This window comes from Pimephales promelas, chromosome 17, assembly GCF_988280905.1.
Source record: "Pimephales promelas chromosome 17, fPimPro1.hap1.1, whole genome shotgun sequence".
Classification (NCBI taxonomy): Eukaryota; Metazoa; Chordata; class Actinopteri; order Cypriniformes; family Leuciscidae; genus Pimephales; species Pimephales promelas.
The window spans coordinates 19401982-19690339 of record NC_142785.1 but is presented as its reverse complement, the minus strand read 5'-3'; the positions used below and the strand labels follow the sequence as shown (position 1 = coordinate 19690339).

At 37.2% G+C, this 288358-nt stretch overlaps 15 protein-coding genes and 1 long non-coding RNA gene across 34 annotated transcripts in view; 7 read left to right on the top strand and 9 right to left on the bottom strand.

Moving 5' to 3' along the window:
- ablim2 (actin binding LIM protein family, member 2) overlaps positions 1 to 48067 on the bottom strand; it is a 65144-nt gene extending 17077 nt beyond the window's left edge. For 2 of the 9 annotated variants that reach the window (XM_089122090.1, XM_089122092.1), the window contains exons 1-12: positions 39479 to 39749; positions 28185 to 28340; positions 18543 to 18726; positions 14269 to 14381; positions 13994 to 14120; positions 13659 to 13752; positions 9272 to 9359; positions 6975 to 7033; positions 4284 to 4361; positions 3813 to 3956; positions 2320 to 2352; positions 1169 to 1286 (exon numbers count right to left, since the gene is read on the bottom strand). In XM_089122090.1, coding sequence (XP_088978216.1) covers positions 1169 to 1286; positions 2320 to 2352; positions 3813 to 3956; positions 4284 to 4361; positions 6975 to 7033; positions 9272 to 9359; positions 13659 to 13752; positions 13994 to 14120; positions 14269 to 14381; positions 18543 to 18726; positions 28185 to 28340; positions 39479 to 39494 — 1210 coding nt within the window. In that variant the 5' untranslated portion in view covers positions 39495 to 39749. Of the gene's footprint in view, positions 1 to 1168; positions 1287 to 2319; positions 2353 to 3812; positions 3957 to 4283; positions 4362 to 6974; positions 7034 to 9271; positions 9360 to 13658; positions 13753 to 13993; positions 14121 to 14268; positions 14382 to 18542; positions 18727 to 28184; positions 28341 to 39478; positions 39757 to 47780 lie in introns of those variants that run through there. The other 7 variants (XM_089122086.1, XM_089122088.1, XM_089122085.1 and 4 more) reach the window with 7 other exon arrangements.
- Positions 48068 to 48743: 676 nt separating this feature from the next.
- On the bottom strand, positions 48744 to 52072 carry cdca9 (cell division cycle associated 9). Its single transcript, XM_039661338.2, has 12 exons — positions 51949 to 52072; positions 50977 to 51105; positions 50783 to 50901; positions 50569 to 50700; positions 50419 to 50459; positions 50291 to 50342; positions 50146 to 50216; positions 50022 to 50071; positions 49293 to 49370; positions 49139 to 49205; positions 48977 to 49063; positions 48744 to 48884 (listed from the first exon to the last, which is right to left on the bottom strand). Exons 3-12 carry the CDS (start codon positions 50898 to 50900, stop codon positions 48834 to 48836), a joined length of 747 nt encoding a protein of 248 aa, XP_039517272.2. The 5' UTR covers position 50901; positions 50977 to 51105; positions 51949 to 52072; the 3' UTR covers positions 48744 to 48833.
- zcchc4 (zinc finger, CCHC domain containing 4) lies at positions 52050 to 63126 on the top strand. Its single transcript, XM_039661336.2, has 13 exons — positions 52050 to 52246; positions 52319 to 52437; positions 52606 to 52688; positions 52861 to 53139; positions 53463 to 53543; positions 59543 to 59615; positions 59693 to 59840; positions 60353 to 60453; positions 60545 to 60666; positions 61316 to 61391; positions 61465 to 61516; positions 61621 to 61753; positions 62432 to 63126. The coding sequence occupies exons 1-13, from the start codon at positions 52153 to 52155 to the stop codon at positions 62526 to 62528; spliced, it is 1458 nt and encodes a 485-aa protein (XP_039517270.2). The 5' UTR covers positions 52050 to 52152; the 3' UTR covers positions 62529 to 63126.
- On the bottom strand, positions 53483 to 59341 carry LOC120471514 (putative E3 ubiquitin-protein ligase TRIML1). 2 transcript variants are annotated; one of them, XM_039661337.2, is made up of 7 exons: positions 59211 to 59341; positions 58651 to 58816; positions 57703 to 57792; positions 57250 to 57480; positions 57126 to 57145; positions 56787 to 56929; positions 53483 to 54842 (listed from the first exon to the last, which is right to left on the bottom strand). In XM_039661337.2, exons 2-7 carry the CDS (start codon positions 58801 to 58803, stop codon positions 54244 to 54246), a joined length of 1236 nt encoding a protein of 411 aa, XP_039517271.2. In that variant the 5' UTR covers positions 58804 to 58816; positions 59211 to 59341; the 3' UTR covers positions 53483 to 54243. The 2 variants fall into 2 exon arrangements, with proteins under 2 accessions (XP_039517271.2, XP_088978210.1); XM_089122084.1 differs by lacking the exon at positions 59211 to 59341 and having other exon boundaries at positions 58651 to 58824.
- On the bottom strand, positions 63001 to 81287 carry mfsd8 (major facilitator superfamily domain containing 8). 4 transcript variants are annotated; one of them, XM_039661333.2, is made up of 14 exons: positions 81192 to 81287; positions 81056 to 81103; positions 74313 to 74347; positions 72807 to 72880; positions 70484 to 70527; positions 69274 to 69514; positions 67751 to 67864; positions 66746 to 66890; positions 66289 to 66347; positions 66037 to 66145; positions 65824 to 65958; positions 65270 to 65373; positions 63941 to 64167; positions 63001 to 63834 (listed from the first exon to the last, which is right to left on the bottom strand). In XM_039661333.2, exons 4-14 carry the CDS (start codon positions 72835 to 72837, stop codon positions 63622 to 63624), a joined length of 1422 nt encoding a protein of 473 aa, XP_039517267.2. In that variant the 5' UTR covers positions 72838 to 72880; positions 74313 to 74347; positions 81056 to 81103; positions 81192 to 81287; the 3' UTR covers positions 63001 to 63621. The 4 variants fall into 4 exon arrangements, with proteins under 4 accessions (XP_039517267.2, XP_039517268.2, XP_039517266.2 ...); XM_039661334.2 differs by having other exon boundaries at positions 74313 to 74425; positions 81192 to 81284; XM_039661332.2 differs by lacking the exons at positions 74313 to 74347; positions 81056 to 81103; positions 81192 to 81287 and adding an exon at positions 73249 to 74280.
- Positions 81288 to 81866: 579 nt separating this feature from the next.
- Positions 81867 to 84519, top strand: LOC120471506 (uncharacterized). 2 transcript variants are annotated; one of them, XR_016147061.1, is made up of 3 exons: positions 81867 to 82462; positions 82554 to 83934; positions 84184 to 84519. It is a non-coding gene; the product is annotated as an uncharacterized LOC120471506 (long non-coding RNA). The 2 variants fall into 2 exon arrangements; XR_005620820.2 differs by having other exon boundaries at positions 81886 to 82462; positions 83864 to 83934.
- A 4063-nt stretch (positions 84520 to 88582) lies between these two features.
- On the bottom strand, positions 88583 to 94018 carry LOC120471496 (E3 ubiquitin-protein ligase TRIM15). The gene is made up of 11 exons (XM_039661320.2): positions 93931 to 94018; positions 93360 to 93419; positions 92815 to 92945; positions 92606 to 92704; positions 91638 to 91769; positions 91369 to 91506; positions 91051 to 91179; positions 90067 to 90118; positions 89928 to 89954; positions 89576 to 89602; positions 88583 to 89473 (listed from the first exon to the last, which is right to left on the bottom strand). Exons 2-11 carry the CDS (start codon positions 93412 to 93414, stop codon positions 88941 to 88943), a joined length of 1323 nt encoding a protein of 440 aa, XP_039517254.2. The 5' UTR covers positions 93415 to 93419; positions 93931 to 94018; the 3' UTR covers positions 88583 to 88940.
- Positions 94019 to 96478: 2460 nt separating this feature from the next.
- capgb (capping actin protein, gelsolin like b) lies at positions 96479 to 109846 on the bottom strand. Its single transcript, XM_039661422.2, has 9 exons — positions 109705 to 109846; positions 106441 to 106634; positions 101966 to 102120; positions 101644 to 101805; positions 100599 to 100748; positions 99346 to 99432; positions 98609 to 98741; positions 98065 to 98156; positions 96479 to 96846 (listed from the first exon to the last, which is right to left on the bottom strand). The coding sequence occupies exons 2-9, from the start codon at positions 106631 to 106633 to the stop codon at positions 96781 to 96783; spliced, it is 1038 nt and encodes a 345-aa protein (XP_039517356.1). The 5' UTR covers position 106634; positions 109705 to 109846; the 3' UTR covers positions 96479 to 96780.
- Positions 109847 to 110672: 826 nt separating this feature from the next.
- On the bottom strand, positions 110673 to 125580 carry polr2a (RNA polymerase II subunit A). Its single transcript, XM_039661325.2, has 28 exons — positions 125237 to 125580; positions 124229 to 124361; positions 123974 to 124110; positions 123708 to 123881; positions 123330 to 123611; positions 123075 to 123236; positions 122498 to 122718; positions 122246 to 122378; positions 122016 to 122140; positions 120964 to 121174; positions 120662 to 120871; positions 120412 to 120580; positions 119456 to 119550; positions 119155 to 119358; positions 118754 to 118976; positions 118387 to 118570; positions 118048 to 118219; positions 117862 to 117967; positions 117238 to 117443; positions 116634 to 117105; positions 116437 to 116537; positions 116249 to 116353; positions 115864 to 116046; positions 115352 to 115555; positions 115075 to 115261; positions 114200 to 114313; positions 113925 to 114074; positions 110673 to 113821 (listed from the first exon to the last, which is right to left on the bottom strand). The coding sequence occupies exons 1-28, from the start codon at positions 125321 to 125323 to the stop codon at positions 112674 to 112676; spliced, it is 5898 nt and encodes a 1965-aa protein (XP_039517259.2). The 5' UTR covers positions 125324 to 125580; the 3' UTR covers positions 110673 to 112673.
- A 10138-nt stretch (positions 125581 to 135718) lies between these two features.
- zbtb4 (zinc finger and BTB domain containing 4) lies at positions 135719 to 147863 on the top strand. Its single transcript, XM_039661322.2, has 2 exons — positions 135719 to 136005; positions 139210 to 147863. Exon 2 carries the CDS (start codon positions 139585 to 139587, stop codon positions 144286 to 144288), a length of 4704 nt encoding a protein of 1567 aa, XP_039517256.2. The 5' UTR covers positions 135719 to 136005; positions 139210 to 139584; the 3' UTR covers positions 144289 to 147863.
- A 2437-nt stretch (positions 147864 to 150300) lies between these two features.
- On the top strand, positions 150301 to 158536 carry shbg (sex hormone-binding globulin). The gene is made up of 8 exons (XM_039661423.2): positions 150301 to 150557; positions 152026 to 152117; positions 152271 to 152460; positions 156065 to 156226; positions 156346 to 156505; positions 156588 to 156724; positions 157442 to 157628; positions 157832 to 158536. The coding sequence occupies exons 1-8, from the start codon at positions 150477 to 150479 to the stop codon at positions 157987 to 157989; spliced, it is 1167 nt and encodes a 388-aa protein (XP_039517357.1). The 5' UTR covers positions 150301 to 150476; the 3' UTR covers positions 157990 to 158536.
- A 1689-nt stretch (positions 158537 to 160225) lies between these two features.
- Positions 160226 to 184607, top strand: neurl4 (neuralized E3 ubiquitin protein ligase 4). Of its 2 annotated transcripts, XM_039661371.2 has the most exons (30): positions 160226 to 160441; positions 166507 to 167023; positions 167763 to 167828; positions 167934 to 168364; positions 169304 to 169415; positions 169565 to 169653; positions 169732 to 169804; positions 169892 to 170165; positions 170276 to 170457; positions 170582 to 170667; positions 171390 to 171552; positions 171650 to 171860; positions 171976 to 172052; positions 172474 to 172524; positions 174961 to 175039; positions 175157 to 175326; positions 176137 to 176265; positions 176761 to 176906; positions 177457 to 177675; positions 177919 to 178017; positions 178106 to 178258; positions 178342 to 178506; positions 178734 to 178892; positions 179055 to 179234; positions 180013 to 180106; positions 180194 to 180301; positions 180439 to 180583; positions 180688 to 180800; positions 180922 to 181081; positions 182624 to 184607. In XM_039661371.2, the coding sequence occupies exons 1-30, from the start codon at positions 160277 to 160279 to the stop codon at positions 182826 to 182828; spliced, it is 4821 nt and encodes a 1606-aa protein (XP_039517305.2). In that variant the 5' UTR covers positions 160226 to 160276; the 3' UTR covers positions 182829 to 184607. The 2 variants fall into 2 exon arrangements, with proteins under 2 accessions (XP_039517305.2, XP_039517306.2); XM_039661372.2 differs by lacking the exon at positions 172474 to 172524 and having other exon boundaries at positions 160227 to 160441.
- Positions 184608 to 185874: 1267 nt separating this feature from the next.
- Positions 185875 to 204145, bottom strand: hdlbpb (high density lipoprotein binding protein b). The gene is made up of 28 exons (XM_039661378.2): positions 204057 to 204145; positions 202960 to 203039; positions 201274 to 201372; positions 200166 to 200314; positions 199864 to 200079; positions 197991 to 198197; positions 197697 to 197912; positions 196995 to 197201; positions 196779 to 196886; positions 195980 to 196084; positions 195685 to 195763; positions 195162 to 195301; positions 194953 to 195057; positions 194742 to 194855; positions 194419 to 194505; positions 193455 to 193586; positions 193149 to 193367; positions 192792 to 193013; positions 192495 to 192713; positions 192041 to 192179; positions 191835 to 191944; positions 191628 to 191732; positions 190504 to 190638; positions 190251 to 190394; positions 189875 to 190054; positions 188924 to 189040; positions 188670 to 188819; positions 185875 to 187927 (listed from the first exon to the last, which is right to left on the bottom strand). Exons 3-28 carry the CDS (start codon positions 201347 to 201349, stop codon positions 187835 to 187837), a joined length of 3774 nt encoding a protein of 1257 aa, XP_039517312.2. The 5' UTR covers positions 201350 to 201372; positions 202960 to 203039; positions 204057 to 204145; the 3' UTR covers positions 185875 to 187834.
- A 2335-nt stretch (positions 204146 to 206480) lies between these two features.
- arhgef15b (Rho guanine nucleotide exchange factor 15b) lies at positions 206481 to 225838 on the top strand. Of its 3 annotated transcripts, XM_089122081.1 has the most exons (13): positions 217314 to 217361; positions 217498 to 217565; positions 217745 to 217996; positions 218538 to 218698; positions 219037 to 219189; positions 219297 to 219426; positions 220666 to 220740; positions 221245 to 221337; positions 221697 to 221851; positions 222058 to 222222; positions 224564 to 224649; positions 224804 to 224908; positions 225465 to 225838. In XM_089122081.1, the coding sequence occupies exons 1-13, from the start codon at positions 217316 to 217318 to the stop codon at positions 225626 to 225628; spliced, it is 1653 nt and encodes a 550-aa protein (XP_088978207.1). In that variant the 5' UTR covers positions 217314 to 217315; the 3' UTR covers positions 225629 to 225838. The 3 variants fall into 3 exon arrangements, 2 of the variants coding, with proteins under 2 accessions (XP_088978207.1, XP_088978206.1); XM_089122080.1 differs by lacking the exons at positions 217314 to 217361; positions 217498 to 217565 and having other exon boundaries at positions 217766 to 217996; XR_016147058.1 differs by lacking the exons at positions 220666 to 220740; positions 221245 to 221337; positions 221697 to 221851; ... (2 more) ...; positions 224804 to 224908; positions 225465 to 225838 and adding exons at positions 206481 to 206815; positions 208881 to 209367; positions 215945 to 216679 and having other exon boundaries at positions 217310 to 217361.
- Positions 225839 to 227280: 1442 nt separating this feature from the next.
- On the top strand, positions 227281 to 252868 carry nsfb (N-ethylmaleimide-sensitive factor b). Of its 2 annotated transcripts, none has more exons than XM_039661349.2 (22): positions 227281 to 227417; positions 230188 to 230273; positions 230376 to 230475; positions 231047 to 231086; positions 231789 to 231955; positions 232072 to 232179; positions 232276 to 232351; positions 232765 to 232920; positions 236423 to 236622; positions 238534 to 238699; positions 238821 to 238895; positions 238974 to 239161; positions 241454 to 241549; positions 241909 to 242065; positions 243274 to 243407; positions 243545 to 243611; positions 243732 to 243811; positions 246178 to 246312; positions 247340 to 247453; positions 250699 to 250754; positions 250850 to 250915; positions 251803 to 252868. In XM_039661349.2, the coding sequence occupies exons 1-21, from the start codon at positions 227406 to 227408 to the stop codon at positions 250878 to 250880; spliced, it is 2244 nt and encodes a 747-aa protein (XP_039517283.2). In that variant the 5' UTR covers positions 227281 to 227405; the 3' UTR covers positions 250881 to 250915; positions 251803 to 252868. The 2 variants fall into 2 exon arrangements, with proteins under 2 accessions (XP_039517283.2, XP_039517282.2); XM_039661348.2 differs by having other exon boundaries at positions 251800 to 252868.
- Positions 252869 to 254006: 1138 nt separating this feature from the next.
- On the bottom strand, positions 254007 to 284710 carry wnt3 (wingless-type MMTV integration site family, member 3). 2 transcript variants are annotated; one of them, XM_039661382.2, is made up of 4 exons: positions 284158 to 284710; positions 266742 to 266983; positions 260267 to 260532; positions 254007 to 256229 (listed from the first exon to the last, which is right to left on the bottom strand). In XM_039661382.2, exons 1-4 carry the CDS (start codon positions 284235 to 284237, stop codon positions 255750 to 255752), a joined length of 1068 nt encoding a protein of 355 aa, XP_039517316.1. In that variant the 5' UTR covers positions 284238 to 284710; the 3' UTR covers positions 254007 to 255749. The 2 variants fall into 2 exon arrangements, with proteins under 2 accessions (XP_039517316.1, XP_039517317.1); XM_039661383.2 differs by lacking the exon at positions 284158 to 284710 and adding an exon at positions 275821 to 278458.
- Positions 284711 to 288358: the final 3648 nt, after the last annotated feature.

Here is a 288358-nt window from a genome sequence, read left to right as displayed (position 1 = left end):
AAATAAAATAAAAAAAGTAAAAAGCAAAAAAAAAGTAAAATTTATGAGGCTGCATTTATTTGATCAAATATATAAATAAAAAACAGTAATATTATTAACTATTATTACAATTTAAATTTTTCGTTTTCTATTTTAATATATTTTGTGTATTTAATGTAATTCATTCCTGTGATGAGGTCTGATCCTGACATTTTCAGCAGCATTACTCCAGTCTTCAGTGGCACATGATAATGATTTGATTTGGTGCTTATTGTCAATGTTGAAAACAGTTGTGCTGCCAAATATTTTTGCCTTTTTTGAAGAAATGAAAGCAAAAAAAAAAAAAAAGTGTTTCCTGTCACTTTTGATCAATTTAATGTATCGTCATTGAATAAAAGTATTAATTTATTTTATTACTCTTTCTGACCCCAAACTTTAGACCTGCATTGTAAAAATATAAATACACATTTGGGTTTTTCACACTTGAAATAGTTAACACTGGATCATTATACACCCCAGGTAAACAGAATTTCACACTACTTAAAATTTAGCCAGGGTAAATCCTGGGTATTCATAAGCGGTCCTTTCATAATGTAAATTCCTGAATCCTGGGTTAACATCCTTATTTGTCGTGTCAGTGATATCCACTGTTTACCTAAAGCCTTATATTACACATTGCCGACTTTTATCAAGATTTTTCTGACAATAAACATAAACTTCACTCCAATTGATACGTTTTTTGCCACCATTTGACATTTTTAATATAAAACTCACTGTTTTTCTGTGATGCTCTAAAGAACGTGAATATAAGGCACACGATTGGTTATCGGTTCCTAATCATGTAATTCTAACAATGCATCGTTTCACACTGCACACTTCTGGCACCGCAATACAGGGTGAAAAGTGCTATAGTGCATAATAGATAAGCATACATTGGAGAAAAAAAATAGGTGTTTTAATTAATAGTTAAATAATTGTGCTTTTGATTGTGGTTCAAGTAAGTATTCACCAAAGCCTACGATGCCTTAAAATGCTGCCTATGGAGACAACTCACTAGGTTTTGAAACAGCGTGTGATGGTGACTTAAAGTATATCCAAATCACTGAAAAGACTCAGATAGTTACAGTATAACTGTGCAGGTAAGAATGACTCTGTGTTCATGTAAGTATCAACATATGTGGAGGGTTACCTGGTCTGCTGTAGGTCTGAGGTGAGCGGGAAGGTGTATAGCGTCCATAACCCCCTAAAGAGCTGTTGGAGCTGGGGCTGGAGGGCCTCCTCTGGCGGGGAGACTTTTCCCCATCTCCCTAGAAACAAAGAGAGAGTATTATTTATGTAGTCTGAAAGTATCAGACAACCCAGCAAGCAATAGCCATCATTTCACCGTCTAGGTTAACTATAGACTCGAATTAGTCCGGCTATGAGTAACCCATTTCAAAGCCAAAATAACCTTGAATTTGGTTACATGCCGTTTTTGCCAAAATAACATGTGAGATTTATTATATTCCATCATTTAAGCACAGTCAACAGTGATTACAAGGTGTTTGATTTCATTTATTTTCTTTCTATTCTTGGACTATGGTTAGACGTCTATTACATTTTCACTGATAGCCCCAATTTTGCCTTGTTTTAGCCTAGACGTCAGGGCTGTGTTTGGATGGCTATTAGATGTCTTTTAAATGCAAAATTGCTTGCTGGGAATTAGCAAAGTTAAACAGTGACCACTATGGCACAGGGACACACAAGAGGAAACTTTAAAGCTGAAAATGAAACCAATCTACAATAATCAGTCCTTATAGTAACAGGCTGATCATCGAGTCATTACACCACATGAAAACGAACACACAATACTATTCATGTCACCAAACCACAACTACAACAACTATTCATAAAATATGAGGAAACACTAGGTCTCATTTACTAATCATGCACATATATGCATAAAATATTTGTGCAAACATTTTCAATTAGAATTGAATGAATTAATGATTCATCAAGTAAAGTTCAGTACACGTTTTCTATTGTCTATGTATGCCAAATTGATATTTCTTATTACAATTATAACTACGTGACCCTACAAAAACTTATTTTAGAGCAAGACTAATTATTAAACTGCCACAGATTCTGAATAAAAAATAAAAATGTAATTTAATCAAATTTAAAAAAAAATGACAAAAATCAAAAACATTTAAAAAAAGGGTAAAAAAAAATATTTGGCAGAGCTTTTGTGTGAGATCCTTTTCTGTACATACAATTACACAATTTATATGCCATGATTAGCAAATAAGACCTACTAAAAACTACAACAGGGCCTGTTTCTTCATATCAACTCTACTGTACCTCTGTTGGAGTAGGGGTGAGTTGCTGTGGTGACTGTGAACAAAGAAAGCAAATGAGTAAGATGGACTGGAATGCAATGACAGCTATGTTAATGAAAAAAATAGCTTTTCTTCTTAACTGAGTCACTTTACATGACTGAAACTATTCTAATACTTCAATGAAGTAGCAAAACTACACTTTTTGGCCAAGAAATGCTGGAGTGATGCTGGATGATGAGTGAAGATGATTAGATTTAAAAACGGCACTGTTAGAACAATGGAGTACACATGCTGCAGCTGTTGTATGATGTAATTATGCAAGACTTTTACTCAAGTGACCTGTGAAAAACAAAAACCGTCACATCAGGGCTTCATTTGAGCCGGATCCTGTTCAGGAAAACGTAATATTTTGGATCTTTGTGTCCGGTATTTCTTTTTAAACGATCCGGCATTAACAAGCGCAGCATTACATAGTGACAGTGCTGTGTGCATGTTAGACAGAGTGAGACACACGGGTTATGCAGATGTATTATGCAGACGGAGGTTATGTTTTATATTTTTGACCAATCAGCTGTCAATAATCATATCCTTTAAAATTCATATTTGATCACCAAAATTACATTACTAAAACTTGTTTTACTTGGAAAAAAAATCTTCATGCATTATAATAGCTTGAATGTAACTCTACACCCTGGCCTCATTTAGTATACACGGTTTATGAATATGCAAATTAGTCACGCCTCCCCTCACTAACATCAGCTCAGAGATCCACTCATTGACGATCACACTTTGACGTGATTGGTTACAAGGTAGTTTGTGACGTCAGAAACACAAGCGATTTCAAACTGTGATTTTGAGACGGTCTTTGGTTCACTGCAGTTTTAAGGAGAGAACACTGAGCAATGGTGCTGAGTTATGCTTCAAGACAAAACATGTGCAAAAGCTTGATATCCAACACAGAGGGACTTTAAGTCCAAAATCATTCTCATTGGTTGGTGCTTACTGCTCATTGTTTTGCGTGTAGTTTGGAGAGAGTGTTTATAAAAATAAGTTAAAATCACTAAGTTATCAAAAAAAGACAGTCAAGCTTCATTTTTCATATCCTTCAGTGAAGCTCATGGTGTTTCTGATCAAAAAAAGATAGAGAGAAGATGAAGCTGCACCCCTGTGCAGTTCTGCTTAATCTAATCAGGATAGCAGGAGACACGAGCAACGATATCATTCAGAAATCGATTTAATGAAGTGGCAACAGCGTCATTGGTTGAAAAAAAGATGAATGATATTTGTTCTCAATGTAGCTACTGTATATGTGACAGGTTAACAAACCAGGCTATAGTTAGGGCCTGAAACTTGTGAATGATGCTCTTATTTAGTCGTGCTACTTCCATGTAGTGATGGCATTGTATCTTCCGGGAATGTTGTATGGTCAGTGTCGGTCACAACGCTTTTTAATTGTTGTTTTGGATCCGGCAATTATTCATTAGCAAATTTTGGCAGAGTTAGGTGTGTTTGTACCTCTCCAAAGGTCCTGTCCTCCACAGGGTAGCTCACATAGGGCGAGTAAGAAAGCATGTCAGGTCTGTCAATGTTGTAGATCGCTTTGATTTTAGGAAGAGCAGCCAAGTCCTTGTAGTCCAGAAGCTCATCACCCAATTTTGCCTTGAGAAAGAGAAACATTATAGCATTGTAACTCTTTCATTCCACCTTTTTCCTATGGCCCTTGATGCTTTGCGGAAATTATGGGAGTAAATTCCAACTTTAAACAATCAGTGAAAGGCCGTTCTATGAATGCAATAATAAGCTTCTTTAAAACAAATAAATAAAACTTGCTATAAAGTGATTACAACTCACTCTTCATAATTCAAAATGAAGTCAGGATAACTCTCACATGTTTATTTGTATGCTTGTGTGTTGCTGCCCACTAGTGGCAAACTTGAAAAAATGAAAAGTAATAAAGCATGGAATCGTTTTCAGATGTACACTTACATAGATAACTCTGCTAGGGGAGCCGGAAGCACTGGAGGCAGGAGCAGAGGTGATGCTCTCAGAGGAGGTTCTCGTCACCTGGAAACAAAAATAAGGTGAGAATAAGAAATATAAACACAATGGCACTAAACCAGAAGAGGACAACAAACAAACAAACAAAAAAACAAGAAGTTCTAGTTTACTCTATTTAAGAAGTTAAAAAACATGGTTAAGTTCTAGCATATTTTATTGACTCAATTGAAATCATACAAAGTAACAGTCCTGTTTAGTCTTAAGGTCGTAAATGATTATAGAGCAATTTTCATGTTGCTGTTACTGTTGTGTGGATCTAACAATTTATCAGTCTTCAGACAGTTTATGAAGGATTCAACAGAAATGTACTGTAGATAAGGTTTTGCCTTTAAGAACAATGATTTTTCTTCGCTTTGTCAAACACGGATACACAGTAAACTGCAATAAATCGTTTTTAATATGTATTTTTGATTTATTTACTTTAAGTAAAAGTATATAATGCTGATGTAAAATAAAGTTGGAGAAGAAAACCTTATTTTTCTAATTCAAATGCAGTATATATTTATAATGTTGCAGTATAAATGGCACATTGGACAAATGGTAGAGTTACATAGTTAAGGGAAAATGTCACTTCAATATCAACAAACATCAGGCAGTCTAAACTCTAGAGATTCTTCTAACAATAATATTAAAGATTTGCCATTTTATTAGTAATGCATTCAGGGTCAATTCACAGTATCTTCTCTATAGCCTACCTACACACCGGTGCGTCTCAATCAGTTCCCTTCAAGTTCTTCCAAGCTCGTGAATCGGTATATCGTATACATGAATTTGAGCACTAGAAAGGACAGTAAGGACCCTGGCTCACTACACATTATTCAACATCACTGCTGGTATAAACACTGATATCTTTATGACATTGTTTTTTTTTTTTTTTTTTTTTACATAATTTAAAAATAAAGTACATTATGATAAATACTTTGATTGTTACAAATATGTCCAACATTTTAGCTGTTACCTATTACCTGTTTGGCTATGTAAATTTATGCTGACATATTAATTAAATAATGGTTTGTGATTTAAAAAAACATCTATTGCGTGTCAGATGTGTAGTGAGTTGGCTCACAAGATTGATGTTTCGAGCTTCAGAACTTCTGTTAAGGGAACATAGTGAGCATTCATGCTTCATATGGTGCATTGTGGGATTTTTTTAGGGATCAAATGTTTTAGTGCACTGGTATGCTCTGACTACTGAACTTGGGAGCTGATTGAGACACCCTCATTTAGAGTATGTGTCCAGATGTCGAGACCTGTTCTTTGGTTCCTGATTTCTACTGGGTGGGTGTGGCAGTAGTGGCGTGGCATTAGCCTACAGTGGCCTGGCAGGCCCATTTTGGACCTCATTGAGCATTCTATTAAAGCTGAAAGCAGGTCAGGAGATAAGCCCATGCAGGGGGAAATGGGCCGCATGTCACAAACCTGCACAGGTACATTGGAATGGAGATCACTGAGCTGAACCCGCACCTGTTTCTGCAGGGAAAGGGTTGTTACAGTGAAGCGCTTCCACATTTTAGCAATGGAAGCTTCCTCAGTATACACAGTAGCTATGTTTCCATCCACACATTTTTATCCGAAATAAGTGATATTGAGTGAAAAATGGAAACAGTAAAATTCAATTGAATTTCATGACTATCAACTCAAATGGAATACATTCAGTCTCATCGGAATTTATCTTGATCGATATACGGCTAATGTGATAAACGCTGATGGAAACTTCATTATGCCGCGATTCATTTTGCCTAGGAAATCTTTGTCCGCTTGAATGTTGTGCAATTTGGTGAAAAAATAAATGGAAACACCTTAACATGTCTCAAATCAATTCGATATACCAATTTGATCGCAAAACAGCATGTGACGTCATTACGCACAGGTTGTTATTCGCTTTAAAGCCGTTGGATGGAAACCCACTTTCACCAACTTTATTCGCATGAGGTTTTTACCGAACTTCAGATGATTCGATTGAACATGTCGAACATGAAAACATGTCGACAACACAAACCAAACTCTTCCATGGCCTCAGAGATAACTACAGTGTTTGAGGGGAGCTCAAAGTAGATGTTGCTGGCGGGCACCAAAACAAACCTATTTAGTTCATGCAGGAAGTAAAACTGTAATTAATGACAACTCATTTCAGACAGCTCGGATTTAGTTCTTTCTTTTGGGAGACAAACTCTATTTATCATGCACTTTGATCTTTGCAGATTTTTTTTTACATTCATATTCAACTGTTTAATACACTACATGAAATATAATATAAAAAAAAAACATAAAAGCGGCAATTTAAGGAATTTAGCAAATTCATTAACAGCATAACCATGCAAAATTAATACTGAGCACAATTTGCAACTTTCGTCTGAGAGCGGTGTGAAGGATGAAATCCTTCAAACTTTACTATAGAGTATCACTCGACCAGCATGAATCGGCTCTTTAAAAAGCCAAAAGTGTGTTTGACAATAACATGCATCTGGATGTTTGCAGATTACAACACTTTTCTCCATTTGTTGATGAATAACAACTACCATGATATATTTTTTACATTTTTCTTAATAAACCTAATTTACATTGAGAGAATGACTGTTTCAGAGCATCTAACTCCTAGTCAAATTGAATTGTAGTTACCTTACTCTTCTCCTCCATACGTGCAGCCTGTCTGCAAGGAGGATGCCAGATGGAAGAACCTGTGGAAGAGAAAGCAAAAAATAACTAAAAAGTCCATGTAAAAATGCAGTGGCCCTACAGAATTTGACACTTAAGTCACTTCCCTGACCCATTTTTGCAAATACTTTTAACAAACTGGTGTCTTTATTAGTGGATTGACTTTTTGTTATATAGCACAAATAGTTCAAAAGTTAGTATGAAATGAATAATTTTATTCAGGATGCATTATATCAATCAAAAGTGACAGAAAGTGACGTTACTATTTCCAATAAATGCTGTTCTTCTGAACTTTCTATTCATCAAATAATTTTAAAAAAAACATCACCGCTTCCATAAAAAATATTAAGTATTGTTTTAACTGTTTTTAACATTGATAGGTTTCTTATGAATCAAATATTAGAATGATATAACAATAATATGATATTAGAATTATTTTTGAAGGATCGTGAGACACTGAAGACTGGCGTAATGATGCTGAATTTTCAGCTTTGCCCTCACATGAAAAAAGTACATTTTAAAATATATAAAAATCTAAAAGTTATTTTAAATTGTTTTACTGTATTTTAGTCAAATAAATGCCGCCTTGTTGAGCATAAGAGACTTCTTTCAAAGTTATTAAAAAAAAATTACGGACTCCAAAACCTTTGAAAATTAGTGTCCTGTAGAATTTGAAATGTGGTTTAAATATTTTTGGGCCCACAGTTCTTAAAGCTGCCGTCGGCAACTTTTTTTTTATCATATTCAGTGAATTCGACACTATATTTCGACAAAACAACATAAATAAAGTGGTTTTAGATAAAAACCCGAGCTTCTAACTCCACCTGGAGCAAAAAACTATCGCTCCTGGTTCATTGTGTCCAATCAGTGCAGGGGGGGTGTGAGATATGACTGTCAATCACAAGCACACGCCTGAAGTCCGTGCAGTAGCAAAGAGTGACGGCGGAAAAGTTTCCAATTCCTCGGTTAACCTCAAGAGCGCGGAGGTCAAAAACCACACAGGAAAAAAAGAGAACTCCTCGTGAAAAAAATTAACTACAGAAAGAAATCAACTGTGCCCGTAATAAAACCAGGATAAACATCGGATCGGTATTTAAACGATGGAGAGATTTACGTGATTTATTTTGGGTTCAAGCTGTATGCAGAGCTTGCAACATTTCTCGACAGGTAATTGTGCTTTATCAACCAGTTCCTTTATTTCTTAGTATTATGTTAGCAACCCTTAGTAATAGTAATACTTCGTAATCTAAGTATGTTTGCCCAAATGTGTTGGTATGGATAGCTAACGTTATCACTTTGTGGGCAGGTTCGTTAGCTTTGTTTGCACTGAAATCCGTGTGAATGTATAACGTTAGGTTGATAAACAGGCTTTTTGAAAGAATCAATGCTACTCTATCTTTCATACTAGAGTAAGAACAGTAGTAAAGCTACTGTTATTGTACAGTATGTGCTATCTGACTACCTCTATCTGACTACAATCAGCCAGAGTTGCTGACGGCAGCTTTGATTCAATTTATTATCTCACATAACTTACTACCTGAGGTGTTAGCATGCTCATTTAAACCCCTACATAAACTGGCATTCATGAAGTAGCACAATCATTCACCCCTAGAATGAGTCAGCAGTCTTTCGTTTTATTTCAGCCAGATTGAAAAATACTTCAAACTGATTCTGCTATGAAAGCAGAGTCTTGTCCACATCTGACTATAAATCTCCTTTGACAACAAACTACATTGCAGTGAGTTTCTTTGCGTAATCACTGTGCAGAGTGAGACTGAATTTTTGCAACGTTTGAGGTGAGACACAAGAGAAAAAATAAAACCACATATATCTTATGATGTCAAATGTTTATTTTCTTCTTTATAATTTAAATTAGATGTGACTGGTGAGAGTTTTTTTTAGCTTTATATGACTGTCTAATGCTTTATTATTCAAATACAAAACAAACTCTATCCATCTTTTTGTCAGTACAGATACTGTTTTTCTTAAGCTTGAAACTCCAAGTACACTAATACATATATCAAAATGATTCAAAAATCCTCATCAGACCTATCTATCTATCTATCTATCTATATATATATATATATATATATATATATATTGACAACTTTGATCATTTGTTTCATTCAAGCACTTCACAATTCATGTTTTGATTACTACATCTAAAAAGAGTTTTATTGTATTGTAGGATTTGTGTGAATAAAATTTCTGTATCACAATCAAACCTTTTCATCATGTAGATTTGATGAGATTTAAGTTACCTTGCAGGTACATCTCCTCGCCCTCCCCAAACATCTGCTCACAGCGTGCACATCTGGCACATGTGGGATGGTAGTGCTTTTCTCCAGCCTGCAAAAGATAAACAGAGTACACATCAGTCATTCAACTCCAGAGCAGGAAATTATTAATTAACCCTTAAAAGCATTCATCGGGTCTTCAGTGACTATTACAATTTAAAGGGATACTCCAATTTGACAATTTAAAGGGATACTCCACTGTTTTTTTGTTTTGTTTTTTTTTTCATATTAAACTAGGTTATTCCCTTAACTAAGACGAGTTGATGCATACCTCTCTCGAAATTGCTCTGTCTTACGGCAAAACTTTGATCGCACTTAGCTTAGCCCAGTTCATTCATTAGGATCCAAGCAGAGAAGCGACCAAACACCTCCACATTTTCCCTAATTAAATACAGTTACACGAGTAGTTACTCGGCGCAGTAATATCATCACTCATTTACACAGTAATATGTACGTATATTTTTTCTGCACAACAATAATTTAATCTTTGATGACTGAATAAGTGCAATTCATCTTTATTCCACAAGGTGGAAATGTCTGATGCACAATGATGAAGTGATGTTACCATCACAGGCAGAAAAAGAAAAGAATAGGAAGAATCATTAGTAAAACTCGAAATGGCGCAGTGATTTACTGCAGCGCAAGAACTGAATGCAATAAAAAGTTAGTGTCACTGTCACTTGATGAAGGATCTAGTGAAGAATATGTCAGCGATCAAAATATTGATTTTGAGGATGTTGAAAATAGTTTTGAGAATATGTTTAAGATTGCAAATATGAACCAGATGTTGAATGTATTGGGAAATGAGCTCTGACAAGTGATGGTGATGGTATAAAACCTCTGCTCAAACTGAACCCTTCCAAGCTCCAAAAGGTAACAAAATATGCTTTATTTTATTCTTCTGTAATTGTTTATTTAATATTAGGAGAGATTTATATTATTGCACCAGGTAGATAGATCCGGGTCACTAAAGACCTGAATATGTAATAATGATTTTTAGCAAAATATTTGTGCATTCAAGGGTTAGTTTATCCATAACCCTCAAAGTAATATGTATTTATTATTTATGTATTTAATCACATGGAGAGAACATTAATACTAAATTTGACAGAATCATTCTGACAATGTAGTTACTGTAATTGATTTATTCCACAAGTTATCTAATAAAGTTCAAATGCTAATAGCTGAGAAAAAGACCTGTTTGCACTATGTGTTTGAACAGTGGAGGGAACACAGAAAGAGGAGCTGGCGGTGCAAAGCTGCCACACTTCATTTTTTTATGGACACGTTAATTTAATTTTAAAACGTTGACAAGACCACTATACACAAAAAGGCTTTTCCCATATAGCTCAAGTGGCTCTGCCTTTAACAGGCTTACTGTTCTATACAAAAAAAGCTCATTCTTATTTCTGTAACACCAAAAACATGTATTGCATGACATTTCAAAGTATATTTGTTTAGTGCAAATATACATACCTAGTATTTTAATTTGTACTGGTTTTATCATTGCTTTTTTTTCATAAAAAATGGCAAATTGAAAAGAAAAGAATCTTTAGAAAAACATTCATTTTCTAAATGTAAAATATAATATTTTATTTCCTTATTTCCCTAAGGTGAAATATGACCCAGACTGAAAGACAAACAGAAAGATAATATGCCATAAATCAACTGTATGGTCTCATATTTCAATATCAACAACCACACAAATAACAAGATAAAGTCGTGTCCTTATATTTTCTCTAGATTTCTATGAATTAATATGATAATTAGTCATTATGGTGTTTCAAAGAGCTCTGTCAGGCTGTAGTTTTGTCATTTTCCTTTAAATATTTGGTTTAAATCTTTTCCAGGTTAGTTTTAGTTATGAGGTAAATAGTACTTGACTGTTTAAAGTACAGTTTTGTAAAATTGATCTCATCTGTAATATTTCCTATCTACTGTATTCTCATCTATCAGAAATGTTCAGCGTGCTGCTTTTAGTGTTCAACACAGATGTTGATTTCATTTTACGTGCATCATAACCTGCACTGGATAATCTACTCAGCCCCCTCCATCTCAAAGGCCATCCTCTTTAAACACAGCTTCAGTCCTGCCACTGGAAATGTCATGACATTTCAAGTTCAGATACGATTCTCAATCTGTGCTAAAGACTAAATTGGGCCTCTTTCTGTTTCCATCAGAGCAGTTATACAAATGGAACAAACTGTTTAAAAATCCCCTCAAATAGACAATACAAACCTTTACCTTTGACTACCTTAATACCTTGATGGTGTATAAGCTTGTAAACTGGCAATACTCCTGAAAGGTGGGCTAATTAATCTTGCTAACATAAGGATACCTGTATCAGCTAGTCTTCAGTTCATGTAAGAAAATTTGCCGAAGGCAAACGAGTGTGCCAAGATACCATTTTGCATGACTTCATTTATTTCGCATCACCTTAAAGCACTTGGCACATCAGTTGTGTAGTTAAAAATACCATCCTAAACTATGATGTCACACTATCTAATTCTGGGTTACAGTGGAAGTGCCAATGGGACAGAGTCACTATAGACCATTTCACAAGATGTAAACAACACTGGTCCAGAAGCACTTCCTGTTTCAGTTTTCTTTAATTCACATGTAAAGAAAACATCTTAAAGATGTTTGTTTAACTTTTTGATTCAGTTTTGAATGTTCTGTTGGTTGTATTTTATCCCAGCTTTTATGTAGTGTTAAAAAACTGAAACAGGAAGTGCTTCTGGACCAGTGTTGTTTACATTTTGTTAAATGGTCTATAGCAACAGTGTGCAACTTCTGACAAATATCTAACAAACACATAAACACAGATTTAGAGCTTTGAGGAACACAAACCTGCAGAACTTTAGTTAAGTGACAAATATGATAATGCACACATAATTTGTTGATTTAAAAGCAATATTTAGCCATTCCCAATGGGAAACTAAACAGATGAAAAGAACAACTACATCAATATGGGGCTTGTTAGGGTGTAACAAAATAGCTGTTTAAAGAAAAACGAGGAAGAGTTTGCATGTAAGAACAAAAGAGAGTGAACAAAACAGAAAAAGTGAAAGGGAGATGCAATATGAGGAGATAGATTGTTCAATACTATAATTAGGCTTTAGAGTGGTTGTGAAATGACTGTCTGAGATTCTCTTAGTAAGCACCCACTCAGCTTCTGCCCTTTCCAACATGACCACTGGTATTATAGAGTACTAGCTCTCAGATGAGAATAAAAGCCTTTCACACACTCAAAGAGAAGATATGATAGAAGCAAACAAATCTCAAGGCAACAATGCTAAAATCAACATGAAACAGCATTTGGAATCCATTTTACTTGGTAATGTGACATATTTCTGAGAAACAGAATCCTTCATTAGAAAATTGTATCACAGGACTTGATCCTATTTACTGGGAATTGATTGGAACATGAAAAGTGGCCAAAATCACACACTACATACTTTTGAGGCTTGAAAGGGATACTCCACTATTTTTTCATATCAAACTATGTTAAACGGTGGAGTATCCCTTTAAGTCCATATCGATTAGGTTTGATATCATCTCTATTACATATGATAGTGAACTCCTAAAAGTTGACAAAATCCATTTAAGAAATTCAGCATTCTGAAATTTCCAGAAGAGCCTTTTCTGGGAAAATAGACCAAAAATATTGATGACGTATCCTGTGCTAGGCAGATTTTAGTCCAATCAAATGTTCTCTAGAATTATAGAGCGCCTTCCCTTATGATATAACTAAAGCCTATTGGCTAATTAAAAAAAATGGGATGAACCCTTCAATATATCCCACCCAAAACAGAGTTGTTATTGTTAACAAAACTATTAAAAATGATTTTCATTCATTTAAATAAAATTATATATATATATATATATATATATATTAGATGAAAACCGTAATCTTAAAAAGGTATAATTAACTGAAATAAATCTGAACTATAGTACTAAAATATAGAACTAATAAAGTACTGAAAAACTGAAAAACTATGCTAAAAAGAAATATTTTGAAACTAATAAAAATGCTCGTAACATTACTAAAACTTACAATTAAACTGAAAACATCCAAAAAAAATTACAATTATTTAAAAAAAATAATTCAAATGAATAATTCAAATGAATAAATACTACAATATTACATGACAATTTCCATTTAAATAAGATCGTTTCAATCTTCCACAATTTTCTGGTCTTTAAAGATGAAAATGAGTTCCATTTTGATTTCATGTTGAGTTTAAACAATGTTAACACTATAATTATCCCATCAATTCATCTACTTCCATCCATTAAGGAATCCATTCATTAAACAATCACTGCCAAATAGAAAAGATATTCTTCAAACCTCAAGTACTTTTCCAGTGATGTATTTCTTGCAGGTTTCACACTGGATGCCGAACATGGCGTGGTAGTCTACCTCACAATATGGGATCCCGTCCCTAAAAAACACACATTACAGTAGATGTAATTCACTTGAACTTGAAGATGGTGACAAGTCTCTGTTTGCTCTCTGGCCTTGAGAAATCCCACACTGTTCTTTCATTTTAGAGTACGTCAATAACGTTGAGTCATTCCAGTGGGTTCAGCGGGCCTAAATATCACATTACTACGATTGATGAAACACACACAAGCACCCATCTACACATTCGCACACACATGGACAGGAATAGTGGGACTAACTTGCTGATATATTCGGCATTAAGCACTTTATTGCACACTTTGCACTTGAAGCAGCCGAGGTGCCAGTGCTTGTCCAACGCCACCAGAGACTGCTCATTTTTAAACTCCTTTCCACAGCCGCAACAATCTGCAGAGAGAGCGAGACAAGTGTAGTGTAGTGATAATGAAACACCAGAGAGGGCTGTCATTGCAGACATTTTGGAAATGAATGGGTAAGAGGGTGCATGTTACATATAATGGAAATAATTAGCAATGCAAAAACACAGAGAACTTACTGTACACAGCCTGTGGGGGTGCCGTGCTGTTGACTGGCACAGGCTGAGTGCATTTCTCACAAATGCACTCCTTCCCATTAAACGTCACGCGGTCCCCAGCTGGAAACGGCTGCCTGCCAGAAATACACACACAGAGAGTCACCTCATCATTTACCAAGGTTATAAAGCCACTTATATGAGGATGAATTTGAAACTAGTTTTTCTTAAACCATTTTAAGTTTGGTTCAGATGTAGGGGCACTACAATATAAATGTGAAAAACGCACAACAGGGTGAAAAAACAAAACATTTCAGGATATTAGAAGCAAAAAATTGTGAGAAATTGTCATTCATTTAATGACCAAAAAAAATAAAAAAGACCATATCTATTTACTCAAGAAGTTTTGTTTTGTTTTCCATTCAACAAAAAGCAATAGGGACAGACGTTGTCAAGCTCTACAAGTTACAAAAAGAAAACGCATAAAAGAAAGTAAAAAGACACGTGTACATTTCAAGTCCGCTAAACCTGAACCAGTCACTGTTTTAATAAAAAAAACTTCCACTTCTCAGTAGAAATAACAGGCCTACTGTAACTTATTTGTACATTTTCATATTCAAACTTCCACATCACAGCCAGTTATTACACGCATGACAAACATTATGGTGTCAGGCCTGTATCAACAAGTCTCTGCATGAAATAAAAGATTTAATTTTTGGAGATTGACAGCACAATCAGTTTGATTGTACACTTTTAAACAACTATAATTGAATAATTTAAAATAAACATAACTATAATATTGAATAAATACAGTATAAACTATTCAAATACATTGTGTAGCTAAAACTTTACTGAAGTAAGAAAGAATATTAAAACCAGACAGGTCAATTGAACAGATTATTTTTAATGAATTGCTACTGTAGCATTAGCATATGTTTGTAAGAAAACTAGCAAAGATTCCCCACAAGCTTAATAGTAATAGTCTAAGCATTATTATTAACAGTGTATAAAAATAAACATCTTAAAATATTCAACCCAGAATCGTATTTGAGTTTCACAAGCTTTATGTTTGTGCTACAATGAACTGGGCAGGAATAAGACCTCTTGGTTGAGTGAAGCGGGCCTTCATAAGAGAGGCTTGATGGCACAGGTTCAATCATATCTGGGTGATAGTTCAGTTTGAAAGCTGATGATATCACGGTATGTTGATCATCATCTCTCTAACTCTCATCACCCAATGGAATAGTGAATGTTTGAATCCTATTAACACACCATTGCCTGAATTTAAACCTGATGTGCTCGCCAATGTTATGCCAAACTCTTAGTGATGAATGTTGATTGGCTGTTTTTCTTGGTAAAACAATGAATACTCTGTTCCTGTGGTTGTTGGCTCAATTTACTTTGTAAAAAAAAAAGAAAGCTACTTTGCAGACCTCTGTTCACACCTACTAGCTTGCCATTAACGTTATAATAATAGCATTAACAATCATTTCTAACTGGCAAACATAGAAACACTATGTGCTGGAATAGGCAGTGTATAAAGTCATCCAGCGTAACTACAAATAAGATATTTACAAGGTGATTTAAGAGCTGGTCGCACCCAAGGTATCAATTGGGAACGAAGTGTCCACAGAAACATGGGCATCGCTATGGAAATGTAGGAGGGACCCTTGCTGAGCAACATGTCACATGCACATACACAACATCCATTCAGAGACTGAGGGACACCCTACACCACTCTGGAAATAAGTGGCCTGGGAGCGGAGCATACACTTCATACACTTACTGAATGCTGATGGGTACCCTTTCCTTCCCATCCCTCAGAAACAAGACTGCCCACTTATAAACTTAACTCATACACACGATCAGTGGCAGAACATTTAGAAATGATATAGTTATAATATAGTTAAGCAATATCGAGTGCTGTTTTGTTCCCGATTAGCACAAGTGCAAATGTGATCCTGATTTTATACAACAGTTAAATAAGCTAATATTGTGTTATATTTTAGACACATATATTGACTCTTTTTGCTCAATTTTGCCAAAGAAATAGGCGAACCAATGGTTCAATGGCCCTTTCATAAAGAGAGACATTAACTTCATTCTAGAATGATTCAGCTGTTTGCAATAAATTAAATGAATGAATGAATGAATGGATAAATGGATGAATGAATGAATGAATGAATGAATGAAACACTCACTGGCTGCAAGATTATATATACACACATACATACAGGGTTGGACAATGAAACTGAAACACTGGCCAATGTTGGAGGTTTCACATCTATATGCCTGGCGGCCAATCTTCAGAGTGAAGCACGGGTGGATCAGTGATGGTTTGAGCTCCAATATCATGACAATCCTGATTGTATTTGATGGACATGACACTGCCGAGGACTACCAAACCCTTCTGGAGGATCATGAGCACCTGATGCTCAAACCGCTCAAACCGCATGATCATGCACCAACACACACAGCAAGACTTGTGACAGAAGGGTTTGATGAAGATGAAAGTGACGTTGAACATCTCCCATGGTCTGACAGTCACCAGATCTGAATATTATTGAGGTGTTTTGGAGGAGCGAGTCCACCAGCATCATATAGTGACCTGGACACTGTTCTGGAAGAGGAATGGCTCATAATCCCTCTGGTCACAGTGAAGGACTTCTATCTGTCAATTGGTGCTGTATTTGGATGCAAAATGAGGCCCTTACCATTCTAACAAATTATTGTGTTGTAAGACCAGGTGTTTCAGTTTCATTGTCCAACCCCTGTACATACATTTGATATTGAATAAGCTTCGTGAAAAACATTTTTAAGTCTGGTTACTGATGCCTTGCCCAAATTGTTAAAGCTACACTATGTGATTTTTACCCCCATCTAGCGGTGAAAAGGTATATGACCATCTAGTGAATATTAGTTTCTGTTCCTCTCAATTCCAATTTCGTTTTAACTCCTACGGTGGCCAATGTAGTCCAAGATTAACATGGCTTCCAGTTCGACCTCGTCCATGAGTGTTAACTCAAACGTAAACACGAAAGGCGAAGCTTGAATTAATAGACCTTTTTCACAAAAACCGGAAATACGTAATCGTTGTGGAAACGGAGTTCCCGTCAACTGTTAACACATCAGAAAAACCTACTCTGGGAGGAGAAAATTGATCAGAGAGTCTTCAAAACTTCGAAAAATGTAAACTTGTCATGGTCCAGTTGTTGATGACTTTGTAAAATGCTGTGGTGATGCTTGTCTGCAGCTGATTTATCTAAGACCAAAGATATGATATTGATTTTAGAACTGAAGCTCATTCTTCCCAATATACGTTAATTAAAGGTAAGAAGGTGGAGTGTGTGGAAAGTTATTCATATGAGTATTATTTACAATAAACTACATTTTGATGTGAATACCAGAAAGAAGTCTGTCAGTTTTATTCAACAGTTATCCCGAATTTTTTGCACTGCTGTTGCTAGAACGATCAAAGATGAAGAAAAATTATACAAATATTAATTTATTCCTTGTACACTCAGATTGTTAAATACTCAGAATGGTATATATTAATATTTTAAATTTATATGTAGCCCACTGTTGTGTGTTCTTATTTATCTTGTTTTATATTGTGGTGTATATTTTATGTGCTTATTCCGCTGGATACAAATATCTTAATACAGTTGAACATGAACTAACGTTACTTCAAAAATACGCAAATCATAAAACATAAAAAATAAACAAACAATGACGGCTTATTAGTGAATGGTGACATGAGAAGTACAGAAGATCACAGGATCAATAACATCCCGCCAGATTGCCTGAATCCATTTCCGTCGAACTTCATCGACAGGGAACTGACGAGGGAAGGAATGAAAACGATAGGTATGGCTGCTTTTGGGAATAACAAAAAAGATCGGTACGCAACAACTCTCACTAGTTGCCTTCGGCGCTATCTGTTATGAATGGAGCGGAAGAAGTTTACCACGACAATTGCGTATTTCCGGTCACAAATACGGAAGTTGTGAGAAAGGTCTATCGGTATGTCCCTCTTTGTCTAATATACTTTCAAGATGGAGGGACAACATGGCGACCGACATTAGAACCCCTTACCCGTATGTATTTTCAATGGCATATTATACACTAACGAGAATACTTTATTACTTGAATGATATACATTAATGTGCACATATATTTTTGAAAGAACTAAGTGTTTTTTAGCTAAGAATAAACTAAAAGAGTAACACAGTGTAGCTTTAAATGTACCAATAGTGAATGTATGCTAGTGTTTGCTAGTGAACGCATGCGAGTCTTACTTGCAGACGGCACAGACAAAACAGCGTGGATGGTATGTCTTGCCCAGGGCGGACACAACTTCCCCTTCAATGAACTCTTCACAACTGAAGCAGCGGGTGCCATAGAGTCGCTGATAATCCAGAGTGCAGATATACTCGCCTTGTCGCACAAAAAACCCTCCTTGAGCCAAGTCACATCCACAAACTGCAGAAAGAGAGAGAGACAATACAGTTACAGTTGTTACAGTTAAGATACAGAGGGCCAAATGTCAAAACAAATGAATATGTGAAAAACCTGAACCCTGTTGGTGTACATGGAAAAAATTTAACCATTAAATACGGTAATTATCTAAAAAAAATATTTAGGATTATTGAACAGACTGAATTTCATCTGGTCAGTTATTTTTTATATTTATCTTTTTAAATAGATAATAGTATTTAATAACATGTGGTAATGAAAATAGGATTAAGAATCATTATATTTCACTGATGTTATATCAACTACTGAAATTGTAGCATTATGCCAACACTAGTTGTCAGTAAAAATCCATAATGACAACCCAAATCACACATTTGTGTGTGTCTATTTGTTTATGTGAGTGAAGTAAGTGTTGTGTGTCTAATCAGTATCAGCACATGATGACATCATCAAGTCGCATGGAGATGGGAGACAGGGCAGGTGCATTAGTGCACAGGACAAAACAAAATGAAACACAACCTCCCCCTAATGTGAACCTCTCCCTCATTGACTCTCTCCATCTCTCCCGCATCCTCTTTCCTTTTCTCACAGCCCTTTTCCACTAAAACAGGAACCACATCAGGAACACAATACACACAGACACGCTCCGATGACATCATTCTCAGGGCCGATCCATTTTCCACCTCCTCTGAGGTGAATGATAACTGTGGAATTTCCTTCTCTTCCATGGCTTTACTTTCTGTTTGTCCAGAGCGGAGATGTTTCATTGTGAATAATTAAAAGAAATGTACCACTTTCTTCAGTCTTTATATTTGACTGCTATCGTAATTTTAATGGTAAAAGACTGTAAAAATGCTAATTGGTTAATTGCAGCGGAAAGCTGAAAAAGTAATACATTTACGGGAACATGTAACTTTTTAAATTTTTTTATTTATTTAAATTATTTTGTTTCCTATTTTTCTATCAGTCACGTACATTAGGGTGTTACGTCTTACAGTATATTAAATTAACATCTACATTGTATCATTATAATAGAGTACAAATTCAAAATCAAATCTGGACTATGTATATTTCCATATTCTTAATGTTTGTCAGCAATTGCCTCATATTTGTCTGTGTATTTTTAAGGAATAACAGGGCAAACAATGAGACCATACTGAAACATAAAAAAGTTAAATATGAAAAGAGCAATTTCTGCTGCTACATTTCCAGTAATATATAATATGCATCCTATTCTCTCTGAGCATCTAACAGTTATCGGCTTGCATCTGTAAGATCCCATTTTATATGACCTCACTTGGTGATTATATAAGAGCTTAACAGTATCCCATTCCTCTTGCTCTCTTTTACACACACACAAATGTGTACACATATGTACTAATTTGTGTGTTAGCACAACACAATGCATGCTAATGTTCCGCTCGTAGTAAAATCCAAACAATAACATAGGAATGTTGGTCAGGAAATAGCAGGCATGTTTTCCGCATCTGCTCAGGAGTGATTGGTTGGTATCCGTGATATGGAAGGTTAGCTAGGTTATAAGCATATCGGGTGTGACAATGTGTGAATTCTGTTCCAAACATTTAAAACTTCCTCCTAAAAGCACAAACGGTCTCAAAGATAACCTGTAAGGCAATATGGCAGCACACACCCAGGGCAAGACTGAAAACAACATTGAACTTCTTATTGAAGCCATGGCTGCTTTATTTAAATGATTTTGTTGTATAATAGACACGCAAAAAAACGATTATTGATTCAAATATCCTAGTAAGTTTCATAAGATACTTCAAACATCAAACCAGATTTTTGCAGGAAAATTTGAAATTTTTGTTGCCAGAGGTGAATATTTTCTTTGTATTGAGTTTGAGAAATTAACATGTATAATTAAAAAACGGTTTGACTACTAGTTGTGATTGATCCCATTTTCAGACAGCAGAATTAAAAGGTAATAAAATCCAATTTAATGAAATGTGTTTAATTATTGCATTAAACATTTAATTAACATCTTAATACTACAACTTTGACAGCTTTAAAATACATTTAGTATATAATCTTTGTTTTGTTTTTTCTTTCTGTGAACTCCCAAGCAATTCCAGGGGGTCCATTCATTGACCCCAGTTCAAAAACCTCTGCTCTAAGCACACTTAAGCCAATAAACTACTTAAGCATGTAACCCAAACGGTGCAGTGATAAGAAGTTCTCAACATTAGGCAGGGTATGTCTTTCACCCGGCCAATATATTTAGCTCAGCTGCAGTCAGAAAACAACACCTGAATGAGAGGAGCAAAGGAATGTCTGCAAGCACCACTGCTCTCATGATCAAACACATGCCACAGTCCTTGCTGATCTGAAAGTGTGCAAGTTATACTGCTAGTTATAGCAGCAAAGAACAATTCCTGGAACATCCCTCCCTGAGCTTAAGTGCTCCAGATGGACACCCCATCAGCACTTTGGGAATAAACACTTTGGGTGCTTAATCTGTCTGTTGTATGATGATTGAAACGCTGGACAATTATAGATACATACTGGAACTATGATTTGGCTTACAAAAAAGCAGATAAATTAGACAATATTAAATAAAAATGAAATAAAAAAAAATAACAGCTGAGGAGGTTATACAAGCAGCACTAAAAAGGGGATGGGTTGGGCTAGAAGAAATGGAACATGGAAAAATGATGGTGGAAGAAGATAAGCAGAGAATAGGGAAGGAGGGTCCAGTAAACAAGAGTAATGGGTGAGTGAACCTGGAAACTTCAGTATATTGATGTTGGACTTGAAATCAAATCCCTGGATGGAAATTCTCAACATCTGACTCTCTGAAATCTAAACTTTGCAATGCAAGAAGAGCAAGTAAACAAGATAATAAAACGGGTTACACTGAGGGCAAAAGATTTCCTACCTGAGATGAGACACTGAAAACCTAGACACAACAATCTGGGAAGCAATCGTGAAAGAGTTAAAGCTATCGGTGGAACTGCAAGTGTATATCTCTTTCCTCAAGGCCAATGAATTGCGAAAGCAAACACCAGTGACATGTAATTGGCAGGACTCACATCAACAGAGGGAAGCGTTTTATTCCTGAAGGGTAATATTATCCCTCTACACATCGTCTAAGCCAATAGTGTTCCAACTGAATTCTCTGGCAATCTAAAATGGCGCTGGTTCGCATGCTTTCAGGGAGCTGGATGTCTGGAGAGGGTTTGCTGTTCCTCTACATGAGGGGGGTTGCAATTTCACAGCCTAAAATCAGACTTTCAACTGGCTACTGATGTCACACCTGGTTTTAATATTGTTTGTGTACTCTGTAGGTATTCCATAAGTTCATATATGCCACTTTTCTGCCATCGGGCCAAACCGTTCTCAAACCGTTGCTTTACCGTTTCACTATTATTAACTTGTGTTGCTTTGCTCGAAGGCAACACACAAGTGACCATCTATGAGTGTTTGTAATCGTGCCATGCCGAGCAAAGCTGAAGTGGAAATATAACTGGAACCATTCTGAGGACCGATCGGCCCAACGCTGGAAAAGTGGTATGACAGCAGCTTCAAAAAATATGAATTTTGGAAAACTCCTCAACATCTCATCATGGAGCCAGAATTTTAACTTCCAGCTTTATCTAGCCAAAACCAGACAGGAAGAGACCATCTGAACAAAAAGTCAAACAACCAATCACAGTTTGTTTGTATATACCACAATAAATAAACATGAAGTAATAAATGAATATTGATTAATAAATAAATAAAATACATGAATTACAGACATCACAAACAACCTGTATCAAATCTGTTTGTGGACACGTTCAAAAATAAATGCCTCAAACAAAAACCCTTATGAAGGTTGCAAAAAATACACTTTAGCACACTTCTAAAAACTATTTGATTGCAAACTGAATACAATGTTTTCAGACAACTGCCTGTTAGTAAACTTATAATTAAATGAAAGTGTATATTACATATTACAATTACTTGAACTTATAAGTGCTTCTTTAACCCAATTAAGTAGGACTTCAATACATCTTTATATGTAATTTGATGTGTAAAACATTGTGTATTGACACAGTATTACAATATTGCATCCAATAGATGATGCAGAAAACAACACTGTTAGTGTTAGGCATCAACACCTTTGACAATGAACAGTTCATCAATTTTGTCATCCATTCATTTTGGCGAGCATCACAAGCTCTAGCTGTGGCATTCACCTTGAGAGTCCTGAGCGTTCACTGCACTACAGTACAGAGTGTTCTGTTCTAACTGCTGCTGAGTGTCTCTAATTACCCGTAATCACACACTAATTTGATCGATAACTAACACATGAGTGCAAATTAGTCTGCACCAGTATAATGCAGGAAACATGAACATGTAACTACCTGACTAATACCTGAGAATAGAATATGAAAGAAAACATCTCTGAACAAGCACACAGACAAATCCAAACCACTGTCCATGAAAGGCCTGGGCTACAAGCCAAACAGAACTAGTGTACTGAATAAATACTTGCACAACAGCAAAAAACACAAAAAAACAAAACAAAACATAAAGAGAGTCCAGTTGACCACTCTTCCAACAGAGCAAAATGAAATGTGTTTAATCATTTTTTTTTATGACAATTAAATATCAAGGAATTACATCAATTGAATTCAATTGTAAATTAAGCGTTTTATGTCGAATAGAGATGGAATATATGTGTTGTTGTATCGTCATGTAATGTTGTAAATAGCACATTTTCCATATTGCAAATTACTATAAAAACATTCACATAGTTTTAAAAGTCATATTGTGTATTATCTTTTAATCTGTGGTCTTGAGTGTGTGTGAACTAAGGGTGTATAACTACTACATAAAATTGGGTTAGAGGTATTAGTGCTGTTGTGATACATAAAATGTGCACTACAGATCAGCTGCATGCTTTGAAAAGAGATCGCAAAACAGAAACAAAATACCCACACCATTTGTCTGACGTGAAATTACAAAACATGGATTGGATCTAAATTACTGGAATGACCTATAATGTTGAATAACAATACCGTAATGTTTTTGTAAAAAGTATTTTATTCACAGTGACTAATTTTATTTGATCAAAAATACAGTATAAAGTCATATTCAATTTAAAATAAGTTTTCTATTTTAATTGATACTAAAAATGGAATTTATTCCTGTGAAGATGTTGAATTTTCAGCATCATTACTCCAGTTTTCAGTGTCACATCATTCTTTAAAAATCATTCTAAAATGCTGATTTGCTACTCGAAATCCTTTTCCTCCATCAGCATCACACAGTGACCAGTGACTGTGAAGGACTTGTATCTGTCATTCCCAAGACTAACTGATGTTGTATTGGCTACAAAAGGGGGCCCAACACCATACTAATAAATTATTGTGGTCTAAAACCAGGTTTCAGGTTCATTGTCCAACCCCTATAATATTACATTAACAATAAACATCAAAAGTTTACGCAATACCGTGTTCTTAAATAAAAATACAACTTCAAATCCAAATCTGGAAATATCATTCTCAAGTTTTTAGATAAATCTAACAATTAATACTATACACTAACCAAAATCCAACATTAACCCTCAAGGAAATCATTGTGCATTACTTGATTTATTTATCTGTTTGTTTGTTTTTTGTTTTGTTTTGTTTTGTTTTTTTGCTGGGGATAACTCTGACTGCAGTACAGCTAACTCAAGTCCCACACAACCAGAGCACAAGATGTGATTAATTAAAAGTGTGCTACTGCAAAAAAAAAAAAAAAATCATAATTCAGTTGCATCCTGCCTTTAATTTCTAGAGATATTTAATGATATTTGAGTGTTTGAGTAGAAAAATGTAGCAAATATTCATTATGCAGATGCATCCTGCCTATCTATTTTACAGATACTCAATGATATTTGAATTATTCTCCGGTGCCCATAATCCATATGACAGATGGGATTAGAGTACGTGTTCACACCAAATCCAATGAAAATGTCAGATAATGCACCCATGGTCTCAATGCACCATTGTTGAGCTATTAGTGATAGATTATGAATAAAAAGGCTAAATTTCCCTGATGAGCACTTCTAAAGGGGGAACTAAATAAAAAGCGTGTCATTTATTAATTCTGTTGAATCCTTCTGGATCTGAAGAGTTGTTATATAAGGTCAGTTGCAATGGGAAAATGCTTGAAACAAGAATGTGCTCTGACACAAACACATTGTGCTCTGTCCTTGAGAATGACACAATTTAATTTTGTGTATTAAATCAGTCTGGCATGATTTAATTTAGCTGTGAAATATGTACTTGGAAGTTTCAACTAAAACAGCAATGACATGAAAACTAAACAAAACAAATCAAAACCCAGGTACAGATTCAAGATAAAACAAAAGCTAAATTATGCCAGCCAGTGTGTGTGATATGAATTCAACATCACTGTACATAGAAACCTACATTATAATCGATATATTTTTTAATTACATGTGACCATGCCCATGCATACTATTATAAATACGTATAGGCCTACAGTATGTGGAAGCATATCACTTGCCAAGGCAAGTACACACTTATAAATAAATATATGAGGCTCTTCATGTTTCAGATGTTGAAATCCGGTGCTGTCAGGATAGAGCAAAGAAAAGCAACACTGTCTGCCTCGATAAAAAAGAAGAAGAAAAAGGAAACTTTTAGGTTCGGGAAATGACAGATTTTCTAAGAATTCAAATCAAATGAATTCAACGCTTTCCCCAGATGAGGTATCAGGATTCAAGATTTTACTGTGATGTATGTGCGCATGTGGATAGTTGGCATGTGTGTATCTGTGTGTTGATAGTAAAAGAAAAATCACTAGGGTGTTCATGCAAACAAAAGGCAGCTGTATTAGGGTGTTTTCAGTAGGGTGTAGGTCACACACACACACAACCACATATATTTTAAGAGGTCTTAAAAAATACTGGTATTTGATACGCACTGCTTTATTACTATTCAGTGAGAGCATGTTTTGAACAGATTTCTCTCTCCAGTTACATGCAAAATTCGAAATTATATTTACATAAAAATGATACACTAAAGGGTAGTTTATGTCCATAATCCTATCTATTAAAAATACGTTTCCTATCCATTCAAGCCTGCCAAGAAAGACTGCATTTACTTTTTATACAGTATATGAGTATTCTGATTAAATAACATATTTGAATGTTTGAGCTCACATGTTTGGAACGAGTGTTGGGCGTGCTCAGTCCAGCCTTTATGGAGCAATGAAATCCCCACTGCGCAGAATAGCATTATCATGTTGTCATGGTGTGCATGAAACAAATACAGGCAGTTTTATGATAACTGAAATCCCCCACATGTCTCTGTCCTTCTCCAGACCTCCATATGAAGGCTCCAAAACATCTTGGAATGACGCAATATCATCTGGTTTGTCGGATGTTTTACATAACAAATGAGTTGAAGTTGGTGTGACAGCAAACTGAGTGCTAGAATGACACACATTTAAACACACTTCCTATAAAAACAACACCCACCCATATAACCAGTGTTCCTAGAATGACTCTTATAATACATTATACAACTGATGATGCATTATATTTGGTAAGGCCCCGTCCACACTACTGCGCTTTCCTTTAAAAACGGAGACCTTTTTCTACGTTTGCACCTCCCGTCCAGACTAAAACCGAAAAAACGAAGACCTAAAACGGAGAAGTTTAAAACGCTGCAATCTCCGGAGGGCGTTTTAGCGAAGATGGGACAAAATGGAGGACTTTAGAAACGATGACGCAGAGGCTCACGCTCGGCTCTATGATTGAGTGTCATCAGTCATGACGTGTCCTTCCCTGATTCGTCAGCCACCCATCACATGACCCGTTTCCTGTTTACACCGGCACGCGCATGCCCAGTGTTGGTGAATGGTCACGTGATCCGCGTTTTCAGTCGTTTTAATGTGAATGGAAATCAATTCTAATACGCAGATAAAACGCTGGTGTGTAAATTCATGCACCGAACTGTGGCACCCGTACCGTTTCAGTTCAATACGAATACACGTACCGTTCCACCCCTAATCACGACGCATACGCAGGAGACGGACAATACTGAACCGGCATTCTGACATATAACCCGGAAGCGCTGCAATGTGTTTACAACATGAACAGCATCGGAGATTGACACAGAAGAGAAGAAATTGATGAATAAAATCAATATTTTTGGTGGGATTTTCACACAAAAAGTATTCTCGTTGCTTCATAAGTGGTTGAACCACTGTAATCACATGGACTATTTTAACCATGTCTTTACTACCTTTCTGGGACTTGAAAGTAGAGGGTCAGAAAGCTCTCGGATTTCATCAAAAAAAATCTACATTTGTGTTCTAAAGATGAAAGCAGGTCTTACGGGTTTGGAACAGCATGATGGTGAGTAATTAATGACAGAAATTTCAATTTTGGGTGAACTAACCCTTTAAAAAGCCCCTATCATGGATTTTTTAAATGACTGTTCATATGGTGTGGAATAAGGGAATGAAAACATCCTGCAAAGATTTATATCTGAAAGTGCACCGTATATAAAGTTATTGTCTTTCAAAAGTGAGAGTCGACTCTGAGTCTATGAAATGAATTGTTTTTGAAACGAGTCATTAGCTGTTCCATCGTGACGTAGAGAGGGCATTGGCCGCGCCCAGTTACTGCGCGCACAGACGGAAGTGTAAAATTGAAGTCTACACATTCAAATACTTCATCATAACATCGTGTCGAGAATACGCTGTGTTCTACAATGCAAAGATAGTTCAGCCACTTTGTTTTCATTTACCAGGGACGAGCATTGTGAAGAATCGGTGGCTAATCTGAGTTTTAAAAACTTAAAAATGACAGTTATTTAAAAGACAAAGAGTAATGGGTAAGGCCAAAGAAAAAATTAGAGCATCAACTGTAATTTGACTAGTAGCGTGTAGTAACTGAACTGACTGTCGCTCTGAGGTAAGAATAAATGTGTTAAACTTTATTAAGAAGCTCACATTGTCTGAACCCTGAGGTCACCTAGCAACCACTGTCTGTGTTCACAACATCATCAAGCTGAAAACAGCCGGTGCTGGGAGAAATTGTCTTGCGCATACATAAGCACACATGCAAACACACATGCACTGACAGACAAACCACAGTCGTCCATGTGTTTGGCTTAATTTTAGCTATTTTGGATGAAATCAGATTCCAAACAGATGAAACATAGTCACCTAAATAAACTTCCTCTCTCCTCTATGGTGCTGGTACAGCGCTGTCAGAACAACAGTATATGCCCCACCCTCCCTGTTCATGGAGAATGATTGAGTTTGCTGAAGTGCTGCACAATAAAACACCTGTTATGTTTTTTGTTATTTGTTTTGTGTTCAGGTTCTATTACATGTGCATTCAAAGGGATAAAAGCCCTTATGTAACTGTCTGAAAATTGTCACACAATAACAGAATATAAGAATAGAGTGGGTTGTGACCGATGTGTTACCTTTGCAAACAAAGCACTTGATGTGGAAGTGATTATTTTGCACGCGGAGCACCTCGCCTTTGCAGGGCTTGCCACAGTTTTGACACGGGACGGGGCCGCTCTGCCGCTGTACCTTCTGCTGCTCCAGGGGACTGTGGACAGCCTGCTGGTGAAACGCTGTGGAGACACAATGAGAAAACCGGTTTTATTTCAATATCCTCACATAAAGCACCAACTGACAGGTATAGAAAAGTATAAGACTTATTCAACAGCCCATACTGATCTAACCTGACCGTATTTATCGGAATACTGGGGAAAACATGTCCTTAAATGTCTATGGGGGACATTAGTAAAACTAACAGATATAGTAAGAGTTTTGTGCTAGTATACTATTCCAAATTCAGATAATTGACTAAATTTAAGTTGAAATAGTTGGAAATTTGAAAGGGGTCATGACATTACATCAAACGTGCCTTCACTACACATAAGAAGTCTTTGTACCATTAAAACATCCTGAAAGTTTCATAGCTTAATATGTGGCGGCAGTGACCAGGTGTAGGCCTTTACTTTTGTTTTGTATTTGTTTGTTTTATGATTATTAAAATGTGTTGCACGTTTGCCGGTTACCGCGTCCTCCTTCCCACAACAACATACTGTTGTCTAACAACTGTTGTTAGAGCACTGTCAATTATACAATCTGCTGTCTCAGTAAAAAATAAATGTACCAAATTGACACAACATGCCATTTTTTTTAATGTAAAATCCAAATAGAGGCAAAAAGATATACTGCAGAACCAGGCAGATAGAAAAAAAACTAAATAATAAATAATATATAGAAATACTATTAATACTAGTAGTATTAATAATATGAATTTCAATGAAAATAAATATTGTTAAAAATGTTATTTATACCATGGTTCTTTAAAAGCATGGTTCTTTATTACAAACCGAATAACCCTAATTTGGTACTGTTTAGAACCATTTTTCTTAAGAGTGTACAAGTAATTAACACTCAGCTTTAAAAATAGAGTTGAATCTAGTATAACAGTTAAGGATGAGTTTGCGGTATGGATGACGCCAGTGCTCTGCTCTCCTTTGTGAATTTTTAAGCTGTCGTTTGAGCCTGTTTGGCACCCAATCTTCACACCTACTCCATTACAATGGTGTGTAATCTCAAACAAACACTTTATAATAGTCCAAGACACAGCCAGAGAAAGACCTTCAACCTCTTTTTATTAAAAGGGCGTGGAGCAAAACTGGTTCTGTTGGACATTCTGAAGTAGGATTTTCAAAACAGGTGTTCACTTTGTAAAGTCTAGTATAAGGGATAAAACAGCTAGAGAAATGTGTTATTGCGTGTTCTCAAAGGTGAGAACCTGTATTTGTCCATTAATCATTTTGCACACTTAATAGACTGGCTGGCCCTTTGACACTAATTAGATAAGTACTTTGGGAGGAAACTACAGCAGTTATTTTGACTGCATTTGTCATGTCATGGGGAAAGACAACCCATGTGCCAAGTCTGTGTGACTTGCCATTGGCAAACAATTTTACAATGTGACATATTTCAGTGAAAAGATATCAGAGCAGGACTTTCATCCATTTCATTCATCATACTGTAGAAATTTGTTGGATAACGGAAAGTGGGCACTAAACTCTTTTGTAAAACTTTTTTTTTCTAAAACAATGCCTAAAAATCTATTTAGCTGTTTGTTAACATTATCCAATAGCCTGCATGGCCAATAACAACAGAAGAAAGGGGTAAGTTATTACATAGGTGAGACATTCCTCGAAACTCTCCAACAAGTCAGATGAAGTCCACTGAACCGGCCAGGTTAATTTAAGAATAAGTATTAATCATTTAAAATGGCTGATGACAGAGCAGAAACAGGCTGGTTAATGTGTAAATTCCTTTCACTTGACAGTCATCTTCCAGTTGGCACAGCATTTCATTAATACTTGACGCAAATACGCTCTGTGAACCTCCACTACATCAACATTTATAGATCCTAAGAGAGACTCTTGTGCTGCTGAGCCTCAGAAACAGCACTCTGGAAATGTTTAAAGACCCCTTTAAAGCTAAAGCTATTTCCTGCTTTCACAGATCAGGTAGAGTTGTTAAACAACAGTGGGAATTTACGATAATCCAACACAACAGCAAGCAAGTTGATAGTATATGGTAGTATAATGATTTACATGAATTGATCATTTGAGGTTACAGTCAAATGAACACTGACTGAGTTTTCATAAACAGTTCTACAGGTGTTTAGCAGAAGAAGTTATGTTTTCAATAAAGAAAAGCAAGCATGAAGGCCCGTAAACCATAAAGAGGTCAGTCCATTTAATGAATGCCAGGATCATTCCAGCTTCTACAGGAAAAACAGAGACCCATGAAGATAGGAATGACAAACTTGATTCTCGATCAGAGTAAAATTAAAAATGGTTTTCGTTAATTGAAGTAAAACTTAAATAAAATAAAATATAAATATTAGATGAAAAACTTAAAATGAAAATTAAAAATGTTGCTTGGACAATTAAGTGAAATAAGTTTAAGCTGAAGTACTAAAAGTACTAAAATTACTAAAATTAATACTGAAATAAACATTATTAAAGCTAAATTTATTTTTATTTTTTTTACAAAAGCAAAAAAAAAAAACCTAATATTAAAATGAAAAATGAAAATATAAAAACAAAGCTAATTCATAATATTCATTAATACTAGTAGTTGTAAAATAATGCTAAAATAGCGCTAGGTAAGGCAACAATTTCACACCTTTTTAAAGGGAGTTAAATGTTATGGCAACAAACAGCCAATCAAAAACATCAGCCTATCAAATTTTATATCTTGCACTGCAGCATAACACGAGTTATAAAATAACTTCATTCTTCAAATATGTGCATGCAGAAGCTGTAAGTCATGAGATGAGGTTCACCTTCACATCATTCAGTCCCACTGAAATGTACAAGTTCATGAAATCATATTAAAACGGTCTCAAAGGTTACCTCATTAAACATTCAAGAGCTTTCTACCTCCCAGAACATGGTGTGTTTTAATTTCCGCATTTGAGGAAAATAAGTTAAAGGGATACTCCACTTTTTTTGGAAATAGGCTCATTTTAGCACTCCCGGAGAGTTAAACAGTTGGGTTTTACCGTTTTTGTATGTATTCAGCCGATTTTTTGATATTTAGAAGAATATCAGTAACTAGACAGTTTCTGGTCTCATTGACTTCCATAGTATATTTTTTTCCTACTATGGAAGTCAATGACACCAGAAACTGTCTGGTTACTGATATTCTTCTATATTTCAGAAAATCGGCTGAATGGATTTGAAAACGGTAAAACTCAACTGTTTAACTCTGGGGGAGTGCTAAAATGTGCCTATTTCCAAAAAAAGTGGAGTATCCCTTTAAACATTTTGAATGGTTTCTGAAAACACGAATGATGAAGACGTTGTCGACAAGTAAATTATTTTGAAGAATGTTTTTGTTTTGGTCCAAACAATCGACTTTCATTCTATGTCCACACACAAAGAAACACTCAGACATTTTTCTAAATACTTTCTTCTTTGTTCTGCAGAATAAAGCAAGGGTGCACAATTACTACAGCTTTAAAGTGACGACATCTGTCAAGTGTGAAAAGCCCATTTACTGTATGTGTATAAAGAGGATCATAGTGCCAGCCAGCACAAGACTTCAATAAACAAGCAAACCACATCACAATAAAAGAGAAAACAGTGAATGAATATTATAGGCCTAACCACATCTTCTCTGATGAGAATTCGATAAGTCAGGGTGGATCACTATCCATTTCTCATGAAGTACAGTACAAAAACAACCAGAGTTTTCTAAATCTCAAGATTACTTTCAACCTGAGCCAAAGATCTTTGGTTGAAGGAATACCTAGGCACTATCATATCCTCCTCTTCTGTTGTGCACATCACATGTCATCAAAACCTCTGGAAGCACAACCAGCTAAAGGTCAGCGTAAGGGAGGAGTTTGTTCTACGAGTCCCTAAACACACATACACACACACCATACTTTCACAGACTTGCTCTTTTACACACAGAGAGAGAGTCATCCATCTTTAAGCAGGTTCTCCATAAATAGAGCATCTACTCAACCCGTGGGGATTCCATCATGACCTGCTACATTCTGCTCGAGGTCCATATGCATGGCTTACATGTCTGTGTGTTTGAAGGGCTCGGATTTCCACCGCAGAATCCCTCTGCCACTCACTTAGCCAAAAATAACTCATCGTTTGCCTTATTTGCAAATGTAATTGTGGCTTTTGGGGTTAGATTATACAATAGAAAGCTTTTGAATGCTAGAATTAATATTGCACTGCAGCATAATTTAAATTCCAGTATAGTATGTCTATAGTTAGATCTCCATTCTTCAAAGATCAAACTGTGCATGTCGATCGAAGCTGTTTCCACTAAGTCTTGAAAGGAAGTTCATACTTTCTGCATCATTTTCATCTTATTCACTCCCACTGTACAGGTTCATGAAATCAAATCCCATCTTGACCTCAATATGACCTAATGGTCAAAGATCCATTTTGGTGATTCTTAAATCATCAAAATGTAATGAGTCTAAAATGTCCAAAGGTTATAGGCAGGGCACGTATCCAGACAGCAAGAAAGATATATACAGAGAGAAAAGTGAGACGAGAAATATAGTTAAAGTAAAGAAAAATAGATAAAGATGACAGCAAAGGTAAAATAAAATTAAATCCCTAACAACAGAAATATTGTACAAAACAACAAATGTCATAAAAATAATTCCACAGACAAGTACTGTGCATCATATGCAGCTATACACTCACTTTATATTTAAGTTATTTAACAAATGTCAGACAACTGAGTAAAACCAAGTAGCTCGCTGTGCACTGGTGAGGAAAAATCCAGAATTTGAAGAAGTACCAGCAAAATTTCAAAAGATACTTAAATCTACAATAAACTTAAATCACTAGTTCATTCCTTGCAGCTGTGTGTCTGTGTGTGTGTGTGTGTGTGTGTGTGAGGATGATCCTCTGACATGGCAGGATGATTAAAGGATTTTAAAGCAAATAACAAGCTTTTAAGTATGGAGTGCCCATTTTAACCCAACAAGAGTTAACTCCATTTTAGCAGCTTTCTGCCTGGAAGGACTACAACAGAAACCACGGTAATGGATTTTAAGCACTTAATCTAAGTCAAAAATCAAGATAAACATCCAAGACTTAATTCCACAGATTATATTTGTGCACTTATGTTTATTGATCTCCCAATTTCACAAGGACACATGAAACAAAAGTCTGAGGCACCATTAAATATAGCAAGAATCAAACTTTAGAAATCCAGTTAAAATGTGCAAAGAAAACAACTACCTGTCATATTTCATTTCTCCAGCTTTTTTCCAGAGCTGTTTAGTGAAGAGGCGGAGCAGAGGAAGAGAGTTCAGCACTACGGGTATATCTGCAGCTGCTGAGACTCTTCCAACAGTTATATCATGATTCGGATGTGTTCACCCTTGTGAAAGTGACAGACCTGCCCAGCAGTTAAGAGTAGTTGTTTTGTAATCTCAAAGTGTGCAGTGCCATACTGCATTTCTGTCTCTGTGATGGCCACACACATACATCCTTTTACATGCTGCAAATAGTTATAGACTGATATACTAACATGGCATTGAATTAAACGTTATTTTTGGCCATTTTAGATTATCGGCTTAAACGGATAAGTGTACCTGTTTCTCAGTTACAAAGTCAGCCTTGTCACTGCATGCACAGTTCCTTATTGGACAAAGAAAAGGAAGAAACCTTTTTATTTCGGGTGTGTCATGAACGCATCTCTTGCCAAAATCGGGGCTGACTTGTAACCATCTCAACTCCTATCCAAATCAAATTCATCAATCATTACAACTTGGGGACTGCAGATGGAAACTAGCTTAAGCTAAATCTGGTGCAAAGCATCTTTAATTAATGTTTTTTTTGCACATTATCCCTGTTGAAAATAAATAAATAAATAAATAAATAAATAAGAATTTTTGCACACTGACAATTTTAATGACCTCATTAAAAACCAATGAACTGCCTGCTTTCTTGTATGGATATCATTGTAGTGTCTGACAATAAAAAATAAAACCATGGCTTTAAGACATGCAAACCTCTAATAACAATCAAGTGCTCTTTAATTGCCTCTCAGAAAATAACTGTGTGTCAGCAGAGCATGTCAGTATGTCTTTCCCCTCCCCTATATTCTCTCTCTCTCTCTCTCTCTCTCTCTCACACACACACACACACACACACACACACACACACACACACACACAAGCAAAAACATCTCTAGACTGCTGTCCAAGGAGGACAGATTGCATCTGAGCTCTTGGAGTGCAACAGCATGTCCTTCGCCAAATACATGCATATTCTCTAAGTGGGCTGTTGTTATTGTTATTTTTTTAATAACCCTCTAAATAAACCTAATAAATAAATAAAGTTAGATTGCAAATATATATATATATATTTTTTCAGAGCGTATGTTACATACATGTTGTGTTCTCTGAAGTGGGGTTTATAAATGCATTGAGTTAATGTTCAGTGATGCATAGAGTTTGATTGGGCTGAATCATTTGGTTCTGTCTGAGGAATGGATGGGTTCATCTACTTGGGTCTAGACAGACAGTGTTATGGAAGTAAAGCTGACGATAAGTTGATACTACTCTCGGTGTCAGTGTGGTCATTATCAAACGCAACATTTGGCGACGAGGATGGCTGATATTGCACTGCCACCGCCTGCTCCTTTCCTCGCGCTACCTGGTGAGCCTCCGATTCCCTGGACTCGCTGGTTGCAGTCTTTCGAGACTTTCATCTTGGCAGTGGGGCTGACGGATGTGAGCACAGCCCGCAAAAAGGCGCTGTTACTACACTGCTTGGGAGCTGAGGGTCATCGTGTGCTGGGAACGCTTGAGTCGGGCGCCACAAGCGATTATGACACGGCCGTGGAACTGCTCACCGCACACTTCACGCCTACGCAGAGCGCGCTCTTGCGCCGTTTTCTGTTCCGCCAAAGAAAACAGCTGCCCGGTGAGTCAGTGCAACAGTACGTAGCCAACTTGCGGGGATTGGCCAGCACATGCAAGTTCGGTGCGTTGCAGGACGAAATGATTCGCGACCAGTTAATTGAACATACCAACAATGCAAAAGTACGTGAAACTCTGCTATTAGAACCGGATGATTTATCTCTGCCCCGAGCGATCACGATTGCATTACAAATAGAGAGTGCAGCTGCATGTGCGTCAGCATTGACTAAACAGCAAACAATCACGGACTACCCAGCCCCCTCCCCCATGCCCACATCTATATTACAGCCCAATCAGAACGACGCATCGGCTGCAGCAGATTCCTCTGCAGTTATGCTACTGAGACGCCCGCAGCGGTCTCGGCCACGCCCACAAACACCAGCGTCGCGGCCCTGTGATAATTGTGGATCTTCATCTCATCAGTCTAGAGCGCAGAGCTGCCCAGCTCGTGGTCAAACGTGTCGTAACTGTGGCAAACGCAACCATTTTGCTTCAGTCTGCCGTTCTGCTCCAGCTGAGTCGCCCACTATCATTCACAATGTCTACTCTGGGCCAGTCTCATTTAAAGCATGCTCAGTGCGCCTAAATGATGTGTGTATCCCACTGCTTTTGGATACTGGTGCCAGTGTGTCTCTCTTGAACATGCACACATACGGTTGTTTTTTTGGAGCACTGCCACTGTCGCCACCCTCTGCCTCACTCTGTGGCTATGGCGACTCAAAAATTGACCTAGTGGGTTCCCTGCAAGTGACTGTTGGGTATGGCACCAAATTGGTACCCAGTTTTACCTTCCATGTTGCCCGTCGTGGGGCCAATCTGATGGGTCTGGATTTGTTCTCGGCTCTGGGGTTCTCCCTGGTGGACACAAAGGGAGCTGCGATCCTGACAGTCTCTACGTCTTGGCAACAAAAATGGCCGTCTCTGTTTGAAGGCTTGGGGTGCCTCACTGCTTTTGCCCACCAACCTCTCTTGAACCCGGCTGTTGCACCAGTCATTCAACCACTTCGCCGCATTCCTCTGGCTTTCCGTGATGGTGTCTCAGTTGAACTTAAGCTACTACTGGACTCTGGCATTATCGAACCAGTGGATGCATCGCCCTGGGTCTCAAACCTGGTGGTGGCTCAGAAGAAATCAGGGGCACTACGAGTGTGTGTCGACCTGCGAGCAGTGAATAAGGCAGTGATCCCGGACAAGTTTCCACTCCCTACCTCAGAAGAGCTCACTGCTCAGTTCCATGGCTCAACCGTGTTCTCCAAACTGGACCTCAGACAGGGCTACTTACAAGTGCCCCTCCACCCCAGCAGCAGGAATCTCACAGCCTTCGTGACCCATGAAGGTGTGTTTCGTTACACGCGCATGCCGTTTGGACTTAGCTCCGCCCCCAGCTGCTTTCAAAAAATCATGGTGTCGGTATTGGCTGGTATACCGGGGGTGGCCATATACCTGGACGATGTGGTTATCCATGGGCCTTCTACAGCGAGTCATGACGAACGCCTCAGCAGAGTTTTCGCAGCCCTAGCGGAACACAAACTAACCCTCAATGCTGAAAAATGTGTGTTCTCCTCACCGTCCATTGAGTATGTGGGTTTCCGACTGTCGGCGGATGGCGTCACACCACTTCAGTCAAATGTAGACGCTATACTGGCAATTCCCGAACCCAGCTCAGCTGCACAGGTTGCCTCCTTCTTGGGCATGACGGGTTACTATCTAAAGTTCCTCCCACATTATTCTGCTACCACCGCCCCACTACGGCATCTGCTGCGTAAGGATGAGCCCTGGATATGGTCACAGGCATGCTCTGAGGCGGTACAAGCGCTCAAGGTGCAGCTCACTACAGCTCCAGTGTTGGCTCATTTCGATATATCTAGCCCCACTATGGTGACCTGCGATGCGTCGGCTACAGCCATAGGAGCAGTGCTGTCACAGACTCAGCAGGGCGTCGAGAAGCCCATTGCCTTTGCATCACGGGCCCTCAATCAGACGGAGCAGCGGTACTCGGTGGGGGAACGTGAAGCATTAGCCTGCATCTGGGCTTGCGAGCGGTGGCACTTGTACCTCTATGGCCGCGCTTTCACCCTGAGGACAGATCACCAGGCCCTGACCGCACTGCTTTCTACATCTGGGACAGGCCACAGACCACTGCGACTACACCGCTGGTCCGACCGACTTCGCCAGTATAACTTTGACTTGAAGTTCACCCCAGGCAGAGACAATGTTGTGGCTGATCTTCTGTCCCGCGCTACTCCATCTCACCCTGTCATACACACAACCACCGACACGGACCAGGTGGAACAGGACATTGTTCAGATGTTACACGCACCCCTCCAGGCTGTCGTATCGTTACAAGAACTGAAGAATGCATCGGAACAGGACCCAATTCTCTCTCAGCTCCGTGTCTATATACTGAACGGTTGGCCTCATGAGATATCGGAGGAGCTTGCCGCATTTTCCAGAATAAAGCAGGAGTTGTCCTGCTGGAACGACACCTGTGTGGCACGCGGCCTCTGCACAGTCATCCCCAGCACCCTACGTGCACGGGTCTTGGCAATGGCTCACGAGGGCCACCTTGGTATTGTGAAGCTGAAACAGCGCTGCAGAGACCGGGTTTGGTGGCCGGGGATTGATAAAGACATAGAGGCCCTGGTGAAAGACTGTGCCGCCTGCCTTTTGAGCGGAAAGACAGGTCACCAGGCCCCCCCACCGTTACAACCACTTGCTTGGCCATCACAGCCTTGGGATCACCTGCAGCTGGACATATGTGGTGAGATACAGGGAGTTCCTCATCACCAACGCTTCCTAGTGGTTGTCTATGACCTGCACTCGAAATGGCCTGAGCTTATTGCCACCGGCTCTGTGACCTCTTTGGTCATAATCAACTTTCTGGACTCTCTGTTCTCCCGCTGGGGCCTCCCAAATACTATCACTACGGACAATGGCCCGCAACTGATCTCGGCCGAGTTCACCACATACCTCAAAAACAAGGGTATTCGCCACATCCGCACGGCATACTATCATCCCCAAGCTAACGGTGGTGTTGAACGCTTTCACCAGTCCCTGAAAAACAGCCTCAGAGCACACCTGTTCCAGGGATGGACATTCTCACAGGCCATTCGCCACACACTGCTGCACTACAGGGCCACCCAACACTCTACAACGGGGGTCTCTCCAGCTTCCCTCATGCTTGGCCGTGAGCTCCACCTTCCCCTCGACAGGCTCAGCCCAGCACTGCCTCAGGGCCCACTACCACAGGTCAGGGCCTCAGTGGAACGCCAGCAGAGGCGGATGAAGCAGAAATTCGACCTCTCAGCACACGCAAAGGCCCCTGACATACAGGCTGCGGATTGGGTCAGGGTTCGCAGGCCCCACAGAGACCACAAACTCGCTTCATACTGGTCTTCCCCTCTCAAAGTTAGTCATCAGCTGGGCCCAGCCACCTTCTTGCTCAGTGATGGCACGCGTTGGCATGCAAGCCGTCTCCGCAAAGTACGGGCCCCGGCACATACGACAGGTGCCACATCTCAAACCACACCCTCAGCTTGGCAGGACAACCCAGCGAGTCAGCCTAGACCTCAGATAGATCCTGCACAGGTTCCAAGCATCTCTATCAACCTCCCAGCTGAGATGTGTGCTTGCCCATCACAGGCTGCCCAGCCTCATCCTTGTCTTTCACCGCGGCCTGTTCGCACTCGTTCTCGGCCTGGGCACCTAAAGGACTTTGTGTCAACATTTCATGTTTGAAAACCTGTAGGAGGGGGGGAAATGTTGTGTTCTCTGAAGTGGGGTTTATAAATGCATTGAGTTAATGTTCAGTGATGCATAGAGTTTGATTGGGCTGAATCATTTGGTTCTGTCTGAGGAATGGATGGGTTCATCTACTTGGGTCTAGACAGACAGTGTTATGGAAGTAAAGCTGACGATAAGTTGATACTACTCTCGGTGTCAGTGTGGTCATTATCAAACGCAACAATACATACACACACACACACACACACACACACTGATTACCATTTGCTAACAGTCACAAAACGCATTATGAATGAAAACATTTCTGAAAATGTCAATTAAAATTCAACGTCATATAGGCTAATGATGATAAACAGACTGAATATCATAATAGTAGAATATGCAATTATGCTTCGATATTACAACAATGAAGTCGTCATATAACATCAATGACACAGGTTCCACTAACAAAGAGGCGCAACACCCATCGAAAATAAAAACATGGGCTAACCAGAGCGTCAAAGCGCAACATACCTTTTTCTTCGGGCATCGTCTCGCGTAATCACGCCTATTCTCTAAGTAAGTGAATGAGACTGCTGTCTGAATAAATATCCGACAGTATTTCAGTGCAGCACAGCGGTGTGGTTCATGTTAATGCTGAGCTGTTCTCACGTCGCGAGCACCGGAGAAATGCGCTTCAGACACAGCGCGCGACACTACAGGAATGAACGCAGGTCATATGATTCCCGCCTGCCTGACAGGACAGCACACACACTCACGAGCTATTGAAGCAATACATTATAAATAGAAGCTTCTCGGTCAAAAACATGACACCCCTTCCCAAATATCTGAGGGCGTTCACCGTGTGTTCTCAGTGTGAGGTAAAGCCACGCATTCAGCCCAGTTGGGAAAACAGTATGGAACAACCTGATAACAACATGAGATATGCTGCTGCTAAACTCAACTTTCATTAAGCATTTTCAAAACCATGCATGAGAATGGACCGAAGTACAGTGTGTGCACTATAGGCCTACATATAAGTTTACATATTTATATAGGCTTAATATATTTAGTCAATGACTGGACTTTTGTGGTGACAACAACCTACAGCGATGAGTTCAATGCACTTAAGAGTAAAGAAAATAAAAAAATATGGAATATGTTTAAACTATGAAAACTATCTTCAAATAAATATGAATATATATGACAAGATATTGTGACAAGTTACAAGGACGGACACAAAGATGGGCTATTGTAAAACTAATAATAATAATGACAAATATGTTTTTTACAATGTCCCAAATAACAATAGCCTATCAAAACGACCAACTGCATCCACTGGCATTTGATGTTTACAGCCTTTGCTATCCCACAATGCCACATTCTGCCCTACCTGACTCAGTAAGAATCCTCACTTTGTGACTTTTATTACTACATATCTTTGCAAATGAGATCATATCTTATTATTATAGCCTATAGTTGCGTTGAATCCACTTTTCTTTGGAAAAGGACTGTTGGATTGTGATGGATTAGATGCCTATAACAACAGTTATGATATCTGAGATCATCAGTGCTCCATCAGCAAGACCACACTTGAATGTACTGCTCTAATGAAAGTTCTGAAATATGAACAGAGTCACGACAGGCATTTATGAACCGCAGAACTTTTCACACACCCGGTCCGTTTAATTAACGAATTTATGAGGTCAGAGGGGCGCAAATCTTTTCCAGTTCAGAAGAGTCCTCACTCACACTCCAGATCTGTCTCTATACACAGTTCACTCTTTGATGTCTAATCACAAAGCATGAGTCAATGTCATACTGCTATCTCACTCTCTCACATGTCCTCTATAAGTCTTGAATAATGATCAGGCTTGTGAACAGCCTGCTAGCACCTGTCAGGGGGTTTTGTAAAAAAAAAAGGCAGGGGCCATTCCAATTTCCAGCACTTTCGCACATTAGTGCAAACTTTTTTTCTCCTTTTCATGGACATTAGAAAGTTGAAGAGTCACAATAAATCAAAGACCAAACAAGTAATGAATTATGTTATTTATTTTGACTGTGCCAATTTGCCTTCAGTTTCTGTACTCGCTGTTAAAAATGATTGTTTAGACACTGCTGAAAATCCAGGCTGGCAATCCATGCGGAAAAAAATAATAAAAGAGGCATTGTCCTAAGGTAAAAGATGGGAAAAGAGAAAAAAGGAGTGAGGGAGAGCCAGCCAAGCTGGCTTTCATTCATTTCCTTTGAAGGATTCGCAAAAATAGAGAACATGTGCCTGACAAATCTAACTGCTCATTTTTCAGTCCATCGAAGTTATTCATTTTTAAAGTTTTGACACACCGGGGGCATTTTATTCACATAGTGGCATTCTTTCACAATTATGCTTGCAAACATTATTGGATATTTTCAGGCTATTCATCAACTGGATCAATAGAGACAGCAAGATAGTCGGAGGTGGAAAGGTGGCATAAACCTATTAAGTTGTTCAAGGATGCCCAACTATACAGACCTCTTCTGGACAAATTTACATAACAGAAAATTTACATTTTTTTAAGTATCTTCAGAACATTTTCTCAAGTTACTCCCAACACCGTATTATTATACTGACTAAAATTTAGATCTATAAATGGGCCAGAAAACAAACACAACACACTAAAATAAAACAAAACATGTACAGTATACCTAATTTCTATAGAGCAATTTTATAGAGGAAATAAACTATTTAAAATAATGAAGAAAAACATTTCTTAAATTGAAATACTGCAATTAAACTTTCACTTTACACATACTTAAATCGAATGTATGCAATTAACCAACATTTGTGGTGTATGTTGATTTAAATCACACTAAATAGGCATGTAAAAACTTTAATCATCTAACCCTTTTTTGGGGTGCTGAAGAAAGTTCATGTTGACAACGTTGCGTTGCACAACATGAATATAATGCAGTTTAGAGACGGTATAAAACAAAAATTCTTTTTTAGCCATCACTGAAAAAATCCAAAACATCTACACGTTTTTGCATTTGATGCAAGTAGATTAAAAAAAGTGGCCAGTAACAACCATGCATGCGAGTTCATCATTTATGCTGTGCATTGGAACAATCAAAATAATGAAAATTGTGAAAGGAGAGGAGAGTGAAGAGGTTTGCTTGTGTCATGTAAACATCTTACTGCAATTAAGTTCGTACTCTGATTATTGGAAATAATCACATTACTGGTGCACATAAACATATTCATTGTCTGTGGGTGACATTGTACAGAGAGCTGACAAAGTACAGCCTGCCCTGCACATTATCAGGATATGCAAGAAAATAACACACATACACACACTGCCAGTGTCAAAAAAAGATCAAATTCTCTCTACACTTTGATCTCAATTTAAAATCCTTTAGAATTTTTACTTCATTCTATTGCCTATCATTTTTGCCCGATTTAATGGAGAGTAATAGGGGCCACAGAAAGAGAGAGAGGAAGAGAACAGTGGTGGGGATGACCTCTGCTTACTCCAACTCAGACACCCTTAAGATTTAAGTTATGAATAATTTACTGCAGTCCTGTACGGTCTCCATGCACGAAACCCGAGACTCCTCTAAAGCACAGCAGCGGTGCTCAGGTGTCAAATCTCAACAACACATGCAGCTATATGGCTGAGAACATACATTCGGTAATGGAAATCTACGAAGACAACTGTAACTAAGCCATTCTGTAAAACTGCAGAAAAAAAAATGGTCAGTTGTGATTAAAACCAAGATTATTGCAGTACGTTTTAAAAGAAAACATGAGTATTTCTACTTTGGAATTTCGTGTTTAATTCAAATGTTTCTTTACCGTTTCTTAGAAATTTCTGGTAAGCTTCACAAATAATTGCAGAGTGAAAACTATTTCAAAGCAAATCCTACAACAACGCTTTTTTTCACTGTAGATTAACTACACTGAAAAGACAGATATATATATATATATATATATATATATATAGATAGATAGATATATAGATATATATATATAGATATATATATAGACCATTTCACAAGATGTAAACAACACTGGTCCAGAAGCACTTCCTGGTTCAGTTTTTTAACACTACATAAAAGCTGGGATAAAATACAACCAACAGAACATTTAAAACTGAATCAAAAAGTTAAACAAACATCTTTAAGATGTTTTCTTTACATGTGAAATAAAGAAAACAGTTACAAACTGAAACAGGAAGTGTTTCTGGACCCAGTGTTGTTTACATCTTGTGAAATGGTCTATATCTTACTTGAAATAAGACTTCAAAAATAAGACTTAAAATTGTCACATCAGAAATATTAAATGCACATCGTAGTAGCCCTAAGATGCCATGTTTATCTTTTACAGCCAATTTGAGCTCAAACTGCATGGTTAATTAGCAGAAGTCTTTTCTAGTTCTCAATTGTTCGACCAACGGATGTTCAAGATGTTTTAGGAAACAGTAATGACTATTCTTCATCAATGGATCATACTATTGTAGCAAAGCAGACTATAGGCTGGACTATCTGTTTGCAAAACTAATGGCAGATAGGGGAGTGAATATAACCTGTCTGCAACAATCATTATTTTAGCAAAAATGTATAACATTATTCAAAATCTATTGTATTACTACTCTACAAATTTATCACTGCAGTTTTTCTAGGATTAACCAGAAAAAAATTTAACCAAAACAGATTAAAAAATCCTAGAAAAGCCCGTCATTTCTGTTATTTTTTGCAGATTTACAGCTTCTGAGCTGAGAACAATGACTGGCAGTAAATCCAGACCTGGTTAATCCAGTTTAGCACAAGGATGCTACATTCTGGATGTGTCCCCCATAACCTCAGCACTTTTGGTTTCCACGGCAGGATGTGAGGACTGATGGTAAGAGAATCATCACACTCTGCTGTTACATTCCCTTCAGAGTCAAATGTACATCACAATAATATACACACACACCAGGATCAGAAATGAAATGAAGGGCTTGGGGAAAAATAAAATGCCACCAAAATGAACAAAAATCCCTAAAATCTGTGCATCCATATAAACTGGAACATTGTTTTAAAATCTGCAAAAAAGAACCAAAAGGCCAATTCAAAAACCCTGTACAGCACAAAACAGTTCTGAATAACAAGATGGCTTTATTGCTATTTGCTAAAGCAAAGGAGCTGCAAACAACCATTATTTTTAAGATCTGGTGTTTAAGGCTTGAGAGGGCATCTTTGTCTGATCTGATTAGACAAAGATGTATTTAGAGATATTCAAAGTGTGCGAAATGAAAGATTACACAAAGATTATTGTGGTTTGGCATGGTTTTAGTATCTCATGAACAAGCTGGCAACATATTTTGATGAAACCAGACGAATCTCCATCTGGGGTGTCATGCAAAACTGTTCATGAACACTGACTCAGCAGTACTTTATTCAGCAGAGCTTCATTCCTAAATATAACGAAAATGTCATCATATGAGTGTCATCACCATTGTGCATGTGCAGTGGCTATGGTACAATAATAAAACATGTGAAAACAAAGCAACCCATATCTGTTATTTAGAGTTTTTGAAGAAATTTAAACAGAATATACACATATGTCACCATTATGGTAGCAGGTCATCTCTGGAAAGTTTGCCTTTAGGTTATGATGGGTAAACAGAAGGCTATTTTGTATGAAAGCACAAATAACTGGTCTTATTAACAAATACAGCGCTTACCTTTGTGTAAAAAGTAAGCTCAAAGCAAATATTAAAACATTAGCACATATCGAATGCTTCACTGTGGAAAGGGTTTGTTTAAAAAAAAAAAAACAGCTTATAATAAAACCCTCTTCCAATAATGCCCATATAAATACATGCACATTCACTTACTGGTATGTATTATTTTCATTTAGTTATTATACAAAAGTCAATTTACACAAAGGAAATACAAGTAGTTTTGTACCAAAAAAGTGCATTTCAAAGTGTGTATTATGCATTATGTGAACATGGCATTTGCAGGAAGGGATGTCCAAAATAATAAGTAATTAATTACAGTCTAACATTACTGCAAATCAAATGACATATGGCATACGATAAGGAAAGAGTTATGCTGTATTAAATACAACAGATACTGTTCTTGAAAAGCCCCTTCAAACACCTGCTGATGATGAAACAGCATTCTCCCAGCATGCCAAGAGTCAATTAACAAACCAGCAGGGTTCATGCAGAAGGCAAGGGTGTATATTTCAAACACTTTTTAATACATATGATATCCAATTTGTGTCTCCTTTCTGATTTCTGCAGGTCAGAGCGGCACCTTAAATAGCCGAAAACGGCTTCCACTTCATGTGAAAAATGAGCCTTCTTATTTAAACCCTACCGTAGTGTTTGATGAATAAGCTGGAGGCCATTCCTCTCACAGTCAGTCCCAACAAAACCAGGACAAGGAAAATGTTGCAGGCCCACTCTAGATTTCAGGGCTAATTACTAGTGTCTCTCCCTCAGGGACTAACTGTACAACAGTGATATCAGTTATTTCTCTGTTTGCTTCCAACAGCTGTAAAAATCCCACATCCAGTCTGCTCAGCTCCTCAAAGAGCCAACATCCACAATCTGTCTAATTGCAACCAAATACCTTCCAAAAAGGAAAGGATTTAAAAACAAACATCTAAACACTACATCATATTTTCCATTTCAAAATATATGACTCAAAACATTAATAAGTCCAATTAAATTTAGACTTAAATTTCCAAATCTGAAAGATTTTTCAGACCGTATTTGACAAATGGTTCATACAACATATTTTGCACTTACACAATGAGAACAAGACCTATAAATCATGTTATAACCTCACCTCGGATGCATCAGTTTGATTCTGTAAAAGTGGTTTGATGTTGCATGATCACTAGACAGCAAAGTACAGTCTGATTATTATTTCCTCCTTTATCTGATGCTGGTTTGAGTGGCACACACACATTTGTTTAGTGAAGTTCAAAATAGACTTGTTTATCGTTAAGACCAAGAATTTAATGTAATGAAAATGACCGATTTAATTCAGTCATGCTCAATTAAATGATCACTCAAATGTTGCCATGAAAACACTCAGCTTGTATGATAAATTTACTCATTATAGAAAGTCTAAATTTTAGATTTTAGAAAACTTAACAGGGGCAATAGACTAGAAGCACAGATATCACTCCATAAATCACATTCCAACTTTTCCACTTTGAACATGTGCCAACCAGTCTTTTGTGCTGTGAATTTCTGCTTTATTTCAATAATAAAAATAAAGTGTTGGTACAGAACTTTTATATGACCCATATGAAAATAATTTCTGTTCTGAACCAACCGCAGTTGAGAAGTGCTGCTCATGATGTACAGTAGCTTCACTCCAAAGTCACTCCCATTATGATTTAATGCTCAGCTATTATATCAATCTGTTTCACATGAGTTGAATTTTTCAGGCACATCATGCTGACCTGAAAATAAGGCTATACAGAATAACCAAATTACACTAAAAATCAATATGCTTTATCTAACCAAAAAAAAAAATTGTGGCAACAGATTACAAGCAATATAATTAATTAAATTTAACAAATTAGAATTGAGTAATAATTAATCAAATGAATTCCTTAAAAGTTAACCATGTAAAATGAGTAAAACTTACAACAACAACAAACAAACATTTAAGTCACCATTATGGTGATTGGTGTTTGTTTCAAAATTATGGTTTTCTCCTTCAGTGATTCTGCTTGTTAACATCAGGTGTCTTCAATGTTGGCAATATAATATAAATAGTTCTTAATCTCTTATTCAGATATTTTTGTTAAATTTTTGGGTGTAAACTTTACTCATTTTAAACGGTTAACTTTTAGGGAATTAATTTGATTAATTATTACTTAATTCTAATTTGTTAATTTTAATTATTAATATTCCTTGTAATCTGCTGCCACAATTTTATTGATTAGATAAAGCATATTCATGTTTACAGTGTACACATAATGTGTTTCAAATGTAGGCTACTTTCAACAATTCTAAAGATAAATAATAAAGCTTTGGTCAACAAAATTGCATTTAATTAGCAACCTCTTCATGCACAGGTAAGAACATGGGTATAATGTTACAGAACATCATCTCCACATAAAAATTGCACTTGCTGCAACAGTAATATCGTATTGATTAAAGTCAGAGGTATTGACCACCTTGACAGCAAAATCAACAAATACCCGAGATCTTGTGGATTATCCCAATTACCAGAAGTTCTGCTCAACACCCTCACTGTTAACTTAAACTACCAAATAGTGAATGACAGTAGGCCTACTGTAGCTCTATTATTACATTACTGTTAAAGTAACGTGCTATGTCAAGTTAATGAACTCTAGGAGCTTCCAAAATGACCTAAAAAAATCCATGGACAAAATCCAAGAATATGTCACTAAAATATTATAAAAGCACGTTTTAGACTTTACAAAAATGTTATTTTTTTATTTTATAATTATAGATAACGAGAGGCAAATTTCTCCAAATAAATAAAAACGCCAAATACAAAACAAATCCCTTATAAATAAAAAAATAAATGTATTATAGTTCTTACAAACTTAAGAGGTTCGTTGACACTAGCTGCAAAACACAAAGATGGTGTTTCGGCCTTAGTAAACATCACAATTAAACGCAAAGAGACAACCAAAGTAAATACACCTTGGACAGCAGCACATTACGCATTTCGTACAAACAAGGCAGCACTGCAACATAATGAGCGCTAGTGGGTGGGTGGATCCACCAGACTACACCGCGTCCACACACACAGGCAAATCTCCGGGCTTTTAGTAAGGGGATTAGTATCCGTGATGCGCTCCCAACACACTCACCGGTGCTCATTGTTATCCGCAGACCTTTTCGGTGTCCAATGTCATGTAGGCTATATCTCTAGATCCTCATTAAAGCTGAGCAGTCAGCGCGCCGTACATTTTTTTCACAAGTGCACGAGCCAACGTAAAAAGTATTAAAAAGATACGACTTAAGCTCCTCGCACCTGCGACAGAGGAAAAGTCGTTGCTATATATTCTGTCGAATCAGTGATAAACGTAGTGCGCAGCGTTGCGGCCGCATGCACGAGCAGGGTGTTGCCGTATGGCTGTGATGCGCTCGTGCGTAGGCTATTTGCCTCAGCACCATTCCTGCACGAGACGCACTGTGGCAGTTACGTGTAAAGACGGAGGGCGTATGGGAAATGGAGTTTATGTAGCCTACGCGGATTCAGATTATCAGAAGAAACAACGGGATGAACTACAGCAAAATACCATTAATATTAATCAATGTGAAATATTAATGTCAGTGAAAAAGAGGGGCTACTGTAATAGCCACCATTTGTCAAAACGCAAACAGTGTGGAGTGACCTGTGCACAAATGACAGTGATGCGATGCTTTCAAAGCTATGGATACTTGTATGAAATTGAAAAAAGGTAAATTGATCAAGTTATTACATGAATAAAATTACATTTAAATGGCTGTATACTAAGTGTCATTTTATAATTGAGAGGCTACTATTAAAAGGCTGATAGTTAAATAAATTCAATTATAGAAATTTTAATTTTGGTTTGTTATTTTAGTAGGATATATATAAAATTAAATGCAACACTTGTTTTTGCCCCCATTTTTCATGAGCTGAACTCAAAGATCTAAGTCAAGACTTTTTTTTTTAAGTTTACTATAAATTACTGAGCAATTTCACAACAGGACAATAAGCACAAGCAAACTAACACCATCTAGTATCAACCATTTATGGCATCCTCAATCAGTCACATTTGCATACCAGACAAAATAAGCAAATCACTTTATTGCATCTCTTTACAATAGTTTATTTATAGATTTACATTTACACATAATAAAACACTGGATCCAACTGATCGGATTAAAACTCATCAGCATGTGTTATTGAGCCCCCTTTTTTTACAAAGATAGTCCATAAGGTCCTGCAATAAAGAGGTCAAACGTCTGGTTATGCTAAATTTCCAGTGTTTCTTTAAGCAACCCCTTAAAATTACAACGTTTTTAAATGGTTTACCTTGATCTTTCGCATCTGATCTACAGCCGCATCGTCGAGCAACTCAACACTGATGTCATCTTTATTGTCCTCAGAAAGTAGCAGTGTCTTAAATGCAGAAAAGTACCATTGTTGAAAGCTATAATAAGCAAAATCTTTGCAACAGTTCGTACATGCACTCACTTCTCCATGGGAAGTTACTATTGTGGCTGTAGCCATCATTTCATCACCAACAGAGCGACTTGCTTGTCTTTTGTCAAAAGAAAAGCAGCATTTTTATTGAAAATTCACCTGAAAAAAATACACTGGTACAACCATGCAAGAAAGGAAACTTTACCTAAATTTACCACACGCTTGGTCACTGAGATTGACAACCCGTCCTTGGGTTCTTTTTCCATTGATAGTTGAGAGAGACCTGTCAGTGAGAGCAAAGAGAAATCCAAATGTGAGCTATCCGCTATATTTGACCATTAGGAATGTTCCATTGACATTTTAACCCTCTGGTATTCCTCACTTAGAATTCAGTCAGGAATAAAGACAATAAACTTACTTTTTTTAAATGAAATTCACTATTTAGTTTTAATATTTCATGGTAATACACAATATTCACCCCTAAAGTATGCACCATTTATTTCTATAAACAAAAAAAGGCAGATTGGCACTATCTGGTAGGACAAGAAAATGATATCATTATGTAACTACTAGTAGCCGGTTTAGCACTATAATTAAACAAACAAGTAAATAAGGGCAGTCTATTCCCTAGTTGGTTAAGTATTCCCACTTCCCAGACATTAAAACTAATTTTAATAGGTTTTTCATTCGGATAGACATTTACACATGATCAAAGACTAATTTATCGTGGCTGATTTGTAGATAAAAACTGCTCTGTGTTCTGCATTTTATAAACATTTGCCATTCAACACCATTTAGTGTTTTCGAATCATGTCCACAACTTTTGTTCAGCAGGTGCAAAATAAAGTTCTAGTACCATTCCAATTAAACTTAAAACAAATTGTCAAAAGTAACCGAAGACCACCAGAGGGTTTCAATGAAATTAAAGCTTTACCTCAGACTTCCAGTGCTGTTACTGTTGTGCAGGGTCTTCTTTGCAGGTTTCTGTTATGAGAAAGCACATAGATAATTTTCATTAGGCATCCACAAAGAGAACCAAGCAAATGGAAGGTCAGTACCTTTACACCATCCACTGAAGTGCTCTTGATTTGACCCGATGACCTTTGATGCCCTGCTGTGGCATTTAAACCTAAAAAGAATGCATGTTAACCTAAAACCAATAAAAGCTGACTTTAAAAAAAGTGACTAGAAGTTGCCTTGAACCTTTTTTGCTTGACTTTCGAGACAGGGGTTTCCGAATTTCTGGAGACGCACTCTTAAAAAATAAAAAAGAAGAAAAAAGAAAGTATACAACCACCAAATTTATGCAAACAGCAGCAAAATCATTTTACCTTCAGTGCCATTGTGACCTCGCCCACAGACGTATCATCGTCTTTATTAAAAAATAAAAACACACACACATACAAACACACCAATTATAAAGACAAATACCATTAATAATAATGCCCAGACTGTAGAAACATGCAGTGTAACTATCATACCATTCATTAGGTCTTTTATCAGCGTGGTGTGGAGCGAGTGCGGCATTTTCATCAGCTCTATTTTGAAAACTCGGTCCACAGTTGCCAGCAATTTGTTCAGATTGGTCTCCATTTCATTAATCCGGTCCTGAGCTGTTTCGGTGCAAGCAAAATAACTGGTTCATTATTCCATATGAAGGAAAGATTATGTATTGGCTTAAAATATATGACTGACCTTCCTTCTCAAACTGTTGTATGAACAGCTCCTTTCTTTTGGTGAGTCTACTCTTCTGGTCATAATCAGGCTGACCTTCAGAGTCCTGACTAACTTTTCTAGTTCTTCGTGGAGCCATGCTAATAGTTATAATGCAAGAACAGATCTTTTTATGAACATACAAACCTGGGAGCAGGTGCTTACCATGCAATTACCTTCTTCTGTTTTAATAACGATTGGCAAACTAATTTAAACGGCTCTCTTCTGCTACCTAGTGGACAGGATGCGCTAGATCAGACTTTCCCACTGTCTATGGACTTTCCCGAACTGCTGTTCGCGATTTTCTACAAACAAACAAACACACAATCAAATACTTATTTTTATATGCCATTAACCAACATCAAATAGATGCGAACATACAAATGTGTTGTTAAAATATTGAAATATTAAATTATAATCTCATATTTTTTAAGTACATTTTTGAGATCAAATGGGGTTGACTGACAGAAAAGTTTGGGAATATTTATAAAAAGAAAAATGTCTAAATTATATTATATTATATATTATGTCATAATTATTACTGAAAGTCATCTCATAATTATGATTTATCTTACAGACAACTCAGTAACAACAAAGTGGATAAAAGAATAAGAACAAATAAAATAAATTTAGATTAGAAACAAATCAGTTTAATATTTCATTTTTTCTTATTTAATAAATGTGCAAAAATGTCAACAGTTCTGTGTTTTTCTGTCAGTATGGGGTGCTGCTGTGTGTAAAATAATGAGGGGGGGAAATTAACTTAAATGATTTTAGCAAATGGCTGCAATATAACAAAGAGTGAACAATTTAAGGGGGTCTGAATACAGATCAGTAATTTAGTAATTCATATAAGTGAAATGTTTTTTTTTTATTATTATTCAATACGTTTATTTATTTAATCCATCTTTATGCCATCAATGAAGAAGCATTTATGCTGTGTTTTTATTATAAAGGAATTTTATTTTATTTTTTTCAGACGAGATTGGACGTAAATGTTACAGGAAATTAGACGTGACGTTTACAGCTTCGCCACATGATGTCGCCACGACACAACGAGAGCATACAGTGTTTTTGTGTAAAAATGGCAAAAACAACCATAAAATCACTTAGAAAACAGCTAACGAAATGCAAATGCAAACACGTACCCCGAGTTCACAGGTCGAATGTCCGACGTTATTTCCAAAAACGAGGTGCTAAAAATTCACATTCCGAGCTGTCTGGAACGCAGCATTAGTTAGTTGACGATATATAACGTCATTTGTGTGCGACAGATTTGGTTGTCTACTATGGCAGCCTTCTGTCACGCATGTGAGTTTTGTTGATTCTCATACGGAAAGTTTCTGGCAACCATGGGTAAAATACTGGATGATGTCGTGGATAGCGGCGGAATAGAAGTCATTATTCAAAACGAAAGCGACAAAACAATACCACGGTGTCAACATGGTACGAGAAAAATCGTAATAATATAATAATAATAATATCGTAATAATATAAACTGACAAGTGATTTCCTCAGGACCAGCTCTGTTGTTCGAGAAAACTGCCCATGGAGAGGAAAAAGGAAGAAGATTTTACGCTTGTTCTGCTTGTCGAGATAGAAAAGACTGCAACTTTTTTCAGTGGGCAGACGATAAGGTTAACGTTAGTTTATTACAAGTTATACTTACGTTTACTTTATTAAAATCATTAAACACTCTACAGCAAAAAGATAAACTAAAATTACTACTTCATTAAAAGAATATAAAAACTAGAGATGTGAATATTTGGATTTCATTCGCTTGATGAATTTCGTTCATGCTTCAGATATCAGAGGCAAGAATGCTTGCCAGAGAGGAGCAGAACCGCTCCAAGATGCCTCTTTTCACTCATCAGGAGTTCTTCACAAGGTAAATAATTCCCTTTAACTTATTTGAACATTTATGCCATGTCACTCTCATCAAGTGAGATATTGTCATGTCTGTTTATGGTAAAATATATTACTCTAAAATATAAAAAGTTCCTTAGTTAAGATGACCTGACAAAATCTTTCACACATGCACGTGTTTGTTTCTTTCACAGATTTAGAGAGTTTGTTTCTCTGCCACTGGAGCAGAGAAGGTTCTGTGTGGACTGTCAGATGTTGATCTTCCCTGGGGAATGGGCGAATCATGCAAAACACAAATCACTTTCTGAGGACGTCACAGTGCGGCGGTTGAAAAGGCCCAGTCTACTTCTGTGTCCTCTGGACAACAAGAAGAGTAACGCGCAATATCTATTTGCAGACCGGAGCTGTCATTTCCTCCTGGATCTGCTCTTGGGGTTAGGCTTCCAGAAAATTCTCTGCGTAGGGACGCCACGGTAGGTCCTGTGGATGGAGAACTTTTAACCAAAGTCTTGGGTAATGCAAATAGCCAAACTTGTTGGGAAAGGCTTTTTGCACTAACATCACCCACTATAGCGCAGACAAGGGCCATTTGTAGAAATACAATGCAAAAACATGCAAGTACACAATAATTGGAGTGTATCAAATGTTTGATTTAAATGTTAGTACATAGTAGTTAAAGACACTTAATATAAAGTGGGATCTTTGCACTTGCAATGTAAATGCAATGGACAGTCAAAAGCATATCTCCATATTTTAGCTTTGCAGTTGAATTAATAATTCTCTTATATATTCACAGATTACATGAGGCGATAAAGCTTCGGAATATGGAGGGCAAGAGTCCTACTGTCAAGAGTTTATTGCTGGATATTGATTACAGGTAAACATAATACAACATAATTTCTTTTTACTATATTGTTTACCATAAGGTTTAAAGTAGTAAGACTGTTCTTTTATGATGACCTTGCTTTTTTGGTTCATGTCATATCGTATGCCTGGCCTATTAATAACTGAAGCTCAGAAAGGTGTATCTAAGTATAGTATACACTACTATTCAAAATTTTAGGGTCTGTAAGATTTTATTTATCTTAAAGAAATTAAAACTTTTAGACAGCATAGACATAGCATTGCTCAAAAGTGTCAGTAGACATTTATGGTACAAATTTTTTTTTTGTTTTGTTTTTTTTTCGACATTCTATTCATCTGAGAATCCTGGAAATAATGCATCACTTTTTATACAAAAATATAAAACATCATTTTTTTTTTTCAACATTGATTATAGTTGTAAATCATAATAGAATGATTTCTGAAGACTGAATAATGGCTGCTAAAAAACACAAAAATAAACCACAAAAATAAATTACATTTGATTTTATAATAAATTGAAATAGAAAACAATTATTTTAAATTGTAAAAAAAATTACACAGTATTACTATTGCTATTTTTACTGTATTTATTCAAATAAATGAATAAATGCATCAAATAAATGCAGCTTTAAGAGCATGAGTATAAGAGACCGCTTTCAAGATTATTAACGTTTGGGGTCGGTAAGATCTGTTTGTAGTGTATTCAAACAATATTAAAGACTGAGATCGCATATCTCCATATGATGATGGCCTGTGTGTTTGTCTCTGGGTAAGAAGAAGCGGAAAGCTGGGTAGAGGGGCTCAGTAAAATGATGATATGCTCTGTCAAACACAGCTGTTTGCACTGCTGAAAACTCCTGCAGCGTTCTCATAGTCTCAGCATCATAGAACACCACACGACCCTTGTGATATTTTACAAACACCCCCACCTTGTTCGGTGCTGCCCGTGCTGCTGTGACGGGAAGCGCCACGTGTCGATCGTTGTGCCAGGCCATGAGATGCCCATCCTGAAACTCAAGACTCCACGAGCACCTGTTCCGTCCAAGTTTGGCAGCTTTGTCTCGTCCTCTCCGCTGCAGGCTCCCGTAAGCCACTCCCACAGCCCATGATGGGCAGCAGTGCACGTCCACCTCCCAGTAGTGCTGCCCAGATTTAAAACCTACGGAGCCCATGGCACAGAGTAACTGATCAAACCTTAGAGGGTCATTGGTAACGCAGCTTTCCTCTGTGGAAAGGGACAGGCCCCGTCCTTCTGAGGTCACCTTGATCTGTTTGTGACAGGTCAGTTTGTCAATCGCCACATTAGAGGAGTCTGTCGAGATGAAATGCAAGAATATTCATAAACAGCTGATTTACCCACAGCATCATGGTTCAATTATGTATTCTGAGCAATTCTGGTTACATATTAGCTAATCATTACAATAATACAGTACAATATATTACATAGTATTTATAAAAAGTAAAAGTAAACATATAAAGTATTTTTATATTCTTTAACATTGTACCGTTCAACAGTTTGAAGTTAATAAAAAAATGTCTCTACATTCACCAAGGTTGCATTTATTTGATCAAATTTTAATTAAAATATGTATTATTTAAATAGAACATTATGACAATTTAAAATAACTTTTCAATTTTAATATAGTTAAAAATGTATTCCTGTGATGATGGCAAAATTTAATTGTGCTGCATATTATTTTTGCTGACGTCATGACATTTATTTTTTTTTAATGTCACTTTTAAGTTGATGCCATCCATTCTTAATAAAAGTATTAACTTTTTTTAAACTTCAAACCAACCTCAAACTTTTGAATGGTAGTATATATATATATATATATATATATATATATATATATACACTCACCTAAAGGATTGTTAGGAACACCTGTTCAATTTCTCATTAATGCAATTATCTAATCAACCAATCACATGGCAGTTGCTTTAATGGATTTAGGGGTGTGGTCCTGGTCAAGACAATCTCCTGAAATCCAAACTGAATGTCAGAGTGGGAAAGAAAGATGATTTAAGCAATTTTGAGAATGGCATGGTTGTTGGTACCAAACGGGCCAGTCTGAGTATTTCACAATCTGCTCAGCTACTGGGATTACAACCATTTCTAGGGTTTACAAAGAATCGTGTGAAAAGGGAAAACATCCAGTATGCGGCAGTCCTGTGGGCGAAAATGACTTGTTGATGCTAGAGGTCAGAGGAGAATGGGCCGACTGATTCAAGCTGATAGAAGAGCAACTTTGACTGAAATAACCACTCGTTACAACCGAGGTATGCAGCAAAGCATTTGTGAAGCCACATCACGCATAACCTTGAGGTGAATGGGCTACAACAGCAGAAGACCCCACCGGGTACCACTCATCTCTACTACAAATAGGAAAAAGAGGCTACAATTTGCAAGGGCTCAGCAAAATTGGACAGTTGAAGACTGGAAAAATGTTGTCTGGTCTGATGAGTCTCAATTTCTGTTGAGACATTCAGATGGTAGAGTCAGAATTTGGCATAAACAGAATGAGAACATGGATCCATCATGCCTTGTTACCACTGTGCAGGCTGGTGGTGGTGGTGTAATGGTGTGGGGGATGTTTTCTTGGCACACTTTAGGCCCCTTAGTGCCAATTGGGCGTCGTTTAATTGCCATGACCTACCTGAGCATTGTTTCTGACCATGCCCATCCCTTTATGGCCACCATGTACCCATCCTCTGATGGCTACTTCCAGCAGGATAATGCACCATGTCACAAATCTCGAATCATTTCAAATTGGTTTCTTGAACATGACAATGAGTTCACTGTACTAAAATTGCCCCACAGGCACCAGATCTCAACCCAATAGAGCATCTTTGGGATGTGGTGGAACGGGAGCTTCGTGCCCTGGATGTGCATTCCACAAATCTCCATCAACTGCAAGATGCTATCCTATCAATATGGGCCAACATTTCTAAAGAATGTTTTCAGCACCTTGTTGAAGCAATGTCACGTAGAATTAAGGCAGTTATGAAGGAGAAAGGTGGTCAAACACAGTATTAGTATGGTGTTCCTAATAATCTGTTAGGTGAGTGTATAAATATATATTATGTTTATGTCTGCATAAACTTTTATATATATATATATATATATATATATATATATATATATATATATATAAAGTATTGTATATATATATATATATATATCCAAAATATATTTTGCATGAACTTTTTTAGTACAACAAAATTATGGGTTTTATGGACTGAGAGTGTTTTGTACCCAGCAGCAGGCTCTTTCGTTGTAGCTGGACTTTCAGATCTTTTGAGATGTTCCTGAGAACTTTCTTGAGCTTCTGGATCCTCTCCTCATTCATTTTGATCTGCTCTTCAGCTGGGTCCATTTTCTTACGACAGCTAGTCAATCTAGCCGGAAGATGCGTTTGAATTATATAGTCAATTGCATTCATTGTAGATGTTGCATTACGTATATTATAATGTACAGCATGTTTGCTATTGAAAAGAACACGGAAGGCATTATTGTTTTGACATACAATTAGGTTGTCAATATATATTCTGTCACAAAATCTGCCAGTCATATAAAGGAAAAAGATGGCCTTACGTAAAATCCTCAGGAAGCGACTGAAAGCAGAGAACATGCAGAAAACAATATAAGTGATCCCTGCTCTTTTTTTCTCAAGATTATTACAACAACATGAAATGCATGTTTCGTCTTTGACTGTTACCTGCTTCATGGTCTCTGCAGGGCTCTGTTGAGCTGACTGCATAGTGCTGATGTGTTTCTGCAGGAGACCAAGGTGTTGATTCCAGTCTTGAAGAATTCGGTTTAGTTTACTGCTGGTCTCCCGGCGGTCTTGCTCTATCATGTCTAGAACAGCCTGTTCATCCTCCTGCAGAGCCATATGCAGCTCTTCATAACACTCCTGTACCTGCTGCTTCATCGCCTCTGAACTCGTCTTCAGCAGAGATGTAGGATTCATCAGTTATTTAACATTTATAGTAGCTGAGGCTTTATCACATTCAGGTCGACTGATAGCTGAATGCCCTATCTACTTTTCTGATATTATTTTAAATAATTCTTTGGAGAGACAAAAACATTGTCTGCAAACCATCTCCTTCAACTACCAGTCATGTATTTTTCAAGATCAAATCAAATTCTAAAAATAGAATTCACTTACATTAAGGTTGGCTTGCCTCTTTTTAATAGATTCCATATGAGACTCTGTTCTTTTCTTCTCCGTCTTTAAGTCCTCCAACAAGACTGGTAGCTGTTTACACATTTTTGGTAACATTTTAGTTTAGTGTCCAATTCTGACTATTAACAAGTTGCTTATTAGCATGCGTATTACAAGGAAATTGGCTGTTTATTAGTACTTGTAAAGCACTATTATTTTATTGTTTATTAGTACTTGTAAAGCATAATATTACCTTATTCTGCATGGTCATATCCTACATCCCTAATACTACACGATACTTAAACTTAACAACTACCTTACTATCTATTAATAAGCAGTAATTAAGAGTTTATTGAGGTAAAAGTTGTAGTTAATAATTTGTTAAACATTTGAGAAAACATTTATTACTGTACACTTACCATTCAACAGTAAGATTTTTTTTATTCTGAAATTAATGTTTATTTAGCAAGTAAGCATTAAATCGCGACAGTAAAAACATCTAAAAAAAATGCTGTTCTTTTAAACAATCTATTCATCAAAGAATCATGAACAGATATGCATCACTGTTTCCACAAAATATTAAGCAGTGTACATTTTATTAACACTGACAACTCAAGAAATGTTTCTTGAGCACAAAATCAGCATATTAGAATTATTTATGAAAGATCACGTGACTAAATTCCATCACAGCAATAAATTGCATTTTAAAATATAATCCAATATAGAAAAGGTATTTTTAGTATAGTGCCCCCCAATTTTTTTTTGAACAGTAGTGGATGTCTTGTAAGTGCTTCTTCATTGAACTTATGTTCAACCTTATACTAAGCTCCTATATTTCTAGCATAACTACATTCTTATGTTGTCCTTGTAGATTGTCTCATGTCTCATGATTGCCCGATTTCATTATCAGCTTATTAATTTAGTTTGGCAGTTTAGGAAATCCATCATTACCTCTGAGGGTTTTGGGGAGATGGCTCCAGTTCTCCTGACCAGTTTTGGAGAGCGTGGGAAGGGCTGGGTGGCTTGTGGCCCTGAACGAGCCTCGGTAGCCAGACAGAAGGAACTGGTTTCCTCTGATAGAGGCCTGAAGTCTTCCTCTGCCATCTCTCCAAGTTCTCTGAGCATAGTGGTAATAATGGGAAAAACATCATTCACATTAGTAGTTTTTAATTATCACAATTTTGAGTATCTAATGCATGAAGAAGACATTTTCTCAGAAGACATGCTGCTTCTTGTTAATGCACAAAAAAATTGCAACTAGCCTTTACTAGAAAATAACTGGACGCCAAAAAGTGCATTTATATTTGCATACCTTAAAGCAAAGATATACTAAGCATAATTAACTTTTCAGCATCTGCACATATGCTATATCTATTAACATGGACCCAGTATCAAGTTAAACGTTCTTACAGTGCTATAAAAAGTTACAATCAGTAAATCAGTTGTGCTCTTAGTGTTGCATGTCACTGGAATAATATTTCACAATAAAATAATACAATAAAACAACTTACCTAAGAAACTGATGAGAGAAGTGAATGTCTTTGGTTCTTGTTCTCCTGCGAGCACTTCTATGTTCATCTGTGGAATGTGTTGAAAAAGGTGTGCAGCCCCTTTTAACATGCCAAAGCCTGCAGCATATGCGGATGTGTTTGCACAGACACTTTCACTTTGTTTTATAACTGTCTTTCACAGTTCCAGACTTGCTGACCTGCAGGGTTTAGAAATCTGCAGATTGTGGGTTTTATTTCACTGTTTTGAAATGCATGTCTACACTTGTATTTATTTAGCGCATTGCATGCATTTTGCAGTTATCAACCTTTTTTTTTTTTTTTTGACCTCTTAGGTACTGCCAGTTTTTTGGTCAAGATGAGTTCTGCCACTATAATATGTTCAACCATCACTTCTTTGATGATGAGGTAAAAACCAACCTCCTTTGACGTCAAATGTGGTCCCTCTTGTACGTTCTGAAAAATCATGATATGCTACTTTGCAGGAAGCGGTCACGGTTTTTCAAGGCTTTCTGCATGAGGAGGGAGGAGCCAAGGTAGTCATGGTAACAGACCCCCCTTTTGGAGGCCTAGTGAAGCCACTAGCCAACAGTTTCTCTCAGATGTCGATGACCTGGAAAAAGCATAATAAAGGTATAAGCAACTAAATTTTGATTGCAACAACTTGTGCATGTTTTACTTTCAAACATAACGCATATGTATGCTTCACAACACAAAATTAGATATTTTAAAGAATGTTGGTAACTAAACAGTTCACAGCACCCACTGACTTGTATAGTTTTTTGTTTTTTTTTATGGGTGCCGTCAACTGTGGTTATCTATATTAATATTTTGGGTGAACTATCCCTTTTAATGGAAGATAAAAGTAGAATTATGCTGGTCTATATTTTTCCTCACACAAAATCATATGGCTTCAGAAGAAGACAATTCACCGTAGTTTCTAATTTTATGATCCATGGGATTACTTAACTCAAGTCATACATGTTTGTTTTGGAATGAGGGGTGAGGAAATATTTTTTTTAAAAAGTCTTTTTCTGTCAAAGGCATACATGTAAATTGCAGTTACATGGAGAAATAATCAACCAGCACAATGTGTTGTAATTTCTTTGAAATTTGTTATCATTACCTGTTTTAATCATTTTTAGTGAGCGATGCAGCGGAGATGCCAATGATCTGGATCTTCCCATATTTCTTTGAGCCCCGTATCCTTGAGTGTTTTCCCTCCTTTTCTATGCTGGATTACCAGGTATTATAGGAATATCATGTTATACAGTCGTAAATTAATATAATGAGTCATTTACAGGGTGTAGTGGTCAAGTGTTGTTCTTCAATCTCAGGTCGATTATGATAATCATCCTCTGTATAAACACGGAAAGAAGGGCCGTAAGCAGTCACCTGTTCGACTTTTCACCAATCTGAGCCCTAAAGATATAATTCTACCAGAGGATGAAGGTTACAGGTGCACAAAGAACACATCTCTTCTTCATAATGCATTCGGGGTTTGTTTAGTCCCCAAAGAGATGCATATTTTTGAAAAAAAAAATGCACTCATTACCCATATCATACACACTTGCGTGACTTACATTTGTTGATAAGCATGAATATGCATGCACATCTATTAAGAAACCATTGTAGCATGAAAAAAATATTTTTTTTTCTGAAAGTTTGTTAAGGGGAAAATAGTTAAATTTAAATAGACTCCAGGCAGAGTAATATTGATGTTGAATTGAAATTATAAGATTACATGTTCTTGTATATTTTCATATAATGCTATATTCAAATAAAGTTTCTCAGGACTATTTCCAGTGTATTTCGATAGTTCATGTAACATTTTAAGGAACAAAAGCATTCAAAACTTTGAGAAGTTATGATCTGGTACAATGTTGTTTTAATTAAAAAATATTATTTTATTACTGTTCAATAAGCTTATGTTCCACAGTGTCCAAACTGACCTCGCATGCAGATTTTGAATCCATTATGTGGGTTAAACATGCACTTAATCGTTCATTTGGTTTCTAAAAAATATGTAACTTGCTGTAAATGCTGTATTAAATGTATTGATCGAGGTGGTTTTAATTTTGCCATTAATATTTTTCAATCCTTCGCAGATTTTGCAGTATTTGTGAGAGGTTTGTGTCAGCAGGAAACAAACACTGCCCTAAGTGTGACACATGCCCATCAAAGGTAAATGCTGATGTCTAATTCAGTGTATTGAATAGGAGTAGAAATTATTGAAATTTCCCTATTTATCTCTCAGGATGGCCGAGAGTGGAGGCATTGTGATAAATGTGGGCGGTGTGTGAAGCCTTGTAAGCAAATTTATGTACACTAACACTTGAACTGATGTCTCCTAATTTTTATTCCTGGCTCTCACCACGTTTATTCTGCTTTCTTTCTCTCTCTCTCTCTCCAGCATGGCAGCATTGTTCTTCATGTGGTCGCTGTGCTCTCCCTGATCACCCTTGTCATCAGAGCCAAACTGGCTGTTTCAATTGTGGCAGCCAAAAACACAAACTTAGAGCCTGCCCTAAGAAACACAATAAACGGCAAGTATAAACTAAGATTATTATAGTTATATATATTATAACTAAAACCATTAAATTACATTTTTTTTATTTTAATTAAAATATTTAAACAAACTTTAGAACACTACTTATACTAAATTTAGTTTAAATGTATACTAAAATAGCTACATCTGAAATAAAAATTAATAAAAACTTTGCATATATTTTTAAAGACTAAAAACAGAACTTTTTTTAAGAACAGAACGAATTTTAAATATTTATAAAAACGCCTCTTAATTTAAAGTCCCCTTGTAGTCAATAATTGTATCCCTTAAAAGTCATTTTTGATGAAAAAATTATTTTTGACTAAAAAAATTATTAATGTCTTAATAGCTTGAATGTAACTACACCATTGCCTCATTTAGTATATGCAGAATTGGCAAATTAGCCCCACCTCCACTCACTCACATTAGCTGAGATTTAGTTTGATTGGTTACAACGTAGCTTTATGACATCAGAAACGTATCTGTACTAAATGTATCTATCTTCAGATATTCAGATCATCAGTCGCAGAGCTGCACTGATGATACTGTAGTAACAGGACTATTTAATATGATTATTTCAGTATAAATACAAACTGGTTCTTTAAGTCTTTTAATATAATTATATGATTCTCTTACACATAATTATATGTTTCTCTTACACATGTTCTGTCAACAGAATGCCAGTGCCTGGTGACCGTGGAGCTCAAAGCCTGTCTAAACACATAACAGGCAAATCCACAGCTAAGAACAAATGGAAAAGAACAGTTAAATGATCTCACACGCAGTGTATTATGGGAACGATGGTTTTGTGGCTGCTGACAATTGCATCACAAGTACAAACTGCGAGATCACAAAGTGTGAAACGATGAACTGGTGTTAAACCTACATGTATTCAGGAAAGTTATTATGTACAGCCACAGTTGTCTTTTTGCTGTTTTATTTATGCATCTTGCCCTTGTCACAAGCTTATCCTACACTAGAACGTTCCCAGTTCAATGAACACATTGTGAACAAACCTTATCAATGGTCTGGAGTAATGGTTCAAAGAAGCTTTGTTCCAGCTTCTGTAGCTCAAATAGTGACGATCAGTGTATAAAACGTTTGAATGCAATTACTGCATTATTGGTATGGATGGCATTTCTGTATTTTTCAAAAAGGAAAAACGTATCTTTTTTTTCTGCATAAAAAAAGAAACATTTTATTGCATTTAAAGAAACAAATCCCCGAAAAGCATATCATACTTCATGTTTTTAAACACATTAAAATTAACAATTTTATGCCACTTTTCAAGGAATATCCATTTTGTGCTTTAACACATCAAAACAAAGCATTTGGTGTGAATTTCAAATAAAGTATTATTGTTATAAACTACCAGTGATTGTGTTAATCTTCAGGATTCCACCAAAGTCAAGGAATGCTTAGCATCTAGTGTACGTCATAAGCTTAGTGTTTTAGAAAGAAACTTCAAGCCTCTCCTATTAGTGTAAATTTAAATAAATCAGCGGTCACATTTGTTAACGTTTTACAACGACAAGAATTCAAGTTATTTAAAAGAATTATTAAAACCAAAACAATCATAATGCATAAAGATTTAGATTAAACCACCGCATAGGCATTATAATCTGCAAAGCTTCATAACTGGTGGAGCTGCCAAACATGTTTTATACGGCGGTTCACACATGCTTGTTTAGATACTGCAACTGTCAATACTGCTCCAATAGTAGTTAAATTCACAGTTAGTTCAATATATAGGGAACATAAAGTAAAAATATTTACATTTACTTGGAAGACGATGATTCATGATTATGAAAGTTTTCCATCTTTACTGAACTGTCTTTTAGTAGTTGGTGGAGGCACCTGTCAGTCTCAACATCGTTCCTCTATCCTTCTATGGCGTATGGAGAAGGCGATGAGTCGTTTGTACATAGCGCTGAGGAGAACGACTGCAGCTAGTACAATGCCACATATGACACTGAAGGCCCATCGGGGTCCCAGGTGGGTGTAGACGTGAGAGACGAACACAGGCCCGAGAGTCCGCGCACCACTTCCTGATGCTGTCAGCCAGCCCATGTAAACCCCCTAAGTTCACACACAATTGGGGAAGATAATAAATAGCATAAACTTTAATTAATCCTCATGTTACATTAGATTGAGATTCAGTGTTTTAAAAGAGAATGTATTGTACCTGAGGTCTGGGGCCCAGTATCTTTGAGTAGAGAGTGTAGGACATTACGTTGCAGGTCGGATAGCCCACTCCGATCAGGATGTCAGAGGTGATGTACTGTGCGAGATGAATTACAGGCGTATAAAAGCACCAGGTCTGTTCGGACAGACATCCGGTGGGCTCCAGAGAAGTGTTCGAGGCTTCGGTGGGTGCCAATCTTATTGTTGGCGTAGTGTTATTCTGGATGCCTGTTTATGGGATAATATTTGTTTAATGTACACAAATTTCAGCTGTAATATACACTACCGATCATGTTATGTAAACAAAATGATTTCTATTTTAATATATAATATATATATATATATATATATATATATATATATTTGGGCTGTGCAAAAATTAATTGCAATTAATCGCATCCGAAAAAAATCTGTGTTTACATAATATGTGTGTGTGCTGTATATAATTATTTAGTATATATAAATATCCATGCATGCATGTATATATTTAAGAATTATTTGTGCTTAAATTCTGTATATGTATATATATAAATACATAATCTATATTATATAAATATAAATATTTTATATATGAAGAACACATTTTCTTAAATATATACATGCATGTGTGTGTATTTATATATATACAAAATAATTATATACTGCACACACAAATATATTATGTAAACACGGACTTTTATCTTGGATGCGATTAATCGCAATTAATTTTTGCACAGCCCTAATATATATATATATATATATATATATATATATATTCCAAAGCTGAATTATCAGTATCATTACTACAGTCTTCAGTGTCACATGATCATTCAGAAATCATTCTGATATACATTTATTGTTGAAATGTTAAAAACCGTGATTCATTTGACACCTTCATTTGACATTTTATCTATTTAATGCATCCTTGCCGAAGAAAAGAATGTCATTCTTCTAAAAAAATAAATGATAAATTAATCAACTCCAAGCTTTTAAATAGTATATTGCTATTTTAATAATAAAAAACATAATTATTTGCATTTGGAAACAAGCTTTACAGGGTTAAGACTCGTTCACGCCAAGGACCGTAATGATAAAGATAAAGTTCTAAAAATCATTTTCCATATTAAAGAATAGCAGAGTTCACACCACGGCTATATAATAACGGCACGAGAAAATTATATTATAGGAATCACATCCAGAATGACTTTTTTCAGTTGATGAATAATAAAAACATTGACAATCAGCTCAAGCATTTGGAGCGGCAGACAAGCACGCACTTAGAATAAATTGAACAATATCTGTTTATGCTTATAGTTCTTGGTGTGAACGGGCCTTTAATCGGATACCTCACCTGTCCACTGTATTTTAGGATATTGATTTCCCCATGGCAACAAGACAAAGAACCCTACAAATATGAGCACCAAGCCTCCGAGCAGCAGTGGCCGATCTCCTACCCTGTAAACACAGCCAAATAAAGAACTGATTTCATCTGAGATCTGATTAGTCAGCTTGCAAAGTGCAACAAGAGGAAGTCATGTGTTCAAAACTGTTAGCATCCAAAACATATTTGTTGGGTACAGCAGAAATGCATGTGACAAAGTATTCCTGACCTAAGACTTTAAAACAAACAGTCACAAGACTGTACATTACTGAAAGTAATGTACAGTCCCATCATGAGTAGTTATTATGCAAAACCTACACTGCGATTCTGCAAAATACTCTGGGCCAGAACATTTCCCTTTTCCCAAAAGAAGAAAAGTGACCTAATACTTTTGTAGATGTTGTCAAATTGAAGTAAAAAAGCATGTCTGATTGTTCAAGGTTCTTCAAAACAGCTATGACAAATGGAAAAGTCTAATAACCAAGATCAAATTAGCATAAAGCTATTAAAAAAAATCTTTTTACCATTTTGAAACCACCTTTACCACCAGGAAGACGAGGATGGACTCAAAGCCGATGGCAGCCAATATGATGCCGTTATACAAAACGGCTTCTTTTCTTGTCCATGCAAACATGTCCATTGATAGAGGAGTAGATATACTGCAGGCAAACAAATTCACATGAATATGAGCTGATTAGACTTTAAATATGAGTCGAGATCTGAGGAAATACACTTACGTTTCGAACACGGCAAAAATGAAGAGAATAACGAAGAAAAGGATGTTAGATGTCAACACTGCAAACTGGTCAATATCACCTTCCACCTCAGTAGTCACTTCTACTCGATCTGAAAGTACAATCAGTACAAAAAAATGTTATAATTACATGAATTATTATAAAACAAAATGCACAGGAACACCATGGTAAAGCAATAGTACAGTGCTAAAGTATATTTATAAAAACATTTACACCAGAAAATAAATCTGTTACCTTCTGGGGTATAGTTAATTGCAGAGATATGATTTCCATGGTCATCCACCCAGTGCTCCCTAAATAATGGAAAACACTTTAAACTTTATGCATTGCTTTTTTCAAGTACAGTCAAATAGGATGTAAGCCTGACACCATGTCTACAACAGACGCGAGTGGTACGACACGACAAAGGACAATCAGGGATGTCGTCTACATCAGTAAACTGATGCCTCGTTCTATTTATGATACTCCAAGGCAAGTACTAGCAATACTTCTCACAGGAAGGACAAATGGATTTGCAATGGTTGCTTTGTCAAATCTAGTGTACAGCTTCTTGCTGTTGCAGCACAATGTAATGTGTCTGGTGTAAACATGGTTCTAGGGTTAAAAAATAAAAGTACTGAAAATAAATACGCAGACCTCACATAAAATACATACAAAATACATGTATTTAAGACTCAGGTTATATCATTACCTCAAGACTAATATAACCAGAAGAATGTTAATGACCCCGAAGCAGGCCGCCAACAGCGCTGGAGCAGTGTACATATTAACCTGAAGCTGGATAAATTTCACAATGACGCCAGTCTCTCCGATGAATGACAAAGCAGCCTGAAGAGCTGAAAAACAAAGGCAGTCAACATCTTTTTAATGGTAACTAGCCCTAAGAAAGTATAAAATAAAGACACTATCAAACCAAGCTGTAAAATTACTATTCTTATAGAGGGTATGCACGTGACGTCACCGTCGGCCGGAGTGCCTGCAGTTACTCAGTGAGTGGCAAAAAGTCTGAGCGGCTGTATTTGTTTTCAGCGTGAATGCCGCGAAAAACAAACACAACACATCTAAAGTCTACAACTAGATTTGACAAAAAAATCGGAGGTATATTTGTACAGACTGCTATTAGAAAGAGGAGCAAATGGGTCGCTGCCATTCACAAAAACAAGTGGACTCCAGTCAGCAAAAGGTGGAATTGCAGTTATCATTTTGTGTCAATATGCTGAATTTAGGTGTAAAACCATAGCCATATATTTTGTATTGTTATATATATTAACAACTCATCAATTAAATATTTATCATTGCATATTCTGCATTATTGGATGTTTTTTAATAAACACTGACCAAAAACAAAACTATAAAGTTTTAGGGATGGACGATATGATGATATATATAGGCTATATATAAGTGATCACCCGGATTTAGACCTACCTATATTGTATTTATATAAAGCGTTCACAGGCAAATTTGCTTTAGCCTATGTTTAGGTCTATATTGCCTGCATGTCAATATCCATGGATCACTGGATCTTTAGTAAGTTGTAAGGAACACTATATTGAGTCCAACATTTAGTTTAAATTGATAAAATTGTTCGTTTTAGTCGCATTTTCACAGTTTCCACTCACGTCAATGCATTCCCTCTATAGAGCAATTTCTCCCCAAATGCCATCTGTAAGTAAAATGCTTTTGACTTCACACAAACCTGGGCCAAGGATAAAGCCGAGAGCTTGACAGGCGCTCATGTTAGCCATTGCACTGGTTCTCTCCGTCAGGGAAGTGGCACCAGCCACATAAGACCTCACAACTGCTACATTACCTACAGGACAGAACGACAGACCATAGCACTGCAAATAAATTAAGTACTTTAGCTTATGCTTGGTAATAATTGTTTACTGAATCTGTATTTGCTATATTAACCTTATATTAAATTGTAATTTATTATTAATTTTTTTTGTTTTTTAAAGAAGTCACTTATGCTCACCAATGCTCCATTTATTTAATCAAAAATACAGTAAAGACACTATTATTGTGATAATGAACTAATCTTTTTTAGAGTCATTTGGTTCATTGATCAAAAAAGATTTGTTCATTTTGATGAACGAGTTTGAAAAGGAGAGTCATGAACGCGCATCATAGAACAGAGCAAGGCCAGCATTAGTGCTTATAAAACGTAATTTTTTTAATTTATTTTTTAAATGACAGATCGTTTCACTAGATAAGACCCTTATTCATTGTCTGGTGTCGTTTAAAGCCCTTTCAAGCTGCACTGAAACGGTCATTTGGACCTTGAACCGTTTGGTACCCAAAGTCCATAATACGGAGAAAAATCCTGGAATGTTTTCATCAAAAACTTAATTTATTTTCGACTGAAGAAAGAATGACATGGACATCTTGGATGGCATGGGGGTGAGTAAATTTTCAGCAAAATTTTTATTTATTTATTTATTTTTAAAGTGGACTACTCCTTTAAGCAGCAAATTAGCATATTAGAATAATTTCTGAAGGATCGTGTGACACTGAAGACTGGAGTAATGATGCTGAAAATTCAGCTTTGCCATCACAGGAATAAAATAGATATGTAAATATATTCAAATAGAAAACAGTTCTTCTAATTTGTAATAATATTTCACAAAATTACTATTTCTACTTAGCCTGGGAAAACCCAGACAAGTTCCGCCAAATTTAGATTTGCTCTGGCAAAGAGCTCATTCAAGCCCGTTTCCAATCCGTCGAAATCGAGGCACCAATCAGAAACGTTGGGGCGGGCTTTACACGATGACAACAGCCCTGGGATTTTGAAGCAGATTTTGTAGCCTACATTACAAAGATGGATGCCGCCGTCGAACATCACTCGCTCGAATCAGCTATCGCATCTGTGTTAAGCGTTTAAATATTTCCTTTTTGTTAAAAACCAAGCAAAGAACAACACTCGGAGATGTTTCTCCCCCCGCTCTGCATACGTCATCACCTTCATCGCTCTGATTGGTTTTAGGTCTATCCGCGACATCCGTTGGTGACGCCCCTCTGAAAATGATTTGTCTATGACGCTTTGCCAGACCATAACTCACTTACAACTGAGAATGGTCTGGTTGTAACCAGGCTAATTTCTACTGTATTTTTGGTTAAATAAAGAAGAGAATTCTTTCAAAAATTAAAAAATTGTAATGTTTCAAAACTTTTGACAGGTACTATGTGTGTGCGTGTGTGTTTTATTTATTTATTTACCTGCTCCAATGCCCACAAATGTGCGGGACAAAAGCATGTGAATTTTGTTGTGTGAGGGAAGAAGGTAGACATAGGCGTAGTAAATGTTAGCAGAGATGTTGATCAATATAGAGCAGACTAAAGGCTCTCGCCGAGGCCTGTGATTGGACCATAATCCAAAGAGGGGTGAGGCCACCATCTGACCCAAACTATATGCAGCAACCAGCCATCCCAAGAAACTGGCATCTGCACTGTCATCAATCTAAAAAAAAAAAAAATTGAAACACACACACACATGATTGATGGACTTACAAGACAGTAACAGACTAACAAGCCACTAACAAGAATAAAACTATAACTGCCAAATTGCATCTACACAGCACAACAGTAACATTTGCAGGCCACTCCCAGTCTGCTCCTTTTGGGAAGGCTTACCCAGAGTCAAATCCCACCTCGCTTGAGACGGAAATAGTCGACTTTGTATTTAGTTAACGGTGCAACAATTTAAAAAGTAAACATTTGGCAGGAAAGAGTCATTTTCAGTTTTCAGTGAAAGATCCAGAGCATTGTAGGGAGCAGCTAAATACACGCTTTGCATCTTTTGTTGACAAATAAACAGGCATTTCTTGGTGTAGGTAACACAAAGAAAGAGTAAATTGTTAATTAACATATATTACTGATATTATAACAATATAAAGCAGGTTGAAAATCTGAGAACTTGTGCTTTAAATTACATTTTTATTAATAACCCTAGCTCACGTGTTCAAGTGTTCACACTTCTGCAAAGTCTACACAAAGGAGTAAGGACACTTTTGAAAACAGGAACACATGTCCTATTTACGTATATTCAATTACAGAATTTAAACCTCAACAGGTTGTTTTAGAAGATTCTCAGGGGAATTGCTAGATTTAAATATTCAAACAGGTTTTAGTTGATTCTTTGGCATTTCTTAGAAATGCACATATAACTACTTCCCCTTTTCACTTCTAGTTATCAAATCAAGCATAATTCAAGTTATCAAATATTGTACAGAGAAAACTTTAGAATTCCCATGCTAATGAATGTTCACACATCACTCAGGAAATACTTCGAACAGATTGAACAGAAGTTTCTAGAAAGACCAAAGCCATGGGTTTGATTCCCAATAATTAATGCATGAAATTATAAAATCTATAGCTTGAGTACAGAGTACAATGTATACATTGAATGTGTAAATGCAAGTATACTTACTTTCTTCAGATAGGGCCAAATGGAAGTGATGACAATCGTAAAACCTAAAAAAAAGAACATTGCAAATCACTTAATATATTACGTGTCACTTAATTAGTACTTTGTACTACACAACTAATGTGAATAACATTGATTTATAAACTAAATAAGATAGATGTATACTAAATGTACAGACAGATCCCCTTAAAAAGGCATAGTTTACAACACAACATGTCCTGACATAACAGGCACATCTTCTGAGTTACAGCAGGTTTTCAACTCTAAATTGAATCGGTACATATGTTCATTGAAACAGACAGCAGAATTCATATTCATAACCGCACAGCAGCGATAACTGATCTGGGGCCTCATTTTTGCGTACGCACAAAACAGGCCCTTAAAGAGACGTACGCCACTTAAAGTTTGATTTATAAAAACAAACTTGACGGGAAAATTTGCGCACCTGCACGCTAACTCTGACCCATCCGTACGAACATTTTGGAGATGGAGCAGTTTGGCGATGTTAAATGGCTTTATGGTCACATTTAGACAGAAACACTTCTGATTACTCTTTTACTTCTGATATAAATATTAAGATAAATATAAATATGCCATTCTCATTAATGAAGTTAAACAGTTCAACTACACAAAAATCATTACTGAGAAGTTATAACATTTTTTATATTCAATAAATACAAATATTTGTTGTGGATGCAAAGCTTTTTGCTTCCTCTGGCATGCTGTGTTTTAATGTTTTAACTTCAGATAATTGCTTATCATGATAATAACAGATTGTCTGAGAAAATAGTTCATGCAAATAATGCACAGCAAGGTCTGTTTCCATTAAATAAATAAAAAATACTATTTGGCCAGTGGAAAAGATTGAGTAAAACTTTCTCTGTAATGTATTTTACACAATTTGATTTATTTATTCAAAAACAAGGCAAGCATAGGTTACTAAATTATTTTTATTAATGTAATGACAGCACATCTGTATTTCATATTTTCCCTGTGTCTTGTAGCCTACCGTTAAATGTACAATATATAGGATTTTTGCAGTGAAATATCTAAAAACCACTAGGCCAATGTTATTTATTTTTAGTTGATTACTTACAATATCCCCAATGTTGTACACTACTTTTCAAAATGCATTCTGGGATACATTGAGTGGACTATATAGGGTATAATAATCATCACTATAAATTCGGACAGCACTACAAAATGGCGAGCTCACTACATAGTGAGTAGTGGGAGATTTCGGACACAGCCAGAGACAACATTAGCCGTTTCTCAATACCAAGTACGCAAAGTTCGAACTTGCGTCCTTGGTTGGTAGTTCAGACTTGCAAAGTACGACTCAGGAGAACGAACTCCCGAGGACGAGAGGACGCAAGTCCGGTTATTCTGCAAATGGAACAGAGCGTACTTGATCGCGTCACTCAGCACGCTCTGGCTACTACAACTCTGCCTCTTTTCGTCCAAACTAAAACGAAACTTGTTATGAAACACCACGTTGCCTCTTTTCATTAAAACAAAAAACAAAAAACTTAAACATATTTGGCCATGTGGTTCAGGCGTATGATTATCTTCACTCCATATATTAATAACAAAATGAACACAATGAACAACATCTTTTTGTTTTCATTTTAAAAATATGAAACATTATTGATTTTTATTGATATTTAACAAACAAAGACAAGAGTTGATTTTATTTTATTGTTCATATAGTGAAGATCATGTAAAAAATTAAATAAATAAAAATATTTATTTATAATAACACAATAAAACGATTTTTTTTTTTTACCATGCAACAAACTAGTTAAATGAGACGAGACGAGACCAAAGATAGACTTTTACACAAGACGAATTACGTCAAGTTTATCCACTAGACGAGACATCTGTGCCAGCGGCAAACGTCAGAAGCTCTAGCCCAGCAAAAGCTGTTCCAGTCGGGGTTGATGAGCGCTGGGCGCCCGGTGAAGGCTTGCATGTCAGAGCTCCGAAAACGTCAGATACATTTTTGAAATAGGTGCTATCTAAATAAACCACATATTTAAGATTTAAACAACCACATTCTCGAATAAAACACTCTTAAAATTACATTTGATGACAACAAAACAGTATATTTTGATATTTCGCGGACGCTTGCTGGTTGACGCGAGATGCATTCTTGGATACCTGGCCATCTCGAGTGCTCACCCCTATGGTCCGCACAAGTCACCTCTCGATGCATTGCGTTTTCGGGGTGGACGGGATTTTTTTTTTTTTAACGCAGAAGGAAAAGCCCCGGTTATAAAAATAACTGTGTCCGTGTGGACAAGCCCTAAGAGAGTTGTTTTCTTACCAACACTGCTGAGGAACATGGTAAAGTACATGACCCTGATGGACCTCCATCTGTTTCTGTCTGCATCCCCATCACTTTAAGAGGAAAGGAGAAGTTGGACATGACATAATTATAGCTCTTTCTTGAATGTATAACGTTACACTGGAGATGATTAACCTATTTAGTAACAATCATTTCATGCATTAGGGGGACGACAGCTCATGCAAGTGATTGCATATCTTCTCTACACGGTACTAAACTTCTGTACGGGTATCATTTCAACTCATCTGTGCATTAGTGGCAAAAAATACCCTTGTGACATGAAGCACGGTCAATATAAACAAGTTTAACTGGTCAAACCAGATAGTTTCAGTTTAAAAATAAAGTCAGAATATTAATAAAAGTAAACAAGATCAGTTCTGCCAGACGGCGTCATTACAAATGCAATTATCACACAACTTACCTTGTAATATCGCCTCTGAGAAGCGGAGTGTTTTCATCAGACTCCACAAGTGACATTATTAGCGATTGAGCTTCTTGCGAAAATTAAAAGACGACGATAGTTCATTTAAGGGCAGTTCTTTACTATGACATGCACTTCAAAATCAAGTTAATTTGACTGAAAACTGTCTGAAGATGCACAACACATATCTCGAAAACGCATTCAGGCCTCTAGATAATATCCCCATTTTAGCTGTAAGAAGCAGACTAGTGTTCAGAATCATTCATCGCCGTTTGACGTGCAGTCTAAAGTCCATTGGTGGCGTTGATTCAGCGAAAACTTGAATCATTCTGAAGAAGGTTGTCACACGTGACCGCGAGCATTGAGCACCGAAACAGAAAACAACAGCTCGAGAAGTTGCACTCCACACTACACTTCAAAATAAAAGCCCCTTAAAACTCAGGGTTTTTTAATAGAAATTATAAGGTTTTTTGTTTTTTTTTATTAGTGTAAATATTTATTCATTCATTTTTTTAACGTATTTAATACTATTAGTTTTCAACATATGACAGACAGACAGACTGCTCCATAAAACTTGCGGCATTTAAGGCACCAAACATCCCATCTACACTATGATAACTGATAATTTTCCAAAGAAAAGACAAGTTGTGGATAAAATGTAAAAAGCAGGTTGAATAAACAAAGAGTATTTTTTTCCATTTGATAATAATCGACAAACAAGATAGACAATCACATAGAACATTGTGTGTATAGACAGGGCATGAGTGATGCTGAAAGAGATTGTGGGCTCAGAAACTGGATAAGATTAATGAGGTGCATCTGAAGGGAATCATGCTGATATGTTCACCAGAATAAATGAAGTTCAGTTAATTGAGGAACATATCCAATGAATAAACAAAACAAATCAAATCACTAAAACAATCACAAAGGAAGGGGACACTTTAGTTAATGTGATTAGGATTGAGAGGGGTGCCAGCCTTTCTGCTTGTGAGATAAAGATGACACACGCTGATAGATGATAGAAAACACTGACACAGTTGGCTTTTTATACTGTGGATACTTACTTGTGTGAAGTTGCTTTCTCAGTTTTGACCCAAATCTAAACCAAGCAGAGGAATATAAACTCAAAGTGGTTATCTGCCATGCAGCACTGTCCCAAAAACGTTATCTCTGAATTCTATTTAAAGAGAGATGAATCATTATGAATGAGCATCAATCTGTTTTTCGCCCACTGTATTAATGTGGCATTCTGGTTGAGAGTATTTTTATTATAATACACATTTAATTATTTTAATAATGCAATATCAATTTGCAAGCAGATAAATAAAACATAGTTTCTTAAGCCATATTATAAAAATGTATCATGTGTGTTAACCATAGCCAATTTTCCACCAAAATGCCATTTAAGTTAATAAATAAGTTAAATGTTAGGCAACAACAGAACAAATTATTAGTCACCAATGTAAAGCATTACAAAAGAAAACAGTTCTGAAAAGATTGTGAAGGCTTCTTAAACCATTTGAAAGAGAAGTTATATTATTCTACTATGGTGGTGATAATGAATAGTGAAAATAAATAAGTATATGGCATATGATGCATGCTTATTGGCACATCCAGTATTCAGGCATGTCAGTGGATAGTTGCATGTGTGCCACTGACATTATCACAGAACAATGACACTCCTGAACTTAAGCCAGCTCCTTGTTTCCTGTCTGCCATTATTGGCCAAATTGATTAATCCAGGTGTGCCTGACCTCAGTAGTCACGGCAACAATAACCAGACACACCTAAATTAATCAAGCTTGGGGTTCTGGACTGGCTGCAGTAACACGTCTCTGTCCATGCGGGGGCGCTCGCGGTCGAGTGCAGAATGAATGGGAGTCAATGGGGTTTCACCCCCATAAATCCACTTTTCTCAGGATGTAATTTTTTGTCAAGTAATTTGAAAGTTGCATTCAAAAGGGAGGGCTAAGATAATACAATCACCAGAAAATTGCATTTTTAAGTTCACTTATCTGTTCTAAAAATCCGTTCAAAAATGTGATGACGTCACACAATAGCAGAATTCTAGCGTGTTCCGGTGTTGTGCCTAATTCCGACCCCCCGGCAAAAGACTACCCCCTTTCGCGTGCACGCGGACAGTACCGTCGTGTTTCCGGTAGATGGCAGTTAAAACACGCAACGTTCGGTTAAACGCTTCACTGATCCCCACTCCAAACGTTCAAATTGAAGAAAATCTGTTATTTTCCTGTAGATGGCAGTATAAACTCAGAAACGTAATTGCTTTTCAACCCTAATCGTAAAGGAAACTGGCACGTCCGTAGCAAATCTCTTTTGATAAACGCTTCGATGGCGTAATTTGTTCCATTTTTTTCTTCTTCTTTTTTTCTTTTCTGCTTAGATGCAAACCAAGCTATGCATCATATTGTCACTTACACCGAAATGTTTATAATATTCCAATAAATTTATGAAATAAAATACATACACAAGGATTTTGTCTTGGTACTGAAGCTTCCAGTGCACATAATACAACAAGAAACATGATAATAATAAAATATGAAAGTATAAAGACACGATAGGTTTAGTCATAATGAACTTTAACAGATTATGAACATATTTATTTAGTATTTTATAAATAATTTCTTTTCTCTAAGTACACAAACGCTGCCTAAAATGGGTCTGAACACCAACACAAGCAGCAAAACTGTGTGTAAAATGCTACATTTCACACTATTAACATGGACAGATTTAGTTATAAAGGGGGTATTATTTGGGCAGGCCGTTTTTACCCACCTGCCTGGATTATACCCCCCAATTTCTTCTATCTAAATACACAAATGGTTCCTAAAATGGGTATGAACACCAACACAAGCAGCAATACTGTGTGTAAAATGCTATATTTTACTCTATTAACATGGACAGATTTAGTTATAAAGGGGGTATTATTTGGGTAGGCCGTTTTTACCCACCTGCCTGGATTATACCCCCCAATTTCTTCTCTCTAAATACCCAAATGCTTCCTAAAATGGGTCTGAACACCAACACAAGCAGCAATACTGTGTGTAAAATGCTATATTTTACTCTATTAACATGGACAGATTCAGTTATAAAGGGGGTATTATTTGGGCAGGCCGTTTTAACCCACCTGCCTGGATTATACCCCCCAATTTCTTCTCTCTAAATACCCAAATGCTTCCTAAAATGGGTCTGAACACCAACACAAGCAATACTGTGTGTAAAATGCTATATTTTACTCTATTAACATGGACAGATTCAGTTATAAAGGGGGTATTATTTGGGCAGGCCGTTTTTACCCACCTGCCTGGATTATACCCCCCAATTTCTTCTATCTAAATACACAAATGGTTCCTAAAATGGGTCTGAACACCAACACAAGCAGCAATACTGTGTGTAAAATGCTATATTTTACTCTATTAACATGGACAGATTTAGTTATAAAGGGGGTATTATTTGGGCAGGCCGTTTTTACCCACTTGCCTGGATTATACCCCCCAATTTCTTCTCTCTAAATACCCAAATGCTTCCTAAAATGGGTCTGAACACCAACACAAGCAATACTGTGTGTAAAATGCTATATTTTACTCTATTAACATGGACAGATTCAGTTATAAAGGGGGTATTATTTGGGCAGGCCGTTTTTACCCACCTGCCTGGATTATACCCCCCAATTTCTTCTATCTAAATACACAAATGGTTCCTAAAATGGGTCTGAACACCAACACAAGCAGCAATACTGTGTGTAAAATGCTATATTTTACTCTATTAACATGGACAGATTCAGTTATAAAGGGGGTATTATTTGGGCAGGCCGTTTTAACCCACTTGCCTGGATTATACCCCCCAATTTCTTCTCTCTAAATACCCAAATGCTTCCTAAAATGGGTCTGAACACCAACACAAGCAATACTGTGTGTAAAATGCTATATTTTACTCTATTAACATGGACAGATTCAGTTATAAAGGGGGTATTATTTGGGCAGGCCGTTTTAACCCACTTGCCTGGATTATACCCCCCAATTTCTTCTATCTAAATACACAAATGGTTCCTAAAATGGGTATGAACACCAACACAAGCAATACTGTGTGTAAAATGCTATATTTTACTCTATTAACATGGACAGATTCAGTTATAAAGGGGGTATTATTTGGGCAGGCCGTTTTTACCCACCTGCCTGGATTATACCCCCCAATTTCTTCTATCTAAATACACAAATGGTTCCTAAAATGGGTATGAACACCAACACAAGCAGCAATACTGTGTGTAAAATGCTATATTTTACTCTATTAACATGGACAGATTTAGTTATAAAGGGGGTATTATTTGGGCAGGCCGTTTTTACCCACCTGCCTGGATTATATACCCCCCAATTTCTTCTCTCTAAATACCCAAATGCTTCCTAAAATGGGTCTGAACACCAACACAAGCAATACTGTGTGTAAAATGCTATATTTTACTCTATTAACATGGACAGATTTAGTTATAAAGGGGGTATTATTTGGGCAGGCCGTTTTAACCCACTTGCCTGGATTATACCCCCCAATTTCTTCTCTCTAAATACCCAAATGCTTCCTAAAATGGGTCTGAACACCAACACAAGCAATACTGTGTGTAAAATGCTACTTTCACTCTATTAACATGGACAGCATTTGTGTATTTAGAGAGAAGAAATTGGGGGGTATAATCCAGGCAGGTGGGTTAAAACGGCCTGCCCAAATAATACCCCCTTTATAACTGAATCTGTCCATGTTAATAGAGTAAAATATAGCATTTTACACACAGTATTGCTTGTGTTGGTGTTCAGACCCATTTTAGGAAGCATTTGGGTATTTAGAGAGAAGAAATTGGGGGGTATAATCCAGGCAAGTGGGTAAAAACGGCCTGCCCAAATAATACCCCCTTTATAACTGAATCTGTCCATGTTAATAGAGTAAAATATAGCATTTTACACACAGTATTGCTGCTTGTGTTGGTGTTCAGACCCATTTTAGGAACCATTTGTGTATTTAGATAGAAGAAATTGGGGGGTATAATCCAGGCAGGTGGGTTAAAACGGCCTGCCCAAATAATACCCCCTTTATAACTGAATCTGTCCATGTTAATAGAGTAAAATATAGCATTTTACACACAGTATTGCTGCTTGTGTTGGTGTTCAGACCCATTTTAGGAAGCATTTGGGTATTTAGAGAGAAGAAATTGGGGGGTATAATCCAGGCAAGTGGGTTAAAACGGCCTGCCCAAATAATACCCCCTTTATAACTAAATCTGTCCATGTTAATAGAGTAAAATATAGCATTTTACACACAGTATTGATTGTGTTGGTGTTCAGACCCATTTTAGAAAGCATTTGGGTATTTAGAGAGAAGAAATTGGGGGGTATAATCCAGGCAAGTGGGTTAAAACGGCCTGCCCAAATAATACCCCCTTTATAACTGAATCTGTCCATGTTAATAGAGTAAAATATAGCATTTTACACACAGTACTGCTGCTTGTGTTGGTGTTCATACCCATTTTAGGAACCATTTGTGTATTTAGATAGAAGAAATTGGGGGGTATAATCCAGGCAGGTGGGTAAAAACGGCCTGCCCAAATAATACCCCCTTTATAACTGAATCTGTCCATGTTAATAGAGTAAAATATAGCATTTTACACACAGTATTGCTTGTGTTGGTGTTCAGACCCATTTTAGGAAGCATTTGGGTATTTAGAGAGAAGAAATTGGGGGGTATAATCCAGGCAGGTGGGTTAAAACGGCCTGCCCAAATAATACCCCCTTTATAACTGAATCTGTCCATGTTAATAGAGTAAAATATAGCATTTTACACACAGTATTGCTGCTTGTGTTGGTGTTCAGACCCATTTTAGGAAGCATTTGGGTATTTAGAGAGAAGAAATTGGGGGGTATAATCCAGGCAGGTGGGTAAAAACGGCCTGCCCAAATAATACCCCCTTTATAACTAAATCTGTCCATGTTAATAGTGTGAAATGTAGCATTTTACACACAGTTTTGCTGCTTGTGTTGGTGTTCAGACCCATTTTAGGCAGCGTTTGTGTACTTAGAGAAAAGAAATTATTTATAAAATACTAAATAAATATGTTCATAATCTGTTAAAGTTCATTATGACTAAACCTATCGTGTCTTTATACTTTCATATTTTATTATTATCATGTTTCTTGTTGTATTATGTGCACTGGAAGCTTCAGTACCAAGACAAAATCCTTGTGTAGCTATGTATTTTATTTCATAAATTTATTGGAATATTATAAACATTTCGGTGTAAGTGACAATATGATGCATAGCTTGGTTTGCATCTAAGCAGAAAAGAAAAAAAGAAGAAGAAAAAAATGGAACAAATTACGCCATCGAAGCGTTTATCAAAAGAGATTTGCTACGGACGTGCCAGTTTCCTTTACGATTAGGGTTGAAAAGCAATTACGTTTCTGAGTTTATACTGCCATCTACAGGAAAATAACAGATTTTCTTCAATTTGAACGTTTGGAGTGGGGATCAGTGAAGCGTTTAACCGAACGTTGCGTGTTTTAACTGCCATCTACCGGAAACACGACGGTACTGTCCGCGTGCACGCGAAAGGGGGTAGTCTTTTGCCGGGGGGTCGGAATTAGGCACAACACCGGCCAACAACACCCAAACCTGTAAGAAATCAAAAGGACATAAGTACTCGTTCATTCGACTTTTGGCCTATAATCTATATTGAACTTGCGTAATCAACAATAAAAGCTATGTTAATTTAACGACAAGCAGGTGAAAGAGACACTTTTAGCCGTTTAGCCCCATAGACTCCCATTCATTCTGCTCTCGCCCGCGATCACCTCCAGTGGAATTCTAATGGAACTGCAACCAGGATGATACACAACGGGGCTAATAGGAAGTGCCAAGGCTCTCCGTTAGACGGGTTCTGGCAATAATGACAGACTGGAAACAAGGAGCTGGCTTAAGTTCAAGAAGTAGTGCAGCTGGGTAGTGTAGTGACTCCGGTCCGGTGTAGTGACTGACAGATACGGAAGCCTTGAACCACAGCGTAGAAAAGAAAAAAAAAAATCTGTAAAAGAAAAACAAATCTAGCATTTCGAGATTAAAGTCGAAATATTCCGAGATTATATTCGAAACTTTTAAATCTCCACCTCCTCACACGCAATGTTTCTTTATGTGTACAGATGTGACGTAATGAAGCAAAGACATGCTCAAATCTCCCGCAAGTCTACCACTGGAATTAAAAACATTATTAAGCTTAGCGTTTTGAATCGATCGAGGTAATAAGGCAAGCAGATACTTTTGAACACTGGCTGGCTGGTTATGTATTTGCTCAGTTTAATTTTTAACCCAAAAAAAGCTACGGATTTTTTGTTCTCTGAAAGACTAGTCAAAAGACAGCTATAAGAGACTTAGTATTTCATGATATATTGTTATTTAAAAATGTTAACTAGAATAGGCTATTAATATTTAGGATTTTGTGTCACAATAACGTCAAGCTGTTCAGCTCTTACTATGGAGGTGTCACGCCCCAACCAGACTGTAAAAATAGGCATACGGCGACATACTGTATGTTCCACGACCAGACTGTAAAACAATTCGTCCACGACGAATGTCAGTGCCAGTTATATGCCACCAAACTGGCACATGCCAATAGCCATTTCACTGATTAAAACCGCTAACTAAACGTTACTGGATTTAGAGTAGTGATAATAAATGTTGTGATTTTTATATGTATTTGTACCATTAGTGACATGCAGCCTAACAAACAAAACGAACGTAATGCCACAACAAACCTTTTCGGGAACATCGGTGTAACTTCTCTCCAGTCCGTGCGCATGATCCTGGAAGAATCAGTTTTATTAACGTCTTCGAGAAACAAAATCGGCAAGGAAGATTTGATAATAATGAACAATTATACAATTAACATACACAAAGGCTGATAACAAACGTTGTTTCCAGAAACAATGAGCATAAAAACAGGTTTTATAGAGCAGCGGCAAGCAGCAACAGGTTAGAAAAGTTAATCTTTCAATGGCTCTCTGCCTGGAAAAGTTTAAAATTTGCCAAAATATCCCGCCCCTGGCTAAAAGAGATACTGTGATTGGTTGGTTCTACCACTGAGTGACAGTCTGCTTGCCCAATCCTACTGGTTAGAAGTCTAGATTTTTTTTTTAATTTGGAGAAAAAAGTTTAAAGCGTGAAGCGTTTGTTGTTTTACAATCTGCTTGTGCTTTGCTTTTAAAGGCTCACGAGTCTTTGCCCGTGATAATTTTAATGAAAATTATATTTAAATGGACAGATTTCTTCCACAGGACTTTTACTTTTACTCTGGCTCACAGGTATCATGTCAATGCTTGTCCTCTTCTGCCCCCTTCCGTTTTCAGTCTGAGCACAGGTCCACATAAATAGTAATTTGTGAATGATCTCTTTTAAATGAAGGCTGAAACTGTCAACAACATGCTGCGTTAAATTAGACTTAAATTATGTGTTCGGTACAGAAATTATGCACTGTGTTCGGTACAGAAATGCAGTTATAACAATAATTAAACACACAATGACCTGCATTTTATGTTTTATTAACCAAATAATGTTTATGTTTAATTTTGTGAGAAAGTCTCACTAATGACACTGATTTATGACGCTCGCTCACCTTCCGTTCGCGGGGACTCTTATTTTGGCGGAATGCAGCTCGTACTGTCCTATGGGTGGATTATCATAGACTGTCTATGTGGATTATGGGATTACCTGGGGATTACCCGGGATTACCTCAGAGCGCAGTGCGCGTGCGATTCAGTCTGGCATTAACCGTTATTTTCAAGAACGAGCTGTGAAATTCCCTTACTGAATGCCGTTTTAAGATCGTCGTTGTGTTCGTTCGAGTGTTGAAGTTGTGTGCGTCCAGAGAGAAAATCAAACACATATGCTGATTCACTTCTATGGACATAAAGCACTTCTATGGACATAAAAAACGATACAGAGATTCCTTCTCCGACTTTGGTGTTCTAATCGGCACACCCGTATCAGCTTCATCTTATTAGCAACAGCTAGCACCTTAGTTACAAATTTATTTATATTTTGCACATTTAAAATGACATAAAAATGACAATGATAATAATAACAAAACATAAAATATATAAACAAAATAAGGCAAATATGATGTGCAGGAAGAGGCAAAAAAACAAATGGGCTTCTCCGTAAAGGTAAGATAATTTATAAACATTTTAAAACAGCAGTTAAATGTGCTTTTAAATATATTTTGTAACATTTTAATGAGGAGGAGTTTGTTGCTAGGTGGGAAAAGCTGTTCCATTATTTGGCACCCCTGATTGACCTCTGCACAGAGCCGGCCCGAGCCTTTTGGGGGCCCTAAGCAGAATTTGATTTGGGGGCCCCTCCCATGACGCGGAGTCACCTGTGTCTGACGATTATTGACACAAATGTCACGCAATAATGATACATTATAAATGAATACACTTAGGTTATGTATTAGGCTACAACAAAATTAATACTTAATAAAAAAAGAAAATAGATGCCTACTTAAATAAAAAAAAAAGTTTTAACAGTCTTAAAACTGTCTCAAAACATATAAAAAAAAATTATTTGCTAAAATTATGACAAAACTGAGAAACATAACAACAAGCCTATTGTTGAAAACTAAAAATATTTGGCCTACTATTTCTCAACTGTCTCAGTACAGTGTAACTGTCCTCAAAAGCTTTATTTTTATTATTATTATCGTAAGAGACTTTGTTAGATATTACATGATGACATAATCCAACAAAGTCTGTTACTATAATACCGGTAATGATGTTCTGGCGCTCGTTGTGTATGCAATGTGTTTTTCCCCTCGGGGCTTGCCGTAGATGGGTCGTGGGCAGGCTGCGCACTTGGTAGGCTACTGGAGTGTTGTATGGCAAGCCGTTTTAGCTTAAATTGTACCCAGCCTTAATCGTCATTATTGCATTTTTACCAGTAAGAATTCAATTAGAGAGCTTTACAATTTAATTCCTACTAGTAGCAATTACAATTATAGAGCTCTCTAATTAAATTCGTACTAATAACAATTACGATTAGAGAGCTCTTTAATTTGATTTTTACCAGTAAGAATATAATTGCAAAGCTCTTTAATTGAATTGCAGAGCTCTGCAATTGCATTACTAGTAAGAATTACATTAGAGAGCTCTCTAAATCAGTTTTTACTAGTAAGAATTACATTAAGAGAGCTCTTTAATGCAATTATATAGCTTTGATTTTTACTATAAGATTTTTATTACTAGCTTGTTACATTCAAGATGATTAAGTTACCGATGACACAATAAAGTCTCCATTTACAACCAGGTAAAGTTAGCCTATAATACCGGTATTTTGTTTTATGAATACAAATACTGTATTTTTGCTACTTAAAAGTGATCTTAATGTCCTTTGAAAGTAAAAGTTAATAATATTTCAGTAATTCATAGCCTATAGAGGTAACGTTAATGGAAGAATTGGAAGGAGCGTTTAGTCTAAAACTATTTTCTGTCATTTGTGTTTCTTGCAATGTTTGTGCTTGTAATATCGTTTTATGTTGACAGACCATGTTTTTACACCAAATATTTCAGGTAATTACTCTGGTGCTGATGCTCCGTGTAAAGGACACAATCTGGCAACTATTGAAGCAAACATAGTTTGTGTAAGAAAAATATCCATTTTTAAAACTTTATTGGATTAAGATATTGGATATATGGATTAAGTATATGTTTTAAATTACAGAAACAAAAAAGATACTAATAATTTACTTTCAATAAATTAGTCTTTACATAATTTCTGATTGCTAATTAGGCTGGCTAATTTTGAAAGTTTTCAATGTCAATATTGCTTGTGATCTTAATGTATATGTGTATTCTTTATGTTTACACTTTTGCATGATCTTCTTTTTTAGGCTATGAGGAAAAACTCTACCGTGCACACAGAGAACAGAGCTCAATGCTGCTAACTGGGGGAGCAGCTGGACAACTAAGAGAGAATAGTAGAACACTATTAATACAGATTCCTGGATTATTCTTCTGCAAGAACCAAGACAAGCAAAGACTGATGATGAGTGCTCTGAGCAAACACCGCAGTCAAGACGCATGAGTGACTTTACGGAGTTCTACATGTAATGTTGGGCATATACTGTACGCAGAACTTCTAGTAATTTATGTGGATGCCATTCATTAACCTGTTAGATTTTGATGTTTTAGTTTTGAGATTAATAAAATTGTATGCTTTAACAATGTTATAGCTAAGCATTTTTGGGGGTTTTAAGAGAACATTTTGGGAACAAAAATAAACTTCCGCTAAAAACTTTATAAGAAAGTTAGGGATAATGTTTTAAAAATGTTATGATTAAACCTTTATAGAAGGTCATCACAAAACATTTTCAGAGTGCTCTTAGAGAATGTTATGCCATCTTTTAAGAGAACATTCTGGGAACAAAAAGAAAACTACTCGCTGAAAATGTTGTAAGAACGTCAGGGAATAATGTTCTAACAATGTTAGCACTAAACATATTCAGAATGTTTTTAGAGAATGTTATTAGAACTTTTAAGAGAACATTTTAGGAACAAAAAGAAAACTACCCGCTGAAAACATTATTAGAACACTGCATGGTAATGTTCTCAGAACATTTTTAGAACAAAAAAATTCTAGCTGGGATAGTCCACTTTGGAAAATGTGTAGATGTCACAGTTTAACCCCCTCAAATGTGAAACTTACACGTTTGCGTTAACACGCTCCATTGGAGAGATATCCGGATGTTTATTCGCCTTTGCCATAACGACCTATTGGTTTTCATTAAACCGAGAAAATGGAATTTTGTTTTATTTACGATCACTGGGAAATGTTCTATTATTTAAAATGCAAAAAAAAAAAAAAAAAAACATTTATTGTTATTAGATGTCACGGTTTAAACTCAAAACCATAAATAGAGCTATACTGCCCTCTTGTGTCAAATTATATTTCTATATTTATTTTTCCAACAAATAAAACCAAACCCGCAATAAAACCCTGTCCAATACACCCTTGAACTCAACAGATGCAGTAACTCAGTTGATAAAGAGTTGGGCTTTAATCAAGAAGATCTGAGTTCAATTCCCAAACTTGCGTTAAATTGTTGTGATTATATCAAACAAAGTGGCCTAAACAATATTTCTTCAACCCGGTATGGGTTGACAAGACGTGAAATAATCACGTTGGTCCACTTTGACAAGACGTGAAATAATCACGTTGGTCCACTTTTGAAAACGTGTAGATGTCACGGTTTAAACCCCCTCAAACGTAAAACTTACACTTAAAACTTACCATCACGACCTATTGGTTTTCATTAAACCGAGAAAAATTTTCTTTTCTTTTATTGACGATCACTGAGAAATGGTCTATTATTTAAAATGCAAAAAAAAAAAAACGTATTATTTTCAAGGTGAAAAGGATTCATTTGCCTGGATCCACGCCGAAGAAAACGTCTAAATGTCACATTTTTAATGAAGCAGCCTAAATAGTCCACTTTGGAAAATGTGTAGATGTCAGGTTTTCATTAAAACGAGAAAAATGGAATTTTGTTTTATTTACGATCACTGAGAAATGTTCTATTATTTAAAATGCAATATATATATATATATATATATATATATATATATATATAATATTTTCAAGGTGAAAAGGATTCATTTGCCTGGATCCACCCCGAAGAAAACGTTTAAATGTCACGTTTTTAATGAAGCAGCCTAATGAGTAAAACGTGTAGATGTCACGGTTTAGTTTAAACTCAGAACCATAAATAGGGCTATACTGCCCTCTTGTGTCAAATTATATTTCTATATTTATTTTTCCAACAAATAAAACCAAACCCGCAATAGATGCAGTGGCTCAGTTGATAAAGCGTTGGACTTTAATTAAGAAGATCTGAGTTTAATTCCCATACTTGCGTTAAATTGTTGTGATTATATCAAACAAAGTGGCCTAAACAAATTTCTTCAACCCGGTTTTTTACAGTCTATGATCTAGAGACGCTTAAATGCAGGCAGACACAGCAACAGTTGTAACTTGTAGGCAGGTATATTGATCATTAATCAGAGTTTTGTTGTCTTGATTCATTCAGTCATTTTCATTCATTCATTGATTTATGCCACTTGTTTAAGTAATCTAAAAAAAATAAAAATAAAAAATAACCCCGATTAGGGGGTGAACCAGGGGGGTGGTCTGGCGGCCGCGTTCACACTGCATGCTGAAACGACCTAATTCCGATTTTTTTGCAACTATGCGACCTGTATCTGATTTTTTCATGACAGTCTGAACGACACAGATCCGATTTTTTCAAATGCGACCCAGGCCACTTGGGTAAGTGGTCTAAATCCGATATGTATCTTTTGAAATGCGACTTCAATCTGAACGGCCAGGTCACATATATCCGACCCGCACGTCATTGCACGCACCTGTAGCTAGCCAATTCACTCCAACTCCAACGCGTTTCTGCACTGTTATGGGCCGCTGCAGACGTGTCTCTTCCCCAGTGTTGTGCCTGAACGCGTTCAATGAACGATAGTGCATAAACGCGTTCATATACTATATTACTGACTGATGAACATTACTGTGAACACGTTCATTCTGGTGTCTGTGAACGTGCGCTCTCTGTCAGTATAACTTCGTGGGTGCCAGATATGTATACATGCCTTAAAATGTAGCGAAAAAACACCCAATCTGGCAACACCAGCCACCAGTGTCGCACCGCGTGTCGAGCGCCGAGGACGCGCACTATCAATTAAACGGGTTTTATGACGAGGTCGGTGAGGATCGGAAAAATCTTACATTTATGTGCAAACCTTGCCCGTCGATAAAATAATCGTTGTCTGTGCTTGTATATGGGCTGTGGCAATAATAATAATAAAACAAAAGCTCGCAACATATGGAAAAAAAGAACTATTCCACAAACAACCCAAACAACAAGTGACGTCGTTGACCGTTGATTACTCTTCTGCGCATGCGGGTCACTTCTGGATCATTTCACGTTCACACAGGAGATCACAAAAGGTCGCATTTCATTGGAAATGTGAACGACCTTGCAAAAAAAGCGATTTTTTTTCAAAAAATCGGAATTGAGCATTAAGCCCTGCAGTGTGAACGTAGCCAGTTCGCTTATGCCTCGGGCCGGCTCTGCCTCTGCATGTGAGAAACTTTGGAAGATGAAGATCTAAGGATTGAATAAGAATAAGTTGAATAAGAGTGAACCTGTGAGTTAAATTTAAAATAAGCCTTGAAGTGCTCTGGAATATTTTCATAATTTAAATATACCTTATAAATAAAAACACATATTTGAGTGATATTTATGTCATGTAAGTACCAAGATTCTGAAGACACAGTTGAAGAATGTGACTCGATGAAGTCCATCCATAAATGAAGAATGTGAATGTGAGATCGGGTTGCAATCCTGACAAAACGTTTCTGAAGAACCAAAATTCTATGAAGAAGGAAAAGAGCTTGCCCAAACTATATTACAACATGAAATATATGGATAAATTAAATTGAGTGTAAGAAGACAATCTGTGGCAATACGATTGCTAATCCAATTAATTATACCAATAGATTTAATTATTTTCTTGCTAACCCAGTCAATTTGTGTTTTCCAATTGAAGTTCTCGTCAACAAAAATTCCAAGGAATCTTTTTGAAACTTGGGATATCTCCACAGTCTCTGTTTTGATGTTTGAGAGGTCCTTAGACTATGATTTTTTTTCCACTAAAATAATATATAATAATAGGAACTTTACAAGCTAATTCATGTCCAATGTTAACAAAAAATATATATAATTTTTTTTATAAAAAATTATAAATTTATTAAAAGAATTGTCACCTTCATAAAAAAAACTTAAGGCAATTCTGAATGAGTCTTATCTCTATGCCGCAACTGATTTATAACTTTCCATGTCGTTTTAGTATCATTTGAACACCTCTTTAATTTTTCACAGAAATATTTTTTTTTTGACGATCTAATGTATAAGTCAATTTATTACTACAAGACGTAAGCACCATGGGTAAGGGGTGTAGTATATTTGAAATATATTTTGTACAATTTATTCTTTCCTAATTTATTCTAATCATCCAGTTCATTTATAAAAAAAAAATAAAAAATGGAATGGTTAACATTTTAATAGACATTATCTACACAAACATTGATAGACCTATAATAAATATTTATTGATGTTTACAGAATGAATATATATATATATATATATATATATATATATATATATATATATATATATATATATATATATATATATATATGGCTAAATAATACAATGTTATTAAATATTTTTGTCAAAACACATTCTGTTCCTTATACACATGAAAGTAGACAAGCTTATATATAATATATAATTATTTATACAGATAAAATATGTAAAGATGCATTTTATAAATGGATAAAAAGATCCAGGTGTAGCAATCATGTTGTAAAAAAATAATAGGATGTGTATAGCTGTGTATTTTTAATAGCTCTCATTAAGCGGGTCCAGCCCACCGTGGTGTTGAATCCTCTGAATGGAAAGGTCACTATCAGTAGTTTCTTTTTTGTTGACAGTAGATTTGGTTCCAGTGAATCATTTGTTAAATTCTGAATGTTCAAACGAAAGTGCAGAATGAAAAATGAAAACATGTCTCGTTGTTAAAAGCGGCTATACTCTTTAGGAGACCATAAGGTTATAACGGACCTGCCATCCAGAAGGGCAAAGAAAGGGTACAGCTTCTCACGAAAGTGTCCTGTGAAGGTGAAGATGTGTGATTTGTTCTCCGCGTTGTAGAATGAAATCTGTCCCTCCTCATAATCAATGTATATTCCCATTTTCCGGGGTACCAGCAACAGAGGCAGGGCCGTTTCAGGATTGGTGCAGGCGAAGAACTGTCGTGTGCTGCGCCACAGGACCCAATAACCATTCGATGGATTCATTTGAAAGCGGCCTTTCCTCTTTGAAGAAGCAGTTGTCACTCCAACTTTCCAATAACCATTGTTTGCAAATTCCACTTCCCAGTAATGGCGGCCACTCACGTATCCCTCCCAGCCTAAGACACAGGGCAAGCTATCAAAACGCTGAAGGCTGTATGGCAGATCTGCTTCTGATAGGCCCTCCTGAACCTTCTTGTGGTCATCAGAGAGCTGCAGCCAAGGGTTGATGGTCATGGGATCGAGATTTACATCAGCTATTTGAGAGAAAGACATGAAAGTGTTACGACTAATGCATTTGACACTTTGTTAATGCTAGAGTGAAGGGAAAGTCTTATTTTAAAATGATATAAACTTACCTCCTGCACTGACAATCCAGCTCCAGACTGAAAAATAAAGAGAAAATTATCTCAATGTTGAGTTTAGAGACCAGATCTTACTACTTGCTCAGAACATTAGAAATTGCAACAGCTAGACTAACACACTCTTATGGCAACTCAAAACTGTTTTACATTTTGGCGAATCGGTGGCTCATTCATATGACACGCCATTGAAAACTAACTTTAGGTGGACCTTCATACTTACTTTTGTCTAAAAATTATTCATGTACAAATTCATATGAAATCTCCACCTCATTATATTGGGTTGGTTAGTCTTACTAATACTTGTTAATTATCTGAAATGTGCTGGGAAAAGTTCTAAAAGAGTTACCTGAGTTAGGGATGTATCGTGGCATGCCTGTTTGAGAAAAGAGAACAGGGAAATGAGTTATGAATATTAATTTAAGTGGTGTAGGCTACTCATATTTACAAATTGAATAATGATTTTAGTTAGATTTTGGATCCCTCACCAGCTTTCCAGGTGCGCTGCTTAGCTGAAAGCCACAGATGAGGAACCATGCCCTAAAATCCATACAAAAACAAGCATTAATAAACAATTTTAATAAAGGGATCGATGAACAATCATCTCTTATAATGTATAGGGTTAAAATGACACAACGCATGATGTATTTACAGACTTTAAGTTACAAATCAAACGAGTGAACCTGTCGCCAAACTATTCCCACACAGATGACACATTAATCAAACCATTCTTCAGCTAAGTTATATTTAATTTCATCATTTAATAAATTATTTTTCATTATATATCATGTTTCTCTGTCACTGGTTGTACAGTACATAACAAATGTCTCTCAAATCCAAATGCTCGAACTTAGATGGCAATAACTGGTCAACGTACAGTAAACCAAAGGTACTTTCTTGAACTTTGCTCTTTAAACAACCACAATGTTTTCATTTTTCCCTCCTTACATTTATCAGAACTATTATCTTTGAAGCAATTAAGGCAATTTCATTATATAGTCTTACACGTCGCCCCTGATAATAAAACATATAGTGCATATTCTATAGTAAGTATGGAATGTTATTGTTGGTTTCCTCGATACGATAAAGTGCTTCAATATTGACACAATATTCGTCTCAGGTTTTTCAGTTATATAATGCTGCACTGTAAAAAAAATATTTTCAAGATTTGTTATCACAACATATTTTCTTTTGTCAAATCAACTTTATAATAACATATTTAGTTGAGATAACATATAATTTAGAGTTTCTGATGATTAAATCATTCTCCTTAATTGTATTAACTCACTTTTTCTAGTTCAGTGAACTTAAAAATTTAAGGCAACCAGGTTACTTACTTTTTTAAGTTAAACTATCAATATTTTTACAGTCACATAAAAAGGCAACACTTTCCAAAACTTTCCCAAAATTTTGCACACTACACCATGTCCCAAGCAGAAATACTCAAAGCAGTGCATTGACAGACATCCCACCTCGCTGTCTTCCTTCAGCAAACTCCAAGTAATGAACTCCAGCAGTGGCATGAGGGAAACCAGCCTCTTCTTTCTCAGTCCCAGGAGACGCAACATCTGTGCCAGCTCATCTCCCAGCATTCCACAGCTCTGCATTCAGTAAGAAAGGACAAATATGACTATTAAAAAATGTGCATGCCATGTCTTACATTAAAGAGTCATTTCACAAGTGGATACCGATTCTAAGAAAGCAGAACACCACAAGTGGACTTTGGGCCACTTAATGTGTTAGTAACAACTGATAAGACACCATCGCTCTAGATAATATTTTGTTGTCACCTCTGACACACTCTGAATCTCTTTGGCCCACTCCGTGACCCTCTTCTGCACCACCTCACTGTGATCTTTATCCTGCTTAGTGTCCTCTTCCTCCTGCTGATCAATCCTCTCCTTTATCCAAGAATGATTTTTAGACAGCTGAGGATCACACAGGCACACAGAAAGCTTAGTTTGAGCTAGTCAACCGGTTGAACTATTACTCCAGAACAGTACAGTTTGTTTGAGATGTTTGTCTTTTTTTTTTTTTTTTTTATTAAAATCATTTTCACCTTGTCTACATTTTGAAGTTCACTGGCCCACTGAAGAATAAGCTTGCGGCTTTCTTCAACACTGCGTTCAGTTCTGCGGTCTGTCTGTCGCTCGGACGGTACGCTGCATCCTTCACCGGGATCATCCTCATTCTGTAAATCACATTTACAAATCATTTATGGATGGACAATATATTTGTACCTGTTATGATGATATTACAATATTAGTCAATGTTGCAGTTTTGATTATTCTTATTAATTTACCTTATTATTTTATTTTTGTCGTCATCTAACAAGCACTTCATGTTTTAAAATTCTCATTTGAAAACAGTTAAATGTAATCTTTAGCAACTTTCAAAATGAGTATCCATTTTTCATACTGTACATTATAATGTTTTAATGCCCGTTAACCCCAAGACCCAAACCACCCTGCCACATCCTCACCAAAAACATGGTGTGACAAGGCCAAGAATTACAGTTGCACAATTGAGGTTATTGATATGTGTTATCAGTTACCCTAGGCTCATATAAACTAATCTAGCACTATACACGTCTCGCGTGGCAACGCTTATCTCATGCTAGCATGGATTATAAAAATTTATTGATTTGAGTTTGCACGCAAAGGGAAGTTTGCCAAGAAATTATTACTTGAGCCGGGAAACACATCAGTCTTTTGAAGGATGGAACGTAAATCTCAGTCTGAATCGAAACTTGGCTTTAGTATATTCCCGTATGATTATAAGATGTCTTTACAATGCCTTAAGTTTACTGAACTATTTAATATATATATATATATATGTATATAAATAACAATAAAATAATACAGTAAACTGAAAGCATTGAAAAGACAACTGTCTTTACAGAAAAATACTTGAATGTAAAAAAAAGCAAACTTTTGATTCAGAGAATTACATTCCATCTTTTATATATATATATATATATATATATATATATATATAAAATACATACTAAAATAATTAGTGTCTGACCTTACAAACTTGTGCCACCTGTTGCTTCCAGTGGTTGATGAATCGGATGCACTCTTCCAAGCTGCGGAGGTCCTGCAGGCCCTGCTGACGTTGCCTTTGCTGGAAACAACCATGAAATATTTATCATGAGTGTGGTGTACAAATGATTGTGATCAAAACCCAACATTGATAACAGACCATAACATCCTCGAGTTAGTTAGAGTCGTTACCTGTGAACGGGTAGAAAATCCGCTACTGGTCTTGAATGGGCTGGTGGGGGCAGAACTGTGGACCTGAACAGTTTCCTCCGGTAGCGTCCAGCGCACGGCCCCAATAGAGTTACTCTGCTTTTGGGGCCCTTCTGCAGAGGAACAGAAAGAGGGAAGGTTTTTTGACTTAGTTAGATTTTAATTGGTGCAGAAATCAACATCTCACACAGCAGTTTGAAATGAATGTAATGTGTTGAATAAACAGAAATACAAGCAGTTCAGACATCTCTACATTGTAAAAAAATATTGTTGGTTTAACTTAAAAAATAAGTAACCTGGTTGCCTTAAAAATTTCAGTTCATTGAAATGGAAAAAATGAGTTAATAAAATGAAGGAGATTAATTTAATCACCAGAAACTTAAAATATTATGTTATCTGAACTACATAAATTATCTAAGTTGATTTGACAAAAGAAAAAAAATGTTGTGATTACAAATCATGAAAATATTTTTTTTTACAGTGGTGTTCTATTAAAAACAGAGAGAGAACATATGTAAGAGCCATACTTTTGTCCTTCAGGATGCTCTTCATCGTGTATGGCTTTGTGTTATATTCCAGCATAACACCTAGGGATATTTTCAGAGGGACATATTTAAAAGTTATTAATATTATCAATGCAAATTAACTTATTAATGGAACAACATTACTAAACCTTGATGATGAAGAACATGAAATAATAATACACATATTATACTTTAATAATAATAATAATAATAATAATAATGAACTGTAATAATACATTTATTAACTTATATTATAAAATATGTATAGGCTATTATACAATGTTTTTGTTATAAATTTTAAATTTCTTAAAGTACTTTTAACAAAACTACACTAAAATAATTATTATTCCTGATGCTCAAAGAAGATAGATTGAATACAAAATATGTTGCTTTGGATAATTGTCTGCCAAAAGCATATGCAATAATAATCATAATACTTCTGTCAAAGAAGTTAACAATTATATACATTTTTCAGTAACCGCACATTGTAACTGACATCATGATAAAAGCTAGGCTATGCGAGTAGGACCTGGGTGAAGGGGTTACATATGCATGAGACTCAAATGAGACTTACCCAAGATGAAGTGTTGTGAAGGTGAATGCTAAAGGTGTCTGGTGAAACTGATCGTTGGCGCTCTCTCAGCCCTTGTTTAAGCTCTTTGGTCATGGATTGAACTTTGGACCTGAATTATTACGGTCATGATACAATGAGGTGGAGGCCGAGGTAAGCTACGTGATGAGACTCTTTCCCAGCAATGATTCAAACAAAATGGCATGATGCCAGGAGTAAAGACACGTATAATGCATTGCCACATGATTCTGATACTGATTTTGATACATGCATATGTGGTTGTTAATCAGATTTCATTCAGTAAACTTTTGCATTATACTTTAAAAGCCTTACATTTGTGCAGTCATCCTTCCACTGCACACAGTAGCCTAGATATAAAATATGGATGGTTGTATTTTATGACTATAAACTTAAAAAGGTAATGCTGTACAAATGTCAGCGAGCTCAATATCAAAGGATTGTAAAAGTATGATGGTAAATACCAGTGAACCGAGAAACTGCTGCTTACCTTAGATTCGAAACCATAAACTATAAGTTCCTGCATGATATGCATTTCTTGATAATTTCATTTCTCATTATGGTTGTTTGTTCACAAGCATGACATCATCACAACCAAAAATGGAATAGCAATGACATGTCATTTGAACTTTGTTGGGAAAATTATGATTATTATAACTGCTGTTGGCATGAACTTTATTTCAGTAACATGCTGTTTCACACACTGAAATTTCACAAGAGTTGGATAATAGTCTCTTCTTGTGTTCACCGTGTTTTCCTTAAAGTGATTGGTGTGATTAAATAAATATTAATCTCCAATGAAACTCCTGAATTTGAATTTAGGTATATAAAATGAGTGCATAACTGTAATATTAATTTTAATTTAAATAGAATTAAATTGTAACAAAATGTTAAAAAACTCAAATAACCATTTTAAACATGTCTAGTACTTTTTTATATAAACACAATTAATCCTGTAAATTATCCAGAAACATTTAATGTCTGATATGCCACCAATAGACATTTATTCATATTTATTTTGTATGTATTATCTTAAGGCATTGTTATTGGGGTGTATTATCGATTGAAAAGTGTATGTTATATATCATGAGACAATGGACACACTTACTCAAAATATATTAAAATACATTATTTATGGCTTGTCCTGAATCTGCACAAGTGAAAAGACAGGTTGCAATTCAGTAAATTCCTTTCTGTCAATTCAACATTTTGTGGAGTGTTCCTTATTCAATTCAAATTCATTATCTGAAAGGGCAACACATTCCCATCCCAAGACGTCATATGATCTAACTGCATGTCTAACTGTCACTTTACCTTTAGCATCAGTTAGATGACGCGGGTAGGTTTAGGTCTGGGGTAGGGTTAGGATTAGATAGCGTCTTCTAACCGACGTTAAAGGGTACCCTAAAACGTCGGATGTTGCAAGATTAATAATTATGTGCTTTTGAAACCGAAATGTCCACAAAACTTTGGCCAAAGTCAGTGTGTGTGTTTGTCTGAATCATGTCCGAATATAACAAAAGAGGAAATTAAACTAGACAGATGTCTAAATATATAAACTCATGACTTCGAGTAACAAAGTGAGATAATCAGGAAATCAGTGTAGTAGGGTTTGCTGAACATATGATCCAATCATGTTGTCACATTATGTCACATTTGCCATGCTCCTGTTCTATAAAAACTGTTGCATTCTTATTCTTGCTGGTGGGATTCACATTTGTCTGAAGTCCTTCGGCCGTGATTAAAGCATAATTTAGAAGAATATCAGTAACCAGACAGTTTCTGGTCCCATTGACTTCCAGAGTAGAGAGAAATATATACTATGGAAGTCAATGGGACCAGAATGGAAGTAAAACTCGAGTGAAACTCGAAAACGGTAAAACTCAACTGTTTAACTCTGAGGGAATTGTAAAATTTGCCTATTTCCAAAAAGAGTAGAGTACGTATCCCTTTAAGTCAGGTGCATAGGGAGAAAAATCTACCACGGGGGCGTTTTCTTTAATTAAACTGTGACCTTTTCTCAACCCTGCTTATCTTGACCAATATATCACACCGTAATTCAGTTCACAGCATAAAACAGTTCCCGTATGGGTTCCAATAAGTTCATTGAACCAACTTTATAGTTCTCATACAATTAAAAATGGTCTCTTAACACAGCAGGCTACATGTGTTTTTAAATTTAGCTTTATAAATTTGGAGTTGGTAAGCTTTATTTCTCATAAGTGTATTTATGAATTTATGTAAACCACGGTAACAAATTATGCAAATTACCCTTACCTGTAACCTTATGTAACATCAGTGTCATCTTATCTGTCTAAAGGGGAATTCCAGTGCATTAGTATGGATGAGCAATAATCCTAGAAGTCTTTCCTGTTGTTGCAAATATATTTTTATTGCCATACTGCAGTTACATACACAAAATTAGTAAAAAAAAAAAAAAAAAGCAACAAGCACAAGAATTTCCACAGAGTTTGTGAAATAGTGCATTGGCTTGAAAAAGTTAGTAATATTATTCTGTTTTTAAGTAGAAGTGGCATCTACTCAGCGGTTCGTGGCTGTCAAGGCTGTAACATAGATTTCTCAATCAAAAAGGGGGAAATATTTAAAACTTTTTAAAATTTGTATTGATCAATATAAACATCTTTTAAAATACATACAAATATGGTAACAGACAAATAGCAAAGCCTCTCTCATTCATACGCATGATCTTATTTAATAAAACTGTACATTTGTTTATAATGTAATATCTCTGTGACTTTATTTAAGTGAATTACAGTATCTTTTTGACAACTGGTTGAGTGCAGTTTATTCTTTGATCATGCAGTGAAATGAGGTTTAATTCCAGTTTAGGAAAAACTGTTTAAAGATAACAGTCTCTCTGCCCTGTGGTAAAATCTCCACCTGTAAGACAGAAAAACACTACATTTTCAGAGGATCTGGCATCTATGCACATGGGTATAAAGAAACTCAACAATTTTGTTAGTTCTTTTAGAAAAATGGGTAACCCTTTACAATAAGGTTCATTAGTTAACATGTACAATATGTGAACAATACTTCTTCAGCATTTACTAATCTTAGTTAATATTAATTCCAACATTTACTAATACGTTATTAAAATCAAAGGTTGTATTAGTTAACATTAGTTAATGGACTGTGAACTAACATGAACGCACAATGAACAGCTGTATTTGTATTAACTAACATTAACAAAGATTAACAAACACTGTAACTAACGCATTGCTCATCGTTAGTTCATGTTAGCTAATGCATTTACTAATGTTAACTAATGAACCTTATTGTAAAGTGTTAACAAAAAATGCTTCGAAAGGCCAGACCAAACACAATGAATATAGAATTGTATTTCATAAAAGATTTTTGTAGACCAAGCAGGATTGCATGACGCATGAATTTAGAAGACTGTAAATTGCTAATTATAAATCACCAACTCACCTACTCGTATTATAATCAGAATTGTATGCACATGTCACAGTTTAAGCAGGCACATATAATAACATTAGCTCAACCAATGGCATGTGTTTTGGTGGCTTGACTTTTTATGGTGCAAGTCCCCCTGAAAAGTTCGTATTTACGAGTTGCGAAGTAGTGTTTATGACGTCCGGCACTTTCGTCGGAACAAGATGGCGGTGTACTTTTTCTTTATTAACTACACAAGCTTTTTAAACTCCACAAAAGAAACAAAGAATGTGCATTAGGTGTGTTTTGCTTTGTAATGTTTTTATTAGTGTATAAAGCCATAGTAAACTTTATCATTACATATTATATAGTTATACTACAATGCTATTACATTTTGTGCAGGAAATCAGATTATTTTATTGTGAATAAAAAGCCTGACAATGTCACTGCTAAATACCTATAAATATTGTAGTATTCTGCCATGCCCCCAAGTTGTAAAGATCAGGGTATAAAGAAAATCCAGAGCTTCCCACTCGTATTTACGACTTTGTGATGCAGTTCGTGTGCGTTCAACTCGTAAATACAATCTTTTCGACTTCCTGGGTCAATGCATTTCCAGTTCTGTTAGTGGTCGCAACTGGTGCATCAATTATAGACTTGTAATATTACATTTTAAACCACAAGAGTAATTCTACAAGTGCTGACCTGTGTTTTCATCTTGGGGTAGTTCATTTGCTGGATGAAGTCATCTGCCATTTTCAGAGCAGCCCTCTTCTCTTCTGCGTTCGCTCCACTTCCTGAGAATCATAGAAAACATTTCAATAATGAAACTTATTAATGCATGCATGTTGTATACTACCATTCATAGATTTGGGGTCAATAAGATTTTTTTTTATATATATATATTTTTGAAATATGACTCTAATGCTCACTAAGCATTAATATATCTAAATATCCAACTTAATAATTTTCAGCATCATTACTCCTGTCTTCATTGTCACACGACCCTTCAGAAATCTGGATATAGATCTAGGAATATACTGATTTGCTGCTCAAAAAACATTTATTCTCATAACCTTAGTTAAACAGTCTGGTTAAAAACTGTAATCTTTTTTTTCAGGACTCTTTGATGAATAGAAAGTTCAAAAGAGCAGCATTTATTTGAAATGGAATTCTTTTGTAACATTATAATTGTCTTTACTGTTGAATTTGTCCTTGCTGAAGAAATCTTTCTTAAAATTTTTGTTACCTTTCCAAACAAAGATCTTTCCATTGGCCCCATTGTCCAGGATAAAGCAGTCATCACGTGCCAGTAAGTCCTTGGCAAATGGACTTTTCTCTGATACCTTGGTCAACTTCATTGACCCTGTTGCATCTGAAACCTATAAAAAAAGGAAGATTGAATGCACATGAAACACAAATTATATGTTTGCTAGACCTTTTAGGAATTTTTTAAACATCAGATGAATGTGCATTGAGCAAATATAGGTATGGATTATATTCCTCATGGCAAGGATTTATCTGAACATGTTTTATTTTTTTTTTATTTGATATGGACATAACACAGTCACTGTGTCCATTTCTTTAACTGTCTATGGTTCCAGTAGACGGATAACAGTGCACAATCTGATGTCAAACACAGTGGATAACGGCACACACTCTGACGTTCACTGTCTACATTTTTACACCAGCGTTTGTGTGAAAATCCTCAGGTTTTCATACGTTTTCGTGTATATGAGAGCCCAAACCACAGGGAAATATCTGCGTTTTCCCTTCGTATAAACGGGGCCTACGGTTTTCAAAAATGTTTGGTTTCAGTTTCCGTGTGGACGAAAGGCCGAACCACGTAAAAAAAGTAATGGTTTTAAAAAAACACCTGTGTCCATGTGGAAAAGGCCTAAGGTGTATTTGAAAACTACAAGTATGTAGTGTCTAGGAGCTCAGTTCTGAACAACACAAGCCTAACACAAAACAGAGATGTGGTACCTTGTAGAGAGAGGCAGAATTTGATGCATCTGCTTGACTGTCTTCCTCAGGAGTGCTTTCTTTCAGCTCTGTCACTGGACCAAGAACCTGTTTATTATAACAGAAGACAGAGAGGACAAACACAGTCAGAGCTCATCGCCAAAAAACACTATTCATAATCATGACATTTTTTGTTTTTCAATTCTAAGGTAAAAAAATTTATTTTGAGTGTGGGTGTTTTGCACCGCAGATAAAGTAAAGAAAGACTATTTAGTGATCAACTCTGAAAATGTGCATATTATGTTATATTATTATAAATATAGATTGTTATAAACTAAATTATGAACTGTTTATAATATATTATTTATTTATTATTTATTATTTTAACTGAAATACTGGCAAAATGGTGTTCCGCTGTGTTTTAGAGGAACTAATGGTTTTCTGAAAAACTTACTTATTCACTGTTTACTTATTTAAAGTATGTTAAAAGTATGTTGTTGTTTCGTTTTTTTAATTTCTGGGCTTTAATTTGAGTGCAAAAAAATAAAAGAAATAAAAGCAGAGTGCTTTTCTTAAAAAAAAAGAAGAAAAGAAAACACAAACGTATCGACCTTGATAATACTGTTTCTGGGTCCAAACCCTCCATTTCAACAGCTGTTTATGATCACTATTCATTTACAGCACACCTTTAAGATAACTTATCATAAGCTTTTACTTAAATAAAAGGATTAAAGTGAAATGTAAAGATAACTAATCATAGAAGGGTAGAGTTGACAAAGAGTAAAAAAATACACTGTTTGTGTATATATATATCAAAATTAGGGATGCACGATATATCGGCCAGCATATCGGTATCGGTCTGGTAAGAAAATGTGGCCAATATATTAAAGCCGATAAATAATGTATTATTCCCTTCAGCTGAGACACTTGTTGAGCACTGTTTATGTTTTTGAATTTCTTGAAATATGATTGAAATCTCTTCAAAAAATGAAAATATGGTTCGGTACAACATGTGCAGAGCAAATCTGTCATATCGGCTATACAACACTATAATAAGAACATCATTATAATTGTGCGCTTGGGACATGGATTTAATTGTGAGACCTTTGTATTTGTAATCAGGCTCTCAAAATTAGATAAAAATTTGGATTTAAGTTTATCGGCCGATATATCGGTTATCGGCTTTCAAATATAAAGAATTATCGGTTATCGGTATCGGCTAAAATTTTCATATCGGTGCATCCCTAATCAAAAATACACTGGCCTGTTGTTACCTGTAGCATTTCCTGTGTCTCCTCTCCCTCATTGATGTTAGTGATCTGGGCTTTGCCGTGTCTCTCTGTATCTCTGATCAGAGTGGCGATCTCCCGCACCTTCTGCTTCTCAAAGATGTTTGCCTGAGATCCTACCCATGACACAATTATCTAGAGAATAAAAAGATTTCAAAAATGAATTTCAAATAACTTCTACATTATATGTTGTTGATATGCAGAGCAGTTTAGGTTTTATTTGATCAAATAAAAGCATTTTATTTGAAATAGGAATCTTTTTTTGCATTTCTTTACTGTAATTTTTGATCATTTTAATGCATCCTGACTGAATAAAATAATTCTTTCAAACAAACAAATGTACTGACCCAAAACTTTTTAACAGAAGTGTATACAGACAGCAACATGTGGCGCTTTTCCATTACCAGTACCAGCTCGACTCGCCTCGACTTGGCTCGCTTTTCGCTCCGTTTTCCATTGCAGACAGTACCGTACCCGGTCGTCATAGCGACGCCTTTCGTTCCTCGTTGCCCCATCAAGCTCTCGCTGGATCCTCTCTTCGGCAACCAAACAAAGGAAAGTCTGCACCTCCTCGTTTGACCACGGCGTACTCTTCCGAGTTGCCATGATAATAGTAGTTAGTTTAGTAACTATCTCTGGCCAAACTATTTAAAAGTGGCGGGGTTATTCTGGATACTCCATCTGGCGCTTGCAATAATAACGCAGTGAATGGTGACGATTCTCTCTGACCAATCATCAGTCGGTATTGTTTTCACGTCACATTTTAGTATCACTTCAGTTCGCCTTAGCTCGCTCAGAACCTCGCCGGAGGTGATACAAAAAAAGTACAACTTTTACACAGTGGAAAACCAAACAAAGGCGAGCTAAGCCGAGCTGGTAGTGTGTAGTGGAAAAGCGGCAATAGTGTCGGCCCAGATCCGGCCCACATCTGGTATGTGTTGATTCCATGTGTACTGGATGTGGGCCGGATCTTAACAGACACTATATGTTGCTGTCTGGGATGGCAAAAGTCAAACAGACAGGCACAAACCTCGCCCAGGTCCAGTATGAAGCAGTCCCCTTTGTTAAAGCTCTGCCAGCTCAAATCCACTTCCTTGGCTCTGATGTTGCGCTTCCCTTTGATTTGGTATAACCTCTGAACAGGTCCAGATCCAGACTGTGTTCTTCTGAAGCCAGACTCCACACCTCCCTCCTGTAAAACCAGAATAGCGTGACTATGCAAGGAACGTAAGCACTCTTTAATTGAAATAATGATTCATATATTACTACTACTGTAAAAAAAATCAATTCATTTATATATAAAGCCTTTTTGTGTACATGTGAGAGAATGTGAACACACAAACTCATCTCACCTTGTAGCTAACTCCTCGAGGGAAGAGGTTCATGAATTCTGGGGACTCATAGCCCTGAACCTGTCTGTGCTGGACTGGATCTCCTCCCAGGAAGTTATCCAGCTGTGTAGCCAACATGGCACAAGCTACCTGCTCGTCACGAGATGATTTCTCTCCTAAAGAGAGAGAAAACCAGGTTACACTTTATTTCGATGGGCCCTTTAAACAATCCATAAGTAACATTGCATTGAAGTATTATTGTTATTAATGAGACATATAGGTGCAACATATTTATGGTCATCAGCACTTTATTTTATCGTCCTGTTCCTTATTAACATATATATTTATTATAGTAATTTATAGGCCTGAACATACCCCTAAAAACCTAACCTTAAAGGGTTAGTTCACCCAAAAACTGTCATTAATTAATTACTCACCCTCATGTTGTTCCAACCCCTTCATCTTCAGAACACAAATTAAGATATTTTTGATGAAATATGAGAGCTGTCTGACTCCTTCATAAGCTTCCAGGTAATTTCATTCAGCCGGTCCAGAAAAGTTAGTGAAGATATAGTTAAAATAGTCCAAGTGAATTCTGTAGGTTTATCAAGCGACGAGAATACTTTTTGTGCACAAAAAACCCTACAAAAATAGGGTCTTCACGTGAGTTCACGAGAGCGCCACGACGCATGCGTGAGAACTGAGAAGATGATGCAGATGGGTCTTGATGTAGTGTTTAAAATGGTAAGTGTTCATTTCATGGTTGTCCCAATTGTGAGAAACGAATGAGAAAAACGTAAAAGTGTCTAAACAATGCCGCAAAATGAATGGCTTACACTGGCTTTTCACACTTTCTCATCAAATGATCGCTAGTGTCATTTTCTCAGTTCTCACGCATGTGTCATGTACGCTCTCGTGAACTCACGTCAGAGGCCAACACAGAAGAAAATGAATAGGTAGGGGGGGGGGGGGGTTGTGCATAAAAAGTCTCATCACTTGATAAACTTAAGACTGACCCAATATAGTCACTTGGACTATTTTAACTATGTTTTTACTAACTTTTCTGGGCCGGCAGAATGAAATTACCTAGAAGCCTATGAAGGAGTGCGACAGCTCTCAGATTTCATTAAAAATATCTTAATTTGTGTTCCGAAGATGAACGAAGGTCTTACGGGGTTGGAACAACATGAGGGTGAGTAATTACTGACAGAAATTCAATTTTTGGGTGAACTAACCCTTTAACCCATGTAGTTATTACTACAACGGAATAAATAGAGGGGGCCATAATAATGTTACTGAAAATGAATTGTAACACTTCACAATGAGGTTCATTAGTTAATGTATTATTAGTACTAACTATGAGTTATAAATTTGTTACTGTATTTGTTAATCTTTGTTAATGTTAGTTAACAAAAACACAGCTGTTCATTGTTTGTTCATGTTAGCTCACAGTGCATTAACTAACAAAGATTAATAATTGCAGTTCAATATTTGTTCATGCTAATTAATGTAGTTAACTAATGTTAACTAATGTACCTATTGTATAGTCAGTGTTACCAAATTAATATGTATTGCATAATCGGTAACTCTTTACAATAAGGTCTTTTTTGAAAACATTAATGAAAGCATTTGTTAGTGCATGATGCAACTATGAGCACTGAGCTGTATATTATTAACCTGTTAACATTAGTTAATAAAAATATAACTGTTCATTGTCTGTTCATGTTAGTTCAACGTGCATTAACCAATGTTAAATTAACATTAACTCAGATTTACAATTTCTGTAGAAGTATTGTTTATTTTTAATTCATGTTAACCAATGTGGTTAACTTATATTAGCAAATGAAACCTTATTTTAAAGTGTTACCCAATCATTTAAAAGTATGGAATCCACTCACATAATTCACTTTACAAACTTCCTCTCTAACATGCAGCCAATAAAAAGGTCAGCAAATATAAATAAGAAAAAGAAATTAGGAAGAACTTTCTTTCAACAAACAATGTGCGTGTTTAAAACTAGTGCAATTTTGCACAATTCTGTCCTGTGTGATATGCCACCAACGCAGCCACTTCCTCTGCACCTCTGAGCAACCGTTTGTTTTCTGAGCTGAACTGTTTGACTTTGAAATGCTGTGCCATTTGTGGTAGGGCTTGGGCGAATTATCAAAATGCATTTTAAGTTTGTTTTTATTTTTACAATTATGACAAGAAAAATAATTAAGATAAAATGATTACTGCGCTCCATTCCGTTTAGTAATGATGATATGAAATATATAGCTATATATTACATATAGCAATGAAATGTTTATTTTATTAGCATTTTCAACACTTGAGGTTCACGGAAATATGATGTTGAAAAGACTTTTCAGGTTAAATAAATGCTTGATGATTCCAAAATTTAAAAGTGCATATATTATTTATTATTACTTTTTTATATTTAAGGTTCAAGGAAACGTGCTGTTAAAAGGTTCAATAAATGCAATAATAAATGCATGATGTTTTCAGAGTCAATGAGTAATTTTGAAACATTCATTATCTAAATCATGAACAGAATAATCATGATTTTCTGGTATGTAGAGATGTCGAACACGGAGGTATTAGAAGGATCATAATGAATGAATGATATGGTTGTGTTCGGAACTGAGACCGGGGATTCTGAGAAATGAAGAGATGGATTGAGGCTGTTTATGGATGGTTAATGAGAAGGCATGAGAGAAGATGGCTCATCATGCTGACAACCTGCTTAGTGTTACCTAAAGCGCCGGATACACCATAAGACAATAGACCTAACTGAAGTCCTGTCCCAGGCCCGCTGAAACATTAATGACCTATGAAAACACACGCCCATGCCTTTTTCCTTTGGGAGTCTTCCCTCTTCACCCCTCTCTCGTGTCTATCAGCCGTTCCATCCTAACTTTCTGTGCACTCACTCAGCCTGGGTCAGGCCCACTCAACTGTGTGATCATGCGTATCGTTTATCTCAACAGGCTATTGTCTCAGTCTTTCAGACCCCATAACAATCATGACTGACTGACCGACCCTGACCCTGGCTTCACTTTCTATTTATATCATGCCATATGCAATTTGTGCATCTTTTCCTCCCCAAAACAGCCATAGCGACCATGTCTTAAAATAAAAAAAATAAAATAAATACATTTAATGATTAAACGATTTTTGTGCATTGTTTTTCCATAAAAAATAGGTGGCCATGTTTGTCCAGCTTCAAAAGTAACAAAGAAATAAACTTTGGGTCTTTTTTTAAATGGAGCATTACAAGTAAGTAATGACATTAGTCATTAGCATGATGGTGAATTTAGTGAATTAAAGGAGGGGATTCACTATTGGCAAGATGGGCTTTTTAATAAAACTTGGCTTTCTATGCAGGAGAAAAGCAAAAATATTGGTTTCAATTTATTTTAATGGTCCCTTTAACACATTTGGTTGACTTTAAGTAATGTTGCACCTACATGTCAACTAATTTTCGTGTTAGTAGAGTATTAATAGACTGTAGGGTAATAAGTTGACAGTTGCAAAGTTACTGTTGGAGGATCATCACAATAAAGAGTTGTCAGATATTAAGCATGCAGCCTACTAACTCTAATGAGAGTTAGTTGACATCTAGTTGCAAAGTTACCATCAAAATAAAGCGTTAGCAAAATATTTTTAAAATCGATTCTCATGACTAAAGAAAAAAGAGAAGAAAAAGGCTGTGGTGTTTTTTCCAAAAATTTTTCTTTTATACAAGCTCAAGATGATTCATGATGTCTCATAGCCTGACTACATCAGACTTCCTACTTCCGCTAATTTCATTTCGCTTCTGTAGTCAGTCTGAGACAGCAGCCTATCTTTCAGTTTTCCAGTCTCCTTATATATATATATATATATATATATATATATATATATAAATACACACACATGCATGTATATTTAAGAAAAAAAAATTATATGTAAAATATTTATATTTATATATAATATAAATTATATATAAATCTATATACAGTATATACATGGAAATATTTCTTAAATATATACAAGCGTGTGTGTATTTATATAAAATAATTATACACAGTGCACCCACATATATTATGTAAACACAAACTTTTATTTTGGATGCGATTAATCGTTTGACAGCCCTAGTTGCCAGACAAATGCTAATTATCGTATTCATACGATCATTTGGACCTCTGTACAGTGTACGATCAAAAATGAAACAAATAATGTAGGTAAAAAATGTATGTAAAAAAATGTATCTGCATTTATATAGCGCTTTCACAGACCCAATGGCCACCAAAGCGTTTTACATTTTGCCTCACATTCACCCATTCACTCGCTCATTCATACACCGACGGCAGTGTCAGCCATGCAAGGCGTCATCCAGCTCGTCGGAAGCAGCTGGGGTTAGGTGTCTTACTCATGGACACCTCAATGTATTTCAGACTGCATAGCTGAAAGCGACAAAATTAACCAAAGGAAAAAATCAGCAGCTATCATCTCACCAATCCACATGTGGAGGTCTGCACCCTGGTCACCACGGTTATCCAGCACAAGGTAGGAGTCACCATTGAAGAACGCCCCCACCTCAGCTTTATCCAGGGGAACAGCCTTCATCTTCTCCACTCGCCAACATCTCAGTCCCGGCTGCCTAATCTCATCCCCAAACTGCCCTGGAGCGGCCTGAAATCGGAGCATTCTGCAGAGACAGAATAAATTGTGAATTTATGGATTCATAATAATATTCATTCTTTGTTCTGAACTATGTTTTGAAAGCTGAAGCAATTGCCTGTGACTTGAGGTCAGTGTTTCCCAGGCCTGTTCCAGGAGAATGACACACAGGGTGATTCTCAATTTGAAGGCTTCGTCCTATAAGGCTGCATATCTAAGCTCCGTCGAAAGCTCCGTTCAAAAGATCAGCATTTAATTGATATAGAATGTTTTTGAAAAGGTCTTATATAAGTATATATAAACAAAAATCTTAACGACCACAAAATTTTGAACGGTAGTGTACTGTATTTAGGTACAGAAGAAAATATTTCATATTCAATGTTTCTTTACCCCAAACCCAACTAGTCATTTGGCTTTTGTCCCGATGGTTACTCTATTGTAGCTCTGCTCCTCTCAGTAATTTGCCAAGAGAGCTATCAGTTAAAGACTACCGTTATCTGATTGGTTCTCTGACCTGTCAGTAACCTGAGTGCCAAAACACATGGTTTGGATTGTGCAAATCTGTTTGTTTGGACACTACAGACAGTGTCAGTGTGATGGAGGTATCTTTGACAGGCTCATGGATTAACAACATAAATGTTGCTGCTGCAAATAAACTGGCATGGTAAAAATAAATCAGTATAATTTGGCTCTTCTTGTAATGTTCTGACGAGAGGAGTTCTGCATTACTTCATTTTCATTTAAAGAAGTGGCCTCCTTGTGTTACTTCAGACATGCCATCCAGAGAGTCAGACACACCCAGTTTCACAACGCCAAAGATACATATTTTCTCACATAGTTACTGTTGTGAACACATGTGAAACAATGACAAAGGGTAAATCGTGTTGCTGGCTGCTCCTTCCTCTTTATCTGTTGCTTCAGTCCATATATTCTGTTTAGTCACAGTTTGACATGACGCCTCATAAACCGCAAGGAAATAACAGGGAACATCCCCTAATAAATACTATGATTCATTAGTAGGTATTCCTAGTTCACTTTATGATACAAATTTATGATCGGTTTTAAAAATGTATGAGATGAAAATACGACAGCCACCATGTGCACTGTTCTACGTATTACATCAATCGCATCACTTGTCAATTAAATGTGCAGTTCATCCTGGTATTTTTCACCTATGAATACTACCAATTCAGGCATACTAATGTCACAAACTACTTTTCATTTACTATATACTAGAGAAGAATGCATGATCGGATGTAGGGATTGTTTCCAGACATGTTTCCTGAACACACCCCCCATCTGCCATTGGCCAACCAGACATAGCATAATTTAGTTTCGCTCCCTCTGCCACACCATTGGCAGATATGTCACAATGCCATTCATAAATCCTCTCCTATGGTCTAGTGTATGACCTATGGTATAGTAAAGTGTGCATAGTATGCACACTTCAGAATCTCATCAGAAGAAGATCATCCGGGTACTTTTTGCTCTTTTATGAGTAGGCTACTGTGAATTCAGATAGTTCTTTTGTCACATACTATTTTTCGCCTTCTATATAGTAGGAAATAATGCAAATTCAGCCCCTTTATCTAAATAAATCATCTCTACGAGTGGTTTACTTATAGTTGACAATACATTTTTTTTTTTTAAATACAGCCTATTTTACATAAAATATGTTCATTTTTTCATCTGAGTATTTTAGCATAACAAACTTTCAGTTTTAAACAGTGATCACTCAAGATTGTTATTTTTCTGAAAACAATAGTAGACTGGGCTACTACAGAACATACTCAAATATGACAAACTTACAGGTAGCCTACATCATTGCAGGATTATAGTGGAGCTATGCGACCAATGTAAGACAGTAGAAGCTCAGCCTCCCTAAGTAAAGAGTGTGATGAGCACTCAAAGCTAAGAAACGCTTGTTCACTTAACTGTAAAACCCCTTCGGCCTGCTCCGGCATGCTTTCTGAGTCCGGCTCCATTCTGCCTTTTCCAGTGTGTGTTTGTGTGAGTGTGAGAGTTCACCTGGCCTGGTTAGCTTATATGTGTCCAGTAACTGGACACGGGGGAATAATCCGAGCGGCCCTGCCGAGGACGCCCCACACCGAGAAGAGTCGGGTTGCCTGACAAACGCTAAACACTAGCTTGATAATTACTGCAAGCCACCATCCATCTTTCCTCCACTCATCAGACGGAGTTGATGGAGGAAACACGGTAAAACATGGGTTTTGGTTTCTAAGACAAAAAGTTCTTGTCCCGAAAGGTGGAGGTTGCTGTTTTTAATTTTTATGTTAAAATGTAATTAGCATTCGGATTCTTGGCCTTGTGGCTTAAGTAAACAATTGCCTGTCAATGTAGACAAATTTTATGGTCAGAAATTATGAACTGGATGTAAGCAAACCATAAATCAAAACAGTTAATTTTTGTATATTGTAGGCTAGGCGGCTGGCATACATTACAAAAATCTAAATGATCTTGTTGCAATTGCATAAATTATATAGTTTCATAATAATTAAAAAGAGAAGTGAGATGGAAAAAACTGCTGAAGGTTGATAAGTCACTCGACTTTTACACTGACACAGCATCTCTCATTATAAGGAGACATGCGAGCTACATCGAACAGATAATAAGACAAAAAGCCATACAAATATATTAACTTATATGAATTCTCAGATAGAACTGCAATCAAGTTCGACATAATGGCAATCACTCAATGGAGGACTTGTTAGAGGATAATACAAGCGATTTCTGTAAATACAAGTGCATTTCATTTCGGAAGCGCAGGTTCTCTATTTAAACAAAAAATCAAGATCAAGTCAAAATCATAATGTTCAATATATACTGTATATAAACTAACTTTTGCATTTAAAATGTTGAAAATGAGTACTTAAGCATACAAGCTAGATGTGAAACTATAAGGTGTGGCATTTTGGGAGCATTTCCTCCCTAAAATTCACTCTGCTTTAAGTTACTTTTCTTTAAAAATGAATGAATTTTGCATAACAGAAAAGCAGCTGTAAATAGGGCTGGGTTTGAGGGTTATGCATGTATAATTAGTGAATTTCTGAGTAATTTTACAGATTTTCAGTGCTTACCTTGCTATTGCTGAAGTTGGAGGTCCCTGTAGAGTTTTGAGAAAGAAAGGAAGAGAATTTGTAGATGAGAGACCGTGAACAAAATCACTTCCTGCATTAGTTCTGGCCCAGCCCTTTTAAATACACCCCCACCTAAGCAAACAATGCCAAAAAAGCAAGAAAGGACAAGAGCACGCCAGAGTGAAATTCAGATTTTTAAATAGTTAAACAAATGATTTGCCTGTTTTGGTTACATTTGACTACAGGAAACCCCTCCTGGACTTCGGAATAAAAGGGAAGAAAATATCTAAAAATGATGTTTAGCCATTCTTGAGGGATTTCTGTTTCTCTTATTACATGAGTCACACCCAGTCAGTAACAAAGCATTCATAATTATGTCAGGACTTGCTTGCCTATGGGCACAAACCATACGAATATAAAAAAAAAACATAGACATACAGGCTTTCCAGGTTCAAGGCTTATCCAATCACAGAGCTGTAAGTCATAGCTAAGAGTTATGTCAACTGTCTGTGACTGCATTCAAACAGGAAGTCCAGGAGCTGGTCTGTGGTTTCAGGAATTTAAAAACAAGAACCAGTCAAGTATACGATGTCTGTATATTGACATCTTAAGAAGAGGCATCCTTATAAGTTTGTGGATTTTCTTACAGGGAAATTTAAAATGGGTAATTTTGATAGAGCATATACAATCCAAGTGGTGCACTTTCAGAAGATAAAACCTAAACAAAGTCATGTAATGCCAAATGCCATTGTGTTCCAGTTCTTCAATTCAATAATGTTCTACCACCAGTAAGTTACTCACTTCTTCAAAACTCATTCACATTTCAGAAAATTAAGTTTAATCCTTAGACAGCCAAGCCAAAAATAGTCTCTTACTCATTTTGTCATTTAAAACGACGGACTAAAAGTCACAAGTTGAAACTTGAACATGTAAACACCCATGTTTAAAGAAACACACATGGACAATAGTTTAGTCAAACTTTTTATTTTAAGTCAAAAACAAACAAAACAGATACAGAGAATGAAGTAATCAGATTGATTTCTATAGTGGCAATTTCTCTTAATTTAAATTCTCATTTCCCCAGAACCCTGACCCAGTTATTACTCAAACTCAAGAAAACCCTGTTTTTTTTCCATTTATACCATCATGCACACACACTTGCGCACACACACACACACACATTATTACTGGGAGCCTAGGTACAGAGTATTAACTGGATTTGTTTGGAACAACCATGAAACTGAAGGCAAACAAGGGCATTAAAGAGACACTGTCAGAACTGCAACATAAGGCCTTAAATCTAAAGCTGAATAATGCAAGAGCAACAAAGTCTTTTACTAGTCAACAAAACCTCCTGCAACTACCACAGTCCAATTGGAAGAGTGAGTTGAGGGAACCACAGGCACCAATTGCTTTAGGTGCACAAAAAAAAAAAAAAAAAAAAAAAAATTAGTAACGCTTAAAGAGATCTAATTACCTTGAACACCCGAGTCAAATCAGACTTTGTCGCCCTCTACAGTTTAAGCATGAGACGACTGTCAAAATCAGCTGACAAAATTTAGGTTAACAAAGAACCACAAAATCTAAGGGCGTAATAGTGCCAAATATGAAACAGTGCATATTCAAATGAAAATCCAAACTGCAACTTATTCCCCCACCCCAAGCACTTAATCCAAAACGCAAAGCTGACCCAACAATGAAGCCAGCGCAAGAAAAATAGTGTAAAATAAATGCTTTTCCTCAGTAATTCACACAAGAGATTCAGTTCTAACTATTGATGCAAATATCAGAAAAACAATTATACACTTTTTAGATTAAAGGGTTGAGTGCTAAGGACAGGGAAGGTCTCGTAAGATTTAGACCTAGATGGTTTAAAAACGTTAACATGGTGCAGTTTATGCAAAGCCATGCTTTAACCCCACTCTTAGGATAAAAGTAAAATAAAAACCAAAAAAGGTAACAACTTCACACTCCTCAGAGGTACAAGACTACTTGTTACCATTTTTTTTTTTTTTGCAGTTATTGAAATTGAAAATTACTGGGCAGATGCTGGTGAAGAATATAAGGCTTGCATCTTTTGGGGACAATTGAATAGAAATGTGATGCCTAAATAAAGCATCCACTCCCTCTCTCTGATTCCTACCGAAGAGGGCAATCACTACACAACACTTTTACCCATGTCATGGGCTGGCATACATTAGACTACAGTATTACAAGACATTTTTAATCTGCACAATGCGTGTCAGCTTCAACACGTTTCTAATAAACAGCCACTTCCAACCACCTGTTTCTTTCTTCAATAACTTTTTATGAGTAAACTCAAATTAGACAAATCAACATTAATATTTAAACAGTTCTGACCTGGAAACAAGCGCTTATTTACACAGAAGAGAAAGAAAAAAAAAAGCTATAAAATGTGAGAAAGGGTCAGACTCAGTTGTCGTTTCTCCCCCCCTTCTTATTTACGTTATAGAGATTTTTCAAGGTTTCATTTAGAAACTTTTCAGATACAATCCACTGTTTTCTGTTTGAAGGCTTTTGGCAATACTTCTTAGATTTCCTTAATATCCAACACTGAATTTTAGAGGAAAAGTACGGGAGATAAAAATGACTATGAATGATCTTTCTCTTCCAAAACAGTCAACCTCCAGCATCTTTCCCCCAATTTTGAGTTACAGTTCTCCCTCTAAACTTAGAGCGACCAAAACGGTCTATACAAAGGCAGCCTTGTTTGGCTTATTGTTCAAACCTCTGATACAACAGATGCAACCACTGAAGCCTGTTTAGTGAGGCTATTTAAGAACAGTTCAAGTCCCAAAAGGAAAATCAAAAAAGGATGTCCCATGTGGGATGTCCCCAGCCTTCCCTGTAAATCACAACGACCCCAGCTGAGTGGCTTTCCTTCAGTCTTTATTCCAGAGTCAGAGTGCCTATCAGGGAAGTAGCATGAACCCTGGCACCAACCATCTTTAGTTATTTTCTTCATCGCTATCGTCAGGGCTGATGGCTGGGCTGTAGGTCGGAGAGGTGGGGCTGTAGCCTGGTGAAGTGGGGCTGTAAGTAGAGCCCTTGGGACTAGTTGGAGAGTAGGTAGGAGATGTAGGAGAGTATTTCGGAGAAGTTGGGGAGTAAGTTGGAGAGGTGGGAGAGTATTTGGGGCTGGTTGGGGTGTAGGTGGGAGAGGTTGGAGAGTAAGTAGGGGAAGTTGGGCTGTACTTGGGTGTAGTTGGAGAGTAGGTTGGAGAGGTGGGACTGTATTTGGGTGAAGTGGGAGAGTACTTTGGGGAAGTGGGGGAATACTTGGGGGATGTTGGGGTATATTCAGGAGAGCTGGGACTATAAGAGGGGGAGGTGGGCGTGTATTTTGGAGAGGTGGGGGAATAGGATGGAGAGCTCGGGCTGTAAGAGGGCGAGCTCGGGGTGTAGGTGGGAGATTGCGGGGTGTAGCGTGGGCTGGATGGAGAGTAGGACGGTGAAGTGGGGGAGTATGAAGGAGAGGTGGGGGAATAATTGGGGCTGGTTGGGGTGTAATTGGGAGAGGTGGGAGAGTAGGATGGTGAGGTGGGACTGTAAGATGGGGAGGTTGGAGAGTAACTGGGTGAGGTGGGCGTGTAGTTGGGCGAAGTGGGGCTGTAGCTCGGAGATGTTGGGGAATAGGACGGGGAGGTTGGGGAGTAGCTTGGAGAGGTAGGAGAGTAAGACGGAGAGGTTGGGGAATAAGACGGGGAGGTGGGGGAATAAGATGGAGACGTGGGGCTGTAGCTGGGGGATGTTGGAGAGTAGGATGGTGAAGTCGGGGAGTAAGAAGGTGAAGTGGGAGAATAAGAAGGTGAAGTGGGAGAGTAAGAAGGTGAAGTCGGAGAGTAAGACGGCGAAGTTGGGGAGTAGCTTGGAGATGTTGGAGAATAAGATGGCGAAGTTGGAGAGTAGGAGGGTGATGTGGGCGAGTAAGACGGAGATGTGGGGCTGTAGTTCGGGCTGGTGGGAGAATAAGATGGTGAAGTTGGCGAGTACGATGGAGAGGTCGGAGAGTAGCCAGGGCTCTGAGGGGTGTATCCACCAGGAGAACGAGGCTCGTAGGCAGGAGAGGTTGGAGAGTAATTGGGAGACAAGGCTCCTGAAAGGAGAAAGATGTGCATCAGAACAGTTGTTTACAACCAACTAAATAACATTGATTATTCTTAAAAACAGAACAAGACAAAAATGGACAGTGGAGTAACCTGGTGAGGGGATATAAGGGCTAGCTGGTCCAGGTGATCCAGGAGAACCAGGAGTAGGGGACCAGGCAGGAGAATAGCCGGGTGAGAAGCCACTGGCATCAGATGCAGCGCTGGGAGAGAAGCCTGCAGCACCTGGTGTCATTCCACTTCCTGTATATATACACACACATATTTAAAAACACGGCATGAAATGGTCTGTAAACCTTTAACACAAGATAACTCGGGGATTAAGAGTGGCTGTAAAACAAAACTTCATGTAGCATTTCTTCACTCACCAACACTAGGAGACCAGGCACCATACGCAGGAGTGGCTCCTGTGTTCCACGGAGTCATGGCTGGAGACATGCCACTCATAGGGCTGGGGGCACAGCCAAAGAACATGCCTGTGGCTGGAGTGGAAAAAGCAATGGTTAATCAAAGGTTTACATTTGGGGACAAATGAGTATTGTAGGGCCCTATAATTTCCACGATCACATAATCGCGGATTTGGCCAATTAAATCTATTGTTAATGATGAATTTTGTTTTGAATTTTGAATTTTAATGATGAAATTTATTTTACTGGACAGTAAAGCTCATAATCATATTTTCTTATTTAAAAATTTAAGGTGATTCCTATTTTATTTGTGTACATTTTAATCATTACATTTGGGGACAAATGAATATTGTAGGGCCCTATAATTTAAAAATTTAAGGTGATTCCTATTTTATTTGTGTATATTTTAATCATTACATTTGGGGACAAATGAGTATTGTAGGGCCCTATAAATTCCACGATCACATAATCGTGGATATGGCCAATTAAATCTATTGTTAATGATGAATTTTGCTTTTAATTTTGAATTTTAATGATGAAATTTATTTTACTGGACAGTAAAGCTCATAATCATATTTTCTTGTTTAAAAATTTAAGGTGATTCCTATTTTATTTGTGTACATTTTAATCATTAACAGCACACTCTTTTTACAACTAAAATAAGTTTAAATTTAGTTTAAAATGACTAAATTTAATAAAGGGTTAAATTCCCTTAACGGTAAAATTCCCAAAAATTAAAATGGAATTTGTGAAAAAATAATGCAATTTTTAGGGCCCTAGTATTGGCATAATGTAAAGCTATAAAACAATTAAACAAGGGAAAGAGTTTGACTTACGTCCTGCGACACTGATACCAGGGATGTTGGTGGGGATCTCCATGCCATACTTGCACTTTTCAGCATCCAACAGCAGGTCAAAACAGCCAGTGCCTGCAGGAGCAAGCTGTCCCAGCATGATGTTCTCAGACACTCCCTTCATTGGGTCACATTCACCATGTGAAGAAGCTTCCATCAACACATCCACCTATGGAAAGAGAGGGACAAAATTAAACATCAAGTTCTTTACAAGACCATCTTTACTGCGATGATAAATGGGGCCAATTATTAAGCTCACCGTCTCTTCAAAAGAGCACTTCATTAGCGGTCCAGTGTCCTGCCTGTTGATACCGTGACGAGTGATAGCCATCAAGTGACCCCTGCAGGTCATTGTGTCACACAGCAAGGCAAGATGGCGGTAGTTAACGTAAGAACCGTCAAAAGAGATGACATGGTACAACTCTCTTTCCAGTGCCTTACGCACAGCCTCAATACCAAGAACCTGCAGGTGAAGAGCAGGCATTTCTGAATTTGATTTCTCAAGACTTAATAGGTTACAACCTTTAGACCTGGTTTCACAGACAGGGCTTAGACTAGGCCATAGTACAATTAGGATATTTAAGTAGTTTTCATAAACATGCCTTAGAAAAAAAACATTACTAGTGTGCATCTTAAGACTTTAAGATGTCAGTGCAAGGTGCTTTCATTTAAAAAACAAAACAAAAAACAACAACAACTCAAACAATCATTTTAGTCTGGGACTAATCTTAAACCTTGTCGGTGACACCAGGGGTTAGACTTAATTCTTACAGTGAAAATCTCCACAATGTCATTGGAGGTGGTCCTGACAGGGTCCACGTCCTTCTCACTGAGGACCCTCATGAGACTGACTCCATCTGTTTCCAGGATCCACTCTTGTAGGGCTTTGAATTCTCCATCTTCTGTGATGATGATTTTCTTCTTGTTGTCTGTCTGTGGAAGATGCATGTACACCTACAAGTGCAGAGAGTTAAAGAAATTAAGCTCCAATCTAATGGCCATCTGAAGTCATTTTATAATGCACAAAGTTATAAATTAGCACTCCCCATTAGTCACCATCCACCCACTGAAGCATGCCTACACTGCTCCCACATGGACTGGCAGGTAATAGTCTGCACCGAAGTGAACTTATACGGTTGAAAAGGGGAAAACATACCTTGCTGATCTGCTCAATGCCTTGCAGGGTCATGTCTGTCAGCATGTTGGATTCAATGCAGCGAAGGAAGACATCATCATCCATCTTATCCACTACCTCTTCATCCTGGACACAAGATCCAACATTTAGGATTCAATATATAGAGAGAAGAGGCAAGCTATGTGTGCACACCAGAAAGTTAAAATTACCTCTTGAAATTTGTTCTCATCACTATTCATGATGCGGATTCGCAATACCAGTTTCTCAGCATTGTCATCATTGAAGATGCAGTTTAGGTCATCACCAAATCCTAGGTGATAAACATGGATTGAAGTTTGGACTTTGAAGTGGTACTTCAATTTCTATGCATAAACATGCACCTATTCAATTCTAATCTCAAGCCCACCTGCATTGATCTTCTCTGCAATTTGCTCCATAGTCAGCTTGCGGTCAGTCATGTGTTTGCGGTCAAGTTCAATACGCAGCAACCAGGGTGAAATGCGGGTCACATCGAAGTCAGGCATCTCATAGTACACGTTGACCCACTCCTGATCTTCAGTCACCACTGTGTTTTGTGGGTTGGGGTCATAATAAATGGCCGTGTTGGCAGTGACCTTGCGCAGGGTTGTGTGCTCCAACCGACACAGGATATCTTTGGCCCTCTCTGCGTCACGGGCCGCTTGGCCCAAGAGAAAGACGGTCAGGGAGGGGGTCTTGGGTCGCTTGGAGATGTTGATAAGTTCTTTGAGACGAGGCACACCGAGAGTGACGTTTTTGGCGGACACACCGGCGTAGTGGAATGTGTTCAGGGTCATCTGAGTAGCAGGTTCTCCTAGAGACTGGGCAGCCAGAGCACCTACCATCTCACCAGGGTGAGCCTGAGGAAAACAGGAAAACAATTCAGCCAATGAGCCCATAAGTAAAAACCAATCTAATTGATAAGACGTTATTACTCTTCACCTAAATAAATAATGATATGGATTTAACTGCACTCAGCAAGCATTACTTACAATGGATTGGTTAAATTTGGTCTCGATCTCTCCCAGCAGCCAATCAAAAGCCTCTGTGCTAAGACGGAACTCCTCAGTCATTCTCTTAGAGCAGAGGGTGGAGCGCAGATGGATGTTGAACAGCAGAGTGGCATTTTCCTGGGCCTGCCTACTTAACTGGTCATCGCCATTTACAATAACCAGCTTCTTACTCAACTCTTGAACTCCTGCAAAAATAAAATCAGAGAAAAATTAATGCATGATCCTTACAAGGCCACAATTGCTATAAATGTAAAGGGTGGTGCAACTACAATGATAAGAATAACTTGACTTATATTAAAAGGTGTAAGTTCATGTCAGTGTTGTGAGCCCCCCCTCCAAAAAAAGGTAAAGAATTGTCAAGCGCATGAGTTTGAAGCCTTTTCTTTAGTTAACACACAAAGATGTAAAAGTGGCCTTTAAAATCAACTTGCACAGGTAAGCTATAGGGATCAGTCGTCTGCAGGCTTTATTTAGCCGCCACAAGCAGCAGTCTTTATTTAGCTGGGAGACCCACTCAAACACAAATCTTAAATGCCTGTTAAATATTTGTATTTAGGCATCCTAACTAGTCCCTTGTACAAATCTTGTCAGTGTTTAACCCACCTTCAACTACTCGTACTGGGTTAAGGTCAGTTGGTGTCCGAGGATTGATGCGGAAAATCTTCTGAGCATTCCAGATCATTCTGGCCAGATTGCACGGTAGTACCACCTATGGGAAAGCATGTCAGTTTGGGTCTATGAACTTACGATATTGATGATGCTTAAATAGGTTATTCTCAAGGGACAGACCTTGCTGTCTCCTGTGGGGAAAATGGCCCTCAGGATCTCTCGGTCTTCCCTCATCTTTTCAAACTCTTTCTCTAGAGCACTCTGGACATGGGCATTGGTCATCACATCTTTCACTACATCTTCCTGTAGAGTGCGGCGAAGAGCTCGTTCGTTGGTGCAGTCAAACCTGAACCTGAGCGATTAAAGAAAGAGGTGGAAAGTTGAATCAATGACATTAGTCAGTGTATTGGCAATGCCCTTGTTGATTTGGATATTTATATATTGCTCAAACTACTCGCAATCTTTTAACATTCCTGGAAACATTTCAATGAGTACAAAAAAAAAAAAAAAAGCACTCACTTCTTCTCAAAGGCTTTGTTGGACGGCTTAAGTGTGGCCATGTTTTGGAACTCCACGGCCTCTCCTGCCAGCCCATCCTCTCCATACCTCAGCTGGACAACTTGATTGATTGAGTTTCTAACCGTGGCATCATACTTTACCATAACCGACTCCATAGACTTGATCAGACGACGCTGAATATAACCTGAAAGAAAAAAAGAGAAAGATCAAAAGCTATAAATAAAATTTCAACCTTTAACCAAGGCAAAACCGGCAATTTTGTAGAACACATCTTACTTGTAATCTGAACTTAAAATAGTAATACTTGTTGCTTGTCCATTTAGGCTTAGCCCCCAATAGCTGCTCAGTCCATGTGCCTTTTCATTACCTGTCTCAGCAGTTTTGACAGCTGTGTCGATCAGACCCTCTCTTCCTCCCATGGCGTGAAAGAAAAACTCAGTTGGTGTGAGACCAGCCAGATAGGAGTTTTCCACGAAGCCTCTACTTTCTGGACCATAATCATCTTTAATGAAGTGAGGGAGGGTGCGGTGTTTGAAACCGAAAGGGATTCGCTTACCCTCAACGTTCTGCTGCCCCACAACAGCAATAACCTAAGGGGTGAAGAGGGAAAACCATTTAGAGATTGGTCAAATTGTGTGAAACCTGACATTACCATGTTTGGATGTACATTTTTTAGAATAAAGTCAATTTTCTAATTTAGACTGAATCTTAACTGAGACTTAAATTAATTAAGACACTTTAATTTAAACACCAATTGTCTTCAATTACCTGAGAAATGTTAATTTTAGAGCCTTTTGAGCCAGCCACCACCATGGATTTGAAATTGTTGTACTCTGACAGTGATTTCTGGGCAGAGGATCCAGTCTTGTCTCGAGCATCGTTCAGAATGCGGTTGACCTGGTTCTCAAAGGTCTGTCTCAGAGTGTTACCTGGGGTGGGCTCCAACTCATTGTTGTGGGCTTTCTCAATGACCTATGAAAAGAAAAAGAAAGGCAACATGCATTGAGTGCATTAATGTACAAGAGCCTTATGACAGCCATGTTATTAGTTACACATAATGCCAACTCACCTCTATCACATCCTGCTTGGCTTTCTTAATAGTGTTCTGAATGTCCTGATATGTAGCCTTATCAGCAATGGAGTCTCCAATACCAATAGAGTGACCTACAGCAGATGAGATGGTAAATAAACTAGGAATAGATTTAAGCAAGTGACTTAATATTTGCACGGTTACAAAAACTGCTTTAAAGGGATAGTTCATCCAAATATTCTGCCAGTAATTACTCACCCTCATGTTGTTCCAGCCCTGTAAGACCTTCGCTCATCTTGGAACACGAATTAAGATATTTGTGATTAAAGCTGGATCACACCTCCATAGGCTTCTTAAGGGAACGAAACTGGCCGGTCCAAAAGTTATGAAAGACATCGTTAAAATAGTCCGAGTGACTACAGCGGCTCAATCTTAAGTTTATCAAGCGATGAAAATACTTTATAAATAACGACTTTATTCAACTCTCCTTTCCTTTTCTGTGGGCCTCGAGATTTCACATAGTGAAACTATGCAAAGCTTCTAGGTTGTACGTCACACGAACATGACCAGCGTCGGCCAATAGTGAGCCTACGTGTGATGTACAACCTAAAAGCTTTGCTTCACTACGTGAACTCACGGCCCACAACAGAACAGGAAGACAATACAATGCTGAATAAAGTCGTAGTTTTTATAATTTTTGGACCAAAATTTATTTTCGATGCTTGAAAAACATCAACAACTAACCCACTGATGTCACAAGGACTACTTTGTTTGATGATGTCTTTATTTCCTTTCTGGACAAGGACAGTATACCGTACATACATTTTCAATGGAGGGACAGAAAGCTCTCGGACTAAATGTAAAATATCTTAAATTGTGTTCCAAAGATGAACGAAGGATCTACGGCCTTGGGACGACATGAGGGTGAGGCATAATGACAATTTTCATTTTTAGGTGAACTAACCCTTTAATCACCATTTGTTTTTGTTTTTTACCTTCAATGAGCAGCCAGTTGTTGACGACGGTCTGGATGTTGGAATAGAAGAGTCGTGTGATGTCATGCCCCATCTCAAGGTATGAGATATGAACAAGAGAGCCAGCTGAGGTTCCCAGTGACTTCTTACACAGGATCCCCATGATCAGCTCACCGTTCTCCACAATTACCTGCAAAACGAATTGGATAAGCAAAATTAAATCTATATATTTTCCTTAAGTATGTCCAGGTTTGGGGCTGCACTACTGCACCTTAGTGTCTCCAGGCGAGATGTGTTTATAAGGGCCGCTGTCCTCTTCATCAGGGTGAGTGCTGTGTGTGCGGATGGCATTAATGTGCCCAGGGATGATCAGGCTGAAGATCTGTTTGCCCGTCCAGAGGGGTCGAGGCTTCAATATAGCCGGTTGGGGCACTTTGCCATCCCATGTAGAGAGAAACATGAGGAGGTTCATCACCTCACCCTAAAAAGAAGCACACAAAATAATTAATCTCATGTACTTGTACATCCAGCTCATTAAATTCATAATTTGGTCCCAATGTTTCGTAAACGCACCCTCTCTAAAAAGACATCTCTCTTGGTGAACTTGCGCACAGCTGTCAGTGTGTCCTGCACAATACCCATGACGGGTCTGTTGGACTGTGGTGTGACAATCATGCGAGGCACCATAGCCAGCTCCTGGATCTCAGCACGGGTCTCCAGAGATTGTGGCAAGTGCAGGTTCATCTCATCTCCATCAAAGTCAGCGTTGTATGGGGTCGTAACACTAGAAGTTAAAAGGATTTTCATCTTTAAAATCTGTCATCGTCATAAAACCAAAAACCATTATTTTAGAAAAATGCTGCTAAACATGAGCATCAACTATTTCTATAACGATTTGTCTCCGCAATTATAATGTAGTGCATTCCAAATTGATAAAGTACCTACTCATTGGGGATGTTTATTTAGTTTTTTTCCCCCAACCGACAACTAAAGCTCGTTAACCAATCATTAACCAGAAAGATTGTTTAAGGTGCTCTAAGCGATGTTGGGTGATGTCACTTCTTGTTGACATTCAAAGTATTGTCAAACAACACGGAGGCTAGCACAAACCCCCCAACGCTCACGCCCAAATAATTCCTGTCGGTTATTGGCTCGAACACTGTTTGTTATGTTTTGTGGTCCAGGTTGGACCAGTTTGTTTTTGTTGCCATTTGTGGAGCCTGGGGTGTGTACAGAGATGGTGTTTTTCTTTTTTCAAAATCGGATTTCCAGGGGTTTAGTTTTACATGCGCAAATAGCAGCATAAAGAACAGAACATGAGGATTTATCGCCACAATTTTTCATTCTCGTTCTGTTCTGAATAAAGTTAAATAGAAAGGATTTGTTGGAGTGAGGGGAAGTAAAATAGCCTATATCTATCTTTATAGTGTTCATAAAATTTGTTAAACTTATGCTTTATTTACTGGTGTGTTTTACCTAATGTAATAAAATGTGACTTTTTTTCTCTCTTAAAAAAACCCCCTCAATTTTATAGGTGTATTCTTATTGTTGGTTAACCAGTTAATTATGAGCATCCCTACTACCCATATATCAATCTATAAACAAAGTGAAAGATCAAATCATACCTGAGGTTGAGTCGAAATGTTGACCAAGGCAAGATTCGTACTCTATGCCCCATCATAGACATTTTGTGGAGTGTGGGCTGTCTGTTGAACACAATAATGTCCCCATCACACATGTGTCGTTCAACCTAGAAAAAACAAAACAAAACAAAAAAACAAGTATTTCAGATACTGTGTTCACTTTAACCGCAAATTAACTTATATTCTAACATTAACCAAGGCAGGAAACTAACTTTGTATCCAATCTGAAGGTGAAGGTCACTTGGTTTAGGGTGGAATCTCAGGTCAATTCTGTCCCCATTGTCACGGACGATATATTTGGCTCCAGGATACTGACTGTTACCTCTCCTCACAAGTTCTTGGAGTCTGTAATGTTAATGGGGGGGAGGATTAGGGAAAAGAATCGAGAGCACAGGGTTACGAAGTAACTGAGTGTGAATATATTGTAAGATGTTTATTAATTTGAATATAAGAATTAATAATACCTGTCAATGTTAAAAGGTGTGACGATTTCAGGGAAGGTCATGTTTGCAGCAATGGAACGGGGAACTCCCACCTGGTCGATCTGCAGATTGGGGTCAGGCGTAATGACAGTTCGTGCAGAGAAGTCTACACGCTTCCCCATCAGATTACCTCTGACACGTCCTTCCTTACCCTTTAGCCTCTGCTTGATGGATTTTAGTGGGCGACCAGACTTTTGCATTGCCTGAGACAAGAGCGCACGACAGTACGGTCAAAGTTTTCACCTTCTACTGTTAACTCTCATTGGTTCAAAAGACTAAATATCAAATATATTTTGACTGGCTACAACCGTGTCGTGTCATGCAATTAAATTAAATTAGTATTTTATTTATACTTAATTTCAATAAATATTTAATAATAATCAACATTTTAAAAATGTAATCACTTTTATTCTCAATTTATAATACTTATTAACAAAATAATAAAGTATAACTGAATTAATATCGCTAATATGGTTAATAAGTATACAATTGTTGCTACTGATTCAATTTTTTGGCATAAGCCTATATATTTATATCTAAGGTATAGTGTAAACCTTACCCTAGGTAGACCTGGCAGTTCATTGTCCACCATGGTGGCCACATGGAACTGAAGCAGCTTGACATCCTCTGCAATAACATGAGCTGCAGCTCCACTCTGCTCATTTCTCTTCAGCTGGTTATTGATCTTCACAATGTCAGCCAACTTGTGTGTTAAATCATCCTAGGGGGAAAAGAGCATACAATTGAAAAACCTAACAGCCATCAGTAAAATACATCAGACTTTTCCCCCTACTGTTCAAGAAGAAATGCTAACCTGGTTTCTAGCAGAGCCCTGCATGACCACAGCCGGTCTCACAGCAAGAGGGGGTACAGGCAAAACAGTGACAATCATCCACTCAGGACGAGCGTATTTGGGGTCCATGCCCAGGATCATGTCCTCTTCATCTGAAATGCGTTTGAAGATCTCATGCACGCGTTCAGGGCTGAGGAGAATCTTCTTCTCTTGAGAGTCTTCATTCACGTGCTTCCACTCAGCATAGAGCTCCAGGCCAGAGCGTCGGATACGTGGCTGGTATCTGCCACAACCTCCATGACCCTTGAAATATAAAGATGAAGATCAGTTTAACAAAAAATAATAATAATAATAATAAAAATACAGTAAGCTTTAAATACACAAATGTCAGTTCGGTACCTTCTCTTTGGTGAGGTCTTCCTCGGTCTCCTGCTGCTCCACTCCAAACTTGTTGTCCATCTCCTCTCCACCCTCACAAATATTTTTGCCTTTACAGAGGTCATAAACATGGGTCAGACGCTTCCGTGGCTGCCCCTTCGACTTGGTCAAGATGTCTTTGATTTTTGGATTGTTCTGGGTAAAACAAAATTAAAAGTTAACCATACAGTAAGGAACAGTGTGACAATTAAATCTCAAACAAAAGGCAAATAAAAAATATGACATACCGAGTCCACAAGGAGCTTTGAACAGAAGAAACACACACAGCGGAGGACCTTCATAATCTTTGTGATGAAGCCAACATGAAAGACTGGCTTAGCCAGCTCAATGTGACCAAAATGACCAGGACACTCAGTCATGTTACCTAAACGACAGCAATTAAATAAGCACAAAATACATAACAGGAAGAGCCTTAAGTGTTTAAAATTGACCAAAAAGAAATACCACACAACAGAGGAGAAAAATCTAATTTATGAATATACCTGCACACGTCTGGCATCTGCCTGACCTCTCAATTACCCCTTGCCGGGGGTCCATGAGTCCCCCCAGTTTAGGGCGTCCTCCCTCTGTGGTCTCAGGGTACTTGATGCCCCCTTCAGTAACGGACATTCGTTTCTGAAACGATAACGGAAATGGCATTAAAATGTCTTGCATTTTCAAAACAGTGATAGAAAACAAATACTCTAATAACATTTGAGTAACACAAGAGCATGTTTAAAATAAACAATGATTTTTGATGCAAAATTCACCAGAGTACACGTAAAATGTCAGTTTGAAGAGTAAACAAAGCGGTTTAATAATTCCATAATAATCTAGCTTTGCATCTATAAACCATACATTAACCACAAAATAAAGTGTCTTAACTGCATTCATTGTAAAATATATCAGCAGAAACGAGGTTTAAACGGTTATGAAAAGGATGACATTGCTGAAAACACTAAAAAGCAGTTAACGTTACTCTTCATTGGTGTCTCAAGAATCACAGAAAATGCTATTTGCTCTACATTTATTGTAAAACACAAGTGCACTTCATTAACTTAATGTAATGAGCCGTTTAAATAAATGAATCATGAATATGAATGCAATATAAAACTTCACATATTTTATTGCCAGGAAGGGAGACACAGGGAACAATGTGGAAACTTGGGAGAAACTCTGGGTCTACCATGTGACTCCAAGATGGTCAAATAAAGTAAACAAACAATAAAGATTACAACGAGTTAAAATTATATCATTTCAAATAAGGCTTTCCGTGTCGTGATACTAATTGTAAAAGTAGGACTCGTGTGTAGTGTTTGTTCAACTTTCTAAACACATGCTCTTACTAGAGGCAGAAGTGGCTAGCCGGCTAAGTTAGCAAAACACAGGCTCACAGAAGACACTGTATGTTAATATCCGTATTTAATAGGATTTTAACACGATGATGATTTGAGTAATACAATAATACTCAAAGAAGTAAGAGAATACCCCTTCCCAAGAGCAAAACCTACAAGTTCATCTGGGCTGAGGACGCCGAATTGCACTCTCTTGATGAGGCGCAATGGGCATGCGCTGTCGCTGGAAGGCGGTCCGTGCATCCTGTCTATTCAAAGAGACGCGTCCTCCCCCGGCACGCCGCTTTGTAAGAAGGAACACCTCTGAAACGCCACCAAGACTCTCCTGGCACCCAATGGTGTCCGGAACTTGTCCGATGGCGGTTTCCCAGTGACCACCGTGTCTTGCTACTCAATGTGCTTTAAAATTTGTGTTTATATACTAGCTATTGTAGCTACCGGCAGTCCCCTTCCCTTTCCCCGATATACACGCCAGTGCGCTCTAAGCGCATCTGAGAGAAGACTGCTCTCACACGTCTTTATATAGACTGAACGCTTTGCTACAGGTTTACACAGCCTACTTGGCAGGGGCTGAACAGTCAGAGGGCGGGTTATGGATCGATGTTTCTGAGCGTTGGTTGGCCGTGAGACTGCAGCATATAAATAATTCATTCAAATTGACGCAGAACCAATGGAGTTGTGCGCTTTTGTGTCCAGCGAATCCCATGTAGGTGGAGGCGGGACATAACGTATGAAGAGATTTCATAGGTCCGTATAAACCAAGGGCGGATCCGTGGGCGCTTAAAACATGAATATTAAATAATATTCGGCAATATGAAACCTTATTCGTCAAACGTTCTCTCAATATTCATGAGCAGAGAGCATTTGGCCAATTGCAACCAACGCTTTACGGCGGTAAAATAACTTTCTTACCGCCCGCCTTCTTTACGAGCATTGCCGATTTTACCCGACTGATATTTTTTCACCCTCTGAACAAAAATAAAAAAAACCCAGTGCTGTTTCGTCCGTCTCGCTCTGGATCAGCGAAGAGTGCTGGAAAAGAAGCTCGTGTGAGAGGCCTGCACCTACCGTCGAGGATTAACACCATTATTTTTGTTTTTAATGTGATTTTTATGTAATCCATATTATTAACTTTCTCTTATTTCGAACATTTGTTAATATTTCCCGAACTATTTATTATGATTTCTCTTGCTAAATTTGTGTTCTACGGGAAAATGCAAGAATCCACGTGGTCGAGTAAAAACAATGGCTGGACGACATGCGCCTTTATCGGTATGATCCGCTGGAAACACCGCTGAAAGCATGGGTCCTCGAAAAGCACATTTTAATGTAAAAACATTCGAGAAACGTCGTAGATTTAAATATTTGATGTTTTCAAAACTATTTGGAGAAATTTTACATTATAACAGTTCACTGTAAAATAAAAAAATTGATTTGTACATCCAGGCCATGTTGTTCAACAGAAAGACGCTAGCTTAAGGTTTCTTGTTAGCTGCTACTATTTTTCATATAAACAGGCGGACATCCATGATTCATAAATTATTTCATTTGAGTCTAATATGGACCTTATTATCGCAAGTGTAGTGCAGTCAAGAAATTGTAGTAATGTAACATGATGTTAAGTTACCCTAGCGACTGTTGTGAGCTTTTGCTAGCTTGTTAGCCACCATCCTTTGTGGAATGGGAAAATTAAACGCCACCCGTTTAAACGGTTATGGCACATTTTCTTTAATATGTTTTTTTTGCTACCTTTAAAATGTCATTGTATATTTGAGTAAATGGGTTTACATTAGGGTAAAAAAGAAACTTGTTCGGCTAAATACTGGATTAAGGTTAACGTTATAGTGTAGACACTGAATTAACAGCACAACGATTTGAAATAAGTTAGTTCTTAGTCAAAATCACGTATAAAACGTGATTGATTATTAGATGCATGTTATTGACGCGAGAAATACAGAGGACGGTAATGTGCACGAACATTTATGATTGTTTAACCAGTTTTAGGTTTAAAAAGCTATTTTCGCTTATCTTGGTCTTGTCTTTGTATCGTTTCATTCAGACACTAGATGTGCCTTTTTAACCGATCATGTGTTGCTTGTATCACGTCCATGTTAGCCTGTTAGCTCATAGAGCTTACGTATGTACCTAACTTGTATTACAAAATACATAGGTTTTCCAATTAGTTTCCGATTGAATAATCACATATATTGCTTAATACGGCAAGGTGCTTATAGCCGAAACGAGTTTGTTTAATCTCAATAAAGCTAATCGGATAATAAAGTAAAAGCTTATGTTGATGTGTGTCAAGTCAAAATCGACTCGTTCGATCCCACATGTAACGTTATCTGGAAATTTAGGCGATACAATTTTGGTTAAAAAATGGTATGGCTTCTCTTAAGAGCTTTAAATCGTGGTCCCAATGCGTTAATAGTCAATCTCATTATTCTTCAACGAGAATCGAATGTCTGGTCAAGAATCGGTTTCCTATTTTAAATCACATCCGTGCTTAGAAGTAATACCAAATAGATATACATTTTTGAGGGATCATTTAGTTTTATGGCGGGTACAGTGGCGGTGCGATGAACAAACATGGAGTCTGTGCCTGTGTTGTGTACTTGGGCGGGTTTACAGGGCAGAAAGGAAGCGGACGGAGTTGCGTAACTATAGATTGAAGTGAAAGCACGAGCTAGCTAGCTATAGCTTTCTGTTCACCATGAAAAAATTCTTCTACAAAAACAAATTTAACGCAATGCGATAATTACATTGAAGGTTTTATCGTTGTTTCTGGGGAAAAAGTACTTTGTAGATATTGAGCTCAACCCACATACGACAAGTCTTGTATTTTGTGTGCCGTTTATGTCAGCAACATGGAGGAGTCCTCGCTGTGTTTTTTTTTTTTTTTTTTGCATTCAGATATTTTTCAACATTTGCACTGATAAACTTGTGTTGTTTTACTCTCATGAAGATGACAGCTTAATGACCCCCTACAATCGTAATCGTAATTGATGGGGCAGTCTACTCTGAGTCAGAAATAACACTTTTGGACTTGTAAGGTTTATGGAGCACAAAAGGAGATGTAAAGTTAAACTAAATGTTTGATATTGACAGGTATGAAAAGCTGCAAATAAAAGGTACCAACATTCTGCCTAAAATCTTTTTGTATTCCCAACGTAAATTATGAGGTCACATGGGTGTGTTAATGATAGAATTTTAATTATTTGGTCAACTGTCCCTTTGTCCCTGTTGTGAACAATTGTCACAAAACTTAACTCTGAATGGTTTGAAATATTAATGTATTTCATTACATGTTCTTATAAATATTTGGTGTATAAATAAACTCGATTTGCATTCAAATGATTGGTTTTCATTTTTTTTAAGTGAAAAAATCCTACAGGTTGGGCAAATTCCAATCGGAAGTGAGCATCTCTATGACCTATTTACTCTAAAGGGGCAGAACATGACCATACATAACCATAAATGATTTAATTACTTCCTTGAAGTAACCATTGATTGCATGTTCTCTTTACTAACGGACCTGTGTAATGGCCCATAAAGAAGGGATGCAATTCTTCACTTTCTTTTGGAAAGTTCCCACTAATGAAATCTTCTTTAATGAAGTAAAATTCGCCTGTTATTGACTTCAAAGTACAAATTTTGTCTGTTTCCGTGAATTGCGCTGTCCAGGTAACCGAGCACTATAGCGCCACCTTGTGGCAGACAAGATTACACAATTGAGTAGTCCCTTCAGACTCTTTCTTATTTAACCTGCTGTAAAGAAACGTAAGCATGAGCGTTTTAATAGAAAGCATTAATAAGTATATCTCAATTTAGAAAAGGCATTTTTTTTAAACTGAAGCCTATATCGGTTCTGTGGAATTTAACATGGTGGACCAAAATAAATCTGTCTAGTACCTGAAAAGACAAAGCATTAAAAAAGTTTGTTTTCCATTTCTTACACATTACAAAGCAATTTAGAAATATGGTTCCTTCCATACATTTAACACTGCAGAATATATCCATATACACGCATGATAAATATTATTGCTATTCCTGAAGCTAAAGTAAAATATCATCTCACTTAGAGTAATAATTCCAAACAGGAAAATATTAATAGAACAGGCTGACCAGACATTACCTAAAACTTCATATGACACTTCTTAATAGGCTACCACATAGGGCCTTCACAAACCGGGCTTAGATTAAACCAGGATTAGGCCTTAGTTTAATTAGGTCATTTAAGAGGCTTTTATAAACGTTAGGGTTAGGTTATCTCCTATACATTTTCTTTTTCTGATAGCCATTTAAGGTATGTTACTTACAACATACTAATGTTACATCATAGAGATGTTCCAGCCATGTGTAAATGCAGAAAGTGATGCTAAGAGTGTTGTCAAACTACAGATCAGAGGAGAGACATGACCACTAGATGGAAGCTTTGAGCGCACTTCAGACAGCTGAACGCTCCTGTTACTTCACCAGTCTGTCTGGATCTTCCTCTTCCAAGCGGAAGCCACAATCAAGCAGAAAATGGGATGTGCTTTGATCATGAGCTCTCAATGAAGCCCTGTTGTTCCAGTTTAGTAATCACAAGGCTCCACAAGTAGCCTATAAGCTTGTTTGGTAAAAAGAAAAAGCACATTTACCAAGGGAGTGTAATGATATGTTTTTAAGATGGACTGATGGTATTAAAGTAAGTCTTACAAAATTAAGCTCACCAATCAGAAAATGTCTCTAAGCTTATATTTTAATCACCAAAATGTTCTATTATTTAATTGACTGACACATCATATAATTATGATGACTCTGAAAAAAAGGCTAAATGTCAAATGAAAATAAAAAGTAGCCTAAATAAAATGCAGTGCTGAAGTAGGCTAATTACACTAAATGGCACTTCTCACTTTAATTATAGCTTGTATCTGATTATCCCAAGCTTGGATCTCAGTCATTTTATACCTTCTCTTGCTAACAATAATGGTAGACAAGGAATGGTTATAAAGTGGGGTGAGATGTAACACTGTAATACAGTAATAAGTTCACAGAAACTGAAATCACTATCATATTATGAGCATATAGAGGTGGTAAGAGTCAGTGTACTACTATAAGGGACTTACAGAAGAAAAAAGTTTGAGGTAAACTATTCAAAAGTTTTAGAAAGAAAGAAAGAAATGAATAGCCTACTTTTACCCAGCAAGGACATTTAAATGGAGAACAAGTGGAAGTAAACATTTATAATAAAAGATTCCATTTCAAATGAATGCTGTTGCACCAAATCAGCATATTAGAATGGTTTCTGAAGGATCATGTGACACTGAAGACTGGAGTGATGATGCTGATTACTCAGCTTCGACATCATAGGAATAAATCAAATTAAAAAAAAAATATTAAAGTAGAAAACACAACGATTTAATGAAAACTTTGTTAAAATGCTTAGAATTCAGGTTGATATAAAATTATTTGGCATATGGGGAAGAAAGGATAAGGTTCCATATAATGCTTTGGAAAGTAATATATTGAATTAGAAATATCATTGTGAAGCATGCAGACATCCTCACACAATTTTTTTATTTTCACTTTACATTAGCTACTAATTGAACCCCCTGTTCTTCCTGTGAATACACACATTACATACAGACAAAGAGTGAATTCAAGTTGACTGGGACACTTTTTGCAACCAATATGACTGGGAAAAAGTGTCCCAATCAACCTTCACCCCTTACATACAGGTATAGGCCTACAGACTGAACACATAAGGAACCATTCACACCAATTTCCCCATTTCCATCTCATGCTCATAATTCGATTATATTACATTTTAAAATACACGTAATCAGACTACAGTTAGTTTTCTATTGATTACATGATAAAATGTTACTCACAAAAGCAGTAAATTATTCATAATTTATTGATTCTATATCTTTGCTATATTTTACATTTTCCTTAAAAAGTCTACTGCTTGTTCATTAGGTCTTCCAGGTTTGTGGGATTGCACATACAGACCAGCCACCGTCACGTGCCTATTACTGAAAATAAAGACCCACACAACATTTGATCACTGAATTTATAGAAAGTTTTTTTTCTAAACATTGCATATCTAATCAACACCTGACAAAAATAAATTATTATTTTGAGTTATTTAACTCTGTGCAAATTCACATTATTCACTATTTACGCCGGGATTCCCCAACTTTTTTTTAGGTGAATCTAATCCCTAATATATAAAAAATATTAGATTAAAATCTAAGCAGACAATTATATCAATAATAAAATTAAGCCAATTCACTTTTGGCTAAGCCCCGCCCCCCTTAGTTACTGTTGCTACATCAGTCAAACTTCATCTGCGCTCTGCATGGCTTATGCTGTAACAGCTCTTCCTGCTGAAATGTTATCAAACTTTTATAAAGCACTAAAAGCAGCAAATAAATTGTCCGATAGAAGTAGGCAAAGGGGGCTGCAATATGCGTTCGAAGGCTATATCCAAGACATACAGGTGAAACGCAAGAAACAACAAGGCATCCAAAATTGAGGCAAAAGCATAACGTTACCGGTCACAGTCAAAACATGAACCACCGCATTTCCTACTAATCGAGGCTGGGACTAACAATATCAGGGAGCAACACTGTTCATGCAAAGCTGGGTAGGTCTCTATTCACTTCTATAATCGTTATTACAAAGCAAACGCAACGCAGTTCTTGGCTGCGCTGTGATTGGTCAATTTACATTCTAGGGCGTGGCTTTAGCCGAAGGTGAATTACTAATAATAAAAGTTCACAGTCTTATGGAACAGAAACTCATAACAAGGATGAAAAGGTTAATAAACAAGTTTATTTGAGATTGGTGGGTATGCAGACATAAAACAGGTATGCATCACTGATGTTGACAAACAGGAATGATGAATAAGATACTGACAGTTCCTTTGTTGTAGATGGATGATGGTAGCTGGTGCATACACAGAAGATGGGAAAAAGGTAAGTAGCCGTTGTATGAGACAAAGAATCCACGGAAGGTCAGGAAGACGAAGAAGACACGGAGGATGCAGGTGGACGAAACAGTAAACGTAACATACACTATACTGGAGGTAAGTGACGAACGTATAAGAATCTTTACTCAAACGAGACCAGGCAATAGCTGTGTTTACATGGACCCTTGTAATCGGATTGACGGATCAATCAGACTAAAAAACCTTCATGTAAATACCTTAATCGATCCGATTGAGCTCGATCCGAGACAAGATATCGTCTATGTAGACGATCACAAATCCCGGAAGTCCCGGAGCACCTTGTGCATTAAATCCTGGAATATGGAGGGGGCGTTTACTAACCCATTAGGCATGACCAGGTATTCATAGTGCCCTGTAGGGGTCATGAAGCCAGTCTTCCACTAGTCCCCCTCACATATCCAGATGAGGTTATACATGGTTCGGAGGTTTTACTGTTGGGCAATGGCTCATCCAGACAGAGGTTGATGGCGCAGTCACATGGCTGGTGTGGAGGCAAAGACAACGCCTGTTTGGGGCAGAATACGTCCCTGAAGGGGGTGAAGCAGGTTGGGATATCAATCGATTGCTGTTCTGCAGGACTTTGACTGGAGGTGGAGTTGATAGAAAGCAACTCATGCAGCTCATCCTACGCACCTCAGGCTTCCCTGCCACCAGCTCAGAGCCCTCACCGCTGGTCCCGTCCAGGCCAGAGCCCTCGCCGGTGGTCCTGTCCAGCCAAGAGCCCTCACTGCTAGTCCCGCCCAGAGCCCACGCTTCATGTCAGCCACGCCCCGTCTGCCCAGCCAGAGACTATTCATGTCCCGCCGCCTGAAGGGTCTTCACTGCCATGGCCACCTGAAGGGCCATCTCCGCCATGGCCGCCTGCTCATCCTGCTCCACCCTAGAGGTTTCATGCCTTTGATAAGCCACGCCCTGGTCAGCCTTCAGGGCGCGAGGTCATGCCTTTTTGAAGGGGGGCGTTATATCACAGTCATCATGTGCACCATCCTGTCTTCGTCTTCACTACATCTCCCAGAATCCCTTGTGTCTCCAGATCTGAACTCACTCCCTCAATTACCACCTGTTCATCGTCATCATCATCATCTGTGTCACCTGTCCTCACCTTGTTAGTGTTCATTTGTATCTGTATTTAGTTTCCTTCTTTTCAGTTAGTCTTTGTCGGTTCTTGTTTATGTAAGTCGTTTATGTGACTTTGTCAATATCTGTGTTTAGAGTGTGGTTGTGTGTTATCCTGCCTGTCATCTTGCCTGTATGTACCTGTGAGTAAACTTTGAATCATTTGTATTGGAGCCTTTGGACTTTGAGACTTCTTCAACCCAAACCACACGAGACAAAATCTTAGCACTATAATCAAATATTATAAAAAAAAATAAGATTTTGTATAATTAATAACTAATCATTTGTTTCTTATCATAAACAATTTATTATCATATTTTAAATAAACTAGATGTACAATATAAATATTAGCTACACAATAGCTACAAAATTGAAATAAACTATTTAATTTTATTATTTCACTTAAATGAATGTAAATTCATTTTTGATAGTAAATATGAATAAAGAAAATAAAATAATATATTTTTTTACACAAGCTGTGCAAACATGGATTCTTTGTACTGATCATTTACTCACACCGATAAAAAGCTACCAAGACTCAGATGGTTAAACTGACATTTCATTCATCTGCCCACAGCCATATTTGTTATCCAGTCCACCCATTGCAGGCGGACATCTGACGACCCCCTCTTCCCCAAAAATCTCCAGGAGTCTGTGTGTGGCTGACTCCAGATGTCCCAGCCTCTTTTGTTACCGTGGAGATTCAGCTGGCCACTGCCCTCTCATTAGTGTCTGCTGATCCATATGTCATGTTAAAGACGGCCTTTGATCAGCAGTGAGCAGGGGAACATTTGAGCCACCTATTTTCACAGCAGACAAAGATTAGAGGCAATCAAATGACAAATACAATAATTTGGAATATGACAAAGCTTGTTTGCAGAGTTGAATGGATGGTTCTAGTTTGTGAAGACCACCTCTGTCTGGCCTCTTCTTATTCATTTGAGCAAGAAATAAAAAGTGAAATATAAAATGAAAATAATAACATAACAGCATGAATGTATAATTATTAGTGCATGATCCTTGCATTAAATGTCACTCTCACAACATTTTGCTATCACACTGACTTTGAACTGAAGTCTTATCCCAACAGTACCTGAAATCAAATAGACAAACTTTGATAGAACTTCCTTATCAACAACTACATTTTCGTACCCTCACCAAGTGATGAAAATGCATTGCCTATATCTTGACATGTTTTTTACAGTGCATTTTCCTAAACCTATTCCCAAACAGCTCATAACTTAACATATGGGTGAACCTCTTTAAATAATTTACTATTATGAATTACAAAATAAACATCGCAAGAAACAAACTACATTTCAAACGACAAAATACAAACATGTGAAATGAACGTTTTATAATCAAGCTCACAATAAGAACCCGTAGAAAAACAGAATCTGAGAAAGGTGTGAGAAAAGTGACAAAGTTTCACCAAGTCGGAAAGATCATAAGAACAACACCCCTTCCAAACCGAGTTCCCATGGAGACAAGTGGGCTGGCATACAATAGAAGAGAAAAAGAAGGAGTGCGAAAGAGAAAGGAAAAATAGAGAGAAGGACCGAGGGGCACAGGGGAAAGGAACGTAGGATGGGGGGTATAATGAGCTGTTCGGCAGAAATGCGGGCATGAAGAAAAGGGGATAAAAGAGGAAGAGTGAAGCAAGCGAAAAATTTCAGTAAAAACACTCATTTTCTTTATCCAGTTGCCCTGCTCTCTCCGCAGGTCCAAAATATTTATTTAAATCATAGAGTAGAACACAAAAGCAGGTGTTCCTGAACTTTTCTATAGCTATAGATTACTCATTGACAATGAACCGGACTGATCGATCCAGGAAATGTCAGACGAATTGTTTCAGCAAATGAGGGCAGGACAAAAGTACATAGAGGTGCCATTTCTCTGCTTCACATAATGGCGAGAAGGCCAAATCTGTCACAGAGGGCCGTCTCGGCCAAAGACTCCAATGTTTACTCCTCTGTTCCACCGCTTCTTGCCATGAACGTCCTTCTTTTCAGTCAGTGAAGTAAAAGAGAGGAGAAAATGGAAACCAAAGTGCATGTCCATGCCTTTCTCTTTGATCTCTCATTTGGCTACCTCACTTATTTGGAGTTATTAAAGAGTTTAACCCAAGTATTGTCTGGCGTCTCTCTGTTTCTCCCCACCCCTACTCTTTATCTCTTTCCCTTCGTGTCTCTATGGCCAAGCTTTTTTTCTGTTGGCATGGCTCCTGTTTGTTTTCAGCCATTTTGGGGACTGGCAGTGCTCGTAACAAACTGCTTAAATGGCGTCCTCTCACTCGCTCATTCTCTCCCTCGCTCCCGTTCTCCCTCCCTTCCTTGCTATCATCAGGCTTGGTGTATGTAGAGAGTGTGCATGGTGAAAGTGTGTGTCTAATGAACAAAAAAATTTTGAATAAAAAAGAGAATTGGAATTAAAATGAGGCTGTGGGGTGGGTGCGGGTGAGCAAGGGGTACGAGGCTGGGGGAGATAAAAAATGCAAAAACAGCCCAGAATCATGTGTCAGTGGCAAACTGAAGTGTGAGAGAGAGAGAGAGTGAGCGAGAGTGCAGGCGAGGGAAGGAGAGATAGAGCGGCAGAAGGAGGGGGAGAGTCAGAGTGCGAGAGAGTCGTCTCTGCCCTCTACATAGCGCTGCCTGTATGCACGCGCTTGTCTTTCCCTGTGTTCTCTCTCTCTCTCTCACTCATTCACGCACACGGGAACACGCAGACCAGGACACACAGACCGAGGGAGGGAAAGTGAGAGAGTAAGAGAGAGAACACATCGCAGCCGAGATGCAGCAGAAGGTTTTCCGAGGTACGTTGTCTTGTTGTGTGCTTGTCTAGCCGAGAATGGGAGCGAGAAAGGAGAGACTTTTTCCTCTGATCTATCTCTCTGTCTTCACCTCTTCCTGCTTCTTGCATTTCTGTGCCACTCTCATATCATATCGATGTTGTTTTGGTTTTGTGTAGACACCAGAAATGTGTGTGTGTGTGTGTGTGTGGGTTTGTGTGTGTGCTAATCAAGGCCTGTCTCCCTTATCCTCCGCTGTTGTGGCTGAACCACGCAGTTCTTTTTCAGGGCTGGTGAGTCGCTCCAAGATTAAAGTAAAATAAGAATAAAGCTTCATACTTTTTGCGTTCTCTTTCCATATTTATGTTCTGCTGAATTTGGATACTTTATGTTGTGGTAAGTTCACATCTGATGAAATCATCTCAATTGCGAAGGTCTCGTTTGTAAAAATAATGACCAAGAGGCGTCTTGAAATATGGAGCCCTAAACACAGCATCTACCTGTGTTTACGTATGGTGGATGATATTATAAGATGCACAATTCAATTGTGTAGCATACTTAGTGGTACACTATTAACAACCCCTACAAGGCCATAGGGTCAGAGGTCGTTAGAAGCCAAGCAGCCAAGTTGCATGGTTTTATTGAGGTGAGTTGAATATACGCCAGGGTCAAATTTAATTTACTGTCCGCTATCATGGGATATTTGTAATTGAAACTTTGGCATATGTTAGCATAAAGTTTCTGCCATATTGTAGCAAAAGAGGTATCAGTGTCAGAACGGAAACATGGCAGGACAGCTCCTCTTCCAAAACAAACTAAAACATAATGGAAGCAGGTTCAGGCATGATCTAGAGGAAGTAGCTTCAGCCAGGTCATTAGTGGAGATAGATCTCACTCTATCCGTGATTACATTTTCTTTCAGTTTTTCTCTACTTAGAATATTGTCCTTGATCATATTACAGCAACAGATTCATGGGAATCACTTGTCAAGTTTAAACTCAGTGGACCATGTCGAACACAGCATGTGACATGGGCGGACTCGCTGGAGCATGGCCCGTCATGCCAAATCACAGAGTCAGAGATACCATAAATTGCTCAGGGGGAAAGCAAGGAGTGAGGACAATCAACCACAAACTCATTCTCAGACCATCCTTCTCCATCTCCCAACTGCTTCCCTCTTGCTCTTCCAAAACAGCCTACTCCTCCTTTTTGCTCTTTTCCCTACCCCTCATCTATCCTCTGGCTGGCTCCACTAGGTTTTTGGCAGGGGGTTGTGCAGAGTTCAGTATCTAGCGACAGCCCCCTTTTCACAGTTAGCCTCACCCTGGTGGGCCCCGTCACGGCCACACGGAAACAGGCGGCCTTCACTCATTACCCTTTTTCACTGCCATTCAGTCCATGGTCTCTTTCACTAGCACAGCTAAATTCAAGACCTTTAGCCCATTATCCGGCTTCTTCCGAGCCTCTTCTCAGTTCCTAACCCACTGGTGACAGCATTATAAAACTAGCAGTCTCGTGCGTAAATTAAAAAATCTTTACCTAGCATTTACGTTCCAGCTGATGACGCAGATGTGATGCTTGTTTCCAATTTCCTACATTTGGGGGAAAGTCAACTTGCCAACCCTTTTTTTGAATTGACTTGATATAATATGTCATTTAGCAAGATGCATCACTTTAATACTTCAGCTCTAACTCTTTTAATCGGTCAGATGTTTGAGTAGAGGGGCAGTTTGAGGGGGAAGGCAAAGGCCTTGTCACGCTTGGCCAGCCTCTTGCGCCAGGAACTGTTTGTTGAGAGGCAGTGTGTGCGTCATATGTGAAGAAAAAGGAGGGTGAGAGGGAGAGATAAATGGGGACAGACGTACAGAGAAAATGAGGGGGTGGCAAATGTGTTTGTCCATTCACTATGCAATCATCATGTAAAACTGTGTCATCCTCAGGCCTTGTTTTACGCCACAGAGGCCAGTCAAAACAATTAAGTGCCGGACAGGTTTAAATAATTTTTTCAACTCTTCCTGTCTAAATATACTCTTATGCAACATCTATTATTATGCAGGACATCCTTTGCACACTCTCAGCAGCTGCATTTGTGGTGAGCTGGGTAACGCTAGTTGTCAAGCCACTTGTTTACAGACAGACCGGTTCATATGTGCCTGCACGCCTGCAAAAGTGTTTGCGTGTTGAGAGGAGAATGCTTGTGTGCTCATGCAGCTTGTTGACTGCCTGTGTGTGTGTGTGTGTGTGTGTGTGTGTGTGTGTGTGTGTGTGTTTCTGTGCATGTGTAAGTGTGTGTTTGTGGCTGTTCCTGTCTCCAGGCCTGGATCTCGCTTTCTTCCCCACCTCTCTCTCTCTCTCTCTCTCTCTCTCCATTGCTCTCCCTCCTCCTCTCTTTCTCTCTCTGCAATAACAGTGCTGACCTAGTTTCAGTGTGTTCAGGGCTGCTTGTGGAATTTTACAGAGGCCTGCCTGGCTAAAACGCAGGCAGAAAACCATGACTGGGGATTTTCTCTGATGTCGCATCATTAGTGATAACTAATACTGCTCTTTATTTATTGCTAACAAACAGGTTAGGCAAACAAGATGATCATTAAATAAGCAACCAAAAAGGTTTATGAATGCAACAACAATGTGGACTATTCACTCTCAGACTGCTAAAGAAAAACAGACATGATAGTCATCTGCATTCATGTTATATAGTAAAATTACATATACCCAAATAACTTAATCAGGAATGCACGATGCCTCAGTTCAAAAGGCCATCTATATTTTGGTACCTGTTCAGTCTAGGCATATTTGGAGCACTTTGACTATAAATAACACCCTGTTGGGGGAATCTTAATTAAATCTTAGCAGTGTTCAATTAGGTGAAGCAAATGCTGTGACTCAGTGGGGTTGATTGCTGAGATTCTTTCCACACTTTCAGATTTTGTCAAGCCAAATTCAGAAACTGAGATGACTGCAGCCAACCTTGTCTGGCTTGTCTGAAGTTGCATGAGTATGACTAACATAATGGATTTCTTACTTGGTGCTACAGTATCTTGTATTTTATAGCCAGCAACTTCTAGCACACTGATTTGCCATCACACATTGCATACTTTTTGTCATGTGTATTTCTTGACAGTTTAATACTAGCACAAAACTCTCTGGTGTTTGTGATTGTCTAAAATATACAATTTTTGCTGTGATTAAAACAATATTTGAAAACAAATCATTTTCGTTCTGTTGCAGGACTAAGAGCGGGGTCATGGTGTCGGGAGAGGATGGCTGGGACCCTCTCCACACCTGCGCTGCACTCTTGGAGCTGAATGTTCAATGCACGGCAATCCCCGTCCTGTTTTATACCAAGATAATCAAAGATGCACAATGTTACCTACATCTAGGGGTCATCATCTCTGAACTGGACCTCCATGAACTGCCATCTTCTTGATCTGAAATTTCTGTTCTCCATCATCCTTCAATCGACAACTTCTGCACTGAAGATATAGCTAGAACAGACACTCTTTAAAGTCTTTCCCTGGACCTTGCTGGACTACAGATATAACCTTTGACTGTGTAGTGCTCTGTTTCTCTCTGAACATCTAAGAGAACTTGTACAAGGATCCAATGAAACACAGAAATAAACACATGAGAGGAGACAGGATGGGAGAGGGCACGGAGGAGGCAGATGGCGCTAAAACTACGAGGATATCGCTCAGTTTTCCCCTCAGCGCTGGATTGCCTGGGTTTTCTGGACAGAAGCACCGCTCTTCATCCCACCCCACTTCCTCCTCTGACGACCATGACAGAGACAGCTCAGATGGCACGGCATGGAAGGGGGAAGCATTCAGAGACAAACAGCTATCCAAAACGTCATCAAAAACTGAGCGCCTGCCATGCACTTCCACCTCCTTCCCAGTTGATCTAACTGCTCCAGTCAGTAAGAACTGCAAGCCATCTCTGTCCTTTTCTGTTGATGGAAGTGGTACCCGATACCCAAAATCTCCCTTACAACACTCTAATAAAATGGACTGTTCAAAAGAGACAGCTGGGGTTAGTCTCAATAATGGGTACAAAGAGCATTCAACAACAGAAACAGCACACATCCTTTTCAACCTCAGCGCAAGAGCATACCAGGACCAAGGTGTAAAGGATCCAGAGAGTTCAAAAGGCAAAAAACGCAAGGCAAACAGCCTCCATGTTGAACTGAGCCTTCCTCTCCCTAGCATCAACCCTCGCTCATCCTCATCAACCCCTCCTCCTTCACCCGCGTCTGTCTCTCTAACTTCCTCCCCTTTGACTCTCCCCACGCCATCTTTCCATGACTCCTTTAGGGCAGTGCCGAAGCCAGAACTACTGTGTGGGGTGTGCCACCGTCTGTTCAGCACTGCCTCGTCCCTCACTGTTCACATGCGTCTCCATCGGGGGGGACGAGTACTCAGCTGCCGCCACTGTGGCAAAGCCTTCATCCATAATAAAAGACTGCAATCCCATGAGGCCACCTGCAGGCAAGGGCTGCCAGCTTTTCCAGTGCCACCCAAAGAAGAGCCCCTGGAGGAGGGTGAAGTGGAGGGGGAGAGAGCAGATGAGGCTGCAGAGCCAGAACAGCTTGGACAAGAAACAAGGCCTGGACGACCCATAAAGAAAGTGCGCGACCTTTATGCCCATCATGCTGAAGCACTGACTTGCAGGGATGCCCTGGGGGAAGAGGATCACTTTGTAAAAGTGGTGGATGGACATATCATTTACTTTTGCTCTGTGTGCGAGCGCTCTTACATGACTTTGTCTAGCCTGAAGCGACACTCCAATGTGCATTCATGGCGCCGAAAATACCCCTGTCATTACTGTGACAAGGTTTTTGCTCTGGCTGAGTACCGTACCAAACATGAGGTATGGCACACTGGTGAAAGGCGCTACCAATGTATCTTTTGCTGGGAGGCGTTTCCTACCTACTACAACCTTAAAACACACCAAAAGGCTTTCCATGGTATCAATCCTGGCTTGATCTCAAGTGAGAAAACAGCCAATGGCGGTTACAAGCAGAAGGTCAATGGCCTTAAACTGTACCGCCTGTTGCCCATGCGATCTCTAAAGAGACCTTACAAAACATATAGTCAGTCAATGGCTGATGAACTACTCACTTCTGATTCATCAGTTAGCCTGCCTTTATCTAAAGATGGCAGCCTTCCACAACCTTTAGACACAAAACAATTAGAGTCTTTCCTGAAAGATCTTAAAACCCCAGACATCAAGGCTGAGCCAGAGGGATTCCCTATCAGGTTGGGTGTGGAGCAAGGTAAAAACCTAGTTTCTTTCCAAACAGACACGACAGAAGAAGCCAGAGAGACAGAGGGGTCAGATTCATGGCTGTCAGGTAGTAACAATGGCAAAGGAAAAAATACAAAGTGCCCAGAAGGAGCCGTCTCTTCAGTCATTGCATTTGCACACAGCAAACCATCAGTCATCATGCACAGCACTGCAGTTTCTTCCTCTGTCATTGTTCACAGAAATAAGATGGACTCTGAGGAGAGAAAAAGTCGTCTAGAAAATCATACAAAGACAGGTCAAAAACAGATTAGAAAACATACCCAGAGAGAGCACACAGAGGCATACAGGGAGTTGGAAGCTGTCAGTTTAGACCCAGAGGTCTTGAAAATCAGACAGCCAACAGAGAAAATTCACAAGGGACGAAAAGTTCACAATAAAACAGAGTCAACTAAGACAATACCTTTAGCGGTGGGATCGGAAGTCAAAGCCAGCGGCCCACTTTGTCAGATTACTGTGCGCATAGGGGAAGAGGCCATTGTCAAACGGAGCATTTCTGAAACAGATCTAAGGAGAGACAAAAGCCCTACGCGCAGCAAACCCAAAAAGAGTAACCAATCACAAGAGGACCAGAGAGAGCAACGGCACACCCATCACCACCAACGTAAACACCGCAACTCCAGTCAGGAAAGAAAGGAGGGGGAGTCCAAATGGAAAAACCCTAAACTCAAAGGTAAGGTGAGGAAATATTTCTTCCGGCCCGAGGTCAGGGAGGACAGAAATGACCATGATGTGGAGGACAACCTATGGAGGCCTTACTATTCTTACAAACCCAAGCGAAAGGCTCTTCATATGCAGGGGGCAAAAGCTTGGAAACGCAAAATGCACTACAAACGATCACTGAGGCCTATGAGGAGAGCTGAGAGACTCATAAAAAATTTTAATAAAGATGTTGAGAATGAAGATGCAGATGAGAAAGAGGAAAGGAGACAAAAAGTAAAGAAAGAGCAGAGAGAAGTTACTGATCCACAGAAAGCTGAAGTCAAAGAAACGTCACACACATTTCCTGTCTCTTCAAGAACAGAACAGAAGGAAAAAGAAAAGGGAACTCATGGAAAGCCTGATCTCCCTCTCCCTTCATCTGTTCTTCAGGCTACACTCAATCCTCAACACACAGCATCCTCAATCATTAAGCAAAGATGGTCAGAAGATCAGGCATCTGAATGTGGAACATGTGGCCGCTGGTTCTCCAGCCCAAGGAAACGAGACAAACATGAGTTGACACATCTGTTTGAATTTGTGTGCATGCTCTGCAGGGCAACATTCCCATCACAGTCCAAGCTAGAGGAACATCAGAGAACTCAGCATCCAAAAAACAAGCCCCTGTCTGCCCCTACTTTCTTCACTTCTCAGTCATCAAAAAACGAGGTGGAAATAAAAGTGGATGAGAATGGAGTGGATGGACGGTCCATAGAGAAAGGCAGCCCAGTTCGCTTGGGCAGGAGGCCTTTGATCAGATATACATGCTCACAATGTGATAAAGTCTGCAAAACCTCTGCTGCACTCAATTGCCACCTCAAGCGACATGAGTTAGGCAGTTCAACCGAGGTTGAAGACACACAGGAAAAGCAAGACATGCCAAGCTACGCACCTTCTACAGTGGAGACTATACCAAGCAAAGGTTTAGATGCCAATTGTGAGCAAGTACAGCCTGTGTCTGTCATATATTACTCCAAACCAGACTGTCAAATCACTGACAACCAATTAGGTGAGAACATGGAAGAACACCAAAGAGTCAGAAATTGTGAAAGCCCCAAAGTGGCCACTAATGATAAAGTCCACAGTCCATCGTGTGCACAGTTTTCCCAAGTTATCCAGAGTCCCACTTTAGAAAGGTTTAACGTCATCTCTCCTAACCTCCCTAGTGTCCTAGTAATGAATGGTGCAGAGTGCCTAGACTACAGAACACCAGAAAAACGGAATTTAGACACACTAAACCAACAGAAAAGAAGCCAAACGCTGAGTGACAGGCAAGTCCAGTTTTCTCAAATGCTGACAGAGCCTCAGATTAGAAGAGAAAGAACTCCATCTGGACCCATATCACTAAAAACAGGCAGATGTTATGTGTTTAGTGAAGGTGACATTAATCCAAATGAAGATTTCAGTGATTTACAAGATGCTCAGGATCTAAGAATCTTTCCTCAACCCAGCACCCAAGCCCAAGACTTATCCATGACAACAATACTGGCAAACAAGAGAGAGCTTGATCAACAGATTAAACATCCATCCAACATCTCAAAGGAACAGTCTTGTAATGAGGAGGTGGCGTTGGTAGTGCCCAAAGAGGAACCACTCAGTCCAATTCCGTCTCCTACATGCTCTGTCATTCAAACAACTCCAAAAGGACCTTCTCAAAGGTATTCAAAGTCACCTTGTCACTCTCCAGGACCCTTGGACCTACAGTTGCGACCACAGCTGGAACAAAGCCAATCACACAGAGGAAGGCACAACACAGAAAAACAGGGTCTTATGTTGCAAGCGAATTCAGCTGGGATGAGTGAGCCTTCTTCCCACAAACTGCTACATTCTCAAGTGCCCACAGCAGAGCCCGAATCAAAGGACAACACCTCTTTCACTCCTACAGAATACCACATGGGCTCAGGCTACCCTGTCCAAGAGCTTACTCTTCCCTTGGTCCTACCTGGAGGGTACTGCTCTGGTAAGAAACAGGAAGAGCAAATCCTGATGTCTTACCCTGCTGGACCCCTACCTTTTCCATCACTTGGGAAGATGGTTTCCCATTCTGACTCTGCTAAACTGCCCTTTTACCCTGACCCCTATCAACTACTGTATGGCCCACAGCTACTGCCATACCCCTATAACCTTGCTGCCCTTCCAATGACTCTAAATATGATGGCATCAGGCGACAAAGAGCCCTTACCCTTCTTGCCTTTTTTCAATTACGCTGCCGCCCCTTTAACAGGCACAGTACCCCATCCATTAGTAGTGAACCCCAGTCTATACAACAGTGGCGGCAGCAGTAGCACAAAGCAGGACAACCAATAAGTGAGTACATATTGGCAGCAAGGGAATACCTGTAAAAGAGCAGAGGAGGCCATTAAGGGTGGAAATTATGGTTTTCTGTTTGTTAACGGACTATTGCACAGCTCTTACTTCTCTTTTGTAACGCAACAAATGCATAGGCATACATAGGAATCAAACGTGATGGATAGATGGAGGGGATTCTTGGAGACGAGGAAAAAAAGATTATAAAGGGGTGAAGAACAAAAAATATAACGCCCCCTTCAGGCACTGCCAAGATGCACCTTCAACACACCACTTCTTTGCCTCTTCTGTAGTTTCATTAGAGATTGGATATCCATCCTCAGAATCATTATGATATTATGGATAACAGATGAACAATAACAGCTAACAGGATGTGTGTTTTGCTAAATTAATTCCGTCTGTTTTCCACAATAAGGGCAGTATAACAACAATAATGATAATAATAGTTGTTAATTATATTGCTTGTAGTAATGCAAGGGTGGCTTATCATTGAAAGCAAAATGATCAACACACAGGGAAGGAAGATGCAGCAGCTGTTTTGTGTGTGTGTGTGTGTGTGTGTGCGTGTGTGCGTACGCGTGAGTGTGTACAGAGAGTGATTTTGTATAGAGGTAATGCATGGAGACTCTGGGGTAGCTCATAGTGTCATATCTAACATTGGTACTCCAGTCATGTGTTTTTCAGTATTCCAGCTTTATGTGTGCCTGCAGGTTTGTGTAAGTGTTTTGTGGGGTGTGTTGGGGGTGTAGGCATGCACACTTAAAATCATTTGTGCTGCATCAGGCTTGGCCAGTTCCATGGAAGTTCACGCAAAAACATAATTCCTGGAAAAGCTATTATAATCTTAATAGGTCAGTAAATAGAAAACATAGATGAAGTTCTTTCGTAAGTCATAGCATAGCAACTTGATGGTGTAGCTACATGTCATATGGATTAAACATATTATTATGTGATGCCTTCACTAACCAGGATCATCATGACAAGATCAAATATGGTGATTTAGAATCCACTCTACTTTTGACCATGTTATGTATAGAGACAGATTGTGTTTCACATAGTTTCGTTTGTAGGATGTGGGTATTAATCCTTGATCATTTATGAAATAAGTTTGTGTACTTCCAATACTCCTGCCAATGGTTTAATCTCTTCCAACAACATACGTTCCAGTCGACTTCATGTTTGTGGCCTTCTCCTCCCCACTGCCCCCTGGTGTCCACCAAAGACACTCCATTCATTGACTGAATTTGAGACGTGACAGAATGGGTGAAACAAAGTGAGACAAACAAAGATTAAAATAGAGTTAGAGTGAGAGTAAAATTTGGGAGTAAAGTGGAGAAAAGTGCAGCTGGGCAGAATACATAAATGGAGCTTCCTTTATAAAGACAGAGAAAATCGTATAGGTTACTTGTGAGAGGCAGTAGTTGGTGTTAGTTTTAGGAAAACATAATCTACTACAAGCAAGCCACCATTTCTGTTGGTTAGCAAATTCTTTCTCGCAGAGAGAGACAAAAAAGGAGAGGACGTCAGTCAGTCCTGACGCCCCTGCAGGGCTTGCACTATGGGACTTATAGCACTGGAGGGGCTTGAGCTCTCCCTTGTACTTTCTTTTTGTTTTTCACTATATTATTTGTTGTTTGATTTATATATTTTTCCATTTTTGGTAGCGAGGCAAGGCTTGTACTTGAAGCTCATTCAAGTACATAAAAATATGAATGTAATTTAGTCATGAGGTTAAAAAATAAAGATAGTTTGGTAGATAATTTCTGTACGCTGACTTGAAAAATAACATGTAATATTGAACTGCTATGGGGTATTCATATACATATATATATATACAGTAGTCTTAGGGATATGTCAAGGAAGTTGGATTCAATATAACCACAACGCATGAGCAACAATTGCTTCTTCAGTATCTTCTGGTGTTGTCACAAAACTCAATTTTCCTTCATATGTGGTTCTTTCATTTCATTTTCTCCAGCTTTTTCTCTTGAGGCATGTACTCACAAAACTTTTTTAGCCCCTCAGTATCAAAATTTTCACATCTAAAACCAAAAAGAAAAACTCCTATGTTGCCTTATTTCTTTTCCCCAAGCATTACAAAAGCCTTTCAAATACTGCCCTTCCATCTCCACCTCTTTCTCATTCCAACACCCTCTCCCTGTCTATTCTCAATATTTTACCTTCTCCCTTTGAATTAAGTGTGAAACTGTGCAATGTAGCCACAGCACTGTTCATTTCCTGAGGGTAAAACACAATGCAATGAATGGTTGTGGATCATGTAGCTTCAGTCGGTATGAGTACAAGCCTTTTGTTTGCATTGTAAGAGTGTGGTGTGTGAAAGAAAGGTTGTGTTGTGGTAAAGGAAAAGGAAACCAAATCAAGGTCTATCTCCCTTGATAGCTACCAACAAACTTGTGTTTGACCTCTTGTTTTTGCTGTATTTTCTCCACCATGACAACATTTTTACATCAATTCTAGAAATATATAAATGAATGAATTGCATCAACTACCTGTACCATTGATTGGTTAAACAAAAATGTTAAATTTGTGTAAACGAATGTAAAAACCATTAGTAACAACCATAGAACATTTGAGAGGTTCACATAAAAAAAAAATTTAACAGTTATTTTCAGAGAATTAATAACATTGGATTTGTAAATGTATTTTTCCCCCCCATTGCATATTGAAGTCTAACTGGGTTTAAATATCGGCCCAAATATCAATTGTTAATTGTTCTGGATCAATTGTTCTGAATCAGTAACTAAATCAAAAATTCTGATGTTTACATTCAAGATGCCTTTTTATTTAAATAAGCTAATAAGTATATGCACATAATCTGAACGCACCTTACAAAGATGAAATTGTGATACCATTTTCTATAAAACATTCTATTTACAGTAAGTATTACTTGGAGGAACATCAAAATGAGTTTCATCCATCAGCAAACATTCAATGAAATTCAGTAGATAGTATGCTTAAAAGAGGCCACTTGTGACTGTGTGGGCTACTATTACTACTAAATATATTTAAAAAAATATATTAATCAGTCATCTGGATAGACTACTGAATATATTTGCACAGAAAAAGGATAGATATTTTAAAAATGCCTTTTGAGGGCATATGTACTGAAATAATCTGTCCAGTACGTTTGGTTTTGAACAATACCTGAACTACAAAAAAAATAAAAAAAATAAAAATAGCCTCTTCTTGATCCACCCAGAACAAAAAACCTTTGGAGGCTTGAATTTTCAATCAAAGTGACTTAAATCTACCAGCTACATATGTTCTGCACTTGGTCATAGTTGTAGGCATGTGACTAAATTGTCTGGTATTTTGTGACAATGTTATATTGTGCCATTGTTTTAGAGGTCCACATTATATTTGGGCAGTTTCAAAGAAGTGAAATGTTTGAAATCTTTATTTGTGTCTTGTTGACTTTGTGACCATTTAACACAGAGGTTTGCTGGCATACATTGCCGATTCTAGTCTACAATCAACAGTAAATTTCTTTGCTCCTGTTCTCTTTACTCCCTCTGTCTATGCTACAACCATACAAAAATAAAGTATTAACCTGATGGCGTGCAAAATATCTTTGAATTCATCATCAATATGCAGTGTTGGCAGTTTTGACAACATTCCAAACTAAATACAGAAGTGCAAAAGAGAGCTCTGAATTGCAAAAAAATGTCAGCAAATTAATTAACAAAATATGTTCCCCACTTACTTCATTACAGAAAAATATTTTGTCAGCCACATATGAAATGTGAAAATATGTGAAAATATATGAAATTTTGTGACTTTTTTCACTTAGGGTCATGAACATGCTTGCAAAATGAATGAATTCAAAAGCAACTGTACAGACCCAAGATACAAAACACTTCTTTGTTGTTTGCCAGAGCTCTTCAACTCGTCCCGAGGAGCCCCTGTCTTGCGGAGTTTAACAACTTTTTATTTTCAAAGTCTGTTAATTGTCTGTCCCACTTATTGAGGATAGACTTGAAAATGATTTTTCCAACTTAAATTGTTAAAAATCTTGAATACATCAGAGCACAAACTTAGGTTTGGTATATCTTTTTAAAGGGAACTTCACAGGTTATTAAAGAAGTAAAAAAAGTTGTAAAAGTAAAGTTTGGAAAACTTTATAGAAGTTCAAGTTTATGAAAATTTTAAATATGTACACTGTAAAAATGAATATACTTTATCTAATCAATAGAATTGTGGCAACAGATTACAAGCAATATTATTAATTAAATTTAACAAATTAGAATTGAGTAATAATTAATCAAGTTATTCCTTAAAAGTTAACCAAGTAAATGAGTAAAGTTTACACCAAAAAATTTAACAAAAATATCTCACTAACAGACAGACGTCAAAGATTAATTAAGAACTCTTTATTTTATATTGCCAACATTGAAGACACCTGATGTTAACAAACTGAATCACTGAAGGAGAAAAACGTAATTTTAAAACAAACCTAAAACAAACACTGATCACCATAATGATGACTTAAATTAATAGTTTTTTGTTGTTGTTGTTGTTGTAAATTTTATTCATTTTAAATGGTTAACTTTTAAGGTATTAATTTCATTAATAATTACTGAATTCTAATTTAATTAATAAAATTGTTTGTAATCTGTTGCCACAATTTTTTTTGATGAGATAAAGCATATTCATTTTTACAGTGTAAAATAATGTAAAATTTTGATTTTAATTCAATTTCTAAAACATAAGAATCAGAGCATGTGTAATAGTTTGGCACCAAATCACAAATGAAGAATCTATTGCTATTTATATGTTGCTCTGTCATTTCTTTTGAAAATCAGTCTAAAAACTTTCAAATGCAGTTTGTCAAGATTACTTTGTCAAGGCCGATATATTATTGCTATAAATTTATAATTGGCAAGTGTACCACAGGTGTCGGGGAGGTCTTAAAAATAGAGTTTAAAAACATTTTTATAAATCACATATTCAGATATTTATTCTTTTTAAAGTATTGATATTAAAAGCTAATTATTTGTACCTGATTGTAAGTTTTTTTTCGCAGTGTGATTTTTGGGGAATTGTATAGAATCAAATTAGGGTAAATCTGACTCGGGCCATACAGGCTGAAACCAGAAATCGAAAATAGTGCAAGAGAATTAATGTACGAATGAAATACTTAAAATAGTGGAACTTCAAGTTTTCAATATTAATTTGACAACTGTTGATATGATTGTTAGTTTTAGTCTGAAATATACGAAACAATGTAGCAATTTTAGCATTTCTAAGAACAAGATAAAAAACACCAACGCATCATAACAGTAATACATCAAGGTTTCACAGAGAACTGAATGAACAAACATTAGTAGCCTGTCAAAGTTCATTTGTTTTGCAATCAGACTAACTGCCAGGTCGAGGATGAGAAGAGGTAAAGTCTGCACACACAAATATATACACATAAATTAATAATAAAAATGTTATTATTTAATATTATTAGATATATTATTTATATTATTTTTTATATTTTAATTATTTAAAATATTATATATATTTCATACACATTTATATAGCATATTTATTTATTTGTGATGTCCACTCTTTGTGAAAAGATTTACAGATATGTTGCTCTGGTATTAAACAAAAAAAAAAGTTTTTATTTCAGTGATAAACTGTCAGAAAGAAATCTATGTTTTCATTTTTATCAGAAGTCACAAAATGTACAGTATTTGTACCTTTTTTACCCCAAAAGGCTATATCCTGATGTCCCTAAATGTAAAATATTTGCACATGCACTGTACTCTACATCCATCCATCCATTCAGTCGTTCATTTTTAATTTTTTGCCCTACTCTCACCAACTTTAATTTCTGTAGTCATTAAACACCATAACAAAAGCATATAACTGAATGCCGCTTATGATAGTACACTGGTAAAATGAATCACCATGTTATCAGTATACAAAAGACCTATACACTCAAAACAAACAACGCCCAAAATCAATATTTTTTCGGTTCTGTGATGTCGACATCCTTAGTCTCTGGTCCTCTGGGGAGGCTGTGTGCTAGACTGGAGTTTAATCACTTCAATCACAGAGAAAGAGGCAGAGAGGTAGTCTGACAGCATTCGGCTAAACCAAAGCCCTCTAGCTTATGGTCGGATTCCATTATTTCTTGTTTCTACTCATGTTGTAATCTTTGGAGTTAAAAGAGAATGAACTATCTCAAGGAAGCTGTCATACTATCGTTAGGCCTGTACCTGAATCTGCTGTGCAGGAGAGTGTCAGGTGGTCAGGTGAGTATGCGATCTGAAGACAGGTCTAAAAAAAACATATATTAGTTTAAACTAGCATTTTTTCACAAGCTAGAAGATATATATATATATATATATAATCACCAAGGCCTTTGTTTTTTACTATGCAACTATGTCGAGAAACCGGTGCCTTTTAATATGTTACATATGCAAGTGAAAAACTGCAAAAGCAAATGTTACCATGCAATTTAATCATCAGATATTGAAAAGTAAAGCCTAAATGTTGACAACACACATATGAATGAAGATTCTACTGAAGCTTGACTGCTTGCTTGATCCTCACTTACTTTACACTCAGAACTATGGCTTCTGGTAATATCAGATGAATTCGATTTGTTTAAATAAGCTTAACTTTGAAGTGTGAAATGAGTTCAATTAATGCCAAAAAAAAAAATAAACGTTCTTTGCCTTTTCTTTCAGTTAAATTCTTAAATTCAATTAAATCCCTCATTGAGGGATTCAATTTGGATAAAATGTAAAGTGATATAATATGTAATGGAAATATTACATGCAATTATTCAAGCCAAATTCATTGGTTAGATATAAAATAGATATGATATAATCTCTATGATTTCACTTCAGCTTCAGACTGTGCTGTATTGTTAATAAGTAACAGACCCGTTGTTAGACAGACGCTTCGCGTCGTGCCTAACAACGCCCTTCAGCCGTTACTTATTCACGATACAGCACTTGCCTCGAGAACCTTATTGTTTTTATAAAATGGTTACCACACAATACAAATATTAAAGTAAAAAATATTTATATATATATATATATATATATATATATATATATATATATATATATTAGTGCAACTTTCATGAAGTAAAATAAATTACTAAAAGCCTTCCTTCCGCTAAAAAAAATAGTCCCTGACCGTGGACAGCAACAACGTTCCAATGTGTTATATGCAAGAAGCGGTCATAGCCGTGTTTTATCATGAATAAAGCACAGCTATTGATCAGAATCAAGGATTGGATCTAACCTAAGCTATTTTTTTGTAATAATTATATTTGAATTATTTAAGGAATATTAAAATCCTGAACCAGTATTGGCATGTTAAGTTAGATCATTTTGTAACAACAAAAAGAACCATGCACTTACTAACATGCCTGGAGCCTACATTGAAAAACCAATTACATAAGATAGAACATTGCAGGCAATGTATATTTTGAGCTGACTGGCTGGCATTGAAGCAACTTTAGCTGACAAAGTCATTGCACTGTTGGCGTATTCAACTCTGAATTCGCTGAACCTTGGTTCCACACTTGCCCGGAGGAGCAGTAATTACACTGGAGGCTTGTCTGGGATATTGCAGATGCTTAGACTTAAGCAAGAGTGAGAGTAATATGTCTAAATGTAATCTAAAAATGCTTGGCTGCTGTATGATATTTAATGTATGATGTCGAAAAACTATTCTCTGTTTTTTTTTTTGGGATGACTGAGACAGATATCCGGCAAGGGAGTTGTCAATCTTGGACACAGACAGAGCAAATGGACTCCCTTAATGCAGACAAGCGCGAATCTCTCTGACATCACAAGGTGAGTTGGTTTGAAATCTGTGGGTTTCACTTCACTTTCTAAATCATAATTTTCAGCTTTGTGTTTGGCTGCAGTAGTTGGTCGTCGTCTATCTAATTTAAATAGAAATAAAAACATAGTTGTAGAATTCACTGTGTTACCTTGCACATACAGCATCAGATCTTTCTTTGAGTTTCGGACCTTTGACCCAGAGGGAGCCATCTTTTATGGAGACACCAAAGAAGGACTGGACTGGTTTGTGCTTTCACTGCGTGATGGCATACCTGAAATGCAGATTGGGAAAGCAGACATCTTAGTGAGCATAAAGGGAGGTCATAAACTCAATGATGGAGCCTGGCACTTGGTAAATATTGTTTTTTTTTTTTTTAATCTCTACTGATTTCTCTAAAAACTGATAGTGTTTTAAAGCAACAACCCGTTGTATACAACTTCTGGTGGCTCTGTGAATTTTGTTTTTGAAAGATGTCTCTAATGTTTACCAAGGTGGCATTTACTTGATCAAAAATTCAGCAAACACAGCAATATTGTGAAATATTGTTACAATTTAAAATAACTGCTTTGGATTTTAGTATATTTTAAAAATGCAATTTATTCCTGCAATGGCAAAGCTGAAGTTTCAGCATTGTTACTCCAGTCTTCAATGTCACATGAAATCCTTATAATATGCTGATCAATAATAATTTCTTTATATTATCAATTAATGAAATTGAATGAATGAATGAAAACAGTTGTGATGCTTAAAGAGGTGGTTTACTGCTTTTTTTCTTTGCATGATTGTGTTTATGAGGTGAAATATAACATGTATTCGTGTTTTTTCTTTTTTAAAAAGTCTTATTTTTCATAAATTTCACCTTTATTGTAAGCCGCTTTCTCCAATATACAGTATAAGAAGTGGATAGAGCCATCTCATTGGAACTCATTTGAGACAAGTGAAGCCCATTTTTAGCGATTTCTTAGCACTTCCGTTCCTGACGCGCAGACTCAAACTGACTCAAACAGAGCTTGACGACGTAGATGTGACGTGAGCAACCCGTCTGTCTTCTAGTGGCTGTGGCATGAGAAATCTGAATCATTCCCTTCCCAAACTCTCAGAGGCGAAGAGTGTGAGTAGGAGCTGTCCATGAGCTAGGAGCAGGAGAAACTTTTGCTAGGTATTTCGATCAATTATTTTGTCATTTTGCCTCCACGTTTCCCCGATTGCGTGCGAGCTTCTCCTCCTGTCTATACGATAATCTCTCTACTGTGCGACAGAGAGTTGTTTGGTTATGACGCAATCGTTAGCCTACTTTTACAAAAAACTGCTTCTACGGGGCCATAACATAAGCTACATGGTAATGGAGCATTTTATACATTGTCGTGTTTCTTTAGAAATAAATAATGGACAAATGGAGTCTTCAAATGCCTAATGTAAAGTTATTCGCTGTTAAAGTGACGCCAAAATGAATGGGAGTCTTCACTCAAGTGAAGTTCTGCTACAAGATGGCGGCACCCGGCCGGCTTCAACTTCCGGTTGATGGATTACCCCCTTGGCTTTCCCCTCTATCATTTGAACAACAAATTCAGGTCCAAAATGTTTGTATGCATTTGTCGTTAGGGCTGGGTATCGATTCAGATGTTCAATTTCTATTCGATTCGCAAACTCTCGATTTGATTTTTGATTTCAATTCTCGATTCCTGATTTGATTCTCGATTCGACTATAATGAATAAAGATGTAGGCTAATCCAAATCCTTTATTTATAAAAAAAGAACAGTGGACATAATTTTACTAGTGGTTAATTAATAAAAAGATATTACGAGCCACAAACCTGTATATAAAGCTCTTTTTATTTTAGGTACACTACATTGTACCTAAAATATACACTAAATTCATACAATGAATAGACAGGATTTTGATACAAGAACAAGATACGTTTGATACGTGAACAGTTGCACGTTTTGATCAAACAGGATCAGGTTATTTTATATTTAAGATAGATATAGATAAATAAACATGAAAAATAGATAAATAAAACATGATCTCACCTAAATGTTTGTTTTTACAATGAGGTATTTTTTTTTGTTAAGAGTTTATGCACATAAGCTTGATTTCAATCTTTGAATTAAATTTAAAATAGTACAAATAAATACAATAGAATAAAGACACAAATAAAGAGACATAAAAATAAAAAAAGTTTTTGGGAAGCTCAGAAATACTACAGAAACTGGATAAAGACAAGTAATCCAATGTAAAATAACCCAGGATAGTCTTTTAGTCCTGACTGAATTAACTAAATACATACTAGACTATTCATTCTGATTGCTTACAATTAATGCTATATTATGTTGTTATGACAACAAAATTAATGACAGATACGGCTGCATTCACTTTAAGAACTAACAGTTTGTGAATCCATTACTGTTCTGCTTATTTAAGATATAACCGACTGCCTTTAGGTTACTCACAAGACCAGAGTTTTGACATAATTGTGCGTGTTTTAACTGTTAAAGTGCTCCAGGAAAAATAACTTCTGTTAACTTACTGGCGAGCTGTTTGTGAGGCGGATTTCTTGTACTGTAGCCTATGTGCACGCAGTGAAAAAACATCTCTGAGAGTGCGCAAGCACGGAATAGTTTAACATTGATTAAATGTTTAAACTGGTAAAACTTACGTGAAAATGATAAACCTTAGTTATGATGCAATGCTGGCCCAATTGTGCAAGTGAATGTTCCGTCATGTCCCCACTCCTAAACACGAGTGTGTATCGACGCCTGCAGCGCTTGACGTGCCTTGTGCAGAGAGAAGACGCAGCACGTGAGCCCTGAATATGGAAAAAATCGATTCGTGGCAGTTGAGAATCGATTTTGAATCGACCACATTAAAAAAAAAAAAAAAAAAAAAAAAAAAAAAAAACAACTCTTAATCGAAAAATCGATTTTTTTTTTTTTTTTTTTTTTGCCCAGCCCTATATGTTGTAGACACGAAATAGCATAACTAGTCTACGTGGCTATAAACCAGCGATGGCATTTGATAAAACTAAAACATTACTTCTAAAATTAGGCTACATTTAAAATGATTTAGCCTAAACAAGCTGTGGCCCGACAACTGCTGTGCCTCTGGTTTTAAAGTTGGAACTGCTTCATGTTTTAGTAACAGTTCCTTGTTGAATCCGGCATTGAATTCGTGGAGATTCTGGAAGCTGTCTTTCGTAAAATGTGCAGCACATAGAGCTAAATTATTATTGTAAATTTCAGGAACATAATCAAACATAAATTGTATCCACCATTGTTGACAAACTACAACCTCAGTGTGAAGCCCAAACTCAGAAGACCTGACAGCTGGGTGAACATAACACACTCAGCAAGCCACAGAAATATAGCCATGCCCTTTTTGGCATATTCAGGAGGGAGGGGTTGATGCAAATGTGTATGTAGTGACGTCTAAAACCCAGCTGTAGTCCCAATCGAGTCGTTTTTGTAGGCATTAAACTTCCTGATTTTTAAAAGATGTGCTTATTGAACTTTCAGCGCTGCAACGTTGCAGATAATGTTCAAGCACCAAAAGCAAAAAATACATACTATTTAAAATGAAAAAAGTGAAATCGCAATCAACCACCACTTTAATATTTGTGTGGGAACGTTGATACTTTTTCTAGGACTCTTTGCTAATATAATTATTTGAAAAATATAAATATTTGAAATAGAAATCTTTTATAACGTCATAAATGACTTTGATGAATTTAATGTATCCTTGTGGAATAAAAGTATTTGAAATGTGTATATATATATATATATATATATATATATATAAATAACATTTAATGCAAATATGTGGTGTTGTTGTTTTTGAGACATCCAGAATCAACATGGCATTTTGAACAAATATCAAATAAAAATATGAACAAATATCATTTCATTAACATTCATTATGTGAACAAACATCTAAGTATTCTCTGGTGATTTTGGACAGCTGGAATTGCGGAGTGAGGGCAAATTTGTGGTGCTAGAGGTAAACAACAAGGCAGAGCTTGTAGTTGGTCTCCATTCTAAACTGACAGAAGAAGAACTAACAGGAAAGATACGTCTGGCTGTTGGTGGCATGCTGGTGGACAAACAAACGCTCTTCCATCCAGTAAGATTAATTGTATTTTCCAATAATATTCCAACTGAAAATGGTTAAAAAAAAAATATGACATTGACTGACCACACATACAGTAAAACAAGCTTATAGAGGTCCTTTGTATTTTTCAGTTTCAACCAGAAATGGATGCGTGTATTAGAGGAGGGCATTGGCTAAATCTCAGCACCCCCTGGGATACAGACTCAACATGGGAACCCCGGCCCTGCTTCTCCCAGATCAAGAGAGGGAGCTATTTTCCAGGAACTGGAGTGGCTGTGTTTAATACTTCTGGTGAGTGAAAATTTATGTACGTTTAAACTTATAAGTTGACAGATAAGATGACATTTTCTTTCCATGCTTATAATCACGACAGAACTTCCTGGACTTCAGACAGAAGAGGCTGGTATCACAATCGAGATCTTCGGATCTTGGACTGGGACAGCGTTGAGTCTCCAAAGCACAGGATTTCAGTATATTTCGAAAGAGTTAGATGGGCATAAAGATGAAAAGGTAATAAACAAAAATCCATTGCAATATTAGCATTTTAAACGATTAAAACTGCTAATGATTATTTCACAGAAAACTGATGTAGATTAACATCTGATCCTCTTATCATTTAAAAGTATACAGATCTATTACAAGCAACCTTTTCATTACATTAGGTTCCATTTGTTAACATTACTTACCCATTGTCAGTTAACATGAACTAACAAGGAGAAATAATACTAAAGCATTTATTAATCCTAGTTCATGTTATTTTAAAAATGTACTAATACATTATTAAGACTATTTCGTCCCCTTGGAATTATAAGGTTCTATCTGCGTTCTGAACAGTTTAAAGATATTGAGCTTCAAAGTTTTTGCATTCCATATAGGAAAATGTGTATGGGGAACAAGTTTCTTTCAAACATAAAAATAACAGGGACCCTAAATGTACAAAACACATCACATAATGTAAATAAATTGTCACAGAATAAGAATATGTGAATAACTCAATTTTGACAAAAATGTCAGATAGAACCTTATAATTCCAAGGGGACGATTTGTTAATATTAATTAATGGACTTATGCTGACATGAACAATGAACAGTTGTATTTTTATAAACTAATATCAACAAAGATTAATCAGGACTGTAACACATGCTTTGCTCATTTTTGTTTCATTCCAGTTAATGCATTAACTAAAATGAACTAATGGGACCTTAAGTATTATCTGCATTGTAACAGGAGGTGCAGTTGGGCCTAAAAGAGGGATCGGAAACTTTTGACCTTCCCCGTGAACCTGCAACACTTACTTTTACCATTCTGAAACATTCACTTGTGGTAAACAGCAAATCAGAGCTCGAAGCGGAAAGTCTGGACTTTTTCACCATGTGGAAAAAGGGGATGCTACTGACTTTTGGGGGAATTCCAGGTAAATTTGCGAGATGGAAGTGAGCAAGAATTTCCGTGCTCAAATACTCTTCCATCTACCATCCTTGATGTTTTGTTTTGAATTTTTTATATTTACGTAACTGTGAAGTTGACAACTTTGTCTTATCTTAACAAATCTTGCTACTTAACACTGAAGTAGAGGATTTGTTAAAGTCGATTCTCAGAACTCTTTTTTTTTCCCAGGTGACAGTGAGGCGACAAAGAGTACACATCACCTGCGTGGGTGTCTGGAAAAAATCCTTGTCCAGGGCCAGGTCATTGATCTTGATCGGGCACTGTACAAACACACAGCGGTGTCATCACATAGCTGTCCTACAGAACCAATAAATGAACTTACTTAATAGAGATTCAAGGCAATCATCCTATTTAAAAATATGGAATGTTCAGGTGACCCAAAATAACCTCCAAAAATGTACTGATGGGCTCTGATGCTACTTACACTGAGCAATAAAATACATTTGAAATTAAACGATACATCTTTCTAATTTAGTCATTTAATGATTGAACAAAGGAGAATCCCATTGAACTGCTTACATGAAGCCAGTCTGAAAAATCCTCAGATGAGCAAATATATTCTCTTTTAACCCAACTCCTTTATTTTACAATGGATAAATGAATATCCATTTAAATATTAAATGAAACTGAGTCTGAAGACGCAGACTTTGTAAACGCAGACAGCTGAAGACGCATCTTTTTCGGGCAACACTTGATCCATTAATACTAACATTTTATCCTATCTTAAAAAAATAATGCATATAGATTATACTGGGAACGGTCATAGCACTTGCATATTGTTGTTGTCCTATTGGTATTTTAACTGCTTCTATTGTTCTCATTTGATTTGTAAGACGTTTTTCTATGTAAATAAATAAACAGAATTTAATAATATTTTGACACTATAAGTATAATTTGATATCATTACTGCTTAACATGTGTTAAAATAGTCTGCTCACAATATATTTTCCCTGAACTGTTTGTTGTGGAAAAATTGACATGGTTAAAATTGTTCATTTATATTTTTTCTCTTTGTTCATCATAGTTAAACATGCAATACTTCATATTTACATATAGTGGATTTTTGATAAGAGGACAGGACAATACTAATAAATCTATAAATAAAAGGCATTTGTAAATTAGCAAAAAAATAAATGAAGGAAAGATTAAAAAAAAAATTTCATCTCATTTATTAAAATCTCGGGACCCCCCGACCCCCCCCACCCCCCCCCCCCCCCCAATCTAATTTTTTGGCTATGAGCTTCATAAATCAGTGATGAGGGTTTATCTGTACTACACTGCCATCTAGAGGATATTTTAAACAAACGTAATATAGTGCCCACAAATTTGAATTGGGGCTATTTTGAAATATCAGCAAGCGATTCATTAGTTTTCTGTTCAAATTATTTCCATAGGAGAAAACTCTGCTTTTAACAATTTCAAAGAACAGCCATTGATAGAATTGGTAACGTCAATATAATATAATATTATGTTATTTTATATATAACGTCAATGCAGTTAACTTTTAGACATACCATACAACAAATTACAACAATAACATGACATACAAAAAGATAACTTAAGTACTGAAAAGACCTGTTTTTACAAAATATATTTATAATAAATTTATTGGAGCATTTTTACTGTTAATTACCACACCATTTAAATAAAGTATGGGTTCAATTCTACAAATGTTAAGGAACACCATATGGCTTCTCATTAACATCATTAGACCTGTGGGAATGGCTTTTATCACAGAATAATACTCTTTATATTTAATAGGAAATGCCCACTTATTTGAAACTGAGCTGACTGATCTAAAAGGTCAGATAAAAGGTAAATTCCTTTGTTTTTCCAACTCTGTAAATAAAGAGATTTCAGGTTTACTATAATATAAGCATTTTTCCACAAGATTGCTTAATGTGGAGAAAAGTTATGTACATAACTTAACTTCCAGGCCTTAAGAGCTTGTTGGATAATGTCACAGGCAGTTGCTAATAGAGTAATCACATAATAACAAAAAAAAAAAAAAAATTAAACCTCCAATCTTTTAAAAAATATATTATATGGAATAAAAAAAAAACATTGAGTCTGATTTAAGAAGACAGTTTCTGAGCCATTTTACTTTAAAAGTATAATTTAAATCGAAAAAATCCAAAAGCTAAAAACCACCTTCATTTCTTGGACCATGAAGAACCTCCTTTCTTAAATGATGATCTTTCCCTAAAATCAAAGGATTTACAGGCCCTATAATAAACTGATGCTCAATCATATCAAACGCTTTGTGGAAGTCTAAAAAAAAATTAAAGCATCTGATTCTACTAAATTTTAATAACTTACCACTAACTTCATTTGTGTTGTGACCTCTGACGTTTGATACTTTATTGTCATATAACCTATTTATCCAGTGTCATCAGACCTTGCTCGGTGTTGGTATTGTAATTTAACTTAAAATTATCTAAAATTTAAGTCTATCTAAAAATAGTGTTACGTGTTTAATACAATGTAGCATCATGCCACTGATATGCCAAAAATATACCCATAGCCAACAAGCCAAGCGCGAACTGCCCACAAGCGGCACTGTACTGTCGCAAAACGACGCTGGTTGTCGTGCACCGCGCCGCCCGTGCGAAGATGGCGGCTGAGCTGCATCCGCGCAGCGGAAAACTGATCGGTTTGTCGAACTCCAACAGAACCGCTCAACGAAATCAGCCGGTACAGGAATTCAATCACGGCCTGGTCCTCAGTCGGGAGCCTCTGAGGGACCGCGATGTCTTCACTGTCCGCATCGACAAGAAGGTAAACAAGCATGTCTCAGCAGAGAGGGAGAGAGAGAGAGAGAGAGAGAGAGAGAGAGGGAGAGAGAGAGAGGGAGGTAGATTGATTAAGAAAAGGGTGTGAGTGTGTGTCATGTCGCTGGCAATGGTTCATTACGCATGAGGGTCTGTCAGAGCTTATTCATAGGTCGTGTGTGGTGTTTAGGTGTGTGGATGTCTCAGGACGTACGTGTGCTGCGGGATTGCAGTGAGCTGTCAAGGTTTGGATGCTGTCCTGCCTCGCTATTCCGGGACTGTCATCGGGTTAACGACATGAATCTGTTAATGTTCACAACGGTCTGGATGTACACAGCATATTTTTTGGGAAATACTACTAAATTTGTTCCATCGGAAGCCCATGTAAACATAATCACACCGTTTGATGTGCCGTTAGCTAACTTACTGGCTTGGGCTCATTCCAGTGAATCGATTCATTTGAATTCTTTGAAATTCGCCCGCTGACTTGTTCAGTGACCCTTTCAGCAGGTTGCATCTTTTACAGTGTTATGAGTGAGTCACTGATTGAATCACAAATTTGGTGAATTACAAAAAATTGAGATGACCAAAACAAGCAGAGCATGGTGACAAAGAACAAGTAGGAACGTTGTTCCAGGCCCTGTGACAAGAGAAGGGCCCACACTCATTGGTACTAGGGGAGAAGGGGGCCACACAGAATATTAGTTTAAGCCAGGCTACATGAATTTTAGATTAGTATTACATTTTTTTTCCGTTTACAAAGTATGCAAAGACAAAACACATCTTCCCAACAAACTATATTCATTCCCCCCCTTCAAGTCCATACATACAATAAATATAATTTATATATAATAATTATGTAATAATAATGCCTTTTTTTGGTTTATTCATCAAGGTATTCCAGTTTTGATGTGACATGTATGCAGCTTCTGTTGTTCTTGTCTGTTTTTTAATTCACATTTGAGGTGTTCTTAATTAATGTTACAAAATGATGGACACACCTAATCGTGCATGTGTGCGCACAGAAAGCCTCTCACACAGCATGAAATCCCAAATTCAGTTATTTTCTTTTAGCACTTAAACGGTCAGATACACACAGAATTATTTCAAAATATCTGACTTGGCTAGTATTCATATAGTGAGTTCACAGTCTCTTGAAATAAATGTGAAATAAAGTGATTTATTTCACACATGCAGTGATTATTTTTACATTTGATTATTACATTTCTGTATTATTTCTTACTTGAATACTTCAGTAATAAGTACAATTAAAATGTAAAGCACTGTTAATTTAATTTGTTTGTATTTGTTTTACTACACTTATCTTTTAATAACAAAGAAAAATAAGAAGAAATAATGAATAAATAAAATATATTATTAATCATTTAATTGGATTAAAAGATGCAAAGGGATGCATGGAGAATTGTTTTATAATCAAGTCATTCATTACCCACTGGAACTGGATCATAATCAAAACAAATTGTGAGGCTTGTACAGATTCATACTGCTAATAATAAATAGCCTACTGTAATATTACATAAAAAAATAAGAATTGTAAATTTTGATTATATGAAGACTTTAAGAACAAATTCATGTTTGCACACAACACATAGGCTATGTTGTAATTTGTTGTTATTTTTTGTGATTTATAAAAACAAAAAAATCCATGGAAATTGACATACACGTTCTTGGTTGCCTTAATTTTAAGTTCATTGAAATTGAAAAAATTGAGTTAATGGAATGAAGAAAATTGATTTAATCATCAGAAACTCAAAATATTATGTATTATATTATGAACTACATAAATTAAGTTGATTTGACAAAAGAAAACATATTTTTTTTTAGTGTTGTTATCTGGAAATGTTTTGCATAGGCTTATGCTGTACATTTTTCCATCTTTTTGAACTGTGCCTTCCTCCAGTCAGCTCCTAGACAAAGTGCTTGTTAGAAATATGGATTTAGAAGAGGATGTGTTTTAGACAGATTTGATCATTGAAATGCTTTCTGAACAATTTTATGATAGTCTGAGTCTAATTTATAAAAAAATGGGCTTTCAGTGTATTGCTGTAAAGTAAACTAGAAATTAAGACTTGATAAAGGAATTGCACGGCAAAACAATATTCATATTGTGCTATGATTATTATTCCTGTTTTCTTTGTTTTCACTCTTTCTGTTTCTTCACTTAGAGGGGAAAATGACAATGAAGCAGATTACTGGTCACTTATGTAACCAGATTAGAGAAATGCGTTTATCACATTCAATGCCGCCTGTCCTTCTTCTCAGCCTGCCTTAACCCAGATACACACGGCCCTGCTCCACTGACAACCTACATACCATAAACATAAAGACGTTAAATTGGAATGCAGTGATGAAGCAAAATCTAGAGACAACATTTCACTGAACAGTGTGAGATGGAGATGAAAACGAAGAATTTAGAGCCCGACCGATAAAGGATTTTGAAGGCCGATACCGATACAAATATTTTTAATAGATATTCCGATATATCGGCCAATATTTTTTTTTATTAAATATTGTTGCATTTCACACACGTGTAAAAGAAAAGCTAACTTTTCTGCACAAGATACGTTTAATACTTTTTCTCTATATCTAAATGTTCACTCCTCGCAAGTCTAACTTACATTTTACAATGCAGGGACTGTAACTACAGATATGCTAGTTATAAATACACTAATCATTACTTTATTTAGGCAGAAAAAGTTAATTGTGGTTTCCAAGCTCATTAATGTTAACGTTAGCGGTCTTCCACTGATGATAGTGGCATATAGCTTTGTGGTTAGCTAGTCTATGATGAGCCATAATTTAGCAATAGATAACATCATACTGCAAATTGTAAAACATACATTTTCAATATAACAGGCCAAGGAGAGATGATTGAAGCGTTTTTCGTCTGTTTTTATTTTATTTTTTAAATATTCATTTATCGGCCATTATGACTGCCGATACCGATATTTTGGAAAAAGCCTAATATCGACCGATAATATCGGTCTGGCTCTAAAATATATTATTTTATTCTTTATATACATTTACATTTATTCATTTTGCTGACGCTTTTATCCAAAGCGACTTACAATTGCTATATGTGTCAGAGGTCGCATGCCTCTGGAGCAACAAGGGGTTAAGTGTCTTGCTCAGGGACACATTGGTGTCTCACAGTTGATTTGAACCCGGGTCTCACACCAAAGGCATGTGTCTTATTCACTGCGCCATCACCACCCCCCTACATGGGACGGGTAGTTCCGCCATCTTAAAAAACTCTAATATTACCCCCTTGATTAAGCCCCTCGTTCTGAAAAGCACATTGTGCTCTGAATGTTCAGCTGGACCAATGTGTTGTGATTGGTCAACTGCTTCGAGCCTGTTTCGGAAATGTCATGCCTCTTGCCATAACTGCGAATTTCAACCATAGACTAGACGTAAAGAAAAATATGGACGTAGTGTCCATGACGTCACCCGTAGCTTTCTGAAGAGCATTTTCGAAGCCCAAAGTGGGTGGAGCCAGCCAACGCATCTTGGCAGCGCGTCACCGTGCGTCTTTTTATGGTGTTGTGATAAACTGAAAATGGGCAAAGACGCGGGATTTGCTGAGGTGATGTGATGGCTAACAGAAAGCCGACAAACAGCTAGTAGTGACAGCAGCGGCAATCCACCTGTCACTCAAATGTCCACGATGCAGAATTTATGCAGAAACTTAAAACTTAATATCATTAACAGATTAGTTTTAATAAAATTATTAAAAAAAAGTTCCAGGAAGAAAATTAATGATTAGAATCAAAGCATTTCAGTGAGTTCATAAATAGTTCTTTGCTTACTAACATAGAGAATTGCTCCCTTTAGAGGGATTTTCATGCTTTAACAGCAACAGTATACACTAGAAATTTAAAAATGTGAAAAGTATAATAGGTCCTGCAAGAATAACAGGTCAAACAAGAATGGTTTGTACAGTAATGCACTTACAATGGAAGTCTGTGGGGAAGACAGTGCCCATGAACAAACATTAAAATATTGTTTCGAAAGAATAGCCAGTAGTTGAGCTGCGCGGTTAATCGTTAAAGTCCCCGTGAACCAGAAGTTGCAAACAAATTTTCTCCACTGACGTATTTCCGAGAGAATCGGAATACTAAATGAGGCAAAATAGTGGGCTAGCAAATAACTAGCATCAGGGACGTCCCACCTACGTCATCAGGGAAGGTCATCCAATGCAGAGGGGATTTTTATTAAAGATTATGGAGCCAAAATGTTTTTGCATGTGGATTGACTTGACTGGATGAATTGTTCACCACAAAACGATCAATTTAGGCCAACAAAGTAAGTATGGTCAATTTTTAATTCATGGGGACTTTAAAAGGCTGCAATCTCGATTCAAAACACCCATTCGATCTCATTCCTAAATGACAACGATTCGCCTATGTCTATCAAACCTTTGACAAAATCACACGGGAACATTAAAATCTGTGAAGGCGCTGCAGTGCCGCTGAGCCAGAGAGCGCATTTATCATGTATAGGTTTGAAACGGCTTCACAAACAGTCTTTTCAACATCATAGTTGTTATTTCTGTGTCACAAATCTTCATATTATCTCAGAAGACCTGTGATAAAAGTAAAATCTGTAATCGGAAGCGATCAAAAGGAAGTAAATCTCCTTTTGAAACTAGCATGGCGCTTAAAATAATAATTGTAATGATTACATCATTATGCCATCATGTGAATCAAGTGAATGTTAAAAATATAATTGTCATTGAATTATTAAATTTCAAACCGATTGAAAAAAATATATTTTCAGAGTAATTAAACATTTTAAATAGACTCCTGCAAATAACATTTGTCAGAACACCTCTAGGTAATTATGTTGTTTTGTTTAGGTGTCTATTCAGAAAAAAATGATTCTCAATTTATCCAGAATCATGTTGCTCAAGCCAGCAGCCAGACGACTTTCCTGTGTTAACCATGTAATGCTCATAACCCCAGTAACTTTCGTATAATATGTGTGATAGGATCCAGAAAGGGAAGTAACCATCCACAAAGTACTTTTTCATTGAGGCTAATTCCACACACAGGACACACATTGGTGGTCTCATAAGTTTTTCTGTCTAAAACAGTAGTCTCACTCTCGCCACTAAAAGGAGGATTAAGACAGCTTTTATAGCTCCTATAACACGATTTTCAAGGGAGGCATTTAATTTCTTGAACAGAAATACGAGTTACATAGACTTGTAACTTGTAACAATGTTGGTTTACTGTAAACAAGATTCTTCTTTTTTTTTTTTTTTTTTTTTTACATCATAGCCTATATAAACAATTGTCTTGGCTCAATAAAGCTCTATTTAAGGGGAAATTCACTATATATAAATACACTTCCATTCAAAGGTTTTTGAAAATCCTACTAATATGCTGAATTAGGTGTTCAAATATATGTGAATCAATACAGACGAAGAAGAATTTGAGAGCAGAGAGAACATCAAATCAATGTTTCATTATTATGAAACTTGTAAGATGATATTACAGTCTAATTTAAGCTATCTGCTGGCAGCAAGCTGGATGTGAATAACAAGCAGTATAATATGGCAATGAGCATCCGCAAACAGGCAGCAACTTTCATATTTTGTGCTACATTAATAATAGCTCAAACGTTTATTTCAAAGCCAGTGTTTTATAAAAACATAAGCTGTTACCTTGTTGTTTTATAAAAACATAAGGATACCTTGTTGATGAACAACTAAAAAGGCATTATTATTACATAGTTATTATGTATAAATACTATTTATTATTTATCTACGCTACTACTATAGTCGTCACTGATTTTGTCAATTACCAAAAAAGGAAAGACATGGGAAAGACATAAGCCATTGTATCATAATATGTTGCAGGCTAGGCTTGAACTTGATCCAGGGCTCAACATAAGATGTTAGCACTAACCACTGCACCATAGTTCTGACTCTGAGATGTCTGTGATGGTTGATAAAGTGAGAAATCAATGAAGATGCTTGATTAGTTGGGATAAACGAACTGTAATTTGACTAGCATTTAACTAACATTTCTTTTCGCTTTGGACCAGGTTAACTCTTGGAGCGGTTCTATAGAGATCGGCGTTACTGCACTGGACCCAGCCGGTCTGGAATTTCCCAGCAGTGCCACAGGGCTGAAAGGGGGCTCGTGGATCGTGTCCGGGTGTTCTGTGCTGAAAGACGGCCGCTCAGTCCTGGAGGAGTACGGTCGCGACCTGGACCAGCTGGGGGAAGGGGACCGTGTGGGGATCCAACGGAACGGGAAAGGAGAGCTGCACCTGTGGGTGAACGGGCAGGACTGCGGCACAGCGGCCAATGGACTTCCTTCTCGTTTGTGGGCCGTGGTGGACCTCTATGGAAAGTGCACCCAAGTGACTGTGGTAAGCTGCGAACCACCACCTGAAATGGAAGCGGAAGAGAATGAAGAGGCGGAGGATGAGATGGTGTCGATGCAAGCGGTGTCCATAATGGCAGATGCTTGCCTTAGCCATGATGACAGGGCTGGAGTTATCATGCTGTCTGCAGCTGCTGCTACAACAGCCGTGATGAATGGATCAGCGGAGGAAGGTAAAGCTAGACCACATATTATCGAGTGATGGAGAGGTCTTCTCCATCAAGTAGTTGGGTCAATAGCGCCTTTTGCACCGGAAGAAGAACCTTTTCATAGTTTCTAGAACTATTGCTGGAAGTACTTGTTATAATTCGCCAGAAATATATATTTTTAACAAAATGCTTATTAATATTTGAAACTTTTTTGACGAAAGATCCAAGTCACGTTGTGCTTTGAAACACCCCAAATACTTGATGTGGTATTTATTAATAAATTCATGATATTTGAATTAAACGTACTGCCTGGTCAAAAGTTACTCAGCCATCACTACAGTCTTCAGTGTCACATGATCCTTCAAAAATCATTCTAATTTGCTGATTTAGTTCTCAAGAAACATTTCTTAATATCAATGTTGAAAATATGCTTCCGCAAAATGATACACTAATAATCGAATTATTCTAAACTTTATACCTGTAGTGTATAGGGGATGGAAAAATATTAAGATGTGTACACTAGCAAGTTGGAAGGAAAATATGGAAAATAATACATTTTATATGATGGTCACACCTAAGATACCACATAGACTTTTTTAAGGGTCATTCTATTAAAGCTTTTCTTAAGGTACATTTCTTTGAATACGGCACATGAATTTTTTACTTTTCAAGATTTTTCCATTTCTTTATCACGGACACTCTAATATGTCATCATCGGCCCAATTGTAATGAACAAATGCTCACTGTTTCCTTTTCTCATCAGTGCCTGAGGTGTCCAGGACGCACAGTCGGCCGGACAAGTTTCCAAACAACTTTGAGCCTGATAGTGGTACGTCACTAAAACCACAGTCTAAGTTAGCAATCGTTGTTAATCTGCGATGTCATTGTGGTTCACTATCTTTTGCTCTCTTTTTTTTCCCTGTTGTCCTCACAGTTTTGACTGAGCATCAGTTATTTGATGTGTTCAACAATGCCATTGTCTCTCTGTATCGTTCGGAGGATGAGGGTGGAGAGGACTTGGGGGTGGGAGGTGGAGGAGGTTGCTCTGACTCCTCGAGGGGCGGCACAGGAAGTAGCGGTGGTGGCAGAGGAACAGGAAGTGATAGTGGCATTGGTGGTGGAGGGACAGGCGGAGGCAGTAGCAGCAATAGCAGCCCAGCGGGGAGCTCTGGTGGGGCAGCGGGACTGGGGGTGGCCGCTGGCGGCATGACGACCAATGACGCACTGCTGTTCCATGAGAAGTGTGGCACGCTGATCAAACTAAGCAACAATAATAAGACGGCAGAAAGAAGAAGGCCGCTGGATGAGTTCAATAACGGAGTCGTCATGACCAATCGGCCACTCAGACACAATGAAATGTTTGAGGTATGAGCCTTTACATTCGAAATGTGATGACAGCCTTTATTATACAGGTGTTAGTTGTGATATTTTTAGGAGTATTTTCTGTGGAATAAAAACTCTATGTATATAATTATATGTAGAAGTGTTAAAAGTACTGGGAAATTGTTTGTTTTTACTTGATGTAATATCAACGTATCTATCCTTTAAAAAAAGTATTTTATAATTCTTTTTTATGGCCAGCCAGATTTACTGACAGCTTGCACCACAGCAAACCCTCTTTTGGCATTAAAAAAAACTATTGTCTGTATTTAGTAAAGGGACACAGTGATGAGTGCTGAAAAGGTCTAAAAGGGTTATTTTTGCAGCGGACCTTATTTCCCTTTTAGATGCAAAATTTTAGGGAGGAGAGTATTTAAATGAATCACTCAAGGTGATTTACTAAGGTTTGAGCTAGTCAATTTACTGGTATTTGCACCATTATTTACCACCCATAAAAAGCATTTATTAAACCAGACGCTAATTTGGGTTGCTCTTGGTAGATTGCGTTGGTCATTATGAAGATGTCTTGGCTGAGTCTGTGTGTGATCAGTAGATATTGCACAGAACTTTCCACTCCTATAGACACTTTTTTAGAATTGCGCTCTTGTGCTAATAAGCCTTGTTTAGTAAATCTGGCCCCAAGTATTAAAAATAAAAATGTATTTGCCTTTTTTTACTTTAAAATTGACTATTGAAATAGCTTTTAAGATTGAAATCAAGGGATGGAAAAGACTTTCTCATTAAAGTTGCTTTATTGATTTATATTTTAATTTTATTTATTTAATACAAAAATTATTATTTACTACAAAAGTTAGAATTTGCTTTAATCACTATTTTCTGCAATTTTCAATAATATGGAGGCAAGTTGTATAAATATGTATGTTAATTATTTATTTACAAATCAATGATCCTTGTTTATTTCAGATTCGCATTGACAAACTGGTGGATAAATGGTCTGGTTCCATTGAGATTGGAGTGACAACCCACAACCCAAATAATCTCGACTACCCTGCAACAATGACCAATTTACGCTCAGGTACACTCTTTATAATCAATTAGCATTTCTCACACGACTATCTCATTTTTATTTATATTAGCGATGCATGGACTGAATGCAGTTAATGTGTCCGACAGCTCGTCGAAATAATGAAATCCCATTTTCATCACATTCTTGTTGTCTTTAAGGCACAATCATGATGAGTGGTTGTGGGATTTTAACCAATGGGAAGGGGACTCGTCGAGAATACTGTGAATTTAGCCTGGATGAACTCCAGGTTAGTTGGCTGATGGATCTCTGAGTTTTCTGTTCATCTCATGCAATCTAATACTCAAGATGTCGTTGTCTTTTATAGGAGGGAGATCACATAGGGCTGATGAGAAAAGCCAGTGGAGCTCTGCACTTCTATATTAATGGCATTGATCAAGGTGAGAGTGGCACTTCAGATCTCAGCAATAAAAGATTCACACTTAGTTCAGAACTTTATAAAATACTTTTGCAAAATTATGTTATAGGCGTTGCAGCCAATCAGACCCCTGGTGTAGTGTATGGAGTGGTGGATCTCTATGGCATGGCAGTTAAGGTCACCATTGTCCACAACCATAACCATAGTGATCGTTTACGCCGCAACAATGCCATCATGAGGGCGCTGTCACCTGACGTGGGCCGCCCTCGGCCTGCTCTCTCGTTGACTCCTGAGCCTGATATCCCGGACCGCTTGCTTTTTCATGCAAACTGTGGGCAAAAGGCCGCAATCATCAGTGATGGCCGCACTGCTTTAAGGCCTCAGTGAGTTCATTTAATCCAAAAATATTTGAATTAACTGATCTCTACCCACTGAATTAATAGGGGCACTGCTTTGTGGGGGCAGTTCAATGATATGTTGATCTCTGGTGCAGTGCGACAGATGACTTCAACCACGGCGTTGTGCTTAGCAACCGTCCGTTGCACTCCAATGAGGTTTTCCAGGTGCGCATCGATAAAATGGTGGACAAATGGGCAGGCTCTATAGAAATTGGTGTGACGACTCATAACCCCACATATCTTCAGCTACCATCAACCATGACCAACCTGCGCTCAGGTAAGATACTGCCATAGTTACTACATAGTAGTAAAGTACTCTTGAGTCACCTTACCTGTAGCATCAAATGCAAAATTTATGAGTGTTGTCAGATAACTAATCTAATTCAATGTTATCTCCACAGGAACCTGGATGATGACTGGAAATGGTGTCATGCACAATGGAACTACAATTCTTGATGAATACGGGCATAATTTAGACCGTTTAAAAGTGAGTTTGAAGCCCTGGTCAATCTTTTTAATTCTGTTTTCAGTCTTTTTAAGAAGCTTCACTTAAAATGATCCATTACTCGTTCTGATGTTGTTCCCAATCAATTTTCTGTGGAACACAAAAGGTTTTTTCTTTTTTACACAAGATTTTAGTGACCATTTTTGTTTTGTTTGTTTGTTTGTTTCAGCCCAAATAGAAACAATTGTGACTATATCAGTGTCTATTTCGTGCATACAACATGGATAAGCAACAACAAGTAAACATGTTAACATAGTGTGGAAGCACTTCACCATAATCAAAAAAAATGATGCAAGAGGAGTAATATGTAATTTGGTTTGGCGGAAATATTGAGAGGCAGTAGAGCTGTACGATTCTGGATAAATTGAGAATCAAGATATTTTTTTGTGTTTCAAACAGATAACGATTCTCCCAGAGAACTAAACAAAATAACACGTAATTTACTAGAGGTTCTGACAAAAGGTTAATTGCTGCATTCCAAACCAAAAATCGGTTTGAATAAATAATTCAAAGAGATTTCACTTGTTTTATTAATGAAAGAATCAAAGTTTTTGTAACGAATCTCTTGAATGAATGATTCAATGACAAATACGTTTTTTTTAACAGTCACTTGCATCAAAGTAATCGATAGAATCATTATTTGAAGCGCCATGTTACTGCTCTAGAGGGTTTTACATTGACGTGGCTTTTGTGAATGTTTACAGGCTGGAGATACAGTGGGAGTTGTCCGAAAGGAGGATGGGAGTTTGCATTTCTTTGTGAACGGAGTGCCTCAAGGCCCCGCGGCCTGGAATGTTCCGTCCAGCGTGTATGCAGTGGTGGACCTATATGGACAGGCTGCCCAGGCCACCATTATGGATGATATGGGTGAGAGCAACATGGATGGAGTAGAAATGAATGATGGTAGACACCTTAAAGTACAGGCCTTTAGTTAAAAATCTCTTTCTCTCTCTTTCTCTTTTAGCCGATCTCCCTCCCTTGCCTGATGACAGTTCTGAGGGCCCTACTGCTATGTCTCCTGGTAGCCCTTGCTCAGTTTCGGGGGGTACAGCTGCCAACGACCTGCGCTTTCATCAGCTGCACGGCACAAACGCTGTCATCACTAACGGTGGCCGAACGGCACTTAGGCAGAACTGCCGTAGCGAGTTCAATGATGCCATCGTCATTTCAAACAGGTTACTTTTGTTTTAGCATAATCTCTTTTAAGTGCTCGTAGATCATGCCGGTTCATCCTAATGGATCAGACGTCGATTAAATGAATATTTTATGTTTGTGTGTCTCACTGAACAGGTGCCTTCGAGATGGAGAGCTCTTTGAAATTGTGATTCAGAAAATGGTAGATCGCTGGTCAGGCTCAATTGAAGCAGGTGAGCTTTTCTAAAACACTTTGATTCACTAAAGAAACAATAATTTACTAAAGACTTGAGTCCAGTGTTGAATTTTCTCACTCAAACCACTGCCTGCTGCTGCTTCTGATTGCTTTTAGAGGGAAAAGCTGCCTATAACTGCTGGTCTAGGATCAGTTTTCTCTGTAAAAAAAAAATAGCTTATTGGCGAAACAGATTGGCAAACAATCCAGTGCGTGTCATAGACTGTGGGCCTGTTTAGACCTGGTCACTTCATGCATTTTTAATGATCGGATAGCTATCTGATTTGTTAAAATGGTTCCTTTTACACTTGGAGACGTAGTGTCTCCACAAAACGAATATAGATCTGATCTTCAATTCCCGCGCTATATGCAAATTTACATCAACGAAAGCAACAGATATGCATTTCATTTATCATCAGCTAATTTCAAGATCAAAGACCACAATAGGAGAAGGAGCAGCATCAGCACTGGTAAGATCATTTAGTCTCACTACTTTTGATGAAGATGATTGTGTGTTGAGCATCTGTGACTTGCTTTTAGTTTCAATTGCGGCAGTTTGCGCGTCGGCTTGTTGAAGATATACTCATCCGCGGCAATGCGTGTTGCAATAGCGCTGTCATGTCTGGCTGTAATAACGTCATAGAGCCTATAACATGCTCCCGACATTTTGGGGAATTAAAATTGACATATGTGGTTTCAAAACCAGATGAATTTCCACTGGTCCAGTGGAATTCGTCTCAGTCCACCTTCTGATGTGGTTTGATGAAGGGGAACTCCGGCACAAAATTAACCTTTGGTCTAATTACACATTGTTACCTAGTCAACCGTTCTCTGAGATTTGTTTTCATGATTGACGAATGTAAATAGTTTTATCTCTAAAAACAGTTTAGCCTATAACGCTAGTATATGGGGCATAGAGTAATGACAAATAAAAATCGCTTGTTATTACCACTAACAAGGCTCAAAATAGCCCCACACTAACACGACAGCATAATAAGGGTCCCTACATTCAAACCGAAGCATTGATAACTTTGTCAGTGTCCATACAGTTTAATAAGAAGATATTTTATACACACAGTAAACTTCGCGAATACAGGAAGAAGCCATCTTTGAAAAATAGTCTCTACCAGTCGATCTACGAACGCCGATCCAAGTGTGCTGGTGAGATGTGAATAAGGTGATAAAGTGAGCGCGAACAGTAGTCTACATGTACATATTGAAGAGAAAAAAATGGTTCGTGTTTGTGTTTCTTCCGGAAACAAAGGACCATATGAGATTCTGCACAGTTCAGCGCACTTGGATCGGCGTTCGTAGATCGACTGGTAGAGACTATTTTTCAAAGATGGCTTCTTCCTGTATTCGCGAAGTTTACTGTGTGTATAAAATATCTTCTTATTAAACTGTATGGACACTAACAACGTTCTCAATACTTCGGTTTGAATGTAGGGACCCTTGTTATGCTGTCGTGTTAGTGTGGGGCTATTTTGAGCCTTGTTAGTGGTAATAACAAGCGATTTTTATTTGTCATTACTCTATGCCCCATATACTAGCGTTATAGGCTAAACTGTTTTCATAGATAAAACTATTTACATTTGGCAATCATGAAAACAAATCTCAGATAACGGTTGACTAGGTAACAATGTGTAATTAGACTAAAGGTTCATTTTGCACCGGAGTTCTCCTTTAAATCCGTCCCGAAAGCATTTTGGAGGCCATTTACACCTGGTCTTTTTACAAATGGATAGCTAGCTGATCAGAGAAAGCTCATGAAGTGACCAGGTGTCAGAGATGTTATGTTAATAAGAGATTCATTGTACAGTCAGCTTAAATTATTATAACAGAACTTTGTGAGATCGCAATGAACTAAAACTGACAGTTTTTTAGTGATTATAATAGGAGCGCTCTGCACGGCAATTCCTGCATGCTTTTTCTGTTAAAATTAACAGTGGTTTATGAACGTAGATGCTTTAATAACAAATAACTTATCGGGATCGTTTATGCTGATGTGTAGGTTGTGCGGTGCACGCAGATTGAAACTATTATGCTACAAAGAAATTAATGAGAAACTAATTGTGTTGGTTCACTTACCACCTGTGATTACCAAGCAAGCTAAATCACACATTCTTTCCATGATTGTTGTTGTGAGCCTGGTCAGGATCTAGATGAGAGACCTACTGGGAAAACCAGGTTGCTGCTGGAAGAGGTGTTAGTGAGGCCAGCAGGGGGCGCTCACCCTGTGGTCTGTGTGGGTTCGACTCCTAACGCCTCAGTATAGTCCTTCAGCGAGGTCCTGAACCATCTGTAATCATTAAAAATTCCAGTATGTCCTTCAGGTTTAACCCTGGCATCCTGGCCAAATTTGCCTGTCAAAATTTAACCCTGTCCTTCAGGTTTAACCCTGGCATCCTGGCCAAATTTGCCCATTGGCTTCAGTCCATCATCCTGGCCTACTAATCATTCCCATATATACTATTCTCCTCTCCACCAATAACCTGGTGTGTGGTGGCGATATGACTGTTGTTGCATTATCCAGGTGGTTTGTGCACATGGTGGTGGTTGAGGAGATTCCCTCTTCCATGTAAAGTGCTTCGAGTGCAGAGAAAAGTGCTTTATAAATCTATCTAACTAATTATTATTATTATTAAAGAAATTTTACTGACTCCCTAAACTTATTTACCAACAAATTCTACAAATCGTAGATTAACTGAAAGTGACTGGTTCATATGTTCAGGAATCCGACTATAACTAGTTGTGCGGGAAACACTTTCAGAGTTTCGTTTGATGTTCTGTCTCTATCCTTAGAAAAATATTGGTTTCCAATTCTAAACATTAATGGAACCAAAATATGTAAAAATGTAGCCCGGATCTGAATAAGAACCTGTTGTTGATTTTTGTATTGTGCATAGGAGTTACAGCGATCAGACCAGAGGAGCTGGAGTTCCCTAATACGATGACTGACATTGACTATGACACATGGATGTTGAGGTGAGCAGTAGTTTAATGGACTTCTTCCACATTATACAGAGCATTATAATCTTCAGTCTCTGTCAGTGTCAGACTGATACCTTATATATATATATCTTTGCTCTTTCTCTTCTGTAGTGGCACAGCGATCATGCAGGATGGGAATACTATGAGGAATAACTACGGCTGTGACTTGGACTCTCTGACCACAGGCTCCAGGATCGGAATGATGCGTACCGCTTCTGGAGACCTGCATTACTTCATCAATGGGCTCGACCAGGGGGTAGCATGTACCGGGCTGCCATCAGGTAATTTTTAAGGGAACTAGTTCACCTAACTTTTATGGAAATGTAGCTATGTTTCCATCCACCAATTTTTATGCAAATTTTGCAGAAAAGCGCTGGATGAAAACGCCAAGATCTGCGTAAATTCTAGAAATGCGCATAAAAATCAATCGAGACGAATATTTTTTATTTGATCCGATAAGAAGACCTGCGTATAAACTATGATAGATTTGCAGAATAAATCATTCGATGCACAACAAAAAAACTTGTGTGGCTTTACTTCAACAGAAGATGTAATTGGATAACTTAATTGGATAACTGAACCAACCAGCAAACCAACATCTAAAATGTTGGTTTGGTGGTCATTCTGAAATGCCTGAGCGAAAGTCTGTCATCAAAATGGTTTGGTATTATGACATTGTGCCTGATGAAGACCTGGGGGTCGAAAAGTTGCTTTTTTAAATAAATTTTTGGAGCAGTACCTTTCAGTGTGCAGACTTCACACTTCTTTATTTTGGTATTATGACTTCTCAGAACTGTCTCATACGATTGTGTTCTAAAACACTAGGTGTCAAGATAACATGCCAGAGTTTACTGCATTTTAGCTGAGTCATTTATGGTGTATGAAAAAAAAGCCTCACAGTGGCTTGTAAATATTTTGCACCAGCTCAAAGGAAGTGATGATATTTTTTCTCTTGAACACATAAGTGCGATATTTTAATTTTGCAAATAAGTTAAATTCGCAACTTTGGGTGGAAACATGGTGACTTTGTATTATTTAAGAACGTAGTGACATTTTCTGTCTTGTCTTTCTTTCCGCCTGTCTTTTTTTAGAAGTCTTTGCTGTGATCGATCTTTATGGTCAGTGCGTGCAAGTGTCCATTACAAGTTCTTCCGGCCCACTGGATAACAGTCTGTGCACCAGTAATATCACAGAGAAGAGCTTCCCCATACACTCCCCAGGTATTGTATTTTTCACAGTATATTTGCTTGTGAGGCTGTAGTAATTTATTAAGATTGAAGAAACCATTTTAAAATGCATTAAAGATCATTTAAACCTCTTAAAGGAATATTCCACTTTTTTTGGAAATAGGCTCATTTTAGCACTCCCCCAGAGTTAAACAGTTGAGTTTTACCGTTGTCGAATCCATTCAGGCGATTTTCTGATATTTAGAAGAGTATCAGTAACCAGGCAGTTTCTGGTCTCATTGACTACCATAGTATATATTTTTTCCTACTATGGAAGTCAATGAGACCAGAAACTGTCTGGTTACTGATATTCTTCTAAATATCAGAAAATCGCCTGAATGGATTCAAAAATGGTAAAACTCAACTGTTTAACTCTGGGCGAGTTGTAAAATGAGCTTATTTCCAAAAAAAAAGTGGAGTATCCCTTTAACATTCATGCAAAGTGTCGGAAACCAGGACGTTTTGTAAACAGTCTTTGTCACCCTCTAGTGGCAGGGGTTGCTCATCGCCTGCACACCAAACATGGTAAGAATGTGGTGTTATTAGGAGACGGTTGCCAAGCACTGAGGGTCGGAGGATATGCTCATGGAATCGTCTTTAGTGCAAAGGAGCTCAAAACGGATGAGTTGTTTGAGGTGAATATGTGGAACATGCTTAATTTAAATGAAGGGAAAAAAAGTGCTAACCCATTAGTTGATCCATTAACTAACAATGAGCAATATGCATTAAGCTATGTTAATATTAGTTGATAAAAATACAACTGTTGGTTCATGTTAGCTTAGGTCTATTAAATAATATTAACAGATACTTTAATGTTTTAATAAATATTTGCAATTAACATTTGCTAAGATTAGGATTTGTGGTTAAACTTTTAGTTACATATTTTAAGGTGCTTTTTATAAGACATAATTAAGTACTGAATAATATTAACTAACTGGTTAGTAAATAAACTGTTCTTACTTTATAGTTGGGATTAGTGTTTGGTTTAGGGTTAGTTGCATGTACAGTAATTATGCATGGTTTATAGTTATTAACTACATGTAACTTGTAACAAGGACACGATAATATGATGTGTTAATGTATTTTTCATTGTTAGTTTGTGTTATTAACTAATGTGGTAGCTAATGTTAACAAATGGAACCTGATTGTAAAGTGTTACCAAAAATGGTCTTGATGTCATTCAAGGTGAAAATCAACAAGGTAGATGACAGATGGTCCGGTTCCCTTCATGTGGGTTTGACCACCCTGCAGCCCCCTGACCTGCCATCCTGCCCTCTCAGCGGCCTCTCGCCTACGCTTACCCAGCTCAGGTCAAAGGTCACCTGGGTCCTCGCCGGCTCCGAGGTCAGACGCAACGGAGTGCTGCAGAGACAGAACTACGGCTGCTCTCTAGATCGGCTCACGGTAAGAGATTTAAGGCCCATTCACGCCAATAATTATTCTAAGACAAGTTTATGAGAATAAACAGAACTTGTGGAAACTAATATAGTTATCAGTATAATTATTATGTGCAGAATCAAAATGTTCATGCTCATTTGCACAAAAGATTTAATAAACCAACACGAAGGGCTAGATGAGTCAGTGAATTTTTGAACGATGGGTATCTGCTTTCTCTTACACATCCTTTCTTTGTTTATCGTAATATAGGTGGGAAATCGTGTCGGGGTGAAGAGATGCAGCGACGATACCATGCACATTCTCATTGATGGAGAAGATATGGGACCAGCAGCCACCGCAGTGGCGAAGGTACCAGTATCGTTCTAGATCTGTTAGTGGAGAACACGATTTTTCAGTTGTACGTTCTGCTCACCCATGTTTGTACCGCATGTTTCAGAACGTGTACGCTGTTTTGGATCTGTATGGAAAGGTGACGGCCGTTTCCATTGTCAGCTCCACGCTAGTTGAGGATTCGGAAAGTGTGAAAGCTCCCTCGCTGTCGTCCGACAGTTGCAGTGAGGGAGAGGAGGACAGCACTCCTGTCAGAGAGGTGTGCCATCCCAAACCATCAAATATTGAAGCTTTATCTGTTGTATTTTTTTTATCTCACTCTTAACTATTTTTTTTCATCAGTGTGAGAATGAGCCTCCACTGGCGCCCACGGTCATGACGTTTTTAGAGAACCATGGAAAAAATATCCAGCTGTCCAATCAGAACCTGACTGCTGCCCGAGTGTCCAGCTACAACCAGGGACTTTTGGTCACAGCGCAAGCTTTGCCCCGACAGCAGCTCTTCCAGGTGTGTGTGAGTGTGTTTGTAAGTGGGAGACAGTGTCAGTAGATATGTTTCCATCCAAAGTTGCAAAATTGGAACATCTCATGAAGTCTGAGAAAAAAGCATTGTTTCCATACCGTGTGTTCAAGACAATAAAATCGCCACTTCCCAGGAAATTAGTGCAAAGTATCAGTAATAAAAATGGAAGTTGCTGAAATCTGGGAAGTCATGTTTCTCCATCGCTTCCTCAGTTTCAGATAGACCGCTTGAATCCGTCATGGACGTCCTCCTTGTCACTGGGTGTGATTGGTCATTCTCCAGACCGTCTCAACTTTCCATCCTCAGCTTGCTGCCTTAAACGCTCAGTCTGGCTGCTGCAACGAGACTCTGTTTTCCACAACTCGCTGAAGGTGATGTCACATCCCTTGTATCCCCCTTTTTTTCTTGTTTTACTTAATTCCTCTCATATTTATGTTCTTCATTTTATTTTCCGATTTTTGTGTGCTTAATGTCCTTCTCATTTTTTTACTGTATTAGTATCATTCTAAACTCATTCTCTCTTCTTTCTTCAGATTTGTGAGAACTATGGTCCTAACCTGGACACCTGTCCTGAAGGGACCGTTTTAGGGCTGTTGGTGGACAGCAGTGGTTGTCTTCATCTGTTTGTTAATGGCATGGATCAGGGCGTAGCAGCCCAGGACATCCCGGGCCCCTGTTACCCACTCATTGACCTTTATGGCCAGTGTGAACAGGTCAGAACAAGTAACTGTAATATCCTGTTACTAAATAGGCCTCAACAAATAGGTTTTATTTCCTAAAATCATAAGCAAAAATATTATTTTTAGTCATGTTTTTAAGAAAAGGTTTTTTTTTAATCATTTAACATTTTTATTTATTTGTTGTTTGATTGACTACATTTCACAGGCCCCTTCACAAAAAACTGTAATTGTAGTACATTCTTTTTTTATATATAATATAATTTAATAAAATATATACTTTTTAAGAAACATTGAGTTATTATTATTATTATTAGCTATTTATATGATGTTTTAGTTTTACTTTCCCTGCCAACATTTTTAAAGGTCCATTATAAAAAAGTAAAAAGTAATTGTAAGTGTCAGAATATATGTATATTTTTATTAAACATTTTGTTATTATTGATTATTTATATTATATTTAGTGCTGTCAAATCGATTAATCTCGACTCGTGAGTAATTGCTGCTAACATAAAAAAGATATATAGTAAAAAAGATATAATGTACATGCATGAACACACACACATGTATTTACAAATGTTTATCTTTTGACTGCACTAATAATATTCAATATTTTTATCTCCCTAGCAACATTTTCACAATTTTGTAAAGAACTTTTTATAATATTTCTATTTATGTTTTATAACATTTTGTTATGTAAATATATATACAATATACTTTTTTTTTTTTTTTCATTTTTCATAATAGTCTCCCTATGAAAGCTTTGTTTAGATTCATAGGAAGTGATTGTCTCTTGTTGTTGTTGTATTCTTAGGTGACTATAGTGACAAATCACGTGCCGGTGGATGGTGGGGAACAAGGACACATGCGTTGTCAGGCCGACATGGAGAAGGCTGATATGGTGGATGGTGCGTGAAATATTGACCTCATGTCTTGCAGTGACTTTAGTTGTCATTTAGCTTTACCCATACATGTGTGCTGTCTGTTTGTGACAGGTATAAAGGAGAGTGTCTGTTGGACGCCTCCTCCTGAGGTCAACCCCAATAAGACGTGCGAGTATCAGGCGCTATGCTCTAGATTCAAAGAGCTGCTCACACTGCCCGGTACGACTGCATTACACCAATAAACCTTTATAGGAGCAGGAATGAATAGACCTGCTTATTCTCAATGATTTTATGATTGTTTCCGACGGTACATTTACTAAAAGTCTTACTGTCTCGCTCCTCGTCCTATTTTTCAGATGGGTACTTTAATGAGGATGCTAAATACAACCTGTGCTACTGTGAGTCCTGTCACAAATTAAGGGGCGATGAGGCATATTACAAGCGAGGGGAGCCTCCCAGAGACTACGCTCTACCATTCGGCTGGTGCCGCTTTGCACTCCAGTCAGTTACTTTTAATTATTTCAATTTTCAGGAATAAAGCTCTGACAATGTGCAAATTATTTAGTATCAATTACTTACAAATAGCTGTTGTCTGTATTTAACAGGATCAAGACCCACTGTGAAGTCTCCAATGCCTTCAAGAAGTGGCATATTGCGTACCATGGCACTAGTGTCGGCTCCCTTAGACGCATCCTGGACCACAATCAACTCTTGTCAGGTTCGTAATCACCAAGTTTTTTGTTGATCTGATGAAATGAAATGAAACGCGTGAAAGTGTGAATTAGAAGGAGATTGGAATATTTTTGCACAGCTGAGCTTCTCTGTGTTCCCTTGAGCAGAATCGTCCTCCATTTTCTCTTCCTCCCCGGTGAAGACAGAGGGTCACGGCAGCTACGGGGAGCCCGAGGAGAACAGCGCACCGGAGCGAGAGATTCCCCGTGTGCAGCTTTCTCCAACAATACGCTACTCTGGCCTGGAGGCCTTTGCCCCAAAAGTGCAGTAAGTCAACTGCAGTGCTTCTAAAGAAAAAGACTACCTTTTGACCTTGGATGTTAACCTATTGTAGGAGACCAAATTAGGAACCTCTTAAATAGCACAATAGTGTAACTTTAAAGGGTTAGTTCACCCAAAAATGAAAATTAAGTCATTAATTACTCACCCCCATGCTGTACCAACCCCGTAAGACCTTCGTTCATCTTCGGAACACAAATAAAGATATTTTTGATTGAATCTGAGGGCTGGATCACTCTTCCATAGACAGCCAGAGGGACTGCCTCTTGACGGCCCAGAAAGTCATTAAAAGAAAAGGTTTAAATATTCCATGTGCCTACAGTGGCTCAACTATAACTTTATCAAGCGACGAGACTACTTTTTGTGCGAAAAAAAAACGTAAATAACGACTTTATTCGACTTTCCATTACTTCCTTATGGGCGCATGCGCGAGAACTGAGACGAGACCGTTCTTCTTCGACTACTTTTTGTTACCGGCTGCTCACCGCTTAGGAGTTTTACCGCCCCCTACCGTATAAGATGACGTACTGATATAGCCGGAGGCGCAAAACGTTCTGTTTACAAGCAGTACGTCATCTTATACGGTAGGGGGCGGTAAAACTCCTAAGCGGTGAGCAGCCGGTAACAAAAAGTAGTCGAAGAAGAACGGTCTCGTCTCAGTTCTCGCGCATGCGCCCATAAGGAAGTAATGGAAAGTCGAATAAAGTCGTTATTTACGTTTTTTTTTCACACAAAAAGTAGTCTCGTCGCTTGATAAAGTTATAGTTGAGCCACTGTAGGCACATGGAATATTTAAACCTTTTCTTTTAATGACTTTCTGGGCCGTCAAGAGGCAGTCCCTCAGGCTGTCTATGGAAGAGTGATCCAGCCCTCAGATTCAATCAAAAATATCTTTATTTGTGTTCCGAAGATGAACGAAGGTCTTACGGGGTTGGTACAGCATGGGGGTGAGTAATTAATGACTTAATTTTCATTTTTGGGTAAACTAACCCTTTAAAGGGCACCTATTATGCACCTTTTTACAAGATGTAATATTGGTCTCGGGTGTCTCCAGAATGTATTTGTGAAGTTTCAGCTCAAAATAGCCCACAGTTAATTTATTATAACCATTTGAAAATGTCATTTTGGGCCCTGTTTAAAAATGAGCTGTTTCGTGTGTATACCACCTTAAATGCAAATGAGCTGCATATCCCACGACAGAACACTTATATTTCCAAGAGACATTATCGGCTGTCGTTGAAACAATGGGGAATGGTGTGTACACAGATCACCAAGGGCGGGGTCTAGGCCACAACCACACTGTCAATCAAACCCCTTGCTCAATCCCAGCTCGTTCTGAGACAGTGCACATGATTTATTGAGATTGTAAAAAAAACAATGGGTGGATTTTTATCATTCTAGGGTGGTTTTGCTCACACACTGCCTACGCACATTTATGTTCAAACACCATGTAAAAGTGAATTTAATAATTATATAATAATAGGTGCCCTTTAACACATAAAATGATGACGGTTACACTTTTCTGTGCAGATTTCGAGACCCACGTTCCCTCCGCTGTCACCAGGCCCAGGTTGGCTTCCAGGTGTGTGTGCGGCCAGGCTCGTACAAAGTGGGGCCGACATCGCTGGGGATCAGCGAAACCCTTGACCCGCGATTCAGCAATGCAGAAATCGAGTGGATCACCAAGGAGAAAGGAGGAACGCTCCTGTACGGACTGCTCATACGGGTGGAGTAATAAAAAGAGACTCGCGCGAGGATATCAGCATCATCTTCCTCAATATCAACCAAATTTCAGTGCTGAGGCGTTGAGGATTTTAGCATTGTTTTGCTGCGGCGACTCATTGATCTCTCTGCATGTTTCAGACATACTTTTGTGTTCGTTGCATTTAGAAGGATGGTGATGATAATCCCCAGAGACAGAGACACTGCCTGCACTTTATGTTTCGGACACTGGTGGGCGATTTTTAGTCTTTCTCATTAAATTCACTTGCTCAGCAGGCTCTCCATTATATTTTTCTCTTCATACATCTAAATCTATGTATCACCCCCTGTTTTTTTTTTTTTTTTTTTTTTTTAGCTTTGGGAGCCTGTTTTTCTCACAGAAATAAAACTGGACTGAAGCAACACAAAACCACCTATTCATAGCACAGCCCTTGATTTTTACTCGTGTTTTTTCTTAAGACTTGCAACGGACAAATCAACCTGGAAATAACCAAGACCTGTTTCAATGACAATGTCAAGAAATGTCAGCAACATCACCTGATCAGGAAGAGACTCATTGTTACTGTTGTTTATTTCATCGCTTTACAAATTCTGCTCTGAAAATTTGGTTTTATAGCTGTGTATTTATTCACAAATGACAGTAGATACTGTGTTTAGGGTATTAAAATGTCAACATAAAGACAAGAAGCTAAGAAATGTCTCGGATGGTTATACTGTGTGTGTATACAGTATAGAGTGAGACTCTATCTGACCCATCATACCCCTAATGTCAATTTTTCATATCAACCAAAAGTACATAATTTAACTGAATGGATGCATATAAACAAACCCCTGAAGCACTCAAAAAAGAGCTGGAGAAGAGATTTATCAAGCTATATATCTGTATTAGTGTGTCTGTTCTGGCCAAATGCGCGTGTTAGTTGTCTTTGCATCATTCGCTGTCCCATTATTTAAGGTCAATCACCTGTGGGAGTTCTTGTCTTATGTTTAACATGCTCCACCGCTTTAGACGTCGTTTACACGTGTTGTGTTCGGATTTTTCTTCTGTTCTGAAGTCCCGTGTGCTGATAAGCCCATTCGTTTACTTACAAACTTTATTTTAAGATGGTGGTTAATGGTGACTGGGACAAGAAAATGGAAAGGACTGTTTACGTTCTGCATTCAACAGCAAGGACTGTTTATATCAGGTCGATGTGCCTGAACTCATGAAGAATGGTGAGAATTGAAGCCGTCTACTCGAATACCTGATCACAGGATTGGTGTTTACACTGGGAATGTGATTTGTTTTTAATAGATTGTTTACTACATGCTAGATTTATCGCCGTTTTTTTTTTTGTATTCTCTTATGACTAAGATTGCACAATTGTAAGCCCTTGCTGGAAAACGAGAACAACAACTAAAAATCAACTCTCTTCTGATTGTATCTAGACTTACAGTACCCTCTGTGAAGGCATATCTATCCATCTGTTTTGAGTTGTTTTTTATTTTTATTTTGTTGCCAATATGACATACTTGAGTGTACATTTCGCATTAGTAATCCCGCTTTATTGCCAAGGGCGATGTCTGAATGAATGCTTGCTATGTAAATTGGAAAATGTGAAAACACGGGGTTCACGTTGGCCCATTGCTGCTTTTTCAGTTGTTTGTATTATTTGTTCATGTTTGTATTATTATTTTTTTAATGTCTTTTTGTTGTGTTGTACAGCCTGTTACATAACACTAACATTACCTTTCTGGTTTGTAAGAAAATAAAAATCCAAAAAAGAGACAGTTATGCACAACATAACAAAAATGTGTGTGTCTTCAATTAGTTTTGGGTGACTCATGAAATTTTATATTTAAAAATAATCTCTCCCGAAGTTGTCATTACTGTAAGGCAAAAATAACCAATGGCATATCACCATTTCATATTAATTTGAATATCATATATATATATATTAATAAATATTGAGAAAACTCTCAGCAATCAATGTGTTGGGACATCACAACCCAACCTAATTAATATTTTACAATTTTTTATACCCACCAATATTTGAAAGTTTGTGGTGGATAAGATCTTCATCTCTTATGCTCACATTTATTTGATTTGTTTCAAATTTAAAAAAAAGAAAGTTATTTAATTCTGTTTTTGGGGTAAAATGTGTGGTATTGTGAAATTTAGTCATCTGATGAATGGGCTATATGCACGCATAAGTTCCGCATTTGACGTAAGGATGCTCGTCCATTTCCGGTTGTGGAGATTAAAGCGGAGGAAAACCGCAGAAAACGGGATTATGGCAGAGTCTTCAATATTTACTGTCCTCCCGTCTTTGAAACGAAACGTACATACGTTTAGATGTAATTTTATATATAGTTATGTTTATTTAATATAATTTTAAAAAGAAGCATAAACACAACGAGGGGTGTCTGTTTTATCTGTTTTTGTGACTAACGTTTCATGGAGTATAAAATTCAATATAAATTCTCGGTATTGCATTGGACTCTATGATCGGCGGAAGTTATCGAGCATCCTTAATCCTTCACCGGAAATAACGCCGTGCATAGAGCCCATTACTGAGATTTTATTGTTTGAGCGTAGTGTGGTAGCGTCATGTGTGTGATGCGTGTGACGTACAATAACAGATCATACGCTAATAAACTAGTGACTCGAGGCAGAGAGAGAAGTAAATGAATAGTTGAAATAACGTCGTTATTTTTGTTGTTTTTGCGCACAAAAGTGTTCTCGTAGTTTGATAAACTTAAGATTGAGCCATTGTAGTCACTTGGACTATTTTAACAATGTCTTTAATAACTTTTCGAGGCCAGCAAGTTTCAATTCCTCAAGATGCCTGTGGACTAGTATGGAGTGATCCAGCTCTCAGATTTCATCAAAAATATCTTAATTTGTGTTCCGAAGATGAACGAAGGTCTTACGGGGTTGGAACAACATGAGGGTGAGTAAATATTGTCATACTGTCAATTTTCATTTTTGGGTGAACTAACCAAATTATGTCATATTCTTGCTCTTAGACTAACATCTTAAGACTTTTGAGTTTTTGAAATATAAAGAACAACAAAAATGCCAAAAATTCCACTTTATTTTTTTAGGAGAAGGAAAGTTCAGTCACCAACATGTTATTGCAGTGTTGCATATCAATGTAATCAAATCTAGGTAAAAATATCCTATGGCAATAACGTCTTAAGGCCGATAGTGTTTCTATCTTCGGCTGGTTGTAGATGGTTCTTCACGCAAGCATAAACATTCACACCACAAACAAGACAAGACTCAATGAGCAGAACAGTGAATGACCCTCATTAAAGTCAATCAAACGTCATACATTTTTGTATGTGAATTGTGTAGTTTCTGCGCCACTAGCGCACCAAATGGAATTGCAAACAAAATGATGACAAATAGATTTCATGAACTACTTCACACTCTGTCAACCAAACAGAAAGTCCCGCCCCCAAACTCATGCCGATGCCATTAGTTGAGCCAGCTTTGCTGTCTCATGCTGGTTGTGATGCTCAAACAAACAGAGCAATGTTTTGAAATGATTTGATAGCGCCACAGAGACACTTATGAATGGTGAGGTGAAATTATTTTAAAGTTAAAAAAAAATTACACGTATCACCTCCAAGTAAATATATGCAAACAGAGAACCAGCAAACTAAAAGTGTGTTTTTTTTGTCAAATTTTTGTTAATAGTTTTTTCCTTTTCATATTCTGTCAATCAACAGGGAACTTAATAAATGAAATCACACACATCTTTTCGTTTCCTAAACGTCTGAGTTAAAAGCAAAAGTGAAATGGAAAATACTTTATATATACACAGCAAATTGAATGACAAAATTATAAGAACTCAAAGGAGATCACACGCAGATCATGTGAAAATAAGCTGACTAGTGCACGCATACAAAAATCATTTCCTGAAGCAAAAGAAACCAAGCATAGTGCAAAATAATTCCTAAAACTCTTTTATGCTTCAAAATCATCCACACCCATCAGTTTAAATATTCAGTCACTGAACGATTTGATAAATAACAAACATATAAATACACTAATAAATACAGAAAAAATATAAAAAAAGAGCCTTCATCTCTCTTATAGTATAGAGTGAAAACTGCATTCAGATGCTCTCTCTCTCTCTCTCTCTCTCTCTCTCTCTTACACACACACACACACACACACACACACACACACACACACACACACACACACACACACACACACACACACACACACACACACACACACAAAGATTAAAAACCAGTAAAAACCATCAAGTACTTTAAAAAGGAACTCATACACAGTGAACTAGGTGCTCTCTTGCAATAAACAATCAAATAAATAAAGCAAAAAACAAATAACATCTGCCTCGTACTCCAATGCCAAGCCATTTGTTGTCAGATTCTAAACAAAGGGTGGATAATGACGCTAACTGTTATTTTAGGTTCCGTTTCAGACATGTGAGCTGTTGAAGAGTATTGAAGATCTATCCACCAATGCTAAAGGAATTATGGGCTATATGCACGCTAAGATCCGCATTTGACCGAAGGATGCTCGTTAGTTTCCGGTTGGGGAGATTAAAGCGGAGGAAAACGGGATTATGGAAGAGTCTTCAAAATTTACAGTCCTCCTGTCTTTGAAACGAAACTTTCATACGTTTAGATGTAATTTTATATATAGTTTTGTTTATTTAATATAATTTTAAAAAGAAGCATAAACACAACAAGGGGTGTCTGTTTTATCTGTTTTTGTGACTAACGTTTCTTTAGTATAACCATGGAGTATAAGATTCAATATAAATTCTCGGTATTGCATTGGACTCTACGATCGTCGGAAGTTATCGAGCATCCTTAGACCTTCACCGGAAATACCGCCATGCATAGAGCCCATTCAGGCAAAGAAGGAAGAGGACAGAAGTAAGTCCTGTAAAGTCACTAAACGCACCATGAGAAAGACAAGAGCAAATAATATGGAATGTTCTTGTTCTTAAGTGTCAGAGATGCGAGATCTGGAGTCACAACAAATCCATTCGTTTAGCATTTTTTGGGTCCCCATGCAGATGCCTGTTTCGGTGCTATTCCAGATCCAAATGTAGGGAACTCTTCAGCACTGCTCATGTCTGGTGCCTGGATGTCGCATAGAAGAAAAGAGATTGATTATGAGGGTAATTAAAGGAGGAGTTCACTTAAAAAAAGCTGATTTTGCTGATTATTTACTCACCCCCATGTCATCCAAGATGTCCATGTCATTCTTTCTTTAGTCGAAAAGAAATTAAAGTTTTTGATGAAAACATTACAGGATTTTCTCCATATAATGGACTTCATTGGGAACCAAACGGTTCAAGGTCCAAATGACAGTTTTATTGCAGCTTCAAAGGGCTATAAACGACACCAGACGATGAATAAGGGTCTTATCTAGCGAAACGATCGGTCATCTAAAAAATGATTTAAAAAAAGATTTGTTCATTTTGATGAACAAGTCGAACAGGAGAGTCACGAACGCGCATCACAGAACAGAGCAAGGCGAGCAATTGTGCTTATAAAACTTAAACTTTTTTATTTATTTTTTAAATGACCAATCGTTTCGCTAGATAAAACCCTTATTCATCGTCTGGTGTCGTTTAAAGCTGCACTGAAACTGTCATTTGGACCTTGAACCATTTGGTTCCCATTTAAGTTCATTATATGGAGAAAATCCTGTAATGTTTTCATCAAAAAAATTAAATTTTTTCGACTGAAGAAAGAATGACATGGACATCTTGGATGACATGGGGGTGAGTAAATTACCAGTAAAAGTTTTTTTTTTTTAAAGTGAACAACTCCTTTAAGCTTTCTAATACAGTGGTGAAGTTATTCTTTTAGAAATGACCTTGTTCCCTTGTGCATTCCAGGGGGCGTCCCGCACAACAAAGCCTTTAGCCAGGGCTTTGTTATCCTCGTCATTTCCTCCTGTCCCCATAGTCTTTGAAGGAGGTTTCATATAAGCTGCCATAGTCTCGGTCTCTGTGACACTCAACATCTAGGAGGAAAAATGAGTGAGTGTGAATGTAAAAGGAAGGGAAGACAAAATAGATGGAATCCATCAGACTAGAAAGAAGCATTTGCAGTGGATTGCCAACTCACATATTCTTCTTCCAGGTTAAGCAGATGGTCAATGGCATTATCAACATTCTCTGGCAGTCCTGTGACAATAACCTTGTTCGGGTCCTCAGAACCTGGCTGAGGAAACCGAATATCAACCTGGAATAAAGAAGCAAATATATATATATATATATATATATATATATATATTTATATAACATTTATTTATTATTAGATATTTATACATTTTAATACAATTATTTTATTTTTCTATAATTATATTATACTTATTAAGGTTTTATTTAATAATTTACTTATTCATTATGAAATAATAGTTAACAATAATAATAATAACAACAACAATCATAATAACAATTATTATGCTAAAATATTATTAATGTTGTTGTTGTTATTATAATAAATATTATTATTACTATTATTATTATGCTAAATATTAAGACCAAATGTTAGGTGTAATAGTTCAGTCACTAGTAAATAAACAGTTATATTAAATAAATGGATTTATAAATAATAATTAAATAAATAAACAAAGATAAATACTTTTGAACCATATAATAATTATTATTATTATTGTGATGGTTATTGTTTTTAATAATACCAGCAATAGTAGTAGTAGTAATACTAATAATATAATAGAATATCTAATAAATACAATTTATTTTTTAGAATTATCATTTATTATTATACATCATAATAATATTAAAATAATAATGTTATTGTTTAAATTTATAATGTTTAAATAATAATAATAAATACTTTTATGTTTTATTGGTGATGGTATTGATAGTTTAATAACAACAATAATAGTTTATATTAATTATTATTATTGAGGATTATATTTTTAATAGCATTGATAATTTTTGTATTATTATTATACTTTTAATATTATGATGGTAAATATTATGACTACCTACTCCAGTTTAGATGTTATATAGTTGTTTCTATTGGTGAATACTTATTTTATGTTCTTACTTTGAACTCCTCCATGAGTTTCCGGATTGCCTTGCCCCGGGCTCCGATGATGCGTGCGTGGACCCGCCGGTCCAGCCGGGTGTCCACACTCACCATGTCCTGCAGCGCTGTCACCAGCTGCTCTATAGCTGCCCTGGCCTCATTAGCATTCCTCTCATAACCCGAGATCACAATTGCATCCTAGAAGAGAGACAAAGACACATGAAGAAAGACGACTGACAGGAAAAGAGACTGAAATAGGATGACGGGTATGAAAGGTATGAGTTAAGAGAAAAAGCTGAGGAATTCTAAAAGGGAAGAACCAGTCTGCGTTAAACAATGAGGAAATGTCCTCTCGAAAATCTGCTTTTGAGACGCATTCTTGACTCACACATACCTGTTGCTCATCATTCTTGTCAGGGAACTGCACATTCACATCATAGTCTTTGCGTATTTGAGAGATGACGGCTCCTTTCCGGCCAATAATTTTGGGGTGAAATTTGGGCTCTACAGAGAGCGTCACCTTGTAGCTCCGTAAGGCCTAAATACAGAATTATTAAACAATAAATGAATATATATTCTATTCCATGAAGCGACTCTCATGTTGTATATATGGAAACTATGTTGTCATCATATGCCAAGTGTTGTACCCGATCTTCTTGCTCCGCCTTCAGCTCCTGGACTCTCTCCAGCAGCCCCTGTTTGGCCCGCTCCACACTGTCCACCTGTCCTGTGATCTTTATGATATCTGACTGTTGCTCAGGCTGAGGAACCCAAATGTTCACCTATACAACACAAGTTTAACTTCGTTAAAAAATAAAATAAAAGATAGCTTGTTTGATAGCAACTGTTCTATACGGAAAAGTGCATTTCAGACATTATTTTAAAAGTCTCCGTTTGTGCTCCATAGAAGAAAATAACGTTATACATGTTTGGATCGAAATGAGGGTGTTGTAACTAATGACAGGATTTTCATTTTAGGCTAAAAGTGCATTCTGTCATGGTTGGTTGGTTTACGTCCAGTTTATAGACTTTGTTACATTTCCACATTTCGGGAAATGAAAATTGCAATGCAGTTTGTGAGCAATTAAATAGAGATAGCATATAAATCAAATGTATATAGATCAAATAGAGAATAAAATATGATTTTAGAGATTCACCGGCTCAGATTTATGGCTGGTTGACCGGTGCATCTCTAAAATCATCATATTAGAATGATTTCTGAAAGATCATGTGATACTGAAGACGGAAGTAGTGGCTACTTAAAATGACGGGAATAAATTACATTTTAAAATGTATTAAGATTAGGGCTGTCAAACGATTAATCGTGATTAATCGCATCCAAAATAAAAGTTTGTGTTTACATAATATATGTGGGTGCACTGTGTATAATTATTTTGTATATATATATACATAAATACACACACATGCATGTATATTTAGGGAAAAAAATTATATTTATATATAAAATATATAATATCAATTTTATATAAATCTATATACTGTATATACACCAAATATTTCTTAAATATATACAAGCATGTGTGTGTATTTATACATATATAATAATTATACACAGTGCACCCACATATATTATGTAAAACTTTTATTTTGGATGCGATTAATCGTTTGACAGCCCTAATTAAGATATATATATATATATATGAAATGAATGCAGGCTTGGCAAGCATAAAATACTTCTTTTAAAAGTATAAAACCTCCAAACCGACCATTTGAACAGTAATGAACAAAGTACCATTCAATATGTCTCTACCTCATACTCCTCCATCATTTTTCTTATTCCAATTCCTTTCTGTCCTATGATGTATCGATGAAGGTCATAGGGAACTTCAACATCAATCGTCACAGGAACTAAGGCCTTGAGTGTAAAAAGAAGAGAAAGGAAAAGGCAGGATAAAGAGGATCAAAACCAAATCCACAAAAGGACAAAAGGGAGCGCCGAAATTCCAGAATTCCTTACCAGTAAAGCTGCACGAGCCAACTCACACTTTTCGGCATGACCCGTCACAGCGATGATATCGCATTTCCGAGGGATGAGGTCCGTATCTCCATTCTCCTGAGGTTCCTGAGCTACAAGCCAGAAATAAAACAAAAAATTACAGCTGTCTTCATCAATAAACAGAATGACAAAGTATCTGAGCTAATTTGAGAGTGTAAGGAAGAGACCTGCAGACTCATCTCTGTCTGGAAATTTGATCTGGACTTCATGTTCCCGTGTAATTTGTTGTATTCGGCAGCCTTTGGGTCCCATGATGGCTCTGTGGTATCGCTGAGGAATCAACACCTCCACACTCACCTGTGACTCCTGAAGACACACCAGCAGAAGATGAAGGTCAATGAGTGGAATGTGTCAGTGTTTCTTCTCTGAGACTTCCTTCAGAAAAGTGGGCTACATACAATACCGCTCAAGAGTTTGGGGTCAGTAAGATTCTTTAATGTTTTTGAAAGCAAATCTTACTCACCCCAAACTTTTAAACAGTAGTGTATAAACTAATCTTGGCAGACAAGCCAATGACAATACATGCAGAAAACAATTCCAGTATTGATCACAATACGAATCCATTCACGCTTCAACAAAAACGCAATCTAAACGCAGTCCAAAAATGGATTCGAAACTCACCAGATCTCGAACAATCTCCTGAATGCGTTTCTTAGCAGCGTCCACACACTCTCTGGGTCCTTTGAGAGTGACGCTGTCACTGTGAGTGCCCGTGCGAGGGAAGCTAACGGCTACGCCTCCATACTCCTCCGCCAACTCTCTCAACACCTGCCCTCTTCGACAGACGAAGTGACGGTGATGCCGGGGCTCCACGATCATACTGTCCTCTATCACATCATCCTGAGAGAAAGCACAGATGAACTGAAGGAAGTGCATATAAAGAAAATTTCAAAAACACAACTTTCTCTTCTGTCATACCAGATTTTTGATGAGGGTCTCCAGCTCTCTCTGGGCGAGCCACACAGCCTCCTCTTTACCCATGATGGTAATGTGCTCCTGTTCTTGCTCATCTGGTGATGGGAAGATGATCCGTGCTCCGGTTCGATCCCGTACGCGTCGGATATTAGCTCCTCCTCTGCCTATCAAGAACTTGTGGTATTCTGCCTTGGCTTGAAGCTCCACTGAGAAGTTGTTGACTTGCTGGTGGGACAAAAGACTGTCTCACATAGATTGAAATGTCTCAGATAGATTAAAAAACTGGAAATATAACAGCGTTTCCTGCAATGCTGTCTTTTTTTTTGCTTTACTGTTGTACATCTTCATCCCATTCCTCACCTTCTCCTCCGCCAGTTGCAACAGTTGTCTCTTGGCTCGCTCCACCTCCTCTGCAGGACCTCGGATTGTGACCTTGTCCAACCCTGAGCCCTCCGCAGGGAAGTGGATATGAACACCCCCACACTCTTCCATTATGGAGCGCACCAGACTGCCTTTGGATCCAATCAGAGAGTTATGCAGCTTGGCTGGAATGGAAACTTCAGCCTCCTTCAGGTTGGCCTGGGACAATTGGAAGATAAAGCGAGAAAGTGAGAGAGATGAAAAACTAAGAGTACTGGGAATTACACCTCTAACACATTCTCTAACCAGCTCATTTCGAATAGCGAGGATCCGATCTCGTGCGGCTTCACAGCTGCTCTTCTTGCCTGTGATCACAATCATCTCAGAGTTGCTGTTTTCCGTTGGAAGATCAATCTTGGTGTTGGTCTCCTCACGTATCTATATAGATTTACACAGCAACATAATCTCTCTCATTAAATAACAAGTTCACTCAAAAAATAAAATAAAAATGTAATTACTTATTCACACTCTGAATGTTGTATTTCCTTTCAACTTTCACAGTGTTTAAAAAAAACAAAAACAATTATCAGTAAGAACCAGTGTTCTTGATAAGTAAATCTAAAACTATTAAAATAGTTTTTAGTAATTGAAATAAAGATGAAATAAATACAAATACTGAAAAGACTACAGATTTTAGACTTTAAAAAACATAGAAATGTTTAAAATTAGAAACCGAAATAAATAAGTTTAAAGTAATCAAATTAAAATCGAAAAAATACAATAAAGCTATTTATTTATATTATAAAAACTAATAAAATAAATATAAAACACATTAAAATTAATAAAATAAGAAAAAACTAAAACATACTGCAATATAAATATGAATATATTATAATAAAAAATACAAAACATAAAACATTATATATACAGTTCACAGCAATTTTATTTTAATATTTTGTCATCATAATAATATATATAAAATAATATATATATATATATATATAAATTATTATGATGAAAAAATATTAAAATAAAATTGCTGTGAACTGTCATTGTATGGAAAGTCTATATGAAAGATTCTTCATAATGTTCAATTCAAAATATTTGTCCCACAGAAGAAAGAAAGTCATTTTTGGAACAACATGATGAGTATGATTAAATGACAGAATATTCAGTTTTGGGTGAACTATCCCTTTAAATGATTATTAATTCTGTTACAGTATTTAAAAAGTGATCTTTACAAATCTAAATAAAATGGCTGATTCTTCACCTTTTTAATGTTGGCACCTCCTTTGCCAATGATGTTTTTGTGAAACTGCTTGTGGATGGGTACAGAAATTGAGAAGCTGCTCTCAACCTAATGAAATGATAAACATTTAATTAGTTTTTGAAAAAAAAATTGTAAAAAACAGTCAATATACCATCAACACAGACTAAATTAGCATTGCAGGAAAAACAAACAAACTAATTCATCATCACTAGGTAGATAAATAATAATTCCACAGCTTCCTGAACACGTTATAGCTGCTGTATTATGCTTTTTTTTATGTTTTTTTAGAGCAGGAAGCAAGCAAGAGGAAATAACACTTGTACCAGCTCAGCGATGAGTTTCTGCAGAAACTTTGCACATTTCTCCACCTCGTTTTTAGGCCCTCGGAGCTGCACTATGTCACTTTTTTGTTGCTGGTCTGGAAATATGATAATGACCTGCAGAAATTAAACCAAAGGCATCTGTATGAAATCATATATCAAACTTGTAGCAGAATATGACTGTATGCGTTTTACAAAATTAATCTATGAGGACCTCAGGGAACTTGTCCCGCACTTCTCTGATCTTCTCTCCTTTCTGCCCAATGATGGTACGGTGAAACTTCTGCTCTATGATCAGGTCTTTTGTGCGTTCATTTTCCTACAGTGTCAAAAATGCTAGAAAATTACAAACCTTTAACCATGCAGATGGGTTCATAATGTCATATATAGAATGCCTTTGTTCTACCATACAGTACGTCTCACCATACGCTGGGCCATGTCCATCAGTTCTTTGCGAGCGAGCTGTACGCCCTGAGGATCGCCCTCGATACGAACCAACCCACAGCGCTCAGAGTCCTGAGGAATTCTCACTGATACCTTATATTGCTCCTTTATCCGATTTACTAGGGAAAAGCAGCAAAAAAATATTTAAAAAAATGCATCTTCTCTGTTGATTGATCAAAACGACTGTAACAAATATGTTATGGATAGGTCAAGGGCAACAATCAGATCAAGTATGTAACACTTCACTCAATCATTTGTCCCAGGTTCTGTGGTCATGACAACACATGGAAATTTATATTTAAATCATGACAACTCTGGGAAGAGTTTTTGCTTGTTAATGTATTTGGTCTTGGTAGACTAGATCTACAAATTGAAATTGAAAACTACAATTTGACGATTCAAATATAACTTTTTCTAGCTATGCCCTGAGCTCTATTTTCTTTTTAATATTAAACATGGCAGCAGTTTCAGATAAAACATCTCAAAAAGGGTCTAAACTTACTGTTGGCTCCATTTTTGCCAATGAGATGTCTATGGAAGCGTTGGTCAATGTTAATCTCTGCATAGTCCATTCTCGCCATCTAAACAAAGGAAAATAAAATACTTGAGGACTTCACCTAAACAGTATGTTTATATTCCACAAATCAAGTCTAAAGCAGAAGAAAAAAAACATAATAGCATATGTGAAATGATTTGGCAAGCAAAATTTCCCATTTAATCCAAAATCACATTTTGATCTGTATTTTAACAGAAATAAAGATTAATAATAATAATAAGATATTCAAATGTTCTCTGACCAGGTCGTTGACGATCTCCTGTATCTGAGCCTGGGCTTGCTCTACCTCCTCCGTCGGTCCCTCCAGACTGATACGTTCCTCTCCATCAGTAAACTCTATATGAACCTAGTGATGACAAACCATTATTTAGGGCCTTTTGCTTATGATTATTTTTAATATTAATGCTTTTTATGTGATAGAATGTATTATTATTCATTATTCAAGGATTTAGACATTAAGAAATACAGTGCTGTAGGAATGAGTCCTAAAACATAGCATTTTTGCACTTCATTGTGTGTTGTTGTTGTTTTTTTTGCTTAATTACCTGAAATAAGGTCTGTAGTTAACACAAGTTCAAGATATTTTCACAGTTTATTCTATGAAAGAATATACATAATCAGTAATACCCACTTTTATGTGTCTTGAAAAAGGCAGTTGCTAACATGTGTAGTTGTAAACCTAGTCATTTTGTGTTTATACTCATGCTGTGGCCAATGTAAGTATTAAATGCTGTAGTAAATAAAGATTGACAGAGTTGTGAGAAGCTTAGTTGGGCTGACGCTGATGTTGTGTGACTGTGGTGTAACAGCTTTTTATATCTGTTCATTGTATTTAGGCATCAATGTTGTTCTTTTTTGTGAATATTATCTTGATCAACAAATTTTTTTTTTTTTTTTTGTGGTAACCAATGTGATGCTAGCTTTCGGGTTGGCTTATAAAAACATGTCATCCCCGCAGCATTCTATTCTCAGTTCTCACTTGCCATACCCTATTCTAGTGTCTTATAACACTGAGTTCTTCTCATTTCGCTTTTTAATACCTTAGGCAGCTGCTGTGTAATGCGACCGATGTTCTGTCCTTTCTTGCCAATGATGAATCGATGGAGCCAGGCCGGAGCAATCACCTCCACCACAATCACACTTTTAGCCTGCAGAATGAACAAAGTGCCATGTGAAAAGCTGCCTTTGCATTCTATTAAAAATATGGCCATATAATAATTGTGGATTTACACAAATCTATATCTAATACATCTGACCTTGGCGTACACCTGCGTAAGAGCCGGACCCAGCTTATCCGGTTCCCCTCTGAGGATGATGGTCTCTGATGCGGAGTCCAGAGGAGGCATCTCCACAGACACCCCCGTGTTCTCCAGGATCTCCTGCAGGGTGTTGCCTTTAGGGCCTACTATGTACTTATGTTGTGACTTCTTCACCTCCACTGAGATTGTGGTCGTTTTTCGTTTCTGCTTGTAAATATTAAGTAGGAGGTCAGGAAACGTCACCGGAAACATATTTGCATGCGTGTACAGAAAATAATGTAATTAAAATACAATATACAATACTTTCAAACGTTTTTGAAATAAGCCTCTTATGCTTAAACGTTTAGTAAAAGCAGTAAATCTTAATATTATTACAATTTATATATACACACACACACACATACAATATTATATGCAACTTTTCTATTTGAATACATTTAAAGTGTATTTTATTCCTGTGATGGCAAAACTGAATTATTCCAGTCTTCAGTGTCACATTAACCTTCAGAAATCATTCTATTCATATTTATATTAATGTTGAATATAGTTGTGCTGCTTAGTATGTTTATGAAAAGAGAACAACATTTCTTTATCAGGATTCTTAGAAAGGACAGCATTGAACAAGGACAGAGAAATTCAAAAGGACAGAATTTATAACTACTGACCCCAAACTTTTGAACGGTAGCGTAATTAAATCACCTTCTCTTCATAGGTGGCCCGAATGCGTGCAATCGCCATGGCAACCGCTTCCTTCTCGCCGGTAATTACAATCTCATCTTTGGGAACGCTGGGTGGTGGGATGCTAATACGAGCTCCGGTCTCTTGGCTCAGCTCATGAACAAGTCGATTATATGCACCGGCGATGAATGGATGAAAAGATTTCTCAAAAGACAAACGTTCCACGGCACGCTTATCCTGAAGCAGACAGTGAGGACATGATAAGGCTGATGGAATGAAATATAAAACCTCATCTCATATACCTTTAATGGTTACCTGCTCTGCAGAGATGAGCTGGATTTCATGCCGAGCTTTTTCTATGCCTTCCTTGGTGCCGGTGATGCGGATGTTGGCGTTGGGATCGTCAGAGCGAGGGATGGCGATCTTGGTGGCTGTTTTCAGCTCCAGTTCCTGCAGCTTCTCCCCATTTTTCCCAATCACAAATCGATGATGATCTTTTGGAATAAGCACAGTCGCTGAGGCCTGAGAAGTTTAACGTTAAAGGGTTAGTTCACCTAAAAATGAAAACCAATCGTCAAACTAAATTGAATAGACCTTGTAGCCCCGCCCCCTTTCAGTACTGCATTTGTTGTTGTGTCTTGCGCTTTGTATTCCTACACCATGACGGTAAGATCTTACAGATTGATGAATGATTTCTAGGATGTTTTAGCATTTTATAGCAGTTACTATTCAATTCTGTATTTATATTATTATTTTTCTGGAATGATTTAGCTGTTTAATTGTATAAATTTAAAGAATCCATGTAGTCAATAATTGTTTCCCTTAAAACTCATCTTTTATCACCAAAGCAACATATTTAGACATTTTTTTTGCCTGTGAAAAAAAACACTTCATGCCTTAAAATAGCTTGAATGCAACTCTACACCCTTGCTTCATTTAGTACGCTGAGTCATGAATATGCAAATTAGCCCCACCTCCACTCACACCCCCTCACAGATTCACTCCGCCAACTTACTGAGATAAACGCTCTTTACAACGTCAGACACATAACAGTAATTAATATGATTGGCCTTTTGCTTGACTATGTTATCAAACAGCTAATAATGTGTTGCTAATTTTACACAAACCATGTTCCTGTTCGTCATCTCAGAGTCAAACAGCTGCCTTTTAACATTCATCAGAAATGCTTTGAACAACTCAGAACATCAGTAGACAAAGTCATTTAGTTGATCTTAACCTTCAAATGATCTTCGTTTCCTGTTTACACTTCTGGGCTTCAGGGTCTATACGACCCCAACAATTGATTGAGTAATTGTACAAAAAAATATACATTTTTAATCATACAAATAATATATCTTCTTTTTTTGTTTACTTCTCATCTATTCTCATGCTGTGTTTTTGGAGATATAAAGTACTTTTGTATCCATATACCACACAATTCCTCAACTACACCATTAGCTTTAGCATTAGCATATGAAATATTATTTTTTTATGATGTATTGCATTTATGCTCTAGTACTGTTCATTCATGTTTATTTGATGCTATAAATGAACTAGAAGGAAGAGATGGTCGATTCACGAGCAGCTTTAACTAGTGCTCTACAGCGATCTGTCACAACACATTAAAGAGCCACAAAACTGTATTGTTCAAATTTCTTTTAAAAAATGACAAAATTTGAAAGGTGAGACTTCGTTTAATATGTTAAATATCAAAAGTAACCGAAAAGTAACCTGGTCTGTCCTGTCTGGCAGCGTGTTGTCAGTCTCCTCTCTGCTCTGCGATGTATTATTCACTGTGTGAGAACATGGTGTGCGTGTGAGAGAGTCGGACATAGCGACAGTAACTAAGGTGGGCGGGTCTTTGTGAAGGGTCAATTGGTTAGGTGGCGGCATAACAAAAAACTAGGATCCTAGAACTGCAGTCCTGAAACTGCTTCCGGTTTTGCAGGAATATAGTATTGGGTCTACTGGTATCCGCTTCAAACATTACAATGCTCATGATACCTTTCGCAACACTCTTCAATAAGTTAATCCAATTTACCAGCTAATTACTCTTTGACAGCGATGCCATTGAAATATCCAGAGCTACCACAAAAACAGAAGATGAAAAACAAAATTCTGAAGATGGCTGTGTGCTCTCTTCTCTGGCACATACGGTCTATTAAGAAAAGCAAGAATCAAAAAACACCTGAGTCTGCAGTCGGGCCACAATCTCCTTTCTCGCTTTCATGACCGAGTCCAATTTTCCAGTCACCATGATGGAGAGGCCTTGGTCCTTGGCAAGCGAGAGTTCGATATGTGCTCCTGTCTTCTGCATGATATCCAGGCACACTTTCGCCTCCTCACCCTCACCAAACTGACTGTTGTCTTTATACCGCCTCTCCTCCAGAGGGACATGGAACACCTGAAAGTGTGAAAGGGGAAAAAGACATTTTTTCAGATGTCTAGCAGCTTATTCACAAACAATCTGTATATAGTAATAATAGTCACCTGAGTGATGACAGAGGCTTTGATGGGTCGGATTTTGCTCCAGGCACCGGCCGGCTCACCCGTCTTCTCTCCTGGACTGCCCTTGTCTGGCAAAGGTGGAAAGGCCTCCAGATAGGTGGGTATATAGGCTTCATCCTCTGGCACTCTACCTAATAACAGGCAATAAGAAAAGAAGGAAACACTTTATTTTAGAGAGTATTTGTTACATTACATGTACATGGACTGTAGTAATAACAGTAAATGATACATAATTATGTGCAACTAACCGTAGAGCAAGTTTGGAAACATTACAATTTATTTATGATTTTGTAAGAAGTCTTATGCTCATCAAGGGTACATTTGTATGATCAAAAATACAGTAAAAATAAATACATTTAGTAAAAAGGTAATACTGTGAATTATTATTACAATGTAAAATAATTGTTTTCTATGTTGATCAATTTAAAAAATGTATTAAATATATTAATGTGATGACAAAAATGTTTAGCATCATTATGCGAGTCTTCAGTGTCACATGATCCTTCAGAAATCATTCTAAATATGCTGATTTGCTGCTCAAGAAACATTTAATATTATTATTATCAATTTTGAAAACAGTTTTTGCTGCTTAATATTTTTGTGGAAACAATGATACCATTCAAACATTTGTGGTAAAAAACAAATAGAGAAATGAATACATTTATGCAGCAAGGGTGCATTAAATTGTTCAAAAGTGACTGTGAATACATTTAAAATGTTGCAAATGGCTTTTGTTTAATATTTTTTTTATAAACTTTAATACATACATTTAATTAATTGAAAATAAATGCTGTCGATTGATATAAATATGTATACACATATACTAAATGCTTAGACTAAGTGCTTTCTATTCATCAAAAAATCCTGAAAAAAGTATCACCATTTCCACAAAGAATTAACCAGCACATCTGTTTTTAACATAATAATAAGAAGAAAAAGAAGAAGAAGAAATTTATTTTTCATTATTGATTATAAACAGTTTTATTGATTAGTTGTTGCAGGCCTCTTTATATTTCCTGCCATTACACGAGATTAATTGTGGTACAAAAAAAAAAATGTTTCACCCCTAATTTCGCTACAGTCGTCATACCCGTGTTGTCAAAGTCCTTCAAGCCACTGCGGTGCTCCGCAAAACTCTCCTGAGTCAACACTGCCACAGAGCTCATGTTTCAAGACCTGATCCGCTATCCTGTAGAGACCAGAAGGAAGAGGAGGGACATGTAGGAAGATATATAGAAAAACAAAAAATATAACAGCAGAGAATATCTAGTCCAAAAACACAGCCTTAAAGGATTAGTTCACCCAAAAATGAAAATTATGTCATTAATTCCTCACCCTCGTGTCGTTCCAAGCCCGTAAGGATTTCGACAAGGAGGAAGACTTGCATTTTTTTGCCCAGCCATATTTATTTGAACCCAGCAGCGTCATACATCATCAGTGTCACTACGGACTCGTGTGGACTTGCGGATTGATAACAGAACCGGAAGACAATACAATGCTGAATAAAGTATTTTTTTATTTTTTTGGGACCAAAATGCCCAATGTCCATGTCCAAAATGTTTTCAATGCTTCAAAACATTCGACCTAACCCACTGATGTCACATGGACTACTTTGATGATGTCTATAGATATCTAGGACAGTGTACCGTACATACATTTTCAATGGAGGGACAGAAAGCTCTCGGACTAAATGTAAAATATCTTAAACTGTTCCGAAGATAAACAGAGGTCTTACGGGGCGGGCTTGGGATGACATGAGGGTGAGTCATTAATGACATCACTTTCATTTTTGGGTGAACTAACCTTTTAATCAAAATGAACTAAAAGAGCATAGCAGTAACAAACTACTTTTTTTAGACTGATCAAGTGCATGCAGACTCAGAGCTCAGTATTCTCTGTGGTTTCAGCAGCCCAGCAGGGCCTCGACACACACTGGCATCTCCCTGAGCCCAACAGCGTCTCTCTCCACCTGAGCTCTCCAATTAAACACACTGCAGCTGTGAAATCTGATGAAAAGCCTTAGGGCTGTCAAATCAATTCATTGCATCTAATATAAAAGTTTGTGTTAGTATATTATATGTGTGTGTATTATATTATCATATTAATATGTATATATGTACACACACACACACACACACACACACACACACACACACACACACACACACACACACACATATACATATATATATATACAAGTCACATATTACAAATTGAATGTCAGATGTGATTAATTAATATGTTAAAAATATATATTGTCTAATATATTATTTGAAAAATATTTGGTTATTTATTTACTAATTTATTTACTTATTATACAAAAAATATCATCTATTTATTTAAAAATTGGGTTGACTGATTTTGATAACATTTTTGTTTTTTATATTAATCAAATTTAAATATATTTTTTATTTTATATTATTTTAAGCTTTTATTTTTTTTTATATAAACCTCTAAACCTTCCATGGAGCTCTATGAAACCTTTAGCGGCCTCCTGGGGGTCGCCAGAGCCCACTTTGAAAGGCCCTGATCTAAAACAAGTTGAATTGCAAAGGAAAAAGATGCGACAATTAAAATAATATGATATTTTGCACTGAAAGTCACATTTTCAGTAAAAGGTTCTCGGGAAATATCTAAATTGCATACATGCATAAAAAAACAAGTTGTATTGAATTCTTTAAATGTGTGCAACATTCTTGGCAGCTTTTTTTTTTTTTTTTGCTTTCAAAAATGCCTTCATATCACCATAATGCAAAGACAGAAAATTTCCACCCACCTGCAAAGGGTCGAAAACCAGAAAGTCCGTCCAGGTGGATGCTACGTAGAACTCTTCAGTGTCAGTGTGTTCGTTCAGCACTGTGTGGGTGAGGTTAACAAAGAGAGTGTAACCCGCCTTGTGTTTACATACACAGCATAAAAAAACAGCATCTTGTTGCAAGGCCCTCTGAGGTTGACCAGGGAGAGGGGCCACAGTCACAGTGGTCTGTCCTGTGGGAGGCAATAGCTAGATGTGGTGCTAAGGATAGTCTTTACTTCACTCTCAGGTGACTAGGTGTCTAATTGGTGTGTGGGTGTTTGTGCTTACTGTAGTGACGGCAAAAATACAGACACACACACATTGTATTTACACATGGGATTGGCACATTTTATACATGCCCATTTAACACCCAGTGAGAGGCAAATTACCCATGTAGTAGAATAATACAAATCATATAATAGTGATTTGGGTTATTATAGGCTGACATTTGACATTCGTCATTGTCTAACATTGTGAAGATCTATTCGCAAAGTGTACGAGTGGGTAGAGGGGGGAAAGCCCTTACACGAAGTTGTCCATTTAGACCTATGCAAGCCACAAATGTTTATACATAACCTGCATAATTAATTAATATCACATCAACATGCAAATCTAATTCTAATTCCTTTTTTGGCCATTAACATACGATCTAAAATGCTTATAGCAGGCTCATTGCATGATCCATATCTGCAAGCTCGGTGCAGAAGCAGATCTGTGTAAACAAATACTAACGTTACAGGAGCAGGCTAACACAAGCTGACATGTAACAGCGCAATTGCCAGTAAAACAGCTATTAGAACCTCGAATATCAAAGTGTGGTAGATGTGTTCTTTCTGTAACGTGTTGGTAGTCAATTGTAAATATTCTAGCTTGCAGAATATAGCTAGTTATATTCTGAATATCTGAGTTTAGCTGGTCAGCTAAATCATGCTACATGTAACAGCTCGTTAACAAAGATACTGTCTATTTCTCTTTTAAATACGATCATCTGATTGCAGAAAACGCGGATATGTTCGTTCCGTCAACAAAACGGTGCGATAAGAAGCACGTCTACGGAAACAAAAACAAGTGATCACCTTATCAGACGGAAAAGCCTAGCCGCTGATCTTCTGACAGTAAACACTGGTGCTGAGAGTCGACTCTTTAATTGAATCGAATCCTTGATTCATGAATTATCATTTTTAAGATGTAAAAAAATGTGTATGATTTTTTTTTATTTGATTTTTTTGTTAATTGTTTATATGTGGTGATAAATGTTAAATCATAAAAGCAGATAATTATTTTATTAAAACAATTATTAATTGTAAAATACTGGTGTACAATTTTATATTTATTTTGTTGCTTTCACGAACCTTAATTTCAGGTTAATAAATGTAGAGTAAAAAAGTCCTTCCTGTGGTGTATATTATACTAAAACAATATGTCCTTATTTTGTACATAATTGACGTGATTATCCGTGCCATTATACATTTTCCCTCTTCATTCATCTAGTTCAAAAGAACAAAACAGTCAAATTTGTTATTAGACTGTGGAACAAAACAATGATACATTTTTGGACATAAAATATTTTTGATAAAGTGGGAGGCTTGGATTTCCTTTTAAAGTGTGACTTCGAGATATCCAAATTGCCAGTAAAACTGTCCGATTATCATAAACAAGTTCTTTATTACTGGAAGATGGTATTTACTCATAATTTTACACCACATGGTTCCACTTTGTGGAATAACAGAGTGATAACAATTAGTAGGAAAACACTTTTTTTCAGAAATTGGTTTGAAAAGGGAATCATCTTCATCACTGCATATATTAGATGAACAAGGAAATTTTCTTAGTTTTACGGATTTTAAAACAAAATTTGATATACAAAGTTTAGTAAGGGATTATAACAAGGTATGTAAAGCAATACCAATAGCCTTATTAAATATGATACGAAATTATTTACATTATTCCAAAGGTCAAGTAAATTTGCCTAAATTGCAATTAAACCAAATTCCCATAAACAGCAAAAAATGTAACAATAATTGTATTAGCAAAATACTAAAATGTAGACTATTTCATGATTTTGACCAAAATATAAAAATAAGGCACTATGATGACAAAATAACAAATAAATACATCAAGTTCATGAAATGGCCTATACCTCCTAAAATTAAAGAAATGCAATTCAAAATTATAAATGGATATTATCCAGCAGCAGCAATGCTGAAAAAGAGATTTGGTTTTGAAGTGGAGCCATGTGTGTTCTGCTCCCAGGAAGATGAAACTATTGAACATTTATTCTTCTCTTGTCCAGTGATAAGAGGATTCTGGCAAGATGTCATGAATTGGCTAGAAATAAAAATGGAGAGAATTTTACAATTGAAGTTAGAGCAAATTCTGTTTGGTAACGAAAACCTTCCGAAGGAACTCTTTAGAATTTACAATATTATAACAATTATGGGTAAATACCATATTCATAAATGCAAATGGCAAAATAAAAATCCATCCATAATAGTGTTTAAAATTGAACTGAGGGAATACTTTGTTTCTTTGAAACTTCTGAAAGACTCCAGTGAAAAAATTTATTCTCTATGTGAAGATGTCTCAAAATATTTGTCATTATAATTTGTAAAGCTTCCATGTAACTTTATTTTATGATTATATGAAGACTGAGGATAATATATTTGTGAATAACTTTGACGTGCCTTATGGACTGAAATGCCTTTGCTTAATTGATTTAATTTATTTGTTTTTTATTTTGTTTATTGAATTTTGTTCAATGTAACTGTTTATGTTATGCACATGAGTCTCCCAACGAGAGATTTTGTAAATTGCTTTTTTTTGTAAATAAGTGTGTTCAATAAAAAAAAAAAAAAAAAAAAAAAAAAATTTGGACATAAACTATTTTGTATTTACAGGGTTAAAAACAAAACATTCAGGATTTGCTTGTTTCACGCACCCACCTGTTTTTCAAAATAAAAGACCGTCAGTGTTACTGTAAACTAATTTTAAATCCTGTCGTTTAAGTAATATTTTACCCTGTCTATGTTTGTTTATTAAACCGTTTTACTCGGTGGAAAACGGCCATTTCCTAAACTGTTTGGTTTTTATATTGTAACTTACAAACGTCCCTACCCTAAACATAGGCCTGTAACGTTACATCACAGCAAACTGCATTATTACTTTTTCAAAAAAAAAAAAAAAACATCAATGATTTCTAAGAGGTTTCATAGGGGCCAAAAAATACCCACAAGGACAAAGATTTCGTATTTTACCATCTTTGTCCCCATAACGCTCAATAGGGTATTCCCTGGGTATTCCTGAACCGCACACACACACATACACACACACACACACAGAGAGAGAGAGAGAGAGAGAGAGAGAGAGAGAGAGAGAGAGAGAGAGAGAGAGAGAGAGCGCTGGGTGGCAACTAAAGGAGGGTGTGCTCTGTGCAGGCAGGAATGGGATGGGAAAGAATTGGGATGGGAGGAGGGGTATGCACTAATCACACTGTCTCTGTCCGGCTGTTCCTACACACATGCTCACGAGCAGGAAAACAAAGAGCCGGAGATGCGCGTGGATTTACCGGAGAGGACAACAAAAGAGGAAAGACGAAAGTAACGTCTGTTCAAATCCGCACGGATATGAAGTTAGCACAGGAATGTGGCGATCTGTTGCTGTCATTTTAAAGAAATGTATTAACATGGATTTCTGTGAAACTAGTATATGTTCATGTGCACTGTGAGAGTTACTCCACACGACTCACATGTTTTTGTTTTATGAGGAAATTTACTCTGGACACAGTTCATCAATTCGCTTTTCATAATGGATTGTATAAGAAAGTGAGACACATTTGGTGAGTAGGGTCTGTGTGATTTTTGTAATCAACTCCTCACCTGTGATTATAGTAGGCTGTATATTATGTACTGCATACCAAGTGCTACATGTTTACCATATTCAGATATATAAATGTCTACTAAATTAAAGACAGGTTCAGTTACTGCATGTTACATTAACATCATTCAGTTTACACAGCAGATCATTGTTAGTCACGTGAACAACATAGTAGGAGTATTGACTTTTGGACTAATCTTTATTATTTCATTAGCATATTTTTTTTCATTTTTTCCCCCACTCATTTTCTACTTTTTTATAGTTGCAAATAGCCTTTGTGTGTGTGTGTTAAATGTTTGTGATGTATATCACAACACCCCTGTGTAGGCTATCTAAGGAATTTGGAAGCAAAGCCAGCCAAGGTTCATAACAGGAAAGTAAAGGAGGATTCCGATCCCAAGATTGTTTATAGATTGGAGGGGAAGTGTCTTGTACACGTACACACACAAAAAAACCCTGACCATCATTGAATACTTGGGTGTCCTGTTTGAGAGGATGTTTAGTTTAAAATATCAGAATGTAAAAATGAATAAGTATTATCCTTTTAATGGGAACTAACAAACCCTTCCTATTTCACCCCATGGGAAAGTGTTTATTTTTAGCATTGTGCAATGTTGAGCTTTATGTTGAGGATATCAGATTTGAGCACACTAAGAACCTGACAGACCTGCTGAGTTTGTCTCAGGGGTGAGAGTCTAGTGAAGTCAGTGAAGCCAACGTTCAACCTGAATAGTTGATACGGGAAGACACACCCTTTCCTTTATAATCCTCAGAATGGGTTTTCCAAGCCAAGAAAGTTTACATAATGAAGTTATTAAAATGGTTTTGTGTAGTTTTACATAAGGGGGTAATAACCATAAAACGGTAAACAACTAATTGTGTGGTTTAAATCCCATCATGCATTTCTAAGACGTGTATAGTCTTTTGGAATCCGAATGGGTCAAAGTACATGGTTCTTACTGTAAACATGACATGCAAGCACATTTTCAGCATATTTCTAATATCCTGTTTCACAGAAGAAGCAGTCTGATTGGAAATTCATCTCATATTTTATTCAAAAGTCTGACTGTTGCCTGTAAGAGCAAAGTCAACGTAGTTGAACCTGAGGTAATTCCAGCACAAAGATTATTGTCCTTAATATTTTAATAAATGAGTTACTTGATAATCATTACATCAAATGTTTTTAATAGCTCTAACAAGGTTGCAATTACAACCTAGGGATATGAAACTGAAAGAATAAAAACTAGGGTTGGACGAAATGTTGTTATCATATTATTTGCTGATATTACAGATTTTCTTTAATTTATCATATTGGCAATTTTGGATATGTGCATGATTTGTTTTGTACATTTTAGATTACCTTTGCCTTCATCCAACGTTCATGTTGATTCTTTAAAAATATATGAATAATTTAATAACAATGTTAAATGTGTTAAAACTATTTTTTTATTCTATATATTACAATATAGAGATGTCCAATTAAATAACGTACATAATTAAAAATGACTACTTATGTTTAAAGTGTTTTTAATTTATTTGGACAAAGCTCTACAAATAACGTAAATTTTAAAGGTGGCATGAAATGAAGATTCACTCCATCTGTTTAATTTTGATAAATTTGGATCTTGTAATGTTTAATCAAATTGTCATATCTGGATCTTTCCAGTGCAAACCACCATTTATTCCAGTGATGTATGACTTGACTTCTCCAATCATTTTACCTGCTTATTAAACCCTGCCCCTGCAAGTTCATGTTTCAAATTCAAATGCACAACCTATGGCATATTTTTTCGACAACCTGTTACACACTGATGTACGCCACAATATTGAAGAAAAGATCTGTTGCTACATCTGTGTTAAGACGTTCATCTTCCCCATGTATAACTTCAAAATAAATATAAGTTCATCAGTATCAGACAGAATTGTAATATCTCTAATGAAAACATTTCAGTGTCAGATGATCTGGGATTGGTCAAATGGAAAAATATGCATCGGTCATTTGTAAAACGTATTGTTTGTTACCACAGGTTGAAGATTGAAGCCCCTGGGTGACCCTGCTTCCTGGCCTCATATTGGCCAGGTTGCTTTGGTTTAAAACATCAAAACCAGTTAAGATGTCTACTCAAGAGTCTCCACCTCTGCCTACGAAACCTGAGGTTAAACAAAGACCCCCGGTTCCCAGCAAGCCCTCCAATAATACCCCAGACACATCATCCGTGGAAGGAGCAGCCTCACAGAGCTCTGGGAAGGTCAAAAATATAGTCAACAAATTCAGCCAGCCAGAGTCTAAGATTCCAGCTGGAGAGACAGCAAAGAGCACCAACATAGAACAGAGACTACAAAAACCTCCTGCAATTAAGCCCAGGCGCAAAACGAGAAGTTCGTCCCTCACCAGCGCTGACCGGGCACCTCCTCTGCCTCCAAAGAAAAGGCAAAACAGTGGACAGAAAGACGAGGTGGACAGCCAAGAGAGACTAGAAGGAACATCGAGTGCTGTCGATGGAGGCCGATCAGGTACAGTGGATTTACTTTCATTTTCAGGAACTTTTTACCCTATACTTCATTGGAATATCTATGCTTTTCTTTCTCAAAATTCACTCTCAAAGTTAGTGGTCGACCCATAGTTGACATTTTTTTAATTATCCATTTCAGTTATTTGGCATACTCAAAATCTGCATTTAAACAAGTCTGTTAAACATTTCCACAACCACTGTATCCTCTACAAGAACAAAATACTCTTTGCATAATTTCTGTGCGAATGATCCAAGGCGTGTCAATTGGATGACTTTTGCTGTCACTAGACATGCTCAAGCAAGCAAATTTCACACTACTGCACAATATCCAAGTTCCCGTATGACAAATAATATGTTTACTATCATATCATGTGGGTAGTGTTCATGTATCATGTGTCAATTTGGGCAATACCAATAATTCTTTATTTAGAAAGCCAACAACCAATATATATTTTTGGTGATTACAAAAATCAAATTTTCACCACTAAAATCCATGTCCCAAGCACACAATTGTAATGTTCTCAGTATAATTGTATGTACTGTAGCTTATATGACAGACTTGTGCAGCACATGTTGCACTTAACTGTATTTTACTTTTCGAAATGATTCCAATCATATTTCAAGCATTTCAAAGGGAAGGGATTTATCGGCTTTAATTTATCAGACACATTTTCTTATTGTGCTGATACCGATAACATTAAAACGAGTAGTATATATATATATATATATATATATATATATATATATATATACAGTATATATACAGTATATAACATAAATATACAAAGACAATGTCTATAAATGTAATCTCACGATAACATGTTGTGTATTTACTTACAAAAGTTTTTTGTAATAATAAATAAATAAATAAAGGGGGGGGGGGGGATGCAGGTGGGAGGGGGAAAAAAACCCAACATATATCAGACGATACCGATATCGATGGCCGATACATTGCGCATCCGTAAAATTGATAGATTTTTCCAATTATTGAATTCCTATTATTTTTGTAAATATTATGTCAAATAAATAAATATAATTGCAATCCTTATGTTGTTTGATATTATATACATCTGCTTTGTATTGGCCATCGGCCACCCTTCTCTCTAAAAATACATCTAGTCATTGTAACCTTCTTTGTGTTTGTTTGCTGTGAAATGCTTTAAATGCTCGAGGTCTTTACAGTTTGGTGGATTCTGATTGGCTGTCATTGTTTTTTATTATTCATCAGCTTGACAACATCATTCTGAAAGTGATTCCAATAATATCGTTTCTCTGTGCCTTTATTGTTGTGGTGTGGACTATTCTGTGATGCTATTCTTTTCCATTTATGATTTTCAGGACTATATCTTTTATCGTTATAGTTGTTGTCCTTGGTGTGAAAGGGCTTGTTTAAGGTATAAAAAATAGATAAAGAAATAAAGACAATGACGAACATGCAGAACGAGTAGCATTTGTGGGGTTAAATAAAAGACAGCTGCTACTAAACTCATATTTTAATCAGCTTTAATTTGATCTTCATCTGAGTGGGTGTTGTGAGGATAAACACTGCCGCTCTATGTTAGTGTTGCTGGTAATCTTGTAAAGATTGGAATCTTAATTGCTAGTTTGGTTTTTAACAAAGCTTTGTGTGTGTATGACACATTTCAGAAATTCAAGCTATTTGTGTTAGTACTAGTAGTGCTTAAGTCAGTTTCAGTTTCTAATTAAAACTCCAACTTTCTTGTACTTGGATTTCGTTTAGTTTTTTAATTCACCGAACCATGATTCAGGCACATCGGAGGTAATTTTCTTGGTTGTTGTTTGGTCAATCAGTGGGATTATAGTGTGTGTGTTGTCTGCTGAACACACAGACAGATGGGGTGCAGGGGATCAAAGAACCCCCCTTGGAAACAATTACATTAAATCTACATTACCATTTAAAAGTTTGGGGTCGATGAGATTTGTAAATGTCTTTCGCTTATGCTCACCAAGGTTGCATTTATTTGATTCAAACTGAATGTATCATTGACATTGCTAAATAAAAGTATTCATTTCTGTTAAAAAAAATCTTATGACCCCACACTATTAAACAGTAGTGTATATATCTAATTGATTGAAAATTATTGCAAGAAATGTTTGTGACTGACTCAGTGAACTGCAGAATATTGTGGGATTTGTTTGCAAAGTATGCAAACATTTTGAAGTCAAGCCTTTATTTGTATTTTTCACAATACATAGGGATGAGCAGTATGACTAACATCATGGTTTAAGTAATTTGAATTCTACCCTAATGGTTTTGTATATTTTTGGTGGAAACCCTGATTTCTGGAAATAAACTGATTAAAAAAGGAACAGCAAAGACTTTTACAAAAAAAATCACTGTTTCCAAAAAATAATAATAATAATAATAATATATATATATATATATATATATATATATATATATATACAATGTATATATATAATTGCAAAACTGTTTTAAACTAATAATAATAATAAATGTTTCTTAAGCAGCAAATCAGCATATTAGAATGATTTCTAAAAGATCATGTGACACTGAAGAATGATGCTGAAAATTCAGCTTTGCATCACAGGAACACACTGTAAAAATGAATATGCTTTATCTAATCAAAAAAAATGTGGCAACAGATTATAAGCAATATTATTAATTAAACTTAACAAATTAGAATTGAGTAATAATTAATCAAATTACTTCTTTAAAATGAGTAAAACATACAACAACAACCAAAAAACAAAAATTGAAGTCTCCATTATGGTGACCAGTGTTTGTTTTAAAATGTTTAAAATTGTTGGCAATAGAAAATAAAGAGTTCTTAAATAATCATTGACGTCTGTCTGTTAGTGAGATATTTTTGTTAAATTTATGGGTGTAAACTTTACTCATTTTAAATGGTTAACTTTTAAGGAATTAATTTGATTAATTATGACTCAATTCTAATTTCTTAAATTTAATTCATAATATTGCTTGTAATCTGTTGCCACAATTCTGTTGGTTAGATAAAGCATATTCATTTTTACAGTGCAAAGGACTTTTTAAATAGGCTATATTAAAATAGAAAATAGTTACTTTAAAAGATAATAGTATTTATTTTACCGTATTTTTTTTTACTGTATATATAATATATATGAAGAGTTCAGATGCAAAAGCCTCTAAATGCCATTTTAAATTTTCTTCTTTAATGATGATTTTTATCAAACTTGTATATTTAAGTTCAGTAATGTCACTTAAATAACAATTAATAGGTAATTATCATTGCCATTTAAGTGAAATTACTGAACTTAAAAATACAAGTTTGATAAAAATTATCATTAAAGAAGAAAATTTCAAATGGCATTTAGAGGCTTTTGCATCTGAACTCTTCATATTTTAATTGTATTTTTTAGCAAATTAAATGCAGTCTTTGTGATCAAGACAAAAACGTAAACAAAATTTTCTCATTTTCAGATGATGTCCAACAGGACTGGTATATATTGTTCATAAAACTCTTTTACAGGGACAGTTATGTTAACTGAGCTAGTGTGACTTGGAGGCTTAGAATCAACATGCAAAGTGGCCTTATGTGACAATTGGGGTAATAAATCACAGTCCCAGCCTTAACCTGACATACGCTAGTTCAAAGTTCAGTTTCCAAGAGAGAGGGTTTCTAGCAGGTCAGTCACCGGTGTAGTGAAATGGCAGAAGGACTAAAACGAGCATTTGGGAAGATCAAGCAAAATGTTTTTGAGGCTATTGAAGAGCTGCGGGCTAAGGAAGGGGAGGAGGGACAGACACAGCGCAAAGGTTCTATACAGAAGTTGACGGCACTGATAACGGCAAGCTCAAAGGCCGAGACGGAAGAATCAAAGCAGAAGAAGGGATCAAAAAAAGGTAGTAATCCTGGAGGATATGAAGCCTTTCTGGAACGACCTGACATTTAGAGTAATCCAGTGACATACAGTCAATTTGCTAGGCTTCTAAGGCTTGTGGATCAGAAAATGGCCCAATGTACGTTATTTACTAATAGATATCGCCATACTTCTCCAGTTATTAATCATAGAACAAATGCACTTGTTTGCAGAACAGAAATCTGAACATTGGATAACACCTGGTTCAAGAATTCTTGTTTCATTTGATATGCAGATTTAGTTTATCTATTGTTATTTACTGAAGGGATTTTGGATATCTGTTTTACCAGTCCATAATATCATTAAAAAAAACTGTTAACAGTATGACAATATTACATATTTTTGAATGGGTGTAAAATATTATATAAATATAGACAATATTATGAACGGGTGAATGTGAGGCAAAATGTAAAGCGCTTTGGGGGTCATTGGGTCTGTGAAAGTGCTGTATAAATGCTGTTACCATTTTAACAGGCAGAAAAAAAAGAAAAAAACATCTTTTTAGGAATACAATGGTATATAAATAAGGCAAATCTGTATAAACCATTTCACAAGATGTAAACAACACTGGTCCAGAAGCACTTCCTGTTTCAGTTTTTTAACACTACATAAAAGCTGGGATAAAATACAACCAACAAAACATTTAAAACTGAATCAAAAAGTTAAACCAACATCTTTATGATGTTTTATTTACATGTGAAATAAAGAAAACAGTTACAAATTGAAACAGGAAGTGCTTCTGGACCAGTGTTGTTTACATATTGTGAAATGGTCTATAAACAAAAACCTGTAAAAACAGTGCTAAGTGCTAGTGAACTAAGTGCTAGTGAAGTGGAGATTCCTCGTTTAGTCCTTGAGGGGAAAAAAATACTTTGAGAAAACTGCCTAGAAAAAAATATATTTTTATCAAAATTTACAGACATAAAAATTGTGTAATAAACACTTAAATGTGTGTTTTGGATGTTTTATTTCCAGTAGACTGAAAGAAGGGATGTTTTGGAAGCAATATCCCTTATCATGATAGCAGATTGTCTGAGGAAATGGTTTCGTGCAAATAATGCACAACAAGGTCTATCTGTTTCCATTAAAATATAGACGCCATATTGAATTTAAAGGAGATGCGCTGTGAGGGATAGACATACAGTCTTTACAATGGCACGCACTGGATAAAGATCCTAGATCACACAATTTTCACAGCTCACAACTTTTAAAACTGTGTTATGGAGTTTTTGTCTACTGAAAGTTATTTTTTTTCTTTCAGAAAGACGTTTCGTCAATTGGTATATTGTAATACAACCGTAAAACAACCTGACTAAGGTCGATACATTCCTTTTTTTTTATGAGCAAAGGATTTTATGACCTGAACTAACCTGCTTCAGAGGATGTACGTTACTGTGCAATAGGTACACAGTATTTTCACCAACAACAACAAAAAAGCCAGTTATTTTTTCTTTTGCTGTAGTGTGTAAGTAGGGAATATCAGTTTACATTTCCAAACATTCCTTTTGCCATTAATTGTAATAATTCAGTGAGATTTTTATGTGCAATTTAAAAAAATACTAATGTGCCTAAGACTTTTGCACAGTATTGTATATCACAAATCCAGGCAGCTGTGGTTGCCATAATAACTCTGTAAAAAATGCTGTACGATTTTAAACATTTACAGAACAACCTGTACATTTTACAGTATAAAACTGTAATTTACAAACAAGAAAATTGCAATTTCAACGCACTAAATCCAACAACGCACACTGCTACTAAATCTATTTTGTAGGTTTTACTGACAACCACCATAATTATACAGGTGTTAAAAGAGGAAGCCACATGGAGAATCATAAGAAGTTCATCACAAGTAGCCTTTCCACAAGCTGAATTACAGATGTCATTCACGCAAACACAGAACACCCTCATGGTAACACACGACATGACACTAAAATAATACAATGGACATTCATTAAACAACAGAAAATGTAACGTAAAACCCAAATGTGCATAACTGATGACAAAAACTTCCCTGTGTGACACTTCTGGTAATGTCAGTTTACAGTTTTTCACTGTAAATTATAAATTGCTTTGCATTTTTTACTTCCAAAAACAGTAATAACAGTATTTTACTGTAAATATTACAATGAAATGTCCTGGTAGAACTTACCCTTCTCCATTATGATATCAAGACAGTTTAATCATCCTGAAATTTGTGAAATATTTCAGAATGATTTTTAGTACTGAAATTAAAGACACTCATCATAGGAAAGTTGTTTTTAGGTATGTATGAATTGCATTTTTAATGTACTTTTGAAAACAATGAATTGATTGGACAGCTGAACCTGATTTCACCAAGTACATGTTCTTGGATCAACATTCCAATCAACCAATCAGATTTGAGGGACAAGTTTACAGTTTATGTCAACTTTAGGCTTACAAACCAGGTTTAAGTGCTTCTACATCAGTGAGTGTTTTGCATATATAATTTCCCTCTGATTTTAGGTATACTGTTATTCACGGGTAGGGTTAGGTTCAGGGGTAGGGATATGATTAGGATTGAATTTTCCGACAGGAATGTTGTTCCTGGATCAACAAAATATGTTGACCCAGGAACGCGTCTAACTCTGAAAAATCATGTTTTTGACCCAACTTCATGTTGGAATTTGCCGGAAAGACTAACCCTGACCATAATCCATGTCTTCCTCTAGCTCCCGATGGAAAAGAAGGCGGCAAACTGCGGGCAGATCGGGATTCTAGCCCTGTTCCAGAGGACCAGTGTGAGAAGAACTGCGGCTGTGTGTGTCACCTGCAGAGGCCTGGCATGAAGCTTGTGTGGGTGCCAATAAGTGAGCAAGATGAGGACGAGGGTGAGGATGAAGAGATCGAATTCAGTGACGCGGAGGATCCGAATGAAAGAGCAGGAGAGGATGAGAACAAAGAAATAAAGTCGAATGAGGAAGCAGAGACTTCAAGTGAGCCATTACCTAAAAGTGAGAACAAGAATGAGGAACCACAAATTAAAAAAGACAAGTTTCTGGAGGCTCGTAACCTAATAGAGCAGCAGCTGAGGAGGAAATCCGACCCTGGACCTCCGACATTGATCGCCTCTGTTCTCCCATTTCCCCAGACTCCTCCAAACGTCTCCAAAGCCCAGTCTTTGGAGGTGCCGGAGGAATCCATTTATGACATTAGCCTGGAGTTGGTCACTCCACCTAGACCTCAAAAGAGGTCGGACAATGCAACAAGCAAGGACACTCCTCCAGCCGTTCCTCCCAGAATGCCTTTAGAAAACAGGTGTCCGCCTCGCATTATTCAGCCTCTGCAGCCCTTTAACAAATGCAGCCCTCCTGGCAGTCCTCGACTACTAAGAACTCCTCCACCACCACCAGCCAAGACCTATGAGAACGGAAGACGCCTCAGCAATCATTCTCTCAAGTCTATAGGTACAGAAACACATTAAAAGTCGGCATGAAATCAAAATAGGGATAAATTAAAAATGATGTCATAAACACTCATGTTGCTCCAAACAGTCTTGTTTTAGTATTATGCACTGTTAGTGTATATTATATAGTATTTATTAGTATTTTGAATAAGGTGAGCTTTTTTGATATATTTTTAATTTTCGATCTGCTTGTGGCATTTGTTAATATTATTATTATTTTAATATTTCTATGTAGCTTTATTTTTTTCTATTCAGCTTTAGTTTTAGCAATTTTAGTGCTTCAATTTGAATTTATTATTTCAGTTAGTTATATTTGTCATTTCCATATTAGGTTTTTAAGCTGTTTTTAATCTGATATTTGTGTCTGTTAACTAAAAAAATGTAAAAAAAAAAAAAAAAAAAATTAGTTTTTGTTTCCACGTCTGTACTCATTTCCTTCTTCAGAACAAATTCTTTCAATGCCTACTTTTCAATCCTGATCGATAAAATCAAGTCCTGTTACATTTTTTTTCTCTGAATAACCCGTTTCACTCAGAAGTGCGTCATAATACAGAAGTAAAGAAGGTGTTTGCAGCCTTTTATTAGTGTAATTTAGTGTCTGTTTTATGATACTTAATTGTTTCTTCAACAGATGAGAATGACAGTGAAGGGGCTGATGGGGAAAAATGTGGATCCAATGAGAAGTATGTTCTTTACCTTTCATCCCTCAAACAGTTTCTGCTCTCTTAAGCTTTAATATTGTGGTGACACAGCTGTTTTTACTTTGTCTTTACACATATTTGTCTTTACTTTGTGAGTAACTCAATCTCTGTCTTCCAGCTCCAGGCCTCCACGCATCATCCCACGTCGCAAACACTCTCGTGACTTGGAAGATGAGACATTTGAGGGTATCATATTTTTTTTCCAGATTTAATACATCATCAATTTAGATTGAAAATGTTGAAAGAATAAACATCATGCATGTTTACAATAAAACACACTATTGAGAAATGGTACAGTCCAATAAGACAAAGAATAAATGATGTCTTCATCTACAATTTAATGGCATGTTTTTTGATCCTTGCAGAGCTGTATCAGTTTTACACAGAAACATTTATACACAGAGATCAGGAGGACAGTATGTCGCAACATCAGTAAGACCAGTTTAGACTTCCGGATGGGCACACACCTCTCAGCCAGCCCAGAAAAAGGAGAGAAAGGTTCCAGTTCCACTAATAATCCAGTTCTAAAGCAGAGCAATTTATGGCGAGACCTGCCATCGGTACGAGACAGTGGTGTCCTGCAAACCCTAAGCCCAGAAGAGTGCAAGTATCAAGAGGTGAGCAGAAATCCTCAATGAATGTGTTATAAAACTCAGTGAAGAACACGCACTTCCAGGAAGATTTGAGGTTATGATTACAGATTATGGAAGAATTGTGTTTGGAATGATGGAAAATGTGATTCGAATGGAAAAGAGAAGTAAGACAGGATGGAAATGATGGGAAAGGAAGTTCTGGAAGTAGGGAGCTGAATATAATATATACATATACTGTATGCAGAGAGAGAGTATATATATATATATATATATATATATATATATATATATATAAAGAGAGAGAGAGAGACTATGTTTTATATATAGGGGTAATGTTCTGAATTGTTACGAAAATATTTGTTTCTTTTAATTTTAAGATTAAATGTGACCAGAATTACCCAAGTTATAAGTGTAATAAAGAAGATGATAATAACAAAAAATAATAACAAAGTAGATAATAAGAGTGAATGTAAAAAAACCCTGAGCTATCAAGATTTCACATTTTGTTGAGAAAGACTAAATTGCATTTAAATAACATCTATCTGTTTCCATTTTCTGTGTGCAGAGCATGTTTGAGGTGATTACATCAGAGATGTCATATTTGCGCTCTCTGCGTGTGTTAACGGAGCATTTTATGGAGTCATGTGAATTGAATGACACTCTTATTATCATGGACAAAAAAACCCTCTTCTCAAACATCCTGCGCATCCAAGAGGTCAGCGAGAGGTGAGTGCATGTGTGTGTGAAATGAACACATTTACAGTTTAGATATGCTGAAACAGCACTGCCTGATCCCCATAAATTAGTTTTGTTTGTTTACATGAACCCCAAAGACTGTATTTGCGATATGCATTTGCCAGGTGTATCCCATCAGAATTTGCAGAGGCAGCAGTGTTTGACATTAATTAAATTAATCCATGTAGAAAACCATTAAATATGAACTCTCAGGATAAATGCATCATCAATTAATAGTCTAATGCTCCTGCAATGCAGTCTAGCCTGTGAAACAAGATACCATACAGCGGTCACAAACCAATATGATTGTCTTGACATTTTTTTCACAGGTTTCTGAAGGACCTGGAGGAACGTCTAGATGAGAGCATTACCATTTCTGACATCTGTGATATCATCCACTATCATTCCCAACATCATTTCCCTGCATATATTGACTATGTTCGAAATCAGATTTATCAGGAAAAGACTTATAGTAATCTAATGTAAGAAACTCATACATAAGTGAGGGCACTTCAAACTATTTCATAAGTTCTCATCCATTTTAATGTTTAAATCACTCACTTATTCTTTTGCCTAATATCTATCACAGGCAAACTAACACTCAGTTTGCGAGCGTTATCACCCGACTGCAGGAGTCGCCCAAGTGTCAACGACTGCCCTTCATGTCCTTCCTGTTGCTGCCCTTCCAGCGAATCACACGCATTAAAATGCTCATCGAGGTGGGTGAATAATTCAGTGAACGACTCGGAAGTAAAAGGTTTTGAGCTTGTCCAGAGGAGAAGGCCCTATTTCCACCTGGTATTAAAATGCGTTTTATGGACGAGGGAGACACGCTTACACCTGGAATTTTAATCCATCTCGTTTGTCCACTTTCAACCGCTTCTATCCTGATTACTTCGAGGGGAGGGTCCATGGATGGGTCCCCTTGTTTCCGTCAAATTTCGTTGTCTGTATTCATGTTTGTTCTTAGGATCCCCTCGAAAACGAGATGGTACATCTCAAGGGGCTGTCCTTTCAATTCAATTGTTTCAAATTTAAATACTGTTAAAATGTTTTCACCCGGATTCGTAGTGTCTAATGCAATTGAACAACCACAAGACCCTCTACTGACCTAATGCGTAAACATTATGGGAAGCGCGCTAGCCAGATGGGATTTAAACTTTGTAGGCTGAAAAACATACCAAGCACAATGTTCTCTGACCATTCCTGATTTCCTGATTTCCGTCGTCTCTCTGCGCATTTACCTGCCTATAGACCCTCCCCTAAAATTAATCAGGATAGACGTGGTTGAAAGTGGACAAAAGAGATGGATTCAAATCTAGTATGTGTCTCTCTCGTCTACATGTGATCCGATCGACCAAAACTCACCTTAATACCAGGTGTAAACAGGACCAAGTAAAGGCTTTTTTTAATGTTACTAAATATCTCAAATCAGCTGTTTCAAATGAATGCTGTTTCTTTTGAACTTTCTATGCACCAAATAATCCAGAATCTTTTTTTTATTACAGTTTCCACAAAAATATTAGGCAGCACTCAACATTTTCAACAATAGTAATAATAGATATTAATAATAAATGTTTCTTGAGCAGAAAATCAGCATATTGACTGAAGACTGGCGTAATGATGCTGAAAATTCAGCTTTGCCATCATAGGAATAATTTACTTTTCAAATATATTAAAATAGAAAATAAATATTTTAAATTGCAATAATATTTCCAATTTTTTAACCATGTTTTTGATCATTGATGAGCATCAGAGACTTCTTTTAAAACATTTTTTTTTTACTGACCCCAAACTTCTAAAAGACAGTGTAGATTGGAATTCTTCTTCACCAAACCAATTTCCGTTGGTTTTGGGGTGTGTTTCTTTTTCCATGTAGGTTGCAAGTCAATCATTAGTGATCGAGGTAAAATGGACGCAATCTAGATTTTTAAAAATGCCTTTTTTTTTTCCACCAGAACATCCTGAAGAGAACGGATGTTGGGGCGGATAAGGAACAAACTGCATCAAAAGCTCTTGACTCTGTGTCTAAGGTAAACATCCCAAGAACACATTAAATGATGGATCCTGTTTTTTCCTCTCATTATAAAATCACTTTAGCACATTATTCCATGATCAAACTACTGTAGTCCTCATTGTTCCCAATATAGCCCATTAGAGAGGAAGATAAAGGGAAACATGAGCGAGAAAGAGGGGGAGAGAGTGGAACACGAGGTTAAATGCGGGTCAGTTCACTAGAAATGATGTTTCAGATTATATAAGCCTGCCATATTTTTATGAAGTCAAAGATAACTAACAAGGGGGATTTTATAGCATTAGAGAAATAAAGAACATTGAGTCTCTCGTTTATTTTCTTCCATTTTCATTAAAGAGCCAAAATAGGTCATGTTTATTATGTCTCTATATTATGCATGCGGATTCATTCGTCTGCATGGACAGAATGTTTTGTTCTAGCTGCACATTGTTTATGTTTTTAACATATTGTCAGATGTGATCTTTTAATTTTGAACTTAACTAACTTACGCACGTCCTCACAGATCATTGAAGAATGTAATACTCAAGTTGGAAAAATGAAGCAGATGGAGGAACTGATTCAGATTAATGGTATTCTAGAGTTTGACAAATTAAAGGTGAGCTATACTGATTTATGTTCTATATTAATGATAACAATTACAGTTATGAAATTATGAGACCACTTGTGAAAATGTCTTTATTATTTTACAAATGATAATTCAACTTTTGGCTCAATTTGTTAAAATGAGGTTAACACAAATTTTAGAATTGCCAGGCCTGATGTAATCCAGCATGATTTGAGAATGTCACATGATCACTGTCACACTAATTATTTTCAATAGTGTCGTCAAATAGTGCCTTTTTTAATCAAGCCATTACATTTTTTAAAAATGCTTTAAAATCCTATTTTCTATATAGATAATATATTTGTCTATATTTGTTTAAATATTGTCTCATCTTTGAATCATTTATTCAGGCAGTGCCAATTATATCTCAAACACGCTACTTGGAGAAACGAGGAGACGTGCAGGAAATAAACAGAGGAGGAACTTTCTTGAACCTCCGCCCAAAATGCAGCCTGGTCTACCTCTTTCTCTTCAACGACCTGCTTGTCATTGCAAGCAAGAAAAGGTAGAAAGCTGAAAAACCTGTCTGTGTTTTGACTTTACTCTGTTTTTTTAGGATTACAAAACACTGCATGACAATTATATTCCAGTAATTATCCTTTACAAAAAGTAACACACCTGTTTCCATTTACTGTGGATGTTTATTTAATCCCACTGTTCCTGAATCAGATTTTACTCATTTATTTCGACCTCTCTTTCTCTGTGCTGCAGTTCTGAGCGGTATGTAGTCCTTGATCATGCGCATCGCTCTCTGGTCCAAGTGAAGCCTTTTGGGGAGGACACAGCTGTCCCCAGCCTGGAGCACTGCTTCTTTCTGACCCTGCTGGAGAATCACCAGGGACGCCTGATGGAGAGAGTTATGAAAGCTCCCACACAGTGCGTGGAATTATAAATCAACCATATGCTATTCATTTTACTCATCCGTGATTTATAGTCATTGCTCTGTTATGTTTTGGATCCATATGGTCGTTTTTAAGAGAAATCATTTTCTGTTGGTATTTTGCACAGTAGTGAACACATGCTTACCAAGGCTACATTTATTTGATCAAAAAGGCAGTAAAAGAGTCATATAAAATGATGTATTTAAAAATATTTGAATATGTTCAAATATCCTCATGACTCCATTCTTCAGTCTCACACGATCCTTCAGAAATCATTGTAATATGCTGATTTGTTGCTCAAGCAAAATTTTTTTTTATTATTAGGTATAATCAATGTTAAAAACAGCTGTGCTGTTTAAAAAAAATTCCAGGATTCTTTGAAGGATAGAACATTTTTTATTTGAATAGATATCGTTTGTAAAATTAAAAATGTCTTTACTATCACTTTTGCTCAATTTAAAGGAGTAGTTCACTTTTAAAAAAATCTTTTGTTGATAATTTACTCAACCCCATGTCATCCAAGATATCCATGTCATTCTTTCTTCAGTCGAAAAGAAATTAATTTTGATGAAAACCAGGATTCCAGGATTTTTCTCCATATAATGGACTTCAATGAGAACCAAATGGTTCAAGGTCCAAAACACAGTTTCAGGGCAAACTGCAAACTGTTCAAAGGGTTTTAAACGGTTCCAGACGATGAATAAGGGTCTTATCAGGTGAAACGATCACTCATTTAAAAAATATATATATATACAGTATATATCAAAGTTTAAGTTTTATAAGCTCAAATTCTCGCCTTGCTCTGTTCAGTGATGTGCGTTTGTGACTCTCCTGTTCGAACTCGTTCATCTAAGTGAACGAATCTTTTCCCGAGTCAACTCGCTCATTTTGTTCGTTGAATGAACCAAATGACACAACCTCTGGATCTCAAATGCTCGCCGTGCTCTGTTCTGTGATGCGCGTTCGTGACTCTCCTGTTCAAACTCGTTTATCAAAATGAACAAATCTTTTTAGAGCAAGGCGACCATTTGAGCTTATAAAACTGAAACTTTGTTATTTTGTTTTAAAATGAGTGTTTGTTTCGCTTGATAAGACCCTTATTCATCGTCTGAAATCATTTAAAGCCCTTTGAACAGTTTTTAGTTTGCACTGAAAGTGTCTTTTGGACCTTGAACCGTTTGGTTCCCATTGAAGTCCATTATATGGAGAAAAATCCTGTAATGTTTTCATCAAAAACCTTAATTTGTTTTCGACTGAAGAAAGAAAGGCATAGATATCTTGAATGACATGTGGGTGAATAAATTATCAGCAAAAGTTTTTTTTTTTTTTTAAAGTGAACTACTCCTTTAATGTTCTTGGTGAATTAAGGTATTCATTTCTTACAAAAAACAAACATCTAATAAGTAATTTTAAAAATAAATGTGTGCATCAAAAAGGCACATAAAGAACCATCCATTCAATATGCTTTTTTTTACTGTTAATAAGTTAAGTTATAACAGTTATTCAATTATTCAAGGTTTCAATTAGACCTATTGCCACAGGTGTATAAAATCAAGGACCTATCCATGCAGTCTGCATTTTCAAACATTTGTGGAAAAAAAGGGTCATTCTGATCAGCTCAGTAAATCCAAGCATGGTACTGGTGATAGGATGCCACCTTTGCAATAAGTCAAAAAATGTAGTCCCTGTAAGATATTCAACAATCAACTACTGATTCCAAAGCTAAAGAGTTTGAAACTTCCACTTCCATTAATATCAGTGCAAAAATTGTGCGGCGGGAGCTTCATGGAATGGGTTTCCATGGCCGGGCAGCAGCATGCAAGCCTTTCATTACCAAGCACAATGCCTGGCGTCAGATGCAGTGGTGTAAAGTACGGTCCCAGTGGACTCTGGAGCCGTTGAAAACATGTTCTGTGGAGTGATTAGTCACGCTTCTCTGTTGGGCAGGTCTGGGTTTGGCGGATGCCAGGAGAACCTTACTGACTGCATTGGGCTAACTTTAGACTTTAGTGGAGGAGGGATAATGGTGTGGGGCTGTTTTTCAGGGTTTGGGCTAGTCTTCTTACTATTAGTGAAATCTTAATGCTTCTGCTTATATTGGATAAACGGGCAAAAATTCTATTGGATAAACGGGCAAAAATTCCCACAGAAACACTCTTATGGAAATCTTATGAAAAGGTCTTTGTATATAGATGCAACGTCATTACAGTGTAATGGTCAGGTGCCCAATATAGTTCATATAGTGGATATATAATAAAGCTATATTTTAGATTGATTTCAGGATGAATGCTGATTTTAAAGCTGTATAGGTCATTACTTTTTTCCTCTTCGCTCAGATCTGACCTGCACAGGTGGTTGGCAGCCTTTCCGAATCCTGATGGCACCAGCAATGATCAAGAAGAAGTCATATATGAAGACTGGGGTAAGAGTGGGTTCTTATTTCAGCTCAAGATTATACTTACGGTATGTAAGCAACATGGCATGTTAGTGCTTGCCTTTGATTTTCCTGGAAATCATGTTCATTTATCTCTTCAGATCAGTTTCTTTCTAATCACATGGCTGTTTTTGTGTGTCAGATTGCCCTCAGGTGCAGTGTGTGCAGCAGTATGTGGCAAACCAATCTGATGAATTAAATCTGGAGCCCACAGAGATCATCAACGTTGTGCGCAAAACCAACGAAGGTGCGTCACACTCATGGCCGACAGGGTTAACAATAGGGTTAGGCAGTATATTATAATAGTATATTAATCATGCAGTATTTTCAAAAATATCTATATCCTTACCCCAGCAAACATAAATGGAGAAACAAGTGGCTGAAAGGGCTGAATTTTAGCTCCATTCCAGCCCTGATGATTCTCCTCTTCTAAGGACAGAAACATGACCTTGAAATTATTTAAAGTAAACACCTTAAAGCAAACATATGTCTAAAAGTTGTTTCTGTTTGAAACCTGCATTTATGCTCTTAATGTGTTAAGCCGGGAATATTTACATATCTTTGTGTGTGTGTGTGTGTGTGTTAAAGATATGATTTTTAACAAAAACACTAATTATTTCTGCGGTGGATAACGTTGTGGCACCAAGGCTACTATATGAAGGGGGCCCTTTGGTTTGCTATAGCCCTGTGTTCTGGTCGCACTACAGTATACCTTCCACTCATTAGAAGCTCATCTAACATGTTTAAATGTGTTCCAACTTTGTTTTTTGTTCATTCATCTTATCTCATCTTGCCTTCCATAGGATGGTATGAGGGGATCCGTTTAGCTGATGGACAGAAAGGCTGGTTTCCTGTCGCAAACGTACTGGAAATCACCAATGAGCATGTTCGACGGCGCAATCTCCGAGAACGCTACCGTGTTATCCAGGCTGCTGGCGTTGTTGCCAAGACTCGCACTGTGCAATAGAGAACTGCTGATTGTAAATAGTCTTTTAAACTATAGACATTTGACTCTGTGCTGAAGTGTTTTGATCTCCCTCAAACAACCTTTTTATGATCAGAAATATTCGATTGGAATTTTAAACAAAGAACATGGCAAAATCTGTGCTGTATGGCTTGACTTTGTACAACACAAAAGCCGCTTTGGCACTTGTTTAAATAAATCTAATTTACAGAATGTGTGTCTGTTTTGTTCAAATGTTCAGTTGCTTTGGATAATTGCATGGAATGTACATGGAACAAGTTTCATAAATAAGTGTGTGTGTGTGTGTGTGTGTGTGTGTGTGTGTGTGTGTGTGTGTGTGTGTGTGAGAGTCTATGCGTGCTTTTAATATTTAGCACTTTCAAGAATGTTGTACTACTGAAATTCCAATTGAGCAGAGAAGGTGGGTTCATATATGTCACATGTTCATTGGTAGGTCAGTAGTACAAAATATCACATGCTTTGAACAAGATGGTTAGTCTTCCGTTTTAATGGAAGCATAAATTGTGTACAATTCAGTTTGGCTCCTATTAACAAAAATGCTGTGGTACATTAAAATTAACAAAGTTTTTATTTAGTTTACTGTACAGTTGAACTTGTAGAAGAAAAAAGATCCAACTCAATTATAAAAAAAAATGTATTTATTTTGTTTTGTTTGTCATTTACTCACCCCCTTCTCCTTTCAAACCTGTGTTACTTTGTCTTTTGTGCAACACACAAAAATATGGGTGAACAATCTTTTTAAGAGTGTCATTATCTGCTGCAGATATTTAAGTTGTTGCAAGTCATGCTAATAATTGTCTGACTTCAGCTGTGGAGACAGACTTTCTCTGAATGGAATGCTCCATTAAAGCCACACCTCCTGTTTTGTGTGACTTAGTTTGACTTGGTGAGTTGGTGTAAATAAACATTAAACTTGTTTTAGATGTAAAAAATACAGTATGTGATATAGTTTTTATTGCGAGTAGGCAAGTTTTCTACAAAGCATAAATTTGGAGAACAACAAGAGATATATCTGACCCTGCAAAGCCGGTATATGGAATACTATTTTTTTTGTGACAAATTTATATATATATATATATATATATATATTAGACAAATTATATATATATATATATATATATATATATAATCTAAAATAAATATATGATAGATTATACTTTCCTCAAACGACTGTTGAAGTTGCTTAAGTCCAGTAAAGATCATCTTGAATTATTAATGACAAAATACGTTATATTGTTATAGATGTCACAGCAAATAGACAAACAGAAGGCATGAGGAAGAATATGTCAGATCTTGCTAATTTAGAGGCCCTGGAAATTCATGGTTAGGATCAATATTCCTCTGGCGCCATCTAACGGGCGATGTGCATTGATAATTGCAATTTTATGTGCTTCAATTAGAGTATTTTGATGCAACAAACATTTTATGTCTCTTTTAGATTAATCCTGTAAGAAGATGCACAGTTAGTACAAAGACCAATGCCCAGAGCAAGCTCTGTTAGTGTAATACAAATGTACTTATAACAAATAAAATGTGTTTATTATGATCACCAATTTAATAAAGTTTAATAAAATCAATAAGTTGGACGCTTGTTTATATAAAGTTTGTTGATGTCTATGGTAAAAACGTTCGTGCTTTTATTTGGTGGGTTTTCGCTTCCGGTTTGACGTGCGTGTCATAGCTGAGGGCGGTCGCTGGGGGCAGCGTCTAGTTGTGTTACTCTTGCGGAATTTCTCTTGATCACCTGATAAACGTAAAAATGGCTGGCCGGGTGAGTATTTCTTTATGATTTAAGTTGATTTGGGGTCGCACATAAATAACCCATAATTTCTTGAGCATTCTCAGCAGACACAAAGCTAAGCTCCATTCAAACGTGTTGCGTTTGCACACGTCATTCACACTCATACAGTACCGGAAGACAAGTTCCACATCTCATGACTTTTCTGTGAAACAAAACTTCATCCAGTGTAGTGTTGAACACGATATTTAAGAGGCTTGTAAAGTTTCTCACGACATCTGTGCTTTCTTTAAACCAGTTTGAAGAATGACTATGGCGAAGTGCGTGTTGATATAACTGTTGCTTCTGTCATTACAGGTGATTGAAACAAAGAATAAATAAGAGTTAATATTATGATAAATAAATGCTGTTTTTGACTGAGAACAATGATGTTGATTTATGAGTATTTAACTACCTAATTCAATAAATGTATGGAATAAAAAAAAACCCAATATGTAGGCTTTAGTTTTACACCTTTTTGTATAAATGTATAGCCTTGAACTTACAGAGGTCTGCAGTGTTATTATAATTTTCATTAATTTAAATGTAAAAGTAAAATAAAAATGTTAGATGAAAAACTGAATTGTTGCCTTAACCAACTTAAATAATAATAATATATATATATATATATATATATATTTAATTAAAAACTAATACAAAACACTTAACAAAAATGTAAACTAAAAATAAAAGCTTAAATTCAAATTATTCAATACAAGTTTCAAATATCACTAAAATGGTGCTTGATCAAATGTAATTTTTATTTATAAATTTGTTATAACATAGTTTTTGCTATAATATGTGTTTCATTTTGGACATAATATTTAGCGTAAATGAACTTGCATTGCATTTCTAATTTTAATTTAATCATAATCTTATTTTTTCAAACATATATATATATATATTTACATGTACATTTATGCATTTAGTGTTAAGCATTAAGTGACTTTCATTTATATATTGCATTTATATACACTCGTTGTACGTTGTACACGTTGTACATTGCAACCGAGTAGGGGTGGAGGCGAACCCGAATACGGTTTTCCGAAATACTTTAAAAATATTTGTATTCAGGAACTTAATTCAGGAGTTAACTGGTGACTGACACAGACTGTTCCACACAGCAACAGAGAGGGCTCAGCTGAGCAAAAAAACACTTAACTGCATCACTATTTTTGTTAAATAGATTTTTGCACCTTAAATGGGTTTCGGAGGCAGTTTATAACTTTCAGGAAGCGGAGTTTGATCGGTAGATTATTCGATGTTCGCACGTCAGAGGCACCCACGCCATTGGATGTGCAGTTGCCGCAGCACAGTCTATGAGTGAGCCAGATACTTAATGTGCTAGCTGTGCAGCTGCAAAACACATTTGGGTACCACTCATCTCCACTATAAATAGAAAAAAAGAGGCTACAGTTTGCAAGAGCTCACCAGAATTGGACAGTTGAAGACCGGAAATATTCTCGATTTCTGTTGAGACAGAGAGTCAGAATTTGGCATAAACAGAATGAGAACATGGATCCATCATGCCTTGTTATCACTGTGCAGGCTGGTGGTGGTGGTGTAATGGTGTGGGGGATGTTTTCTTTGGCACACTTTAGGCCCCTTAGTGCCAATTGGGCATCGTTTAAATACCACGGCCTACCTGAGCATTGTTTCTGACCATGTCCATCCCTTTATGGCCACCAAATACCCATCCTCTGATGGCTACTTCTAGCAGGATAATGCACCATGTCACAAAGCTCGAATCATTTCCAATTGGACAACGAGTTCACTGTACTAAAATGGCCCCACAGTCATCAGATCTCTACCCAATAGAGCATCTTTGGGATGTGGTGGAACGGGAGCTTCGTGCCCTGGATGTGCATCCCACAAATCTCCATCAACCACAAGATGCTATCCTATCAATATGTTGCTGCTACTGTCTTATAGAAATAGTTAAAACAGGTCCAAACTCTGGGTCACAGTGCATTATGCGTTACCCAGGGTTATGCTTATACTGGCTGTGTATTTGAGCAGATTATGTGGGATTCAGAAGGTCTGGAATTCATCTCATGCTGTTGGTAATACCACACTAAGGTTTAAGTAATCCTATAAGATCACACAGCATTACTGTATGCTATTTCTTTAGAGCAAGCTACAGCTGGTTATACAGTGTTATAATAATTAGATATCAGGGTGCAGAGAAGGTAATGGGGGGAGTAACTCCTTATTCAGTGAGTGTCTGTCATGATGAAAATGAGGAATTTAGCAGACAACTGGTAAGTATCGACACCTAGGCTGTATATTTATTTACCCTGCATTGAAAAGGATAAGGGACACTTTTCGCTTTGGCTAATTTATTTGGTCTGTAACAGTTTACAAATAGTAATGCTTGGTTTTCCTTTCAGTTAGCTTTCATCAAATTATCTGTATGATTATATTACTAGTATTTAGCATTGGACTTTAGTCACACAGCAATTGTCTGACAGTGCAGATCTGGAGAATATTGAAAGTATTGTTTTATAGTCCAGTTTTGAAATGCAACACAATGTAATACACGTGTAATGTAATACTCTGCATAGACCTGAAAATTGTTAAAGCCACCTAATCTAGGCAAAGGTGGCTTCTGGATAGAATTATTAGGAATTAATTATTATGAACGATCGGGAAGTATGCTTGTGTTTCTGACTGGGTGTGTATATATGGAGATTGAAATTTCAACCTCTGTGATTTGCAATCACTTTATCACTCATCTTCTTTTTTTTTTCTCTTTCCTGTACAGCTAATGCAAGCAGCGAGATGCCCGACAGATGAACTGTCTCTCACCAACTGTGTGGTTGCAAGTGAAAAGGACTTCAAATCTGGGCAGTGAGTATTTAATGTGTAATGAATCAGAAATGGGAGATGTGATCATATATTTAAACAGAATCAGAACGTGTGTGTCAGATCAGCTGTTCTAAATCTTTCTAGGCATTTGACCGTCAAAACCACACCCACTCAGAAATTTGTGTTCACGGTTCGAACTCATCCGAGCGTGGTCCCGGGAACCATTGCCTTCAGTCTACCCCAGGTACACGTTTGTGTCATCATTCCCCATAGGCTTCTCTAAAGTCCCATATGCCTTTATGTGTCTTTACTGCTCTTGTAGACATGTAGAACAAAAGCTGATATGCGTTATGGAAATGTGTGAAATGCATTAGTATGCAGATGTACAGCAGTGCACTGTTATTGTCAGCATGCTTATTTCTTAATATCTTGCATTGTTTTTGCCTGCTTCTCCTTCGTCTGTTAACTTGACAGCAGCAGGACTTCTCAGGTACTACAGTATCTTTCTCACTGTGGTCTTATTTGATGTCAGGATGTGATATTTAATGAACAAGAGACTAAGAAAAGAAACAAAACTAGAAAAACTTTATTCTATTCTACTACACCTTAAACAAGAAATATGCTATACAGTAGGACCGTCTATCAAGAGAAAGTTGTACAAATGCGTTTGTGTAGCTTTTTAGTTGGAAATTCTTTATAATACCAAACCAATATTAATTGTATGGCCTGTAATATGCTAAAACTCTGATGAAATATACATGTGTAGGCTAAATGCAACATAATAGAAACTCATCATTATGCTCTCTGTGTTTTAGAGAAAATGGGCTGGACTCTCTCTAAACCAGGATGTGGAAGGTACGTGTAGAGTTTAAAATACTTTAAAAAAGCATTAAAATACTTGCAGATTCCTTGTTACATCTGAAATCTGAAATTGGCTTGTTTGCCATGTGTTTTAATACATTATACTTTTTAAAGGTGTAACAATGAATATATATATATTTATCTATCAATATAATGTATTATAACTGTGCTTACAATTATACATGAGATACAATGCGTTAGAAGGTACATTACAAGGCATAATTAATGCATTAAAATACTTTAATATATAATATTAATATATTGCATATAATATATTGCATTTTATATATGTATATATATATATATATATATATAGGTTTTAGTTGAAGTGTTACCAATAGACAGTGAATAATAATTACCTGTTTTAAGAAATATTGTATTAAGCAATAATTTAAAAAAAATCTTTTCTCGTATACTCTATTTACACACACACACACACACACACACACACACACACACACACACACACACACACACACACACACACATATATATATATGCACACTATATATACAGTATAATACAAATATATACACATTTATTATGTAAATAAAAATATTTATGTTAGATGTGATTAATCGATTTGACAGCACTTCATTATTTAAGTTAAAGTTTAATCGCAATGTTTCCATTACAATTGCATTATGAGGGTGCATGTAAACATTGTCAAAAAACTGTGACTTCTCTCTGTTGCAGCGAGTATCTACAACTTTGACCCGTCTAGACAGTATGTGGGAACCATGACACTAGAGATTGACTTCCTCCAGAAGAAGACCGTTGACAGCAACCCTTACGACACAGATAAAATGGCCATAGAATTTATCCAGTTTTTCAACGCACAGGCTTTTAGCATCGGCCAGCAGGTGAGACAATTTAAGAGCTGATGAAATGAATGTCAGACCCATGCTCAAAAAGGTCTGAGATCTTTTGTGTAGTGTGGATGTACTGGCACATAAAGCCTGTATCGTCTTCCTGGCAGTTTGCCTTCAGCTTTTGTGACAGGCTCTTCGGACTGGTCATAAAAGATATCGAGGCAATGGATCCCAGCATCCTCAGAGGCGAGCAAAGCTCAAGCAAAAAACAGAAGGTACCTTTTTACTGCTTGCTTTCAAGTCATATATAATCATGTGTTAAGAGAGTTATGGCGCATTAAATATTGTTTATCCCTATGTTTCTTTTTCAGATTGAGATTGGTCTGTTGCACGGCAACAGTCAGGTGATTTTCGAGAAAGCCGAGAGCTCATCTCTCAATTTGATTGGTTAGTGTTTAACCTGCGAACACACACCACCAAACATACACAAGCAGACGGCACTCCAAATTTACTCTTCATCTTGTTTATCTCACCTTTTTTAGCTTGAGGAGTTATAGGCAAGGGGAAAAGAGAAATTGAACCTAAACATTACTGAACAGATTAATTCAATATAATTAACTTAATAAAAAAACGGTCAAATGTTCACATTTCAGATAATGTAACTGCTAAACCATACCACTAGATGGCAGTCAGAACACATGTGGCTTCACCTCAGCTTTTTCACTTTGTCATCTCTGCTCAAATGTTTTATCTGTTCATTTTACATGGGGTATGACCTTGATAGGTTAAATATAGAAGTTATGTTTTCCTTAGTTTCTTTAGTGTTCCTCAGCAGCGTGATTTTGATAATTCTTCCCCAGGTAAATCAAAGGCCAGAGGGTCTCGGCAGTCCATCATCAACCCTGACTGGAACTTTGAGCGCATGGGGATCGGAGGCCTGGACAGGGAGTTCTCGGACATCTTCCGCCGGGCTTTCGCCTCACGAGTCTTTCCTCCAGACATAGTGGAGCAGATGGGTAAGTCTCAGATTTTCTCTCTCTTTTGCTTAGAAACTAAAAACTGCGAAGCTACCTTAGTGCATGACGCCCCTGTCTTTGTCTTGGAAGGATAGATATCTTTTTTTTTATTTTTATTCTTCAACCACATCGCTCTCTGTTTAAGTGGCCAGTAGAGGCACAGCATGTTTTAGGCGACATGAATCGCGGAATGTTGCGACTCCAGTTCCAGAGAGAGAGAGGACCAAGCCAAACTAAATAAGAGAGTGGCTAAAAGATTGGACCGACTTCTCTCAGACCCTTCCAGCAACTCATCCTAACCATAAATGAGAGAATTGCACTTTCAATACTGAAAGAACATTATGTTGTCTTCTCTTTTGCTGTTGGCTTGCAGTCAAAAGCCTAGTTTGAATTATATTTTCAGACTGCAATCTGATTGTATTTTAATGATTTATATTCACCCTCTAAACAGATCAACAATTGTTAAAGACGCTATCCAGCAGACAAATTACAATCAGATTGACTCCTGCAGTGAAAGTATTAAAGTATAATCATTTGCAGTTGAAGCTGCTGTCTGAGATCCTTTCTCAGCTTTTAGACACTGGGACTCTTTTGCTAAGTGTTCTTACTGGTGTGCGAAGAAATGTTCTCACACAGAATTTCAGATTGATTTTCAACAGGTGCTCATGTTTATGAATCCTCAATAAAAAAATAAAAAAACACACGTCCATAGTAAAAAAAAATAGCTTAACATCGTGTCCTAACCAGACTTGATGCAATAAGATTCTAGTGCCTAGCAATTTGTCAGTCCACAGAAGACGCGGCATGATTACGAGCGCAACAAAATCAATCCAAAATCAAAGTAAATCATCAAGTTCATAAATATTACACCATTTTAACATTATTAAAAACACACTGAGTGACTGAAATGATCTTTGTCAGCAGGTTGAACATTCTTGTTATTTTCCTTTCATTTATTATCAAGATCTGAGGTGAATTATCCGTCAGTACGGCCATAAAGATCGCACAAATGATATTTAAACTCACGTTAAATTCTTTTAACATTTAAAGCACAATCAGTTTTTGAGATTATCATTGTCATACTTTGTATGTCAATGTTTTCCAAGGCCACCTGGAGTTTGTGTTTTTTTTTATTTTTTTTGCGTACATGTGGTGTCACTTAGTTTATCCGTAAATGTTAACACAGGTTTGTTAATACTTTATTCTATTCTTCACTTGCCAAACTGTGAAGAGCATATTCATGTAAGCTGTCAGATGACTTGATCATGTATGCAGACACACAGTGTTCAGTGTGTGTGTGTGTGTGTGCAAGAGAGAGCGAGAGATGACCTTTGTGGTGTGATGGCTGCAGGAGTTGGCCTCTGGCTCGGGCAGCTGGCTGCTCTAATGAGATGGCGGGTCTTGATAGCGCAAAGGTGAGCACTTAATTGGGCTTCGTTTTGGAGCCCAGGTGCTGAAGGAAAGTGCGGGTGTGTGTCTGAGTATGTTATTGTCTTATAGCGCTTGGGTGGGAGTTTACACCAGTACACCCAGTTTCTCCCAAAACTCCCACCACTTAAAGGTCATTTCAGTCTGCCCAGCCGTGGCCTCGTTCTTCTCCTCTGTGGAAAGTCTGGACGTCGTCTGCCCTCCCTCAACCTGAGTCTGTCAACAGGTGCAAATGGCCATACTGATTCCCATCTCAGGCCTGCTGGTTATCTCCAGAATTCCCGCTCTTTTCAAATGGCAGCCAACAGATGTTGTTAACCAAAAACGGGGCTCTTGTCTCAGAAATGCCATTGCTCATCAAAAAGACCCTTGTGCTACTCTGAAAACCATTGTATTGGACACTTGGCCACGCTTCTTGTGTGTGTTTTATGGCATAATCTCATAACCATATAATATAGACTGGTTTTAGCTGATAGAAAGGTGACAATAACCCGAATAACCATTCTTCATTCTACAACTAAGGTATGCAGAAGAGCATCTCTGAATGCACAATGTGTTGAACATTGAAGCAGATGGGCTACAGCAGCTGAAAATCACACTGGGTGCCGCTCCTGTCAGCTAAGAACAGAAAACTTAGGTTACAATTGTTGCCTGGTCTTATGAGGCTGGATTTCTGCTGTAGAAGATGGCAGGGTCAGAATCTGGCATAAACAACATGAAAGCATGTATCCATCCTTCTTTGCATCAATGGTTCAGGCTGCTACTTGTGGTGTAATGGTGTGGGGATATGTTCTTGGCATACATTGGGCCCATTAGTACCAATTACGCCCCAGCCTACCCGAGTACATTTGCTGACAATGTCCATTCCTTTGGTTACTTCCAGCATAATAACGCACCATCTCTCAAAGCTCAAATCATCTCAAACTGGTTTCCTAAACATGAAAATGATTTGACTGTATTAAAATGGCTTCCACAGTCACCAGATCTCTATTCAGTAGAGCATCTTTAGGAAGTGGTGGAACAGGAAATTCACATCTTGGATAAGCAGCCAACAAATCTGCTGCAACTAAGTGAACCTATCATGTCAATATGGACCAGATGAATGTTTCCAGCAACTTGTTGAATCATTGCCACGAAGAATTAATTAAGTCCTGAAGGCAAAAGGTGGCCCAACCCGGGACTAGCAAGGTGTATATCATAAAGTGGTCATATTGACAAAACTGGCACTGAGGTTTAAGCTCACACAGTAAGGCACATACTAAACACATACAACAACCAGAACTCCAAGAGTACACCACTACTGACCCAAAAGTACAAGAAAAGTTGGCTCCAATTTGCTTAAAATCATATAAATTAGCCACAGTAGTTTTGGGATTCTGGGATTTTGATGGATCGGCGGTATGTCTGGAGGAAGAAGAACGAAGCATATGCTGAAAAGAGCACTCTGCCTACCGTCAAGCATGGTGGGGCTCAGTAATGCTCTGGAAACTGGAACTGGCACTGGAAACCTGTAGCGTGTGGAAGGCAAGATGGATTCTTTGTAGTATATCAGAAAATTCTAGAAGAAAATGTCAAGCGTCAGTGAGGAAGCTGAAGCTTGGACATCATTAGACCTTCCAAAAGGACAATGAATCCAAGCAAACCTCAAATTCCACCAAGGCTTGGTTGCAGAAGAAGTCCTGGAAGATTCTACAGTGGCCATCACAGTCACATGACTTGAACCCCATAGAAAATCTCTGGTGGGATTTGAAGGTGGTGGTTCCAGCAAACAAACCCAAGAATATTACTGGACTGGAGGCCATTGCTCATGAGGAATGGGTTAAGATTCCTCAGAAACATTGCCAGGAGCTGGTGTCTGGTTAAACATCTTGTTTTCAGCAGGTCATAACTTCAAAAGGGTTTTCTACTAAGCACTAAATATGCTTGCCATGTAGGGGTTGAATAATTTTGAGACTGTAGAAGTCATTAAAAGCTGCACTTTCAGTTGAATTGTGGGAAACCACTTGAAACATTTGTTGTGTTGAGCTTTATATATATTGACTTTACATCCCACAACCCCTTTCTATTTCCACAGGCTGCAAGCACGTGAAGGGAATCTTGTTGTTTGGGCCGCCCGGCTGTGGTAAAACCCTGATGGCACGTCAGATTGGAAAGATGCTAAATGCTAGAGAGCCGAAGGTGGTCAACGGGCCAGAGATTCTGAACAAATATGTGGGCGAGTCAGAGGCCAACATCAGAAAACTGTTTGCTGATGCCGAGGAGGAACAGAAGAGAGTAAGAAAACAGGAAGACAAAATACAATACAATACAACACAGAGTTTATTTATATAGCACATTTAAAAACAACCGAGGTTGACCAAAATACTGCACAGAGTATAAAAAAAGAACACAGCAATATCACACACAAACAGCAAACAGTAGTCATCAGCTGTAAAAAAAAAATAAAAATAAAAAAGGCTACTGTTCAAGATAAAAAGTCATTAAACAGAGAATCAGACTATTCCATAACTCCTGGGAACATAAAGTAATTCTTAATCACCAGATCAAAGTGATCTCGATTGTGTGTATGGGTGCAGTCAGATAGGTACTGTGGTCCCTGATTCTAAATATATTTAATACAAATAATAAAACTTTAAAATCAATTCTGTATTTAACAGGTAGCCAATGAACTGAAATCAAGATCAATGTGTTTGCATTTAATTCTCCCCTTAAAAGAAGCCATTTCACAACTGTAAACGTAAGATGGATGTCTGGGGGACACAGATGGTTAAGTGAGTTGGAATAATCCAACCGAGACATTACAAACACATGCATAACTATTTTAAACTTCTTTAAAGACAAGAATGGCTTAATTTTAGTTACATGTGGTACTGTATGATGACAGGGAATCAAGATCAAAGTCATCTACTCCTGTGTTCATTCTAGCCCAACAGGATAATTTCAGTCTTACTCTCATTAAGACTTAAAAAAAAATGACTCATAAGCCAACATTTTAATTCACCCAGTCTAGTCTTTAGGGCATGCTTATTCTCACACTTTAACATTAGATAAATTTGGGTGTTGTCAGCAAAAAGATGAAAGAACACTTCATACCTGTTTAAAATAGATTTCAATGGAACCATATAAAGAGAAAATAATACAGGGCCGAGAATTGAGCCCTGAGGAACACCAGATTTTAAATGAATTTCAGAGTCCAATGTCCAAGGCAGACAGCATATCTCCTATTAGTTAAATCTGAGCGAAACCATTGCCCCGACCCCGAGTCAGTAGCTAGCATGATGTCATTCAAAACTTAGGAGAGCCGATTTGGTACTATGGCAAGCTTTAAAACCGGATTAAAATTTTTCATGAATAGAATTTTAAGTAAAAAAAGATTTCGTGCTAATTATTAAACCTTACACTCTTCACATCTTTCACGCACTTCACATTTCACTTTTCGCTTAGAAAAGCCATACAGACAGTTTTGCACAATCTTACATTCATCTGGCTCTGTGATGGAACCCACGGATATTATACACTTTAAAGAAAGGGTGCTCTGTCAACAGTCTAAAAAATCATGGCAGGCAAACTTAAGTTTACTCAATGGATGCTGTTCCCAGTTTTGGGCCATCCAGCTGTTTTACAAATATCTCCAAATTGCTGAAATATACTTACTGAATTACTGTAAATGGCCTTGTGTTTGCTTAGAAACATTATCAGAGTTTTTTTTTTTTTTTCCAAGGGTGATGTGTCATGAAGTGTTGGCAGAGAAGTGCTGGTTCTGGCCCTTGTTGAGTGTGATGTTGTGCTGGTAGACTGTGTGACTACATGACATTGAAGAGCTCACTCGTCACCTCTTAATGAGAGCATTCGGCTATCTCTAACCTCTCACCCCGACTCATGGGAGGCCACGCACACTCATACTGGCCTCCCATCTGTGCTAAATGTTACGGCCTAGCCTCTGACAGCCTCTGAGATGAAGGAGATAAATCTTAATTGTAAACCATTGTCACAGAGTTTATACAGTCACAGGCCATTCACCAGTTTGGCATTTAATCAGAGAGCTTTTAAGACCACATAAAAACTAAACTATTATGAGGTTTAATGAAAGTATTGTGGAATTATGAGGCTATTCAAACATTTTTTATGTTATATTTATATTTATTATATTATATTTCTGTCTCTTTTTTTGCTTGGCTTTTGAAGTTGGGGGCCAACAGTGGCCTGCACATCATCATATTTGATGAAATTGATGCCATCTGTAAACAACGTGGCAGCATGGCAGGCAGCACTGGGGTCCATGACACTGTAGTCAACCAGCTACTGTCCAAGATCGATGGTGTAGAGCAGCTCAACAACCTCTTGGTTATTGGTGAGAACTTCCTTTGAGATCGACCAGCATAAAGAATGACCATGCATCATTTTTTTTTGTTACATATTTAATGTTTATTGATTTGGCTTTGTGTTCATCATTCAATCATACATTATTTAAGGGATGACCAACAGGCCTGACCTGATTGATGACGCCCTCTTGAGGCCGGGAAGACTGGAGGTCAAAATGGAGATTGGTGAGAACTACAGTAGCCATCATGGATCACATATTCAAGGTTGACTGAACAGCTAGTTGACTTCGTGTCCTTCTCCAGGCCTGCCTGACGAGACCGGCCGTGTTCAGATCCTGCATATCCACACAGCAAAGATGAGGCAGTCAAACATGCTGGCCAAAGACGTTGATATAAAAGAGCTGGCTTTCGAGACCAAGAACTACAGCGGAGCAGAGCTGGAAGGGCTTGTTCGGGCTGCCCAGTCCACTGCCATGAACCGTCACATCAAGGTCTGATCTCATCATCTCATTGACCCCTACAACTAGTTATGGTTAATTTGAACTAAATCAATTCTTAAAGGGGTCATATAATGGTACATGCACTTTAAGTTTGTAGATTGTACTGAAATGTGTGTTGACAGTGCCTGTACACAACCATCATATAATTATAATGATAAAAATCCATCCATTGTTTTTGTTTTCCTCTGTTTCAAATCGAGCCGTTCGATTTTGTGACGTCAATAAATCGGACGCCCCTCCCACAATTGTTGATTGACAGCAGCGTTTCGTCAAAGACCCGCACTGAGCTTGCCGTCATCATAGTCCGTCATTGTTGATATGCTGGAGCTGAATGGCATCTAATTGATTGTGGTGTTCTGTTCATGGGTGTAATAACGAACTAAGCAGTCATTTTGATGTTTCAAAATCGGAACCGCTGAAGACCCAGTGGCTGTGTTTTGTTTTCAAAGGGAATATTCCCCACGAGCAACATCAATGCTTTCATGTTTACCGAATCATTTCTCACCAGACTGCTTTATAAACGAGGGTCAGTATAAAGTTTTGTTAAGAAGCTGCTCCTGAAAAAATAATCGGTACCAACTATTCGTGTCCCTGCTGCACCTCCAGAAGAAGTGAGTGTAACGTTTAATTAACCTTTATATTAATCTTTGCAAATCACCAAAAAAGTTGACCATGACCATTAGCTGTAATATCAATCTGTCAACGAACTAACCTATACATCAGTAAACGCATAGCGTTTCATATTTCACTACTCTACCCTGTCAGTACGTACAAAAATAGATCAAAGTGACATACATTACGTTAATCAACCATTCAGAAACGTCCTGTTCGAGCCTTAGTCGTCATGAAACTGAAGTTGAGATTGTCCTTTTTTCCTTATTGTGACGTGTATCTGAGTGAAACGGCTTCTGAAATTAGAAAAAAAAATGTAGGGCGGGGCTTGATTTCGTCCTTCGGGAATTGATTGGATCGTTGGAGGTTGGGCGTTGCTAACAAAATGGAGGCAGATTTGAATGCCAGTTTACAGTCAGATGTGGAGGATTTCTCTTCACCGGACTCACCACCATTAGAACCCGTTAGAACTCACCGGGACCCAACGATGAGAACGAGGACGAGCAGCCAAATTTTCCGGAAGGAATCACCTCATATTTATATGAGCCTCCTGCGAACCAAGATAGTCAAATTCACCCTTGTACACAGAGATAACTCGCCGTTATGCCTCCTTCTTCAAAATGCAGACAAGGTTGTTTAGGGATAGGAAAGAGGATGTGAGGAGCGCAACCAAAAATGCACCTAAACAGTTACACCATATTTGCTGGCTGTCAGTGATACTGACAGGTTTCTGAGAGGCGGGCCAAAAACGAGACAGACCCCAATAGCCACGCCAATAGCAACTAGTAATAGTTTTTGCCTGGAAGAGAAGTCATTTTGCGGGGGGAGGGAAGGGTAATGTATTTGATTTAAAGATTATAAGGGTACATGAATTTAAAAAAATAATGGAGATAAATCATTTATAATAAACACTACAATATTACATGTGGTAATATATACGAATGGTAACATGGATGTGCATACCACAAATCTCCACCAACTGCAAGATGCTATCCTATCAATATGGGCCAACGTTTCTAAAGAATGTTTTCAGCACCTTCTTGAGTCAATGTCACATAGAATTAAGGCAGTTATGAAGGCGTACTAGTATAGTGTTCCGAATAATCCTTTAGGTGAGTGTATATTATTATTATTATCAAAACGCCCCAAAGAACAGAGGGGCGGGTGAGCGAGGCTCATTATCATTCAAAGGCAAATGCACTGAAATGGCGTGCTGAAAACAGCTGTTTTTGACTAGGTAAAATTAGTGTTTACTTACAATACTAATGAGAATTTTTATTGAAAGGATATTGCAAAGTTTTTATTTAGACCCTAAAGATTCATATTAACTTGTACAAAAATGGCATTATATGACCCCTTTAAAGTCCACATGAAACGGAAGTAGTCTTTTCTTCACTACTGTAACTTATAGCCGAGTGAAACGGCTTCTCGAACAAGATTACAATTTTAGAAGCAGTTGAAAAGTCGATGGATGTCTTTATATTACAAAGTGTGTGTGTGTGTTTATGTGTTAGCAGCACAGCTAACACTCTCTCATATTTGATGGTGTTGACACAATTCTCCCATATTTGATGAAGCTTACACGGGTGTAATAGGTCTCTCTTTCTCTTTCAAGACCTTTCATTTTGATTAATTGGATGAGGATCAAACTGTGTGTTTTTGCTCTTGTAGGCCACTACTCAGGTAGAGGTGGACACAGAAAAGGCTCTCACTCTGCAGGTCAGCAGGACTGACTTCTGGGCTTCTCTGAATAATGACATCAAACCTGTAAGTCCACTCCACATTATTGTGCATTCAGTTTGCATAATGATATGCTGATTGAATTCCCCTGACTAGATCTTTTGTTCCTAAACTTCACTATCGGCATGAAGTCTGGTCCACGTTGCAAGTTATTTTGGCCAAAAGCCACCCACTTAGAAAGGAGATGGCTGTCGTTTGCATAGGACATGTAAAGCGATGTTAAATCAATTATTCTGTACATTCTGCACTGATTAAATGGGCCATCTGAGTCTTACATGTTGTTTATACAGAATTCGATGATTCGATAGATAATTGCAGTGAATAAAGTAATTTATCATTGCTTTAATATTTAATACATTTCTCTCTTTTTTTTTCTTTCTGTAAAGGCATTTGGTTCTAATCAGGAGGATTACGCTAGTTACGTCATGAATGGTATTGTGAAATGGAGCAATGATGTGTCTGACATTTTGGGAGATGGAGAGCTACTGGTTCAACAGACCAAGAACAGTGAACGCACACCGCTAGTAACTGTGCTCTTAGAGGGCAAGTCTTACACACAAACCTCACATGCACATACATATACATACACAATTTTGCGGACAACTAATTAAAATTGACTTAACTAACTGAACTCATTTAATTTAGTAGTGTGACAGAATGTTGCATTTATTTTTTTATTGAGTAAAAAGTAAATTTTTCCTTAAAAGTGTTTTTAAAGAAGTACAGAAAATATTATTTTTAGTAAAACAACTATGGCTGTCAGTCAATTTAAATATTAAATCAAAATGAATATCATAATGTTTTGTAGTTCATAACATTGAGTGCCGTGTCAGTCACTTTGCTTTTTTTTGGGTGTGCTGACACCTTTTTTTTTCTGAGATGACTTTGTTTTTGGAGGTTTTGAACAAATAGTTTTTTTTAACAGCTCCAGGTTTGCTGTGCTTTTTTTAGGGCTGCACAATGTGGTCAAAAATGGGTGATATTTCAATGTAATTATAAAATAATAATAATAATAACAATTATTATTATTAAATAAAACATATTACGTTAAGAAATATTACTATCTAACTGTAAAATAAACAATTAAATATACAAAAAAAATCATGATTTAATTTTACTGATCAACTGTAAAATTACAATACTAATATTTATGTATAATTAATACAATAATAATATCTTAATTTTAATGTTAATCACTTCTCATTGCAAATCTGGTGAGATGAGTGCTGTACCATGTGTTCCTAAATGCACTTTATAGCAACCTAAACTCAGAGCACATGCAAAGATAAAGTTTGTGTAAAGCAGCATTTACTGTGAGCCTGAAAACCCCAGATCATTAGTCATGAGCCTTCTTTGTGATTAGAATATCCCACTAATCCATATCACAATTTTGATTTAATTTTGATCAATCGTTCAGCCCTAAGAGAGGTTGATTAGATGATGGCAGAATTAATGTCAATGTCATCTGATAGGATAAATTTAAAATAAACCCCATAACTTAAATGTTATTAACTATTTTTTATTAATAGCTTTTAGTGTCAACAGGGTATCTGACTGCAGATGTCCTTACATTATAAGAAACGTATAGCTTGACAATTTACAGTTGCACACATACACTCCACACACATGTACAAAAACGCTGAGAGGATAGCATTCCTCCCTGCTCTTGTTCTCTGGTTCACACAAGCAATATGCACCATGATGCTGCAATCTGATATGACTGAGAGTGTGAATGCTTCCCGCTCCCGCAGGGCCTCCTCACAGTGGTAAGACCGCACTCGCGGCCAAGATCGCAGAGGACTCCCAGTTCCCCTTCATCAAGATCTGCTCTCCAGACAAAATGATCGGCTTTTCGGAGATCGCCAAATGTCAGGCCATCAAGAAGGTAACAACCTCGTCACTCTAGGTTAAGATGCGAAGAGATCTGTGCGTGTTGAAAGCACTTGTCATTAGGGATGTTATGGATGTGATTTTGCAGCAATTGTCCTTTTAATATTGGGTTTATGGTTTTCATCTCTCTAGATATTCGAGGACGCCTACAAGTCCCAGCTGAGCTGTGTGGTGGTGGACGATATAGAACGACTCCTGGGTGAGTCCATGATTCACTTCCTGTCAAAACTGATAAGTTGAAATGATCACAATGTAATGGTTGGTCTACATACCAAACTTACCCAATACTATCTTCTCATCATGTTTATTCACTGCACAGATTTTGTTCCCATTGGGCCACGGTTCTCTAACCTTGTGCTGCAGGCTCTGCTGGTATTATTGAAGAAACCTCCTCCTCGGGTGAGAATGTTGCCCATAATACTGACAGCCACAGATAGGGGGCAGCACCTCCTTTTCACAAGAAAATAGTTTCCCCTGATTGCTATGGTTCCATTCACTACATTGGTCGTTTATGCATAAACATATCAGTTATTTTAGTCTCCTAAAATGTATTATTTCACCCATAATGTTAGAGGCATTTAAAACCTCTAACCCACCACGTATAATTCTAAACCAGTGGTTCTCAGACTGTGGTCTATGAAGGATAGCAAGTGGTCCTACATAAATACAATTATTGACAGTTACCAAAATCAAATTATTGACTCTGTAAACAACGCATAACAATGAATTCATTTGTGGTAAAGTGTTTCTATTGACTATTTGACTAATTATTTGAAATTATATGTGTTTGACTCAGCATTTTATGTAGTGTACGGTAAAATATGTTTAGGTTTATTTGCTAAACGCAGCAGTCTAGTTAATTTCATATATACACTCTAAAAAATGCTGGGTTGTTAGTTTTAACCCAATTTTGGGTTAAATATGGACAAACCCAGTCATGGGGTTACATTTTTAAATTACATTTTTAACTCAATGGCTGGGTTAGTCCATATTTTACCCAAAATTGGGTTAAAACAACCCAGCATTTTTTTTGTATGTAATAAGTTCATAATAAAAACAATACAGCTTGCCAAAAATCATAGAAATGTAAAAACTATTTATTACAAACTAGTGTTCAAAAGGTTGGGGTTAGTAATATATATATATATATATATATATGAAGAGTTCAGATGCAAAAGCCTCTAAATGCCATTTGAAATTTTCTACTTTAATGATGATTTTTATCAAACTTGTATATTTAAGTTCAGTAATTTCACTTAAATAACAATTAATAGGTAATTATCATTGCCATTTAAGTGAAATCACTGAACTTAAATATACAAGTTTGATAAAAATCAACATTAAAGAAGAAAATTTCAAATGGCATTTAGAGGCTTTTGCATCTGAACCCTTCATATATATATATATATATATATATATATATATATGCTTTTGAAAGGAATTCATATTTTTATTCAGTAAGGTACATTAAAGTGATGAACAAAAGACAATAAAGACATTTTATAATGTTAGAAAAAATCGATTTCAAATAAATGCTGTTCTTTTGAACTTTCTATTTATCAAAGAATTGTGGGGAAAAATAGTTTTTTTTACAAATACTGTATATTAAGCAGCACAACCGTTTTCAACCATGAACCAATTAAGAGTATTATAATTATTTCTTGAAGGATTGGAAGGATCATGTGACACTAAAGATTGTTAAAAGTTCAGCTTTGCCATCACAGGAATACATTGCTTTTTTGAATATATTAAAATAGAAAACAGTTATTTTGAATTCAAATAATATTTCACAATATTACTGTTTTTACTGTATTTTTTATTGACAATTTACAGGAATAAATTACACTTTGCTATATATTCACATAGAAAACAGCTGTTTAAAATTGTAGTATTGTATTTCACAATATTACTGTTTTTTGTTGTATTTTTAATTAAATAAATGCAGCCTTGGTGAGCAGAAGAGTCTTCTTTTAAAAACATAAAAAAAAACCTTACCAATCTAAAAGTTTTGACCGGTATAGTATAATCTAAGGTGTACACTATTTGACTGTCCTCCAATTTTTGAGTCTGTGCTTCCCCCAATTTTTATTTTACTGAAAAGAACCACTAGTTAAACTTTTTTTGCATAACTTGTCCCGCATCCCACAAATCACGCGTCTTGCTGAGACGATGTGTCCTGTCACTTCTCTGAGCACTCACACTTCTTGTTATATTTGTTTATTTATTTATTTTGACTATGAATCTTGTTTTTTATAATTTAGCTACATTTAAAATATATATCCCAAAATTCTTTTTGCTGCTGCAGTGTTCTTCATAGTTGGCCTCCCCTAACAAGCTACTGTTGTGTTGGGCCTGCCTGGTGGCAGTGAGTGTGTATGTCATGCAGGAATAGGTGTTGTGCTGTGTTTGTAAGGTGTTGTGAATAGCCGAGGGTCTTTTCCTGCAGATCAGGACTGCATAGAGCAGCACTCAGCAGGGAGTCGAGTCTTGGGTGAGTCGATAGAAAGGGTTTGTGAGAGAGCCGGGACCTGGCAGGCCCGCTGCCTGTGTGGCACCTCATCTGCATGCACTAGCATATACTGGGCACCACAGGGGAGCGACCCATAATCCCCTCTGCTCGCTGGGGCCTCTGGGAATGGCCCACCTCTTTACTCCACGTACATAGGCACCATAGCATAATTATACTAGCACGTCGCAAAATGCTCTTCTGATCTTTAGTGTTTTAAAAAGTATGATAAAACTCATTGCTTGTATTTATACTGCAGGGTCGGAAGTTGCTGATTCTCGGCACAACTAGCAGAAAGGACGTTCTGCAGGAGATGGGCATGTTGGACTCTTTCAGCACTACAATCCACATCCCTAATATATCTACAGGAGAACATCTCATGGAGGCCCTGGAGGTGAGGCTTTCAGAGAATAAAAGAGATAAGAGATGTACAATGACCCAAAAGTACCCTATATAGCCTACCATATCCTATTTCATATGTGAATTAAGGTCATCTACATGATGAAAATGTTGCTGAAAAACCTGCTCTACTCAATCTCCTTCATGCCTTCTGTCGTCTTATTAATTAGTTAGTAATGTAAAAGGCCTTTTTTTTTAGTATAATTCAAAAAATGTCCACTTTCAGGTTGTGGTACACTTGTCTTTCATCTTACTTTTTAGCCATATAAATGACATCAACTACACCAAATTGCATATTTTTGCTCAGTTTGAGGATTTTTTTTGTCTTCTGCAAGTGTGAGTGTCTCACTATCACACTATATGGGCCATAAAACCCTGGTGGATTAAATAGGAAACTAACTCTATAAACAAATTTGAGGGTAAAAAAAAGTTATTGAAGAAAATAATTTACATAGTAGAAAGGGTTTCTGGGGGCTCATTAACATTTATCATAAAGTAGCCCATCTGAAAAGGATAGTTCACCCAAAAATTACAGTTCTGTCATAATTAAGATCATCTCATGTTGTTCAAAACCTGTATGACTTTCTTTCTTCTGTAGAACACAAAAGAATACATTTAGAGAAAAGCTGCAGTGTTTTTTTTGCCATATATATTGAAAGTCAGTGGGGGTTGTAGTGTTACAAATGTATTAAAATGTTTCATTTAGATTCCAATACTATAGTATATAAATGGAGAAAATTCTGCACACTTTTGAGGCAATCAAGGTGTCGGACATTAAGCTCTTGTCACTTCTCAAAAGATAGATACACCCGAGTCTCCTCGTCTTCGCTTCTGAGTTTTCAAACACTTTGGAAGAAAAAAAGTTCACAACAGTGTTCAATGTTGTTTTGAACCCCATTGACTTTTATTGTATGGTCAACAACAATACCGCTTGTGTTCTCATGTACATTAGAATATGATCATAGTTTTTGATTGATTGTCTCTGGATCCTTAACTTGACTTTTTTCCCCTCTGTCTTTCAGCTTCTTGGAGGCTTCCAGGAAGAAGAGCGAGCAACTATTGCAAAACAGGTGAAAGGAAAAATGATGTGGCTGGGCATTAAGAAGCTGCAGATGCTCATTGAGATGTCACTGCAGGTGAGACGCAGAAAGACCTTTTCACCCTGCGGGTTGTCTAGACGACTCCGTGAGTCACAGCTTTCCTGTGAAATCATCTGTGGTTTGAGTCACTGTCAAATTCAATTATTTTATGGAATCATAATGAAAACAAGCCCCTCCAGATGCGCCTTCCTTCTTGACACACACGAGTAAACAGAACTCCATATTCCTCATCTGCATGTAATTTGGTGTATGTGGCCTGCTTCTGCTGTAGATTAAAGCATTTCATTTTCCCTGCCAAAACAGACTGCTCGCAAAAATTGTGCAATAATGTTAGCTGCTTAATGGTATCACATTAAAAACAAATACTAATTACAAATATCTAAAATACATCACATTTTTTATTACAATTTTTTTAATTTAAAAGTTCACAGTGAAAAACTACTTTACAAAATACATTATTTTTACATTTTAAATACATAAAAATACTGATCACTATAAGTCACTAATTTAAAATATTTATAAAAAAAAGTTTTATATATATATATATATATATATATATATATAAACATATATAAACATTCAATACATATATATATATATATATATATATATATATATATATATACTAACATTTTAAATACTAAATTATTCAGCAAGAATGTATTAAATTAATCAAAAGATTTCAATTACAAATGAATACACTTCTTCTGAGTTTTTTTTTCATTAAAGAATCCTGCAAAATAAATAAATAAATAAGATTCACACTGTTTTTTAACATTGATAATAATCAAAAATGCTACTTGAGCACTAAATCAGTATATTAGAATGAGACATAATCTGACGCTGCAGACTGGAGTAATTTAGCTTTGCCATCACAGGAATAAATTACATTTTAAAATACATTAGTATATAAATATAAAGTAGAAAACCATTGTAAATTCTAATAATATTTCACTTTTTTTTTTACTTTAATGTTTGTGATGTGATTCATCTCTGACCAAGTTGGTTAGAACTCTTTATTGAAGACATTTTTGAAATCCCTGTGGAGAAAATATTGGGAGGAAAACCTCTGGAATCAAGGGCACTGAAAAACTGTCCAGTCATTGTTGAGCTCTATTACAGCTCTAAAAAAACATGTATTTTTAGAAAATATTTCAAGTTAATTTTTGGGTACATTTAGACCATTAGTTCTAGATTAGTGCTAGTCTTGTTTAATGAGAGTTATATCTGTCTTTGTTAGTGTTATATTGTTTTTGTGGTGGCGTAATTGGAGTTGCAGTGGTGTTTGGGCTGGATGCTGTGTAATTGGTGTGGTATGCAGTAATGTGGCAGCGTGAGTGCTTCCCCTCAGAGAGGAATGAGACCGAGTCTGCCGGGACATGCTGCAAACAGCCGCGCTGCATTTTCCTCCCATTCCCTCTATTCTTTCTGTAATTTCCACTTCTTCAACAGCCCCAGGCAATTGAAAAGCTAAGTTATTGCATACACCTTCATTAATTTTCCTCCTCGGTGCCTTCTCCCTCCTCAGAGCTTTCCTTTGTCCTTAAATCACATTCTAGTCTATAAAGGAAAGTTTACACTGCAATTTAGTTCATACACATGTCAGAGAATGCAGCTCCTTAATTCATTTCAGTATTAATCTCCTGTTGAATCTTAATTAGAGCGTAAGGAATTTAATGGTACAGTACAATTCAATTTATCTGGGATTTTTATTTTATTTTATTTTATCAACTCATTATTTATACATCTATGGAAGCTTGTTTCCGCCATAGAATGAAAAATGTAAAAGGTAATTGCGACTTTTTATCTCACAATTCTGACATTATTTCTCAGAATTGCAAGATATAAAGTCAGAATTGCGTGATATAAAGTCGCAATTGCAATATATAAAGTCAGAATTGCGAGATATAAAGTCAGAATTGCAATATATAAAGTCAGAATTGCGAGATATAAAGTCAGAATTGCATGATATAAAGTCGCGATTGCGAAACATAAAGTCAGAATAGCGTGATATAAAGTCAGAATTGTGAGATATAAAGTCAGAATTGCGTGATATAAAGTCAGAATTGTGAGATATAAAGTCAGAATTGTGAGATGTAAAGTCAGAATTGTGAGATATAAAGTCAGAATTGCGAGATATAAAGTCAGAATTGCGAGTTATAAAGTCAGAATTGCGAGATATAAAGTCAGAATTGTGAGATATAAAGTCAGAATTGCGAGATATAAAGTCAGAATTGCGAGTTATAAAGTCAGAATTGCGAGATATAAAGTCAGAATTGTGAGATATAAAGTCAGAATTGTGAGATGTAAAGTCAGAATTGTGAGATATAAAGTCAGAATTGCGTGATATAAAGTCAGAATTGTGAGATTTAAACTATTCTGAGGGGGGAAAAAGTTAGTCTTTTTCCCCCCTTAAAATTGGCTGGATGACTCGCAATTGCGAGTATATCTCACAATTCTGAGAAAAAATGTCAGAATTTCGACATATAAACTCGCAATTATGTGTTATAAAGTCAGAATTGTGAGATGTAAACTCGCAATTGTGAGGAAAAAAAGTCAGAATTGTGAGATAAAAAGTCGCACTTCTGTCATTTTTTTCTCAGAATTGCAACTTTATATCACCCAATTCTGACTTCATATCTCGCAATTCTGACTTTATATCACACAATTCTGACTTCATATCTCAAAATTCTGACTTTATATCATACATTTCTGACTTTATATCTCACAATTCTGACTTTATATCACGCGATTCTGACTTTATATCTCGCAATTCTGACTTTATAACTCGCAATTGCAACTTTATATCACGCAATTCTGACTTTCCATCTCGCAATTCTGAGAAATAATGTCACAATTATTTATTTTATTTTTATATTCAGTGGCGGAAACAAGCTTCCATATATATCTTTATGTTCCATCTTGGTAATAAATATCACTAAACAAAATAAGCTTGCAAGGGCATCAGCACTGGGTTGTCTTACTGTCCTCCTGGGTGAACGGGTACACCGACCTGCTAGATTTATCACTAGTCTTGTTACTTCCTCTTCCCGACATCCATTCACTGCCGCCCCTTCACAACTCCTCACTGACGAATTCAGGGTCCTTCCGAACCCTCCAGGCTTTACATAGCTGATAAGATTTTTGTCTTTTAAACAGCTTACAACTTTCCAGAAAAGTGGGCATGCATGGAACATACAGTGGTGTAACAAAAAAAGAAAGTTGTTACTTTTACTTTTTAATCTCTATTTTTCGGATGTTTTTCTGTTTTGTGTTTTTAGATGCCTCTGGAATACAGAGTTAAAAAGTTCTTGGCACTACTAATAGAAGAAGGATCGTAAGTTGATTTCTCAGTTTGCTTCAAATGGATTTTTCCTTCTTTATCATGCTGATTATTTTTTTTATTAACATGTTGTTCATGTTGTTCTCCAGGTTGAGTTCTTCTAAATCTGGGGCGATATAGCCTCGGAGTGCTGAAGACATACCAAGGCTATTTTGGTAGGAGTAACACACCAAGCTTTACTTTTCTCTGTCAGTTTTTCAGTGCAAAATTTGGAGATGCTTAAATATTGAAAAACTTGGAGAAATGATCAAAAACCGCAATAGTTATGCATTTGACTTCTGTAATATGACATTGTAAGTGAAACAGAATATTCAGAAATCAGCGGAACTTTTTTCTTTTGGCTTGGTTTGTAAAACCCATTGGTTAAATAACATTTTCCGTGTCTGCACAAAAAGTTTCAGAAATAAGTTTGCGGTCAGTAAGAGGCTATTTTGATAAAAAAAAATTACATTTATAAAGTAACAAACGAGTTACATTTCAAGTAAATGTTGTTCTTTTGAACTTTGTTAATCAAAATATCCTGAATAAAATTATCACAATTTTCACAAAGAAATAAGTAGCACTGTTTTCAACATTGATAATAAGAAGAATTGTTTTTGAGCACTAAAGTCAGTATATTAGAACATATTAGAAGATTTCTGAAGGATCAAGTGACACTGAAGACTAGAGTAATCATGCTGAAAATTCAGCTTTGAACACAGGAATAAATTACAATTTAAAATATATTAAAATAGAAAAGGTTTATTTTTTTATTAATAATATTTCACATTATTACTGTAATTTTGATCAATAAGCATAAGAGCACAATAGACTTCTTTAGAAAAAAGCAAGAAATTTTACCGACCCCACACTTGTGTATGGTATTGTATGTTTTATTATCATTGCGTTTTTCTTTAATGATAAATAAAATAATAGACATTGATGAATCGTCCACAATGAAATCAAGGATGCTTATTAAGGATTTTAGCTTTTAGTTTTAGCTTTTATCCATTAATAATATATGTGCTCTTTTTCATAAGATTTCCTGTTTGTGTTTCAGAAGCAGTTAAAGGAGTCTGGGAAACACTGAGTACACTTGAGAGATGGAGAGACTATCCCTCACTTTCCTTAAGTATAGTGTACTACACAGCACTTCCCCCTGTTCAACACTAGCTCCTTGATTCCATAGTGCATAGGGTCTCATATTTGTACAGGAGGTTTGAAATAGCACATGCATTTATATGATGACCCATAGGGTTTTTTATGTATATATATATAAAATGTATCATATTTATGATATGTGTATTTACTGACAGGGACCATTCCTGTCAATGATGCCTTACTCCTAAAATTGTCCATACTCGGATGTGTAAATTTAGCAATTCTCTGACCAAACCTCTGCTCACTTTTCCATTTGTCATGGACTTATTATCTTAGAAACAGTCAGTGCCTTCCAGTAACTATATTGAAATTCTCACTCCTGTGCCTTTGCATGCCAGTATACTGTTGTAGTTTGTTTATTGCTTTTATTGTTTTCGGACAAGAAGAGCAGTGTTTTTTTTTTAAGAAAGGGAACTATTCGTCCTTCTTAAGTCACTCTGGACATTCCATGTCAGGAACATAGGAAAGGTTGTAGTCTCAGAGATGAAATACCCCTCGTTTCAGTCTAATGGTTAACATAGTGGCCTTAAAAATATTGTGTAAACCCATGACCTACCTCCCGTCTTCCAGTCTGCCAACAGTGCCGAGATACTTCACATTGGCCTTGAATTATCCTCTTCTTTCGCATACTTTCTCTCTCTCAGAGCAATTAAGAAGAACATTATGCCCCCATTATGATTTTACTGTGAAAGTCATAATTTAACCACACCAAAAGGACTTGCTCTTTAAATTCTAATGAGTTTTGTGTACACGTTTGATCTTGGACTGTCTACACACTAGTACATGTAGTAGATGTCCTTATTGTTGAACATTTGGAGTTTAACATGCTTTATTATATTTTTATGGCAGGTCTCTTTGAGGAATTAAATACAACATGTTTTCTCTAGAAAATTGAAATATAAATAACATCTTCAATGATTCTCTGATTAAAGTGTGGTTTTCATATTGCAATAAATGACTCCCATCATTGTTTTGTAATTAGATTTTTGTTTTAAAGAAAAGTATCACACTTTCTACCTTCTCAGTTAGTGGTTGGCATTTATAACTGTTTTTAAGTCACTGGTGCTGTCAAAAATGACTGAAATGCGTGTGTGTGTGTATGTATGTGTATATATATATATATATACATATGTGTGTGTGTGTGTGTGTGTGTGTATGTGTGTGTGTGTGTGTGTTTCAATGAAATGAATGTACTAAATTTTAGTTAGTCAATATTGTTTTTTATTTAATGTCTTGTATTTTCAGGGGATCTTATGGTACTAAATTATATTAATGAAATAGTTATTATGATCCTTTTTTTTTTTTTTTACCTGTGAATGAATCACATTTTTAACCTAGACTTAAAAATACAATTTCTTGATTTAAACTGTCGGAAATCTTGGAATGCTTTGGACTTAAACATTTATCGTTTTTTTTTTCCTCACTTCAACAATAATCTGCCAAATGTCTTTAAAAAGAGACCAAACTTAATTTTATTATTATAAAAAAATGCATAAAAATTCTATTTTAAATATTATAATAAATATATATTTTTGACATGTTTTACTCTAAAACTCAGAGAAAATCAAAGCCTTAAATCTAAACAAATTGTGTTTTAAATTTGAGGTTGATATCTCAAAAAATTAGCTTTTAGTAAGATTTTGTTGGGCGCAGTACAAAAACATTTCGTCTAGAAGAAATTAGTTTCCAAAGTCATTTTTGAGCGCGAACAGTACAAGTATGACTATTTTTTTTTAACCTTTCAACCTTTTTGAATCATGTCCATGATTTTTTTTTGTATGTTCACATAGCAAGTGCCACATTTTACCCAGTTCCGTACCATTCCGATTAAAATAAATCACCGAACAGCACCAGAAGCCAGATTAATAACAGTGTGACTCAATTTGTCCTGTGCATACAACACCAGGAGCCTAGTACCAAATATCAATCATGAACAGGTAAAATATGTTTTATTTCAGTCAATATTTGTATGGTGCATTATGTCATGCTTTACTATGTCATTTTGTTTAGCTACTGTAATGGAGACACCAGAGATCCGCCTGCAAACCTACAGGATGATGTCAGCGCTGGAATGACAGAGTAGATGCAGACATGGAGGTCAGATGATTGTGATCTGGTAGATCGAACCCTTTATTTAGCTGCGTGCCAGTGTTGCACAGTATTTTATTTTTATGCCACTATGGAGAAAATCATTGGTTGTTAAAAGTGTCGTTATCCGCATTGCATATCAAAGGAGGCTATATAGCACAATATATCATTTGCGCAAAAGCCAATCTTGTATTAAAAAGCAAAGTCATGAGACGGTTTTGTTCTTCAAATATATAATCTTAGTTCAGTCATACAGATATATACATTGTGTAATAAATAATATTTATAAAAACATAACATTTTCAGATTATAAAATAAAAAGGGAATTATGAACTTTTAAAGGCTTTGTACAAAACTTTGGATATAGCGGAAGGAGAAATGGAAAAGGGAGCGTAGATGTGACCGTTGAGAGAGGGCTCCTCAAGGATTGGTGTGGATGCGAAGTAGCATTGCGTAGTAGAACTTAATTAGCGGGAAGCGTATGAGACTGTCAGAACATGTCGTATGGAAACCTCCTCAAGTCGGTTTCAGCTTTGTGAAGCCAGTCTTTCCTCCATTTATCACAAACTCAAACCCGCACACAGCAGTCCTCCACTTCCAACACGCTCTCATGGCGATTTTGGCCAATTGGTGGCTATTTCGTATAAACTAGTAGCCTACGATCTTCGTACATTTTCATAGGATCCTCTTGTTAGGTTTAGGGATGGACCTTCATGCTTGCTTTTTTCCAAATTCACATTGTACGAATTCATACGAAATCACCACTTTGTAAACTTTGTAAAATCTCATGGGTTGCCACTTCCCTCCTTTATTCACCCTCTTATTTCTTTCCTTAACTATCCTCCTCCTGTTCACTGGTTCTCCTTCCTCTAAGCAAACTTCTCATCAGGGAAGTGTTGAAACGGTGCCTTCACAGTCATATACGAGGAGCTTTATCAAAAAGAATATGTTAAAAATAATCGTCATAATCTCTAGAATTAGTATACTCATTAGTAGTTTTGTAAGTGCAAAATTTTACTGGTCGGGTGCACGTGAGCCCAGTGCGCGTCGTCGCATTCTGCCGTCATGCATTTCACCAGCTGTCATCCACTCATCCAGAAGAGTTACCGATGGCTTTGCATGGTCATGTTCTGAAAAATATCCTACTCTACGCTAATTTATCGATTGCACCCCTCCAAACTGCTGTATAAAGCAAATTAAGAGGTTTTTATGTAGCAAACAGCAAATACGTTCCACGTTTTGAACATGTATAATTATAGGGAATGTGGTGGTAGTGTTCAATATGTCCTTGGATCAGGAAACCTTGAGGGAAAACATGAGCGATGCATTGGATTCAGTAGTATAGCAGGGCGCATTTCGAGACCCAGCATTCAGTAGTTTCTCGTCGTCCTCCCTCCCTCCCTCCCATCCTCTTGTTCTTTCATGCGTGCCTTGTGTCATTGGTTGTAGGAGAACATATCCCGTTTCGGCCCCGGGACAGTTGGGTGGGATGATCAGAGAGATGGTGTTACAGATAAAGAAGACTGAATGATAACAAGACATTTTGTTCTTTTGCGGAAGTAAGTGAGAGGAATGGCAGTAGTAACCATGATGCTCACGTTGGGCATCTTTTGGGGTGTGTAGATCAAAAAGGGCACATTAGTAAAGAGTTCTACCACAGAAGTGCCACTATCGTGTGTGTGTGTGTGTTCTCTCCCTCTCCTTCTCTTGCTTTCCGTCCTTTAATGTCCTCTAGTCCCTTTCTTCCTCCGCCTGCTGCTCTTATTTACACGTGTGCACGTCGTAGACCCTCACACACTCCTGGCAGCTGACGTAGCAGCACCAGTGGAAGATGCAGTGGCATTTCTCCTTACGCTTTTCTGTCCGTGTGTTATGGCCACGGCCGCAGCACAGCAAGTCGCATCCCTCGATGCCGTGCGACGACACGTTGCAGACGCGGTCACGAGTACCAAACGAACCCGTCTCTGGGTTTGGCTCGCAGAAGTTTGGAGATCCCTCGTAGTACACCAGGTCTCGCTCGGTGGGATGTTTGAAGAAGGCGTATTTGGCGCGTAGTGTTTCCACCCAGCCTCTGGACTCCCGGTGTTTCTCCACCACCATCTCGGAGGCACTGTCGTACTTGTCTTTCAGGTAGTCCCCCAACAGCCGGAAATCAGGCTGCGCCCACCAGCAGGTCTTCACTTCACAGCTGCCTGACAGTCCATGGCACTTACAGCGAAGGTGCATGTTTTCCAGGATGGTCTGGAAAAGAGAAAACATTGGAAATTTGGTATTAGTTTTAGCTATCCATCAAGGACCATTTAAAATGATTGCGGTTGTGCCACTTAGAAATAAAATGTAGGAATAAATGATTCATTTAATAACATAAATATAAAACATAAAAAAAATCACTTTATTATAAACAAATAAAAGTGTAACACATTTTAATAAAATATTATTTTATAGTTAAATAACATTAAATTATTTATATAAAAACTACTTAAAGATTAAAAAAAACGATTTAATTCACTGTTAAATTGTAGTTGAATAAAACAAAAGTTCATTAAACATTTGTTAACTACATCATTAGTTAAATAGTTAATTGTTAGTTAGATTAATAAATGCTGTAGAAGTGCAGTTAATTCTTAGTTCATATAGAGTGCCGAAGTGATGACGTCACTCTGTAGGCCAAAACGCGGAGGTGAGTTAGCATTTTAGCACTCCCGGTTCCCTCGCTCTAAAGTCTATGAGATTTTTGAATGGGTTTTTGATAAATCACCTGAAATAAGGTCTGTGGTGAACAAAGCCTCTAAATATTTTCACATTTTGATCTATGACATAGAGCACACAGTTATAACCTGCTTGTGGTTTTTTAAACTTTATTGTGTCTGATTTGTGTTTTTTAAAATCTTTATATAGGCTTCAAAATGTATAAATTTTGGATTAACTTGTAAAGATTATCTTGATATACAAACTGTGTAAGGGTCACAACAGTTTGTTGAACACAGATCTTGTTTTTTTTTTTTTTTTGGCAATTTTCCAAAAGTCAATGGGGAAAATGCTTAGCTTTTCGATCGAGGGAACCCATGCGCCGCTAACTTCCGATTTGTCCTACAAAGTGATGTCATCACTTCGGCACTCTATAGAGTTTTTACACTTTTTGTCTATCAAGATAATCTTTACAAGTTAAACCAAAATTTATACATTTTGAAGCCTATATAAAGTTTTTAAAAAACACAAGCAGACAAAATAAAGTTTAAAAAAACCACAAGGTAATAACTGTGTGCTCTATGTCATAGATCAAAATGTGAAAATATTTAGAGGCTTTGTTCACCACTGATCTTATTTCAGGCAATTTAGCAAAAACCCATTCAAAAATCCCATAGATTTTCCCATAGAACCGGGAGTGCTAAAATGCTAACTCACTTCCGCGTTTTGGCCTACAGAGTGACGTCATCACTTCGGCACTCTATATGAACTAATAATTAACTGCACTTCTACAGCATTTATTAATCTGTGTTAATGTTAATTTCAACATTTTCTAATACATTATTAAAATCTTTTGTTGTATTTAGGGATCTTTACACAGAAAAAGTGGCACAGAAACCAAATCTGAAGTGGCATATTAATCACAATAAATAAACATTTTTTAACGTCAATTAAAGCACTGTGAAGTGACAAGATCAGCAAATACAGTAACCAATGTAGGCCTATTGCTCATTGTTAGTTCGTGTTAATTAATAGATTTACTGATGTAACTAACAAATGAAATTTATTGTAAAGTGTTACCAATTAAACAAAAAGTGATAAATCATTTTTAAATACATTTGCCAATTGCTTTTATCCATTTACCAATCATGGTTAAAACATGCTATTGCAAAGTTCACTCACTGCAGGAACCAATGAACCTTGGACTCAATTTGAAAAATCACTCTCTCCCATTCCCATTCTTAACCATGTTTAGTCTGCTTCTTGTTAAAGAATTGTTGTATTAAAGCAGTATCACAATTGCAGTCATAGTGCAGATGAATCTAAATGTCATCATTGTGATATTGTTTGATTATTGCCCGTAGTATCACCCTGCCCCGTTCTAAAGCAGATTTTTATATCAGGATCCACATAAGTCTCCGACAACCTTGACTTCAAGTTCTTCTGGATGCTCTCAGGCCACAGGTTGTTGTTCAGGTGCTGAGCGTGCAGACAGGTCCTTGCAGTTCTCGTCTAATTCTCTTCTGAAGTCCCGCTTAATGGAGTACGCCATCGGCACTATACGTCTTTGTTTTGGTTTGTTTGCCTTAATTTGCTCCCTATATTTAGCTGCAGAATTCCCCAGCTGCGGCGGAAGGCAGGTGTTTGCAGGTCCCTGGGGGTCTAGTTGGGGCCGCTGACATCATGTCCCGAACTCTTTGGGCCCTGAGCGGGTCCCTCAGGCTGCGTGGAAACAATGGAGTATGCAAGGGTCCTGACAGGGCTGACTGTCTCAGTGCCTGCTCCTGTGGTCCCTCGCTGATCAAAGCGCCGGCCTGTTGCAGTGTGGTCTCGCCTATCGCCCCTTAAGCACCTTTAACGCGAACGACTCCCAATTCTGAGTCATGACAGCAGCAGTGACGGGCTAAACCCTGAACCCCAGTGTTATTCTTCCCTCCCTGCCTTCTTCAAACCACCAACTGAGTTTACACCTCTGTCACGGATTCAGTACAGATGCAAGTTATGAGAGGCATGAAAGGATAAGAGCGGTAATTACCCGGTAATTTCTCATGAAAATAGTTTTAAAGTTGAAAGTCTCTCGGAAAAGGGATCAGGAGATATTTGACAGATCTGCGGTGCATTAGCACCTTTGTGAACCGCGGGGTAAGACCCACCCAGGAGTGGCACAAGTACAGCTTTGTTCTTTGTTTGGTTATCATGAACCTGATGGCTTAAAGATGAAGTGTGTAATTTCTGTGGGACGTACTACCGGAATCGCAATCGGTTTCAATGGCCTGACTGACACAAAAACAACATTTTGCTCAGCCAATCATGTGAGTTTGGGGCGGAACTACCTGTTTGTCCAAGCAATGACAAATGGAGTATTTGAAAGCAGTCATTATTTTGCGTTTCTGTTTGGAGTGTCGCACAAATTACACACTTTACCTAAAGTGATTTCACAAATATGGTGTGTATTCTCAGCTTATCTCCTTTCACATTACATATGTCACCCTTCGGCATGTTAACAGCAGAGACAATATTGAATTTCAAAAGGGTAATGATGATATCCTGGGGGCTTAAGCAGAGGGAGATATAAGGATACCTAAGTAAAGAAATACACAATATGGCTATAAGTATGTGGACACCTAAATGTCATCTTGCAATACATTGGGGTCAAAGTCATTAATTAGAAGAGGGTGTCAACATACTTTTGGTCATGTAATGTATTTCTCAATGCTGTTTTCAACATGACATCTATGACGCTTGCAAACCTGAGTACAAGGTACTCTATACTGTTCAAAAGTTTGGGGTCAGTTTTTAATGTTAATGAAAGAAGTCTCTATACTCACCAAGGCTGCATTTACTATTTATTATTTTCAGTTAACACAACAGCCATTTTTACAGTTTTTACTAATTTATTCAAGTGCAAGATACAAACAACTATGTTAAAAAATATGGCTTTCAATTATACTTTCGTGATGAATGGCTGTAATTAAGGGCTAAAATGGAGAGGGAAATCCATTGAATAATGAGACCAGTAGCAGTATTGATATCAGTGATTCTGGCCTTCATACATATTGTACTTCATAAAAAGATGCCATTAACCACATTATAATACATCATCTTTATGTTTCTTCGACAGAAATTTAGAGATTGTGAAATTATTAAACTGTGTATGTTAGGTATGATTAATCATGTTTAATGATTGACAGCATTAATTTAATATATTTTCAAATGTAAGTTATTCTTGATACGGCAGAGCGAAATTTTCAGCATCATTATTCCAGTTTTCAGTGTAACCCTTCAGAAATCATTCTAATATGCTCAAGAAACATCACTTATTATCAATGTTGAAAACAGGTAAATTTATACATTTAATACCAGTACATTTATTTCCATTTTTGTGTGTGTGTGAAAACAAACCCAGCATTTTGTAACGGAAATGTCTTCAATGTAACATTTGATCAGTTTAATGCATTGTTGCTGACTAAAAGTAATCATTTATATATATACCATTTTTTTAAACAGTATAGTGTACAAATGGATTTATTCACATAAAATCAACATTATTATTTTCCCCCAATGAATTATAAAGATCACGTGTCTCTTACCATCCGTCCTGCCTCATTGTTGTGCCTGTTCATGGCACTCCGGGCATCTGGTCGGTTCTCACGAGCGTCGGCAAACTCTCGAGATACCAGAACCCCAAACTCAGCATCTTCACTGCAACCACCCCACTTCCATCCCTCTCCCGGCGGGCCTTTATGATGGGAGTCACAGCCGCACATTGTGGAGGTCCCCTCTGCGCACGAGCGGGTCACTGCAAACGCCACTCCAGCTGAGGCAATTGCATGAACAAATGCAGATTCTCTTGTGGCTTGAGAGAAGAAAGAAGAAAGAGAAGAAAGTGATTTTCTTTGACATTAACATCTGTTAACATTTCTTTATATCCCTATATGACTGTTCTATGCCTGTCAGAAGAACCTGGAAAACATATACGTATATCCTGAACTGGTCCAAAAATTAGTGAGCTGCCTACTTCTGCAAACACTGTTCTGAAAGGTAGGCAACTTAATGTTGCCTTTTAAAGGGATAGTTCAACAAAAAAATGAAAATTGTGTCACTGTTTATTTTCTCTGGTGTTATTCCAAAGCTTTGACTTTATTCTGTAGACCATAGAGCTGATATCTAGAGAAAGGTTCTTGCTGACACGGGCAACTAGAGCACAAAGAATTTACGATAGTGTTCTTATTATAATGTTATGTATATTTCAGATTTGCGATCTTGCACTTTACTGTATTTTCATTATCAAAGTGGTTACGAGCATCATTGCGCGCTTTCAATGCCATAGTTTCACTTTAGTTCTACGGTCTGGACTCTGGACGGCAATGCTGTCCTAACACTAACCAATCAGACTAAGGCACTGCCCAAAATGCAGCAAAAACCAATCAGAAAAAGAGAAATAGTTTTTTTTTTTTTTAAGTCAAGCTGATCATCGTTTTCATGATTGATCGTCACGGTCACGTTCGAGTACTAGAGTACTCAAGCCTAGAAATCCAGACGCACCCTAGAGGCAGGAAAAATTATTTTGCAGCCAGTGTGGTCTAGCAACTCTCCATAGACGTTTTAGCTGGAAAAACCAAACTCTGGTCAGGCCAATCACATTGTGTATAGAGTTCCCAGACCTAACATCTTGATGTAAGTCTGGCACCAGGCTACGAGTACTCATGATCATCAATGGATACTGCTCTCAGGACAAATTGCCTTCAGTTTCCAGGACAATAAAGTAGAAATTCTGATGGCACATTGAGTTGCTGCATCGAGAGTAATGTATGAGGTTCCACAACAGTTAGGATGCTGGCCTAGAAGTCGTGGAGTTAGACAGCGGGACAGCTCACTCCCTTTTGGAACTGAGCTGTAGTCTATCCTGAGGCTCTTGTAAAAAGTTTGAAGGAGATCCCTGCTTCTTTAACTGGTGCTCTCCCAAAAGTCTCTCATCTATATGTGCTGTGTCTTGAGGGCATGGATCGTTTTCTGTGATGAGCTCTGGAATATATTGACGAGGTGTTTGAGTGGTGCGCTGGAAACGTCTCTGACAGCACCGGGACGATTGTTGATCATGTCACTTGTGGCTAATGCAGCCCGAGGTCGCGCTGACGTTGTGTCATCTCAAAGGTGTGCTGGTTTCTCTCTGGATAATGTTTCAGGAGCCCCCCCGCCCCCCCAATCTCCCACCAGTCCGAGCCCCGCGGCCACGTGTGTGAAAGCCAGCAATAAGTCTTCGTGTTTGGTTTCTGAAGGCATGTGCTGAGAGATGGAGTTACGCCCCCTTTGAATGTAACAGCTTATTATGTAACCAGACACCATCGTTTCACAATCGCAGCACACTTACTGTGGCTCACCAGTTCTCTTGGTCCCCACAGGAAAAACTGCAAGTCAACCAAAACCAATACAACTTCATCACCCCAAACATTTAAGTGCCTCTAATGACAGTGGTTCTCAGACCAAGTTTGTCGGGGATCAGTAAGGCCTATAATGGTGTAAGATTATCTAAAGGAGCGCCCACACACATGGAATATGCTGTAATGTGGATAATGTGAATTTATGACCAAAACAGAGTGCCTGTTCACTATGTTATGTTTAGATGATAGTCGTCATGGTAACGTATGTTATCGTTTTAGTACATTAATTCTGTAAGTCTCTCTAGCAGTCTTACTTGGGACAATCTTGGATGTATTTTGTGCTTTCAACTTCGGTGAGGCTTAAAAAAAGATTGACGGTAGTTGTGTGGACAAAAAAGGAGACTTTTTTTTTTTAAATACCTTGTTTTACAGTAGAAAAAAAGTCATACAGGTTTCGAATGATGTGAGGGTGAGTTAATGATGACATAATGTTAGTTTTTGAGTGACTTATTCCTTTAAATACTTAATACACTGCCATGAGCTCAGTAAAAAGATAAATGCATGATTGCGATTCAAGCTGATTGCTCAAGTGGTATAGAGTTTCAACTTTCATTTTAATCACTTATTACTTTCTATGATGGTTAGGGGACGCTATCTTAGAAGGAAGCCCGTTCTCATCCCAAAACGTCATCTAACGGACGCTTTTGACCATACGTCAACATCCGATGTTTTAGGGCACCCTTTAACGTCAGTTAGAGGACGCTATCTAACCCTAACCTTACCCCAGACCTAAACCTATCTGCATCATCTAACTGACGCTAAAGGTAAAGCGCCAGTAAGATGACGCCCCAGGATGACGTCATCTAACTGACGTTAAAGGGTGCCCTAAAATGTCGGGATGTTGACGTATGGTCAAAAGCGTCAGTTAGATGACGTCTTGGGATGAGAATGTGTTGTAGAAGGAAGTCACCTATGTAGACAGAAGTGCGATTTCTTGTCAGTGTTTGCTAGCTTTGATATCGTATACGTATTTTATAAGTATTTTATAGTATATTCGTATACTATGTAGTAGCCGAAAAAGTAGTCATAAAACAGTCTGAGAAAAGTACCCAGATACCCTAATACTTCTGAGATTCTGAAGTGCACATCCAATGGACACTTTAATATCCCATGAGGCCACGGGAAACGAGATGTGAATGCCAGTGAAGTGGCGCAGCTTACACAAGTCACATGACGCGCCTGGATTTCTTTCATACTATATAGAAAATGTAATTTTTAAACAGTTTCAAAGTTCATTCCTCTTCTGATTTTCTCTCTTCCAGAAACAAATATTGATGACTCATCCTTCACTACACAGATTTTTGTCCAATCAGATCTCTCCCCTTAGAATGAGAATGTCCCCGATTAGGAAATTATGGTTCATGGCTGTGGCGTAACTAGGCCAAATTTGTCCCACGCAAACTTCCTGTTTCAAGAGGAAATGCATGAACACAGGACAGAAAACTGTGTTCATCAAGCAATTTCACAGGGTCTTTAAGACATTGTGGACGTCCGTTGATGTCTAGCTGTTTCTCATGAATTTGCAGACTCATCTCACCCCTGGTATTCTTGTTTTATTCTTGCAGGAAGTTCATGTCCGCACACATAGACAAACAGTCCTTTTTAATAAAGGTTGTGTTTGGGCGCGCACCTCTCTGGGTTTGCTGCCAGAAGGAGGCCCAGTTGGTTCTGGCAGGCCCAGCTGGGTTCACCACAACAGAGAACTGTGAGCTCTGGGCCCCAGGAGCCCTGGCCAAGGGCCAAGAAGAGCGCAGCTCCCGCTACCTGCTGGTTCCATGAATCCGCCTTTGTCTCTGTGTTGTCACACCGTATTACCCACACAAAAGCGCCCAGCACCCCGCACCCCATAGCCCAGTTCAGCGCTGCCCAGAGCAGGGGCTGGCATTCCTAAAAAGGAGTGACCCCCCCCACCTCTTGTGACACACATACACAAAACACACATACATCTCATACCAGCCACTATGCCAAAATATTCCAAAGCAAGCATTTATAAAATCCAGTTAGGACCCATCGGGCCAATTCGGATGCAGACAGAGACCCTACATCCTTATCTTCACCTCATACTGTCCATCTCCTTCATCCTCTCCTTATCCCCCTCTTGAGATCCCACTGCCTTCCACCTCTCTTCCTCCATGATGGGGAAGGATGGGAGATTCCCTTTCAGCCTGCTTTCATGACACAGTCAAAAGGGCGTGTGAATGGGGCGTCCGTGGGAGCCGGGCGGTAAGAGGCACACAGGGATGGCTCATACTGGCCTTCATGCACAGTAGGGGTCGAAGTGAACCCTCTAGCCCTTTTCTATTGCTTGTAATCTCATTTTGGCCTCCCTTCTCTTTTTCTCTCTCTCTGTCTCTCCTTCACATACTGCCTGTTCCTGCTCAGGTCCTGCACTTTGGATAACTGCTTTACCACCTAAACCGTCCAGAATGTATGTGATTTCGTGTGGGAGAGATCCATTTAGCATCCTTTCTGTCACGACTGGGAATAGATGTTCTCAGAAGTTACTTTTGTCCCTTTCACCTCAATTTTTCAGAACCATTCACATCTAGAAAATGACTAAAGACATTGTATTCTAATGCCAGGGAAAAGATGGTGATGAAACGCTCTAAACCGAACAGGTAATACGCATGTGTATGATGTAATCGTCTTCAGAGATTTGTGTTTTTGTTGTTAGACGGAGATCGTTTTTAAAAACGTGCAATTTGTAAACTCGTTTTCAAAAGTTTGCGTTTTCAGCGTTTTTGCTTGTAAATGTATGGCCAAAACGCATAAAAAGTTCTACGTTTTTAGTTGGAAACGGCGTTTTGTAAACAGCCACTTAGTCTATTGAATATTTCATCATACATAGCATATTCATATATATTTCATGTTCATCTGTTGTATTTCCACTGAAGTGGCAAATAAATTTGGTTGATGAAAATCTTTTATTTAATTGTTCCTTTAAAAACACGACAGACTATATTTGGTACTTAACATTTTGAATAATGCATAAACATTTATTAATTTGATTATCTCAAAACATATAAGGGAAAAACAAGTGAAAACCTTAGCATAATGACTTTTAACCAATATTAGCTAAGCTACTATTTTTATTTTCTTCTTTTAAACTATCATTTACGTGTCTTGGACTATTTAAGACATTGATTTATATAAAGCCTGTTATGAAAAGAGTTATAGCATGTCCCTCTATGATTTTGTTTTATTGTCTGTGTAGTTGGAAATTGGACAGAGCAATTAATTAGCCCGCTAAAGCGGTTCAGTTTACAACGTTCAGCTTTCAACTAAAGTGGAGTAATCCTCTATGGTAACTTTTGTTTAGGGTCCAATTCTCACTATTAAAGGGTTAGTTCACCCAAAAATGAAAATTCTGTCAGTATTTGCTCACCCTGATGTTGTTCCAACCCCGTGAGACCTTCGTTCATCTTCGGAACACAAATTAAGATATTTAAGATATTAAGATCGCTCCTGCATACTAGTCCATAGGCTTCTTGAGGGAATGACACTTGCTGGCATCTAAAAGTCATTAAAGACATCGTTAAAATAGTCCAAGTGACTACAATGGCTCAATCTTAAGTTTATCAAACGACGAGAACACTTTTTGTTGCGCAAAAACAAACAAAAATAACGACTTTATTTCAAATATTTACTTCCTTCTCTATGGGCCTGCGTAGTCAGTTAACATAGTGTGATAGCGTAAAGCTACGTCACACGTAGACTCACTATTGGCCGACGCTGGTCATCTGTGTGATGCGTGTGACGTACAATAACAGAAGCTTATGCTATTAAAGTAGTAACCTGACTCGAGGCAGAGAGAGAAGTAAATGAATAGTTGAAATAAAGTCGTTATTTTTGTTGTTTTTTGCACACAAAAAGTGTTCTCGTCGTTTGATAAACTTAAGATTGAGCCACTGTAGTCACTTGGACTATTTTAACGATGTCTTTAATGACTTTTCGAGGCCATCAATTGTCATTCCCTCAAGAAGCCTATGGACTAGTATGCAGGAGCGATCTTAATATCTTAAATATCTTAATTTGTGTTCCGAAGATAAACGAAGGTCTTACGGGGTTTGAACAACATGAGGGTGAGTAAATACTGACAGAATTTTCATTTTTGGGTGAACTAACCCTTTAACTAGTTGCTCATTAGCATATATTACTAGGATATTGGCATATTAATGCCTTATTCTGCATGATCATATTCTACATCCCTTAATCCTACCTGCCTGAACTGAACAAGTATTACTAACTATTAATAAACAGTAATAAGCAATAGTCTTAATAGTTAGTTAATAATGAGAATTGGACCCTAAACTAAATTTTGACCTCCTTGATTTACTATGATAAAAACTAATAATAATTAAGCCCAATAATGTCTTGCAGTATTACTTGTCTCTTCATATTTTCTTTTCATTTTTCATTAAAATAGACAAATTCAATTATCATCATGACTTTTAAATAGTTCACTTGCCACTAAACCATGATTTGCTACTAGCCTGCTGCAACACTACTAGCATAGTTGACCTCAAAGCAAATACACCTTGACTAAATGCAGCTCTGATATGTAGACCATGTTATTATGGCAATTTAAATACTAACTAGACTGATGTGTGCTGTTAACCCATACCTTTATCAAGTACTGGTCCAAATATGGCTAGATTGTCCTTGATAGTGGTGCAGTTCCACCTGCGGCCACGGAACTGGTGCTGACATTCCTGGATTCCCAGTTTGACTCCCTCCGCTACACTGGGCATGATCTCAATGTAATTGCGGCAGAAGCGCAGCTGTTTTGGCACCAAGCCAGGTATGGAGCCACACAGGATGGGTTGTGATCCTATGGATGAGTACTGCTGCCCAAGGGCCAGGGACCTGAAACGCAAGTGTGAAGATTAGACCCACATCTAGACACAAATCTATTCTTCACTTGAGAAAAAAAAAAAGTTGTTCAGAGCGATTGCATAATCTAATCTTTTGTCACCGTTATTGTATATTTTGCAAGTTAGTTTAGTATTAGATTGAATGTTAGTGTTGGATTTTTTTCTGTTTGTGGAAAATAGTGAAAGCTTAGAATATTTATATCTTTGCCGATCCAGTTTTTTTTTTAACCCAACTCCTTTTCGTGTGTGTGTGTGTGTGTGTCTGTCTGTCTGTCATTTGATATTTGGCTGTTTTTAGTGTATTCATGTGTGTGGTTGGGTGCAGTAGCGGAGCTGACAGCAGATTCCTTACAGATTTCCTTCTGCTCCAAACAGTGAGTAGCTCAAGAGTTTCAAGAACACTTAATAGAAACAGCCCCAATCAATTAGTTATTCCAGATACGATTGTACTTTCAAAATGAAAATTAATTTTATTGCCGTCTTTGCTCTGTCTAAAATAAGAATGAAATCACACAATTACCTCCCTGTTTTGACATACTTGTTAACATTTTTATTTTGAAGGTAACTTTGCAATTACATGTCAACTAACTCTCATTAAGAGTATTAATAGACTGTCTGCTTAATATCTGATATGTGATGATCCTCTGACAGACATTCTACTGACTAGTAAGTTAGTAACTGCAACTATATGTCAACTTATTCTAATCTTAACCGATTCAAGTGCACTAATACTCTACTAACACTCTAATGAGAGTTAGTAGACATGTAGGTTAAACATTACCTGCATAAAACATAAGGACCATTAAAATTGAGTAAAATCGCATACTTTAACAATAGGTGTAACCCTTAGACCTACTCTCCTTTAGCACTGTTGCTGATTATCACATATTTTTACATTTTGTGTGTGTGTGTGATCTGCCTGTTCCATAACATATGCAGAACACACACACGCTCTGACTGGAACTGTAATAAGTCAAATATTCAGTGTTGTAAATCCTGTCACTGTCTGGAAAAGATTCAGTTGTACAGCAGAGGAATCTATTAGCAGTTCAATCCTCATTTTCTCACAGACATTGCTATAAAACATTTCTGCATGAACCTCTGAACCCAACGACTCCTTATCTGTTAATGTCACATTCTGTAAAGATCATTTAAAAAATGTATAATACAAAAGACCATAAATTCTGATAGGATGAGCCAATGCCATTCTTTAATGTGCCAAGTACCCGCCAACTGTAATAAGTCTACAGTTTGGATAATGAACTATTACTATGCAGAAGAATGGTTTAATTTGATTGTTGAATCAAAATTTGAACAGACATCATTATCATAATCCTGTGGCCACCAATTTATAAAACAGCATGTCGTTTGAGGCCCCTCATGATTAAAGTCGTAATAGATAAAATGGAAGTAGCGATCCTTTTTTTCATCTGAGTGGCACAACCAAAACAGTGGCATAACAGACCAAAAAATATATATATATATATATATATAGGGTTCTGTGCATTTGTCGTTGATTGGAAGCAGGTCTAAATTTGCAGTTGATTGTAAGAAACGGGCAGGTTTATGTAGTCAAAATGATTGAAAGAACATTTCGATTAAGAATTGTGTTTTAAAAAGTAAAATAACCCAATAAAAGAACTCTACATTGCCAAATATATATTTTGTAATTGTTTTCAGACCCTGCGAATTTAAAGGAGTTGTTCACTTTTAAAAAAAACTTTTGCTGATAATTTACTCACCCCCATGTCATTCAAGATATCCTTACCATTCTTTCTTCAGTCAAAAACAAATTAAGGTTTTTGATGAAAACAGTCCAGGATTTTTCTCCATATAATGGAATTCAATGGGAACCAAACGGTTCAAGGTCCAAAAGACAGTTTCAGTGCAAACTGTTCAAAGGGCTTTAAACGATTTCAGACGATGAATAAGGGTCTTATCAAGCGAAACGATCGCTCATTTTAAAAAAAAGTTTACGTTTTATAAGTTCAAATGGTCACCTTGCTCTGTTCTGTGATGCGCATTCGTGACTCTCCTGTTCGAACTCGTTTATCAAAATGAACGAATCTTTTTTCATGTCATTTGGTTCATTCAACGAACAAAATAAACGAGTTGACTCGGGGAAAAGATTCGCCCATTTTGATGAACGAGTTCGAACAGTAGAGTCACGAACGCGCATCACACCCTAACCCTAACAGAGCAAGGCGACCATTTGAGCTTATAAAACTTAAACTTTGTTTTTTTTTTTTTAAATGAGCGATCGTTATGCTTAATAATACCCTTATTTATCATCTGAAATCGTTTATAGCCCTTTGAACAGTTTGCACTGAAACTGTCTTTTGGACCTTGAACTGTTTGGTTCCCATTGAAGTCCATTATATGCAGAAAGATCCTGAAATGTTTTCATCAAAAACCTTAATTTCTTTTCGACTGAAGAAAGAATGACATGTATATCTTGGATGACATGGGGGTGAGTAAATTACTCCTTTAAGTAGCCTCCTTGAGTGCGCAAAGACAGTGCTCCATGCTTTAATGATGAGATATGCTGCCTGACAGCGCTGGCATAGATGCTGGCTTGTGGACCAAAGGTTTACCTGGTTCCCCCTTCAGGCCAGTGGAGGATCACACCTATTAGAGATCAGCCGCTCACGATGACCTCAGGCCCCCCGCGGGGTGCAACCCTATCACAGCACCAATCTCTCTGACAGATGAGTGTACTGCTGCACCCCTCACACACAAAAGCCCCAGCATTGAAGTCAGAAGAGAAAAATCCCCCTCAGAGGCTTCTCGGCTTCTCTTTTGCTCTCCTCCCTCGCTCCAGTCGTACATTCCCTCTGTTTGATGTTGTGTGAAACCGTGAACACAGAGCTGGGAGATGTTAACGGGCTGCCAGGAATCAGAGGAGGTGTGAGAGGTGAGTCTTTGTATCAGAGGAGCCGAGAGTCTTATGTTAAGATAATTTGCGTTGTCTCGCTGCCTTTGATGCATCACATAGGTGCGTCACGGCACCGTCGACTTTGTCACGGAGTTGACGTCATAACGCTGAGGTTTGTGTCTGTAGGTAGGTGAAAGTGGAAGTGTTTAAAACAGCTGCACAGGTAAGCATCACATGTCTTTCTGTTATATAATATACCGTAATCTATGGTCAAATTGTCAACAGCAGCCCTTTTTTTGTCCATTGTCCAACTCGATATTCAAAGGCCCCACATAGTCTAAGATATTTCTGCTGTACTTATGACAGCACTGCTTGCAACACCAAACTAGCAATGTTGATATACTAAATTAATTAAAGAAGATTCAAGAATGATTCAAATTCATTATAAACATAGTCAGTAAGTTGTTAGTTGAAGACCTGACCTGACATTTTTTTCTTGAAACTTATTTAAATATATTTAATATTTATTATATACAATTCTTCTATAGTTAATGTGTTTTTAGGAGTTTCATTTGATTGATTTTTGATATAATTAAATAACGTATATACTGTACATAATCCAATAAGGTCCCCCAATAGTCCCCGAACCAAACCATCTTGAAGGGATCATTTACCCCAAAAAGAAAGTTGTCATCATTTACTCACCCTCATTTTATTCTAAACTTTTATGACTCTGTTTCATTTCTGAGACACAAAATATGTTTTTGTCCACACAATGAAAGTCAATATGGTCCAAAACAACATTTGGACCCCATTGACTTCCATTGAATGGACAAAAAACAACAACGAGACTTAACAAAATAAATAAAATCGCTTGTGTTTCACTTAAGAAAGATAGTCATGCTGGATTTTGAATGACATGAGTGTGAGTAAATGCTGACAGAATGTTCAATTTTTAGGTGAACTTTCCCTTAAAGGAAGAGCCGTGAATCCAGTACGTTTTTGTTGCCTGTATTTGTAAGCTCTACTGTTTTCCATCCAAGAAGCCATGGTTACAGTATGACATTTTTATAGTCTGACATTCATTTACTCCACCATATTTTATTCCTATCAGTTAAGATTATTATTTTGTAAGTGTCTGACAGAAACCCCAACCCCTTATATAGAAACTTACTGGAAGCAGAGCCTGTTTTCTGCTATGTTTGCTGAGTGAGTAAGTGGCATAATTACACATTTGCTTGCAGTGTAACTGTCCATTAATCTCTCACCCATGTGGATGATTAGTGTGTTGGTGGTGGTGTGTGTGCGTGTTGTGCTGAATGGGGGATCATTCTTTCTCGGCCGTCTACAGTGTCTATGTTTCAGGTAGACTCCTAATTAGATGTGGATGTGTTTGGTTTAGTTAATTACTAAACCGCATGCTTTGATAAAGACCCGAGCGTGCTTGCATCGCATGCTTCACATCCTTAGTGATCTGTGGTTTGTTTGTTTGGGATGTGCACCATTGACTCTGAAGTGGATGAGAGAAGAGGAACGCGTCAGTGTGGAGGGATCACAAATGCTTAAATACACACCAAAACCGTTTTGAGGAAAGAAGGGTGCGGCGACAAAACCGAGTGGGGAATACAAACACTGGATTGATATGAGTTGCTAATTTGTCTGCTGGAATCTGCTACTGCAAGGAGACACATTGAAGCTTTAGAGTCTAGCAGGTGCTTGTCTGAGCAGGTTTAGGGCCTCCTCTAGCCTTCAGGTGTTCTCGCTCACTTTCCGTGCTGCTGGGTGGGTGGTGACTGCAGCGCAAAATGAAAATAATGACGCAAGCATTAATGAGCCATTGCAAATCACAGCTACAAGGATTATGAAGTCAGGGAATTCCTCTTTACACAAAACACAGAAATGTTCTTTTGTCATTGGCTGTCACTGGCTAAAGATTAAAGGGATACCCACCCAAACATTAAGTCAGTGTTCTAAAAGTCTATTAAGACTGGGGTTGTCATGATAATAAATAATTTAGGCTTTTGTTCACATACAAAGACAAAAAAGCATAAAAGTAAGACCCATTCTACTTTGTTAGAGGATTAGTTTAGTTCAGAATTAAAATTTACCCCCACGTCATCCAAGATGTTCACCTCTTTCTCTCTTTAGTCGAAAGGCTTTTGAGGAAAACATCCCAGGATTTTTCTCCACATAGTGGACTTCAATTGGGTACAACCAGGATGCAACGATTTGAAGGTCCAAATTGCAGTTTGAATGCAGCTTCAAATGGCTCTACATGATCCAATGCAGTCGAGGAATACGATATAGATATTGCGAAACGATCAGCCATTATATATACATAAATAGCGAAACGATCGACCATTATATATATATATATATATATATATATATATATATATATATAATGTATGTATGTGTGTGTGTTCCCCATATTTTGAATTATGCATAGCATTGTGTTGTATTTTAGAGTTAAAGGAAATATCTGTGTTGTGCTTTAGAGTCCAGAAACTGACGTGTAATGTGCTGGCAGAAAATGACCATGTTATGTTTTTCTACTGATTTTTTTTACACTGAATTGACCATTGCACATACATAGAGCACATCATATGTGGTAAATGGAAGCACAAATGCACTTCTATGATATGCAAGAACGTATCTTACTGGTTCTCATGCACTGAGCAAGCACATTTCAGTTTCCGGGTACCATATTTGATGTGCCAAAAAAAAAAAAAAAAAACACAATAAAATCCTTAATGTTTTTACATTAGTCATTAATTACTGAAAATCTTTCACCCTTGCTTTCCTTTGTGTTGTTGCATAATCATGTAGTAATGATACCTGTGGCCAGGATGATGAAGTAATGATACCTGTGGCCAGGTGCAAAACAAAGTCACTATGTTAGACTGCCTCTTAAAAACTAGTCTGACCAACTCGCAGTTAGTCAAGGGATAATCAGTCTCTCTCTCTTTTTTAATCTTTTTGGATTCAAATAATGTCAGTCTTCTTTTTTAAGTAGAACTGACTTAAAGTCGGCATGAAAAAAACACAGTTGCAATAGTCTTTTCCTCTCTATTGTGACTTACACTCACATTAGGAACACCATTCTAATACTGTGTTTGACCCCCTTTGGCCTTCATAACTGCCTTAATTCTACGTGGCATTGGTCTACAAGGTGCTGACATTCAAACATTCTTTAGAAAGGTTGGCCCATATTGATAGGACAGAATCTTGCAGCTGGTGGAGATTTGTGGGATGCACATCCTGGGCACGAAGCTCCTGTTCCACCACATCCCAAAGATGCTCAATTGGGTTGAGATCTGATGACTGTGGGGGCCATTTTAGCACAGTGAACTCATTGTCATGTTCAAGAAACCAATTTGAAATGATTCGAGCTTTGTGACATGGTGCATTATCCTGCTAGAAGTAGCCATCAGAGGATGGGTACATGGTGGCCATAAAGGGATGGACATGGTCAGAAACAATGCTCAGGTAGGCTGTGGCTTTTAAATGATGCCCAATTGGCACTAAGGGGCATAAAGTGTGCCAAGAAAACATCCCCCACACCATTACACCACCACCACCAGCCTGCACTGGTAACAAGGCATGATGGATCCATGTTCTCATTCTGTTTACGCCAATAGAAATTGACACTCATCAGACCAGGCAACATTTTTCCAGTCTTCAACTGTCCAATTTTGGTGAGCTCTTGCAAATTGTAGCCTCTTTTTCCTATTTGTAGTGGAGATGAGTGGTACCCGGTGGGATCATCTGCTGTTGTAGCCCATCTGCCTCAAGATTGTGCGTGTTGTGGCTTCACAAATGCTTTGCTGCATACCTCGGTTGTAACAAATGATTATTTCAGTCAAAGTTGCTCTTCTATCAGCTTGAATCAGTCGGCCCATTCTCCTCTGACCTCTAGCATCAACAAGGTATTTTCGCCCACAGGACTGCTGCATACTGCATGTTTTCCCTTTTTACACCATTTTTTGTAAACCCTAGAAATGGTTATGCTTGAAAATCCCAGTAACAGCAGATTGTGAAATACTCAGACTGGCCCGTCTGGCACCAACAACCATGTCACGCTCAAAATTGCTTAAACAACCTTTTTTCCCATTCTGACATTCAGTTTGGAGTTCAGGAGATTGTCTTGACCAGGACCACACCCCTAATTCATTGAAGCAACTGCCATGTGATTGGTAGAAATAGAAATTGAACTGGTGTTCCTAATAATCCTTTATATGCAAGTAAAACGGCTTCTCGAACAAGAAAAGAAATCCAGGGTGGGACTTGATTTTGTCCATCAGGAACTGATTGGATCATTGTGGTTTGCTATTAATGTGATCTCATGTGAGTTACAGCTTGTCCTGTTTTCACGCCAGCAAACACATCATCAGAGAAGAGATGTCTTTGCAAGAGGGAGAGGAATTTATCTTGATTGAAAAAAAATGAGCATGAATAAATTATTTAAAATAAATACTGCAGTATTTCATATATAAGTGACTTTAAAAAAGTTATGACCAAGAAAAAAAATTGACGACTAACTATAATGCAACCAACCACTGATTAATGAATAAATTTGGATTGAATCAGTTGATACAGTTTTAAAACCGGTCTGAATGAATAGTTTGTTAATCGGACTGATTTGATTCTTGGAAACTCACTGACAGTCACACTCAGTGTGTTTTTGTATAAAATATACTAATATGATTCATGTGCTAAGTTTTCTAAAGAATTAAATAGTACATGAATCATATGAGCAACATTTATATACATATTTTTTTTTTTTCATTGTGCAGTTGTATCCTTTTGAAACTTCAGTTCCAATCCATTGTAGATGCATGGAAAACAGCGACCAGCACATTTGATAAAAAAAAAAAACACTTTCCTGTTCCACAGTCATGCTGGCTTGAATCATTATATGGGTAAATTATGAATTTTTAGAACAGATTTTTCGATTTTTTTTTTTTGATAAACTATCCTATGAAGCTCTCCACATGACGTGGGGAAACAAAAATTACAGATATCGTGGCCTCAAATTAAGAATTCGTTCTCTTATTTTAGTAAATCGTGCCCATGATTTACTAATCCGTTCACTTGTTTTAGTAAAATTGTGATCACAATTTAGTGAAATGAGGGAACAAATTATTACAGTATATCGTGCACAATCGACTTAAAACGAGGTAATAAATTAGTAAAATTTGCTGACATATTAGTAAGTCGTGGGAATGAATTCTGAATTTGTGGCCATGATATATGCAGGCTCTGTACTAGACAAAACATATATTGAAATGTCATTCTCCAAATGTTTTCCAGCTCTTCACCAGCTTCTCCAAAAAAGTGGGAGATGAGGCACCTGTCTATGACCACGCTGCTGAGTGTTCTGTTTTTGTCCAGAGGCAGAAGAAATAAGAAACTCTTTGAACTTGTGAGTTTGTGACATCCGACCCCTTGAGCTCTTGAGGTTGATGCCTTGTTAAAGCTGTGTTTGAGTTCATTACAAGGCCACAGCTTTGGCCTGCTACCTCAGGCCTCAGACAGGTCAGGGAACATTCACCACACATTCCTGGCCAGCTTCTGCTCCTTTTGAGAGCTGCTTGGAGATACACTGAGGTGTGCTTTATGTGATAGATCTTCATGCACATTTATGCTAAATATAAAGCTTTAGCTATTAAGTTTGGACACTCTCATGTCTTCACACACCTTAGATGTATGTCACTTCAGTGATCACTCCCATAAAGCATCTATGCCTGTCTGAGCAGCATGAGCTCTATCACTACTTTGACTTCTCAACAGGAGATTAAAGTCATGGCTTATTTAAATCCCAAACGTCGGTCAAGATTAACAGCATGTTTAAAGATCCTCTGTATTATTATGTATGAATCTCTGCCCTTCCTCAACTCATACTTGACATTTTAAGACAGGAAGATAAGAGATTTTTGGAAAATAACACATACCTTTTTGTGTCAAATGTATGGAAAGCATGTGTGCCTTAGGCTGGATGACCGAAGAGAGGCTCGGAGAGAGAAAGAGAAATGGGGAGGAGAAGGATTAGAGAGAGAATCACCCTGTCATAATTAATTCCTCTTTTGAATAATGGAATATTTGTGTAATTTTACAAACACCTCCAATTTAACTGTCAGTAATATAGTCCACAATTGATTAATTTACAATTTCCCGTTTGGCAATACAGTGGGCCATACAGTATATTCTCCATTTCAGTGGCTTGTGGAAAGTATCACTTGAATTTTCAGAATCATATTTGGAATTTTATCAAATATTCCAAGATGTATCTATTTCAGTTAAATTATATGCCGCTTTAATTTTGGTCAGTTGCCTTATGAAGACCTGATCTCATTTTCCACTAACTTAAAAAAAGCATTGAGAGAGAGAGAGAGAGAGAGAGAGAGAGAGAGAGAGAGAGAGAGAGAGAGAGAGAGAGAGAGAGAGAGAGAGAGAGAGAGAGAGAGAGAGAGAGAGAGAGAGAGAGAGAGAGAGAGAGAGAGAGAGAGAGAGAGATGTTAGCCTGAGGATGGGGCTTTTCCTCATCAATTCTGTTAGAACAGGAACACAAGCTCCATCAACACAACAGTTTGGGTTTTTTCCCGCCACAATTTTGATTGGCATTTTAACTGCTCTGGGCTTTTCATACAGTATTAAAAAAATATCACCCTTGAAAAATGTTCAAACCTGTTTTCAATCTCTTTTCTTTTCTGATGTATCCTTGCACTAGAGCACAACAACGCACTGCTGCAAATGTGTGTCATTGATTAATGCATTGTTGTCGTAGGAAGTGTCTGCCCCATTGCCTTAATATAACAATCAAAATAACATGTTATTTTATGTTGTTTATTTCAGTAAATTGGGAGAAATGTTTTTTCAGCACACTTTGTGAGCAAAATCAACTGAAATCTGCAAATGCTAGATGGCTAGCTTGAGAAGCTTACTGAGAGGTCAACAGGTAGAAGGCACAAGCATGTGAACAACATTCAAAATAAAACCCATGATATCCACTTGTAGGTCTGTGGACACATAAGTCACAGCTACAAACTACAGTAGGCCAACAGTCTCAGTACTGAGATTGAAAAATATGTTTAGATTCTATTTGGCTAAGACTTTACTTGCTAACTGCTTAAGGCATGTTTTTCATTCATGTTATTGAAGCTTATAATGCTTGTCATTCCTGTAGCCTATTGAATAGGCTATTACTTGTAGGATAAGTTGTCACGAGAGTGGCCTACATGTTTTTAACCAATCAAGAAATGAGTAATGAGTTCCTGAACTGGGTCAGTATCAAAAGTAGCAGTCAGTATCTGATGTGTCCACCTGCTGCTTTAAGTACAGTACAGTGCATCTTATCAGATATTCCAGTTCTTGCTGTGAGAAGTTACACTCTAGCTAGTTCTCAAACACAACTGGGGGGACATGTGGTTAGACGTGACTTAGGAGTGAAAGGACGATCAGCTGTTCTTCCTGTCTCACTGTAGCTCTTACGTCTTACATTACGGACATTGTAGTTTATTACTCTGGCCACATCTGCAGTGCTCATGCCTCCCTGCAGCAGGTCTATGGCATGTTCACACAGATCAGCAGGGACAGCACGAGATTTTTGCTCGTTTCAGCCCGACGCAGTCATCATTTTCACATCCTGTGGAAATAGCAAATGCATTTGTGCGCCCATGGGCTGCTTGTCTGAAAATGAGCTGTGTTCAGGCGCATTGTTGGCGCGTTGCTATTTTGTAAGCTACTCAGACTTCGACATTACCCAACTGAAACCTGTCAATGGCGCAACATGTTTTTAGAGCTCATTAGCAACATGCGCCTATATAGCTGGGTCCACAATGTGCGCACACTTTGTCCTGTAGATGATCCATTCATTTCCTCGCTAGAGAAGCATTCGGTTTTTACAAATCTGCCATGGCGCGCACAACTGGATTTTAAAGGGAATGGGAGATGGGACTCTGATTGGTTTATTGCATGTTACGCCCAAAACACACCAATTACTAATTTGGAGAATAGGGACAACCCTTTTAGACCATACGTCGGACCGCACCGGCACCGACTATTTTTTTCGTGGTTAAACATTTAAAAGTGGATTCAGACATGCACTAAGTGCGCTTGCGCACTTATTTTAGATCGTTAAAATATGGCCCTAAATGTGAGCACTCATCTCACTTGCACAAAAAACAGATTCAGTATCCATCAAAAAGAATAAAAACTGTGAAATGCAAATTCAGAAATATTAAGCAAACGTGCAATAATTAAATGTTAAATAACACAAATATACTTTATGTATTTAATCTGAATTTTTTAAACCTACGAATTTGCTGCTGACCTTGGATTATCCATTTCAATGATAATTAGCAAAAATGACTTTAGATTTTCTTTTTTGTTATTATACAAACAAACAAACAAACAAGCAAGCCCCACTCATGGTGAGAAAAAGTAATGCAAAAGCATTATTTTCCAATGAGTTACTTTTTTAGGGAGTAACGTAATGTTATGACGCTTTACTTTTAAAAGTAACTTTCCCCAATGCTGTTTACTATTACATCAATTTATTAGTTTACCAGAATTGGTTATTTAGGACTAAATTGCTGAATTTTTTTTTCCATTTTCACTTTGCTGCCAAAAGTACATTTTTAAGTGGAATGGTTTATGCTTGCATTATATTTTTTTTTGCATTTAATAACACATATATCATGCTGTAAATATCCCTGAAATCCATCTTAAGCTCCTGTTATGAAACATACTTGGTTTCTAACTTGTCCAAGCTGGTCATTGGCTACTCAACAGGCAACCCCAAACCAAATAGACTTCCTGAAGCTGGTTACATCTGCTTGAAGCTAGTTTGTTGTTAATGACCTGACTGAACCAGTTACTACATGGCAAAATACTCCCACCATTTTTTCTACTACTATTGGTGCTGGACAATGTGATAACTTCTGAGTTAACTTCTGAGTTTTCTGTTGTCATTAACTCTGCTAAACCTCAGTTCTGAGACTGCTGGCCTTGTGCTGCGGAAACTACTGTGACGTATGGCTTCGGGGCTCTGTCTCCGGGAGCTGCCGCCTGTCACTGTTCAACTAGCGGAGCTGTCAGAGAGCTAGAAAGCGCTAACAACTTTGACTCCACCGGCAACTCCCTACGTAAGCGAGCTGACACTTTTGATTAAAGTTGTGATGTATTACACAACTCCCTAAAGCCCTTCTGAGTGAACTGAGATGGACATAGAAGTTTGGTTTTCATCAGAGCTAAGACGGTTTTTCCAATTCCATTCGGAAGCCTGACCAAACATTAGCCAAATGTCAAAATGTGGTGGCTACAGACAAATGGTATGTCTAATGCACTTTTATTATTAAAATATTCATATTTTTAACCACATTTTCTTTAAAACTATACAAAATTATGAGATAATTGCAATCTCACTTAGTGAACGAATCATTCTTCAATTGGATCTTTTCAGTGAATCTGTTGATCCAGTTAACAAGGCTTGCCTGAATGATTCAGCCTTCAGAAATTCACCTTTCCTGTTCCATGGAAGAAAGTCATTTGGAACATGAGGGTGGGTAAATGATGAAAGTTTTTTGCTTTTTTTTTTTTTGGTGAACTATACCTTTAAAGAAACCTCTCACCACTTTTTTTTTCTCTCATGTAGACACACACCAGCCAATCTTTATCGGTCTCGTCTACTGTCACTATTTAAAATGTGTGTGTGTGATAGGATGATTCCATACCAGAGATAACCCCAGGTGGTCTGGATGATCTAGAGAACACAGGTGTAGTTCGTACCCATTCATCATCGAACTCTGAATGAGAGTAACTGTGAGTTTCTCTTCTTAATCCAGATAATAAGGCCCCTCTGTGCATGGCTGTCAGTCATATTAAACCTCTATCTGTGCCCTAACAAGCAAATTGCAAATTTTCAAAACTGCAACATGACGAAATATCAGGTAATGAAAAAGTAATCAAAAACTGCTTGGTGGGGCAGAATTATGGACCAGTCAGATTTCACAATAGGTGGGGGCCACAAATAGATGAGACAAAAACTGTCATTTAAATGGAATTTAGATGGCTTTTATTTCTTGTTTCAATTCATTTGTGTGTCACTTTTCAACAATATAGAAATAGCAATGATTGCTACTTCTGCAAATGATTGCATGATACTTTCATGTTTAAGAGGTTATTTCTTTTTTGCCCCACTGTAAAAAGTGATCAGTTGACTAAACTTAAAAAAAATGGGGAAACCCGTTGTCTTAAAATTATTAAGTAAATACACCATGCGTAATTGAAAAAAATTAAGTTATGCATTCACACAACTTATTTTTATTTTTTTTCAATTACACTTAAAAAAGTTGCTGGCATAAATTTTTAAGTACAATCAACTAGAATGTTTAAGTCATTTCAACTTAAATTACATTAAGCTAACTTAAAAAAAGAATTGAATTTTGTATAACTTTGAAAATTGAAAATTGCTCAACTTAGAGTTAGAGTTATGAGTTACAGTGTACGCATGAAGTTAATTTACTTAATAACTGATAAAGTATGTTTAATTAATAAAATTAATCAACATAAGAAAAATATATATAATAATTAATTAAAATTAATTCCAAAAAATAATCCCCTAATATATTAGAAACCAAATATCAAAATGCGGTGGCTATTTTAAATATTTTCAAGATTTGTTATCACAACATATTTTCTTTTGTCAAGTCAACTTTATAATAATTATTTAGTTGAGATAACTTATTATTTTGAGTTTCTGATGATTAAATTAATCTCCTTCATTGTATTAACTCACTTTTTCCAGTTCAATCAACTTAAAATTTTAAGGCAACCCACGTTACTTACTTTTTTAAGTTAAACCAACAATATTTTTTACAGTGTAGTAATCACAACATTTTTTTCTTTTGTCAAATCAACTTAAATAATTGATTTAGTTCAGATAACATATAATTTTGAGTTTCTGATGATTAAATCATTCTCCTTCATTGTATTAACTCACTTTTTCCAGTAACCATCAATAAATCCCTTTATAGGTTCTATATAAGAAGCACCGACAGAAGCCTTTTAAGTTATAGAACCTTTTCTTCAAATATTGTATATGAGATTGCTGTGGCACAATATTATTGCTATTGGATTTGCTACTGATATTGAACCAATACATTTGAAAAGTAATACTCTTCTGACCGGGGTATCTGTTTCACCTTCCTTTTAAGTGGCCCCCATTATCTTTTCACGCTGAATTGTAGCTGGTGGATTTTCCTGTGGTATCATTAAAGCAGTGACACCGGCTGACATGCAGGGGTGGGTGTTGGGGGGGTGGTATGAAGGGTGTATAATGACATTCCTCTCTCGCAGAGATGAGTCAAGTCCCATTGAAGCCAGCAGGAGACCAGAGCAGGTCAGAATGCTTACTGGCCTCCCGATGCTGTCTTCTTCATGCCTATTCTCTCTCTCAAAAAAAGAGTTTTCCAAATTTTAATTAATTCAGAATTAGTGTTTTATGTCAAGTGTTTGTGTATGTTTCCGACTGAAAGGGCTCTTTCTTTTGAGAACTAAGAACGAAAGCCTATATGTCCGCATATAGGCTTTGTTGCAATAACAAAAAGAGCAGCTTGAATCCAGATTATCTTTAGTTTTGCTCAGCTATTTTGCAACTTTATAAGTAGATCTTTTTTTTTTTTTAAAGGTGGACTGTGCACAAAATCCCATGATATTATTATTTTATTATTAATTATACTGATTTCTCAGGAAATATTGATTTATAATTTCATAATGTTATTAATTTGAAGAAATCTTTAAATGACTAAAATCTCTAATATTATGTTTCGCACAGTTCACTTCTGCTGTTTTGACTGGCACTTCAGCTAAAAAGAGCTACTGAAAAGTGTTTCCAGGTCACTTGATCATCTGAGGTCAGGCTTCTTCTGTAAACAAGCTGAAGTTTTATTGATAACAGATAAACGACGGTGCAAACAGGCAGCTGGATCTGAACGGATGGTGGCGTTTTGCGGTGCTGTTGTGGGAAGAAGCCACAAATACCTTGTTCCTTTCTGTCTGGTATTTGGAGTAACTGCTGATTGTGTCTCAGCTTGCTCATCATCTGCAATGCATGTGAAATTGAACAAAGCTAGACAGGCTGATCGCTTTCAATAGCTCTCCCTGCTTAAGACTGAGCTTAATTAGTTCATCTTGAGAGGATGAAGTCAGATATTAGCGGCCTGGTAAGCTGCTGAAACAGATTAGGCCAGAAATTGGCCTGATTATTGCAACACTGTTCACCATAGATTTAAAGTTCATTCAAATATGAAGGGATTAAAAGGAGAAGATCTAGAAGGATGGAATAAATTGTCATAAGACACAAATACGTTTGATTGATTCCTTTAAAACAAACGAAAACACACTACCATATATATTTTTTTTATTAAAGCCTTTACAATATTCATCTTTTTCATTGAAATCAGGTTTATTTACATTGTTATAATAATTATTTTATTGATTATCATATGAATTATTACTTTTGAATGAAACTACGTAAAACTAAAGTTGTCTGGGAATAACTGTTATACAAATGCATGGCTACATCATATAAAATCGCATGAGACCAAAACACAGATTTTGAATGTACATTGAACATTGATGAACATTTGAACATTGGTTAAATATGCATATTAAATCTCTAGTTTCACCTGACATTTCAATGACATTTCACCTGCTGTGTTTTTTTTCAGGACCACAGGTTTGCTGATGCCATTCAGACTGCTTCATAGAAGGTAAAGAAAAGATGACACATCTACCTATTTACCTGCAGCCATGCATCACTTTCTTTCTCACGCTCTCGCTTTCTCTCTTTAATTTTACCCAAATCAAAGAGGTTATGCGTTGCCAGTGGGTGAGTCTTACACCGTCGGTTTGAAGAAACAGCTGCGGGTCACTGACTCGAGACTCCTTTGCTCTTTGTCAGTTTCGTCTGGTGGCACTAAATACCAGTATATGAGTAAAGCCCACACAAATAATAATGCTTCAGCCTCGTGGCCTTTGTGTGTGTAAGCATATGAGTGCGACTGCATGTTTGGCAACCCTCGCTCCATAAACGAAACCAGAAGATGCTGGTGGTTTGGAACGAGAGTGCAGCGGGGACCACATGCTAACTGGGACTACTAAAGCACATTAGTTCTGACAAGTATTGTATCATAAGCCAGGGGGGCTTTTGTCGTACGCCTACACAAATATTTTTGCAAAAAGACTCGCGTTACAAGAGAACCCTGTGAGGTCAGTGGCATTTTGAGGATGGGGTAATTAGTGGAACTATGACATATCAGCACCATTCGGAGGTAAATATGATCCCTGCAGAATGTAGAGAAATCTACTAAACATAAGTACTTTAACAGCACTAGCATAAAGTCGGAATAATATCATTTGAACACATGGAAATATATTAAGTTAAAATTTCATTTATTAGAATATATTCAATTTATTTTATATATCTTTTATAACATTCTGTTGATTAAAGTAGTTAATAATTTGTTTTTAACAAATAATTTGTTCAATAATTTTACGTAAATGAAAGGATTTCACAATGATTTTGATTTCAAATGAGTAAACTGAAAAGTAACCGTAAATCTTTTATTTCAGTGCGCTTCATTTCGCTACGCTGCAAAATAAGATTTTATGTGGAAAATTTCTTTGAACGGGTTTTAATAGACAATCGTCATATTTTAAATCGCAAATATGATTATAATACACATTGCACAATACACAAAGCACAATGATTTTAGAGAAAAATAAATGTTCAAAACCACTTCAGGTTTATAGTGTAATGATACTTAGGGTTAAACCCCAATGAATTTATTGAGACCCAAGCCAAGGGACATCCACACTAATGCCACAATTAACACTCCCAACACGGCTGGAGTGCCGAGGCTATTAGCGAAAGACAACAATATCCCCATCCAGAAGCCTGCTGGCTGACATCTTAACCTAACCTTATCTCTGACAAACACGCTGCATCTATTTCACAACCCTGCGAGCTTCAAAAACAGCCTATTTTCAACATACAACATAAATGGAGGCGAGCGAAACACGGCAGTGAGGAAAAAGACAGGCTAGCATTTCCGTCCCTCCAGTGGCTGAGGTTAAGATTCTTTGGACTGAGCCGAGAAGCTTTTTTCCACGCAGTCAACTGAAAGTTTTCTGTATTTACTGCCTTCTGAAAAATGATCACTGACCAGCATTCTCCCTCAGTGCCACTGGAGAAAGTGATGCAGAAAGTGGGGATCGTTGCTACTCACCACCAGATGGGATAGCCTCCAAGCACCCGAGAGCTGGACAACCACATGCACATGAGATATCCAACCAGGTACAAATCCATGAGGTATGTCTTGTGTGGATGGAAAATGTCTATTGATCAGTACATAGAATTCCTAGAGAGGGGTGGAAAATTAAGTCCCAGCAGGCAAGTCTTAAGGAAAAGATGGATGCTTGAGAGATTAATTAGAAATTTTGGGGTTTAAAAAGAAAATCTCCAGGGTTTGCTGCTTCTTTGAGTTGGGTGAGGAAAGTGTGTGTCTCCCAGTAGTAGTTAGGAGAGTAAGTGTCTCTTTCACACACTCGTACACACGCTCCTACTCGTCCTCTGATTCCCTCCCTCTCACTGAGGTTCTTCCCTAAGGTACATATCTTTTTCTCTCCCCACTTTTTTCCCCCTTAGGATCATCAGGGCCAATATTAGAGAGAGAGAGAGAGAGAGAGAGAGAGAGAGAGAGAGAGAGAGAGAATGTGTGTGTGTGTGTGTGAGAGAGAGAGAGAGAGAGAGAGGGGGAAAAAACGACAAGAGAGGTTTGGAGATGTCAGCTGGCAAGCCAATCACAGAGCATGGCCTTAGGTTATGCAAAAAAAAAAAAAAAAATTATTATTCCTGCCCATCTGTCAATCATGCACCACCCCCTGGTAATGTAGCAAAGAAAGAAACAGAGGGAGAAAGAGAGAAAGAAGACTGGGAGGGAGTAAGAATGAAAGGGTGTCAGGACTGAGTTTCGTAGAGGTAGATTTGTCTTATTAAGATCTATATTGTCTGTGTTAACATGAAGGAAACCTAGCTGTGCCAGACTCGGGCCTGCCGCTCGCCCGGTGACGGCTTTAGGGAACATCGTCTCTGTATGTAAGCACGCCGTGCCCCGAACTGATTGTTCCGAATGTGTGTGTGAGCACATACATTCACACGTAGAGAAGAATTTTGTCTTGGAGAATTTTGATGGCCGCCGCGTCCTCCCCTTGTGATGATGGGACACAAAAGAAACACAATAAAAAGCCGTAAAAGGTGGTGTGGCAGGGCCAGGCATGCAGTGTTCTGTGCCCCAGTGGCCCAAAGGCAGCACATTTTACATAAACACCATTGTCATTCGGAATGGGCTGAGGGCAGACGACGCTGAGAAAGAGACACGGCACTAAAAGATGACAATGCATTCTGATATAGCCTCTGTCTGAGATTGACCTAAAACGTCAGGACAGAGGTGAACTGACAATGGCTTCAGGTATAAATACTGGAGACCTAGGGGGGAAAAAAATCGTATTGGTGAGAATCATAAATTCATCATTTTTTTCCAGACATAAAAAATAACAACAGTTTGAATAGTGTGACAGAATTTGAATTCCAGAATTTGAATTTGAATGTAATTACTGTAAACTGAAATTGAAATAAACTAGAAAATAAAAAACTAGAAAAGAATAGCAAAGGCAAACTGATTGTTGGCTTGAAAATTGATTCCTTGGAAGTTTTGAAAAAAGTTAAACGAGCTTTGAAGTTTGAAGGTTTATAGGCCTTGCAGTGCTAGCTGAGCTAGCTAGATAGATAGATTCATTCATTGATTCATAGATTGATTGATTGATTAACTTTTGGTGGAAGAGTCTGATTTACAACTACTTAGATTTACAATTCAGCAAATTCCTCATCCTTTCATTCCAAATCAAATTCCAGTTCAATTTTCTGAAGGTTCTGGCCAATTCACTTCAAATTCCAATTTAAAATATAACAAGTTTTTTTTCACGTAAGTGCCCACCTCTTTTCCGGGAATGCTAACTTGTGTTATTGCCCAGTATTCTCTTGCTTGGATGTTGTCAGATAAAACTCGCCCCTCCAATCCGGTGATAAAGGACTGAAGCCTGTCTCTCTGTTTATCTACCAGTGCATCTATCAGTCTCACTCACAGCAGGGACATGGACTGTGCGCATCCACCGCAGGACCTAAAGAGAGACACTGACGGCTCTTACCGCGGTCTGGAGGTCATATTTCCATTGCCCCTGTTCTTTCCCTTTATTCTCCCACATCAAAAGGGTCAGAGCTGCTCTGCAACTACGTTTTGAGGCATGACAGGTTATTCTGACACCTTAAATGTTCATCACAAACTATTTTTCAGTGTTTCTATCATGACGCATCCTTGATCTGATCAGATATGAACCTGTTGGTTAGACTGCAGGTTCCATAGGCGTTTAGCATGTTCTGCGTTCCTGACATCGGGAATAAAGATCTGCTTTCCATCAGCTGCATTGTGCCTAGATCAGCGGTTTGATTCTGCATTCTTGAGGAGTGACAGACGTGGACCTGCTTGCCAGGATCGCAATTTACGAGTGGAGGCAAGGAACGGTCTGCGGTCGGCATCTCAACAACACTGAAACCTCGTTTCCCAGGTCAAGGCCGTAAGGCCACGACACAACGGACTGGCTGGAAATGAACTTACGATTAGAATCTCAAGGACTCGAGTGCACCGCAATGGTGTGAAACCAGGACAAAAGCCAGAGATGCTTGACATAGCTTCAGCACAAACAAGGCAGTTCCCTCCAAGCACGGCCATTGTGTTTCAGAGGAAGTCTTGATTCTCGTATCAATCGCACTTAATGAATTTACTGAAGTGGGCCCTAGAGCATGGAAATGAAATGCACTAGCAGATCAATGGGAATAAAGAGACTCGCCCGGAGCTTTGACCTCTGGGTCAGGAGTCTCTCATCCTCCCTCATTAAGTCATGTTTGTGGACACTCCTGCTTTTTATTAGGGCCAGGATAATACATCACCCTACACACCCACCAAGTAGCCCTTATAATCTGGGAAAGACACCCTTTTGGCTTCCTGTGAGTGGACAGAAGATTCAAGCTATTGCAAATGACATAAGCCAGTGAGTTAAAACAGGAGCAACCTGTACGTTACACCATTCACTGCGGCGGAATCCAGATATTCCAGTAGGAATCTATGCAATTTGGGAATTTCATTTAAGGGCGAAATATTTCCCTGCACAGATTTTGCAACTGGTTCAAGTTGGTCACATGGAGTCGCTACGTTGACCAGTAGTGACTTCGCTGTGAGTTCTGCTTCATACATCACTACAGTAGACAACAGACCTTATTTGCCAATGAAATATCTCGGAAAATTCGCTAATGTGACCGCACCTTTATCATTAGCATTAATCCGTGTGTGTTTGCTTGCTGCATTCGCAGGGAAAGCAGAGACATACACAGAGGAACCCTGTGGTGCAGGTTTCTAAGGCGACCCGAAAACGGCCGTAACCAGGTCCGGCTCTTTCTCAGGCTTTCCTCAAAGAGGGACATGTGCAGACCCCCACTATCCCTCGCACACACACACACACACACTCACTCAATCCGGACAGTGTGGCCGGACACAGGCAAGCAATAAAACCTGGATTAGCGGAGTGTTCACACATAACACTTGAGCGAGAAAGTTTCTTAACACGCCCAAGCCCACCCTCTCCTCACACACGTCTCTCCTCTCTTTCATTCCCTCCATCTCTCCTTCTTTTGTGTCTGCGTCTCTCCTCCCTCCTCTTCCTTTGCCCCTTTCTCTTCAGAATTTCATTGTTTGTTATTACCATGTTAGAGATAAAGGAGGTCTGAGGAATTAGCTTGTTCTTACAGTTGCAGAGAAAATCCGCTTAAGCCCGCAACCCCCTAAATTTGCGGTACCCAGAAGCCCCTGCTCTCGGGATTTAACCAGAATGCGTATCTTTGTGGTAGGGGGAAAAAATCATTTTGTAAGGTGCCAACGGGGCTGAGATGGAGCAGTCCGACCCGTCTCCGGGCCCCCGTCCCTGCATCATGTCCTGGAAATGGGTGCATTTGTATAATATCACTGCTTTTGTCCCTACTTTGTAAGCTGGGGACAAAGCCCAGACACTCCTCCATCCCTCCCCGCTCATCCCACCCCCCCCCCCCCCCACAAACAAACCTTTTTCATTAGAGCAGCAAACACTTTCTCCTTCAATAGCCCTGATACTACACATCATCCCCAGCATCTCCACAGGACCCGGGCGCTTTAAAGCGCCTCTCTTCTCTCAGGACACAGAGCTTGCTTAATTAAACCGCACTTAAGCCGGACAAAAGGCTTCGTGCAGGTCTGGGCGAGCCCGCAGAGAGTATTCATGGCCGTCGTAAAGCGAAAGCCGCGCGAGAGAGAGCTATATGCCAGATACTTTGTTCACACAAGA

Bases quoted from the DNA above. Each gene is read 5' to 3' on its own strand.
- cdca9 (XM_039661338.2), bottom strand. From the start codon at position 50,900: ATGGCTCCACGAAGAACTAGAAAAGTTAGTCAGGACTCTGAAGGTCAG. The intron at 49,371-50,021 runs GTAAAGCTTTAA...TCTCACTGACAG, and splicing joins AACAGCACTGGAAGTCTGAG to GTCTCTCTCAACTATCAATG. The intron at 49,064-49,138 runs GTGAGTGCATGT...TCTGCATTTAAG, and splicing joins TAGTAACTTCCCATGGAGAA to ACACTGCTACTTTCTGAGGA.
- zcchc4 (XM_039661336.2), top strand. From the start codon at position 52,153: ATGGGTAAAATACTGGATGATGTCGTGGATAGCGGCGGAATAGAAGTC. The intron at 52,438-52,605 runs GTTAACGTTAGT...TTCATGCTTCAG, and splicing joins TTCAGTGGGCAGACGATAAG to ATATCAGAGGCAAGAATGCT. The intron at 61,392-61,464 runs GTAAATGCTGAT...TTTATCTCTCAG, and splicing joins GTGACACATGCCCATCAAAG to GATGGCCGAGAGTGGAGGCA.
- LOC120471514 (XM_089122084.1), bottom strand. From the start codon at position 58,824: ATGCTCAGAGAACTTGGAGAGATGGCAGAGGAAGACTTCAGGCCTCTA. The intron at 56,930-57,125 runs GTAAGGCCATCT...TCTTCCGGCTAG, and splicing joins TCGCTTCCTGAGGATTTTAC to ATTGACTAGCTGTCGTAAGA. The intron at 54,843-56,786 runs GTACAAAACACT...TCATCTCGACAG, and splicing joins ACGAAAGAGCCTGCTGCTGG to ACTCCTCTAATGTGGCGATT.
- mfsd8 (XM_039661332.2), bottom strand. From the start codon at position 73,304: ATGTCACTTGTGGAGTCTGATGAAAACACTCCGCTTCTCAGAGGCGAT. The intron at 66,348-66,745 runs GTAATGATATAA...TCCATTATTTAG, and splicing joins CTGGTTATATTAGTCTTGAG to GGAGCACTGGGTGGATGACC. The intron at 65,959-66,036 runs GTAAGTGTATTT...GTTTGCCTGCAG, and splicing joins ATTTTTGCCGTGTTCGAAAC to TATATCTACTCCTCTATCAA.
- LOC120471496 (XM_039661320.2), bottom strand. From the start codon at position 93,414: ATGCTGGAATATAACACAAAGCCATACACGATGAAGAGCATCCTGAAG. The intron at 91,507-91,637 runs GTGAAAATGATT...TGTGATCCTCAG, and splicing joins AACTTCAAAATGTAGACAAG to CTGTCTAAAAATCATTCTTG. The intron at 89,955-90,066 runs GTGAGGGATCCA...TTTCTCAAACAG, and splicing joins GCAGCGCACCTGGAAAGCTG to GCATGCCACGATACATCCCT.
- capgb (XM_039661422.2), bottom strand. From the start codon at position 106,633: ATGCTCCGATTTCAGGCCGCTCCAGGGCAGTTTGGGGATGAGATTAGG. The intron at 98,157-98,608 runs GTAACAAAAATT...TATGATTCTCAG, and splicing joins AAAGATCTTTGTTTGGAAAG to GAAGTGGAGCGAACGCAGAA. The intron at 96,847-98,064 runs GTCAGCACTTGT...TCTGTCTTACAG, and splicing joins ACCCCAAGATGAAAACACAG to GTGGAGATTTTACCACAGGG.
- polr2a (XM_039661325.2), bottom strand. From the start codon at position 125,323: ATGCACGGACCGCCTTCCAGCGACAGCGCATGCCCATTGCGCCTCATC. The intron at 124,111-124,228 runs GTATATTCATAA...GCTGTCGTTTAG, and splicing joins CAGATGCCAGACGTGTGCAG to GTAACATGACTGAGTGTCCT. The intron at 113,822-113,924 runs GTTACTCCACTG...TTCTCCTTTCAG, and splicing joins CCCTTATATCCCCTCACCAG to GAGCCTTGTCTCCCAATTAC.
- zbtb4 (XM_039661322.2), top strand. From the start codon at position 139,585: ATGAAACACAGAAATAAACACATGAGAGGAGACAGGATGGGAGAGGGC.
- shbg (XM_039661423.2), top strand. From the start codon at position 150,477: ATGAACTATCTCAAGGAAGCTGTCATACTATCGTTAGGCCTGTACCTG. The intron at 152,461-156,064 runs GTAAATATTGTT...GATTTTGGACAG, and splicing joins ATGATGGAGCCTGGCACTTG to CTGGAATTGCGGAGTGAGGG. The intron at 156,506-156,587 runs GTGAGTGAAAAT...TAATCACGACAG, and splicing joins GGCTGTGTTTAATACTTCTG to AACTTCCTGGACTTCAGACA.
- neurl4 (XM_039661371.2), top strand. From the start codon at position 160,277: ATGGCGGCTGAGCTGCATCCGCGCAGCGGAAAACTGATCGGTTTGTCG. The intron at 172,053-172,473 runs GTGAGCTTTTCT...ATTTATCATCAG, and splicing joins GTCAGGCTCAATTGAAGCAG to CTAATTTCAAGATCAAAGAC. The intron at 180,801-180,921 runs GTTCGTAATCAC...TCCCTTGAGCAG, and splicing joins CCACAATCAACTCTTGTCAG to AATCGTCCTCCATTTTCTCT.
- hdlbpb (XM_039661378.2), bottom strand. From the start codon at position 201,349: ATGAGCTCTGTGGCAGTGTTGACTCAGGAGAGTTTTGCGGAGCACCGC. The intron at 197,202-197,696 runs GTGATTTAATTA...ATTTACAAGCAG, and splicing joins GGGCCACCTATGAAGAGAAG to AAACGAAAAACGACCACAAT. The intron at 189,041-189,874 runs GTAAGAACATAA...TCTTTATTCCAG, and splicing joins AACTCATGGAGGAGTTCAAA to GTTGATATTCGGTTTCCTCA.
- arhgef15b (XM_089122081.1), top strand. From the start codon at position 217,316: ATGACAGTGAAGGGGCTGATGGGGAAAAATGTGGATCCAATGAGAA. The intron at 218,699-219,036 runs GTGAGTGCATGT...TTTTTTTCACAG, and splicing joins ATCCAAGAGGTCAGCGAGAG to GTTTCTGAAGGACCTGGAGG. The intron at 219,427-220,665 runs GTGGGTGAATAA...TTTTTCCACCAG, and splicing joins GCATTAAAATGCTCATCGAG to AACATCCTGAAGAGAACGGA.
- nsfb (XM_039661349.2), top strand. The intron at 246,313-247,339 runs GTGAGGCTTTCA...TCTGTCTTTCAG, and splicing joins ATCTCATGGAGGCCCTGGAG to CTTCTTGGAGGCTTCCAGGA. The intron at 250,755-250,849 runs GTAAGTTGATTT...GTTGTTCTCCAG, and splicing joins CTACTAATAGAAGAAGGATC to GTTGAGTTCTTCTAAATCTG.
- wnt3 (XM_039661382.2), bottom strand. From the start codon at position 284,237: ATGGATTTGTACCTGGTTGGATATCTCATGTGCATGTGGTTGTCCAGC. The intron at 266,984-284,157 runs GTGAGTAGCAAC...CTTGCGTTTCAG, and splicing joins GGAGGCTATCCCATCTGGTG to GTCCCTGGCCCTTGGGCAGC. The intron at 260,533-266,741 runs GTATGGGTTAAC...TCTTCTCTCAAG, and splicing joins TGGACCAGTACTTGATAAAG to CCACAAGAGAATCTGCATTT.